The following is a 288358-nucleotide window of genomic DNA, read 5'->3' as shown; positions in this document are numbered from 1 at the left end:
CAACATTTCGACGGCCGTATTACAAGATGGCGACGGCCAAAACGACTAACTCAAAGCTTCATAACGGCAGTCTAATGGACAGAAACCAATGGATGATGTCAACTGGACTACGTCCACTTATTATATACAGTCTATGGTCGTAAAATGGAAGTAGAAGTCCAATGTTTGCTTGACATCTGGCTCAAAGAGACCATAGAGAACTTGCTGAATGAAGTCCACACAAATTGTGACGTTTATAAGCAGTGTAGTGAGTTCAATTTCAACTTCAAGTGCAATATTTCAAAGTCCGCTCTTCCCTGCATAGAAGGGGCAGCTCATTTTTGTATACTGTGAACCAGACTTAATAGAAGAACCGTATTAATTTCACTCTGACTTGGACTAACCAAACAGAATATGGCTTGTGATGAATATAAAATATGACCTTGTTCTTTGAGTTACATGACGTTGTATATGTCCGATTTCACGACGAAGTGAAACCACAGTGGGAAACAGTACGGAAATTGCACAACTCCGGGAACTGGAAGTGGGTAAGTGGGAGCACACCTGACAGATTCAGATACTGGAAATGAAGGAATACGAGGATCGTCTCTCAGTCTCATTACCTCCACGTGTGTCAGCACCCGAGCTGCGATCTTATCTCTCTATCGCTGCACCCAGCACATTCCTAGGAACCACACACATGCATGCATGCATGCAGACACGCACCTGCGCGTTAAATGCAAAAACATCTCAATACAAAGCGCTGCAAGCCGGGTCTCACAACTACTCTTCCATAACTCAGGACTTAATGGGCCACATTTAATATGCTGAAATAAACCAAATTACATTTAAAGTTTTACTCGAGAACAAAATCAGTGTGGAAAAGTGCGGAAACACTTTGCGGTCTGTACAACTTTGTCAGATCATGACAAATAGGCCTTTACCGCGTTGCATATTTCATCTACCTTTCATTTAAACCGTTACGATACACACACCAAGTCACATTCACACACTCGATTCACACTCAACGGAAAATCCCTGCGTGCTCATTCGCCGAGCACTCAAGTAAGAAATGAATCTCGAGCACTCATAAAAGAGTTTTGAAATTCTTACTGGCTGACTCATGTTGGTCTAGGAAATGTCACAGAGCATGAGGTCCACACACACACCCACCCATACACACACACACACACAAAACTCGAAAACACATGTGCGCACCCAGGGGCCATTTTGACGAGTGAGAGCCCTCCAAACTGTAATAACACTCAGCTACTCCCTATGAATCATTAAGAGTATCCAGGAACTGACAGTGTGTGTTTGCGTGCCGGCAGTGTGTGCCGTGAGCCCTGAGCATGCCACACAGTGTGTATCAATCATAAAAGGGGCTGACAGGGATTTTGTGGGAATTGCAAAAGCAGGGTGGACAACTTCTGCTGCAATAAAAAGGAACCAACCAATATTAATAAAAAGACAGATTCACAGATATAAAACTGATCTGACGTGATCTGAGCTGGTTGATGAGTTGCAATGTAAGTCCCAGTGTTCATACCAGCCACAGTTCCTACATCGTTGCGGAGGTTGACGCAGGTCTTCAAAGCCTGAACGCACACAAGAACACATACCACGAACCAAAAATTATATTTTTGCAGGTGGGTTTTGGGCACAATGCTAACTGACGTGCTCACACGCTGTTAGGAGCCCGGCCGTGTTTTCTAAAAAATTGCAACGGTTTTCATACCCATATTAAACAGAGTGTACCTCTACCACAAGGGCTATTTGAATAATTTTGGTTACGATAAAAAGGAAACACTTCTGAGAATACTTCAGATGTGTAAATCTCATCCCTATATGTTACTGGTTAAGATTAAATGAAGATGGCACACAGCATAAATTAAAAAGTGTCAGGTTTGCCTTGTAAAAAGCACTTATTATTATGATTATCTCTTTGGAATGATGCAGCTGAAAGGTTAAACTTCCTCAAAATCATAGCACAATATATGAACAGTATCTCTGCACAGTTTGACTTTGAAAAAATGAAGCAGAACAAAATTAGAGCCTTGTTAGTAAAGACAGTTTAGGCGAGGTCTCCAAAATGGGCATTTGGGCACAATCTGTGCCATTTGAGTTTTCTCATGTACCAGACTATATATCTCACTTTTATATTACTAATGGGGTTCAATACATGAAAATACACCATTAAATAAAACCCAGAAGCTATTAATGTTTTGTTTTTTGTGTGCATTTTTAGCATTTTTGCATTCTAGCTATTGCTAATGCGCACAACACACAAAATACAGCCGAGGCTGATGGCAATATCATTAGTTTTACAGGGGCTGCTGTAGCTCGTGGAGTCGTCGGCCTGAAACCACAAGGTAGCCGGTTCGACCCCCGTCCTCCTCAGTTTGCATGTAAAAGTCGAAGTGTCCTTGAGCAAGACACTGAACTCCCAGTTGCTCCCAGGGCGCTTCACTGCAGCCCACTGCTCCTTAATTACTAAGGATGGGTTTAATGGAAGTGAGAGAGAGACAATAAGCCCTGTGGGACTAATAAAGGATTCCTAAAAAAATATATATATTTGGTCATAAACCAAAGTATTTGACAGATTCAGTCTGTCCTTGTGCTAACGGCAGCTGAAATACAAAAAGTATACTGAAATAGACGTTCTCAGTCTTAAGGGCCTATTGATCGGCTTCCGGGATTGCTCTCTTGAGGGGCATTTCGTTGCGCACGGCCGATCGGAAACGCGCACCCCTCCGGAGTCGGACGATTGTTTTGTTCCCGGTCACGGACGTGCGGCAGGGAATTGAAGAAGAGTTTGGTTGTCATGTTAGCATAGCCTGCATTAAAAAGTGATCTGAAATCAGTTTTAAGGTATGGCCCCCTGAAGTCTACATGCTCAAGTCCAAAGAGTCCTGAAGCCCCGCCCCCCGCTCCTACAGAGTGCTGGTGGATTGTTTAAGGCAAATTATAAATATGATAGTTAAGTTCTTATTTTTACTATTGTGTGAGTTATGTTTGGAGCATTTGAAAACGGCTTACTAATTATTGTAGCTTACGTTGTGCTGTTTAATTTGATGTGAAACATTATGATATTATTTTATCATTATCTTCCTGGTTTTACCTGAACTCCACATTTTAAGCACCACAGGCCCCATATCTGTGGTTTTAATCAAAGTTCATTGCTATTGCACCACATTTGACAAAACCAGTGGCGACTGTTGGAATTTTTTTTTGGTAAGGCCATCCAATCAATTAATCACATATATTTTTCAATTCAATTCAATTCAGTTTATTTTGTATAGCCCAATATCACAAATTACAAATTTGCCTCAGAGGGCTTTACAATCTGTACACATACGACATCCCTGTCCCAGGACCTCACATCGGATATATATATATATATACCTTCCTGGTGTACCGGTCTCTACAGTAGTGTGAAGTAGATCGGATGAGTGGTTACGGAGATACGCGGAGAACACACAGATATACACATTCCTTGCTTTATAGTTTGATACGATCAAATACAAGGCACACTGAACAATGACAGAAATGTGTAGTCATTTGACGATGACAATTTGTGCTGAAAACGTCTTACAATTACAAGTGCAAATTATAATTTGAGTGTGAAGTCTTTTATTTGCTTTAAAATTCTTTAATTAGTTTCAGGGGAGGACACAACAATTGATAGTGAAGCATGTAATACAGTACATTGACAAATAGTGATGGCATTATTCCCAGCTCCCCATTGGACGATGCAAGCTCAGGTTATCTTGTCCTGCTTCCTTCTTGACATCGATATTTGCATTGCTGAATTTTATTGCACTTCCTCCCGGCCTGAGTATCCCTTAATAGGTGATCCCTCACATCTGTGAGCGCACACGCACACGCACACACGCACACGCACACACACAGTATAGACTGGACAAGACCAGGAAACCCACACACTCTCATGGAAATGCATAAAAAAATATATACATCCACAATTTGCAGAAGTACACTTTTATAAATGTCCACATATGTAGAGTGTCACAAACATGTACACTTTAGTCTTTGCTCAAGTAAGACACACACACACACACACACAGTGTTGCGTTTACATTCGTCAGTCCATATATTAATCTTTTCTTATAACTTTAAAATAATTTAATTTGAACGAATACGATCGCAGCAAAATATATTCACAAAAGCTACAGCCAAAAATGCTGCTGCTGTGACAGCTAGCTTCATTCTGGCTGAAGAAATTGCCAGAGCTTCCTACCAGTGCACGCTAAAGGTATGTGAGCAGGTGTGCCCCAGACCACATCTGTCACACATGTTCTTAGCAGCTCACAATTATTTGTTGGACCAGAGTTATGTCATTCTCAACAGTGACAAAAAAGCTTTGAACAATGTTAATGTAATAACGTGCATTTGATCTTTTTTAAAGTTGTAATGTAGGTTTCTTAACCCTAAATTAAATGGATTTATGTTCTAATAATAATCTGCTTATATATATTTTTTCTTGGATATAAATGCATGTACAATATTTTTACAATAAACAATAGTGATGGAGTAGTTTATACAGTGTTACAGTTACAACCGGCCCTTTGAGGGCAACCATAATGCTGATGTAGTGAAAATTAGTTTGACACCACTGCTTTAGGGCCTGACTACCGTGATTGACAAGTTGCTAGCAAAGCCATATGCGGCGTCTCTACTACGCAGTCCAAATATGGCCAGTTCCGTTAACTGGTTGCAAAAGATCCAAGATAACGATGGACAAAATGCAAGGCTTGACACTTCAAAACCACAGTCCACAAATCAATGGGTGCTGCGGTGAAGCACCCACTAATTACAGGGTTCATACACATTTGGACCAATTCCATGACTTTAAACCAAATTTCCATGACCAAACATTTTGTGTGTTTATATTTGGAGCGTCTTTTTTTAAAGCATATTCATTATTTCAAACTCAGCGTAAATGAACATACGAATATAACAAATTTCCATGACTTTTCCAAAACTTTGGGGATTTTATTTTTTTCAATGACTTTTCCAGCCCTGGAAACAACCATTTTAAAATTCCATGATTTTTCCAGGTTTTCCATGACCGTACGAACTCTGCAATCATATGTTTTTGTTTAACTCTGTCCAAGTTATCTAAAAAAACAGCATTAGCCAGTTTCAATGGTGATTCCATATGACAATGTCACGCTAGATCGTTTTGTTGCTTGAACTTCATTAGCTAGTGCAGCTACAGTGGATAAAATGGCAAAATTGTTACAAAAAGAATCTACCTATCACAAGAAGGCGTGACAACATTTAATAAGGGTTTGGGGCTTAGCGAATGCTCAATTGTCCCATTGAAAAGTATCTTATAATCCCTCCCGTACAAACCAATATATTTTCTCTGTCTTTCTCTGTGTTCTTTGCCTCCTCTCTTTAGCTTTACTCTCCCCGTGCCAATAGACACACACTCATCAGCTTCGTGATTTTACATGAGAAAAGGTCTCTCTCTCTCTCCATTTCTGACCCCGTGCCCCAAACAAATCCTGAATTAATTAAAAAGGGAAATCCCAATGGTCCTCAGGCAGAGACACACACTCTCTCTCTCTCACACACACACACACACACACACACACACACACACACACACACACACACACACACACACACATATTGAGTGTCTCTCACCCTCATGCAGTGTTTTGGGATTAGTGGAGCTTGTTCAATGATGGGAGTGGTTCCAGGTTGACAGAGAGTGACGGAGCTCAAGCAGCCTTGGTTCAAACATTACCAAGCACTTTGCTTTTTTTTGGGACATTGAATATTTATATAAGAGCTTTGTCTTGTGTGTGTGCACTTTGTCATTAAATTCGATCGATGAATATCAGTGATCGTCGGGGCTTGGTTACACAGCCTGTGCTACTTTTAGAATTAAATCAATTAACTTCAACATCAGTGGACTCACTCGTGGGAGCAAAGTTGCAAGGTGGAAGTATAGTTACCGTGTGACCATTTTGGTTCACTTAATTTTCTTCGGTGTGAAAAGAGACCAAACTAAGGGGAAACCTCATGCTTTAGTCCGTATGAGATGCACAGGGCTCTCAACTAACTCCAATCTCAGCCCTTCGCCATCATTATTAGATAGTAATAGCAAATGCTGAGATATAAAAAAGTGACCGCATCAAACAAATAACTTTCACAAAGGAGACCACTGTTAGTGTCCTTTGTGATTGTCAACATTGACATATTTTACCTTACTTTTGTTATGTAACTTACATACTAAACTACTGCCGTGCCTTGTGTTTTTTATTGAATAATATATTTAAGTTATAATCATAATCATGACATTTACATGGTTGGATATGTTCAACTTAATTTAATATTAAACTATATTACTTGCCAATTCTCTTTTTTGAGAAGAACCGCCCTGCCAACCCCGACATGTACAAAAACCGACGCTTTAGTAGCGTAGTGTCATTGATCAAGCATCAATATTTGACAAATTGGGAGTGAGATTATATTGGCTGGACCTCTTCTTGGGGTTTCTAAAATTAACTAATGTGTTAAAAAAAAGCAGCCTATATACCAGTTAACTGTACCTTTTAGAATGTTTGAGTTGCCATTGATACACCTGTTTTTTTTGGGTGGTGAGGCTGGATGGGTAGTGATTACTTTCCTGACCTGTCAACTCATAAAGTTAATCGTTGCTTTAATTACTGCAGTTCTGTCTTATCTCTCCTCAAACCTTAATGGAAACAACTGTTTCATGTCAGAGCTGAATTAGGAAAATGTGCCCTGGTGTCTGCCCTCTTTTCAAGGAACTCATTACGAAATGATTTAGAGCTGCAAACCGTCTGTCCTGGGGAAGGAAATGTAGCCGACTGAGTGAAGGTTTGTTTAGTCAAGATTAAAATAGGCTTGGCATGTGATACTGTTGCTTTCAGATTGGACTATTTCCTTCAAGAGCAATTATGTGGATTAATGCACTTTGCTGTGTCTATAATGGGATTGTGGCTCTGTTTTGATTAAATGCACACATTAATCTTCCTCTTGCTTTTACATAAATTTGACTCAATTTAGACTTGATAATGATGTTTTCAGTCTGCAATGTTTGTTTTTGAATTTCTATTTTTAACATGACATATTGCTAATTAGTCAATGTATGAGGACGCGCTAGGTTGCATTAATCAATAATAAACACAAGCGACTAATAGCACTCGAGAGTTCAACAATCAAGAGCGGCGGTTCTGCAACCATCAATTGTTCTTGAGGCCTTAAAAGTTACAGAGAACAGGGAAGCTTTTGGGAGGCTGTAATCAACTTCTTGTGTCACCGTTCAGTAAACAAAATCACATCTGTAGGAAATCAGGACAGTGTAGAAATCCAATTGGTCGTTGTCGGGGAAAACGTTCCTCATCTGACCGGTTTGTTGACTGGCCCGACTTTTAGCTCTGCTATGAATGGACCTCCAGCGGCTTGTTGATGGCGTTGCCCAGAGCAGGAACACGGGGTTAATCTGCGTGGGAATCGTCTAGTAGGTAGAAACACTCACCCCCTTCTGTTAACAGTTATTAAAGCAGTCTTAAGACATGCTGAGTAAAATCTCCATGAAATCCATTTACAAGTCGAATTCAGTTAAATGGATAATTCCAATCCAATAATATAGTCCTCCAATCTATACTACCACAAACTGTAAGTTGTTTGTTCTAATCTTCTTAATACAACACACTGGTGGTTTTCTAAATTAGTGACTCTACCAGTGGCTGTTTTATACATGTGGTTAACGGTTTGGTTAGGTTTAAGCGAGAAAAAACGACTCAGTAAGGTTTAGGAAATATCACGCTATGGGAGACAATATTGTAATGTTTCGTAAATTACCTCATGTCACGTATTTAACATAGTTAATGCTTATAGTTAAACAACTCAACGTTTACTTTTGATTTGATAAGGGAGACGAAAAGCGGCCTTCAGGCTGAAAGTCCTGTGCTTGATCCATCCATTGACTCCAACTTCCTCCTTTGCTACCGTAATAACTACTATGGCCACTAGGGTTTGCCGCCTGACAATAAATGTCAATATGGGTCGTAATAAGCTGCATGTGCAAACAACCTATCGGGTTGTTATATTAAGACAGTCATAGTATACATATAATTCAACAAACTGTATATTGTATATGAACAAATAGCCAATAGGGCATAGAGCGTGAATACATTGCCTCTTCCACCACTGCTCTTTCTACAACTTTTCATAAGATGAAATCATACATTCAATATTGTCTTGGCAGCCAAAGACCTGCTACTTTTTAATTCTTTAACCATAATCCTTAATTACGATATGCAGAACGTTGACATTATTAAATTGCATAAGACAATACAGAAGGGGAAAGAGAAAGTAAGACAAAGGGGAGAGTAAGAACGCACACTTGTAATCCATCATCTGTGGCTGCTTTTGCAGAGAACCCACTCACAGGTGGTCATGTCCCTGCACTGATCCAGCAGATTTACTTATATGTGTTTGTGGAAGTGAAAAGTGTGTGTGCAAGTGCCGGTAAGTAGTAGGCTACAGTATCTGTGTGAAAGTGTGTGCATCTGAGTGTGTAAGTGCTTCCTTTCCAACCAATCCGGGAGGTAATTTACTTTAATAACAGACCTGACAATGCTCCAAAACCGAGATTAAAAAAACATTTATATTCCAAGAAAGTGTATGTGTGTGTGTGTGTGTGTGTGTTTGAACCACCGGTAGCCGTAAAACTAATTTTCTTGAACTAAAAACGCTCAGTGGGTTGGAAGTGTGTCGTTGTGACCCCAACCGAGCAACTCCCCCCACACTCATCCGCAATCGCTGAGGCATATCATGGTGTTGATGTTGGACCGAAGTCTGCGAGTGAGTGTGTGCGTCTGGTCTCTGTGTGTATGTGTGTGTGTATTTCTTTATTATAATTTTTTTTTAAGCGCCATGGCGATGGGCCCATATGCTTTATCTCCACTTTGACATACCAAGAGGCTTAAAAAGCTCTTTTCACTCTTTCGTTCTGCAGAAAATTAATAATGAAAGATTGTACTCTGCTGCAAACGAACACATAATCGTCTTTCATCATTCACTCTGGGACGTGTAATGACTTTTCAATGATGGTCTGTGACTTGATTTGATCCAGTTTCCATCATTTAGTCTAGTTTCCACTACAGTTGTGCTCGTTGTAAAGGGAACAGCTGAAAATCCTAATCTTACATTTTCATTTAATTTAAAAGGAAGACATTTCCACAAATAACAATACCAGTGAATTTTTGCACAAGTTGTGCTGCCCTAAAATGTGGGTAAACTACCACTCCGAAGCAATTAAGTAATGAGTTTGCAGACTGTCAAACCAAAACAATTGGCTAAAAGAGGCTAAAATAAAGCTGAAAGTGGGGAGATAGTTATCTGTGGATTTGTCTCTTAAAGCCTTTACAAACCAGGGGAAAAGAATAAAAGACCCCAAAACCAGGATCCTTATATTGAGTGTATTAGAGTTCGCTCTGCTAAACAGTTATGCAGTGTATATGTCTAGGGCTTTTATTGTGAAAGGTTAGAACGGAAGTGGATCTGTGGCCTTTGATCAAATTGAAAGGAGTTTGCAGTCTCGGTTTGAACTGCGGATGCTCCGTGATGTTTTACAATATATTGCACATTTTAAATCCGTTCTACACGACGCGATTGGTTGATGCCTTTATTCTCGGTGCAAAAGCTCAATGAAAATCGACCTTGCTCCCTAGAAAGTGATGATGCTGGGTTTTTGCCGCATTATATTTGCGTTCTATGTGAAAGCATAGTGAATTTTATAGACATGTAAATGAATCGTGCAAAAAAAAAAAAAGAAAAAAGATGTGCAGTGTCAGATAACAAGATGTTAGCCAACACTGAATTAAGTATTTCTGTGAAACGTAAAGCCGCTCGACCCGGGACACAAATCATTAGAGCTAATGTCGGAGTGGCTCTTACACCAACGGCTTCAGAGAGGCTAAAAAATATAAAACAAAACAAGTTTTGGATTCGACGAGCCCCACCTCTGCAATCACACACAAAAACACACGTGCATCGTGTATGTGTGCCCGCAGACGTACAAAGTCAAACCACCTGCACGCACAAACACCCAATCAAACTCACAACTACACATCCCAGCCATACACAGCCGTAATTCTAAGCACAGGCCGTGCAGAGAGTACGCTCACTTGCACGTACACAAAATCCGACACCGATATATGCACACACCTCGGCATGCACCGACAGTGAAGGGATCCAGCTGTGCAGTGAAGGACAAACAGGGGAGGAGACACAACACAGCTGGAGGTCAGCACTCGGCGTAAGGTCTGACCGAGGTAATGTGTCAGCACAATGTAAGACTGCAATGCTCCCAGCAGAGAGGGGAGTAAGATTGCGTCTGTGTCACGGTTGTTGTATTAATCAAGTTGTGGGGCACATAACTGCACGCCGTCACATGGTAGGGCCGTAAAAATCTTTGGACCCATCAGGGTATACCATTACATGTTGAGCTAAGTTCAGAGTTCGATTTCAGAGTTCAGTTTGATTCTGATTCGTGTCCATGGAATGACTCAACTCAACTCACTTTTGGGACCAGGTCCTTTTCTTCTATGCCGTGTTGCCACGGCAGTAACCCCTCAGTGTGGGCGGGATTATCCGCCTAACCGCCGTAGCAATCATCTTCATCAGCGAAACACGCTCAATCATTTCAATGGCACCCAACTAGAGGAACGTCTGCACGTTGTCAATTGTATGGCGTAGTGTACGTCGAAATTGTGGCTGCTATTTAAGATTTGAAAACGGTTGGGTTTGCGCTGTGCCGTGTGACGATTTCTCTCCGACCAGTCAGTGGTCTGCAGCGTTTTAACTCCATTGAGTCGGCTCGCTTGTAACCTCGACCGAAGTGCTACCAAGAATGGAGTGCTTCCATTGGTTCCATCCACAAGAGCAAGAATAACCGTTCAAATGTGCAACAAACTGAACTGCTTTGGGGAGAAGTGGCTATTTTGTCTCAATATAAAAAAAACCACTTTTCTATTGAATAAAAAGAAAGGGGGCACTTTTTCACTCCACTGAAATGAAATATGTAACTGGCGTTCAAGCTAACTGGTCTAGATGAAGAATACTTTCTGACCAAATATGGAAAATGTATTCTCCAATTAACTGCAGTCATTTGGAAGCTGAATAATTAGATCAAAGTGCAATTTACTGTAACCTGAAACTAAAGCAGCTACATAGGATTACTTATCCCACTGACATGTGATAATGCCTTCAGCGATAAAGGTATGTGAATGTCAAGTCCCTTGTACACAAACACGGCAACCCTGCACTTTTGTAGACATCACCCTGAGAATGTCCGAATCAGTTTGACCGCACATTAAACAAAGTCTGTGTAATGTCCATGTGAACCCATGTTGAATATAGCCATTCATTTTCAAGAGAGACGGCTTCAGTCGATGCAATGTCATTCTGAGTTACAAAACGTTTGTGTGAGTAGTGTTTGTTGTTGGATGTAAGATATTTATTGGAATTTGGATTTGAAACTCCATATCCATATTTAGCCCCACCGCTCTTTTATGCCACCCCTGAAGAGTGCATGCTAGGGCTGTGCTCGACTGAGCTTTCTCTGAGCAGCCAACCCTGACGGACGGGAAAACACCCCCCGAGATCAGTTACAGAGCTAATATGTACCTGTCAAGGGTCCTAATTACATGTCCCCCCCCGCCCCCACACACATACACACACACACACACACACACACACACACACACACACACTTACAGCCGTCAGTGATTCCAGTTACCCCAACAAATCCCCAGCTGTAAGACTAGTGCTGTGCAGGGACGGTTGATAACTGGTAGCCGCAGCCTTGGCCTGCAGTGACGCAGCCATCGGACCGCCGTTGGGCTCCTCTTTGACCCAGTTAGTGACCAGGCTGTGATGGGAGTCGGCTGGGTCAAGACTAGTGTCTTCGCTCCTTCAGCCTCCAAACACCGGAGATACATTTGACTTAGAGTTGCATTCATATTACATCAGGGCTAGCAATGCTTCTGTTTGGGCCAGCACTAAGAAACATGAAGCACATTTTAACCACCTGCATTAAATTCAACTTGTGACCATTTGTAATTTCAAAAGGTTTTAGTTTTCAGTAAATGCCAGTTAGAATCACATTCGGTAGAATTATCAATTTTGATATCTTGAATGTCTGTTATTTATTGTGTTTGGTCAAAGTCCTTCCTTACACTCTGATAAAAGGCAATGTGATATATTTCGAGGAACAATAATTATTTTGGCTGGAAAAAATTACTCTTGGCAACTTTGTTCTTATTTTAGCAGCCCTAGCTTGGTGAGAAAGCTTTGAAAGTAACATTATTTCATAAATCAACCCACCGGGAAGTAAGAGCACTGCAGCACAATGACGAAGGGATTTGCAAGGGAACACCTGCCTTTAGGTGTGAATGTGTTTGTCTCTGTGTGTGAGCCCTGTGATAAAATAGCATGTTGTCCTTGGCAAAGATATTTACAATTCTAAGACTGAAGACTTTAAACAAATACAATAACTTTTAACTTTGACTTCTACGAATACACTTGGGCCAGGGCTGTACTATGTACTGCTTTCAGAATGAAGCCACAGCCTCACATCTATTGCCTTCTCCTACTTACTCAGCTTTCAATGTTACCAAACTCACTGCCTCCAATCGACGTAATAAGAATTACTTTATTTCCCAAAAAAATGTAATGATAAACACACCACCAGTACTCATAGAGCCTGAAGAGTACTGGTACAGTCAAAATAGTGGGCAACCTATTGCTAAAGGCATCTCCCAACAACCCCCCAGTACACAGGGACCTACACAAGAGGTTTGATATTAAAATGAATGATATATGTACATTCATCCTTTTGCCAGTGTCTGCTCAGAGACACCAGCCCATCCATCTTAGACACAACTTGACACTATTTTTCCTGAAGCGGTTAAACCTTTTGGTTTATAGTTGTTCTTCTGAGTTCATAATCTGTCAACTGCTGATGCTGCACAACACAGTACCAGCATATGGGAACCGTTGAGAAAGATGATTCACTCCTACACACTGAACCATTTCACTTCAAACTAAGATCTTTATCATGTTCACCATCTGAGTTTATAGCATGCAAAACACAGAGTATAATTGAGGCGGATGAGAATCCGGTTAGTTTTGCAGGTATTTATCAGAAACCAATTGAAATGTTGACCTGATGGTGGCGCTAGATGAAAGGTCAGAGGATCACCAATTTTATTACAATTCAATCTTGAGGGGTGAACATGTGTGTTCTCATTTTATATGGCAGTATCAGACCCTTTGATTGACACAGGACCTACATAGAGCCTCAACAGCTACATTTCAGGGGTCTCTAAAATAAAAATATTTGTCACTCACAATTGTCATTTCAAATGTCCTTTAAAAGCTTTCTATGCCCATGTATTCATTATTTAAATTGTAAATGATTAATTCAAAATCATTAAGAGAGTGCAAGAGATGATTTTCCACCGTTAATGACGGCCAGCGTGAGCCGCAAAAGCTTGTGTCTTCACTACTGCGTGTGAATCTGAGTGGCCTTATTGATAACGACATTGGCCGTGGTAACGCGTGTGTGCCAAGCGTGTATAGCCTGATTGACTTATCTTGCAAACAGAACTATGAACAAAAACACAGACAGGTTCACAGGAGACTTTCCAATGAAGACGGACGACACTAGGTCAGAATCCAGAAACATGGTAAAAACACAATAACAAAAGACCATTCAGAAACAAACGCGGCAACACTCTCTCAAACAGTAACGATGAACTGGCACAACACAAAGGGGAGCTCACAGATTCAGATTAATTACACAAGGGAGGAAGGGTAATTCGGGACAGGTGAAACTGATCAGGGTGGGGTAGGTAATCGCACTGGCGGGAAATACGAGGGCAGGAAGTGAAGTCTCTGAAACGAGAGGCTAAGGTGAGTACCAAAATAAAAAAAAGAAATAACTGAAAAACTGGTAACAAGAAAACAAGAAACTATTGACATTGTTTTTCACTGTTGGCTCACGTGTGCACGGGCCAAAGTAAGAACATTCTTACCCACATATTCGTGAATGAGGCTCAGTATCAACATTGGGCCTCCACAGGCCAACTGTTTGTTCAGCTTTTCCCCCAAGGCCACATTTTCATACTGGTTTAGCAGACCACTTTATCACACCATGTTGCAGACGTAGCTATAGGTTAAGTTGAGTTTTTATATCAGTAATAACCTTGGCCTGCTGTTGGAAGGCAGGTGCAGGGTGGAGGCTGCCGTGTGTGCTGGTAAGCAGCTGAATAAGAAGCAGCAGCTGGGACCGCTAACAGCCGTGCCCTCCCTTCGTTGTCTCCCGCACACTCCATCTCATGTTCAGGAGTTTGTCAGTACACCCCAGCCCCATTACCTGATGTCATTACACTTAATGAGGCTGAACCGTGTGGGTGTGTGTTGGTCTTGACCCAGAGGATCGAATCCCCAGCGTACTGTACTGTAACACACACCAACGTGCATACATACTGTACAGCAGACATGAATAGCAGAGGGGCCACCTGGTAGGAAGGAAACATGTTTACAGTTAGGAGGAGCTTTCCCAGCCATGGGCTATGACAAAATAATGCAATATCTATAATGCACTAATTATTGTACCTGACAGTGACAGCGCGATGTGATTGTTGCTTCCCTGTGATCTCAAAAGCCAGCTAATATTGACGCATACATGACCACCCATGTGTGTGTTTTCAGCAGCCCGCGGTCTCCGAAAAAATAACGTTCCCAAACAGCAAAATTGCATTGTCACATATGTTTCAAGTGAAATGTATTTTCCCCACAGATTACATTTTATTTTGTATGTATTACAAATACATTTCTCATCAGAGTTCACAGGAATCGATATTAGGAGCATTACGTACCTACTTTAAGCCAAACCATGTTGTTTTGATTAAACATAACAAAGTAGTTTTGTTGCGTTTTGTTTCAATTTGCAACATTATTGATATTTTATTATTGATATTTTACCATTGCAAAAGAAGTGATTCATTTTACAATTACCCCATCTGTGATCGCTATGGTTAAAAAATATTGTTTAAGTAAGAGTGTCAAACACATCTTTTTGCCTCCATTCACCATGAAGGAGAACTGAAGGCCGTATTTCCAAATGACCCTTCGCTAAGTCTCGCCTTTGAAAGCAGACCGGCCAGGGTGCGACAACTATCTGACTCTTCTCCAAAGACTGATGCAATGGATCCGTTTTCTTTCTTCGTGTGCATGGCATGTTAAGGATTTGGAGCTAGTGGTTGTTAAACATTGTGTAGTACTGATACTCGTTACCCGGACAGGTTGGAAGGAGGTCTACGTTTCTAAGACGTTACATTTTTACGTAAAAATCTGTGGAGCTGACAATAGCAAATCATTTACAGGTGTTAACACGTCTTTGATACACTATCTGCTGAATGTATACTGAATGTCTACACAATGCTGCCTTTGCTTTTTAATAAATAAATGCATGGATTACTGTTACTCACAGACAAAATTGAATAGTTGCGACAGCACAACTCATGTTGAAACTGCATTACTGCAACTGCATTGTAGGTGCCACTTTAAACAGATCATGTCACAGTGGCGACACACAAAATGTGTCTTTTAAAAAGTGTTTAATCCATCAGGGACATAATGACGATTTTGCTGTCTAATATATCTTACTACTTGTTATTGCACAGACCAGTCTCTCCTAGGTTTGGCGTGTTCTTTGCATTTCTCATCTCCTTTAGCATCCCTGCTTCTCTACCCGCCCTCCCTCTCTTTTCTCTAATTTCCTCATCTCCCTCTCTACCTATTTTCCACCCCCATGTCCTCCTCCTCCTCCTTTCCCTCTTTTTCTCCCAGTGAGACTGTGTCCTCTACATGTCTAAGCCTGTGCTCACCGGTGTTTGATGTCAGTTAATTTGCTGCAGTGTTGACAGGCGGATGGCTGCTCAGCACAGCGTGTGTGTGTGTGTGTGTGTGTGTTTTTTCATGTGCGTTCTTGTATGTGCATTTAAGTATGAATGTGAGAGAGTAAAGGCAGACGGACAGGGTAGCAAACGTGAGTATTTAGGCATGTGTCAACGCTCCAAGCCGTGCACGTGAACCTGTGCATACAGTAAGTCACAACAATAGCGGTGTGTGTTTGTGTGTGCTCGTGTGTATGTGGGTTCCCAAGCTGCTCACTGTTGTGTAATTGCTGCGTCTGAATTCGCTGCCCTGGATTACTGCAATTTACTCCCCCGGGAGTGCCGAGCACTGTGGGAAAACCGTAAGCAAAAGAGTGTGTGCATGTGCACGACTGAGTGTGTGTGTGTGTGTGTTTTTAGCTCTGTGGGAAAAGTGTGCCTGTTCAGGACTAGGGCACAATACATCCTTTTCTCTACCGTCCACGTCCATGGAGTCATATTAAACTCGCTGACCATAAGCACGTAGTGTCCTTTAGCATGCAGGAGTATCCAGCTGATTAAGTAGAGCTCACATAGTTTTAGTGACTACTGTACGTCTGTTGGTTAATTACACGCCACGTCACTATAATAGTTTTTATGATGTCTGCATGAGGTCCTACTAAGTCATTGTGAGAAAAAAATAATTGGTGCTGAAAGAAAAAAGCCCTCCTGTTACCATAAAGCCATCCGTCAGATTTTGTTGTTGTGTTAGCGCACAGTAATACTCCTCGCACATGTTAAGTGTAGGGTTGGAAGCAAAACATAGGCTGCACCAATTTTAATAGGTTGTTTCGTACTACTGCAAACAAAGAAGTCGACTCCCCCTTCCCAAATTCGATCCCTGACGCACACAATTTCCGTCTTCACAGAAAATTCAACTAAACTCATTGTTTAGTTTTTGGAAAAGATTGTGAAATACTGAGTTGAGTTAATGAAAAGATCGTGAAATACCTAGTTAGGTTTAGGCAAGGAAAAGATTGTTGTTTGGGTTAAAGTAACCACGGAAGTGCCGTTACTAAACTATGCAAGTTACGTGACAAAAACATCAACATTGACTTCTCGTTACACAAGGGGAACAAATAAGAGGTCTCCTGGCTGTTTGTTGGACCCATCCACCTCCGCCCCGCTGATCGCAATGTGTTTTTTTTTTTTACTTCCTCATTAATGATTAAGTGGATAACATACTAAATCATTTGGTGCGATATCTACAAATTACGTCACTTTTAGCTACAAATGCTAGATAAGACCAGTCCGAAATGTCAACTGTTTTACAGGTTTTATGTTTTTTATCCTGTTTGAATTGTGCCATGAATACATATGATGTTTGTCAATTGAAAAGGAATTTTGTTGTATAGCTGTCAAAAGTATACTAATGTATGACTAACCACCCAAAAGTCAAGTGACGTCTCTAGCTGTAGCTACGATGAAAGGGTCTTACTCATTCTTTCGTTTCCCAGTTGATGAAAAGAGTCGCCGTATAAAACACATCAAGACAACATTATATTTGTTGTTTCATATTCTTAGTTGGTTGCTAGTTATTAGTTTTTAAATAACTAATAAGTTTTTTCATTCATACATTTAGATTTTATGGACCCAGGAGGGAAATGCTGCCCGCTATGTCTTTGGAGCATGTGCATGTAGACTGTTTTGCTTTCAACGATGGATGAATAGTCCCATACTATGAAACCTTGGTACATTATCTTTCCTTCTAACCACTTAGAAGAAATTTTCAACGAACCACATCCAATGTATCCATGAGGGATGTACAATCATTTCTTTAGGTTGTACGTAAGGATGTTTTGTAAGGATGGAGTTGACTTAGTGCAGCTGTATTGGTGGGCTTTGGTTTGGACTGGTTTGTTTCAATCAAGTCTGTCCTGGACTGCTTTAGTCTTGTATGGTTGGATCATGTTTGTCCAGTTCTCCAGAAATGGCATGATAGTGAAATCCTGAATGGCATTTTTTGTGAATGGGCTTGGGTCGTCTTTTTTGGCCGTGTGTGACCAGTGTGAATCCGAGCTGTCCATTTGTGTTAGACCGACCCACATGACAAGGTCATAAAAGTCTGGCTTAAAGTGGACACTAAAGACCATTGAGAAAAGCCTTGCCGTCACAAAACCAACCACCACTCTCATGTATACTGCCATTGTCCCGTAGAATTCCTGGCTCTGTAACCAGGTAACCCACTTTAGCTGCAGATGTGTTTTATGAGATATAAGTAAAGCTTTCACCGTTTTCTCTTTCAAACATATCGTCCTTTGGAAATGTGGTAACCGGTGGTGATCACTGCTTTGCACACTTTCCATCAACAGTTTGGAGGTTTAAGGAAGCATATTGTAAAACTTAAGCTTAAATTACACATGCATGATGTACTGTAAAATAATCAATTTATAGAAATAGAGTAGTATATTTTACAAACTGTACATCACCGCAGATTGTTATGTAAAACATTTGACATAACATATGTCTTTTTAGTAAACAGAATTTTTGGAACGCAGCTTATATGTTTCCTCCCTCGATGAATGGGGCTCATTTTCCCAGTAGTTTCCCAGTTTTATTTTCTTCTTTTTCTATGTGGTCCATGCTAGGGTTGTCATGAAACCAGATATTTAGTAGTCATAACCAGAACCAAAGAAATTACCCAGTTCTCGATACTCAATTGGATACCAAGATAAAAAGCAAACAATAAATCCAACTAGAAAATGCATTTCCTGCTTGAAATGCATTGGAATGGTGAAAGCTGAAATATTTGAAAAAGTAGCTAAGAAATAGCTGAAAATGGTGCAGAAAAAAATATTTCTTTCACAAGCGCTTCCTCTTCCTCTTCCACTCTTGCAATAACATCATGCACTCTGAGATGCTCAATCAAACTAGTTACTTATTATTCTAAGTCTATAAGTAGGGGGCCAGGAACGAGAAGGCGGTCTTTCGGAAGGAGGCGAGGACGAGAGGGCGGGAGAAAGGTGGCGAGGACGAGGATGAGTGGTGGGAGGCAATGGAGGTGAGTGAGTTGGTTAGTTAGTTAGTCGGTGGGTGAGTCGCTCTTAACCACTACAGACACATCAGAGTCAGCGGATCATTTCAAAAAGTCCTGCCGAGATCGGGCTGTTCTTGGCGGTGCACCATGAGTGCTGATCGCCCGGCTAGCAATACCTAAAATCTCCGAAATTGTTGCAATTTTCTTTTGAATAGGCTGCATCTTGACAGACGGACCACAGATAACTTCTCACCTAAAACGAAATTCAAAAATTACATTCCGTGACTGTAGTATACACTGTAGTATTTTGAAAATGTAAACTTTCTGAAAATTCCAACTTTCAGTTGTGTGTTTTCATCTCCGCCATTGTTCGTTTTTGCTGGTGCAAAATGCATTCTCGGCAGGACTTTTTGAAATGATCCAATGGCTCTGATCTGTCTGCAGTGGTTAAACATTGGTTTGGGTGGATCTAACGAGCAATATGTGGTTTCAGAGTTTATTATTTTTTCACAGGTAACGTTGAGTCAGTAAGACTGAGGGCAAGGCTCTAGAAATATGTTTATTTGTGACCCATAGCTTAATCTCTCAATGCCAGGTATGGCAATAGAACAGGTCCAGAAGACCAAATTACTGGGTGTAGTGTTGGATGAACAGTTGTCGTGGTCTGAGCAAATTGACGGTATTGTGACTAAAATGGGAAGGGGCTTAGCAATGGCTAGAAAGTGCTTCACTTATTATTATCACATCCTCTATTACTTGTCAGGTATTTGCATACCTTGGTCTTTTGTCATCTGCAATACTGTCCAGTTATATATGGTCAGCGGCAGCAAAGAAAGATTTTTTTTCTAAACTGGTGGGCGAGAGTGAGTTGGTGGGTTGGTTAGTTAGTGGGTGGGTTTCTTTTTTTCCGCTTCCGACGACTAGGGATGCAAAATGAGGCGAGGGCGAGCCGAAGGAGGTGAGAACGAAAGGGTGGGCGGAAAAAGGGTGAGTACGAGAGGGCGGGAGTAAGTGGCTGGGTGGGAGCCTCTCTCTCTCAGCTGACGGCTTCTTTTTTTTGCTTCTGACAGCGAGGGACGCGGAAGGAAGTGAGGACGAGTGAAGGAGGCGAGGACGAGAAGGCGGGCGTGAGTGGGTGGGTTTCCTTTTTTTCCGCTTCTGATGGGAAGGAGTCAAGGACTAGAGGTAACAGAATAGGTCAGATATATGTCTTTATTTTTATATTAAGAATATATTATATATGTTTATAATAATAAAGCTGTATTGCCCAGCTAACTGAGGCAATGCTGCCAAATAGTAGTTTTTGTAAACTTCATATCTTTAAAAGAGTCAAACCACTTTGATGTCATTGTGATTTCATTCTAAATATTGTGAAATGTCTGGCCTTATTTCACAAACAAGGGAGACAAAGTCACTTTTATTTACGCCATAGTGGTGTACAGATTCAAACAGATACATGATTATGACAAAATACACTCCTTCCATGATATCAGTGCAGATCAGGAGGTTTAGGCTGAAAAATGCAGTTTAAGCCAGATGTTTAGTGTGACGCGAACCTGATCCAGATTTATTTTATAGGTTTATACTATAACGGAATTAAATTAAGGTGTCATACAATGTGTTGAAAATATTGTTTACATGATATCTGACAGCTTGGGTGGATCGATATTACAAATCATTGTGGTTGGGGTAGGACGTGCCGATGGATCGTCCGTGCCGATAGACAACCAGCTCCAGCACGTACTCGTCCACTTTCACCACCACAGACGTTATCTTCTGAGTCAACATGAGGATGATGATGGTGAAGAGAGCTACCTCAAACTCTGGACTCACCAATAAAGCAGCCGCCGACCGGCTACACCAAGCCTTTTCAGCTGAACTGCAGGTTCAGTACATGGTCATCTTCATCAGGCTGTAAAACAATGACGAAAAAATCTTGTTCATTTTCAGCTCAGGGTGTTTAGTTGCTTTATAATCCACATGATGACACAGAATTGCTCATTATCTTTGTTGTCTTTTGCTTTGTAGCCTTTGTTATTAACATGTTCGTGTTTTTGCTGTCAGTAGAACTGGACCCAGTTGTGAAGACATCATTACAGAGACTGTTAAGGAAAAAAAAAAATCTTACTTATGTTTAATATTTAAAACATTGACATGTCTCATGTCGTGAATGATCTACAGTAGTATTTTCCCAGAATATTTAATAAAACCCAACTGCTCTACATCAGGTCTGATGGATTTATGATGAGACCAGTCACTTTTATGAAAAACATAGGCTGGGCTTTATTTTCTTGACTTGGTGGTATTTGGGGTTTCTGTTGGTTATATGAGTCAGTCAGTCTTACGGCCTTCTCCCCCCATGACAAATTCTCCTCTCCTGGCAGTTCCTCTCCATTGATATTCCCCCTCTGACCTGCTTTGTCCACTCCAAGCAGTCTCCCTGTACAAACAGCCCGAGTCCCCTGCTGGGTCTGGATCATCAGTACCTGTACAAGCCAAACATAATGTGTGTGTTTGCATGTCTGAAAACCGGGCCAAGCCATCTGTGCCGACACTGAGGCAGGAAAACCCTGTGGCGCCTGGTCCTAATGGATTTGTTTAAAAGGACTTTGACAAACACTGGAGAATAAAGGCTTCTGCCGCATTGTGAGCACAACTCTGAATGTTTCCCCAATCTCCCCAGACTCCCAGGGTAAAGCATTTGTGTAAGAAATGTGCATCTCCAAGCCACAGTTGTCAATTGTATGTCCACTTACTGTGTTGGGTACATACGCTACTGTTAGCTGCTGCCACCCATAAACAACGAGGCTGTTTGGGAGTCACTAATGAATTAACTGAAGCAAATTATAAGGACTCTTATAAAGAAATCCATCATTTCCTCCATTAGCTATTACACACATCCACTATGTTGTGTAATAAGTACCATTTTTAAGTCAGGCATTTCTTCCACATACAGTAGCTCTCTGGATAGAAGCATGGCTTAGCTCATGGATTAGATTTTACCTCCCCATGTTTGTGTTTCATGCAGCATATTTGCACAGGAGAAGCTAAGTTTCTATTTTACTCAAAGTTATTGACATCCCTGAAGTATGATGTTGAGGATACGCGTAACACTTGCTTATATTAAAAGTATTATACTGTACAATATTTAGATTTAATATTATAAAGGTTATAAACCTACATACGTTTATATAATACTCACATAGATGAGTAAAGCCAATGCTGAACTTGCATTCTCTCTGCTGACCATCAGAGGGCGACTCCTCCGGTTGCAAAAATAAGTCAGATTGTATAGAAGTCTATTAGAAAATGACTACTTCTCTCTTGATTTATTCCCTCAGTAAACATTGTGAACATGAGTTTATGGTCTTAATCTCTATCTTCAAGTGTTCAATACAGCATGAGGTTCATTTAGGTTATGGTCCATTGAGAGCAAATTAGACCATAAAGCAGGGTATGCTTTAGGGTGGGTGATGGATAGATCACCACTACCAGAGCCGTATACAGTGTCTCTACGTCACCTCCGCATTCCTAATATAGTAACTTGCGTTAATTGGTTTTGAAAAAAAGAACATAACGGCGCACAAAATCCAAGATGGCGACGGAAAAATTGTCTAACCAGAGGCTTCAAAATGGCAGTCCACAAACCAATGGGTGAAGTCACAATGACTACATCCACTTCTTATATAGTCTAGGTTTTCTCCCTAAAGTTTATCAGGACTTCAGGCGGGTTAAAGCACAGGCGAATCGATTGAAGTTTTCTAACTGTCGTTTAGCCAGGGATGCATCATTTTCCTTATTAGCGAGTTAGCTACCTAGCTATATTCATGAAAAATAACGACCGAAAACCGTGACGGATGAGATCGACCGGTGGTTGAACAAATATTGTTGTAAGTGAACTCACAGAAAGACTCATGCAGCGGCAATTCACACAAACAGGTCCTCTTATTACTGAGCAAACGCAATCTATCCCTTCCCTACATTTAGTCCAACTCGGAAGCATAAAAAGCCTCTCTGTGAAATGTTCCCTCGCTTTACTGAATCACTAATCAGCTCATATCAATCAGCGTTAGAGCAGCGGAGATTTATTTATGAAAAGCTGCAGACCATCCGTGAGACCCGACGATAGAATGAATGTCACCCTGTCCTCGCTTCCCGTCTCCTCCGCTTACCCCAGGTTGCGTGCACTCTGTAACCTCTCAGTTCATTAGCGTTGTTTATCATAGCACGATTCTGCAATCAGTCTATCTGCACACCGGCACTCGCCAAGCAACACATCGACGGACAAGTTGAAGCCTGAGGGAGGGCGAGCGTGAGCGAGGGAGAAGGGACGCTAAAATATCACGATGCCTCTATCTTAGTGACAAGTATAAATGGCCGCCCCGCTCCTGAGTGTGTCGTACTCCCTGATCCAGGGAAATATTGCACATCCTCTCCCACATCCTCCATCTGCAGATGTGCATGATCAATCTGTAGGATGTGTCAATCTGTAGGATGTGTCAATCTGCGTACCGAAACCAAAGTGCCTGTATGTATGTCATTGCATCTGACAGGGAACAAATAATAAAAGTTATTTGCAGAAACACTCATATTCCACACATCCTCCTGTTACAGTGTGCAGTTTGTTCAGTCACCATGCACATTGAGTGCAAGAGTGTGACATTATAGGCTCATATTTAGTAAAAGTACTGCCTGTTCTTTGCACAATGTGTAAAATGAATTATAGCCACGAGAGATTTGCACAAATTCCCTCTAATTGACCATTTTCTTTGCTTTGAAAATAGTCTTTGTGTGGCGTGATGATTACGAGTTTAAATGGAATGTAATCAATTAATTAACCTGCTTCATTTCCCATTCATGTGGCCATTGTGACTGTATGGGTCATGCACTTTGGACTAGAAACTGGTACGAGATTTTCCTTTACTCACGATGATCTGATCAGTTAGCCAACATTACAGGCAAATACTTTGAAGACAAGCATTTGAAGTGATTCATGAAAAAAGTAACGTTATTTGGAAACTTGCACAGCTTGCCCTGATTTAGGTTGTTTTGTCATCTCCTTGTTTTGATGAGTGGAAATGTCATGACCCAGTCACAGTTGCCACATTTATGGGAAATACAAGCATGCTGAAATATACTGGAAGTTACACGCAAGACGGAAACTTATCTTTTTTAGCTGAAACTGTAAGAAAAATCTACATTCATAGGTGACTACAATATCCCTAGAGTAGTGTATTTGAATACAGATTCAAGAAATTACTACTAGTGAATGTAATGACAGTACTCCAAACCAAAGACCTAGGTAGAAGCAGCAGTAGTAGTAGTACGCTGACCAGATGTCACGAATTATAAACCAATCCAGTCCTGTTTGTTCTGGAAATTAGAGTTACGTTTGAGTTCTGATCAGCTTTTTTGTCTGATAAAACAAGAAATTCTGCTGTGAAACAAAACACGAACAGTGGCAACCCGTAGCTATGATGTAATTAAAACATTTACGGACGGAAATTAAACCATACAAAGCCGAACCTGGTGAACATCCAACCAAAAAGCCAAGACCTGACTTGCAGATCGTAGTAGGGAGGGAAATACCCAACATAGTGTTCTACAAGGTCTGCAGGAAAGAATACAACAACTGTAGTATTATTACCACATTCTGTCGATACTGAATGTAATGTACTGGAGGCCACGCCCACATGGCCACGTGACGTTGTCTCAAACATCACCCGTTTATCTCTCGGTGTCCTGAGAAGTAATTGCGTGCCTTCTTCAAGAACGCTCTGCCAACTGCAGCGCAGCAGACGGCGTCGGTGAAACTCCCAGTGATGTCATCAGTCATGACAATGGGAACCTATTGGTTGTGGGAAGACGGCAGGATACTCCCTTCTTCCTGTTTCCATTCCAGTCAAGGCAGGGCAAAACAAAAGGAGAGAAAAAAAGAGCAAGATTATTCCTTTATCACTGCCTCCCCAAACTTATTAAATGGAGGATATTTTACAACCACTTATTTTTTGTTCTTATAGAGTTTACATGATATTACGACAGCTGTAAATCTAGACTGCTTCAAGAAGGTAAACATCAATGCAGATTTTTTTCAAAAAAGTTGGACCGTCCCCATGCTGTTCGTTTTGTTACTGCTCACACGTGAGTTGAAAGCATGCCCGAGCAAGGCCGACCCAGAATGCATTTGTGTATTGTGCATGTTGGCTGAGCAGTATTATTTCCAACAATTCAGTTTTAAAGTCCAAACATCAACATTCATCGTAAAAAAAATTAGATGTACCCTAATTCACAACATTCCAACAAAATATCCTGCTTCAATCCATATTTGTTGGTGTTTAAAACTTTCAAAAACTACATTTTTCCTGGTGTTCAGAAAACTGTGCTCTCCAGCTTCCAAAGGAAGGTTTGAGTTAACAGGGCGTACTAACAGCAATCAAACAAAAGTGTTATTTTCAATAAAGAAAGGCGATTTTGGAGCAAAAGAAAACATAAAATACAATACTAATGAATCTCTTTTAAAAGTAACAATGTTTAATCATCTGGGGAAGGCTCTTTAACTAATTTATAGCTCGGACTTTGAAGGCGATGAAACTAAACTGACCCTCTTTTTCATAAGTTAAGGCGTGCACACGCACAGACGTCCCAGATGTGGAAGATCAGGATGTGTGTGTGTGTAGTTTGTGTCTGGGGGATGATGAAGATGGATTTTGAGCTCATAGTGTTTTGTCAGTGAGAGCTGTCAGCGTCGTGTGTTTCAGACTGCAGACAACATGGACGTGGATGTCGAGTGTTACATGAGTGAAAACAGGAACCGGGATGTCCCACTGACACGACACACTTTGGCACTGTCACTGTGTTTTCATACTAATTGTCTGCATATGTGTGTATGTTACAGTGAGCAGATGTCTCGGGTTGGTCCACAATCCTCCCGGAGTGTCCACGGTCCCGGCAAATAACTGTGAAACACTCAAATGTCTGGGTTTTAACCACAATTAAAATAATAATATATAATGTTACACTTATTGTCTGGTCTGGGAGTGGCTAACTTTTTTCTAATTCAAATTATTCATTAATCATGTAATATTTAACCCACCCTCTATAAATCAGAATGTAAATTTGTATGACCTAAACCGCTGATTAACCACAGTGCCTATAGCTGCAGTCTACATAATATACAGGTTTCAGGCAAACTTTCTAAAAGTTTTGTTTGTGCATATTAGGTTTTGGTAGGAGTGTGTTTCTGTCTGCACATATGTTTTTGTGCGATCTGTACAAAGACACGACATGAACATACACACACACACACACACACACACAAGAGGCTGTATCCTCCGACTGGAGCGCTCATCGGGACGCAATGCCTTTTCTCTGCATTTACGAGCAAGTGTGTGCGCACTTGGCTAGCTGTCTCTCTTTTTTTATTTAACTAGCTTTATTAGCATGTGACAGGCTAATTGAAGCCATTTGCAAGCGGCGCTGCCTCCTCAGTGACATTCCAGAGGGTTTTACAACCTCACAGCTGGATCCTATTGTCTCAAAAAAGTCACTGGGGAAAAGAAAGGCGGTCAGACAGAGACGGAGGAGGCGAGCGCAGAGAAAGGAAGAGTGAAAGCACCTAAAGCTCCTCAGTATCCTCCTCAACCCCGCACTCCCGACTGCACCGGGGCAACACATACCAAGCTGCAGCCTGCTTTCACACTGATCCCATTGCCGATGAGGAATTATGTGCGGAATTTCACACATATGTTGACCCGCGATGAGCAACAGATATTTTATTGTTTAATTCTAGCAAAACACATCTGTTTGCTCTCAGTTTGATTTCCCTGTTTAAAGCAGCACGTGGCAACTTTTGAATGTCCGTGGCTGTAAAACTGATTTTGCAGATATCCTGCAATGTGATGTCAGTGAGTTGCAGACAGGACACTGATAGTGACGCTCTATGCCAAATCAATGCCTTGAAGGTAAGATATCTTCCTACATCTTGCTGAAATGTGTGAAAAGGAACTAGAAATCTCGTAAATTTTACAATTTGCCTACAGGGAACCGAAAGAGTTAAATTCCGTGAACATTCAAAGGACTGCGATTGACATTACTGAACACGGAAATCTGTCATAAGGCCCCTCCTGCCTCATCCTTGTGGTGGGAAACACGTCAAATATGATGTTCGATGTATTGCTTGTTCTACTTGGGATGCAGTAAATAACTATATTGTGAAGAATTTTTAATCAGGCGAATAATTTGTCAAACTTTAGAAGAATACATTTCCGAAGAACAATCAGACTTCAAAGTGTTCCTATTAGTTTGCTTGAATGAACATGCGCATCCAATGGATCAATCAAATCGTAATAATGTTGAGATGTACTTTTCATATCGCGACACAGCCTAGTGTATCTAGATGTTATATGTAAGCCTGACCTCATTCTGAAGTTGTTTTTTATCTCTTTTGCACATTCTGCAAGTTATGAAAGAAGGCAAGATAGGTCCCAGATGTATTTTGACCACAATAATCTAATCTGACATCGGGACCATTTTAAAGACAATTGTGTCGTTTGGTTCTGGTCTCATGCTTATAAGTTGTTTTCTATATAAACAATCTGCTTCCTGTTGCTGTTTATAACAAAAAAAATAAGAACAATAATGTCTCACAATACAGAATGTTTTAACACAATCACTATATGACATAAATCTTTATGTCAGATTAAACCGGTCGTACATCAGATGGCTAATTTAGGTGAGTGTACCTGAGTTTAGCTCCAAAGTGCATGATAATGGATGGATTTTAATATTTCCATAACTTTTTGGGGACATTGTGTCGACTTGCAATCTTTTCCTTTAGACAAAACCGAACCATAACCTCTATCTTAATCCTAATTCTTAAACTAACCCTAATTTAATTTACGTTGTGAGTACGTCCCCAAAAGAATGGTGAGTCCCCACAATGTGATTGTGTACAGATATGTGTCCCCACAACATCAGGAACAAACACACACAGACACACACACACACACAATTCTCAACATGCCTTTTCCTTTTGGATGTTTGTCCTGTTGTCACAAAGGTCAAGCCTTAGTTTGTTTGTAGAAACAAGTCACAATTCATGAATTATAGGATGGCACACAATGCCTTTACCTGACGACGTGGTCGTCCGTGGTGATGGAATTCTGACACTGTGTGTGTGTGTCTGTGTGTTACCCAATACACTGCAGTTTACCCTCCCATGGCTGAGGACAAGCAGTCATTTAGGGTTTAACATGTCAGTGTAAAATCCTGCCTGACTCTTTCACCTGCAACAATGACTATTTGACACTGTTAAAGTATGTGTCTCTCGATAAGTATTGAAATATGTGATGGAATGGAGTCTTGCCTCAGTCTTCTAGTTTCTACACGCTCCAATCTATTGACAGCATTTGAGGAATCTTGGACTGAGTTCCTCCTACCTGCATTTTTTCATTGAGATCCGATTCTCTGGCTTCCTTAACTCTTTATCTCCTCCTGCTTTAAGGTGAACGAGAGTGACATTTTAATTTAGCTCTTAATTTTTTTTTGCCTATTTGGCTCTCGTTTTCAACACCCCCAAAAAAACAAAAAAAACATCTGTATAGAATGCTGCAAGAATTAGTTTTAAAACCCATAAACCCTATTCCCTCATCTAAAATTAATTGGCTTTTTGGTTAGATGCCTTAAATAATGACAACATTTAAACTTTTCTTTTTACAAAAAGGATACGGCAGTAAATATCCCACTCCTGAATTTTTAAAGGTTCTAATTAATATTTTTCCTCAATAATCGTTTAATACTTCACACACCCTCTATAAATCAGAATGTTAATTTGTATGACCCGAACCGCTAACAATTAACTACAGTCCCATTAGCTGCAGTAATATTGCCGCATTGCTAGTATGTGCAGGTTAACATGCGAGTCAACATAATAAATATTTCAAGGTTTCACGTGTCTCAAGGCGGTTGCTAACAAGTGGCTAAATGAGACTACAAAACATCATCCCGCTGAACTGTAGTCAGTCTTTAGTTTAAGGGCAGTAACGTGAAGTCATATGTTCTTTTTTCCAGCCTAACGTTAGCTTTTTACTGATTGTATTCACTCTTCAAAAAAAAGTGTGTTTTCAACAGAGCTTATTTTCAGCAATAAGCCAAAATCCAATTGAGATTCCCATTGGCTTTTTTTTGTCCATAGGAACGAGTGCGATGCTAACTTCCTTCCAACCCTAACTTGGACTATAAGCAAACCTCATCTCTGCAGCACTTTATTGTCCCAAAATTGTTGAATCTCTCCCTCATTGTGGGCGACAATGTCTTGTTCTGTTTGCTACAACTTTCACTGTGATCTTCAGATAACAGAGGTTTGGTTCCAAGTGACTGACACCATGCAGAAGAAAAACACGCACAAGCACACACGTGACAAATTCCCTCTGAGGTCACACACACACTTTCCGTCTAACACGTCACTTCCTTCCAGGGAAGCCACTCCAGCAGGTAGTGCTCCACCAGAAAGCACACACTTTTGATACAGTGATTAATATCCTGGCGACCACACGGAAACGACCAGGAGGAGCTCCCGCACAGCAGAGATAACAGCAGTGTTTGTTTGTTTGACGTGCACTACAGGCTCACACTATATGCAATGCTCCCACACAGACACACTTTCCAAACATGTCCAGAACCCCCTTCCGACAGATACAGAATGAGACTGATTTCCACCCTTATAGCGTTGACTGTTTTTTCAAGTTTGCACTAAATTGTGATAGTTTCCCATCGGAGCCGCTGTGTATGCGTGCGTGTTATCAGTGTGTCAGGTTGCTCCGGGTGTTGCTTCTGAGCCACTGTGAGGCTATTTATAAAGCCTCTCTGTCAGTGCCATTCCCAGGCTCTGAGCACAGACTGGTTGCTGTGGACTTGTGTGTCAATGCGGACAGAGGCAGTGGCAGGCTGTGCGTGGTGCCATCAATGCATTTACCTTGAACAACCTCACAGAGGTGTTTCTAGTGCAGTATACAGATGCAATACATTGGGCTAATCTGACGATTATTCTTGCAATTTATCAATTGGTCTATTTAATGCCCATCACAAGAGTCCAAGGGATGTTCGGTCCGACCAACTGCCCAAAACCCACAAATAACTAACATTGTTATAAGTGCATTTCAACCCGTCAGTGATCCTTGATTTTCAAGGGGCCTCAACGACTTAGAGCAGAGATTCACAAACGTTTCAAACCATGTACCAGTATATACCTGACCAAATTTCCCAATGCGGATACGAACAATATAACAACAAAAGAGCCACCTTGCCTGTACCCGGCCTTCGCTGTTCTGTACCTAGCCTGGTAATTATAGACTGGATATTTTCGAAGTGGACGTAGTCATGCTGACTTCACCCATTGGTTTGTTGACTGCCGTTTTGAAGACTCGAGTTTGGCAATTTCGCTGTCGGCATCTTGGATTACAGCCGTAGCCATGTTGTTGTTTTTTGCAAACAGAAGTTACTATATTGGGAATGCGGAGGAGTGACGTAGAGATGCTGTATGGTAGTGGCAGCGACCTGTCAATCACAGTAAGCCCGCCCTAAAGCACACTCTATTTTATGGTCTATTTGACCCGAAAATTGATCCTAATTTGCTAAATGATCATCATCCTGTATTCAAGTAGACTTGAAACTAAAGAGTTAGACTATAAACCCATGTTCACAATGTTAATTAAGGGAATAAATCAAGAGAGAAGATTACTGGAAGAGGCGCTAGAAGTGATGAACCGCCGACTCCTCTTCAGCATCGAAAGGTTTCGTCTGACCCTGAACTCTCAGGGGCCAGACCAGAGTTTGACCGTCTAGCAATTTCACAATTATACTCATTCTGCTTTAACCAACTACTTGAGGAGTCCTACGTCAAGCGTTACACCACGTCCAACCAAAATGTATTTCTAAAAAATGTCTGTTGCTGTGATATGAGATAAATAACAGTTCATTTTTTTATTAAATTAAGTTAGAGTGGTTTGTTCTTTTAGCATGGCTCTTATGTAACATCAGACTGGAGCTCCACTGATGGTACGTGGCCCACACTTAGGTAATCAATGTCCCTGTGTAATATAATTTCTCCCAACTAATAATGTAAGTGAACTTAAAATGATAACTTTTGTAACACTGTAGAGTTTCAAGAATTTTAAATATTTACAGCAGTGAGCACAGACTGGTTGCGGTCTGTGTCCACCATCTTTTTCTCAAAATAATTTTTTTCACAGGAGATTAGCAAACCTTGAACATTGTGAATCCACGGGAACAAGGAGAAATTTGCAGATTAAATCGACTGATTCCGATTATTAGAAAGAAGGGAGATCTGCATATTTGTATTGAGTTATAGAGAAACCCATTGATTTATATTGAGTCTTTTTTTTATCTGTTGACTACAACGTGTACATTCTCAGATAAGCACATGCCTGCTCATTGGAAAGTTCAAGGAAAGTTGTTGAGCTACACCCTACTGACCTATTAACCCGATGATGTCAAGATTCAAAATTGATGCCAGGGTATCCATGGTGACTGAGGGCCAACAACAGCGGGTGATAAAGAAGAGGAAACAGGTTGATTTAACAGTCACTGGGTTGTACAGTAGCAGTGATCACACACTAATGGTTTACCAAGATGTTACACACTCCGTTAAGTGGGCCAAGCGGTAATCACACCTTATAGTGGGTTGTTTGTCTGGGCAGTTTGTATTGCGTCAGCTTTGTCTGGAACTCTCTTGAGAAAATAATTTTTTTAACAGCAGTGGCCTCACCTACTTCGAGAAAGGTCACTAAAAATTGAACAGTGAGGCTTTTGTTCCTTAACAGATTACAGGGCTGGAGATTTAGTTGTAAAAGACAGAAATCTTAACATCTAGAATAGATGAGTCGGTGGTATTGATCTTGAACCTGATTAATTGCAGACAGATACATGGCCATTTAATGGTATACAAAACTCTGTCTATCTTTGAGTTGAGATGTTGAGGGATTCTTTTCTTCACATGACACAAACACGGAGAGGAAGGAAGAGCAGTGAATATTTACATGCTCTAACTGCCAAGTTCGAAACACAGTGTCTGCCTTGGGAGCACACCACTGAATGAATGAGACTTATTAGTTTATACAGCACGAGTTGTGAGAGAGTTCGTCAACGGATGTTTTGACATAGTGTTGCTGTTGTCAAACTCGGACCCGCATATACTTAAATTGAATAATTCCAGACTTTTCTCAGTTTAAAAAAATCTCCCATCACTGCGGAGGCATGTGATGAATACTAATAAATAATAATTAGTTGTTTAAAGGCAAAGCATTCCTTTAAGTGTATTACATGTCAGTTCTATTTTGGAAGCCCACCTTGATGATGCTGCGGTGACTTTCTGTTTACACTGTTGCTTGCTTTTGATTGGATGAAGCTGCGCTGATATACACACAGACTGTATATAAGAAGTGGAGGTAGTTGTCATGTCATCCAGTGGTTTGTGAACTGCTGTTATGAAAGCCTTGAGTTCAGCGATTTTGTTGTCGTCATCTTGGAATACGGTCACCGGTGTATATATTTTCTCATAGACTTCTATATAATTTGACTTCTTATTGCAACCAGAGGAGTCGCCCTCTGCTGGTCAGCAGAAAGAATGCAAGTTTGGCAGAATCGGAGGTTGCCGCCTGTATACACATCACTATGGTGTTATGGTGTTTTATTATCAATGACAGTTTTGAGCTTACAAACTGAGTTTCAAACTAGCTCGTGGTTACGAAGAACTTAATACACAGGATTAGTAGTGGATTTACAGATTTCTGGTGTTACGCTGCCGTGACACAAAAATCATTCAGCGTTTATATTCCCATGTAATACGCAGAACATGGCCATGAAGAGCAGATATTAAGATCGCTATCCTGTACCTCCCATGAACCACAACATCTCCCCAGAGTTGTCTTGGTACCTCTGGCAACCATAATGTCATCTTTGTGATTATCTTTAGTGAGGAGGCTAATATCTCCGGTCTGGGTGAGAGCTGGACTCTAATAAGGCTGAGTGAGAGCAGTGTTTAGACAGTGGGAGAGTGATCACTCTCTGGCACTGCTCCCTGTGATTTATGACCTCCTTAATGAGTCTCTCTCTCCTGTGTGTGTGTATTAGCTTATCACCAAGCATATATGCGATTTCGCTCAAGCACCTCCTTGAGTTTCACCTCTCTCCTTTGGCTGACACTCGCAGTAAAACTTGACCGGTTCACTTTAAGCCCCACGCCACCTACAGTAGGTGACTCTTTTTTTTGACCAACACACACACTTCCATTTTTTTATTGTTTAATTCAATAGAAATAATTAATGTCTTGGAGCGATGCTGCATTCCATTCGAGGGTGAAAGTGCAGGCGATATGGATGCAACACACACACACACACACACACACACACACACACACAAAACAAGACAATCTCATAGGGCAAAGTTTCCCATTTTAAGTAATCAGAATTGCGTCCACACCAGCATCAGAAGGACTGATGCAAACCAGAATTTCAGCATCAACATAAAATCAGTGTTTGGCCGGTGGAGCTAGACACACACACACACACACACACACACACACGCACACACAGTAGAGTAATGAGAAAGAACAAGGTAAAGTGAACAGCTGAGCCGGGCTGCGTCAAAGAGCTGCAGTGGGATCCAATACCCACAGATTGAGGAGAAAATCAAAATAAAGTCTAAATTAAGACTCGGAGCAATGCGTGTGTGTGGCGGTGGAGCTGTTTAGCTTGGCTTCGCCAGCATGGCAACCGAGCAGGAACGGTCGAGACCGACCTCACAAGCCACACAGGCTGAATGTACAGCGACGGACTCTGCATGCCCTGGTGCTGAGTGGCCCCGAAACCCCCCCAAAGCTGAAGCAGTGACCCCGGCTCACCCTGCACACGGAGGGGGGGGGGGGGGGGATTTTTATTCTCTTGCATAATGTCCACCCTCTCGTCAGAAACGCTTACGCTGTGGCACTGGCTTTGTCAATCTGCTGCTTAGCTCTTTTTTAAATGATTATTTCCTCCATGCAGTGGGGATGAAAAACAGCGTCGCTACCTGAGAAGCCTCACTGCTGTTATCAGTGGCTTGCTTGGCACAAAGTTCAGATTGGCTTTTGAAATGCACGACTGCGCCATCTAGCCTCGTGCCCATGAGCTGCAACTCGGGGTCAATGCATCGCCCCTGGTTACCGGGCACAGTCGTACGTATGTGTGTGTGTGTGTGTGTGTTTTAGGAAGACCGCCGTGGCAATTGAAATTCTTGATTCAGGGTATTCTGCACAAGCTCTGCAAAGCACCGTATTGCCCTCCTTTTTTTTTTTTTCATCCCCTCATCAGGCCCCCTTATAGAGCATATAGAGATGGATATGTGTGAAGAGAAATCTAAGGTATGCAGCTTGAGTCCTCTGTCATAAATTCTCCATGTGGCTTGGGGAGCTTTAGGACCTCACACTGAGGGTGTAAGAGCAGTAAAAGAGAGAGAGCTGGATATCCCTGTAATAGATGCCATGTATTTTGCCAAGCCATAATAATCTCGAGACAAATTATTTAAACAAAATGTAAACAGTTTTGGGTTTGCGTCGAGGAGCAGTCTATTGGTGCAGAGTAATTGTTGATATTAACCTAACGCAGTCATGCTTTCCACAATGGAACCCCAATGAGTCCGAGCGCCAAAAATCAAAGTGAGTTTCAACCCATTTTTCAAGCTATACATGTTTATACCAGATTCAGAATAACAAAAGCGATCCAGTCATTTATCTCTCATTTGTTCCAAAGAAGAGCGAAGAGGCGGAAAAAAATAATGCAGCTTCTTACATTGATGCAGCCATGTGATCACGAGCTTATTCGACTGTTTGGTTCTTATTTGTGGAAAACTATCTACCTCTGTCAGTGCCACCGGAGATAAGAAACTCACAACTCTTGCCAAGCTGGGAATCTCCATCCTACTTTACATGTTGAGGGCTCTTAAGAATTAACAAGACATCTAACTGAAATTAATGTCAATATTAAAACACAGCTGCAGACTCAGCAGCTGCTCTCCTTTTCTAACCCGTGTCATCTGTTCCGTTTTTAAAAAACGGTTCCCTCAGTCCCCTTAATAAGTACCTCCACTGCCAATGAGGTTTTGTTTTAAAAAACGCTCGGTTTGTGTGTGCTGTGTTCTGTCTGTCTGTTATCAGATATTATACCATGGTATTGGTTACGCGATTCTATATTGGTTTTACAGTGTCCATTAATTCCTGATAACGAGGACCGACTAAGCAAATTTGAGTATCTTATTTCCGAGTCTAGCCTGTCACTCATCCTCTGAACACCACAGGGTGGCGCGACTGTAACACACAAGTTACTGTCCCTCGGAAGCGACCGTCTCTCAGAACCCATTCGCTATATAATTCGCTACTTCAAGCTGCGGCCGCAGTAAACATGGCCTCTCATTTGTTCGTGAAACCCTTGAAATTGATTTGGGGACAATGACATGGCTTGGTCAGCTCGTCTCGTTGGTAAACATGCTGTTACCGCAACGCTTGAATCTCGTTAACTTAACGTTGGCAAATTTCCCATAGAGGTCAAACTGTGGAATTTCAACTTCCAGCTCGTAGTTGCTGATACACTGTCAACAACAAAACCATGTTGAAATCAGCAAGAGATAGTAATGTTGGCATAACCAGAGCAAACATCTAACATACGGAGGTTCTGTTGTGTGACATCATGGTGAGTTTGTGCTAACCCAGTAAAAACGAGTATTGGACACAGGTTAATTAGAATGTTATAATTAATGTTATAAAATTGTAAATGTTATAACATTAAAAATTGGAATAAATACAGTTTTCACAGCAATAGATACTCTTCGCTAATCGTAATAATAATACAAAATACTAATGCTGTAGTTTCTTTTATTTATATTTTACTTTTTAATAGTACAAATAGTTTTTTTTTTTTATGCAAATAACCATATAGATGACTATAACAAAATAAAGGGATAACATCTAAAATGTTTCACATTTTATACTGACTTAAATGCGGTTGAATACATTTTCGGGACAGTGGTTTAAAAAAAAAATAGGCTTGTATACCGGCTGTTTAATAAAACAAAACAACAGAAATGATCTGTATTGGTTTGATATGGCTCATCTACATCTGGCCACCTCATCCGGCAATTAAATATATAATGTTCGAGGCATCTCTAAAGGTTTTACTTATTGATTTATTTTTATAATGCTGATCCGATCCATTAGTCAGAAACTCTGATACGATCCAAACTGTGAGTTCTGAATACCCCTCTGCTCACCCCCTTCCTTTCCAAGCGTGTTGGAAGAACCTACGGTCATTTAGAAACGCAAAGGGCTCTCTCCCATGCCAATGTTTAGTTTGTCCGTTCTGGGCTACTGTAGAAACATAGCAGTGCAACATAGTGGACTCCCTCTGGAAGACAACGCGCACCCCTGTCTAGGGCTCATTCGAAGCTAACGAAAAGACAACAATTCTTACTTTCAGGTGATTACACACTCATGAAAACATAGTTAATATTATATTTAATTTCTGCCTACATTTCACACATTAGACGATTAAACAAATAACAATATCAGCTAAAGATGCCACAAATACAGGGGTAGTTTGTTTTTGTGTGACACAAGTGTGTATTATATAGTAGTTGTTGGAGTGTTTTCTCAGCATTGCGTCCCAGATTCCCAGCATCAGCTCTGACCCTGACCCAGGGGAGCCTTTGACCACCTAAACAAACTGTTACAACCCACTTTGATTTAAACCCTGTCTGACTTCTCCCTATCTCTCGTCTTCTCTCCGGAACACCACGTTCTTCTCAGCTTTCACCTCCTGCTTGCATTGCGCCAAACAGTTTTTTTCTCCTCCTCCCATCAGCCTCCACCTCCATTGCCTCGTCCTAAAATAAACCAACTAACCCTCCTTGTGAAACTCAATCCTCCACAGCACAACACCGAGAGAAGTACACCTCATAAAAGGACTTGGGGGGGTTATCCACTTCAAACAGAGGTGGAGATTAAAAGGCCACGTCTGTTTACTTACAACCCTCTCTGCAGCTCTTTAGATTCCCACCACTTCCTAATTCAATTACAGAGGCAAGCTGTGGACAAGGCGGTATCTTTGAGAAACACTCTGACGTGGAATTTCCCTTCGTCCTATTGACTCACGTTGCAGGGCCGCTGGTGGTTGTACGGGAGTCATGACAGTCTGCGATGGGAAGGTTTGGCCTGGGTGTCTTTGAGAGCTCAACGTTCAATGTTTTAATTCCATAAATTAATAACTAGGATTACAGTGATTAAATCTTTATCTGATTCATGAAGGGTTGTTTGTTCGCTCATCTGTGAACCTGGTGTCTGGTCGGTCTCTCCAAGCAATAATCACCCGGTAGATAGGGCTTGATTGGTTCTGCTTCACTTGTTTATGTTGAAAAGACCGGGAAAGAACTCGACTGTTCATGACAACTGACAGCCACGGTTACTCATCCGGCATTCATAGCAAAAGCTCAGGAAAAAGGAATGTACTTCAAAATTACTTTGTATGTAATCCACGAAGTCCTGAGTGAGAAAGTATAAAGACCAGTAAAGCACAAATGGGGCGGTCGGCAATGGAGGTGCACAGTTCCAACAAACAGATCTCTCGGCCAGGAGACTGTTGTTTGGTTCACATCATGAGCAGTCGAGAGTTGAAGTTTTTGTCACATCCATTTTGCAATTAGTTACGTAAATCTATTGTTATTTTTAACCCAAAAAACGATAATTTCCTAAACCTAACCAAGTTGTTTTTTTGTCTGAGCCTGGCTGCGTTTCCTGTGAAGATTGACGTTTATTTTGAAAAAACTCTATGCATGTAATGTAAGGAAATTGAGACGTGTAAATGGTTTTCATAAGAAAACGCACAATAATATGAGCAGTAACTTTTCGTCGAATATTCTACGACCTGTTGTATGATACATGGTAACCAATGATCATGCTGTCACGATTTCTGTTTCTGTGAAGCAAAACATAACATTCACCCACATCATTGCAAAGTATTTATATGTTTCTATATCTCAGTAGGCCTTCTTGTATGTGTTGAATTTATTCCCCGAGAACTTTCTCAGCCATGTTAGCCTCTACCCCTTAGGTATATCAATGTCTGCCCGTCAACCACTTTGGCTAGACAGAAATATCTCAACCACTGTCAGACGATTCGTCATGAAATGTGGTTGGATACCAATGGTGTCCCTGATTTTTCTGAAAGAGCTACCATGTGTGGTTTCGAGTGAAATTTGATTGACTGCCATGACATTTTTTACATTTTCAGATTTTTGCAACAGCAGCAAAACAATTCTCTGGGCAGATAACATGGCCGACATCTTAACATAAAAAATTTAGATCAGGGAAACATTGCCCATCAACTTTTACGATGATAGAGCCGGAAGTCTTATTTCATCAATCTTATTTTCCTGCATTTGGACATTCAAAACTGGGTATTGGAGTAGGCTTTGGTTCCCCTATTTAATTCATCAAACAAAGCACTTGCCATTAAACATGCCTGTAGTGCAACTCAAAACAACCGACCAACAAAGACTACAATATTTCTATCGTATTTGATCTTTTTAATCTATTTTCTTTTATTTGTGCAGCTGAAGGTGTTTCAATGGGCTTTACAGACCTAGATAAGCAAACTCTGAAAAGACAGGAGGAAATTATTTAAATGAAGTAAATGTAAAGTATAGTGAGTGTGATTCTTTTCATATAGCAACAGACGGTATGGTATGGTATGTCCTAATGTGCCTCCATGGTGGATGTTTCAACCAGTTTGGATTTTACTCTTAGTAATTAGGAATAGCACAAATGTAAATTGTGATATAAAGATATATATCTCTAAGAAAAAATGTATTTAATCAAAATGAGGCTGAACTACTTGCCTATTGTTTTTGCCAACTTAAACTAATACATGTTAGTCAAAAGACTAAGAATAAATCTAAATTGGGTAAAAAAACAACAACCAGCAAACCAGTGAGAGAGCAACACTGTACGGCCTCTTAAAATAATAACATTTAAAAAGAAAAGACTCAGCTCAGTGGTATTGACACAGTCGTATTGACACTGCCAATGAGATCAAGCACGGAAAAAAGAAAGAAAACTGAAGGTCAGAAAAAATTAAAACGACAAAAGGGTGTCTCAAAGTTACACATGGTGGAGACCAATTTCTGTATCGATTCATTTATTACTAGCTCCAGCTTTCTGCCAACAAAATGTAAATGTATATCATTACTATGGTTTTATTTCTTTTAGTGTGGATAAGGGCCTACTTTGAGGCTGTATTTACACCCGATTTAGTGGAATAATATCTGAACAGTGATCTGAACAAATTAGATTGATGTCTGGGCAAAACTTCAAGGGCGTGTGGCAGCTGCAATGGGGGCACTTCGGCTCATTACGTTTGTATATCTAGAATCTTGGCAACGGCCCGTTTTTTGGGGCCGCATGAGTAACTGTCTAGTGTCAAATTCAGATATTATGTTCATAAAGTTATCAGAGAAAGTAAAACTTTGTCACAAAGGAGATTAGGAGTGAATGTAAGTACAATCTCACCAAGTGATGTCTACACGCACAGAAGAAAACAGGGTACTGGAATAAATCACTTTAAGCTGGAAAATAAACAAAGTGTTAACATGCAATGTAGTGACCTAATGACATATGGAACTACTTGTTGGGCTAGCTGGTAACTGTATAACCAGTAGGTCTTCCTTCACTGTTAATCATTAAAAAGCATTCAGTACACCTTCAGTAACTAGCGTAGCATAGGACTAACGATAGTAGATCTATAGTTGATGTACGTGCACGTAATACACAACAGAGGCGGAGATGACTGTAGAGAAGCGGACCTGTGTTCAAGCTTCCCTGTGTTGTGCAGCAACAGGCCCACACTCAGTGGCGGCGTTGCGGGAAGCTTCCAGAACCACGACAGCCCACAGCAGCTGAGAAAACACAGCTCATACGTTGCTTGGTAGGATGCTCGTATGGACGATATTAGCATAGCTGCTGTTTACTCTGCACTGCTATGGAGCCAACCGCACGCACACACACACACACACATTAGACGGCAACTCTGCTCTGCATATCCTCAGTTTAACAATATTAGAGCCAAACCCAAAAAGATTTGGCCCTGTATGCAAGTGAGACCACAGGCTGTTAACCTCTGGACACACACACACACACACAGCTGTATCGTTCAGCTCCTTGTTGGTTGGCTGAGGCTGACTTAGCCTCCAGTTAAAGGAAATATTCACACTAAAACTATTTAACGCTGTCAGAAATGCATTGGTTGTATGGGTATGTGACTTGAAAAAAAATTATAATACTTAACAATAATGGCAAGTACCGGCCGCGGGACCTGCAATGACAGCCACCAAAACCGTCTGTGCCCAGCTGAGCCCCATGTGCCAGGGCACTGGCCAGACGCTCGCCGACGAGTTCCTCTCCCAGGTCTGGCTCCAGAAGGGGGGGGCCCCGGTTTCCATGTGTGGTGCCACAACTCTTTCTCTGGAACGATTGAGAGGTCAGCGAATCGCTGTGTGTCTGGGCCCCACCCCCTGAGACCACTTTGCCTTGGGAGACCTTACCAGGACTACAACCCCATTCCAGCAATACAGTTTCCTTTAGCAAGGTGCAACGAGTCCCAGCAAGGTGTGGTCTTCATTTAAGGAAGTGTAGAAAATGAAGTCCTGAAATACATTCAATATGTCAATTAAACAGTCTGATGCTGCGTTCACACCAAACGCGTTGCGAATATACGCTTTACTCGCGTCAGTTTACTCGCCCGACAAGTTGTGTTCATTCATCCATGTCATTCGCAACCATTCGCAAAAAGGGGGCGTGGCATATCTCCGTAAAAACAGTTGTAATTTGAATGAATTGTGCATTGACTTTGCATGGGATGTACTCGCGCAACGCGTTTGGTGTGAACGCAGCATAACACAACCTTGTTCTTCTGGTGAGTGGCGGCTCTCTCCTGTGCAGCATGTCGAGCCTGAGAGTGACTAATGACAGCTTTAATTGATCAATCAATCAAACACGTTTTTGTGTCTCTGTGAGGTGCGATTTAGTGAGGAAAACTGGGTCAGCAGGGTATGCGGCAATTTCCTTCAATTAGACTCCCATCCAAACTGCATATTTGTGGATCATCTGCAAAACAAAATCACATTTAGTATTTTTGTTGGCCTAGTGCAGTGTCCATCAAGCCAACCTTAACCTCTTTAGCCGTCTATGCTGTCGACAGACAGGAAAAACGGGGAGAATTGATAACTTTGTAATCTAACAGGCATATGGGGTGATTCCTGGAGAATCTTTACCAGATCTCCTGCGACGAGTTGAAACTAGTCTCTGCTGACGTGTTCTGTGACCGAAGGCAAGCAGAAGGTCCACCATCAGTCTGTCTTCTTACCGGGACCAAATCAAAGATGTGTGAATCATACACAAGCTCACCATGCAGTGTGTGTGTGTGTGAGAGAGCGAGAGAGAGTGTAATTGTAATAAGCGTGGTTTGGTTTTCAGCAGCTCAGCGTTAATTTAACTGATCTATGCCGCTCTGACAATGTGGTACTTGTGGTCCGTGTGTGTGTTTGTAAAGATTGTGGTGGATTTCCTTACTCCCAGATGCAAAAAAGCAACTCTCTTTGGAAATCTACTTACATGCACTTAAATCATAATTTTGGTTTGTGAGTGATGCTGAAATAACAGACACCGTCACGTACATACGCACTGACTCACCCACACACACACAGACACCAAACGTTGGTTTCGCCCAATATCCTGTTAATGTGCTGTCGCTGTCAGAATCTGGCCCTCTAGTTTTAGAGTACCTATGAGTGTGTGTGTGTGTGTGTGTAGGTGTGTGTGTGTGTGACCATATGTGCTCTACCGCTGGTTAACTGTAATTTCACGTCGGTTTTAATCCTGGTGTGTCAATCTTCATTCCTGAATAATTTTGACTGGAAACACATAAAGTCAGCACATAGCTCAGTCAGTAATCACCATCTCGGTGTGTGTGTGTGTGTGTGTGTGTGTGCGTGTGTGTGTGGTAGTAAACATCACCATTTCTCAAAGCAGTAAAAGATTTCAGTGACCTTGTGTCTGCGATGGATTTCTGGTTGACCACCAACCTTGCTGTCAATCATGTGCAGTAAAACCTGGACCCAGCACATTAAAAGTGCTCAAGGCATTTGGTAATTAATTATTTTTGACAGTGCTTTACTAAAAACCCTACGATGATTCTTGACCATATAAACCTCTTGAGCTAAACCCTGATAGTTCGTAATGTAATGACACATTTTAAATGGCAATAGTTTTGGTGCCCCAGTATTCTGGGACCTGTAGTATTAAACCGCGTTTGCTGTTGCCTCCAGTCAACAGGGTGTCGCCACATCGACCAAGACTGAAATCTTTAGGTTTCTAACATTAAGGATTATGGACAGTTGTGCCATCAAGGCATTCATGGCGTTGCCCTCGGTTGTGGAACTCAAGTATGATGGAAATAGTTTCTTATATAATTTCTTGGATTTCCAGTTTCGGAAAGATACAAAAACTTTCCAGCCATGCGGCTACCTCAACAATGAAGCCAATGCAGAAGTGTCTCTGTTGGCCATCAGAAGTCTCTGGTTGTAAAAAGAAGTCTGATTGTATAAAAGTATATGAGAAAATGGCCATACTTCTTAATTGATTTATTCCCTCAGTAAACATTGTAAACAAGTGTTTATGGTCTCGATCGCTGTTTCGAGTCTTCTTCAATACAGCATGGTGTTCATTTCATAAATTATGGTCCATTTAGAGTCAAATAGACCATAAAGCAGAATATGCTTTCGGGCAAGCTTACTGTGATTGACAGGTTGTTTCCACGTCGCTCTCTGACGCCTTTAGTCTACTGTTTGCCTCTGCTCTAAAAATTAATTCAGAAAAGTCTGAAGACCTTTAAAGGCATCTGCAAACTGTCAAAAAAAAATAGTAATTCATGCACATGTTTTTTTTAAAAACAGATTTGTCCCATTCAGCTAATTCAGTGGCACCTGTGTGGAACTTTGAAGCGAAACTAAACCCTCGAATTTTGCCCCAGCATATTTATGTGTTCTTTTAAAAAACATCCCCCTCATGATACATGCAACTGTCACGGATCGAAGACCAGGGACCCAAGCACAATGGACGAAACAGAGTAAGCAAATAATAATCCTTTACTGGAGTAACGGCAGGAACAGAACAGACAGAAACACGGAAACAGACTATGGAACGCTGGAGAACTTGGTCTCAAAACACAAGACAATCTGGCAGAGGACAAGTCCCAATGGGGTAAAAAGTTAAGTTTAGTTTCAAATTATGCCCAGTTTAAGGCCTGCTGGGCAAGGTTGGGAATAACAATGGAAATTGATTTATATGTGATCTGTATCTGTTAGCAGGGGTTTTGTGAGGTTTACACACAACGATATGGTTATCCACATTTTAAACTCGACACAACATATATCTAAGGGAGTATATGAGTTGATTGGGCACGTAATCCTCACACTGAGCCTTGCTATGTGAAGAAGTTGAACTTTTGAGCAATGTCACCTATTCGGCACACTTAACTGTAGTTTTGGCAATGTCAATTTGGCAATTACCTCATCCCTTCAGTGGGGTCTGATATCTTTCAAGTGAAATTGACGAAGTCAAGACACTCTTAGTCAGAGTTCCTGCTCTGGAGACTGCTGACATCAGCCCTTCGTGTTCGTTAAGAAAGCAAATGATTTTTCCATCAGGCTTTGCAGCAAATAGAACAGGATCCTGTCTGGCAGTTTCTCGAAGGGCTTAGTGACGAACCCAATCATTGCGACGCGACGACCCTCTTGTTGATGTCCATTGAAGCCCGTGAGACTGACGACTTTAAGAATGCATTTCCAGTTTCTCCAAAATCCTAAAATAGAATGAACAAACCGAACGGCACACAATTGTGAAACTGCTTTAACGTGAGTGCAGAGTTCAAAACTGTGGTTCCGCAATGTAACTCCCCGTATCAAAATGATTAATAAGGATTGATTAATCTTTTATAATATGGTTGTAAATTAATTACGGTGTTTACGCAATGGTTATATTCATATCTCCGCGGTAAAACAACACAGAAATATGGTTTGCATATTGCCGGAGTCTGTAGACGTTCTATTTCTGTGTCCTTCTTCTCATCGTACGTGTTTCACACAGCGAGCCAAGAGCTTGGACGTGTGACGTTTGTGTTGAGCTCCGCCCTTCAACGTAATTTGTGGAATCGTGTGTCAATATTTTGTGTGAAACTAACCAATGAACACTTAGGAAATCCCTAAGGATCTTCCCACCTTATGACTCGGAAAAACACTGCCGTATTCAGTTAGTAAATAGTTGTTTTTTATACATAGGACATATTCTGTTCTTGATTAGAAAACTATTCTTGAAAAACAAAAAACGATTGTAATGTTTCAATGTCCCATTTTATCTCAGGCCCTCTCACATTTGGTGAAAGTAGAGTGACATACAACACTTTTACTCCAAAAAGGATATTACAAAATTTGGTTTTAGACATTTATTACATGTATCTACTTTTGTGAACCTAGGGCTGTGGTAAACCAATGCCCAGCACCAAAACACTTCGTCCACATGAGTAAAGGTATGTATAACACATGGGTATGTATCAAATGCAAGTGCCTTTTAAAAGGTGAATTTAAGAAATTATGTAAAATTGAGAAAAAGACTTTAGACCCCAGGGTGTTAAGAAAAGAATAGACAATTTGAAATGACGCATGAAAATTCCTTGCACATTTATTCCAAAGATCCCAGACAGCCACCCGCTGCATCTATATTACACTTTGTGTCAGGATCTGTAGTGGATCTGTAGTGTCATGTTTCCTGTCCTTGTCTCTCGTGTCCTCTGTTTGTCTGCACTTCCTGTCCCTGTGATTGTCTGCCCTGTCCCTGATTGTTTCCTCCTGTGTCCAATCACCTGCACCATCCCTCTGTATTTAAGTCCTGTTCGTGTCATTCCCCTTTGTCGGTTCGTCTCGTGTTGATCGCTGAAGATCTTGTGTGTGAGCTTGTTTTGTCTGCGTTGAAGTCTGTTGTGCAATAAAGTTGCCTTTCCCTCGTTGATGGCGTTTGGGTCCAGTTACCTGCAGCTGCACATAACACTTTGTTTCATTCTGTTAGCCGTTATTACCTTATGGATGTATTGTGTTGGCTTATCAGCGCACTTCCTGTCCATGGCTCATGATGAATGGACGGTCCCTTGCTAGTACAAATGACAGTTAGGGGTGATTTATTTATCTCATTTCGGGATTGCTGTTGGCTCTGTCTGTGTGTGCGTATGAGCGTGCATCTTGAACCGGGCTTTCTTATTTCCTGATTCACTTTTCTCACAATTGGCCCTGACGTGAGCCCGGAGCTCTGCGGATTGTCTGGTTCTTGTTCATCTCCCGCTAGGTGAAAATCGAGACTCCACTATCTGAGAAAATGTTGAATGACATGAATTTCTTCTTCTTCCGCAGAGCAATCAAGTTTCTTGCACTCCGAATTCACCAAAGACCACACATTTTGTAGCAGATGCTTCATTGTGTCTGTGCCGGCATTGCGCAATTAATCTCGGCCCCCAATGGTATCTCTCTTCATCATTGCCGCCGTTGGGTATTGTTGGTGATCTCTCAACTTTTAATATCATTGACACAACAAAAAGTTTCCTCTACGTTGTGTTTGGTGTCAATTAGCAAATGTTAGCATGTTTAGCCGAGCTTATATAAAAAAATACAAAGCTAGCCATGCTCCATCAAATTCAGGCCACATTTACACATAGCCGGGTATTTACAGAAACGAATATTTCTGCCCCTCCGTTTTCAAAAATAACGTTGTACACACAAGGTCGTTTTCAAAAAAGTTTCTGTTTATATGAACCCGCATAAATACGCCCCCGGGCGCCATCATAACTATGCCAAACCTGTAGTCGGCAGTGTAACGAGAAGGATAAAGACATGCAAACCAATCAGAATTCTCAAAACCAAACAACAACTACGAAAAACACGATCGACTTCCTTTTCGTTGGCAGGCAATGTACCTACGTCTTGGGAGTATAGAAAGCTGAAGAAGGACTGCTGACCTCCGTGCAGTTCTTCACCTCTGCTCCTCGATGTAAAAAATCTGTTGTGTTTGTAAATACAAACAGGCCAAAAGGGTTTGCATTAACGCACAAATGAGCACTACCTTGACACCATCCATGATCAGTAACCTAAGTAAACTAACTGTAAACATAGGACGCTCACATGACGTGAAGCATTTTTAGTCGCATACTGTGATGTTTGACAACCTAAAACTCTGTTTGACCTAGTTCACACGCAAACACAAAAACTGAGTTTTCAGAAATCTCCACTTTGTTCGTTTTTAGAAATGATTGTTTTCCGTGATAAAACCTCAGTTTTTGTGTAAATGAAAGGCCAAAACGCATGAAAATATATGTGTTTTCCCATCGTGTAAACGGGGTCTCAAAGCCTTATATTTCAACATTGTATCTAGGGTGCTAGAACCATGTACGAACAAAAAACAAGACATTGTTGTTTAGTAAGACGTAAACTAAGCCTATAGATGGCGCCAAACCAGAAGCATTGATTAGCTTCTATCGTTTTATTGTTATTTTTGAAGAGTAAATATATTCACCAGAATTTAAAAGCGAACATTAAGCTATTAACAAGGCTCCCCACGGTCACATGACGTTTAGTAGTCTCATTTAGCCACTTGGTAGCTACTGCTTTTTTTAAGACAGGTAAAAGCTTTAAAGTCCAGGGTGTAATATTAACGGACGTATTTTATATTATAGAAAAAAACATTTTCATCTTTGGATGCTGTTAGCAACAGACCTTAATTTAGGCATACAACCAAAACCCATATATATAAAAAACATTGACTCCAAGACAAGTGAGCAGAAGTGAAAAAATGCTGACTCATTTGCTGGTTTTAGGACTCGCACTTGCAGCACTCCATAGCTCCTGCCCGGCTACACAATCACTTTGCACAATTGTTTAACTATGACAGAACTGACTCTTGGATGTACTGGTTCTAGCTGACAAGAAACAGTGAATAACAGTTGTTGTTTTGTTTTTAAAAATGATTGTCCTTGTTTTTTTGTAGTACTTCTCTGAAATAATGTTGGAAGTGGAAGCTCTGCTGTGTGTCTGAAAAAGACTCCCGGTAGAGAAATAGGGTAACATAAAACTGTCGTTGGTTTCTTTAAATTCCAATTAAATGCACTCTAGTAATAAAATTGGCTACGAGCAGTTCATACGAGGGAACAAAATCCATTTTACCAACGGAGAGCTCAAGGGACTCAGTCTGAGGGTCTCAGTGGAATGTGTTGCTAAACATGAGGACGTACGATGGAATCTCATTCGCACCGTTTAGCGTAAATACCTCGGCATACCACGGTTGACCAAGGTTGTTTGTTTGGCAGGATGACTGTTTGTATATGTGTGCATAGGAGATATACACTAAAAGCAAAGAAACAGGGAGACTCTTATTACAATGTGTCATATCAAGTTGTCAAATTAGATATTTGCTGTAACTTAACGAACATGAAATCTTCTGATATCCAGGAACTGAGTGTGATATCACTCAACACACACATACACACATTGAACCAGGCTGAGGGGAAAGCTGAGTAGTTCATTCATGAGGGGGTCCTGAGGGAGATAGGTTGTGCCCAGCTTTCTTATAAAGGAGGGTTTATGGAGTAACCTGCAGCCTGTCTCACTCTCGCTTGACGGCACATGGCTTGTCTTACATGTTGTGTCTATCTCTGTCCCCCAACTCTAAATATCAGGCACAAAAACATAACAGGAAATGTTGTTTTTAAGAACATCGTCTGGAAAAAACACATTTTCCTAGTTGACCTTATTGTATATAATTACTATAACTATCAATTTTGATTGCAACTATTTTAGTAATAGTTTAAAGGTTCTATACGCGGGAGTCGGAAAATGTATTTAGCAGCAAACAACAGCCAAATGCATTTTTGTGCATGTGTCGCTCTCCATTGTGTCAACTGGCTAACTAATGGCTACCACTCTGCAAAGCTCTCATCAGGAACGATAATGCCGTAGATCAGGAGATTATTATTATTAGTCGCCAACCTTTGCTTCTCCCTCAGGGAAATGCTGCTAGCTCTATCAGTTCTGTTGCTGTTGCTTGCACCGTTAGCTGCTAGTTATCAGCTCAGCCGTTCGCCATGTTGAGAGCCGTGTGGAGCCAATAAATTGGCTCAGAATTCTGTCGAGAGACCATTTAAGGGATTAAGAAGTGAAATATTTTGTTTACCTTTCCGGTGTCAATAATTTTTACTCTATGTTTACCATTGTACTTTTCAGCCAAACAGCATCAAAAAACATTAAAACACATGTTGCATCCTTCCCTTTCACACAAACTAATACAGATTTACAGACAAGTTTGCGTGACAGAAATATTATTCAACAAGCAAAACTGACCAATCTCTGCAGCAAAGGATCAATAGATGAAGTAGTAATTAAAGTAGCTCAACAATTTTAGGCAAGTGCATCAAGCTGAGTACATTACACATAGATACAATGAGGTCTTGTCTAGCCGGTGAGCAATGCTGATCATGATTGAATGCTTTGCGTAGAGGGGGCCAACTTGTTTGTGTTGCTACTGCCAGCTTCGTGTCTGCCAAATGTTCTGCAACAACTTTCATAATTGATCCAGAGAGAACTGCAACTCTTCAGCCACTACTTTCTACTATGAGTAATAACCCTTTTGACTGTCGCTGCGTGATATTGTGACTCATGACCCAAGTCAATCAGTCTACGTAATGCATGCACTGTTAATTTGTCGTACATTTCAATGTAATGAGTCATATATTCTGAAACGAAACGCAAATAATATAGATTGTCTGTTCTCAATGGTGTAAACTTTTTGATAATATATATTTAGAATTATGTGATTGGGACTGACATAAATGTATGTATATTATGTCTATCAATTAATAGTTTGACATGTTGCATTGTGCTTGTTCAAACCGACATCAACAACTTAATCATATCACAGCGTAATGGTTTGATAATCAAAAAATCAGATTTTAAGACATTATGATAAAAAAAATTACATGTATGGCAGGATTAGATATACTTTGCAAAAGAAGCAGCAAAGCAATGATTGGCATTACTTTAACTTTAGAACATCAGGAAAGACTAATGCCGCATTTCCACTGTATGGTACTGCAAGGCTCAACTCAACTAACTTTTTTTTTGTTTTACATTAACAAAGCTTGTGGATAGCTCCTCAGTAAGTAAGTTGAGTCAAGCCAAACCATGGAGTGTAAGTCTGAAGAGCCTACTCTACAGCCATGCAAGCAGCGTTGAGGCTGTACTTATGGCTTTAAGCTGCATGCTAACGTCTGCATGCTAACATGTTCACAGTGACCATGCTAACATGCTCACAATGACTAGGCTAACATCTGCATGATAACATGGTCACACTGACTAGGCGAACATGCTAACTTCTGATCTTCAAAAGTGTGAAAACTGACCATTTGGTTTTATGGCAAAAAAATCTGAAAGACAAACTAACAAAAGAAAGAAAGCCTATAAAAATGGTGTCATTACAAATCCTTGGTGCTTGGTTCTCTGATGAGAAATGAGTTTAACGCTAGTCCACCTCAGCCTACACTCATTACAGCTTACTTATCAAAGTCAGTCAGACTCATTACAGCAAGCAGAGACACGATGACTGATCAGCGCGCGTTTGTGTCTACATCGGTGTGTGAGCGGTCAGGTGAAAGGGGCTGCTGTGAGCGGGACGCGCTCATTATGGAACCACCTGAAATTGTGTGTGTGAGATGCAGGGGGTCACGGGGTCACGGTCTGAGTCCTGTCCCAACAACACAGCGTCTGTGTCCTCCGCCTTCAATAAATAGAGACGGTCATTCATACATACCACCCATCCATCAGAGCTCTCAACATAACGCCACAGGGGGGAAAAAGAGAGAGAGAGCTGGCTTGTTATTGAACCACACTGAGACACTTAAATTAAGCAATGCAGGGGAATACCTGTGATTAAGGTTTAGTTTAATTTAAGTCAGATTTCTTTCTTCCTTTTAGAATCAGAATCTCACAATCCTGTAAAAAATAGCTGTAATAAGTTAGCAGTTGGTCAGCTTGAATTAATGTCACGTCTACATCCACACTAATATTCCACTATTATATTGAGTATGACGGTATTCCGAATATAGTATTGTCCAATTAAGAGATGTGGGGCGTTATTATTCGGGTTTCAGGAGCACTTTTTGGACGTAAATACAGCGCATTCCGAATATGTCTCTCAACTAAATACAAATATGTACAGTACACGATTTGTGTTGTTCTTCCCAAAAACCCTTTAAAAAATGTCTTTCCTTCAGGTTTCAGAGGTAGCCGTCATAAGTTTCCTATACCGCGGTTTGGTTGCAGCTCCTCCCACGCGGTAGCAGCAGTAAGAACTCCTCTAGCATCCTCCTGTCTCATAAAATCCAACATGCGGTTGGTTTTCTTTTCTGCCACCAGAAGTCGCAATGTGGCACCCTCATATTATTCTGTGTATTAATCTGTATGCATTTAGTTTGCCATTTAGTTTTCTTTTTTACTTATGTTATTATTCCAGATCCATTGTTCCCAAGCTGCTTGACCCCTCCTGTCACATTTCTTCATTCTTTTCATAATGTGGTCTTATGTGTGTGCAAATGAAATAATAATAATACAATAATCTGTTGCAGGTCTTTCAATTAGAACATGCCTAACACAGTATCAGAAGTCACTGAAATATTAGACATGATGTAGAGTTAAGAGGACAACTTCTAATTCGACCACTGAATGAGCATATTAATATTTGTATCTGCTCAAAGCTTCTCTCATCTGCATTAATTCTGTTGTTTGGTCCTCAGCATGCGATCGACTCGGCTCGCCACACGTGCAGATTTGCATTGTATCCCTGTACCCCTAAGGTTTACAGTTTGCCTCAAACTTTTACAGCTCCTCTCCTTGGCTGTCAAACTCCACGATTGTTTAAGGAAGGGAATCTTATTTTTTTTAAATTTCTTTTATTACCAGTTGTAACGAAATGGTAAGGGTAACCCAAGACGTTCATCTTCTGTGGGAGCCACTTTTCTTCATACTCTACCCACATTACCAGAGATGCAGCACCAAACCAACTGCCGATTTGATGCAGCATCTTGCCCTCACACGCGAGAAGCACCTTTACTTCGGGCAAGCCAATTCCATTGTCTTGAGGCAGAGTACTGTCTGATGGCCTCAGACCTGGAGATGCAAGCTCAGTTATGTCAGAGTAGCATTGAGGCATATTCTGAGACTAGAAAAAGCAGTGTATTTTCTTTTACATTGCAACACAATCACTTTGATTAAAGTATGGGGGAACTTAAAAGCATGGCCTGTTTCCTGATGACATGTTCATTACCAGGCCCGGTCCATCCTTAGCTGAGTAGCCTTGATTTAAGGAGGTAATAAAATGAGTGCCAATCTTAGAGACGTTTCCTTTATCTATTCGAGTGCATTCTCTCTATGTGCCGCCCCCCACTTACATTTTATACTCGGTGTCTCTGCCAGGCACAACTTTGGATCACTCCAATCACATCACACAAACACAATGACTTACCGTCTGACTCACACAGACTTTAATTACTCCTACAGGAGTCACGAAGGTCGATGAGCACGCTAACCAGACTCTGTGTATAGCTTCAGCCATTAGAGATGATAACAGTGACTCTTTTATAACTCCGGATGAAGTCAGCGCTGTAATATGTCAGGTTATCAACATTTACAAGGCCGTAAGACACCATGATCACAATCCTATCGCGCCGCTTCTAAATTACGGCATGGGAGTCGAGTGAGGAGCTTGAGAGAAACGTACTGACTGGAGTTGGAGGAATGAGAGTAAAATAAGATTTAATGAATATAAATGTCTTCAAAATGTGCGTTTGTAGAGATTATTCACCTCCCTTTAACATCTGGCCCATGTTTAGTGCAATAACTTTTTGGCAAAGCAGCCATGTAACAATTCTAAAGCTCATGAAAATCAAAGCAAAAAGCAAAGTCAGAAGGATACATCCAGTGGGAACCATGAATACCTGCACAAAATTTCACGGCAATCCATAGTTGAGACACTTCAGTCCTGACCGAAGGGAAGGACGGACAGACCCACACTGCCATGCACTGCAGCCTTTCTACCTGCATGGCTAAACAATTTAAGATATTCAGCAAAAGTCTACTGCAAACATTGTCAAATGAGAAGTCTGATGCCATAAACATGTCAAAAGACGGATGCGGTTTAATTTTTAATCTAATAAAATAAAAAAGCTGATTTAATTTACAATAAAGTAATTTGACATTTTTTTATCCTATGAGGTCATGCCATCACGTGGTTGAATTTATCCTACAGCGGCTCTCTGTAGTCGTGCATCAGTCAGAACCTCTCCCATGTCGTCAGCATGTCCAGATCAACATTTAACCAGTGCCACTTGCAGCAACCACATCAGCCCAATTTTAAGAGTTTAATACTTGTTTATACAGATGCCAGTGCAGATTAAAAGTCAAGTCAGATGATGCTGTCTCACATGACAATGACGTTCTTTTCTGTTGGTTTGAACGAGAAACAAAAGGGTACACGCTGTGTTTCGGTGAGTAAACTCGACAAGACAAGTTCAGCTCTTGATTCTGACTTTTACTTCATTATCATAAGTCTGTACCAGACGGCAACCTCCAGTTCTGCCGAGTGAAGCAGAAGTGTCTTGAAACGTGCAGTCTCTTGACTGACCAGCAGGGGGCGAGTCCTCTGGTTGCAAAAAGAAGTGTGATTGTATCGAAGTCTATGAGAGAATGACCCTACTTCTCACTTGATTCATTACCTCAGTAAAGCATTGTAAACATGATTTGATGGTGTCAATCTCTAGTTGCAAGCCTTCTTCAATACAGCATGATGTTCATTTCATAAATTATGCTCTATTTAGAGTCAAATTGATCATAAAGCAGGGTATGCTTCAGGACTGGCTTACTGTGCCGGTGCCAGTCTCCGCGTCACTCCTCCACATTTCAAATATGGTAACATCCGTTCGTTAGTTGCAAAAAAAGAACGCAGTCCACAAACCAATGGGTGACGTCACATTGACTACGTCCACTAATTCATTACAGTCTATCTGTACAGGAACGGCTAGCAGCCAATTCAGCATGACGTTTCTCTTAATCTGTTTACTGTATACCATAGACTGTATAAAATATGAACTTAGCCTCTGTGGTGTCACCCATAGGTTTCTGAAGGGCTGCTGTGAAGCTCAAAGTGGGCGGCTCCAGGCCGTTGCCGTCTTGACAGTGATGGCACAGCCTGACTGAAATCTCAAATTGGGCAAAGACGGTAGATCGTCGGTGAAGTCGAGACGGGCCCCGGTGCTATATCCAGCAGCCAAGGTGATCTGCAGTCGATGAGCCGCACACTGAAAAGGACCGCTGTGTACCGAAGCTCCGCCCAAGTCCTACCTCGGACCCATCCCACTTATGAAGATCCTGCACCATATATGCCCCGTACATTCTATTCTTTGCTAGATTGTTCAGTCTGCCAACATGGTACTGATGCTACGGACAGTTTGTAGTTTCAGTCAGTTATGTTTGTCCGAACTCTGTAAAATCATCAATCTTCCTGTGCCTCAGATCCCAGCTGAAAGCTCAGAAAGGATGGAGCCAGGATAAGATGAATAGTTAAATACAGGTAGGTGAACCGGTTTCCTTCTTCACTTTTTCCACCTAGATAGTTTCTAAAGGTTTCAAATTGTTACTTTGAAAGAAAAAAGCCTTATTCCAATTTTGTTCGAGACCAAGAAATGGACTCCAATTCCATTAATTTCTCAAAAATTGAAAAAACAAAACAAAAACATGCACATTTGTTCATGTACAATGAAGGCCTGTCTCGTTTTTGTGAACGTGTGGAAGTGTTTTAGAAAAGGAAAGCTCTCTGCCTCTATTGCCATGAACAGTATTAATCTAAGATTATTGATATGAAACTCAATACTTATATCTGGTGTCATTACACTACACTAGGCACCATCTATTAAACCCCTGGACTTTACCTGCAATAATATTTGCGCACAACCACACACAGACCCACTCACATGCATACACACTGCAGATACACACTCTTGCAGGCAGCTCATAATTCAATAGCCTAATGTTTGTCATGGCTGCCTGCTTAGTTCAGACATACGGAGACCTGAACTCCTCTGGGACGCAGCAGTAAAGCTACACACAGGCACACACACACATGCTCGCACACAGTCGTATCTCAGCAGAGGTGGCACAGTTTGCCCCAATCCTCATGAATACCTCCGTGCTCGTCCCTGCACACACACACACACACACACACACCCAGAGCTCGACAAGGTGTGAAACGTATTGAAAGTGAGGGAGAAAGACAGAGAGAGTGTTGTGTAAGTGATATAGTGTCCCTGGCTTTGGAAACTCATTAGGAGTTTCCCAATACTGGAGGGAGGAGACTAGAGTCATTTGACGGCTGGAACCAGTTAACCCTCCCGTAAAGAGACTGGGAGCCCCTCCCACTGTGCATGTATGTCTTAAGTATTAATCACCGACAATCAGATGTCCATTGGGAAGCCACTGTGATCAGAACCCAGAAACAACCAGGGCTGAATGATTTGCTAAAGGTCAAACTGCAGGTCAGTTAAGACACGTTTGTGACAAGCTGATCACAAATGCATCTTTTTACATATTGTTTTAACTCATATGGATACGTATGGTTCAAAGTAGGATTCTTAATCTTGAAATTCTCAATTACGTCCTGACAGCAATCAATGATTTCAATGCTCTGAAAAAAAATGGAAGAAAGTATCTGTAGCTGATATACCTGTAATAAAATCTAGCGCACTCTTGCTAGCTCAGGTCATCGCAGGGCAGTGTTTTTGTTTTTTAGTGAAAAGGGTCATTTCTACTGAAGTAGCATTTCAAAGTAAAAGCTTGTTTTCTGTAAATTATTCAATAAAAGCTTAGCTCTCATTTAGTTATATATTATCAATATCAGCTATGTGGCATATCTTATCCGGGGTTGGGTCGCGGTTGCAGGGGGATCCTGAGGTGTTCCAGGCCAGCTAGGAGATACAATCCCTCCAGCGTGTTCTGGGTCTTCCCCGGGGTCTCCTACCAGTTGGACCTTCCCGGAAAACCTTCAGTGAGAGGCGTCCAGGAGGCATCCTGATTAGATACCCGAACCGCCTCAGCTGACTCCTTTCGACACAAAGGAGGAGCGTCTCAACTCCAAGTTCCCTCCCGATGTCCAAGCTCTTTACCCTTGTATCCGAGACCTTGTACTTTCGGTAACGACCCAGAGTTCATGACCGAAGGTGAGGGTCGGAACGTAGACCGCCTGGTAAATTGAGAGCTCCGCCTTCCGGATCAGTTCCCTCTTCACCAAGACGGTCCGGTCCCAGTCCATATTACCCTCACACGTGAACAAGACCCTGAGATACTTGAACTCCTTCGCTTGGGGTAGGCACTCTGTCCCCACCTGGAGGGAACAATCCACCGGTTTCCGGTAGAGCACCGTGGCCTTAGATTTGGAGGTGCTGACTCTCATCCCTGCCGCTTCACACTTGGATAAAAAACGCAGATGATCACATCATTTGCAAACAGCAGAGAGGCTGCTGTTCTCCATCCCCTGGCTGAGCCTAGATATCCTGTCCATGAAAGTCACAAACAGGAACAGTGATAAAGGCGGAGGCTAACACCCACCGGGAACGTGTCTGACTTAATGCCGAGAATATGAACACAGCTCTTACTGCAGGCGTACAGAGACCGGATAGCCCGTTGCAACGGGTCCGGCACCCCATACTCCCGCAGCATCCCCCACAAAAACCCCAGAGGGACCCGGTCGTAAGCCTTGTCCAAGTCCACAAAGCACATTTAGACTGGTTGGGCAAAAGTCCCAGGACCCCTACAGTAGTCTTGCGAGGGTGAAGAGCTGGTCTAATGTTTCACGGCCGGGATGAAATAATAATATTAAATTGGTGGTTAAGTCATGTCTGAAAGTGGGTATCCATCACGATACACTTGACAGCTCTGCACTGTAGTTGACAGGGCAGTTCACAAACTGGCCCATGGAACTAATGTTAATTAGTCACTCAATCGATTAGCATGAAACATGAAAAAATTATTGATCGTTGAGCCCCAGGTAAATCGATGTTTCCATAGGAATGGAAGAGCACTTTTTCCCACCTTTTAAAAAAACATTATTCAGTTACTATTTAAGTGAAACAAACAGGGAAACACACATAGTTACAGTAAGCAGCATGAAGCTCTAGAAACACTTAATTAAAGACATCATGAATATTCAGGACAGAAGCCGGTCTCCTCCCCTGTCAGTGTGGCATATGAGTTCATGGCTTTTAAAAGCAATGAGAGGAGCTGATTTGATTGGACACGATTGATGACCCAGACACATCCACCAGTAATGTATTCTGCCTGATTTATTCCCTTTCAAAACTCCACCTCTGTTGGATATTGTCCACTTTGTTCTGGCACCTGTTGCGCAACATCAATTCTGGTTATCCCGAATGTTATTTGTCTCCCATCCAGCTCTAAGGCTGGTGGAGCGAGGACAAGCCACTGGTATAGGTTGGGTGTGTTAATAACACCAGTAACTGTTTTCAAGTACATTAGTGATATGATAAATGGCTTTCTCCTAATGATAATAATGTTTACATTTATGTGTGCAAGTGATTGATGTGTGGCCCCATGTGATTTTCCATATGGGATCGCATGCGTGCGTATCTGTCTGTCCGCTGGGTGGAAGCCCAATCTATTTCCAGCATCAGTGTTTGTTGTTCCGCCTGGAGCCAATTAGATAACCTGAAAGCAGCACGGACACGATGTTTTGATACAGAGAAGCTCTGTCCTTTTGGTATCAATGATGAGTCGCCTGAAGAATTTGCGCACACACACATATAAACACACAAAGGCACATGATTATGAATTCCTCATAACTACGTCGCTAAATCATACTATCATTCTGTCACGCATCAACCCTCTTTTGTCCTGTTCCACCCATACACCCACACACACACACACATATAAATGTGCTGTTGGCGTAGGTACTGAATGATGTTATTTGACAGAGTTCTGATCTGTGTCTGCCACACGCAAGCAACTGAGGTCCAAATTAAGTAATGTATCAAACATGTGTCCACAGCAGAGAAGACGGCACCTCTCTCGCTCTCTCTCACACTCACACGGACATACCGCAGTCCGAAGCAGAGATGATATCAATCACTTCATTGGCATTCTTACACTGTAGCATACTCTCCCACAATAAAACTGTATGTGCGGCTGACTGCAGATTCTGTTGGCCGGGGAGTCGGAAGAATGTGACAATATCCCAGGGAAATACATTCAGGCCTGAAACACACTGGTTAACCCTCATGTTAGGTTCGAAGCATTGTCTTTGAGTTAAGTAATAAATACTGGTTCATCTCTCTTTTATCTGAAATCCTTTTGACTTTTTCCCTCTTCAATATCTTTCTAACGGGACACAAAGCATTGTCTCTTCAACCACTACACTTTCAAATCACTATAGAATATGCTATTGCACCCACTGAAATTTTACACGGTAAGGGAGGCAATGTAGAATGTAAATATATATATATATATATATATATATATATATATATATATATATATATACTGCATGTCGTATGTCTGTACACGCTTATGTCCTGATCCATGTCAACGGATTTGTGTTTTATCGGGTGGAGAAACAGAAGTAAGGGCCTGCGGCTCTGCGGGCACCAATCATGCCAGCATAAACACGTCTGACGTGAACAAGCAGTTGCAATTTTCTCGGGCTGAATGCTTGTACCTGTGTGTGCATGATTGTGCAACATGGTAATGTGTTTCTCTCAGCTGATGAGACGCGATTGGATTAGATTAGAAAGCCGATAATCAACTTTTAAAAAACAAGTTATGAAATGCGGAAGAAACTAAAAAGCACAAAACTGTAAAACAAAAGAAAAACATAATATCCAAACAATTGTATTGCTAAGTAGCACATCCAAGTAAAGTGTCCTTTTTACAATTCTGAGAAGATGACGTTATTGCGCTCAATAATTATGTTATTAAAATGTTTAATGTGAACAATTTCTCTAATGGGACACAGTTACACTACAAAGTGAACAGTGCTGGAATGATTTTTGGTATATAGTGAGCTGCAACAAAACAACAAGACATGCTGTTGATCTGAAGCCACTATTGACGGAACATCACCGTTTAATGAATATATATATATTTTTTGATCTGACAACACTGGGTCAGCTGAGGCAAAAAATAAGGTTTAGGGAAAGAAATCTTTTTAAAAAAATTCTTGGTTAGGGGGCCTGGTTACAAAAATAACTTGGTTAAGGTTAGGGAACGATTAAGTTGGTGATTTAAGCAATAAGAGGTAACTATTGATGCCTACTAAAGTCGATTGTTCTCTTCATCATAATGGATCCTCGACACATTTTGAGTCATTAGTGTTTGCTCAGTGTTTCCATGAAAAAGCTTTTTGTCACAAAATAATGGTTTATGTCATCAATGTTGGTTAGTTTGAACATGAGGCATCCTTAGCCTACTTCCTACGGGAACTCTGTACATCAACACAAAATCCAAAGAAAGAGATGCTACAATGTTTGATTGACAGGTGAGCTGTGGGAGCAGTGTGGAAACACCACAGCAGTGAGCAGCAGTTTATTTGTGTCTGATTGCAATTATCAATGTGGAAAGTATCCAATTATCTGTCTGGAAAGAGATACAGAAGTATCAGCTGCCAGACCGCCAGACTTCAAAACAGTTCTCTGGCTGTGAGACTCCTTAATTGTTGTTTGTTTGCTTTTTTCTAGCAAATGTAAGTATACAGTCTAAATGGTGTCTAGTTGTACAATGACAAATAAAAACTTTGTAACTCATGACCTTGTTGTAACGTGTTAGTGAACTTGAGGCCAACCTGTCTGTTGTGAGAGCTTTGAGTCAGTCTGAGCCCGGAGACACGCTGACTTAGACCAGGGTTGGATTGGACTAGCATTGGACATTCACCTTCTCTCCTGTCATAGTGCCCATTTACACTTCTGTGCCACAGCGCACACATACGCACTGTGATTACTTTCATTGCAAGTAGTGACATCCCACACCAAGGGCACAGATGGAAATCAATTATCATGCTGTGCATTTTATTGGCAGTGTTATTGGTTGATTATGGTCCAGTAGCAGTCATAAGACCAGCCCCTGTTACTGCCTTTAATTGCCTATAAGGATGGAATGATATTAAACGCATGCATTTAAAATTAAATGATTTTCTTGATATGATGAGTTAATGAACCTGTTGTGAAATAAGTCATAGCATGAATAAATAGTTTCAAATATATAAACAGAACAATGATTTGTGAAATAACAATAAAGAAATGATAACAACTAAGCTTTTATGATGAAAATTATTTTTATCACCGTGATTTTATGATACGTTTTATAGGAGCTCATTTTAATTTCATCATTGGAATTTGTATTTTTATTCATCATAACATCTTCCCCCAATAACTCAACACAGTTTCACGCCACTTTTTATTTGAAAATGTCACTCGTCACTCTTCACACTGTAGTTACTGAATTTAACATCCAAAGTAAAATATACTGTATCTGTCACTTGGAAAATATATATAATATCCTTTGAAAAACCTGTGAACTTCATGTATTGTCAACTGCATATTTGCAACACAACGCCAATCCATTTCAGAGAAAGTAGTCCCTCCATGGCTAGTGGTCCTCAGAGGGAGTACCCGCCTGCCTGTCATCATGTCTGGAGACCCACACACACACAAACACCAGCTCTTGCAGCTTTTGCCAGCCGGCCATCTGAGGAGGTTGTGATGGCCGCTGGCCTGTCCTGGTTTCCCAGGGTTTAGTGTTTTTACGAGCAACTGGAAGCCATTATGGAGATGAGGTTGCTGAGCAGAACGGAGTGGTCCTCTCCCAGTGATGACAGGCCTCTCAGTCTGGGTCCCCTTCCCTCCCAAAGTAAATTAAACACAAATGGCCTATGCGCTGTCACACATGCACATTCTCTGTACAAACAGTAATAATGCACATGTATTCACACGCGAAACATAAACAGGTCCACCTAACCATGCACACACGATGTCTCTCTTCTGTACTGCAAGCAGATCTACAGCGTCCAAGAATGTTTCACACGTGACTTAAACAAATTTTTGTAATGTGTGGAGCATAAATGGATTTCCGGTATTATTTGTTTTGAATAAGGTTGCAAGTACTGCTTGAATGTATCGGTCTCAGTCTGTGGCTGCAGGACCTGGAGCTCACCGCTGGCTTCCTGGGAACCAAAGCCAACATCAGGGAACGGAGGCACAAGCGCTCCAGGAAGTGAGCAGGGCAGACTGTCAGAGCGCTCTGCAATAAAACGAAAGGTATTTTTTTATAGGGAGTCTGGCAGCTGCAGATCTTTGACCACAGAGGCCGCCAAAGTCAACGCAAAAGGAAAGTTCCCTGCAGTCACTTCAATAATGTCAATATTACATTTATCATTTATTGTTCATACAGATTTCCTCAACAATTCATGACTTGCATATACAACAACTTACATACGAAAGGAAAACGGTTGAAAAGTATAGCTCAGTAACCAGGGAACAAAATGTAGGCATCGTACGTTTCTGTAAGCCACGGATACAATGAGTTTTTTCATGGGTCATTGGAAGTGAAATAGTATCGCGCAACCGTTATTGAAATTCCATGATATAATAATGAGTAACGAGTCCACTAAGGGTTGGTAGAAGGGGTGGTGATTGGGCCAAACAAACATAGAACTTTTACCTAGGAGGCCGCAGTTCGTGTCCCGCGTGAAACCAAAAGTAAACTATGGGGACTATGCGCTTGTTACATCACGTTATCCACCCTCGTTGTTGTGTTATTTCAACACAAACCATCATCTTGACAAGTGTTGTGGCCTAAACACTCATGTCACAACATTAACTATGTGGCATTGTGCGTTTCTGCAAGTCCGATATGAAACGCGTTTATGAAACATGTTTTAGGTTCATTACATTTACATTACATGTCATTTAGCTGACGCTTTTATCCAAAGCGACTTACAATAAGTGCATTAAACCATGAGTCCAAACCTAGAACAACAAGAATCAAGCAAGTACAATTTCTTCAATAACGTTAAACTACAGAGTACTATCCGTAAGTGCTACTAAAGTGCTAAACAACAAAGTGCTATCGGTAAGGGACATTTAAGTGCTACTAGAGTGCTACTACGGCTCTACCTTCCCTATTCAAGGTATAGTCGAAAAAGATGTGTTTTTAGCTTGCGACGGAAGATGTAGAGACTTTCTTCTGTCCTGATGTCAATGGGAAGCTCGTTCCACCAATGAGGAGCCAGGACAGCAAACAGTCGTGATTTTGTTGAGTGTTTAGCTCGAAGTGAAGGAGCTACAAGCCAATTGGCAGAAGCCGAGCAAAGTGAACGGGCTGGGGTGTACGGTTAGACCATGTCCTGGATGTAGACCGGGCCCGATCTGTTCGCAGCATGGTACGCAAGTAGCCTACCAATGTTTTGAAGCGGATGCGGGCGGCCACTGGTAACCAGTGAAGGTCGCGGAGGAGCGGAGTAGTGTGGGTACATTTCGGGAGGTTGAAGACCAGTCGAGCAGCTGCATTCTGGATGAGCTGTAGAGGTCGAATGGCATTAACAGGTAGACCTGGAGGGAGTTGCAATAGTCTAGCCGTGAGATGACCAGAACCTGTGCCGAGTGAGAAGGGGTTCAGAAACGTTGACATTCAACGTATCCGTGGTTTGCAGAGATGTGCAACGCCAACATTGTTTCTGGCGACTGGGTTGGAAAGTGACACCAATAACAAGAGCAATATAGACTAGCTATGTTAGCGGCTCTAGTTTAGTATAATTTTTTTCAGATTTGCAGGTATTTGGCCACGAAACCCAAACATTTTGCCAAATCATACTGTTGACCTGAGGATGTTGCCTGATGCAACTAATCACAAAGTTGTTGTCTTAGTATAGTGCTATCCACTCACTGTCATCAGTATGTAATGAATATCACTTGGTTGACCAGACAGCTGCTCTTGTGAGGTGTCTCAGAGCCTCTTACTGTGAATTAACACCATTTATATCCATTTCTGTCCCACAAGCAGATACATCTGATTATGTTCACCGCCAAGCTATCACGTAGGTCGTAGCCTCTGGGTGGGATTGTCTCAACATTCATCTAGTACTTCATGTCCCACTTGTCCAAAATGCACTCTTCTCAAATCTGATGGGTTACTGGACTCTGATGCCCTACAAAGAAAACAACTTACAGCCAATTCTCCTGCCACCATTAACATAACTATACATCTGAGAACTGAAGCTGAAGTAATGTTGGCATCTTTCAGCATTTCATACGGCGCTGGAAAGTGGTTTCAATGTTACATACATGCCAAACGTTGAACTGATATATGGACCACGGACAAAAGTGTTTGCAGACATACTCTATGAATGTAAGGATAATTTAAAAGAAATATGAGCCCACTCAGCACTGTTGATATCCTCAAAAATGTCTCTTGGGGATTTAGAAGCAAATAGATTTGGTCTGCCAAGAGGAGAAACAGAGAGGCTCGGTTGAAGATGACTGGCTGTGATGAGACAGGAGAAGAGGGGAGAGTGAGGGAGTTGGCTGATGACAGTCCATCACACTGATGAGCAGGTCAAAACAACAACAACTTGACAGAGGAGAGGAAGAGGGGGTAGGTGACAGGACAAGAGGAGAGTAAAGAAGGAGATGAGAACGGAGGAGTGGGGAGGAGATGAGAACGGAGGAGTGGGGAGGAGAGGAGACGAGAGAAAAGAAGAGGAAACAGAACAGGAGAGGGGCGTAGAGACGATGACAGGAAAGGAAAAGAAGGGAACGTTAAGGAGAATGGGGGAGGGGGGAGGATGAAAGATCAGAGACAAAATAATGGGGGATGAGAGAAGAGAGAAGACAGGAAATTAGAGGAAAGAGAAAAGGAAATGAGAGGAACAGATGGGGAAAAGGAAAGGAGAAGGGAAAAGCGTAGAAGAAAGACATGGACAGAAGAAAGACAGAGATGGAGAAGAGGGGAAGAGAAGAGTCGAAAGGAGAACAGGATGAGAAAGAAAAGAAAAGAGAGGACAATGAGAAGAAAAGGAGGGGAGTTAAATGGAGAGTAGATGAAATAACAGGAAAGGGGAGAGAAGATGGAGAAAAGGAAATTAAAAAGAAGAGAGATGGTAAGGAAAGAAATGAGAGGAATCATAAAAGATGGGTGAGAAGAAAGGAAAGAAGAAAAGAGGAGACGAGATGAGATTTAAAGCAGATTGGAGAGGAGAGAAGAACATAGAAGGAAGGGAGATTAAAGAAGATGAGTGAGGAGGAGGAGAAGATATGAGGAGAGGAGATAATGTAGATGCGTGAAGAGAATAAAAGAGAGGAGAAAGAGAGGAGGAGAGAGAATATCAATAAGATGGGTGAGGAGTGGAGGATAAATGAAAGAGGAGGTGAGGGGAAAGGAGAGAAGAGAGGAGACAAAATAAGATGGATGTGGGGGACAGAAGAGAGGAGAAGAGGAGACAAAATAAGATGGATGAGGAGGAGAAAAGAGAGGTGAGGAAAGGAGAAGAGAAAAGGGGGATTAGATAAAGATGATGGATGAGGAGGAGAGAAGAGATGAGAGCAGAGAAGATCGGAGGATAGGAGACAAAAGAAGATGGGTGAGGAGAAGAAAGGAGGATAAACATGGGGAGGAGATAAAAGAAGATGGGTTAGGAGAAGAAAAGATGAGAGGAGAGTGGATAAATAAGAGTAGCAAGAGGAGAAAAAGAGAAAATAGGGTGGAGGAGGAGGAAAGACTCTCAGTCCTTATTCAAACAAACACCATCACTGCAGCCTCCAGTCGTCCAGCTGTGCTGAACACTGAGGTGTTCCAGACCTCTCTAATATCCTGCCCTAAAGAGGCAATGGGCACTACGCCACACAAAGAGTGTATTTTATTAGCCCTGTGTGAAGAAGATAAGATGTTCTAGGCCGGAGAGCAGGAGCGAGGAGGGGTTCAGGAGATCGGGCTGCACGCTAATAGAGTTGTAGCTTGCGTCTCCTGATGGGATTATGCAGGAATGTTCAGCTATTCTGTAAAAAAAAAAAAGCAAACAGAATCCGCTCGGCGATGAATAATCAGTGCGCCGACATCAGATGTTCCCCTCCAAACCACCTCTGCGATGTTGCAGCTGTGGTGAGAATCTGCACGTGCCCCAGATTTCACGACACACAACACATAATGAATAATATAAAAAATGGTATAATACAAATTGAAAGTTTATGTCATGGATATACATAAGTCTTTTCCAAAAGGTGAGATAATATCTATTTAGGGAGCACTTGACAGAGTAGCAGTGGGAGGCGTGTCTTAGCGGAGGATCAACTGCATTGTGCAGAGATCCTTCAGATATTCTGATCATTCTCACTCGGGAACAGAAGACAATGCTATTCCAGCTGACCGTTCGGGTCTGAATGAAAAAAAAAAAAAGTGCATCATTCAGCTTTTTTGTTGTCAATACAACAAACAAAATTGTCCAGGTCTTTCGGCTTCCAGCTTCCGGAAAAAGGGTGCAAGAAAAACCATAACGCTGCGTGAGAAGCAGATGCAAAGAATGGACGATCTCAACCAAACGAGATGGAATAAAAAGAGGGATGAACGTTGGACAGTATCATGAAAGGCGTTGCGTGTCGCGGTCCCAAAGCGTGGCGAATTCGACCCAGCGGGGAGACCAAACGCTGGCTTCGGTTTGGACTGTGAAGCAACGGAGCCAGATGCCGAGGCGAACTACTGTGCAGATCCGAAGCTAAAAATGAGGAGTTGTATAACCCTTTTGTTACCTGGAGTGCGTGTGTGTGTGTGCGTGTGCGTGCGTGCGTGCATGCGTGCGTGCGTGCGTGCGTATGTGTGTGCGTGTACATATGAAAACCAATGTGCCACCTCATAAGGGCCACACACACCCACTCACACACTCAGTCTAGCATTTTGTGCTGCATGTGTGTGTTTCCCAGCGTCCCATTCATCCGCCTGCGTCTGTTTGCCGCTTTCGCCACGGATGGGGCCCTGTGATTGGACGGAGACCAAGAAGTCCTCGGGAAGGTGACGACGTTCAGGGGGTAACATTTTATTCTTTACTTTTTTTTCCCGAAATGGCCGCATCTTTGTCCGTGAAACCTCCCCGGAACTGGTTTCTGCCCAGACGCACGAGGATCCCAGTCCTTTGTGATTTGTTATTTTGCTTGGGTCTCTACTGCCCTCAGTGATGACAAGAAGGCCCCAGAACGGGTGGGCAATACAATTCGACTGGAACCGCACACACACACACACGCACACACACACATCATGACATACGACACACACCTTCAAATGTACTTACACACAACTCAGCAAAGGAGCCTCAGTTTGTGTGGAAATCCATGTTGTGGTTTTATAAGTTTCCAAACAAGGACCAGTTTTTATTAAGTCGGGATGAGGAAAAGAAAAAAAAAAACACCCGCAGACACAGAAACAACGAGTTGTGCATTGCTGTCGGCTACGGCAGTCATGTTTCCATCCAAATGGTTTTCAAATTCGGACCGGAGTTCGAGAAATTCTGCAAAAGAAAATTGAACGAATGCTTTATTGCATCCACTACCAAAAGAGGTTGGTGGCGGCAATTCTCCAGTCGTAAAAAATCATCAAACAGAAGAAGAAGGCGCAACAAGTTGACGTGATAAAAAAAAGAGTGAATATACGACGGTGAAAAACAATGTAGAAAAAACGAATGGAATTATGACTTTGGCAGGGTGTCGATGGATCGCGGTACCCGCGGTGCTGCCGAGCACTCTTTTTGATCCCGTCCCAGCTGTGTAGGCGAGGTGTGTTTTAAAAATATATATATAAACTGATAATCCTTTTATCTGGGTCATCTACTGCGCACACACACACACATGCAAACACACACAGCTCACCCGTGTATAACCGGGCACGCACCAGCACCTCTGCTATCTGATGGCGATGCGCTTTCTCTCTGCCAGCAACAGGACCAGCACTGACACACAGGTGGTGAGGAATCCTGGTATGTGAGTGAATGAGTGAGTGAGTGAGTATGTCCATTAATCATACCACAGCCCAAAAGGACAAAACACCCAAATTGATCTTTGTTGTTTGTGTGCGCAAAATGAAAAAAACCTGTAAAGAATGTTTGTACATTAGTACTCAAATAGTGTGCATCGATACAGTTTTGAGGTACTTGTTATTTTCTTGAGTTTCTCCAATTTATACTTTGTAAGGTTCAATGCTCTGCACACCCACAGAGGGTTTTTCAGTTATGTGGCAGATTAGTTTCCACCAGTCTCCGTCGGTCTTCTGCTGTGACTGTAAGTGTTGGGAAACCTGCATCCAGACAGTCTGTAAGATCTGTCTTGTGCATACTATCCACGTCTGACTAACTGGGACTTCTCCGGCCTCTTTTCTGTTTACTTGAAGCCCAGGTCACAGTTCTTGACCTTTCGGTTTGTATCATAACTTGCAAAAAGTGACCCACCCCATTCTATTGTGCGTTTTCCTATCAACACCTGTCAACTCAGGTTGAAGCAACACAACTACATCACGCAAGCAATGTGACAAAAACATCAACGCCGACTTCTCAGCGGGCTCCTGGATCGTTGTTTGTTGGACTCGTACTTCTTTGTCAATGATTACGTGGATAACATACAAAATCTACAAATTACGGCACATTACTTTCCACGGGAATAGCTGCGAACGCGACCAGCCCGTTGTAAATAATGACGGTCGCTCCGTAATTTACCCTTTTTATACATCCGATGGAGAAAGCTGGCTTAGGATCCCATCTCCTGCCAACAGTTGGCCATGTTGGTGTTTTGATTCATATTGTAGAAGGGGGGAGGGCGAGCGCCGGCGTCTCACCTGAAAGGTGCAGCTCTTCACCTGCTGGGGGGAGGAAATGAGTGGTGAAAGGAGAGGTGAAAAGCCCCCGCAGCTCTGCGCATTATCACACTCTTCAGACCCTCTGTGATTTGTAGTGGGGCAGCACACGGGGGTACGTGGCCCTCATGTTGAATATCGGCTTACTGTAAACTACATGATAAATGCACAGGAGAGCAGACGGGAAGGGGGGGGGGGGCATCACTTTATTCAGACCAGGTGGCCATGCGTGCTATGGCCCAAATGACGAGCAGCTGTGGTAGAGTGCTCCCGCCAACACACACACACACACACACACACACACACACTTTCTCCCAAAGACCCAACAGGCTTTTTTTTCTTTTGAGATGCTCGGTTGCTTTCTGTCCATCCAGCAGATCACCACAACCTGCAGGACGAACAGCTGTATCACTGCACTGTCACTCTCATTAATGGCAGAATGAGTCTGATTATCCTAAAGATTGGCCGTCCATCTCGATAAAAACTTTAGCGACCAGGTGCCGGATCGTCAGCACGCGTCTGAGAGGAAGCCGCGACAATGGCGAACAAAGCATCGAAGTAATGAGAATATAATGTCTGACTGCATGTACAAATCGTGAGCTTAACATTTGGTGTTTCAAAGTGAAACGTTTGACTACACTGGTTTCGTCTTTATCAGTTTGCAGATTAAAGTATGTGTCTGTACAAGAGTTCAAGTGGGCCAGAACGATCCAGAACGGAGTCCTGACACCTTTAATTAATATGTAAATTATCTGATTGCTTGTGTTATACATAATAATGTTGTGCGCTGCAGCCGGGCGTTGCTTCCATCTGATGCCCTTGAGATAACCACACAAATAACTCAACAAAGTAATGAACTGGAATCATTAAACCATTGGAATCGAAACGTGAGACGAGAACTGATCATCTCAAAATACGGGATATTTCTGTGATTCAAACAACTGTCACTAAAAATAACGAAAAAAATAGATTTGAAGCTTAAAATGATTAAGGGTCCTCCACGAGAGAGGCAGTGCCCCCGTAATAGGCTCCACCTTCAACCCCTGGCTGCAATCGATGTATTCCAGCATTATCAATGAAAACAATGCGAATGGGGTCGCCTCTAGTGATGAACCTACAAAGAAGACAAGAGTTTTTTTATTTTCTCAGAAGTTGGTGGATATCATACTTCGTGAGGTGATAGAAAACGTTGCCACGTTGCCGTTGAAACAAACCCAATATCTGACCATTGCTGTTGAAGACCAGCTGTGGGCTCCTAGTTGGGAGGTTTGTGTAAATCTTTTTCTGGTCTACATTTTTTATTTTTATTTTGTAGTACTGTATGCTTGTTGAGTACGTGACTGGCATCCCCTACTCTACTGTGAGCCGAGCCGCCGCGCTCCTATGTTGCAGTCACCTGTGTTTTTCTTTTTTGAAGAGCTCTTATCTCTTGCAGCTAGAGCATGACACTAGGGGCTAAGGGCAACAGATCCACGCCAAGTCGTTCTCTCTTTTCCCACCTCTATGTGTATGTGTGTGTTTATGAATTTCAGATTGACTGTGTGGCATGCCTGTCTCGCACGAAGGACCCCGGAGTGCCCGTTTTCAGGCCTAAGCCCGTTCCAACGTCAATTCGCTTTGTCAGTCAATTTGCCTAATGGACCGCCTCGCCTTTCATGTTGAGTTGTTTATCTGGCCCTTGCCCAGCCAACTCTGTTCTTACATGGTCCCAGAGAAACAGACGGTCAGCCAAAAATCCTGCGTATAAAAGCTCTGGGTACACTGCAAGAAATGAGCTTCCATATCACATCTGTATTCGCAATCGTGTTATCCACTAGGTACTGAAAATCAGCAGCCGGTCATGTCAATAAACCCTTTTGCGCAACATGAATTTATACCCATACCGTGCTATTCCTCCATTGTCAACAAGTGAACAAGTGAATACGCACATAGACAGACAAATACAAATCAGGTTTGTGAATGCATGTCCAAAGACTTGATATCCGGCATGGTGTTCCAGATGTCCAATCAGGTCTGTGGACCGGTCTGAATCCCGGGCCAAGAGCAACTCTCACCGCGGCTGCTCCGTGGGAGCCGGGCCGTGACTAACTTGAACCACCGTCACTATTGCTGACCTGCCAGCCAGGAAATAAATACAGCTGGGCGAGACCGTGGACCAGCCCACCTTCCAGTTATGGTCCAAGGTGAACCTCTGCGCAGCGGGGAACTAGTAGATCTGCAGCACAGACTTCTGACAGGCTTTTAGATGATGTTATGAAATGTTGGAAGTGCAGACACATGTAATCAGTCAAACGAGACAACAGTTTCTGACACATTAGAATGGAGAAACAGAAATCCCGTAAGACGCACCAGTAATTTGACTCAAGTCCAATTTTAACCATCGTGGGGAATATTCAACACCTCATGAGAACTATTGTAAAGGGTCTTCTGTGACTTTGAAGGGTTTTAGAAAATAACCCTGATGATGTCATCGGGGTCACTTTGGCCTGAAGACTATTGAGTTGCTTTATGGAAATTGTAGAATCCACCATTTCAGGTGACAGGATTTTTCAGCCTCCACAGAAACAGAAACCCCTAACCCCGATCTGAGCGGGTTCTGAACGGCCACGCCCCTAAAGGGCACTGCACCACTCATTGTTAAATAATTCAAAATGTACAACATTTCTGCACATTTATCCATTCAAATGTTGAGCAAACTTGAACCAGAATATTGAAAAAATAATCAAATAAAGAGGTCTAATTCCCCAGTCGGGTACCATTTAACCAAAAGAGAAGCAAGAGATAACGTAAATAAAAGAGCGGCTTTCAAACCTTTAAACTAACAAAAACAAAAAGTGATGGAAATAGGATTTTCTTTTTATGTACGTATTCATTTGAAAGAAGGTAACCGTCTCATCGCCCCACTGACATCTGATGTTTTCATCTGCCACACTCATCTCTCCAGTGGAGCAGAAGCTTCAGTGGACATCTAAGTCACATGCTTGCACACTAGCGTTTCGACCTGAGCCTAGCCTAAAAACTTCAAGTTTCTTTTTTTTTAATCCAGCGTCTCCATGGAAGGTTTTTAAACATTATTATTGCCTGCAGTCTGCTACTATAATAGATACATGTGTAATGATCTTATATAGTGACATTCAAAACTGAGCTGTTCTAATTGAGTTGGCCTCAGATGTTATATTTCTAACTGGCATTAGCTAAATAGGTCTTTCCTTGATTTCTTGTTCGAATGCTAGCTAAAAAAAACTTTGCCCCCAAGAACTATGTCTGTTGCCACACTCTTCATGGGTGGCTCATAGAGGCACAGGAATATGTTTTTGACGGCAGTATCAATTTTGGGCGACTGCTTTGGGTCCAATTTTTGGCCTTTGAGCTTTTTGATCTGCTTTAATGTGGCCGGTTGCTAACTTTTCTATCAGTCTTCCCATATGAATCCGCTATTCTTTGCACTCAAATATAACTGAAACACTATAGTAATATTGCAGATTGTTTCTAAAAGGATAGCTAAAACCCAGTTCCTGACACCATTGCATTACTCCTTGTCCATCATGAAAACAGTTGTGAGAATAATTATAGAAATACTGTATATTTATGAAACCAACAGAAATCACGAAAAAAGTTAAAGACCAATGTAAAATATTCTGCTGGACATTTACAATATACAATCCATGGCAGCATCCGAGTTGGGAAGCAGCCCCCTCTGATCCACGGCCCATTTGAGCTACCTGGTGGAACCGCGCTGCCCGGGCCTGCGTAACTGTATTGTTGGTGTGACCCATGTCCCGTTCTCCGTGGGCAGAGTAGAGGCATTCCAGCAGCTGTCACGCTCCCAGCCTTAAGTAAACCCTGCTGGCGTAATCGTCCGAGGTAAGCAGCCAGAGGAGTTGCTGAAACACCGCAATCACGCACTCACTTAACAGTGCCCGCATTGAACTAAGCTTAGCGAGCGAGGCAGATCTGGAGCACCTGCAACACCTGCCCGGTCCGACGCGGCATTCGCGTCATATGGGATTTGATATGACATTCCTGCTTGGAGAAGCAGTTCACGTCAGATAAACTCTGATGGAGGTAACTATAACAAGTTGGGTTTGGCAGTGGGCCCACTGTATATGTGGAGGGAAATATCTGGGAAATGATGTTTCAAATAATAAACCCAAGAAGATGGACAGCTATTTGTTCAAAGTCACAATACAAATGTAAAATGTATTTATTACGTTATACGACAACACAGTTACATCATTTCTTTTTTAAAGTTTGAAAAAAGCTGTTTCATTATGAGAACACTTCAACACATGTTGTTACTTAGCTGTTAACAGTTCTAGGGACTATTTCTATGGCAGTAAGTAGTCCCTGACTTATTAAGACATTTGTGTTTTTAAATCTCATTTTCAATACCTCGGGCCTGGACGTTTATTTCTTGACCTTGGGGAAGACCAGCCTCAACTGTCCCAAAAAAAAAGATTTCTACTCGAAAGTTCTACTCTCTAGCTTTTTTGAGTTGAAGGCCATAATTGAAAGCTCTGGAAAGGGTATTGTAAGTGGACCTTACTCAATACCTTTTGCTAGACAATGTTTATATTCCTCTGCGCCAGCAACGGTTGTGGCGTTGTGTTTTTGGGTCGTCTCTCCATCCGTCCATTTGTCGAGCTGTTCCATTCGCACAATATCTCATGAACACAATATCTTGGGAACGCTTGCAGGGAATTTCTTCAAATTTGTACAAATGGCCCCTTGGACTCAAGGATGAACTGATTAGAAATTGGCAGTCAAAAGTGAACTCCCCTGTGACATCACAGAACAAGTTTTTGGCCCAAACTCAGGGCATCTTATGCTAATTATGACAATTTCTCACAAATATCTGATGGGATAAAATGATGGGCAAACATGGATAAAAACTGCAACGTGACTGGTTGGCAGAGGCATACAACGGAGGGCACATTCACATACAGTACGTCTACAAAGGGTTCATTCCTGGCTTTCATTATGAGTAACAGAGCAACATGGATTAGTGAAATACTTGAGGCATAGCGAACAGTGACTACACACACTCCATTTAGATCTAGACATCAGGAAATTGCCACCAAAAAGGGCAGAAAAGGGCCACTGATGCATTTGCCCCTGTGTTATTTACCACAGCAAGACTGCTGTGTTTGTCTCGTTATATACCTCCTTGTCTAACTCACACTTTCTCCCTCTCTCTTCAACACACACACACACAGAGACACACACAGAGGAAGGCCTGTAAGCGTCCTCCTCAATTAGGAGTGTTTAGCTTTAACAGTGCGCCGGCGTCGGCTAAGCCACGGCTCCCTCGAGACCAAGCCGCCAATCTCCCTGAGTCAACACATGCGTACATACAGTACCCGGACCGCCCCACGAAACGACTCAGACACACACATACGCACACATAATCTCAAACACAAGTTGCTACCAACTGTAATCGGTCCGCTAGTTTGCTATTTCAACACAGACAGCGCCCCCTCTGGAGCCCTTTCTCCACAAACACACACACACACAGTGCCGAAACATAGCTCAGGTCACCGGCCTCAACTGTCTGAAATGTGGTTACATGCTGTGTGTGTGTGTGTGTGTGTGTGTGTGTGTGTGTACAGGTGGTATACACTACACTCATTCATACAGAGACACCTGGTTGTCTTGGAGTGTGTGTTCCTGTGTGTGTTCCTGTGTGTGTGTGTGTGTGTGCATGTGTGTGTGTGTGTGCATGTGTTTGTTTTGACAGCTGGGTCTAACCAGGCTGCACGGTGTCCTCAGACGTCCCGCAGAAACCTTAACCCTTTGACCTGCTACCTCAATCGCCACCAACTATACACCTGAAGCTCAATTCAACTGCATCAAAATTCACTCATGTGCCAGAGTCCCGTTCAGGCAACTCAAGTTATTCAAAGATACAATCGCTGGACTCAAGGAGGAGAGTGCGCCGAACCTTGATTGGCCAGATCCGAACAGACACTGCACTAGTTAGTCCCATTATAACATAGCACTGACGCAATATAATATGAGAAAGAAAAGCTACATATAATAATGTACACTTTATTGATCAATAAAATCAGTTATGCAGGTTCCAACTGTAACTTGGCCAGAAATAAGCTATTTAAATGAGTTCCTTTAAGTCAGAAAAAGTGTCTCCTGGATGTTTTATAGTACATCAAATAGGTTTATTCATTGGCTATCAGTAAAAAACACATTTGGTTTCTGAGAAGTCAAGTCTTCATATTGGGCATGGCTTCAAAAGCTTGTCACCAGGGAAACCAGGTCATACTGGTAAGACTTAATGTCAACGACCGACAACAGCTTGACAATGGCGCTAGTGGTGCCCCCTTCGCGGCGCTCACTGGTTTGATTCTCTTTCAATTGAGAAACTGAGAGGCTGTTTTATGTCTCGATGCCCAAACAAGCACGTTGTTGCAGTTACGAACAAATCACGGTGTGCTTACTTGGAACAAAATTCTGTCAATGAATGTTTCTTTTTAAAATTCCCATTGGGTCTCATGTCGGTCTTAAGTTTGATCACTCTTTGTCACTCTTATTGTCCCAGTCGCGTAATCTCAGGAACGCCTCGAGGGAATTTTCTTCCAATTTGGCACAAATGTCCACTCAAAGATGAATGGAGGCGATAATTCTAATTTCAGATTTGTATGCATTGGTGCAATCTTAGAAAAAAAATACACTATATATATATATATATATATATATATATATATATATATATATATATATATATATATACACACACACACACACACACACACACACACACACACGCACACACACACGCACAATACAAAAAGGATAAACCCGTGAGGCCGTTTTGCCACCCTTGTGTCTTGTATTTTTGTCTAATGAAGCCAACCACTTTTGCTCAAAGGGTCTCTGAGTAAACTCTGCATAGAGGTAAGGTTCAATTATTCTTTTTCACATACCTGCTATTGTTACATGATTCATATTGATGTCAAGTTGTAAATGTTCCCCTTTGCCCGACTTGCAATAATGTCATTTTTTTGCAAGTCGGGCACATTATTTTTATTTTCTTCGGGCTTTAACGTTGCATAAGGGATCCCCATTTTCCAAAGAAAAGAGTGACTGTTGGTTATAATCCAACATCATCCTGTAACATTTCGACCACAGGGCTGCAGTGTGCCTGGACCCTGTTGGGAAAACACTCTGCTCTGGAGAATGTTCACTGAATCAAGTGTGTGTTCACAGTCCTGCTGTGTGTGTGTGTGTGTCGTGCTGCGTGCGTGTCCACGTGCGCATGTACCCGTGTGTATGTGTGTGCGTGCCACCAGATCCTAAGAATGCATGTATTGTTTATGACATTCCTGATGTGTGTAGGGAAACCCAAACCGAACGGGGGCTATTCGCTCGCTGCAGACCGTCCACGGGCTTTACCAGACAGAAAATTGGAAGGGTTGGGGTCCAAATTACACTTGGTGAGAGAAGAGAACGCTGCGTTTGTTTCCTGCTCTGCGTGTTCAGCGCGCACACACGCACGCGTGTGTGTGTGTGTGTGCAGTGACGGGTGTGTGTGTTGTGTGGCCTGTGTTTTTCTCTGGCCTCGGCCATAGTGGCCTCACTGCGACAAGCTCTTTAAGGAACATTATCGATTCTATCCTTCTGGACACATGACACACTGGCACTGTGTGTTTGTGTGTGTGTGTGTGTGTAATATCCATCAACGGTATATAAAGATGTGCGACGCATCTCAAACTCAAAATTGAAGCTAGAATATCCCGGGAACGGGCGCTTCCATCTTGTGCCGGTGACATCATTTGGAGCCAGATTATCTGCTGTAGGGTTCAGGGGGTGGAGCCCCGATATCGAGGTCCCGCCCACACACCTGCCCGAGCCAACCACAAGCACAGCGCGGCCACGGCCTGTTACCTTGAGAGCTGTTTGGCTGAGCAAGGCACAACAACTTTACCCACGCTGCCTTTATGAATACATTTATGATCAGAAACGCCATCTGCGTGTCTGCTGATTTACAGGATATGAACACACATGACAGTCCGCATATAACCTCACTCATTAGAAATGCTGCTAAACTTGCTTGCTAGCGATGAGAAAGAGATGCACGTTTTCCGAGGGCAGTGGCAGAGACTCAGGAGTCGAGGTGAGGAGCAAAAACTCTTTTACTAGCAAAAGTCACACGAGGAACACATGGGAAGTACAAAAACGATCTGGCACAGAACAAGGAGTAGACAGACTAAATACACAGGGGAACGGGACACAGGTCGAAACAATGAGGGGCGGGCTTGCAATCAAACAGGAGGCAGAGGAGTGGCTGAGGGCAGTTGAGTGGAATGAACAATCAGGGACAGGGCAGACGATCACAGGGACAGGAAGTGCAGGGAAACAGAGGACACAAGAGACAAGGACTTCAAAATAAAACAGGAAACAAGACACAAAAACCCAGACCATGACACAAGGAGGTCTACTTGAGAATGCTACTAGGGAAAAATCAACCATGAACCTAAATATAACACTGACCCTGTGTTCAATAGAGTTGTCTTAGTTAGAGGCCTGATGATGTACACATGCTGTGCAGAAAGTAAGTAACATGGTATAATTGTGCTGCAATAAAAAAAGAAGGTGACAAACAATGTCTTGTTCACAGAAAGTCTGCTCACTAAATAGCCCACTAAATATTCATGTAACAAATGGGTTATTGAGAGAGTAAGGTTATACCTATGGAGGGGGTGAAAATGGGTAGAATATTCATTTCTGGTATACATTTTCAGAATCATCACACATTCTGTCTGGCAAGACGTGAGCGTGATCGAGGGGGGGTCCACGCTCGGCAAAAGTAAACAAAGTGGTGTGTTCGGCTGATCGCTGGCGTTTAGAGGCTTTACTAAGTGGCACCTGGTCACTGCCAAAACAAACAAAACCGCGCACGTGTGTGTGTGTGTGTGTTTATGTGAGACGCATGTGTGTCTGCACGCACATGCGTGGGCGAGCGTGTTGCTGCTAAGTGCCGCCGTGTGTCAGCCAACACAAACAGGCTTAATGAGAAGCAGCTCTTGGGACAGAGAGCAAGAAAGTGAGTGTGTGAGAAAGACAGAGTGAAAGAGAGAGAGAGAGACGGAGGAGACCCGGCCAGGCCAAGCACACTGACCCCGCTGTCTCTCTCCCGCGGACTTAAAGGACACACTGTTCCCCTCTGTCCCCCTCCTATAGCATGACCATCACCTTCATCAGCCTCGACCCGCCCTCTCACTCCTCCACACGCCTGAATTTCACCCCTCTCTCTACTCGCTGCCTGCTGGGGTGTGAGGGTGAAGGGACCAGGGGGAGCGATAAGGGAAGGAGGGGTGGGGTGGAGTACGAGTTGAGTGATGGCAATTAGAAGTAAATTCGGGAAACACGGGGGTTGTTCTGCTGAACCGGTTCAGAGATGCCATAAAGAGATTTACATAAGTCTGATGTTGAAGGTCAAATAAGTAGGCTACTGACTTTGTCTCGCACTTGTTTTTTAGGACTCATATTTCATATTTAAGAGCTGATGATACAGCTGTTGCACAAAACAAACGTCTGTGATGGCCGACGAAGTTGATGCTCCATGCATACAATTTTGTCTGACTTCTTTCGCCTGATGGCCCCTTAGATTTATCTTGCAATTCTCGACAGGCCCGACCCCCAGGTTGGAAAAGTTATCAAGTAGTAAGTAATATGACAGCTCTATCAAGGACAATTACTTGTAATTGAGTATCTTTTTTAAGTAAAGGCTCTTTATCTTCACCCACTGCCGTGCAGTTAGCCACAGAGGCTACTTTCTGTGTTTACCTTTGGACAAGCCTTTGAAATACTTCATGTTCAGCAACACTGAAAAGTACCTTTAAAATGTACCTTTATTATGTCTAAAACGCTCTTTCAAAATTAAGTAATTAATTAAATAGATAAACAAATAAACAAAACAAAGTTATTGTTCTGTTTGAAACCAAGTTAATGTTGACTGTCTTTTACGTTACTTAGTAACATAACTTCCGAACTGAACTAAAGCCAATTATGTAGCAAACGTAGTTATTTAACATAACTTACATACTTATTTGAACCCAAACCTCGACCCTGAACAATCCTTATTTTCCTTAAACCTAACCAAGTAGTTTTGTTACGTCAGTAAACCTTAAAACTAAGTAAACCGACGTTTGAAGTTTATTTTGAAAAGACACTGTATGCATGTAATGTCTCGTCCAAAAACTAGGAGAAATTAGTGTCTTAGTTTGAAACGTGGGGTCACCGACCAAGCTTTGGTATTTGACGAGTTGTGAGTGAGAACACGTTGCACACATTACAGAAGCTAGTGGACCCAAGATAATTTCTGGTTAAAAAGATATAAAACTATTTGATACATCCGGTTGATTGACACACTGAGCTACTGCCATGTCCCATCCATCCACCAGATGCCCTCGGACTTTCCCTCCTTTCCTGAAATTTCTGAAATTGTTGCATTTTCATCCCGGACTCAACCCATACGGCTTTCTCTCCTCGTAGATAAATAGCTTAGTTAGTTATAACCTTGTCTACTTAATAAAGCGTTCAATAATGAGTTGGTTTTCATGTTCAGTTTTCAGTCTATTGATGGCTATTCTATGAGTTGGCCAACTTCAAAATGAAACTCTTGTCTGTTGGCTCTTGGCTGCCTCTAAAGAAACGGTTTCACTTTGATGTTTGGTAATGTAAAGAACTAGTGGATGTTTAACTGTTTAATTATGCTTCCATTTACTTCTTGCTCCTGCATCGCACAAACAAAACCTGCTGAGCAGCAAGACCACCGAGACATAGAGATGTCCTGAGCTGATGACAAACAAGGGAGATAAAGATTTTACTTTTGGACTGGTCATTGAAGAAGTTTTTTGTCTTTTGTTCTTTTGTGCAAAAGGCCCCCACCACCTATCTATTGTAGTTGCTTTGTGTCTATTTGAAATCTTTTTGTGTCTCTTTGTAGTCAATTTGAGTCTCTATGTGGCTCCTTTCATAGTTGTCTTTGTGATCTTTTTGTGTCTCTTTGTTTTATGTTTCTTTCTAGTCATTTTACGCGTTCTACCTGGTTGCTACTAGTCTCTAAGACCTTTTGTATGTGACCCCTGACAACGTGGGTTCTATCTAATCTAGGGCTGTGTCCGATAGACCTGTGCAGTAATCCATCACTGGTCACCTCACGGCAAGATGCCATGATGACACCTTTTCAATATCATGCAGCGATTTCCCTGCTTCTCTTTGTCCGTCTTTCTTTTTCTGTCTTCTATTTTGTATCTGGTTATATATAAGTGTGTGTGTGTGTGAGCACTCACCATAAGGCTGTCATTTCAGACCGTCATGCCAAATCTGCCCACTCAAGTTTTTTTTCTCTGCAATATATGGCTTACAATATTTTTTTTTTCACTCCCTGAGCGTTTTGTTTACTTAGTCCACTACTTTAAAACTTTTTACGAATAGGTCTTGTCACAACTTTAAGAACACAATGAGTAGGACAGTTTTTTTCATTCAAAAGCCCTGCGCGTACATGAGAGTAGTAACAACACAAAGGGGGGGGGGGGGGGGGGGGGTTGTTATGTGAGAGACTGGAAGAGGAGACAGGCGATTAAGGTCCAAAGTCCCTCAGACTCCAGGAGGATCCTGATGCTGAGAGGGGGGCTGGCCACAGTCAGTTGTGGAATACAGATGTTTCGGAATTTAAGATTAGACTTTAGCAAGTTGTTTGCAAAGAGGTGCTATTAGCTCCGAGATAGATCACTCAATGTATCAAAGTACCAAGGCTTACTGCACCCATTTCTACCTAACAGACAAAACTAAAACCTCAAAAACCTCTAAATCATCATTATCATTTATATTGCCCACTACATTGCCAAAAGCCCAAATTCTACATTACATTCATTTGTATAATCGAAATACAGACACTCATACCCAAAAAAATGTCGCTTTGAAACCACAATGTTTTATCCCATTGCCATTACAGCATTAAATCATGCATTCTATTATATCTGGGTCCTCGATTAATAATATCAGTTTTTACTATTTTCCACAAGATTGAGCCATTTTCTCATGGTTGTCCTACCAAATATGCTATTTGCCCCGGTTTCCACTCGGGGCATTGCTGCTGTATTACGGAGCAATGCATTGTTATGTTCAACGCATACAAATTTAAAGAAATGTTGCTGCTAATCCCAGATAGATATAAATATAAATTTGACATTTCTGTTCCCATTTGGAGCAACTTTTATAAAGGGGTTTAAGTCTCACAACTTGAATATTAGGCCTATACATTTAAAGGACTTTGAAATCACGATGTTGAACTGCTATTTTATTTTAAGAAGGCAGTAATTAGGTCTGATAAGACTGATAAGACTACCTTTCTTAAAAGACTTGTGACGGGACTTGGACTCAGACTCAATGAGGGCTTTCGACTTGACTTGGACTTGATTTAAAACCTTGACATGCGGCTTTCACTATGATATGACCCGCCATTAAATACCTGAGATGTTTGTTCTCAGGAATAACTACTTCATTGACATCCTCTTTTCACACCTTAGCAGATTCTGCGGGTCCTCCGTTGTACAAGGCAGCCGCCTGTAACTGTAAATGTGTAGCAGAGGATGTTCAGACGGCATAATGCTGAAAACATTTCCCAGCATCAAAAAAGAAAACCTCAAATACAAGCTGACAGGAGTGTGCGTTTTGTCATGTTTGTGTTTGTGTGTGTGTGTGTCTGTGTGTGTGTGTGTGTGTGTGTGTGTGTGTGTGTGTGTGTGTGTGTGTGTGTGTGTGTGTGTGCCTGACCCCTGCTTGTCAGGTCATATCCTGTCCATATCTTTCACTTTTTTTTTTGTGTGTGTGTGTCCAGTTATTTTAGGCACAGTCACCGTGGTTGTTTATTTTTAGTTCTGAAAGACTGTGTGTGTGTGTGTGTGTGTGTGTGTGTGTGTGTGTGTGTGTGTGTGTGTGTGTGTGCGTATGTACATGTCTATGGGGATTTGTACACACCATGCTTTTGTGTGTGCGCGTGCTGGTGTATGCGTGTGTGTTCTTTGGCAGTGGACTGGCGAGCGAGGGTTAGGAGGTTGTGGTGAGTTTGTGTGTTCAGGGCTGTTGGTGTGAAAGAGCAGTCAGAGCTGCGCTTCCCCCCGGAGAGAGAGTTTAATTTAGAAGAACAAGGCCCCTAACACACACTTGTGCCGCTGCCGTCTCCATGGCCCGTCTCTCCGCACCTCATCCCTCCCTTCCCTCTCTGCCACTCTATAAACCTTTAACCATCTCTCCATCTACTCTTCCCTCACTTCTTAACCTTTGCATCTCTTTTCTTCTTCTGTCTTTCCCTCTGAATCGAATAACGGGTAGCCTTTAGCCACTGATTAAAGGGCACACGTCGTGCTCATTTTCAGGTTCATACTTGGATTCTGGGTTTCCACTAGAACATGCTTACATGCTTTAATTTCTTCTTTTTTTAAACATTATTCTTCCTCATACTGTCTGTTTGAATATACCTTTATTCACCCTCTGTCTGAAACGCTCCGTTTAAGCGCCTGTCTCTTTAAGACCACCTTCCAGAAAAAGTCAAATCTGTTCTGATTGGCTTGTGAGAAAAAATACAAGGTAAGATAAGATAGAACTTTATTCATCCCGAAACATATTCTTGTGCCAGAGTTTGATCAAAGATTACAACAGAAGAATAACTAAAAAATCAAATAAACAACATAAAAATATAAACATAGTTAAATGTTATTCTAGGTAATAGAATAACAATTATTAAGTAATACTGACTTAATAGAATAGAATAGCGTAGCATAGAGTAAAAATATTAAGTGTATAAGAAGTTTTACGAACAACAGTGCCTAGTAGAAACTAAAATAATAAAGTAATATATAGCATGATATGGTGCAATATAGTCTCAAGTGTCTGACCTTGTTTATTTAGTTACAAATTATTCATGAAATATAACACACATGTATGTTTCACGATTGTGTAACATCATCTGCCCAATATTAACGACATCTCAGGTTCATTAGGGAGCCACGTAGTCGCTCGTCTCACCTGCACCACCTTTTTTCCTGTGATTTGTTGCTAAGTTTGGTTCAGTCATGACTGGGTGGGTGTTTGTGCTTTGACTTTCCCAGAAACCACTTGTCAATCAAACAACGTGGTCAGTATATGGTGACGTCTTTCCCCTCGGATAACTTTCTCTGGGTGGTGTGCTTTGCATGATCGCATCCTGACTGTACATCCTGAAGATTTTATTTGTGGGGGTTTGTGTCTGCAGATTTTAACGATTTCATGAATTTTGTTAAGGGGACATAACTAGTGTGTTGTATAAAAGGGAGCATAACGTGAAAAAAAAACCTTTTTCAATCCGTGCTCACATACATTGAGGGCACTATGAATATAGTGCCCTCAATCTGAGTATCTCCACCAAAGGGAACTACCTTTACATAGGTGCACCATTTTTTTTGCATGCCAATCAGAGGAGATTAGTTTTTTTCTTAAAGGGGGCTTAAAGACACTAAACCAAAGTATTTCAGACAGAGGGTGAATATTTAAATAGGATAAGAATATCGTGTTTTTTTAACATTAAAGCATGTAAACATGTTCTAGTAGAAAACCAAAAGACAAGTATGAACCTGAAATGAGCATAATATGTCCCCTTTAAATGCTGACAGAGAGCAGCAAAGCAAAAACATTTACATCAATTCCTATAGTGTTTTTTTTTTACTGAAAAGCAGTTTATAAAAGTGTGTCTTTTACCTTGATGCTGCTGTGCATATGGAGCAGCAGGCCTAGCTGTTGTCTGCAGTGTTCAGCAGGTTGTTCTTGGCAGGATATTGTTTCGAGGGAGACCACTCTCCTGTAGTTGGAGGATAAATCCAGGTAAACCGTTGGTATGCCGCACGATAAATCTCTACGCCGTAGCACTGCCAGAGGGCACACATGCAGAAAGTCAGACTCGAGTTCACAACTATCAGACTATCAGAATTGTCAGGTAGTTTGGTCTGAGAGGTGCGATTTACCTCATTTCATATGTGAGTGTTTAGTGATTCTGTCCCTTCGTAATGACTATTTTTGTTTCTGAGGTGATACATGTGTTCTGGACCACCCCTCAGCTGGTGTCAGGCTCACTCCTCACTCAGCTGACTTATGGTGGCCTGAGAGGTGTGTGTGTGTGTGCGTGTGTGTGTGTGTGTGTGTGTGTGTGTGTGTGTGTGCACTCAAATAAGTGAGTGTGTGTGTGCACTCAAATAAGTGAGTGTGTGTGTGTGCACTCAAATAAGTGAGTGTGTGTGTGTGTGTGTGCACTCCAATAAGTGAGTGTGTGTGTGTGTGTGTGTGTGTGCACTCCAATAAGTGAGTGTGTGTGTGTGTGTGTGTGTGTGTGTGTGTGTGTGTGTGCACTCAAATAAGTGAGTGTGTGTGTGTGTGTGTGCGTGCGCGTGCGCGCACTCAAATAAGTACAGCTGGACTATTAGACAAGAGCGACACCTTGTGGTCAGACCCAGTTAGAAAGTAGTAGTAGACGCCTGCTGCTGCTTTTGGTTGGAAAACCTCCCTCCACCTTCTTCCCAAAGGCAACGCCTTCGTGACTGAGTTCACAGAGTCCACAAGTCCGTAATATTTTCTGAAATAGATTGTTTGGTCATTTCCGATTAGTGGAACATGAACATTGTCTTGCAGTTGAATGCACTATTTAAACAAATGTATCCAGTATTGTTTGCTCGTTTACCTTTTTTTGGGAAGTTAAGAACCTGCAGTCTCTTCTGGGATTTCTCTACTTTAACACAAAATGGATGAATGATTAAAAAAACATTACTTTATTGTCTTCTCTTTGGTGTCCATAAAGCACATTTGTATTGATAAATTGTAAATAAAAAAGATTAGAAAAATAAGCACGTCAATCTTGAAATTGCCTATTGATTTGTATATTGTGGCCATGATAGCAGATAGTTATATATTTGTTCTTTCTTTATTATCTGTGGGTTGAAAGGAAGGAATTTGTGGTGCGGTGCATTACAATAAACCAAGTTTGAGAATAGAATTAAGCCAATTTGAAGAAATAGAATAGAATTGAAATGTTCAAACACGGTGGTGTAGTGGCTAGCACTGTCGCCTCACAGCAAGAGGGCCGTGGGTTCTATTCCCGGTCGGAGCGGTCCTTCTGTGTGGAGTTTGCATGTTCTCCCCGTGGCAGCGTGGGTTCTCTCCGGGCTCTCCGGCTTCCTCCCACAGTCCAAAGACATGCTGCAGGTTAATTGATCTCTAAATTGCCCATAGGTGTGAATGTGAGAGTGAATGGTTGTATGTCCCTACATGTGCCCTCGATGGACTGGCGGCCTGTCCAGGGTGTCCCCTGCCTTCGCCCTATGTCAGCTGGGATAGGCTCCAGCGCCCCCGCGACCCTAATGAGGATTAAGCGGTATTGAAAATGGATGGATGTTCAAACACATGTCAAATTTCTTATCTGTGTAGATAGTTGAATTATATGCAATGGTTTGGGCCCTATAGTGGGTTGAACAACACAGACCAGCCAAAGTCCTTATTTGCAGTGACTCCATGTCTGCACTAACCAGTCTGAAGTCAGCTGTGTCCAAAAACTCAACAATATCTGTTATTTAAAAAAAAGTCAATTAAATCAAAAGCAATAGAACAAGACACTCAAGTTATATTTATGGGATACCGGCTCATATAGGTTTCATAGGAAATGGAAAAATGGACAAACTAGCCAAACAAGCACTAAAGAAAAACAAAATAGACATCTGTATCAAGTTATCCAAATCAGAGTGCACCTCTGGCAGGCACCAGAAACTGTACAACATGTTTTCTCCACCTGTGTTTTAGAGAGGAGAAGCATCATGGAGGAAATGCAAAGAATATGGATGAGAGGAAGAGAGCTGATTAATATACTGCAGTGGGGCTCTCATGATCTGGGAAGAATAAGGGTTTACAAACTTCCTGTGAGCAACAGAACTGATGGGGAATGTTTAGTAGTTAGCAACGTAGAAACTGACTCAAACCAAAAGATGGCGGTAATGCAATAAATGAAATGCAAGCTGCCGTTAAACTCCACAGAAGAAGAAGACAACGGCGGAAACAACCAGCCGGAACCTTTGAACTAAACTGTGAAAGTCGGATTTGTTTATTGGTGACACCGTGGGAACAGCTGTCAGCTAGGGACTATATACAGCCACCCTTCTGGCTAACTCAAACGTCGATCAAATTGTATGACTTATTTCCGTTTTATATTTCACGGGTAGGTGCACTGTTAACTGGAATAAACCCGATTCTGTAGGTCGGGATGTTGGAAATAACATCAGCGTTAGCTAGCTAACGTTAGCTAACTGGGCCAATAACGTTATATGAGTTTCTTAACTTAGCTAAAGCGTAACATAATTGTACGTAAGCCAAAATGTCCTGCAAGTAAAAAAAAAAAGACCTTTAATAAACTTACTAACCTACACATTGTGACATTGTTTACCGTTTATGTATGCTAACGATATGCAAGTTATGTTATTCAAATACAACAAATAAAAAGGCTTGGACGACGACTAGTGTGTCGACTTTAGCTCGGAATTGATGTCGCTTTGGGTTGTTTGTAGCTATATTTACAGATAACCAATATTTTTTAAGTGTGAAGTTTAATAAGTGGTTTGTTTTTTTAATCTTAAACCTTCCAGGTTGATTGGAGGACTGTTGCCATGGAGCCAGCCTGCCGTAAAGACAAGCCAAAGCTGAACTCCACCCCGACCAGAGGAGACAGAGCCAGGCAGAAATCTGCGCAACAAGAACACAAACAGCGACAGAGAGCAGAGGTGAGCCAACGCCACCGCTTTTTACAGCTGGCACAGGTTCTCTTCTAGTAGTACATTTAACTTATGCCACATTACTTCTCACTTCTATGTGATCAACTGTGTCCGCTGTCTTTCCTTCTATTGATTTACAGATTTATGCCCTGAACAAGGTGATGACGGAGTTGGAGCAGCAGCAGTTTGAGTCCTTTTGTAAACAGATGCAGTCACAAGGAGAATGATGAGAGCTGCCTTCCTTTTCCATCTGGACCAGGGCCCTGCAGAAGCCCCATGTACGCACGCTATCGCCTCCATGCAGTCAGACACTTCTACTTACGCTGACGTTCAGCAAGACAATCGTTGCTCTTGGTGTTTTACCGTCTCAAATTCCTGACTATACAAAATACTATAAAACTACAACTATACTATGAAACAAACTACAGAAATATTAACACATGATCTCCAGTATAGTAGGACATCAGTCCAACCAATCACATCAGGAGTGACAGGTTATTATTCTACGACTTCTATCATTTAAACAGAGATTACACATTATGAGCAGTAAACGTTCAAGTGGAACTGCTCTTAAGGAACAGACAGCTGTCTAGTATTTTTATTTGTATAATATTTTAATGTGATGTAAAAATTGTTTTAAAAACTCCTAAAGAAATGAGAAGACAGGCAAACTGTTGATACAGCGGAAATAAAATGGCATGTGTGGCTCTGTAGGAGGCCTCGACAGAGAGAAACTCAGGATTTCTTAAAGAAAACCTCTTTCTGGAACTGAAAACCAGAGATTTCCTCATCTCCGGTTGAACTAACTCTGAGCTTTCACTAATCCCACTTTCTGAAACAGGGCCCCGAATATACCAGAGAGTATTGTTTTAATTAACCAACACGATTTTTAAATGGGAACAACTGCGAGCAGAGTTTCATGTTTCCTACAGACACATCAAGTCAGCGACATATTCTTTGCCTTAATATCTGCCTTTGTAACAATTATGTCACGGTTTAACTGAGCTTGTATGCAAGTTTTCTCTGAGAAACATCCAAAGGGCTTTGGACGTCCAACTCCCAACAGCAGAGCAAGAGGTTGTTGTAGGTTGTTGTCATGAATATTGCTTAATGTAGAATTAAAGTAGACGGTTCCATTAATATGCCAGTGTTAATGGTGCTCACTTTGAACACTATCTTCACTGTAAGATATTTATATAAACTTAAGTATGTCATCCACTCGCACTTAAGTTATACCATTTTTATTTAATGCAAATAAAAAGTGAGTTTTTTTTAAAGAAATATGTGTTTTTGTTTGACAGTTTCTGCATCCTATCCACATACTGAAGTAAAATGGCGTGTCCAATCTTAACTTCCTTTGTAACTGTTCTTCAAATGTGGTTTAACTAATTCAGGCTAACATGCTAGCATCAGACTGAAATAATCCTGTTAATTCAAATCCAGCTAAATGAGCCCTTTGAACAAAAGTCATCTTGAGTAACAGTACGCTCTTATTTTGAAGTAAAAGGAAGTGGAATAGAAAGCGTTGAAACCATTATCAGCGTCCATATGATTAGAGGAGAGCTGGAGAGAGGTCATGTGATTCAGAGAAGACGCATCGCTTGAGCGTACTTTAGTGAGAGTAGTAAAGGCATACTTAGTTGTTCTTTTAGTAGGCAATATGCAGTACATACTGATACAACTGATAATTTATATTAAATCATCAGTTAAAATAGCTACTGTACATATTTGTACTCAAGCACTGCACTGAAATTTACGTAAGTGGAAGTATAAAGTGGCATAAAATGGGTTATACTCGAGTGAACTACAAGTACCTCGAACATTGAGTACATGTACTTGGACACCAACTTGACAACACAGGCAACGATGTCATTGAACATTTATTTCATCATTTTAATTCCAATTTGAGAGTTCCTCCACCAATTAATCACTGCGTTGCAAGCAGTACTTTATTATATTTTAAAGTTAGTAAAGCTGCTCTGCCACCATTTTTTATTTATTCTTTTCTAAGTACAGTATTCATAGAAGCAGTAAGTTTCCACAGCATGAACAGCATTATGCACGATATACGTGCAAGGCGAAGCCGGTCCTCTTGAAACCCGGAGACCTACACTCCACCCTGGAGTCTTTGCATTACTCCAGTTCTCCACCCTCCCTCCCTCGCCCCCACCCACCCCCCATCTGCCTTTCAGTGTTCAGAACTACGTGGTTCCACGTCTCCTTTTGGCCCCCGTTTTCCTCTCGTTCAGACCTGGACCGTAACGGAGCTCCCGGTGACTCGGACGCCGAACCAACCGTCCCAGAACTTGGTGTCTTGTCCTCCGTGTTCAAAGGTGATGAAACGCACACCGGGGCCGTAGTCGGTAAATGTATGATTGACCTGGAGTTCACACACACACACACAGAGAGAGAGAGAGAGAGAGAGACAAAACCACTGTGATCTGTACGACGGTGTCAACCATGACCTTTCTGAACCTTAACGTAGTCGTCCTTTTAATCCAGACCACAATGTTTCTCTGATCTTAAGGCTGCAGTGTACCTGCTTCCACGAGCAGTCGTCAGTGTCGGGGTCGAGGGTCACCGGCTCAGGTTTGAACTCCTTTACGACCTCTTGGTTCTCATCCAGCAGACTCACGGCCATTTGGTAGGTGCAGCCAGAATCCGTCCTCCCGCAGTACCTGCGCAACAAGATGTCCGTTAACCAGTGACGGGCGCCGCTTACAGAAGGTGTGCACGTGCGCGTGAGTCCACTCGTCTCACCAGTCGTCCACTGTGACGGACGGCTGAGCGTCCAGCTGTTCGCTGGAGTAATCCTCCGCTAACAGGTCGATCACCTGTCTCTTCAGACACAGCCTAGGAAAATACGTTTTTTTGGATTATGCATGGTTTTGATAGAAAAGAATGATAAAAGAAAATATTGAAGTATTAAAAAATGAGAAATAAGTATACATCATACTGTCTATATATATAATTGATAATGGATAATTTGGGGAAATTATATATATTCTTTATACTATTGTCATCTTGAAAAAAAACAATATTTGTGATAATACTGTATAAGCAAACTCAAGATAGCCTATAATTAAAACAGAAATAATAATAATAATTCTCCTTTAAAAAAAATCATGGTTTGACTTATTTTGGGGATGATTTCTGTAACCATAATTAAGTTTTCAAAGCTGAATTTCTTTAAATTATAAATCAACATATACAACAACTGTTCCCCATCGTGTGAGGAACTGCTTATTATTATTTTTTCATAAATATGAGAAATTAAAATTCTTTGGGATTATAGTTCCAACTTAATTATTTTTTTATTCCTCCTTATACCTATCTTCTAAAGCAGTTTGTATTATATATCATATAATATAATTATATTATATATTGAATTGGAATGTGGCTTATAAACATGTACAGAAGGCCCGTAGATACAAAGTGCCGCTGTGTTGAGCAGCACATTGTATTTCTTGTATAAAAAAATGGTCCCGTGACGAGACACATGCGGTAATAAACACTCACTCGAAGGAGGTTGCAAAGTATGTGGTCACTCCGTCCATGCAGAAGTCGTATCCGCAGTCTCCCGGCATGTCCTCCACCTTCCACTGACTCCCACCGTTCTCTGTCAGGTCCCAGAATTCCAGCTGCTCTGGGAGGGAAATGCACAGTCTCAGGCTGCCGACGGCAGTATTGTGCGCTTTCTACCATGTACAGTATCATGTTTTACTGAGTCGAGTTCAAATCCACTAAAGTGGAATGAGAATGTTGAACTATAAAGTGGTAACCAATTAGCAGCGAGTGGTTTCTATTTAGATCAAAGCGAAGCTATTTACAGTCAGAGATGTTTGTGTGCACACTCAAGTGCTCAGATTAGAGGATGGATGTTTGTCCACTTGCTAAACTCCCCATACAGCAGGAGGGGTAGGGGGGGGCGGTAATCAGTCTGTCGCACCTTTTTTTTTATTTCTTAAATCAACCAGTGATTCTTCATTGTTTAAGTCTTTATTCGGTTTTGGAATGGGCTCAACTGCACTTCTCGCCAACCATCAAGTACCAGTGGGTGTTTTCCGGCCTCAGAAATAAGCAGGTGGCGGCTTGGGACACCACAATGAGGCGAAGGAGACGCCACACCAAGAAACTTAGATTTGATTTTCACCTTGTTTTTTGCCTATTTCATACTTTGAAAAGTTCAGGGACACACAGAATGCTAACATTTTCACATGACCCCTTACCTTCCCCACTGGGATTCTTCAGCAGGTTTTTGCCCATGATTACTTGTTCAGGCACAGCCTGCAGAAAGAAGAAACAGCAAGTCAGATCAATGAATTGTCTCTGCTGCAGTTTTTATTGGGCGGTCTGGATCCAATCCGCCTGGCTCTAGTCGGGCATCGGTTCGTCACCACACCAGTGGCATTGTTTGCACCTTGCGAGGACTTTGTGAAGGTCTTATATTTCTGTCAATGTATAGATTTGCACAACCGTGCAAGATGCAGTAACAAAACTTTTGCAGGGGTGTGACGTTGAGTTCAAAATTAAGGCCAAGTTTGAAATGTTTGAGGTCTTCAGTTAAATCAACAAGAAATCCCTGGAGCCACACACCGCTTGGGTACTGACGGACACGGTTTTGGGTCCAGCAAAAAAAGGTCCAGAATAAAAGTCACACACACACACCACAACACTAATACCCTGTCTGCTGACTCACAGCACAACAGATGAACATGCTGAATAGGAGGTATCACAGGGTCAGCAGGAAAGCCTACTCTGGACAGCACGTTGCCGCGGTAACCAGTGGGTCGAGGGCCCGTTCTGAGGGTGTCCTCAGTTGACATTATTCAACATAGGAAAAGATATGACTAATATATTTTTCTTTTAACTTTCTCTAAACCATACCCCCTCATGTGTAGTGTACATACCAAATCCAAAACCCCCAAATATTCCTAATTCTTTCTTAATTTCCATCAATTTCTGTGCCTTTGTGCCCAACTTTTGTTTACTTCATGGTTTGTGTATATTTAATGAAGTCAAACACAAATGATGTGTCCATGAAGATGTGTATCTGAGTCCCATGGAACAGATACGATTATGGACTACTACCTCTGTGACTTAGTTGCATATTTGTCCTGCGTTTCAAGGCTCACCGATGCTCCGCACACAAACAGCTGAGTCATCTGCCCCTACAGACTCATAGTCAGAGGCATAAAAGGGGCAGTGCATGCACGTTAATGTCATGCCCTGCGTTAAATGACACACTCCTCTCCCATCTAAATACAAAAGAGGGAAAACATGTTACTCACAGCTGGGGGGAAGGCAAATGCAGTCTTCTGTTTCGTCCGTCTCCTCCTCTGTGTTACACTTGAGCTCCTCTGCAGGATAGCACCCTCGTGACACTGTAGCTTTTATAGCTGGGGAGCACACACACACTGATGCAGTGAGGGAGGGAGGGAGGCAGAGGACGAGGAGAGACACAAAACATCCGATCTGCGGGTCGGGGGAAAGCATCCATCCAGCAGAACTCAGCAGAACCACACATGCACACACTCAGCACTAATGTTAGTGAGAGCAAACGCATCAACACCAGCAGTGGAAGGAAATGTGCTCTTCTTTACAGTTTATGTTGCACATGTTAACAGAGCTGTTACTATGAGATGTAGTAGTAATTTAAAAAAAAACATGTACAGTATGTCGTAAAGTCTTAAAAATGTCATTGTATAGTAAGTCAAAGAGAAACGTGAAAAAGTCATTGAATATGTTGGGAAAAAAATTTGTTTAGTAAGTCAAAAATAGTTATAAAAAAAACATAGCATACTACGTCAAAAAATCTGGAAATAAATCATAAAAAGAGATGATAGCCAATCTACAAAAAGTATAGAATGTTTAAAAGTCATAGTATTATGTCAAAAGTTTCAAAAAACGTATTGAAAAGAGATCACATTACTCCTGTATTAGCTGCTCTGCACTGGCTCCCTGTAAAATCAAGAATCACATTTAAAATTCTTCTCCTCACCTACAAAGCCTTGATTGGTGATGCACCATCATATCTTAAGGAGCTTGTAGTACCATATTGCCCCACTAGAGAGCTGCGCTCACTAAATGCGGGGCTACTCGTGGTTCCTAGAGTCCTAAAAAGTAGGATGGGAGCCAGAGCCTTCAGTTATCAAGCTCCTCTTTTATGGAACCAGCTTCCACTTTCAGTCCGGGAGGCAGACACAGTCACCTCATTCAAGAATAGACTTAAGACTTTCCTGTTTGATAGTGCTTATAGTTAGGCCTGAATCAGGTTTGCCCTGGTCCAGCCCCTTGATATGCTGCTATAGGCTTATATGCTGCTGGGGGATGTTTTAGGATACACTGAGCACCTATCTCCTCTTCTCTCTCTCCTTATGGATGAATTTACATCTCTCCATTGCACCTTATTAACTCTGCTTCCTCCCCGGAGTCTTTGTGACTTCACGTCTCATAGGGTCCATTGGACCTGGAGGTGAGCCGGCCTCCCGCGTTGGCCCTGCTGATGCCCCGCCCCCTCCTCTCTACCTCCTTCTGTTTCATGGATTGGAGGTCCATTCATACATTGTCATATTCATGTAATGTGTTTATGTAACTCTGTAATGCTGTTCATTCTGTACACATGACATCTATTGCATCTGTCCATCTGGGGAGAGGGATCCTTCTCTGTTGCTCTCCTGAAGGTTTCTTCCCTTTTTTCCATGTGATTTTTGGGGAGTTTTTCCTGATCCGATGTGAGGTCCTGGGACAGGGATGTTGTATGTGTACAGATTGTAAAGCCCTCTGAGGCAAATTTGTAATTTGTGATATTGGGCTATACAAAATAAACTGAATTGAAAAAAGGCTTAGAACAGTATGTCACAAAAGTCATAGTATCTTTTAAACTTAAACTAACTTAAGCTTAACTTAAACTTAACTGAACGTAACATAAACTATTATACCTAACTTACCTTAAACTATTATACTAAAACATTTACTACAATATTATTTGCAATAATGATCTCATTTGATCAATATTTTGTTGCGGTTGTCTTTGGTTCTCCCGAAGTGTCTACAAAATAAAGCGGAGGATGAACTCCAACCCCGTATGCGACGTCCACGTGCACCCGTCCGTCTTCATCTACCTGCGTGTCCAAGAAGATTACACGCAGCACAAGAGCACAGAAACCCACCTCACGATAGATATTAATAGTGTCAGCATGTATGATAACCCTGCTCCGTGTTTTCTTTCCGGAGAAAAGACATTTGTATTTGCATACCATGCATCACCAAATGTTCTCTAAAGAATCACATTGCACACAGAGTCAATTGTAAAATAGTTTACCTTCAGAACAGAACCTGCCTAATGCTTGAAGTCTTTTCTTTCATGCATGGGCAGATTACGAGAGAGTGGGCCCCTGGTGGTCATGTTGTGTTTCCTTGTAGATGTTTTGTATCTCTTTGTAGTAATGTTGTGTCCCTTTGTAGTTGTTTTGTGCCTCTTTTGTAGTCATTTTGTGCCTCTTTTGTAGTCATGGTGTGTCTCTTTGTTGTAGTTTTGTGTCTCTTTGTGGTCACTTTGAGTCTCTTAGTAGTTGTTTTGTGTCTCTGTAGTCATGTTGTGTCCCTTTGTAGTCATTTTGTGTTTCTTTGTAGTCATGGTGTGGTTCCTTGTAGCCATTTTGTGTTTCTTTGTAGTCATGTTGTGTCTCTTTGTTGTAGTTGTGGTTGTCTTCCTGAATGTTAGGTGTCTCTTTGAGTGACACCATGTAGGCCAAAGCCAGGGGGAGCCCTGACACTTTGAGCCACCAGGCTTGTGCCAAGTTCATTGACATACATGCTTTCATAAAAAAAAGAGTTTATATCAGTCACATCATCCCTGTTTTCACTTAATGATCATTTGTAACACCGAAAACCGTGCTTGGCCAGACGTGGTGGATAAACCTCCGGGAGCGCCATCGCCATCGCCATCGCTTTACTGCCCGAACCCCAGACATCATTGACCGTGGGAGGCCATCCTGCACCAAGAGTGGGACCAATTGAGGAGTATTCCAGGCTCCTCACCACCACCCTGGAGGAGCACGGGTTGAAGAAGAAAGGTTATTGTGCCCCGGAGGACTAAACATGCTTATCGGCCCATTGCTCTTGCTTTTTCCATCCATGCCCATCTTTTGTATCACCTGATTGAGCAGTAACATACACATGAATGCACTGGTAATAATATGCTACTTTTATTTTTACTAAAGTAAGGATCTGAGGACTTTTTCAGTGTAGTTTTGCTCCTTTTATGGATCTGAGGACTCCTTCCACCACAAAAGAAGGCAATCTAATCGTATCTGATTAATTACCGAGGCTCAGGCAATAAAAGTGTCTCCTGTTATTCTTTTATTAAATATAATTAATACACCTTAGTATTTAGTAATGGCTACCGAGATTTGCCGAGTTTTATGTCTGTGGTTTTGTGTTGAGCCAAAGATTCAGAAAACATGTGGAAACAATTGTGGAAAGAATGAAAGATACAAACTTTTGTGATAGCACCCAAAGGCATCAGAGGACAAGCTATGTATATTGGTTGTAACATATATCAACTGCAGAGGAAATGTAGTTGAATACTCAGTAAAGTAATGCAGTTTTTTGCGATTACCAATGGAAAACTGATGAACACATTTATATATTAATCTCCTAAAGTAGCACATAGATAACTTTGTTGGTGAGTATACAAAATGATGCTTTTATTTTGGGCCACAACACCAATGGGTCACAATGCAATGAACACATTACATACAACACGACATACACAAAAAAACTCCCAATATGGGAGAGGGTTAGTTCAAGTTAAGTGTTGCAGTTTCATCAGGATTGTCCTGCAGACGGCACAGTACAACATTCAACAACCAAAAGGGAAAACACTGTGCCATAAATAAAGAGTGGTGGATGAATCATACACATACATATTGAACGCTGGGATTGCAAACATGGCTTGAGTGCAGCTTTTAGGATAGAGAAATACTATAGCGTTAGTGCCTTTTGTTGGAGGTGCATTTATTTTCCTGTACTGATATAGGCCCTGAAGTTCTAATCCTTTCTGGGTCAACACAATGCAAGGAGTAAATTCCAAACAAAGCATTTCTTTCCGCAGAGATGAGCTTCTTACGGGGCGAACCCTCGTTGCCGTCGTGTCCGGAACAGCAGTTAATATTCGACCACACGACCCTTGTGGTCTTTCCTGCTTTGGCTTTTTGGCGCTGGTCCGGTGATGCAGCGCCCGTAGCTGTCCGTTCATAAATGGGTTGCCTGCCTGCTTTTTTCCCATTAGCTAGTTCCCTTATTTGTTTGGCAAAAGAGAGACGATGATTCCAGTTCTCTGGAGCAGCTGCAGGGGAGGCTCCGACTCGGATCTAGGCTTCAGAGGACGCCTGGGGTTTGAGCTGGGCCTTCTCCATGGTGGTGCCGTACGGATCGGACCTTTTAAAGAAGCCCATCTGGAGGGAAAAATGGAGAGAGGAAGATTAGATACCACTCAATCGTACCAATTGTGGGGAGCTATGTGTAGAAAGGACTAATCCCAATCTCTTTCACAGGTTTTACACGCTTGTTTACATAACACATTGTACAGATTATCGTTTTGCAAAAAACTGTACTTCATAGAAAAAAGCATTTCTGATGTTGGTCCACCGTGGCCTAGTAATGAGTTTGTTTCTATCAAATTCAACTCTTTTTGAGCTAAAATATATTTTATCGAGAAATTGCTAAAACATCATCCCAAATTGCATAGACAGAGTATGAGACAATGTAAAAAGTCCCCCACCCATGTTGGAGCGAGACACTTGGAACAAGGCCACTTAAATGTTTTTGTAGCTGTTTTGTGTCTCTTTCTCTGTGGATATTTTGTATCTCTTTGTGACAGTATTACTCTATTTGTAGTGGTTATACGTCTCTTTGTGGACGGTATCTGTCTCTTTGTAGTGGTTATACGTCTCTTTGTGGACATTATCTGTCTCTTTGAAGTGGTTATACGTCTCTTTGTGGACATTATCTGTCTCTTTGAAGTGGTTATACGTCTCTTTGTGGACAGTATCTCTTTTTGTAGTGGTTATACGTCTCTTTGTGGACGGTATCTGTCTCTTTGTAGTGGTTATACGTCTCTTTGTGGACATTATCTGTCTCTTTGAAGTGGTTATACGTCTCTTTGTGGACATTATCTGTCTCTTTGAAGTGGTTATACGTCTCTTTGTGGACAGTATCTGTCTCTTTGAAGTGGTTATACGTCTCTTTGTGGACAGTATTTGTCTCTTTGAAGTGGTTATACGTCTCTTTGTGGACAGTATCTCTTTTTGTAGTGATTATACGTCTCTTTGTGGACAGTATTAGTCTCTTTGTAGTGATTATACGTCTCTTTGTGGACAGTATTAGTCTCTTTGTAGTGGTTATACGTCTCTTTGTGGACAGTATTAGTCTCTTTGTCGTGGTTATACGTCTCTTTGTGGACAGTATCTGTCTCTTTGTAGTGGTTATACGTCTCTTTGTGGACAGTATTTGTCTCTTTGAAGTGGTTATACGTCTCTTTGTGGACAGTATCTCTTTTTGTAGTGGTTATACGTCTCTTTGTGGACATTATCTGTCTCTTTGTAGTGGTTATACGTCTCTTTGTGGACATTATCTGTCTCTTTGTAGTGGTTATACGTCTCTTTGTGGACATTATCTGTCTCTTTGTAGTGGTTATACGTCTCTTTGTGGACAGTATCAGTCTCTTTGTAGTGGTTATACGTCTCTTTGTGGACATTATCTGTCTCTTTGTAGTGATTATACGTCTCTTTGTGGACAGTATTTGTCTCTTTGTAGTGGTTATACGTCTCTTTGTGGCTAGTGTGTGTGTCTTTGTAGTGGTTTTGCATCTATCTGTGTTTTGTGTGTCTTTGCAATCATTTTGCATCTTTTCTTGTGGTTGTGTTGTGTCTCTTTGTAGTTGTTTGGTCTTTTTGTAGTTCTGTTGTCTCTTTGTAGTCCTTTTGCACATCTTTGTTTTCGTCTTTTTGTGGTTGTTTTGGTGACTCTTAATTGTGATTGTGTGTCTCTGTGGTCATTTGTCATCTGCAGTTGTCCGTTTCTCAGTAGACCTGTAGACCTCTGTCATTTGGACCCTGTAGTAACACCACCCTTAACTGTATCTAAAGTGTCGTGATTTTATATTTTAACAAATGCCAGCCAGAAACATATCTTTATCGTCATTTTACCTTGTATAGCAAATATATGAGCAGGGCGAGTAATAACAACCCAGCTAGAATAGCCAGGATTATGATCCACACTGGAACGGGGAAAGGACTGTCCGGCTTGTTCCACAGCACGGTCGTCACCACCTGAACCACAGGAAACCGCAGCAATCAGATGAGCCTCTGCAGATTTGTACCATTTTCACCAACATTTCAATATAAATATATAGGAAGTTACCTTTTTGGATCCTGATGGCTTGAATTTGGGAGGAATAGAATACGGCATCCTGTCCACCTTGTACTGGACAGAGCACTCTAGAACATACTGCTTATAGGCCCTCTGTGGACACGCAAACAAACATTTTAAAAAGGGCGTATAAAGAAAAGGCTGGAATGTGCTGGAATGTGCCAGTATCTTAAAGGGACAGTTCACTTCAAAAATACATATTTCTCCTCTAACCGGTAGTGCTATTCATCAGGCTGTAGAGATGTCTGTAGCATCTTGTCTAAGGCCCCATACCGTTTACCACATAATGTGTTGTTTGCTGCCAATATAACTGCTTATATCCTGTACATTTCCCCACTGCAGGACTAATACAGGATGATATTATCTTATCTACAGGCTACTATGAATAGTGTGGTAAATACTGTATAAAATTAGCATGGAGTGTTAGGACGCACATCTGTAATTGTAGTTCGATAACCTGGCCGACAGAGGGCAGCACAAGACCACGGATTGGCCTGTGTTTCCCTGACCAAATGTGCAGAGTGGCGCATGCGCATCCCGTCGCCTCACCTCGATGAAGGTCTCGGCCCACAGTCTGGAGCGTAAAGTCAGGATGACGTTGGCGCCTCTCTCCAGCAGCCCAACATGACACTGCAGCAGCCAGCACTCCACCGCCGAGCACGTCTGCGTAGAGGGACAAAGCCACCGTCACACACACATACAGACCCAGCACTATTCATTGTCATAACTGACTGGTTTGGTTGATGTGGGCCACGAACCCTCAAACCAAAATGAATCTGCTGCAGCTTCTGCTGCAGAAATCATCAAATATAAATGGACATTTTAGTACGGGAATAATAGACGACATCTATTCTACTTAAAAATCCTTATTTAAAAGACATTTTTGATGCAGTGGTTAGTAAAAGGGTAGAACGTAGATAGGTAGTAGGGGTGAACTGTGGCTCCAACCTAATTGTGAGAGACATGTTGCTGACATTTTCAATTCACAACTTGTATCTGTAGTTTTCACATTGCGATGTTGTTACTTTGGGGATCTGAATACTTCCAAGAAAGTGATCAACCCCCTAATCTTATGTCCCTCTCATCGTCTATTTCCGGAGATGCTTTTCCCTCGATTATCCTCATCTGAGTTTTTAATTGCTGGCAACGTTTAGCGGGGCCTTTGTTCGTTTGTTCCCTTCAGAGTTGTTTTTGTGCAATGCCAAGTGATATGTGTCTCTGGCTATTTTTAGGGGGGTAAACAGTTTCAATAGTAATTTCGGTGGATCATGGCTGCTTGGAAAGATTTTAAAGCTGGTTAATTTGAATGCCATAAGACATTAACTGTCCAACGTTACAGTCAGTGACGCAAGCCATATGAAAAGAAACCCAATTAACTTCATCTCGCAAACGATCCCAGCAAACAGCAGATGTCGACCAGAGCTCATTATAGCTTTCCCCATTTCCTCTGTTGAAAGAAATAATCTCATTATAATTCCAGTTCAGAGGCCGGTGCTACCTCTTCCTACAATCCGACTGGACTATTTTGGTCTAAATAAAATACATGAATGTGCCAACACAAGAGCTATTGACTCAATTTAAAGAGCCTCTGTTGTGGTTTCGTTTGGAGAGAACAGTGTCACCATGATCCCCTCCACATGCTGAGTCGAGGAGGAGAACAAACACCTCCTGGGTTTCTTCATGGGACACGTGGAGTCAACTTGTCTATCCTTATGAGGAACACCTGTTCTCAAGAAGGTTTGAAAAGAAAAGGTATCCACCCAAAATGGGTTATTTTGTTAGTTGACCCTTCAAAATTAGCAAGGTCTGCCAAGGTAAAAAATAAATTACAAAAATCCCAATAAAGATACATTGGCTGAGTTTCCATCAACACATTTTGAAGTATCGCATGAGAAAAGCTGTGAAGAAATTCAATAAAAAGTCCTCAATTTGGAAACAAAATGTTTTAGCACAATGCAACCGAATCTCCGTCTGGACTGTCGAATGCATGTAATAAATAAAAAAAGACGCTATCTCTGGTTCTGCTGCATCACTTTTGATCCTCATCTTTGTAACTGTCCATCACAAGAGGCAATGCGAAATCAGTAAAGTACTCCTTTAATGTAGTCAATAGGAATATGGAATGTACATGTGTGTGTGCGCCTGTAAATGAAGTGTCCATGGACAAAACACAGACCGGTATTACAGCAGCTCGGCAGAAAACATTTTCCTGTTCAGTTTGACAACTGGAGTTCTGTTTCTTTTCCATGTTGTCTCACCAAGTTTCCTTGTTCCGCCAGAAGATCTCTGTACACCTCCCTCCTCCGGATCAGGTGCTCAGCGCTGGATTTCAGCCCTGCTGCTGGAGGCTGGAGCTGCATGCATAAACACATCGACACATCGAGTCATTAGCAAACAATCAAATGTCCAAGGCCAAGAATAGGTCAAGGGTAATGGTTTCACGATGCCACCCGAGATGTGTGTTTTTTGTTTGTATTTCCTCATTGTTGTTTGTGTGTCCTCACCTTGAGTTTCAGTGCATTGAAGGTGTGTTTGGAGGAGCAGCTGAGCGGGCCCTCGGTGACCACCTCCACGGGGTAGAGCAGCTCGTGGCCGTGAGCCCTCAGAGGACACCGCACCTCTAAAGTGGACTGGCTGACCACGCTGGGACCGTTATTCACTAACTGAAAGAGAGAGGTTGGGTTGGGACTTTTGCTTCGTTTGCTGTTTTTGAAAACACCCCGTGAACATAAAGGGAGACACAAATAGCTTTTTGGTGTCGAAATTAATCCTCAACGAAGGACGGCCGCGTTGCACATCCTGATGCAGGTTATATAACGATAGATGCATTTATTTGTGTTTGCCTTGAGGACTGTGCAAAAATGATTGGGGGTGAGGATTGGTTTATAAAAAAAACAAGACTATTTTATTATTATCATTATTATAATTATTAAGACCCTACCCTTGACTTGGCAACATCCCACCAAACAATATATTTATTATGGAGCCGAAAGTGTTAAATATTACATGACTAAATAAGTGATAACAAAGTGAAATATATTTGTTGTTTTATTTTCTTAAATAATAAAGTAAATACATTTAAATCATAATACACATTATTATTTGATTTAAATATTATTAATTCATGTTACTTTTTATTTTAAAATGTCACATTTCATGATTTCAATTGTTTTGACTGTGGCGTTGTCACTGCCCCCAAACATTTCAGCGAATGCCTTTTTCTTGGTCCGAGATATTGTTCAATCAGTATTCACTAATTAGCTCCACATGGATTGTGTTTCTCAATATGGACATTTAAGTCCTGGAAAATACTTGTTTGATTGTGGTGAGGGAATATAGAGCCCTTTTACAGAGCCAAGTGTGTTGACCTCTGCATAAGGTAATACATTTTGTTTCTGTAACTATTTGAAGCCAAAATAAAATCTAAACATGGGGTTAAAAAAAAATAAACAAAAGACCCATTACTGTTCCCTCCCTTCAGCAAAAATTAAAATAACATTAATAATGATTATAGTCCCTGAATAAACATTCAACGTAGATGTTTACATTTTAAACTTAAAACAGATATGTGAACGCAGTAAGAACTGTGTCGGCATACCTCATAGACCTGCTGAAGCTCAGGGCCGATGTCCCGCTCTCCCCTCAGACTCTGAGTAATGCTCCAGTTTGGAGGGGGAAAGATGACTTTGTCTGGGCGAGAAACACTGAAATAGAAAATCGTTTTTTGTTTTATTTGGGGCAGTTAACTTGGCAGGGCCCACAATGATAAGAAACAATTACAAAATGTTAATGCAGTGATGGAGTGGAAGAGTTGGCATTGAAGCCTCACCCTTGCAAAATGACGTCAGCCATGGCAGCCACCGCCAGCTCAAACAGCACCACCTCACTCTCTGAGTTGTTTGCATTTTTACTACGACAGAAAGACAACATTTTGACAACAAAATGTTAATACAATATCAGTTTTCACAGTTTATCACAGTATGTTATTACATTTTCGTTCAGGTTAAGAGAACAGAAGAGAACAGAAGATTTTTCAGGTAATTATGACATCAATTGGTGCTACTACACTGCTTCAAAATAAAACTAAATCACGAATACACCTGCATAAGATTGTGTTTGGACATCAGAGGACTGGCAGATACCACACATGAATGTACTGTCTGAAAGAAAGTGACCTACCTTCGTATTTGGAGCTCAAACTGTACAGTATTGTGAGTGTCCTTCAGTCTGGGCACCGTGAACCGGAGGCCGGCCCATAACTAGGCAATGACCCACAGGAAACGTACACAATTAATTTCAAGGAACATGAGAAATGAATAATATAAAAAAAACAGAGGAGAGATGTCTGAGTTCATTTGTTTTTTGTTCTTTTTTCCACATACTCAGAACTTTTCTACATGCCAACCGAAGCTTTCAAGAGATCTAAAATAAATGGCCTCCTCCCCCGTATTAACACACAGCTGATTCTATTGGTGGTGATGAAAAGTTGACAAGCTGTTTAAATAATCAAACTGACGCTGGACTCTTTTTATGGCCTTAGATATCCCTTTGCTTTTGGAAACAGGAGATATTCTATTTCTGCATGTTTTATCATGTCAATCCAAAAACATTTTGAGTATGAATTACTTCATGCCAGAGCAATTTGACTTGACTTAATTGTACTGAGACAGAAAAACTGACCAAAGACAACATGCATGACTGTTGACTCTTACACTGGTACCAGACTTCATGGGGTTTCCCAGATCACACAGGAGGTAGCGGGTCTGGTTTTCTGCCTCATAGCTGCACGTCAGCTGAGTCAAGCTCTGGAGAGGACACAAAAACATCAAATCGGAATCCTGGATAACTAAACACATGGCCTTAAAATAGTGTGCCTTCAGTTTTGTAACTAAGACATCTCAGCTTATAGGAGTGTTTGCTTTTAAACATTGCTCTATTTTCAACAACATTGTGCTGTTTTCAACATTGCTCTATTTTCAACAACATTGCTCTATTTTCAACATTGCTCTGTTTTCAACATTGTGCTGTTTTCAACATTGCTCTGTTTTAAACATTGCTCTGTTTTCAACATTGCACTGTTTTAAACATTGCGCTGTTTTCAACATTAAGCTGTTATCAACATTAAGCTGTTATCAACATTGCAATGTTTTAAACATTGTGCTGTTTTCAACATTGTGCTGTTTTCAACATTGTGCTGTTATTAACATTGTGCTGTTATTAACATTGCTCTGTTTTCAACATTGTGCTATTTTCAACATTGTGCTGTTATTAACATTGCTCTGTTTTCAACATTGTGCTGTTTTCAACATTGTGCTGTTATTAACATTGCTCTGTTTTCAACATTGTGCTGTTTTCAACATTGAGCTGTTTTCAACATTGCTCTGTTTTAAACATTGTGCTGTTTTCAACATTGTGCTGTTTTCAACATTGTGCTGTTTTTATCATTGCTCTGTTTTTAACATATTGCTTGTTTTCAACAATGCTCTGTTTTAAACATTGCGCTGTTTTCAACATTGTGCTGTTTTCAACATTGTGCTGTTTTTATCATTGCTCTGTTTTTAACATATTGCTTGTTTTCAACAATGCTCTGTTTTAAAAATTGCGCTGTTTTCAAGTGCTGCTTTATTTGACACCAAAAGGATGAACAAAACATGCTGTGCACTGTTAACAACCAGAGATTTGTTATTTGTGCTTATGAATACTTCAGTAAGTAATAAAGAACTAACACCTGTAAAATCCCTGGCTGAAGTTACAGTGACAGTTGTCTGGCTCACCACATTGTTGCGTGCTATCCCGCTGTAGTCGGCCTCTGGGGGAAGCGCCACGTAGAGCTCGGCCTCGTACGCCCCCCCCTCTCCCTCGTTCCTGGCATTGAATGTCAGACTCAAGGAGTTTTCATCACCCAGGTAAACTTCTGCTCTGTCACTGGGAGAGGAGAACCACAACAAGGTTGTTTACACACAAAAAAGTAAAAGAAGTATATAAGGACGTCCATGCATACAAGTGTGCAAATTGCAGTAACATCTGCACTATTTATGTAATTATAAGTAAAAAATTACATATGAAAAAATATGTATGGCAGTGTGCCAGACAGCACCTCATACCTAAACGACAGAACAGGTAATTTACCATTGACTTTAAAATGTACATATATAACCGTTATATCTAATGGTTGTACAGGGGCAGTTTTCTTCTTTAAAGGGAGACGGTACATAAAAACAAACAATAAGCTTAAAGATGCTAAATGCTCTGTAGAGCTGAGGAAAACCTCAGAATTAGGTGATGATTCCACATGTGTTCAACACTGAGAGCGCCCCCTTTCATGTCACACTAAATCATTTGACCCATTGATAATATACAAATATTGACAAGTGAGGTTTAGATGTGTCTTGAAACTCCAGTGTGGATGTTTTGTTTCAGACACAAGAGGAAAAGTGAATTAAGAAACCAGACATCACAGTGCAACAACTTCATCAACGTATATCATTCAATGTATAAAGTATATACTGTATATACAGTATATATTAGGCCTTTCAGTATTGCTCTTTAACTTCCTTCATTATTTGATCAGTTACTTGAGAAAAGAAAATGTTTTATAGCGAAGATAAAAAATCGCCTTCTGTTGTTGCTTTCATTCTATGAACATTTGGAAGCCGTCATGAGTACCATTTTATGTGTTATAGCATCTTACAAATAATTCTGATGGCAAGGTTTGGTTTATTGCAGGGCGCAAAGGAGGTCTGCACACTTTTGGGCTCCGATTAAATAGTTCCTAACACACTTCCGAAAGTAAAATAAAATAAAACTAAATTAGGATGAATCAAGGTTTCAGCCATGGCTCTCGGAATGGCAATGTTGGTCTGTCGGTCCACCGCTTTGGTCCACATAGAAACATCTTAACATCTATTAGACAGCGCACCATGAACTTCTGAGCGCACATTCGCGGTCCTCAGAGGACCATCTGTCATCAGCAAGTCAGCAAACTTTTTAATTATTCTGGGAAACCACCAGAGGGATTGTACATATATTCGGGGTTATGAACTGTCATGGAATTGGATACACACGTCCGCGTCCTCCGCAGCTTGAATTGTAATAACTAAAGTGATCCCTGAACTTCAGGTAAAAATGTGTCCAATACTGAACAATCAAATACCTGCAAAAGTAACAACATTCCGACCAGCCTCAGTTTGACTCTTTTTTTTCCTCATTGCAAATGAGAAATTGTATGTTTGCCAGCATGATAAACTAAGAAGGCGAACGTGATGTAAATACCTGCTAAACATCAGAATGATGTTAGTTTGTTGACCTCACGGAGCCTCTACTGCATGGTTCTAAACGCTTGTTTTATTGTTTTTTTAAGTAGTATTTCACAAGAGTATCTATTACACAAAAGCCATTGTTATCTACTGCAATTAAAATGAAAATAGTGGCCCACATTTGCAGCCTCCGTTTGCAGGCAGGGTTTCGTTAGTGCTCCCTCTGCTGCTGTGCTCATTTGAAGTGACTCTGTGCAGAGCATGAGCAAAATGCCAGAGAAGCAATTGTAAAACTTAATGAAAAGCAGGGACGTGAAGTCCTTCCAGACAATGCACCTCTGTTTCAGACGGTCCCCGAAGGCCATTTTCTCCTTGCGTATCTGTCCGTGGCTGACCCGGGGTAATGACCCAAATCTGATCACTGTGATTTGTCTCAGGAAACCGACCCCCCCACCCCCCACCCCCGCATTCACAGTGACGCCCCTGTGTGCAAACATACTTTCAGTGAGAGTGATAAATCCTCTCGACACGCTCCCGACTCCAGCTCTCTCTCCCCCCCCCCCCCCCACCCCCCAGCCGCCAAACTCTTTGTGGTGGTAAATTCATGTCTCTGTTGAGCAGAAGGGAGTCTGGTTGAGGATCAGAATTAGGGTTCCTCTTTCATTCCCTGTTTCCCCACCCCCAAACCCACCCGTCTGGACGCAGTGACCCCTCGCTAGGTAAGACAACCACCAGATGATTTTAATTATGCCCGGGCAAGTTTAGCCAATGCAGAGGAAGCGACACGAACAACAACACTCGGCAGATGCTGAGGACAGACAGAAATCCGCAGCGCACGGTTGAGGATGTTAACAACGCAGACTTTTAATCTCTGAGGAAAAATATAACAGTGGACCATGAAGCTCATAACATCATAATTGAAGCCAGGGGTTCACAATTCAAAGCACCAGTGGCAAGGTTGTGAATGTTAAACATCCCACCGTTTGCGAATTCTCAACTAGCAAGACAAAAAAGCGGCGTGTTTCAGAGTGTGTCAGCGAAGGGAAATTCTGTTTCGTGAAAAATGCTGAAACATTGGAGGTTTGGTCCCATGGCGACAAAATGACGATCTTTTGAGTTTTCACAAGAGACTTTTCGCACCGATTGTATTTCTGCAGCTGAGAGAAATCACATGGCCACATAATGTGAAACACTCCTCATAGCAGAGCTGGCTGGGAGGAGAGTGTGTGTGTGTGTGTGTGTGTGTGTGTGTTTGTTCGCTTTGTGAATGGACAGGGACGCAGCCAAATATTATCCCACAAATGTATGGGGTCAGATCAGTCTCAATAATTGCAAATGCACACAGAGAGACTTACAAATGCAAACACAACGATTTACAAATGCGCACAGAACAATTTACAAATATGTTTGATTTACAAATGCACACAGAAGGATTTACAAATAAATTAGACTCACAAATGCACGCAGAACGACGTGTCTGTGTTTATTTATTTGTCAATCGCACTGCATTTGTTTGTGGATTCTTCACATGTGTGTGTGGATTTATGAGACTCCCCTGCCGTAGATAGATCCGCAAATGCGTTTTTTCAACATAGACCTAGCTGTAGCCAATCAGATGTCGCCCTCATTTTCAGCCAATCACATGAGCGCATCTCCCCCTCCCCTCCCCACGGGGCTGCCAGCGTTACAGTTGCGCAATTTGCAGAGGGATACACAATTAATGTACACCCCCACCCCCATTGTTGTAAGTCATTGAAAGTTCGGTATAATCTTGTAAATCTTGTAGAAAATCTTAGTGCGGCACGAATGACGCGAATAGAGCGAAGCGAAAAGTTCACCCGCTGTCATTCAGACGTCGTCGGTGAAAGTCACCGAGCTGTGTGAGCCCACGGGTGATGTTGTGTATAAATATATATATATGATATTAATGTTATGAACCCAAACATGAGGGCGTTAGATGTTCCGACGTTTATGGGATGTCCACAACAAGTATAAAGCAGAAATAGTGGATGACGGAAGTTATAACTGTTTCCACGGAGTAAAGCCACGGAAATAAGCCACGCCCCTCTAAGGCGCAAATAAAGCGAATTACGCTCATGTGATTGGTTGAAAATGAGGGCGACATCTGATTGGCTACAGATAGGTCTGTTTTAAAAATATATATATTTGCGAATCTAGCCACGGCAGGGGAGTCTCATAAATCCGCACACACATGTGAAGAATCCACAAACAAATGCAGTGCGATTGACAAATAAATAAACACAGACACGTCGTTCTGCGTGCATTTGTGAGTCTAATTTATTTGTAAATCCTTCTGTGTGCATTTGTAAATCGAACATATTTGTAAATTGTTCTGTGCGCATTTGTAAATCGTTGTGTTTGCATTTGTAAGTCTCTCTGTGTGCATTTGCAATTATTGAGACTGATCTGACCCCATACGAATGAGGATAAATGATTAATCATTACTCGTGTGAAATCCTTCCTCTACATGCTGTAAACACTGTCCTATCATTTGTGTCTTAAACTGCTGCAAGTCACAGAATCCTGTTTGTTTGTCTGAATGTCATTACCACGCTCTTTGTCTTTGATCGTCTTTCACCAAACTCACTCTTTCTCTCTCTGCATAAGGAACACCACAGTAACAATACTTGTGCTCCGTTGCTTACCTTTTTCCCATCAAAACATATTATATTTATCCTCGAGGCTTACAAAAAACGTGTCTGAAAGCATTCACGTCCTCATAAAACTTTGGAAAAGTTGACTTTTCAATATTATTAAGGCTGTTGATATATATGTATTATGCAGACCATAATGATCAGTGGGATAACATGGAACCATCAAACCATGGACAACTGGGATGACCTGGTAGCCTTATAGGCAAGGCACACGGCAACTGCAACATCCATGTTGGACTCTGGCCGTGGGATCTTCGCAAGTGCTTCGAATTTAGTAGAGACCATAATATCCCGACCAACATCCAGCGACTACTGAATTGTCCCTCTCAATAATTTTGATCAAAACAGCTGATCTAATGCAGTCACAAATTAGCAAAACAACAATGACGGAGTGCTAAAGCCACTAAAAGTAATCAGAGACTTAGAGAATAAATTCATACTATTATAATATGATGGGGCAGCTTAGTGTCGCTGTCTCTTCAAGTCTCCCGACTCCAGATGTTTCTTGCTGAAAAGCTTGCGGAGGCAGCTGTGAGCTGAACTTTATCAGAGGTGGTGACGTTAACATTTAGACAATGAGCCACACGATACTGGGATTCACAACTAATCAGAATTGTTAGTTTCGTTTTCCCACCTCGGATAAACGGCGGCGCACAGCAGCTTCCCAAAACTTTCCCAAGCAATTCAAAGGCCAGAGTCTGAAGGGAATACTTCCATATCAGCAGAGCAATAATGTAATGCAAAGCAGACTTTAGGGTACGTCGCTTTCTTTCTTTAAATATTATGACTATATTTTTAGAGCAGAAGAGAAAACCAATATGTGGGACATGTTTGGAATGTGCAGTTTTGAACATGAGCAGAAGTCTTGCTCAAACACATAGGAGTTAATTATAATATATTTGTATAATACAAATGGTCAACTGCCGCCTAACTTAATGAAAAGCCTAAAATAAATGAAGCTATTTCCACCATAAATATGGAGGATGAACAAAGTGTTGGACGCTCAAACTTTTTGTGTGTCCCTCCACACACACATGTTGAAATAAAACCTACACCCTTTGATCTTTGTCTTACCCCAATTTCTCCTCATGTCCCTCAACGCAGCGGCTGTTAAATAAAGGCTATACAAATAAAAGTAGAATGTCTCTGCAGTTATACACCAATCAGCAGAGACAACACGAGAAAAGACAACACAGTTTATCATCACGTCATTAATTACAGCGGCCTCATTCAGGCGTACATTGTTCCAAAAAGTGGGGGAGACCAAAAACAGATCAAAAAGAGGGAACATTTGATTGCTAATGAATGCTAATGTCGCTCTGGGTCTGCTGAATGTGTAAACCGACAACTGTTTGCTAACACCCGAGCCATATCAACTTAATTTCAAGTCCACAGCTTATTCGACTTCCCTGCATTGGTCAAAATAAGTAAATCAATACTGCATTGAGTGTGTGTTGTGGTTCCAGTAAGTGCTGTTTACTTTGTCTATTCAGCCAAGTCTGGAACTTCTGCTCATGCTAACTATGCACTTCTTCTTGCGTTTATTCCCCACTAACTAGAAACATAACATGCATCAATTCAAATGCAGCAAAGGAGAGACCCGCCGGTGTGTGTTTCTCATGACAAATGAGAGAGCTTGCCTCGGAATAGCTTGAATTCAGTCACGTATGGGGGAAAACTGTTTAGCAAAGCCCGACTGGAGGGTTTAAGTTGTGTTTGTTGAATCAGGTAAAGTAATAGAGGGGTGACTTCCTCTCACCCGTAAACAGCCAGCTTGAGGTCAGGGACGCAGATGTTGTCCTCTCCGCAGTCCAGTTGAATCTGGGCCTGAGGAAGGGAGAAGGAATAGAGATAAATCGAGGGAAGGGGGATGGTTATGATGGGTGAAGAAGAGATAGGGGTACCAGGGAGTGGGGGTCCAAAGGTATGGAGAGAGAAAAGCTCTTGAGGAAGTGGATGTTTACAGAAGCGGCCACACTGCTTGTGATTTAATGAAAGGATAAGTGAGGATATACAGTATACATCTCCTCCATACATGCACAAAACTGTAACAATATTTGCGACAACCAGATGCCGGGCCCATGTGAGCGCAGCATCCTTTCATGTTTGCGGGATGAAAGTAATGTGTGCTTTGCATGTGGGAAAACAATGAAAAGGAAGAATAGAGAAAACGTGGTGATGGATGATGTATTCCATCCAAGCAAGGGTTGCATTTTTGCGGAACAGCCTCGATCACAAGGAATTGAAAACCTCACATTTAAAAGAGAGTTGGGCTTAATCTGAGTTTGAGTCTTCCGTGACAAATGACTTAAACCACAGACTAAAAACCACAGATTTGGAGGCATTGTTTTTTTCTGCAGTGCGTCCCTTCAGATCTCTCCACCATTCCTCTCAAGTAGCTTCACAGTGTCATTGTTGCCATACCCTCATCTCTCCGCCATATGGGAAACATTAAGATTACCAAAGAATGCTACAAAGAGCAAAGAATCGGCCTGGCAATGGTTAACGGTGTCTCAGTGGAGATTCCTCATTCTAGTCCCCGGTTTACATCCACTCAGGACTCAGGAGGCTATCTATTGCTCATTTAACACCAAACAGACAGGATCACACGCGCTTTGTAATAGACTTAAGATTAAGTGAGGACTCCCGATTTATCTTCCCTCCCCTCCGACCACTTCTCATCTCTTTTTTACTTTCATCTCTTCATCTTCCCATATGTTTGATCCATGTTTCCCCTCCAGCTTTAAAGCAATACACCCCACGGTTGGCCTGTTGGTCAACTTCAAGATGTGAATTGATGAAAACACGGGCCTCAAAATCAGACCTGGAAGACCACTGGCTATGGCGTTACATCATAAACCATATTAAATGTTCGGGCACAGCCAAATTAATAACGTGAATAAAGAATCGTAATAGTTCGATTTTTTACAGGTTGGAATTGTTTTTATCAAACAGTATCTGCTTAAACATTTGTAAGAAAAAGTATCATTAACTTAATGAAGCTCCTGTACTGTACTTGTGAAATAACGTGTTTAAAAATTGTTGGCAGATATGAAAGATCTAACATCAGACTACTTTCGACTATATTCCTGGAGAGAAATCCAAGGGCTTCTGGGAAAAGAGTGATCTATTCCAGAGAATATTTCAAATCACTAGAAAAACCTTCAAACCGAATGGGTGTGCAATTTGAATCCTGTGCAGAAAGACAGACTTTGCCAGCATTAATAAAGCCCTACCATGCAGAGAGAGGCAATTATGGAACGGAAATACATGAAATGGCTATTAGTGAAAAAAACAGTTATAGTCTGAATATTGGGGGATTGATACCACAAACATCTAAACTGTAGGTGCAGTCAGCATAGTGGCCACACCCAGCAATGATTTAAAAGGGCTCAATACGGAATTCAGAGCATATCTATTGCCTCTGTAAAAGTTCAGAGAATCTCGAGCTGCCTGGTGTTTGGAAGAAAACGTGATTTTCAGCTATGATTCATTTTCTACAATCCTTTATTTTACTGAACTGATTACCTCTGGATGGGCTAGAAATAGTCAGATCCATCCCATTTCAATGCGCTGGGAGAGACAGAGCTAATCATATTGTCACTGTGGAGCTGAGTTTCAGTCCACACAATGCAAACTGAAGTGTTAGTATGAAGCATCGGGGCCCACAGTCTACTTGGAACCCCCGCTTAAGCTAACTGATTTCTTTCACATAAGGAAACCGAGGAAGAACAACAACAGATTCAATTCACAGTGTTGCCTTCAAGGCTCTTAGCCAGGGGGAAAAAGCGGATGTATGCTGTCAAAACAACAAGTACATGATGTACATGCTAAAGCAGCCCACATCGCACTCACATCACCTTATATCGCTCTCATAAACATGTGCACGTTTTGAGGCTCTGGCTCTTGCCTGGTGGATGGAACAACATACATAAACAAACTGCAACCAGATGTCTGCGAGCGGAGCGCCGCCCTGCCCAAATGGAGCTGTCACCTCCCCCCCCTCCGTGTTTTTTTGCAGAGCCATGACTCGCCAGTCCTCCGTAAACCTTCCGACTCGTCACATAGGAAACATTACCAGTGGAGACCGGAGTGCCATTAATATGCTCACGCTCTGCCAGGGCTAAACCTAGACCTTGAACCATTAGGGGGTTTTGGCAGAGGGGGCCTTACTTTTGATGTCAATGTCCAAATGGGGCCTGTAACCTCCATCTGCGTCATTCAAATAAATTCCCAGTGTGCACAATGTAAACGTTGGGAGATTTGTGCTGTGGTTTGGAAGGTGGACTTAAACCTGCATAGCAGGCCTGCAGACACCAACTGTGTTTGTAAACGCCATTCGTTTTTAGATTGTTTGGTCGCGTTTAGTGAAAGTATTCATCATGCCATCTGTCATGCACGCTCTCTACATTGGGAAGCACCGCGGTGACTATCCGCTTAGTTCGAGGCGTGTGGCCATATACTGTAAGTGGTGTGGTGTAGATGTTCAGTGTGGTGAATGTTGTGCATAGATGCAGTTGACAACCCTACAGAGAGATACACAGGTTTAATCTCCCATAAAGTATCAAAAAACACAACAGCGCTTTCCAGATTTTCATCTTTTATTTCTGACGTACATTTATTGCACGTCACATTCAAGCAGCATACACTGTAAATGCAAAACAATATAACTTTTGAATATCTAAAATACAGAAATAGCAACCGAAACCCAAACTTTTAATGCAGATTATTTATTAATTTTTAAATGACGCCACGTTAAAGTTACACTCAAAGATCTCAATTTCGTTCTCTTTGGCGGCACCTGTAGCTATAAGCGGTATCGCGACATGTATACATCTAATAATAAATTGTCCGGAATAAATGTCCGGTCATCGTGTGCAGTTAAAAATAATGCTAAAATACCAGTCAGTTATGTCATTAAAAAAAAATCTTCATGAAATGTTTTTAAGAGGTTTGGAGCCCATTGTTATATGGAATATGATTTGACGTGATGATCACTGAAAGCCAACTCCCCTTTATGGTCTATTTGGCTCTAAATTATACCAAAATATAATAAACAAACATTATGCTGTATTGAAGAAGACTTGAAACTAGAGATTAAGACCATAAACTCATGCTTAAAATGTTAACTAGGGAATAAATTAAGAGAGAAGTAAGGTCATTTTCTCAAGGACAATCAGACTTATTTTTGCTACCGGAGGAGTCGACCCCTGCTGGTCAGTAAAGAGAGTGTAAGTTTCAAGACATTTACGCATTGGCATTACTCCGCCTGATTTACACTTGGTATCAATATGTGTCTCCGGTGTCCACATTGTGATACGATTGTAATACAAATTATTGTATCAAAATGTTAATGTCCACAGATGTTAATGGAAGATGCATGATGGGGTAAATACACATACCTTCCGCTCTATATGCTGTTCTGTCTCATAATTCAGGATTGGTCTGAGGCCATGCCGGTCCACTGGGGCATGAGGATCCAGACTGAAGTTAAGGCTGATGAAAATGGGGGAGAGTTTGTCCCGAAACTCCTCTTCGCTCTGCAACAGAGAGAGATGCAACCACGTGAGAGACTGATGTGAATTACATTTGTCATCTGCCGTCCCCAAGAGTTGAATAAACTGTCTGGTGTTTTTAATGCCTGCTCTCAGAAATCTGAAAGAAGCGGACACTAACAATGACGAGCAAAAAGGATTCCATTCCTTTTACTGCTGATAATTGGGAAACCCTCTTCCAAGTAAATGTCCGAGAAACAAAATCAAAAGCAGAAGCAGATGTTCAAAGAGCATTTATTGGACTAAGTAGGATGTGGTTTGTTTTCAGTTGGCGTTCACACCAAAAGCAGTGCAGAGTAGATCAATGCACAGACGAGAATGTTTGCGAATGAAAAAAATTCGCCCGACGCTATGTTGTGAAAGCCAATCAGCGTTGAGACGCTCCTCCCGTCATAACTTACCGCCTGCCGTTAGTGAATCTAACTGGCTTCTGCTACTCTAGTAGCGCTGGAAGTGGGAGTCATTCAGACGTAGTCGGTGAAATTCACCGAGCTGTGTGAGCCTACAGGTGATGTTATGAACCCAGACACGTGGGCGTTAGATGTTCTGATGTTTGTGGGATGTCCACAACAAGTATAAAGCAGAAATAGTGGTTATTTCTTCCATGTGGATGGCAGAAATGATAACTGTTTCCACGGAGTAAAGCCACAGAGATAAGCCACGCCCCATCTGAGGTGCGAATGATGCAAATAAACCACAAACCGCAAGTAAACTCAAGTGAGTAAAGCGCTTTTGGTGTGAACGCAGCATAAAATGTGACACAAACTCTGTTTCACCAGCCACAGCAATTTAGCCCCTTCAAAGAGACAGTAAAAAGAAGAAACAGTGTACAAACAGACAAGTGTTGACTGTCAGTTTCTGCTCAAAGCATCTCGTAATGCGGCATCTAAGCATATGACTCAACTGCTTTTGGCAGGCATTCACTTTGATCAGGTCACCGCTGAGTGATGAGAAGATTGGTACTGTACTGGTACCTCAAATAGCACTTCAAACAGCAACTTCAAGCCCCGTCTATTAGATAATGACTTTTAACCTTTGCCCTACCAGTTAATCACATTCACCTGGTGCTGCAGATGCAACACCGTCTCTGATGCGACGGCTCAGATGAAAACAAAGCGAGCGCTCTGGCTCCCGAGGGCCAAGGTTAACAAAATGCACAGCCTTGAGACGTTCGTCCCGAAAGTTAGACTTTTGAGCTCTATAGCGCGGCGACGTAAAAAACATTCGAGGGAAATGTAAAGGAAACAAATTGAGTTTCGAGAGACGGCCGGCGTGACTGACCCGCAGGTAGATCCTGGCGTCGTGGCATAGGCGCTCTTCGTTGGTGAGGCGGAGGGTCTTGTGCAGACTGGGACGCTGGGTGTCCAGGAACAGGATCCTCCTGATGGAGTCCTTCTGGTGCTGCTTCACACTGTCCAGCTGAACCTCCACCACAAAGCCTTGGAAAGATACACATGTACGTGCTCACAAAGTAAGAAAACGTACGTCTACATATGTGGCTGAATTAAACACTAAAATGAATGCAAATGTAGGCCACATCCACACAGACATGTTACACGAGTGGCTCACCACGTGCAAACGCACACACATAGATTGGTAACATTTTTTATGGTAAAGCCCCTCCATCTTCCATTTTCTGCTCTCTGTGCAGTATACAGAGGAATTTGCTGGGACCCACATGACGACGACAACTATGCAGAGAACACAGACAACACGCACCGTCGAAGTAAGCACACACACACTTCTTCTAAACTGCCGGAGCCCACCGAGTTACCCTGTGTTTACATGATTGCTCTTTTATCTTGATCTTAACTGCCAAATTGACCACAGTGAGGTCCGGCATACTTGTGGCAACACAAAGAAAGCAAGGTAATAGGAACCATCTGTCTGTGTGTGTGTGTGTGTGTGTGTGTGCGTGCGTGCGTGCGTGCGTGCGTGCGTGCGTGCGTGCGTGCGTGCGTGCGTGCGTGCGTGCGTGCGTGCGTGCGTGCGTGCGTGCGTGCGTGCGTGCGTGTGTGTGCGTGCGTGCCTCACCTAGAGGAGAGGGGAGGTGCTTTCCATTAGCTAGCAGGCAGAATCCGATGCTGACACTGGAGGTTGAACACAAACAAAAAATATGGGGGGAAAAACTTAAGCACTGAGCTTTTACAGATGTGTTTACACTGATTTGAGGTACTTCTGTACAGCCTTTTTTTATTAAAAATGTATACTTTTCACAAGACTAAATCCAATGTTTGATACCGCGTATGGTCGACTATGTTATTCTGCAATAGCCATTCTATTTGTTTCAAACTCGTTAATTACTTCTCTCTATCGTATTTTTTTATTGGTAGTGGCAGAGTCTGCCATCCCCATGCTGGATTCAGATTGCCCCGTGTAAACACAAGGGATTTACAGAAAGGGATGGGGCATGTAATCCAGCGAGTCATCTTTATCTCAGTGACCTCAGCCTCAGTGTTCACTGTCTCTAAGCTCTCTAAAGTTGTGCTCATATTTCTGTGCACACGTGGCTTGAACAGCTGCGAAGGCGTTCCACACATGCGCACTAGAGATCTCCTACTTCCTGCAGTTTACATAGATTTCTGTCCAGAATGTACGAAATTGTTATAATTAGCATATGAATTGAGTCTGGAATCCCCGAACTCCAAACACAGATGTTCACATAAGAGCCTGTTTTCGACAGGTCTTTACTATTTCCTCTATGTAGATCAGTCACTGTGTTATGTATTATGTGTATTGATGCAAACATTCAACTTTGGTTTGTGTTAATAGACAAATACTGTATTTACTGTTCTCTATTTAAAAGGTAGCGTTGCTGCTAATAGGTCTCCGTTCCACGCGTATTTGTTCATGATGTGTGTTTAAACTAATATCTACAATACACAGGTTTGTTCAGTGATGAGTGGCCCCCAAACCAAAACCTGCTTAGGGCCCTGAAACGACTCGGGCCGGCCCTGCATTTACAACATGAAATATGCAACCTGTTTACCTTTTTAGCACTTTCCTTCTCAGATGCGGGCAGACATCACCCCCCATGTTTCAAAAGTGTCAAACTGGCAAAACACAGGTTGGCTTTTATCGCCGAGCAGCCATTAGAAAGCTCAATGGGTTTGATCATAATCATAATCATTCATCAACCCAAAAAAAGACAAAAGTAATTTTTGGCAGTGAGCTGCTGGATCACCAAGGTAACCAACTATATACTATGTCCTGCCATCCTGTAGTCGCACCGTGGATCACAGCAATGGATTACTACTGCTACCCCTGTTGTATTTCTAGTACTATACTATATCAAGTATTAAACCACACTTGCTATCACCACAATAACCACGGGTGTCACCAAATTCCCCCGGCATTGAAATCTTAGGAGTCACAACTGTAAAGTATTAAAAATTGTTGTTGTTGGGGGTTTTTCAAAGCAGACGCATACATGTGAATATGTGCGTGTTGGTATAAACGCTCACATGAAGGGAGGGTTCCCCTCATGGAGTCTTGTCGATTCCAAACGAGAAAGTTACAGCCCTTTTTCCAACCTTTTTACTCTTAATAATGGCACTCTCGTCACCGTTTTGTCTTCCCATATGACCGCTCCACCTTTCTCCCACTTCCTCTCCTCCGCTCCGCTCATCTTCTTTTTGTATCCACGGTAGCGAGAAAAAAAAGCATTCAGACTTTAAAAAAACTAAAACGCCAGCCAGGTTTGGCAACCACCTCTTCCGGCGGTCTAAAAATATTCCAGGATTAATACGACGGTTAGAGTGATCTTGCGCAAAGAGCTTGAGATTTTCATTTTCCCTTCTTCTTTTTTTCCCCCCACTCTGGATCGAAGAATACTGCAGTTCAGAGCAGCTTGGACAGGAAACCGGCAAACATGAGGTCACTTGACATTCTCGTGAGGTAAAGTTTAGAAAGTTGGAAGTGGACTAACATTTGCAAGACTTTCCATGTTCTGTTATTCTCAGAGAGCTCTTTAACCACTCCCAAAAGTCTTCATCTTTTTGTTAAACAACTCAAAGATATCTCCGCTTCCGTGACAACGACTGTATGGTGGGTCAAACAGTGCATAATCTTTCTCATAAGATATAAGTGAAGCAGAGCTTCTTTTTTTTTTAAGGATAATAGTCGACGTCCATACCAAGACACAGAGACGGTTTCATTCGCCGTGACCAGCTCACAAGTCTTCTCCTCCTGGTTGAACATGGTCGGCTGCACCGTCAGAGACGCACTGGTGCTCACTATTGGCCGGGCCCTGATTGGAGAGACGGACCACAAAACAGGTCAGATTAAAAAGCAAGGGTGTATATATCTGACACCACACTCCTACATGCCTTAACATACCTGTATAGCACCGCTTTATCAACCCCAAAAGCACCAACAACTAGATCTGCAGGAATGAAAAGAGAGTTCAGCGAGGACATCGGAGAAGAGGGTAGTGTTGGAAGACGATAATGTATTTTACAGTACCTGGATAGCCGTTTTGGTCCAGATCTCTGTTGCCTCGCAGGGCGAAGCCAAAGCTGGCTGGGAAAGAACTGGAAGCCCATTGGCCAGAGAGAGTCTGAGTGGGCGTGTCCATCAGGCCTCCAGCGTGACCATTATAAATGAGGACCAGTCCATGCTGCTCGTCTCCTCCGTAGGGACAGCCGACGGCCATGTCTGATTGTAAACAGCCACAACACATGGTGTGAATCTCATTTCTTTTTTTCAAATACGGTGTATATAAACCATATATAGTAATGCAGGGATGACGTATCAAGAAGTTAGCATTGCACTGGTTCCCTCGACAAAAAGCCAACGGGATTTTGGATTATTGCAGAAAGTAAGCTCTATGACAAACGCATGTCCATGATACTTACATGTTTAGTTCAGCAAGATAGTTTTTTCACAAATGGACACCACTTTTATGATTTTGAGAGCACAAATGCAATCAAGTGAATCACTAATGTCAAGCTATAAACGAACCTCTCTTGACTTCACCTCACCATCACTACGCTAAATGCAGACTAGCTTAGTACTCTCATTTAGCCATTCATTAGCAACCGGTTTGATTTGAAGACTTATCGCTGCAGCACTGTATATATACGTATATATATATATATATATATATATATATATATATATATATATATACACATATACATCTACATCTACATTTTATATATGAAGCTTGCATGCAAAGCAGCTAACAGTAAATTGAGCTCAATGTACTAGAAAAAAGTACAAACACTGACTGCCACTGGCCACGGTAGGACTGGTGGTTTTGTGGTCCAGCAAAACAAATTCACTGATTATTGTGTTGTTTTTCGCTTTGTTTTATGGTGATTTACTTCCTAAGACTTTTGCTGAATCCCTATTGAATGAAACAAAGGGCCCCCAAATTTCAGAAAAAGCTGAACATTTGATGGTTCAACCTTCACCAGGAATTTCTTTTTCCTGCTTAATATTTTATATAATTAAAATGTATTGAATATCTTTCTATTTCCCCATTAAGAAGCGATAACTTTGTTATAGAATGAACAATTAATTAATCTGCTGACTATCTTCTTGTTAAACCAGTTATTCATTTTGTTAATACAATGTCAACAAAATTGGGGAAATTCTTCATTAGAACGAAGCCTATTCTAGATGTTCACATGACTTTTAGCTTAATAAATATAATGTGAAATATATGTTGAACTACAATACAAACCCACGCTTTGTGCCGCACACCTACCGTTGAATCCATCCTGGTTGAGATCCCCCAGAGGAGCCAGCGATGTGCCGAACCGGCTGAAGGCCTGTTGACCAAGGAGGTGGGACTGGCTGGGCTCCAGCAGCAGAGGGCCCTTCTGGAGGTACACATACACCTTACCAAGCTCCTCCAGACGCCCATTCACCCCTCGACGCATGAACATCGGAGCTCCCACCACAAGGTCATCCAAACTGGAGAGGGAAGCAAAGGAAGGAGACACATAACAGGGACGAAGGCGGAAGGAGAAGAGGAACTATTGGGGTATCGACAAAAGACAAAGAGGGATATTTATATCATATTTTAGGGCCAAAGTGTTTAGCAGTGAATTAACATTCTGTTTTCCCTATTAAAATTTGACACCAAATCATCTTTTGTGTTGAAAAGAAAATCATTTTATTCCACTTTCACAAGCTAATCTGAGCAGATTGGGCTTTTTGTGAGGGAGGTCTTAAAGAGACAGGCGCATAAATGCAGTGTTTTGCACACAGGGTGAATACAGCAATATTGAGACAGACAGTAAATACTGTTTTTTTTTAAAGTGTGTAAACATGTAGAAACACAAAATTCAAGTATGAACCCTTCAAGGATCTCCACTAGTATTTACTGTAAAATGATGTTCAGCTGCACAGCACAGTTGGCTAAAGAAAAGTGAAGGTTTCTTGTTGAAAATTGCAGACTTTAGGAGTGATGAACATGGCTAAAAATATTGTGAGTATGTCTAAATTGATAGCAATACAAAAAGACTGACTAAAAGCATATATAATACAACTACCATAACATGTTCAAATCAAATACACTTTAAATGGTTTTCCCTGTGAAAGGTTATTTTTTGGGAGTTTTACCTGATCCGATGTGAGGTCCTTGGAAAGGGATGTTGTATGTGATTGTAAAGCCCTCTGAGGCAAATTTGTAATTTGTGATATTGGGCTATAGAACATAAACTGAATTGAATTGAATTGAACTGTATATGCCACATTTAGAATCAGTAAGTAGTCATTTGTAAAGCTGCACTGAAACCATAAATTGTTTTTTAAGTGAAAATGAAAATGAACTTTAGAAAAAGAGGAACCACGGACAGAATGAGAGCGTTTAAAGATATTTTTATGACACACTGGAGAGTGACAGAGTGACAGAACTAAAACATGGGGAACTTCCAAAAGGTCATTCTAACTGTTTCAGTGACCTCATCCTTCACTTTTAGTCTCATGTTTCTTTTTACATTTTTCCACTTCCTCTTTCACCTATTTTGTCTCCACATACTCGTTTTCTTGCCATCACATGTCCCACCGTCTACTCACCCATCGTTGTTGACGTCGGTGGCTGCCACCGCGTAGCCGAAGTAGGATCCCATCTGGAACGCATTACAAACAAGACCCAGTTAGCCTGTAATCACACCACAGTGTACAGATCCCTCTCTTTTCTCTAATGTTCTCTTTTTTCTTCTTTGTAGCCTCCACCACCACCACCCACAGGCTTTCCTCCTCAATCTCTCAATCCCACGGTCCCCTGGGGTCTCCTCTTCACCCTTTTCATGAAGCTCAGTGTTTGAGCTTCTGAGGAGAAGTAGGGGGTCCGAGGGATCAAACTCCTTTAAAACTCACACGTGGGCCTTGGGTTTTTCTGGTTTAATTTCATACCACGTATGATAAATTAGGGTCATGTTACACTTCTTGGGGTGACCCTCACTTCAAAGTGATTTGTAGCGATACGCAGGAATGAGTTTGGAGACCCTTATGAAAAGAAAGACTGTTGTCTTCCTGTCTCACACATGCAAAACAGCTCGTATCGATATAAGTCAAACCGAGGCTCAGGACAAAGTTCAAATTCCCTGTAGGAGCACTGCTTTGCCTGATCCATTCACACTTAGAAATATGATCACGACTTCCTATAGAGCTGAACCACCACTAATGTTCATCTGAGGTGAGGTGAAATCAGCAAGCTTAGGAAAGTTGCCCACAGGTCAGTTTTCACAGTCATGAGCCGTATTTCAGTATAAACATATGGTTTGTAATAGAGCTAGCAGTAGGCAGCTGTTAGCTTAACTAGCTGATAATCATAGTGGAGAATTAAGCAGCAGTTAGCATCTAAAAGCTATCCAGTCACAGATATAACATTAACACGATCAGCTAAAGAGCCAGAGATTTCCCTCAGGAGGTGGTGGGGAACAAAGTAGAGCTAAAAGGAGAATGAATAACTGTTTGCTAACCCCTTCGCCATATCAGCTTTATAGGGTGAAAATACTGTATGTCAATGTTGTGATAACCTATTATTCTGCTGCCCAGTTGCCGAAAAATTGCTAATGCAGCTTTAAATGGATCTAATTGTGCTCGCTAGCATTGCTGACCGAACTAAAGCAGAAAAAAAGAAAATCCACACTGATAGAAAATACTATTTTGAAATTAGCAGACAAGACATTAATGAGCAGTGTCCAACCGATTTTATTGAGAAAAGATTTATAGATAAATTAAACCAATAAAAATGGTAATTAAATACCTTTAAAACCAAGATACTACACATTAATTATCCTCAAATCTAACAGAACCAGCGGAGTCCGGCTCATTGACTTGCTACTTTTCCCGTAATGGTCTCATAGCCTTAGTATGGCAAAATCCCTGACGCCTGACACATTTCTATTCTCTCATATATTGTCATCTTATCGAATAACCTAAGTATAAAGTCTGCACATTGGACACAACGTGGGTTGCTGAGCAAATGAAACATGGCCCGAGGAGAGAAAATAATAGTTACCGGTCTTAACAAATGACTAAATGTGATGTTTTGGTCAACAAACAAACAGGCCTCTTGCACAAATCCCCTCTGGTGTGTTTTCGCAGCTGACTCGTATTACACAGTCCATGAGGGACCAGCATTCTCCCAAAGAGAGCAGAGAGTCCATGAGCCAGGAGTTTACCTCAGACCACTATCACTGTGACTTATCAGTTTACTCAGCGTCCTCCGCACTGAGACTGACACCTCTGAGCAGTCGAGGATGACCTCCCACACTGAAGACACACACACACACACACGCTTTCCCATGTGTGCATTGTCACATGCTCTTACATATTGCAATTCCTACACAATGAAGCCTTTTTAAATTACACAAAAAACATACCTACAAATATGTTTCCCCATATTGTATCTGCCATGTCTCAACTTAAAAGGTTAGGTTCACATTTTTTCAAGTTTGTCAATTTATTCAAATGCTGAATGTTCATTGAAGGAGTTTTTGATCTCCATAATCGTTCCTACTGCCAGTGCTGCCTGTGAAGAGAGCCCTTCCTAAATAGATTTCAATGTAAGAGATGGGGGACAAAATCTACTGCCCTTGTTCTGTGTAAATATACATTCTTAAGTTGACCCAAAGCTAATATGAAGCCTTCAGCGATCTAAGTTCGGCCAACCAATTGGATAACTTCCAAAGCAACAGTCACATTAGTACCAAATTCCTGCATTGTTTTTGCCACAGCTCAGTATTGAAGTAAGGTTTCCATCCACCAGTTTTTAGGCTCATTTTGGGATTGAAAATTACAAAAACATTTGAATTATTGCGAAACATTGTTTTGTTTCCCTGGTCTAAAAAAAAAGTGCAATGGAAACAAGATGTACATTAAGCATGTGACTTGAAAAGGAGGAGACATGAAACCAAGAACTACATATTTCCATCTTGTCTTACATGGTATACCATAGCTTCCAACAGGTTGGAATGCTACTGATTGAATTACTTCATCTCATTGCTCTTCTTCAGCAATGTTTTAATGGCACCCAACAAGAGAATTATAGCCACAAACCGATTATCTTAACATGTCAAACTGCTAATATTCACATGACAGTAGTGGATGATCATAGCATATACCGGAGACACCCACTGTAGCAGGAACTACCACAAGAGAGTTTTGAGTGCTTTGCCAGGTGTTAATATGTGTGTCTAGGCATAGGACAGATCTTCAACATGATAGCGTTGCAACCGTGCGAGATACAGCGACGGAACTTTACAGGTGGGTAGTTGAGATCAAATCGAAGGGCAAGTTGGAAGATGGGTGTGGTCCGAGCAAGAGCGGCAAAAGTATAGGGGTAAGAAGTAACAGGCCTAAATATGACTAAATACTCAGCTAGTTTGCTGACAAATGCTGCCACTCCTCAGTACTTCCCATTTCAAAAGCACATGCTGAATCAATACAGTGACAACATGGACACAGTGCCGGTCTGCTGTTTTCTGGGTTTGATTTGCAGCTTTTAGAAACCATGAGCTGTGCATACTGTAAGCTAGACCTCTGACCCTGATATAGGCCTCCTCTCCACGGGGCAAATTCCTTCACCTCCAACCCTCGTTGTACCCTCGTTGTACCCACGTTATGAAAAAAAGGATAGCCAGGCTATTACAAAAATAATCCTGCGTCCAGATGTGCACATACCTGCTCCCCTGTCAAGTTGACCAGAGACGTCAGATCCCTTCCATTTAATATTGATACCTATATGGAGATGGGGAAAAGTCATTGTGTGAGTATACTGCACGTCAATGCTTTTCATGTTTAGTCGACTGTTTGCACTGTGAAATGGTGTAATGTAAAAAAATGTCGGGGCTCCTTACTACTCCATACAGCATGAGTCCTTTTGGAACTCCTGTGACGAAATCTGTAGCAGGGAAAGCAAGAGGCAAAAGGTTGGGAGGGCTAGGAACACCGATAACTAGGAACCGTTGTGACCAACCAACAAAAACAAGATCTTTCTTTTTTTGGGTATTTGGGCCCACTAAATGTTCCCGCTTCCTGAAAGACTGCCAAACTCAAGGCTTCAAAAACATTAGCAGTTAAACATTAGACAGAGCATGTGTTGGGGGTCAGCAAACCCTGTACTCAGCCATGCATTGTGTCTCTCTGTACTGTAAATATGACCCTCACCTTCATCATCATCCCCACTGAACTCGCCACCAGCTACAGAATAACCTGCAAGAGCAATGAAGAGTGTGAGTGAGAGAAAACAAGTTACCTGATAATAATAATGAATATAAGTAATAATACCAACACGTACACACATTTCACAGCCACTTTCCTTTAGTGTGGCATTTAAACCTCAGGCCATGCAGTATGAACGTTTGAAAGAACATAAGAGCAAATATTGCTTTTTCTACAAACAGAAACATATGCCCTGAGGGTAGCGCTACAGAATCAAGTTGCCATAATCATACGTTGCTATGTCCAGCTTGTGCATGATTGTGCTGTCTATTTAATGGGAATTAAATTTGATTGTGCCATACAGAGTCTTGAGTCATGTCTTAAGTTATGTGTTTGAGACGACTATTTTGGCCTGATAGTGGAACAAGAGGAAAGGTCGCCAGCAATTTCATTGCATAGTTGTTGTTTTTTCAGTTTTATGTGTACACAGTTGACAATTCAATGTGAGTGTGGTGTTATTGGAAAAGTCATGGAGTTTCAAAACTGAAAAGAATTCTTCCTCTGTGGTGCATGAATATGATTGAATTTTAGGAAGATTTTTTAGTTTGGCCTGATGGTGGCACTTGAAGCTAGTGCATTCAGGAGGTTCTAAATGTTGCCAAATTGAATTAAATCCAAATGACTAGGTTTGTTGTTCCCTTGACAGGCAATTACCAGTCATGGTCAAAATGCTCTTGGCAAAAAGTAAGAGGGTTACTTGCACCTCAGATATTAACTTATGGGAACCATCAACATCCATATAAAATGTTATGGCATTCGGCTGCTAAGACATGTTGCTCTCGACCAAATTGTTCAGACAAACGGTCAGAATTCAAACTTGGATCATGGCTGCCATTGCTTGTTCTTTTGAAGCCTTGAGTTTGGCATTTTGGCCCTCGCCATCTTGTTTTTTTTTGCAACCAGGAAGAGTAACGGAAGAGAACGTATTTGGACTGTGGCTCCGTTAGTGGAAGCAACCTGTCAATCACAAGGTAGCCACACCCTAAAGCATACCCTGCTGTATGGCCTATTTGACTCTAAATTGAACATCATTCACGAAATGGACATCATGCTCTATTGAAGAAGACTTGAGATTGAGACCATAAACTCATGTTTACAATGTTGACTAGGGAATAAATCAAGTGAGAAGTATAGTTTTCTCATAGACTTCTATACAATCAGACTTATTTTTGCAACCAGAGGAGTCACCCTCTGCTGGCCATTAGAGAGAATGTAAGTTTGGTACATAATATTAATACTACATCTAATTTGAACAATCCTATTTGACTCAAGTGTACTTCCTCACCCAGGTAACTGTCATCATAGCTCCCCTGCACCTGTCGTGTCTGAATCTGCCCGGCGACGGACAGCAGAAAGTAGGAGGGGTAGTAGGCCTTCACAATCTCCTCTGTGGTGGCTGAGATCAGCTGGCCTACGGGATGGATTGGCAACAAAAGGGTCAAAAGTCAGAGACAATGTGACTTTTTTAACTCTGGCTCCTGATTTGTTTCGCTGAAGTTTGTCCACAGACAAAGATGACGGATTGGTTTTATCAGGCATTCAGAGGTAGAATCTATTGGAAGCTGTCTATTTAAGATCCATGCTGGTCCACATTCTTGCGAGCTCACCTTGCCAGTAAAAGCTGCCCGGTCCTCCAAGCACAACCCTGCCATCCTGTAACACACAACAGTTGCCAGGGCTGAGGAGTCTGTGTTACCGTGAGTTTCAACAAACAAACTCTGCAAATCTGATGTACTGTACTGAGCAAAATCCCCCCTGCTTACATCAACTAAGCAGAGAAACAGCAAATATGTGATAATGTTGAAACAAGCAAATATTTCTCTTACCTTGGTGAAGTCTGCACTAAACCCCCCCTGACAATAGCCCTGTCCAACAGGTCCATGTCTTTCTGCAATGAACAGCACCAAACATGGGAAACACTAATATTATTTCTGTTTCATGAAAACTAAAACTAAAACAACATTCTGTTCTGTTGAGGGCATAATTATCCCGTGCTATTGTTTGTAACATTTCAATTGAACATTGACCCAAAACTGAATTCCAGACACTTAAAAAAGAAAAAACTGAAGAAAACACAAAGCATACAAAGTTTCAGGGTAAATTTGTAGCTTAAGCTTCATCTGGTAACAGTTGATGAGTTCAAAGCACCCTATAAAAAAGGGAGAACAATATTGTTTTAAACTAAGCAAGACTAGTCCTGAACTACAACTTTTTATTTTCCTCTATGTCCACGGGTTTGCAACACAGTGCAAATATAATTTCATTCATTCATATGGATAAGTTTACTGTTCCAGAAATATAAGAACTATGTTGTTAGGACATGCTAAGCCTTGGTATAAAATATTTATAGCGCAACACGGCAAGAGTCTTCAACTTACTTTGATTTTGGGGACAATCATGCTCTAAGTTCTACATGATTTGGGAGATGTAAACAGGAAGCATAAAGTTGCCATGCAGTAAGTTTGCTTTAAGGTACAACTTAGATTTATAAAAAATGTGTGTATCATGTCAGTGTTCTGACTGAGAGAGTCAGATTCTTTAAGCAAATTGAGGCAATCATGCGCTAAAAATCTTAACTCCCTTATACGGTTCGGTGAGTTGTTGATAAGTTAACAAGTGGGTTAAATCAGCAGATGGAACTACAGTAACTAACTTCTCGTTGTTTTCTGAACACAGGCATGCATGTTTCTATACCCTCGTAGGGAGCTATTTTCAGGAAACAAAGGTCTGAGAAACACACAAAGTTATCAGCTAGCTGGTGAACATCGTTGCGCATCCGTCACCTAAACACCACCGGCAGCTGCTCACCTGTCCGGCAGGGGGCGTACTCCACAAAAGTTTTGAGACCATCTACAGAGAGGTAGCAGGTTCCTGTGACGTCGGAGAAGGGTACGTCGTGTTCGGTCCTCCAGTAATACCTGGGAGCACAAGCCTGGCGAACACAATGACAAAAGGACATGACCGGATTTTCTAGTTAAATTGAACCCCCCGCCCCCCACCCACCCACCACTCAAACATCAATTGTGGAATCAAAGCTTAGCAACTGGAACTACACACATAAAGTCTGTCAAGTCTTCGAGTCTTCAACAAGCCCCTTTAGGTTTCTTCTGTGTTAGCATCCAGCTAAATTAGCGTTACTGTTAGCATTCAGCGTCTGCCAATCTTGGAACCCATCGGCTATCGGTCTCACGCCGAGTTAGCCCTTGGGAGCAATGGCCAACATTTCGGAAGTTCTGGCGTAGCCAGCAGATATCCAGATAACGGCTATCCGGGCCAAGACTTCCTCTTGTGCCGGTAATTGTTTACCGGCACAAGAGGTGCCAAAATTGTCCACATTTTGGATGGGCCATTTAATTACAGAAGTTAATACTAGTTTGCCTTCCTTTGACGGTTTCCAACTGAGAGGCTCACTAAAACAACTACTTGAACTACAAATGGAAACCAGAAAGCTTCAGACACCTACACCTTGGCCCATTGCCTACAGATTCTGCATTTATATGCAGATAGATTTTTGAATGCTAATGCTAAAAAAGTTGTCAAGATTGTTGGGCATTTTCAAAGTGTGAAGGGAGTCAGTGTTAGAAATGTTCAGGAAGATGGACATCAAGCAACCCCACACAGTCCCAAAAGCCCATGAAAGAATCCCTGCTAGTGCACCAACAATAAAAGTTGATTGATTAAACAAACAATTGCATTTCATCACAAACAGTATCCAAAGAGAACAACCACCCCCTGACCCACTCTTACCAGGATGCTGTTGCCATGGGAACGCACAGTAGCTCCAAGCCACTGATGGGACTTGAACTCAACCTGAGTGTTCACACCATTTATATAAAAATATCGATCACCTAGAAGAACGTAGAGAGCAAAAACATATTTTAGAGCTTATTTACACAGAGCGAATAACTTATCACTGATCCACTTTCCTCAAAAATGGGAAACTTCAGCGATGTAGGGAGTTAGTGTTTTAAGTAATCCAAAGATCCCTCTGTCATCGGTGTTTGATTTCTGTGCCATCAGGGCATTTGTTTGAGAGCGCTCCCTCACATGCCCTTGGCTTTTTTATGGCCTTGCTTCCGGGTCTGCAGTCTTAATCATCCTCCATGCTATGGCAGACATCAAACAGCTCAAAGCGACTTGGACCCTGTTGTTACTGTATGTGTTTTAAGAAGAGGCCCGTGCAACTAGACGGCAAGGAGTAGTGGTGAGGGACGGGGTGGTGGACTGCTATGGGTGTGTGGGTGTGTGATGTGTGTGGGTGTGGTTTCCTGCCAAATGTTTTACTTTGAAGCCTCAGCAGCATTACATCTCCATGATTTTTTTGCTTTCAACATTAATAAATGATTTCATTTGGAAACATTACACTAATATTTCTTCTTGGACTTGGACCAGGTTGCCTCTATGTCCCATGGAACAACGTGAAAACAAGTTCCAGGCTTTAAAATACTGTTCAGTACAAAATTAAAGTCTTTGATATGTAGGTTTGCTGTCAGATGGTAATTTATTGTACATGCAGGATTTTGTCACACCTAGAGAAAAGAACTTGCCATTCAGCATCCTTGAAAAGTAATTTTACAAAACCTGACACCTTAACTCCTTAAATATGCCTGTAACTGTGTAAGCTTCACTGTGCCATATTTTTGATACAGCCTGCTGTCTGTAGCAGAGTGGTGACATTAACCTCTCCTGGCTGCCACTCAGTGCCTATTTATAAACGGAGTCTGTGCTGTGTCCTCAAACACACCATGAATTTCCCATTGCAGGGCTGTAATGGGAAATGCAAGACTATTAACATGGATGGATTACTGTAACAGGCCTACCAAGCACAGGCCCAGGGGCCCAAAATGTCAGGGCCCCCCTTGGCTTTCACCTGCAAAATGTCACAGAGACACGTACCTGCCAAGAAGAGACTCAAAATGACCACAAGGAAATATAAAACAACTTCAAACAAAAAAGACACAATGCAACTTTAAAAAGGGGCAACACAACAAAATAGAGACACAAAATGACCATCAAAACCCAACCCAACAACAAAGAGACTAAACAACAACAAAGATACACCAAATAACAACAAAGACACAACATAACTAAAAAGAAACACAAAACAACTACAAAGAGACAAGAAACAACTACAAAGAGCTAAAACAACTGTCAGCAGGCACATAATTACCACATATGACACAAAAGACCACAAAGAGATTCAAAACATCTACAAAGAGATACAAAACCAACAACATAGAGATAACAAAACAAACTACAAAGAGACACAAAATGAACACAAAGAAACACACAATGACAACAAAAAGAAGCTTAACAGCTATAAAGTGTTTTGCTCCGAAGTAGGAGAGGTGGTGGGTCTCCTAGCACATGTCCCCAAGAGCTCATTGTGTCTTAATCCATGACTACTAAATGTACTTGTAAGCACATGTGTGTGTAGATATATTTGTGTGTGAACAAGTGTGGTTTTGTTTCTTTTTTTTCTACGCGTTATCGTGATTCAGAGGCTGTCTGCGGAGCCCGTTGTTTAACAGTTCATAGGTGTGTATTTATGTACACAGTTGAGTTTGCTCTCAATCTGTGTAAACCGCCCCTCGATATCAGCATTCGAGAGCGTACGATAAGTAAGACCCTGTGATCCTCAAACGGTGGTCCTTATCTCTTCCTGCATTTCTGATGGAGGTGATTATTTTTCTGGCAGAGCTGGGGGCAGCCCCGGTCCTCTGGGGTCCTTGTCCCCGTAACGACTCTGCCCTAATTAAAGAGCGCTCACAACACTGGGCCCCAGTCCAGCAGGAAATCAAAGCTCTGTGAAAACACTGCAAAACACAGCCCTAGTCCCAGAATGGAGACCTTAGCGAGGGTCGGCGTGGAGGAAAGCCTCAGTCACCATTAAAACACCAGAGAGACATTAAAGCCTGGTTTTAACGAAAACAGAAAAGCCGGAAGATGGCAGGGAGCCAAACCTTTGACCTCAAGGTCACGCACAACGGGATGCAACCTATACCTTCTCTCAGCCACTTTTATGGCTGGTTAGAGACAGCTGAGAGTTCACTACTTAGTCCTGTCTCAACGGTTCAACATTGCCATTGGGGAAAGTGACATTTTTATATCCTGGAAACAATGCGAGTTACCAACTACTGCTGCGATTCACGATGTAGAGAAAATGTCTCTCCCTTGGAATTTGAATATTGAGCGTGAATTTTCACAGGTCACATTTTTATCTGCAAAGATGTCGTCCGTCAATTTAGATTTAACAAGACCCCCTACCTTGCTTGTCAAAGTCGATCATGCTGCAGTTAGCTTGGCTTCCGGGGCACAAGAACACGGCTCCTCCTTCAGTGACGTCAGGTTGGCTGGTGTTGGCTTTCGGGGCGCCGATCAAAACACTGACACTGGACAGCAGAGAAAACAAAATCTTACATTGTGGTGATGGACTGTGTTCAGGAAAAGTCCAGGGGTTATGCCAAAAAAAACATCTGTTATGATGTACAACCATAAGTATTTAACTGGTCTTGTGAAATCTAGTTTTGTCATACACACAGCTTATGAAAGAAATATTAATCTGTAAATACTTAGTGCAGACACAAGACTGATATCAATACTGTCATCTAACACTTAAAAAGAAAACAAATGAGTGTATTTCACAAAATGTCTAAGTATTTCTTTCATCATAAGACTGGGCCATATAGTCATATTGTGGCTATATGTATCGCAACGTATTGTATCGTATCTGAGAATAGAAATGTTTGATAATGTAACATTGCATACTAAATGTTCTCTTCCTGGTTTTAATAGCTGTGTTACAGGAAAGTGATACAACTTTAGCTATTCTATTATTTTCCCACCAAGTTATCTTATCCAAATTACTATTATTTGTTGATCAAAAATCTCATTGTGTAAACATGTACACTGTACAATATCGCCGCAAAATCGTTATTGAGTTATTTGATCAAAAATAACGTGATGTTTAATTTTCTACATTTGGCGCAGCCCTATTTGATCAGAACAAAAATCATGACAGAGAGGACACCAAATGATGTAAGCCTGTTGAGAAAGCAAGCTACGCAAACAATTGATAATTAGTATTACCATAAAGTGGGCTGACTTCTCCTTCATGGGGCCTTATATGGCAGAGCGCTACTGTTTCATATAAGTCCAAAGATCAGTTTACAGCTATTACCTCAGTAGCTGTATTTCTGCAGATCCCTATCATTATCACTGCCTTGGAGGTTTTTTAATGTAAGATACAGGATAAACACTTTGTCCAGCATTGCTGCCCGGACGTTTAAACATCTGTCGATGATCAACAATGCTTACATAGTGTTCCCATATTGTCACATCAAGTTAAGCCAAAGCTTTGCAACCTCAGCATGAGGTCAAAGTCTGCACTGCAATCCTTTTTTGCATGAAGCCGAGGAACGAGTTCATCGTTCGCGAAGCCATTTTTCAATAATAATATAAATCCATGCAGATAAGAAGGTCTGGAATCGGCTTGCACCAATGAGGTATTCTTTGAAGATGACGTTTGAAGACGCGTTCATTAGCGCAACGAGTTGTAAATGCAACACTGACATAGTTTCACCTCATTAAGTTTATGGAGCAGATGTTCACCAGCTAGTCTCTGACTGTGTCTGTCTGCTGTTTGGTGCTGAGCAGGTAGTGTACAGTGTGTTAATCGGGGCTTGTTTACAACCAGCTGTCCGCTGCTGCTTTGAAAAAACTAAAACCAAAACAATAAGTGAAAAGACACAAAAAAACTTAGTGGAGCTGAGGGGAACTGCAGAACCGGCTCATGGAGATTTGTCACTTTCAACCTCTTTTACAGTAGTTATCTAATTTATTGGTTAATAGTGACGAGAGCAGCAACAGAATATTTTAGACACCAATGGAAAGGCTTAAAAGAATCAATGTCAGTTTAAGTGCACGCTATATTTGAAATATTTTCACCACTTTACCTCGTCAGACGGCCTTTTCCAACAGCGAACTGAAGCCACTGTCTATGTTCTCTTCAAAGCCACCAGGCTGAAAACTGTATTTTCACGTCGTAGAACAGGGGGAGTTGCTGGTCTACCGCTGCCTCCATTAGTGAGTTTGTTTGTGTTATTGTGTCGCTTTGGTGTTTGAAAGGGTTACTTTTGATACACTAAAGTCACAAATTAACACAAATAACCTCCGTTTACTGTGAGGTTGAAAAATACAGTTTTTAGTTTCTCCAAACTGGGGGCCTCATCCACTGTATAAGTAACACACTGACTATTGATAAATACCTCATACCACCCTGCTTCAAAACATCCAAACTGTACCTTTAAAGTTAGCTTGCTACAACTTTGCTGTATTGCAACAGTTAGAACAGTTGGCTAAATGATTACGAGTCATAGCGGGACATCATACAACTTGAGAAGTTATTACCGCTCCTTTTATAACGTACTGAATTACAACCATTCATTGGAACTCCTTGTTTGGCTGTTTTTTGTTTAGTTGACACCGTTGTCCAATTAAAGACGTGATGATTTTATAATGTTATATAATATAGAAATATATATAATAGTATACAATTTACAGTGTGTGTTTATGTGTGTACACGTGTATGACAAATGAGCTTTTAGACAGCCCTGCTAAAAGAAAGTCCTTGCCCAGAGCGACTGGGACAACTTAAGAAATTGGTGACTGATGACATTAGCAGAGATCAGACAGACTCCTTACCAACCCTCCCCCCATTTTTTTCTTCTTTTCTCGAGAGCACAAGAGGAATATTTACATGGCTGGATGAGCTTTCCTTATAAACCACTCACTCCACAGCCACTTAGCCGACCAAGGCGCCGGCTTTCAGTGGCCTGCTCTTACTTCTCTCTCAACGTGTTGAATTGTAAGAGTCAATTAAAAGCAGTTGTAACGAGAACGCAAGAGACAACAATAGCCTGATGGACAATTCTGTTGAGACCTGAAATAAGGATTCCTTTCTCCTAACTCACGTTCAACGGGAACATCTGCAAACAGCGGAATGGCTTAGAGGCATGGCCAGGTCTAAGATGCAACATGTCATTCTTCTACTAAAGGATTTATGAGCTCCAGTGAACGCATTTACATAGCCAAGTTATTCTGAAAGTTATATCCAAATGGCAGGTCTTACTGTCTTTCAGCTGACTAGGAACATTTCATCTACACAAAACATATTTTTGGGATCTAACTTTCTTTAAAATACAATTTAAGAAAGGACAATGGCTTAAGTTGAATTTCTCACAACTTATATGACGCATACTGCTTTAGTCTGAGGGGAACATAATTGTGATATGACCTTCCATCACATTCAGTAATGAATCGGAGCCTCTGTATCCAAGCTAACCCAGTTCATGTTTCTCAAGATGTTATCGGCTTGTTATAATAAACAGGATATGATGCTTGTATGAACCAGAAACCCCAACCCAAATTTTTTTTTTGCTTTGCATGTAAATACATTCATTACACTCATACGTATGTGGGTGGCCCAGAACAATCTGACACATATCTCAATGAGTGTAATTTCTGTGTAGTATTTTAGTAAAATGCGCAATGTTGGCTTCACCTACATTAATGTTATACCCAGAAGTCCAACTTTATTTTTTGCCATATCCAGTGATCTTTATACATCCATGTATAGTAGGTATATGTTCCCAATCTAATTTGTACGAATGTGCACTAAGCACAGGTGAAGCTGGTGGAAATGTCATTAGTTTTTTAAAATTTGTGTTCATCAATCAAAGTATTGGGCAAACAGCAACTGTTTACTTGATGGTGGCGCAAGAGAAAAAGTCACCAAAGTGAGTATAATTCAATCTGAGGGGGAGATAAATATTTCACTCTGGACCAAAGCGGTGGATTTTGCCGAAGAGCCATGAAGCGAGTTTACTGTTGCAATGTACAATATTGAACCATCTCTTCTGACTCACTTGATGCCTGCATTGTAAACCAGACTCATGGACTGGACTTGTGTGCTGAGACAGTGAAGACAGAGATGGCATGGTGAGCAACAGGAGCAACTTTTAACAAGGCTCAAGCCAGCTAAACAGTGTAATTGTCCCAAGTGCATGACAACCAGCAGAAACCATCCCATCAGCAGAAGAAGAACAAAGAAATGCCATTCATTCAGGAAGAAATCCTTCTTCCCGCCACGTTTACCCACCACAAAACAAAAAACACTAGATTCACATGACGATGTTCAACCATAGTTGTAAACTGTCAAAATGTACGACTTCGGTGAGAAACTAAATGTTGTATTGTTCAGTTTGAGGACAACTGTTGGGAGGCAAAAGGGGGCTTAGTCTGAACAAATTGGTCTAAGTCAACGTCTCAGTAATAACTCAACAACATGCCCTCTAACTGCCAGAAGCTTAGTTAAGCAAACTGAGAGAATCTTAACCAATTTCCTCACAGGAAAATATCTACATGCATTAAAACCAACATTGATGTCACTCTGTGAGCCTTTCGAGGATGTTAGTGAAAGATAGCGGTGGAAGAAGTAGCAAATTAAAAGTAGTGATACCACAATGAAGAAATAAAAGTGAAAAGTAAAAATGTACAAAAGCATCGGCATCAAAATATATTTCAAATACCAAATGTTAAAGTACTAATTTTACTTTACTTTCTATGTTGCTTTTTTACCATTTATTAACCAATCTGCAATGTCATTAGTAATTAACGTTGTCAAGTAAGTTTAGTTGAGTAGAAAGTAGTATAATATTTGTACTCTGCAGGATATCATAAGCAGATTATTAGCCGATACGCAAGACTTATATCATCATCTTTAAGGTGATGTTACACATCCTACAGAGGTCCTTCATCTTATCAGCAACAGCTGATGTGAACAGCTGGTTGAGATTGTGTGTTGGCTGGACAAGACAAAAATGTAATAAGTCTTAACAGGCGTAAATACACTGAAAGTGATACATTTTGACGGCTACTGTAGTAAAGCAATAGGCTATGTGGTCAGCTAGCCATCAATGTCTTCAAGACGGGAAAGAAAAGTGTTCATATTAACACAATGGAAGAAAAATACTTCTTGAAGTATCAAAATTAAGAACTAAAATTGTTGTTTTAATTCCAGGTGAAACTGCGCCTAACTCAGTATTTCTCAAACTGTGGGGTGCGGTGGTATTACAGGTGGGGCACACAGGGAGAATGACAAACTTTATTGAGAACTTGACATATTACAAAAGTACACAGACATAAAACTAAGTCATGAATAAATACATGGCGAAATGCGTGTACTTTCTTTTAAATGTTTACGTTACACCGTTAACAGGTTACGCCTGCACATCCTACCTCCGTGAGATCGGCTTTTCTGCTGTTGCCTCTCTCAAAACAAAATACCGATCTAAGCTCAACATTCAGCATGAATTGAGAGTGGCCGTATCAAGTCTGCAACCCCGTTTAAAAAAGATTTGTAGTGGAAAGCAGGCTCATTGCCGTCACTAATGCTGATGAAACTTGATGGCTCACACATATCTGCACTAATTTTGTTTTGTTTTGCACAGGTTGCATGTTATTGTTGTTTTGAAAAATATATGCAGTGTAAAACTTTATTATAAACTTTATTACCAAATATTTGAACTTGTTTTGTTTAGTTTTTCACAGGTTGCACTTTATTGTTATTATCTTGAAAATATATTCAGTGCAAAACAGGTTAATTGCAGCCACAATAAGCTATATTTTACATATATATCAGATATAACTTTATGTGCATTGTTCTAATAAAGTGATTGCACAATGTTGTTGGTTGATGGAGCAATCTGGTTTACTTGAAAAAGATGCAATTTCTTTATTCTATTATTTGAAAACGCTCAGATGCATATAATATATATCTAAAGTTTGCTAATGTTGGCTAACATTAGCTTATCTGACCAAGGCTGTAAGAGTAAAACCCCTGACTGTATTGAATTGTGTTGCTTAAAAATACTTTCTTTCCATTTTATGTTACAAAGTATAGTTACAATATCAACTTACATCTGCTGCCACAACTAAATGTAGACCAATTTATTTCTTAAATACCCTATCCAGGTTGCCAGGTCATTTGATAGTCCTTTCTTGAAACACTATCAAAATATGAACATGTGATTTTGTGTTAAAATGTAAATTACTAGATTGTTTGTAAATTCAAATACATCGCTCCTACTCACATGTGCAGCCAATTAGCCTTACAGAGAACCATAAATCACCATCGTCCTCGGTCTGATGTGAGCTACTTCCCACTTCATCCATATCTAAGTCACTTTTGGATTATGACGTGTGTGTGTGTGTGTGTGTGTGCGTGTGTGTGTGTGTGTGTGTGCGTGTTCCACACCAGAGCTCATAGGAGAGTTTCCTCAATGAGCCAACAGCTGACGGCCTGTTACGCACAGCCTGCAGGCTGTGCATAAAGGAAGAACATGTCCGATCTTTGACTTTATCACACTCAGCTGACAGAAATAAACATTTTTTTTAAACAGCTGGAAACCCACTAGTGTCCCTTTAGTACATATTCAGAGGACGATTCGCATATGTCTTACTTTGCTGTGGGTTAACCCCCTCCTCTCTGAATCAAACACAGACTTGTATGTCTGTTTCCAATCACACAAGTGGCCTGGAATCCAGTGTGTGCGTGTGTGTGTGTGTGTGTGTGTGTGTGTGTGTGTGTGTGTGTGTGTGCGCGCGTGTGTGTGTGTGTGTGTGTGTGCGTGTGTGTGTGTGTGTGTGAGAGAGAGAGTGAGTGAAAGAAAGAGAGTTGCATGCCTACTACTATATGATAGGGCATTTAACTTTGTACCCTAACATTTCCATTTCACCATAAAATATATTCAACCGACTTTTTTGTACGTGTTGTAACATTTATAAAACAATTTCGGCTGCTAAATATATGTTAGGATAACTTTGTATACAACATTAAAAAAACTGCAAGTTTTATAGGCATGGGCTATTATAAGAATACTGAAGTATGTCTGCAGCGCTGACCCTTTGGAAGCACAGGCACACGAGTATATACTGCATAGAGAGATATAAGAGACATAAGAGCCCAGTTAATCCCTCAGTCATAAACTCATAATATACAGGCTATAATAAACCAGTGATTTTGAACTGTAAGGCAGCGCCGAAGTGGCCCCAAGATCCGCGACGCTGCGTCGACGACTTTCACCTGGATGAGTTGCCGAAGAACTCCACGGAGTAGCCGAAGTAACTCCCGAGCGGTCCGCTGTAAACGACGCGTCTCTCCGTGTCCAGGTTAAAAGCGGCGCAGAGCTGCGCTAGAACCAGCACCGCCGCCGCCACTACGGGTCCGACCGACGCGGCGCGACGACAGCGGGTAGGTGAAAGTGCAGCAGCGGTGCCCATCTCTTCTTTTGCGCGTCTCCTCTTTCATCGAACGGCCGAGGCGCAAAACGCGTCATCCGTGCTGCTCCTTTAATGTAGTGATCATAAACTGGTGTCCTGAATATTAAGATCTCCCTCGCCGCACACACTCCATCAGCTCCAATGGACAGGTCCCGTGCGTTGATCCAGAGCGCATAAGTGAAACGTAAAGGAAGGCAAGACGGAGAGGGAGGGAGTGAGGGAGGGAGTGAGGGAGGGAGGGGGGGGGAAGCATTGATTGCAACCTCATTTGGGGTGGAGCTTTAAATATTACCAAGCAGTCTGGTCCCCAAAGAAATAAGACTGTGCTAACGCTGTGCAAAAAAAGACGCAAAAGATTGTAATGGCACTTAATGGAATTTAAAATAAATCATCATCAACATTGTAAATTATTATGGAATTTCCATTTATTGATTTTCTTTTCCATTCACTGGCCATTGTGAATGATGGTGGCCAGTTCCGGCGCTTGTGTTTTTTAGTGGGACACTGATTCGAACCCAGCAGAAATGACCCCAGAGTGAATCAAAACAGTGGCTTTTAAAGGTGAAAGGCCAACATGAAAAACAATGAAATGAAAAACCAAACACTACTGCCTATTCAGTTGAACATTCCCTGGGATGCTCCTCCCCCATTAGGCATAGTTTTCAAGTTGGCATTAGATGCATTATAAAAATACATTGTTCGTGGCCACATGTTCCAAACAAATAGGGCGCACCTGTACTGGGTCCATACGGTCTACATTTATGGTCGTCAGCTAGACAAAATGCCAACTACTAACTAACAGCGCCGTGCCATACTGGAGAAACTCTGAGAATCTTTCAAAATAACACTAATAATCTTCACATGTGGCGTCCTCGTACATATTATGTTTTACCCGGGGGGCGTGATTGCTTGTTCATTGGATCAAATCCAGGTGGCAAACCTCCAGTTCTGAAAAGTGAAGCCACTGCGGAAGTGCATTTAACTTGCGTTCCCTCCAATCGCTATATGGTGGCGACTCCTCTGGTTGCAAAAATAGGTCTGGTTTTATCGAAGTCTATAGGAAAATGACCCAAACATGGGTTTATGGCCTCAATCTCTAGTTTCAAGTCTTCTTCAATACAGAATGATGGTCATTTACTAAATTATGGTCCATTTAGAGTCAAATAGACCATAAAGCAGGGTATACTTTAGGGTGTGTGGCTACCTTGTGATTGACAGGTCGCTACCATTAATTATTACTGTGTTTGAACATTATTGGTGATTTTTGTCGGACTCAAAGTACGAAAGTCATCTTACTTTTGTTAGGACTTGACTTGGTCTTGACACCGGAGTTATAAAGGCTAACTCTGACTTTGTGCATAGCTTGTTTCTTTCAAGGGCATATTCAGATTATATTGATTATATTAACTGTGATTAAGCCAGCAATTGACATTAAAATAGCCAGTGTGTAGGATTTAGGGGGGACCTACAGGCAAAAATTGAATAGAATATTCATAACTACATTTTCATTTGTGTGTATTCACCTGAATTGTGTTTTTGTACGCTTAGAATGAGTCCTTCATTCATACATAGGGAGCAGATATTCTTCACGTATAGTCCACCATGCACTGCCACGTATCTACAGGGGCCCAGAAGGGATAACCCAATCACTGGTTCTAGCGAGTTTTTATGTGGGTTGGTTTCATCCAGCATTTGTAACTACATTTACGAAAAAATAACATGCTGTAACTCATAGGTATCCCACAAAATCATTTTTGTATGTTATCCACGTATGAACCAGACTGCGAAAGCCCAACAGGAGTGGGCAGGAGGGGCAGGTGGTTGGGTCCAACAAACAGCAAACTTCCATCCTGGAGACCACAGGCCCATGTGAAGTCACGAGAATTCAACGTTGATTTCTTTGTCCTGTAACTTGCATATTTCAGTAACGGCACTTCTGTAGATATTTTAACCCAAACGACAACCTTTTACAAAACCTAACCAGGTAGTTTTGTTGCCTAAACCTAACTCAGTTGTTTCCTGTGAAGTCGGAAGTTTATTCTGAAAAAGACTGTAATTGAGACTGGGAATTGAGACGTGTTGCTAGCTTTTCGTAGAATTTGCAGTAACTCTTTGCAAGACATCTTACGAACCGTTGTATGCGGATACGTTGCTCTATGTTACCCGAAGGCCACCGTAGTTCTCAAGTAACAGCGTGTCACGGAAGAGTGTTCAGTTGGTTGCAATCGTCAGCCGCTAGATGCCATCAAATCCTACACACTGGCCCTTTAATGGCATCGTTTACATGCTCAGTCCGCCCGGCGTGAGTAGAATAAGGAGTTAGTCGTGGAAGCGGTGCAGTGATAATTGTGAACAAATCAGCCACATTTGTAAAAACACTAGGAATCACCTCAGTTGGCTGCTCGCTGTCAGAATGTTGCATGTCAGGACAGAATTCAGTGTGACTAAACCTGGAGCACCCACAGACTTCCTGTCTCTCGTCACTTTGCTGGAACTGAATTTGCAGCCATGGCAGACTGACAGGCAGGCTGAGTGATTATGTGTAGGTCACCTCGTGGATATGTGTATGTGTGTGTAGTTTGGAAAAGATGCCTGTAAAAAAGGATGTGGCACGTTTGAAGAGCGGTGAGTCTAGATGTGTTACCTGCCAAAAGCTTTGTGTACTGTAGTTGTCACACAAAGACTGAGTTAACTATATGAAATATAGTTTGCCCAGGATTACAAAGAGATCAAGCAATCTGTGAACTTCATTGACCTCTGTTGGCATGAAGTATGAACTGCAACATGGAACACTAAACCGTTCTGTACAAGTTCCCAATTTTTTTAAAGATGGTCCACAGTGTTCAGAACTAACACTGCTTTATTATTTGGTTCTTAAACTTGCCACTTGGTGAAGTGAGATGTTCCTCTACAGCAATCCCTTTTATTACCAACCATGTACACTTAGAATTACTTTGACTTATTACACATTTTTGTACATTCAGAAAATATAGCTTCAAAGACATAAAAGTGTATGCAATTTAAAGCTGCACTGATAATTTATTATAGTCATAGTTCAAATGACTATATGTAATGTGAAAGGTGTCACTCATAGTTACAAACCCACAGCGTGAAACAAAAAGAAAATCTTAGACTGATATGTATTTACGTACACATTTATTTTAACATTCTCATTTTACACCAAACCAGGATCCTTGACCAAAGCTAACTAAGTACTTTTGTTGCCAAAGCATGAACATGTACTACTGTTGCGTTTCTGTTTTGTTTGTTTCTTCAAATCACAACGTTAACCACATGACAGCATGACCTGAATAGAACCTGTGTTTTCCAGGACCTCCTGATTTACAAATTAATCACTGGTTCACTCGCACTGCTCTCATCCTCCACTTTTTCAACATCAGCAGGCAGAAAAAAAGCTTTGCTAACCCATTGTGTGCTACATGCCCAGTACCACATGACAGCCTGAGCCAGACAGTCAGCCACAAGCTAACTTGTAGCATTTAGCTGCTAAACGTCCAGATATTCTCTCTTGGCAACGGGTGGAGACCAAAACAGAGAAAATAGAGTAGTGGACTGCATACTAACAACTTCTTTTTGAGAGGTTAATATGTCAGTGTTTTGTTCTACTGTCTCCAGTGAACAAAAATAATAATGAAACTACAAAGCAAATGTACTACAACATGCCTGTAAATGTCAATAGTCTAATTACTTGACTTTAGCTTTAGCTTTGCCTCGTACGAACAACACCTGTAACCTCACAGAGGCTCAAAACACGAAGCCTGTAGGCCTACAGTGAACACTGACCCGCAAAACCAGAGGCAGTTGTCACGAAAAAGAAAGATCAACCAGATTCTGAGGGGAATCGATTACCGTCTGACGAATGGACCCTTTACCTCAGTGTGAACTGTTGTTGTTTTACTTTACTTTCAAAGACAGAGAAAAAAAGTGAACGCAGGTGACCTGCACTGATTTGGCTCAAGACTGTGGAAAAAGGAGCATGCTGAAGCTGCAAAACCTCAAAGAGCCGGTGAGGTGGTTACATCTGCAGGCTAATTGGAAAAGCCTGAGAAAAGAAGCACGCCGGAACACCTTTTTCACATTTCTGCCATTACTTTTGCTACGTGGAGGCTTGTTAAGTATAAAAGGTTTTTGTTTTCAACTCGCCGGCCATGTGCAGGGACTTTTACATACGTCTCAGACAAGATAACCTCCTAACACCCCCCGACAGACAGACGGAGAGAAGACACACACACTCTCACACACACACACACACACAGGATTGTCTGCGCTACGTCAGAGTATAGGTGATAAAAGACATAACACACACCTCCTCTGTGGAGTATCTGTGTGTTGTCTCAAGCACTGAATGATGAAGGAAAGGGCGCTCTTCCCTCTGCGCATGTACGTGCACACCACACACACACACACACACACACACAATAAAAACAAAACTCTAAAGGTTCAGATATAGGATCATGACTTTATTATGTTTGCTAAGGCCAGTAAGAAATCAGTGTCAATCGATTATAAAACTTGTATTTCTTAACCAAATGCAAGGGTGTTCCTTTTAAAAGTGTGTTAAGTCCAAGTAGTTTACATACATGTTTGCTAGCTTGTAGTACGTTGGAATACTGTTATTAGACTAAAAGACCATTGATTAAATTCCTGTGTCAGCACCAATCTACCCGGCTGGACCTCCACAGTGGAGTTTTTTGTGTTGCTGAGCATGACCTCTGACCTTTCCCTGACCTCTTTTCTTGTTTTTGCTGAAAATATCCATTCATACACAGCGTGCACCGTAGAATTGGTAACACATGCATTTGCGTACAGCGAACGTTTTGCTGGGGAGGAATGTGGTTGAAATTCCGAGTTTATCTATCGTCCGCCACGTCAATTCAAACACTACTTTTTAACGGCCCCCCCCCCCAAGCCAATATAGCAGTTAGCCCGGTGTCACCTGCACGCCCGCTCCCCAGAGGAAGCCGCAAGGAAAAACTTGCACCGCAAACCAGCACAGCAGCACGAGATGAAACGGGCCTCCGAGACGTTGAGAAAGTAACAATGCGATATATTCACTTTGGAGCACAGCCCAGAGCCTTCCACTGCGACTATCACCTTTCAATATAAACCTCTCGGTGGCGAAGGAACTCTAAAAATAACACAATCTTAGTTACTGTTGGATTTCTAACAAAAAAGGGGAGCCGTGTGCGGTTGCCCCTGTCCTGTTCTTTCAGCGAGTATGCATAAAAAACTAAAATATTCCACGGAGATTCCGTCTACACCAATGTCTGGTTTCTCTGTCAATCCCTCACAGCTACTGGCACATTTTCACTGCGACAGAATATATTTCTGTCTGTTGAATATATTTTGTGTTTCGGAGGGGGCGGGGGGGGGGTTCAATTAAGTTTTTGGTCTGAGTATATGCTCAGAAAGGAAATGCAATGTAAATACTTTTGTCTATAATAATTTGTCTAGTTTTTTTATTTGTTTAGAAATTGAAAAGCCTAAGCTGCTGCTATCAAACAGTAACCATGCCGACGTCCACCTGAAAAAGGCTTCCTGTGTTCAGGAAAAAGTTCCAGGGAAGTAAAACTGTTTTCTCTGCTTCATTGGCAACAACAACAGCTGTGAATCAGAGGTCCTGTAAGTTGTAAACCACTTCCTATCCAGATGTTATTTCATAAAAGAATCCCCCCCAAAAAAAGAAGAAAAAAAGGAGAGAAGCCAGGCCAGTATTACACTAAGACCCTGTGTCACTGTGGTGACATCATGAAGCAGGAATGGTGCAGAACGAAGGTTTACTCCAATAAGAGAGACTTTGACAGAGCCATGCTGCAGTACGTTCTCATCTGGAACCAAAGAGACTCCAGGCACGCTTTCGCACCAACCATTATTCCTGCCTGCAAGCCATGGACCCCAGCTACTGCATTCAAGTTACCAATCACCTCACCTTTTCAGGACCTGTTCCCAAGTGTGTCACAAACAAGATCATTGGTACAGTTGTAACAATCTCGCCTCAAGGTTCACTAGTAGCAGGGGTTTTTGTAGGCTTTCAATCATGTAATCTTACACCGATTTTCATGGAATTTGAGATGTTTTTTGTAGCTGGATGAACTTTGACGCTTGACATAGAAGTCGACAAGGATGCAAAGTCCTTAAAGTGTGTTGACGAAGTTGGAACACAGTTCCATGATAATATAATCTGCTGGTTGAGATCGTGTCGCATGGTCGGAAGCCATTGACTGCGCTGAAACAGGTTTGTTTAATCAGCAAATAGCTGTTTGTGGGTCTTACAATACCCATAGACATCAACATCTCCCAATCAGCCAGACAATGTGAATAGCTAATCTAAGTGCTGCTTTCACAGTAGATAGATACTGAAGGTATGTAAAGGGTCAATCCCTCTATCGAATGGTCCAGAGAAGAACGCTTAAAATGCAAGCTACATGGCTTTAAAGGATGGCAATGACTTTGGTCACCACTGGATGGACTGGTTCTTGGTGAAATGGACTTGTACTTGTCTAGCTCCTTATTAGTGTTCTAAACAAATCACTTTTACACTACATGTCATTCACACCAATTTGGGGTTAGGTGTCTTGCCAAAGGACACATCGACATGGACTAGAGGAACAGGGGACTACCTTCTGAGCCACAGTTGCCCTGACAGAGATATCTCAACTCCGACTGGATGGATTGCAGCGAAATGTGTGACAGTTATCATGGTGCATAGAGGATGAACCCTTTCGACTTTGGTGAGCCCCTGAATTTTCCTCGAGTGCCACCATGACTTTCACATTTGTGGTTTTAAGTGAAATTATCCTCAGACAAAAATGTGTCCAGTACTTTGGATAACGACTAAATACTTGCTAAACCAATGACGGTCTCAATTAGCAAACGTTAATGTGCCAACATGCTAAAATATGATGGTGAATCTTATACCAGCTTGACGTCAGCATCATCAGTAGTTTTGGTTGATAAAGCTTGAAAAAAAAAAAGTGTCATTGAATTAAAATAACCTGCAATGACTGTTATGTACGCAGATTTCATGTCATTTCTCTTTGGAGGGTAAAGGAACGCCCCTCACTTTAACTCTCCACAACAACCATCCACCAACCAGCATCCTCCGTGCTGTTCACTCAAAAGGCTGGCGTTGTAAACGCCACAGGAATAGAAGAGCAATCTTTATTTAAGTCTTGTTTTCAGACTATGCGTGTGATGTTGCCATGTCGACAGTCCCAGCAGTTTGACGGTAACTGTAACCGCACCTAAACCAGAGCCTACACCCAACCAGTCAATCACAGCAATTAGTCTAAAAACCCATGATACAGGACCGCCTCTGTAGCTGCACTCATCAACCAGTTGGATGCGTCTGTGTATAGTCTGGTGCTGTGTAGAATCTCGAACACATCTCATTTCCACACAGTAGAGCTGCCAAGCGAGGAGTGTTTTTTTTATAAAAGACAGACCTTTCTTCCATAAACTCCACAGTCAATCAGTCAGGGTGTCTCAGTTTCCAGGTCTTGACAATATTTTACAGATTCCGTTGTGGTGAATCACTGTGGTCCTTTCTCAAGCTGTTTACCTGCAGTATTGTAGCAACAACTTCCTGTATTTACAAAAGGTTACCGTTTTTTTTTCTTCTATTGGTCATTCCCAGATTAATAGAATATATGGCATTGGCTGTGATAGAATCTGTAGAATTTCAAACCAGAATGACATCCTCCTCTCGTTTATATATAGAACTTTATTAGGAAATGTTACAGAAGATCACAGCATCAGGATAAAAAACAACAACATGTATTTTATTTCACAGCGTTTCACAGAAATACTTTTTAAAAAAAATGCAATAAGAGCAAAAATACAGAAATATTTACCAATAATAAACAGTTCTTGCAAAATGTTCGAAATCTTATGTGTGAGGCTCCACGTGGGACATGTGCTCATCTGTGCGCAACTTCTGCACCCCACAACATATGGGTTCACTCCCTCAGTCTGTGTGTGTGTGTGTGTGTGTGTGTGTGTGTGTGTGTGTGTGTGTGTGTGTGTGTGTGTGTGTGTGTGTGTGTGTGTGTGTGTGTGTGTGTGTGTGTGTGTGTTTGTTCACCAACTGCTTGAAGGAAGAAGAACGTGTTACAGACTGAGGAGTGACTATTGCCTCACTCTGCCTGTACCGGCTGAAGGAGCTTTTCCGAGAAGATCCCAGAGTGATTTCCTAGGTCCCTGTGCTGGTTCCAGCTCTCCTCCCTGATCCCCTTCACCAGGCCTTCCTGCTGCGAGACACATTAAAATGCATGTAAGACCTTGAGGAAACGAAGCCACCCTTCTCATCCAATGCTTTGTGAGCAAGGGCTTACTTTTGCTGTGATTTCCTGCTTTCTATGGAGACAATTAGGTCTTGGGTTGTATTTACTTAATTTTCTTAACATGTAAATGCATAAATACAAATTGAATATAATTATTATATTTCATTTAAAAGAAATGTTAAAGTTAAGGGTTACGTGACAATTTTTCCTTTGATGGGGAAATTCTTTAGCACATCTACAAGTAATCTGTCGATGGCCATAAACTTTGCTTCATTCATTTATTTAATTTGGTAATTATTCAAATGACAAACTAATATACAACACAATTGAATAACTCTCAGATAGCAGAGTTGTGAAAACCACCATCTTCGGTATTAATTGGATAGTTTCCATTTGGAATGTTTTGTGAATACGACTCCTGATGTTTAGTATAGGTATTTTCTTTTTGACATTTGAAACATTTCCTGCTGTCAGACTCTATTTGTATACCTCAGTGTGACACCACCACTGACCACTACCCACAGGAAACATTTAAAGCCATCACACAAAAAGAAAAAGAATGGACAAAGCAGACTTTGACAGTCAAATGTGTAACCTGGAAATGTCTAGAGTTGCAACAGAAGAGAACACAAGAACGCACACAAACCTCTTGAGTGTCAGCGAGCACCAGGATGACGTCTCCCTGTTCAAACTGGAGCAGGCCGTCTTCGGACGCTGCATTGCTCTCCACCGCCACCCCCTGGTGTGAAACGGGTAGTTCACTTTTTAAAAAGGTGAGTTCAACTAAATTAGTAAATAACAGTTGCAGGTTTGGAGATATCTGTGATGTGTTGAAAGTAAACTTTTGCTAGCCATTTGTGCATCAATCTACGAGTCGGTCTGCTAACTTTGTTCCTCTCTTACTTTCGCTATTGTTACAAAGCAAGTGTTACTTATGGTCACTGTTCATCAGAAGTTACATGGGTTATTTTGAAACGTTCTAGGAGTGAAAAGGCTTATTAAAGACAAGCCATGACCAGGAGCGTATGGTGGTTCATGTTAGCTAGCTAACTTCAGCTAGCTAGGCATGTGTCACTGTGTGAATCAGTCCTCTAACTTTACGACCGTTCTCTCTATTACACAACCTTAAACTGCAATTGCCACAAATATACTTGTTTGTTTCCTTTAAAAGAAGGGGTGCTGAGAAAGTCAACGTCAATCTCATTTTAGCTTAGAAAAACAATGGAGGGGGCAAACCTGGCTAGGTCCGAAAGGCAACTTTTGATAAGGAATAAGAATGTATTGAATAAATAAAAGACAGTCTCATAATTTGGTCCTCAGTCAGACGTTATACAAGTGCAATGCTAAATTGGTGGAGTACTCTTTTGAATAATAGTTATGTACCTTGTAAAGGAAGCCTGGTGGGTTGTGTGAACTGGCATCATCCGTCTCCTGGTGGACCGATTCTTCAACCTTAGCGGGTAAGAGCGCGCGTCTATCTGTACAGCGGAAAGAGAGGCGAGGGGCGGGCACTGGTGCAGGTTTTGGCTTTGCCTCCTCTGATGCTGGGTCACTCACATTCTCTTGCTCCGGACTCTTGGATGCTGGGTCACTCACATTCTCATGCTCCAGACTCTCGGATGCTGGGTCACTCACATTCTCATGCTCCGGACTCTCAGATGCTGGGTCACTCACATTCTCATGCTCCGGACTCTCGGATGCTGGGTCACTCACATTCTCATGCTCCGGACTCTCGGATGCTGGGTCACTCACATTCTCTTGCTGCAGACTCTCAGATGCTGGGTCATTTGCATTCTCTTGCTCTGGACCCAGCAGAGCATTATCTGCAGAATCAGAGGCATTGGACACTTCCTGACTAGCAGCCTCCGACTTTGGTACACCCACCCCGGAGTCATCGGACTGGTTCGTAGCCAGGTCGGGTTCCACCTCCAAATTTCGACTCCCTGTGCTCTGGTCGCTGGTCTCACTGTCTGACGCCGACTGCCTCTGGGGTGTGTGGGTGCCGCTGGAGCTGAGTTCGGAATCCGACGAGTTGACGTCTTTGGATGAGGCGATGCTTTCTTCTGGCAGGCCAGTTTCTTCTGAGGTGCTTTGAGTTCGTTGGACGGGCTCGGTGTCTTTTCCATTTTCGGTGGAACAGTGGATGGAGATGTGGTCAGTTGGGAAAGCTGTATTGCAAGGGATGGGATTGGAGATAACCAGGGACTTTCTCTTCTTTGCCTTGCTTGTCGTGCTATTTGAGGAAGACAAGCAGATGCACACATAATTTTAATAATCTACCTGAACAGACAGAAAACAGCTAGTTTGTATTTGTACTCCAGGATATTGAAAAGAAACATGGCGGACAGACAGCCTTGGGAAATTGACTCGCTGGATGAGACCACAGATGAGGAAACGTGTGCCGTACCTGTTCAGACCCTTGATTATGAAGGCTTTTCCCGAGTGCTGAGTCTCCAGTTTCTTCATCACATTGTACAGCTCGTGGTTCAGCTGCAACAAATTGCAACATAAGCACACAAACCAGCTTGCAACCCAAATTCCCCACCTTAAATATAATTTAAAGAGGCAGCTGAAATGAAGTTTTCAGTTTTTACTCCAAATAACTAGTACGAGAGTGAGAAAATAAAAAGTGTCATATCTTACCAAGCTCATTTCCTTATAGAAGACATCTCTCAGGTTTGATATGTTTTGGAACACCGTCACATAGCAACCTATCCGGCTACAAGCACAAAGACAGCTCTCAGTTTATCTTTCGGTTCACATATTCTCGAGTGGATTACAAATGGAGCTCGGCTACATTGTCGCACGCACGTTCCCGGAAAACGTCTGCTTAGAGTCTTAGACCATTTCCATCAGTACATTTTTTTTACATGCCTAAAAAAGGTAGATTTACACAGCGACTGTTTATTTATTTTTATTTTATTTTAAAGCTTCTAGTCAGGAATAATATTACAGGTCTTGTTAATAATGTTTTTGCCCATTTTGCTCAAATTAGAGTGGTTAGATTAAGAAGTACTTTCCATTATGGAGTAAATGTTGATTGCACAACCTTTGAAAAACTAAATGTTGATTGGTTCCTCATCAGAGTCACATTCATTATACAAAAGTGTTGATTTTCTGAGAAAATGAAAGCTCCTCTTAGGGCACATAGGAAGTGTGGTGACCGTTGCACAACCGAAACAGGAAGCGGTAGCTATACCCATATACCAAAAGAGTATCAATGAAAGTTACTATGCCCGGTATTGAAAATGACGGATGGTGGAATAACCGAAGTGACTGTGGAAAACAAAATGCAGTAAGTCCTGTGCAGTGTTGAGTTAGTTTGTCCAGACAGCAGGCACGTGCACAGGTAGACCCCTAGTGGTGCTCAAGAACCTGCCCTTTTGCCCTGGATGAGAAAAGTGCCCCTTCTCTGCTGGAGCCCAATTGTTTCTTCATTCATCAATATTTAAGAATAAAAATTACTCTCTCCGTCATCAATTCCCCCCCAAATGTGTTTTGATATCTGACGGGGCATTTATTTGAGTTCTTGTGAGAGTTTCTTCCCGACATGCTCCGCGGCGCTCACAAGCTCCTCTCCTCTCCTCTCCTCTCCTCTCCTCTCCTCTCCTCTCCTCTCCTCTCCTCTCCTCCCCTCCTTCCCTCCTTCCCTCCTTCCCTCCTTCCCTCCTTCCCTCCACTTAGTGCTCGTGCGCCACGCCTTCTTCTTCTTCTCTGGCCCGCAGCATCAGACAAACAGGTAATGACGGTGTTTGGTGATACATTAACCTCAACATTAGCGCCGCTGAAAACATTACGTCTGGTCCGACGTTTCCTAAAAAAATAAACAAACAAAAAACTCACAAAATCCGTGATTTCAAAGCCTTGTCCAGCTGTTTACTGACGTTTGTCATGTTTAATGAAGAGAGAGACGGCACCAAGGAGGATGCTCCTATGAAGATCCTTTAATTTATCCAAAGTTTTAAGTTAGAATATTTTTTTGATTGCATTTGGTTATACAATATGGCCTTGTTTTGTCTTTTGCCTGTCATTTATTTATTCAATTTGATAATTTGAGTTAGTTTGCCAACAAAATAAATATTTAAGTGTTTTTTTTATTTATTATTATTTTTAATTTGATAAATCATTTTGGTAATGGGTGCCCTTTTTTTGGTTTGAGCACCTGCCTCCCAAAATGTCTGTCCACGTGCCTGCCAGACAGACTTATACATTTCATTTGTGTCTCACTCTCCACTCATTTCCTGTAATATCTACTCTATCTGCTATCTAACATAGGCATAGAATCTCCCAAAAAGAAAATAAAGACATATTGCGTAAAGTCCCATTTTCAGCATGAAATTAAAACTGAAAATTGTATAGAGTAAAGAATGAGTCATTCAATATCTGAACGCATTTTTTTTTTTTTTTTATAAATTGGAAAATCTAAATTGCTTAAAATAAACATAAATGGCTTATTCGTACATGTGCACACACACTTCTCACATATTGCATGTTCCAAATAAGCAAGGTCAACAGGACTCCGCTTCTACCTTGTTTATTCATACACCGAGTCTACCTTCACTTTTCACTTTTCTTATCGCGAGCCACAACTTCCCATGTGAGGTTCCACTGAGTGTCATCTATAGGACCGTGTCCATTTCAACCATACCTCTGATAGAGAACAGGTAGTTCCTCCCTCAGGTCGTTATTCAATTCCTCAAAGACACCCTGGGTTTTGTTGAACTCCTCCTCCGCCTGTTGAGAGGACTTACAGTGAGAACACTCGTCAGCCAACACTCTTATCTGTGCTTTGTGCAATACTGATGCTACCTTTGTCGTTTTGGCCTCGTCTTTTTTCTTGGCACTCTGGAGCGCTTCCAGGTGGTGACGCGCTGAATCGTAGTCCACCAGCTTGCGACCGCGTTTGGCTACGCGTTCCTGAGATAAAAACACACAGAAGAGCTTCCAAAGTGAACATGTACTCAACTAGTGAGAGGAGACCCATATTCTAGCACATACATGCATGTAGGAACTGATTCGGGATAAACAAAAGCATCAGTTCACCTTGACTTCGTGGAACTGGCTTGTGTAGTTCTCCATGGTGCGCACAATCTGGTCACTGAGTTTCTCTTCGTAGTCGTTCCACAGCAAGTCTTCACTCTGAGAGACAGTTATCACATCAGTGCAACTGTAACAATTGTACCCAAATACTGGACGACATCTTAGCAAAGGAGGATATAAATATGTTGTGCAATGTGTCAGGAATAATGTGTTTAAAAAATATATATCAAATAATGGAATAATATAGCAGCAAACAACTATTTGCTTTGTAAAAAATATAGTGGAGTAATGCCTATTTAAGCAGAGGATGAAGTCCCTCTCCCTCTTTGCGGATTGTAATCTGAGTTTCTCTTTGCTTTGGTTACGTGGACGGGTCGGTTAGACGTGCCATATAGTGCCTGTGATACTGCCTGTGATACTGCCCCACTAGCTAGCTAAGGGCTGCTGCTAACGGCGTCACAACCAGGCTGAAAGCTCCGGTTCTGCAAAGGGAAGCAAATGCAGGAGAGTTGTAAATCCTGCATTATCTCTACTGACCAGCAGGGGCGACTCCTCCGGTTGCAAAATGAAGTCAGATTGTATAGAAGTCTATGAGAAAATGTCTTCTCACTTGATTTATTCCCTCAGTAAAACATTGTAAAGAAGAGTTTATGTTCTCAATCTCTAGTTTAAAGTCTTCTTTAATACAGCATGATGCTCATTTAGTAAATTATGATCCATTTAGAGTCAAATAGACCATAAAGCAGTGTATGCTTTAGGGCGGGGCTTACTGCAATTTACAAGTTGCTGCCGCTACCAGAATTGTATACAGCATCTCTAAGTCAATCTGCATTCCAAATATGGTCACTTCCATTCATTGGTTTGTAAAAAAAAAACTAAAAACATTGCAATTCAGCACTGTAGCCGCCGTTTGTACCGTTAGCGCTGTTAGCTGCAAGCCGCGGTCTTCATGTTGAAAGCCGCGTGGAGACAGTAGATATATTCAGAATTATGTATTGAGCACCTTTAACTGTAGTGTTTGTAGTTCATTGTCGATCCTGGTGTTAATGTGTTATGCTGCGTTCACACCAAACGCGTTGCGAGCTTTACTCACGTAAGTTAGCTTATCTCCGTGGCTTTACTCGGTGGAAATTGTTATAATTTCCGCCATCCACCATGGAAAAAATAACCACTAGTTCTGCTTTATACTTGTTGTGGACATCCCAGAAACATCGGAACATCTAACGTCCTCATGTTTGGGTTCATAACATCACCCGTAGGCTCACACAGCTCGGTAACTTTCACTGATTACGTCTCGATAACTTCCGCTTCCAGCGCTACTAGAGCAACAGCAGCCAGGCGGGCGGAGCATCTCAACGCTGATTGGCTTCCGCGTCATTCACGCCGCCCTAACTAAGAAGTGACGAACAGCGCACTTTAGCCCAGTGAACGTTTGGTCACTCGCTCAACAAGCCAATGTGACAGACAAGATGTGTGTTCATGTTTGTGAGTTAGATAAGGACACTTTAGCAAGTAAGCTAATGTGGTTACTGTTCAGGGTATCTGACCCTGTGAAGGGACATCGAGGTAGCTTTATCGAAGTAGGGTCTCCATCTACATAGACAAATACCGTAACGGTAATCCTTTTCTCCTCAAAAAGGTTGACACAGGATTTTAATATTTCATGATGTTTTTTTCCATTTGTCCAATTATCGCATCACGAATGTGCAGCGGACAATATGGACCGACATCTCTGAGGAATGTTTCCGACATCTTGTTTAATCTATGCCACGAATGATTAAGCCAGTTCTGAAGGCAAAAGGGTGGTCCTCATAAAGTCGCCGGAGAGTGTATTTTCATGGTAACTTTGGATCCCGCTTCGTGAAACCCCCAAAACAATTCCTGTGAATGAACCCACCATGCTGAAATAAAAGTGATTTCATCAGCTCTCAGATCTAAACGCACATTAGGGACCTACGTCTGTAATGACCGCGAGCTCCTCCACACCGTTCCACTCTGGTTCGTAGATATCTCGCAACGTCTGCGACAGCCGCTTGGACGTCTCATGCACGGCTGAGGAAGGAAACAAGAAATGATATGACAAAAATGTTAAAAAGCCAAATAATCATGACTCTGCTAGAATCTTATCTTCTAGCATCAGCAGCACAGTGCATTGTGGTCGGTATTCTTTTTGACATTTTCATTTTAAAAGGGTTTTTGGCTTCACCCACAAAGAGAACAACACTGGTTTCCTGGACTAGAGCTCACAATTGCAGGGGCAATAGCTGACAACAGAAACACAGCACTTTTGTTTCTTTGCGCATGAATCACATATGCGGTGCTGCGTTTGTCCTTTCCTCATAGAAGACGGCGACGTAGACGAAATTGCAAAAGTCCACACAGGGTCCGAGAATAGAAGAAATCCACTTCCCTATAATTCAGACTCTCCAGAGGAAAAAAGTTGATGCTGTGTGTGTGCATGCGTGACCCACCTTTCACTGCTGCGTGGTAGGCTTTGACGTCTTTAAACAGCCTGCTTCCATCGATCTGCGTGGGACACAAAGTAGAAAGCGCAGAGGAGGTCAAGTTCTCTGTGGACGAGTTGACCCATTTGTGCATCGCCACTTCCTGGGCGAACTCAGTGCCCTTCGGGCCGGCTTCTGTTCACGGCGCACACTCTTTCTGTGCCAAATTCAGAGCTGCGCATATGCCGTGACACTGCCATCAACCCGACCAAAATGTTGAGTTTAAATTAAGTAAACAACCCCTTTATGTGGTGGTGAAGTGACAGCAGCGTGTCTCGTCAGGATCAAGGCCAAAGGACAATGCTCAAGTATACTCAGATGCCTAGGGGAGACAAAACATGCGGTATCTATGCAGATACGAAAGTAAGGAGGTACATCTTGCTTCAAGTGTTTCCTGTTGTCGAGGGCCTCGTCTTTTAACTTGTGGGTTGGCGTCTCAGCAGCAGGAACAAACAAAAACAAAAACACCACGCTAGTTTCTGAAGACACGACAGTGCCTCATTTAACTCAAGCTGTTTGGTATGTGGTGTCGAGATAAAATAAAAAATTAAGACGTTTAACTAGAAAAGGTGGACCTTTATTTGAGTCTCGCAGTGAACGGCGGTACAGAGACCACCTGGCGTTAAATAGGTTACCTGTTGTTTGTTGAGGCTCTGGAAACACAGCTCGAACTGCTCGTCCTTGGTCTCCATGGTTTTGCCCAGTTTTTGAAGGACCTGAGGGAGGACGGCAGAGTTAGTTTCAACATTCGACTAGACACGGGTTGCGAGAATAACTAGAGCTGGAATGACATAACGTAGCCGGATCCCTGGCCAAAAATTAACGGCACAGTTAACCATGACAGATTCATGGTCCACATACTCCTATGACTCCCCTGAAACTACACTCACACATGCCACTGTGCACATAGCTGTTTTAAAAACCAGCATGCCAGGCATGCTTATTATCTATTTTTTCCAAGGATTACAAAGCAACAACACTATTTTTTTGTTTGAATATTGTTTGAGTCGTCAAAGACACCGCTGAGCTTCGGTCCTGCAGACTCCGGAGTGCACGCAAACTCTCGCCGCTGAAATCAAAAGGAGTCGAAAAGTCGTGTGAGAAAGAGACTCTTCCGCCAGCGAGAGAGAGGAAGTGCACAGTCAGGAAGTGGCGGCCGTTCGTGCGGCGGCGAACAACACTGCGACGCGGAGGGGGAGAGTCAAAGCTGCTGATTTTTATTAATGCATCAGCCAAACAAACAAATATCATCCAAATGTGCCCCCTCCTCCTCCTCCTCCTGCGTAGACGGGTTCTTCTTCTCTTCTACCTGTTGCCACATCAGTTGTATCCGCTCGCTTTGGGTGCGTTGCAGCCTGGTGCGGAGCTGGATAACGGGACTGTATGTTTCGGGGAAGAGACGTATACGCTACAGGGGCAACGTGTTGCGCACGTTATTCCTACATAACGGCCGCGCGCATTGCACTAATCCTCTGAATGAGCGGCGGGTCCCCGTTTGAGGGGCCTGATCTGGAGATTCTGTTCACTATTACATCTGATAGGTTAACACCGCGGGCGCGATAAGAAAACAGACCGTACAGCTTCTTCTTCTTCTAGTGACAGTTCTAACGGCACACTGTAAACCCAACTAAAGTCGATTGCTCGGGCTCACCTTCTCCTGGGCTCGATTCAAAGACTTCTGGACCCGTTTGGCGAGGAATCCAGCTCCGGCCTGGAGGTTCGGGCCCATCTTATTCTCTGCCATCGTGCACTTCTTTCTCTCTCTCTCGGTTCCTCCTCACTAAAAAGCAGTCCTCCTCCAACTCTTCTGCTTCCTCTCGAGAAAGTGCCTCGCAGCAACTTTTTTGCAAGCGACTTAAATTCAAGGCAGCGACGGAGGTGGAGCAACAATACAAGTGTCAAGACTCAGGCACACACACACACGCGCGCGCGCAAACACACGCGCACGCAAACAGGCGGCCTTAAACCGAGCAGTGAAGTTCTTTAAATCGTCGGCTGCAGAGGGAGTCTTGTTCTTGTTCAAGCTTGCCGAGGGAGGGACCCGGAACTCTCTCTGCGCGCCCCGACCTGTTCACACACACACACGCACACACACACACACACACACACACACACACACATCGGGTAACACGGTTGTCAAACTGCACTCCGCGGTGAAGTCCTCCAACAACACTCACCTGAAAAGCATGCGAGTAGATTGCGTTCCCTGCGATGACGCGTAGGGTGACGTTTTTTTTCTTTGGTGGGGGTATTGTATAAAATAAATAAAGTATTGGGCAAGGCTTTTGTACCGCAAACCACTTTTATTATTTTTAAAAGGACATGCATGACGCATACGCTGTCCCGATATTGATTCATGGGCACTGTTTGCCGAGTTGGCCATTGTTGACACTTCCGCTTCTCACAGTAGTAGTAATATGACTCACATCATGCATGTACCAACCCAATGTGGAACACTTAACACTGACTAAGTAGCATTATTATTTCATTGACCCGCCCCCATTATGTAACAATAGAAGGTACCTGTGTCATGAACCCCATCCTCCCTCAAAATACAAAAAAAGAAGATGTGTGCACGGAAAAGTCACACATCACCTGCGAAATGTCACTGAAAGAGACACAACATTACTACAAAAATACTAAAAACAATCGGAAGGAGACACACGATGGCTCCAAAAGACACAACACAACAACAAGCAAACACAATAACACTACAAAAAGAAACAAAACAACCACAAAGAGATATTACATGACTACAAAAAGATACAAAACAACAATCAAAGATACACAAAAAGATTACAAAATGGCACAAAACCACCAAAAAGAGACACAACAAGACAACAGTTAAACCTAAAACTACGACAAGGAGACACAACTTTATTACATAAAGACACAATACAAACCACAAAGAGACACAAAATGACTACAAAAAGTCACATCTTGCTTGTAGTTCTCATATTGGTGTCTTACCATCTCAGAAAGGAGGAGGACCTCTTACTTGTCTGTGCCCAGAGGCCCACTGTCTCGTAATCTGTCCATGCCTATAAAGGCCTATCACTATTGGTTTTAATGGCATTTACCATTGTCCTCCATACTGTTTATGTATATTATGCATATAGGGAGATATAATTTACAGAAAATACAACTGAAAAGTTAAACTAACAAATCCATTATTGTGAAGTACAATGTAAAAACATTTACATGATCAAATGTATGTATATATATATATATATATATATATATATGCAGATTTCTATATGAAGACACAAAACAACCACAACAAGACCACAAAGGGACACAACATGACACAAAATAACACTAAACAACAACAAAAACACATAACATGACAACACAGAGACAAAGCAACCATAAAGGGAAGGTTTCTTCCCTTTTTGCCCCGTGAAAGGTTATTTTTGGGGAGTTTTTCCTGATCCGATGTGAGGTCCTGGGATGTCGTATGTGTACAGATTGTGTACAGATTGTAAAGCCCTCTGAGGCAAATTTGGAATTTGTAATATTGGGCCATACAAAATAAACTGAATTGAATAAAAGACACCAAAATAAACCACAAAGAGAGATAATATGACTACAAAACTATACACCCCGCGATGGTTGTAATCTGGGTCTCTTACTTTCTAGCAAGGGTGCCTATGGGCCCATTTTCTCGTTCCTATAAAGGCCTATCTCTCTTGGTTTCAATGGCATTTACCATCGTCCTCCATAGTGTTTCTGGGAAGGCCTGGGGAAGAGATATCATGTAGGGAGATACAATTTACAGAAAATACAACTGAAAGGTTAAATGGGCAAATCCACTAATATGAAATACAATGTGAAGACATTTACATGATGAAAACATTTTTTTTTTGTGGTCAGTCATCATTTTCTTTAGTTGTAGTAGGATGTAGTTGTTTGAGGGTGATACTCCTGGCTACAGCCCTACATTATCGACACTTCAGTACAATAACTTACAGGTGTGTGCATTTGTTTATTTTGTACACTTACATTATTTAGAGAACAAGTAGTAGTCTTTTTTGTCAACCTGTGTCTTGTAAGTGCCTCATTAGAAAACTGCAACGCTAATAATGCCAGAGAGACCCTTTTGTGGAATAATTACTGACTCAAAACAGAATCTGGTTGATTGCCAAGTAGGTTTCACGGACAAGGATCTGCTCTGGTGTATTGGTGCACACAATAAGTGTATTATAAGTATTGTGTATTATAAGCACACAAATCAAGAAAGAGGAATATAGAATAGAAGAAAGTAACAATAAAAAATACTATAACAAATATGTACAATATATCTATAATATATTTCAAAAAAGTAGTACAATGTATCTAAATTAATATTAATTTGTATCAAGGAAAATCATGATGAAAAATGTAATAATAAAAAAACTATAAAAATGTACAATGTATGTGCATTAAATTGAAATAATTGTGTAGTTTTTAGCAGTTGTAGTTTTGTACAGGTAAGTCTTATTTGTTCAATGGACCTGTCACTTGTCAGAGACCAACTTCACTGACAGGTGGCGCTAGATAACAGACTACTTGCTCTTGGGATAATAGTTTCAGCCTTTTTACGGCATGTAAATAGGAACCCTGTGACGTTTATGTAGGTACGCACGTTTTGATGCACAGCGCTGACCGTGTGGGGTGGAGTTCCTCCCAGATTAACGACGAGCAACGGAGTATGGGGGGACCAAGTGTGAAGTAGATCGAGCGCACCCAAAGTAGCAAGACAAGAAATGGTAAAAGACGTTTGGCGCGGTTGGTAGACGAGCTGCGGACAGCCGAGGGAGAAGAACCGTGGTCAACCTCGCCGGTCAGCTGTTTGTTAGTATTTGTTTATCCTGGAGAAAGAGCCAAGGGACATTCGTACATTTACTAAGAGAGACTTGCTGTGGTTTAATTTCAGGTTTTCCCATATTCTCTCGTCAGCCGTATATTGAAGCTTGCCCTGCGCAGGCAGACGGAACCACCTCGAAAATGCCTCCCATCGAAAAAGACACCGGGAAGAATGAGCTCAAATCTCAGATACAGCAACTTATTGACTCCAACCAAGTGATGGTCTTCAGTAAAAGCTACTGTCCGTACTGTGTTAAGGTAAGGCGGCAGTTGTTTTGGTTTTGTCGAAGAGGGAGACCTTGCTTACGCCGGTCGGAAACTTCCATCTTCTCCCGAGGTCCACGGGCTCGGTCTAATTGCTGGCGTTTCCTTGTCGCGTCAAAGCTAACAAGAGACTTCGTCCTGGCGGAACCCGAATGCGGCCAATTGCTACAAATCTAGCCGAATCGCATACATTCAATAAACCGTCGAGACAGTTTGACAGAACCCCCCCCCCCCCCCCCCCCCCCCCACCGGTCGGGTCACTGTCGCGTTAGCTGCTCTACTGTTATCTGAATGTGGTCTCGCGTCTTAGAAAAGTTAACTTGCATAACTTGGAGTTCGTTGTTAACTTAAATTGGAGGGTCAGACGCGGTCGGCACTCTACAAAGCAACGTGAGCACTCGTGTCTTTGACGTTGCAGCTGTTAAAACGTAGCTTCTTTTGACGTTAGCTAGCAGTTACACTGTCTGTCTTCCGCCAACATACTTCTCGCGCAGAGGAGGAGGGGGGGGGGGGGGGCAACTAACAATTAACAGCACGACAGGTTTTTTCTTTTTATTGAAACAAAATGTAAATATCTATGAAAGACTGTTTCTGGATGTGGAGTGTTTCGCCGACCTTTGCTAATATGAAAGGCTGTTTATGAGGACACTGATGTGTAATGTTTACATTTGTGTCTCTTTTATAGGTGAAAGACTTGTTCAAAGAGCTGAACGTCGAGTGTAACGTGGTGGAGTTGGATCTCATAGGTAAGAAAGAGATGTTACTGTATATAAACAAACCTTTTTAGAAGTGTCTGCTCATTTTAGTGTTCTAAAGTTATCTAAACCAAGTGTTCACATAATGCTTATGAGTGCCTAATATGTTGCCAGTGTTATCTCGCTTGATCTATCATATGTCAATATCAAATTAATTGCATGCATGCTTGAGATTGAAACCACGTTTTTTTTTTCTGCCAACATTGTGTAAAGTCCTGCGTGTTGTGGTGGGAATAGTTCTTCCTGTGCAGCAGCACAAAAAACATGCAGAGTCACTCTCGGAAGGTACTTTAGCCTCATGCAGTGGGAATAGTTCTTCCTGTGCAGCAGCACAAAAAACATGCAGAGTCACTCTCGGAAGGTACTTTAGCCTCATGCAGTATCTCGGTAAACTCTGACCTCTTTGCGCTGTCTCGTGGAGTCAATTATGTCACGCTGTCGACAGAAGCGCATAGGGACGCTGATTATCAATCAGGAAATGATTGATGAACGCCTTTTTAAGAATAGAACTCATCAGAGTATATTACAAACCGATGCAACCTCAGCTGAGGGAGTTGCCTGTTCATATCAGCTGATCAGCTTTGACCGCCAGACTAGATTGGTGAGGATATAACCATAGAAAGAGTGCTGCCTTGTGGTGTTGTTAGTCAACCGTGACTGGCCGAACTGAAGGTTCAAGTGACTACATAAGATCTGAGGAGAAGTAGGGGCCCATTTGAGTGCAGCCTCCGTTTGTGGCCGTGCTGTGAGCACAGAGAGACCTGTAGGTTTGTGTCATTCTCTGTGCATTAGTCATGCTGATTAACCATGTGAGAAGTTTTTGCTAATATTCAATAACCCTATTCACTTTGCACTAACAAACAAATGACTCTTCCGTGCAGAGGATGGAACCACCTATCAGGAGATGCTGCTTGAGATGACCGGACAAAAAAGCGTTCCGAATGTCTTCATCAACAAGATGCACGTCGGTGGCTGTGACAAAACGATGCAGGTGAGAGCGTGTGTTTGCGGCTAAGTAACTTGTCTTTTTAAAGGGATTTTCTTTGTGCGGTGCGATCCTTGTGTCGCGTATCGAGTGACTTATCCACGGTCTAGACGCTGTGTACAGAGGGGCCTGTGTGGTTCAAGTTGATGCTAGTTAATAACAACAAGGAATATTTATTTGTTTTTAGTCCTTCAGCTGTGTTTTGGAATGACTTTAAAGTTTATTGTTCCCACACGATCCACGCAACGCTGTGTTAATGTTTCTGTCAGGCTCATGAAGACGGCAGCCTAAAGCAGCTACTGAGCGGAGATGCCGAAGCTTACGAGTATGACCTGATCGTCATCGGAGGAGGGTCTGGAGGCCTGGCCTGCTCAAAGGTGACGCACAGATTTACCGTCACCATTTATCCGTTTCCCACTTTCCACGGGACAGTGTTGGGGGGGGGGGGATCACACATTTCCGGAACGTGGCAGTAACACTGGCTATTTTAACAGGAAGCCGCTATGTTGGGGAAGAAGGTCATGGTGCTGGACTACGTTGTGCCCACGCCAAAGGGAACCACCTGGGGTAAGATGCTTCCACTTCAGGATACTTACTAAAGTACTTGCAATGCACTGTAAATATCTGACTCCTTACTGCTGTGGCTGGTCAGGTCTCGGTGGAACCTGTGTGAACGTGGGCTGCATTCCCAAGAAGCTGATGCACCAGACTGCCGTGCTAGGCACTGCCATGCAGGATGCGCGCAAATTCGGCTGGGAGTTCAGTGAGACAGGTGAGGGTGCAGAGCGCCGGCCCCGGAGGTCGCGGAGGGGGGACACCGCGCCGGTTTGTCGCGGTAAATCAAGAGGCGTGCCTGGTCACTAGTCACTTGTTAGCATACCACTGATTCTACTAACGGCCGTCCGTCTGTACTCAGTGAAGCACAACTGGGACACGATGAAGACGGCGGTGAACAATTACATCGGCTCACTGAACTGGGGCTACAGGGTGGCACTGAGAGACAAGAGTGTCGAATATATCAATGCCTATGCAGAGTTCATCGAACCACACAAAGTCAAGGTAAGTGCTTTTGTTTTAAAGGAAATTTTTTAGCCGTCAAACTATTAAACAGCCCTTTCTGGAACTGAAGTCGTTCTCATCAAAGCCGCCAGACTCCTTTTTTTTTTTACCTCGGAATCAGCGAATGTTGCCTTGATTGGTTAGTTTGTCTGTGTTACTGTGTGACATTGGTGTTAATTTAAGTCACTCAATTACAACTAACCAATCAAGGCAGCGTTAGACCAGTAACTCCTGTGTTTTTAAAATGACTGTTTGTTTGTCTGAGTGTTTTTTTTAAGATAAATATTCACACTGAGATTGATGGTGGCTTAAATACTTTATGCTGCTGCACCCGTACGCAGCAGTACATTGCTTTGGGCTTGGGCTCCTGTCTGTTTTCTCCAAACCACCACTTACGGAAGGTAACCCATTGACTTCTGGATAAGTATCTCATACAACACCACTTCCAAACATCCCAACTGTCCCCTTTACTGCTGTTGCTAGTTCGGTTCCAGTATTGGTAGACTTGACGAATGGTCTTTTCTGAAACTACAATACAGAACTGTTTATTTGACCACAGAAAAAGCCCTTCCCTCCTCACTCGGTCCTGAAACTCACCATAAATCTTGATAAGCTGCCTGCTTTTGAAATGTTGTCCAGCCTGTTGCTGCAACCTATTATTATTTTTTGTTTGTTTTGTTATACTTGAGATCACATCACGAGCTGCACCCAAAGCAAATATTTACAAGAAGAAAAAAAACCACCCTGCACATCCCCGCCAAAAAAAAAGACTGCTCGATGAGTCGGTCAATTTTTTGCGTATTGTTTAATTAATATCAGTTATTGTTTTGTGTTTTCTGACAGGCAACCAACAAACGTGGGAAGGAGACGTTTTACACGGCGGCAAAGTTTATTTTGGCTACAGGAGAGAGGCCGCGCTACCTGGGCATACCTGGAGACAAGGAGTACTGCATCACCAGGTGAGAGCTTTTAATGATCTGGACCCCTAGTGTCCTCCTCGGATGGCTTCTCCCCAAAGCATTCATCAGTCACCAAGCTGTTTTAAAAGGTTATGTAAGGTTACCCTCAGGTGTCTTTGGTGATTACTGCTGCCATTTGTCAACCTGCAAATGGCCTCATGCTGCTCACTTGGTTGCACGAAAACCTTAAACCAAAGGTTGTTGTGACACAAGACACAACCCCATCCTGGGCAGTATTTCTTTTGTGTCGGGGAGTGTTTTTGAAATGTCAGCACATGCTATACTTGGAGAAACTACAGTCTTGTTGTTTTTAAACCAGTTGTCGTTAGCCTTGACATCCATCCGTCTGTCTGCGCTTTCTCTGCCAGCGACGACCTCTTCTCGTTGCCCCACTCCCCAGGGAAGACCCTGGTGATCGGGGCGTCGTACGTGGCCCTGGAGTGCGGTGGCTTCCTGGCAGGCCTGGGTCTGGACGTCACCGTCATGGTCCGCTCCATCCTGCTAAGGGGCTTCGACCAGGACATGGCCAACCGTGCCGGCGAGCACATGGAGGAGCACGGCGTCAAGTTCCTGCGCAAATATGTCCCTGTGAAGGTGAGCGCCAGCTAGACCTCCGAGCGTTTTAGTCATCTCACTTAAAGGAGCCCCCATTGATAACAAAGGCATCTTATAGTCTGCAGACTTTGAACCGTGTAATTGCGCAGCATCAGATTTATTGTCGTACCTTCTTGTATCATCAGTTTTGATCTCTCAGCTGGATATTTGACAGTAGCACAAAGATTGACTTCCTTGAGTGTCTGTCAGGTAGAGGAGCTGGAAGCAGGAACTCCCGGCAGGCTGAAGGTGACAGCCAAGTCCACGGAGAGCGATGAGATCTTCGAGGGGGAGTACAACACGGTACTTATTGATTCTTCATCCCGCCCGTCTGTTCCTGGTGTTACCGTTGGAGAATACATTGGACGTTTCTTTGAGGTTCCTTTTGGGACAATCTTATAGGAAATCCCAAATTGTGCAATATTTAATAAATACATAGTTATATGAATACAAGCTAGGTTGGGTAATGTATTTAAGAAGCATTTCTTTTTTTAATATTTGTTGAAATTCTCTTAACATCCCGACATCAATAAATCAAATGCTCTGACAAAGCATTAGTCATTCTGCTTGACCGTGTTCCTTGTTTACATTCATGAGGATTATTTTGGTGGTGGGGGGGTGGCTCTCTAGATTGCTTCTAGCTACTTTGACAACTTTTACTTTGACCATTCCTGTTTTTGTTTTGTCAGTTGAAATAAATAAATCCTAATGCCATTTTTCCCGACAGTGGAGGACTTCCTTCCTTTTTAAAACTACAAGCCATTTCTTTGTCCTTCAGGTGCTGATAGCAGTGGGCCGAGACGCATGCACCGACAAGGTCGGCCTGGACAAGATAGGGGTCAAAGTCAACCCCAAGTAAGTTTATCATCTCATTGTGCATCTTTTTCTTTCTTTGTTTCTCCTCCATACATCCATCGCATTACATGGGGCGTCCTGTGCCTTTAAGACTGGTTGTGCAGTCATGATGATTCAGCAGTTCTTGCCGCCCCCTCCAGGTGTGGGTGTTGTTGAAGGGGAGGATTCATGATTCATAGGGAGAGAGGAGGGGTGTCTTCCCCCCACCCCCCTGTACAGTGTGTCAGATGCTTTTTTATCATTTAAAGAGAATTATCTAAGCTTTTCACGCCCGTGTTGCATTATCTGCTCTTAGGTTGTTTTTTTTAGGAATTTAAAAAACTAGACCGGTAAAACAAGCTGATGAAGTCGTACATTTTGCACTCTATAATTATTATTTAAAATATTATAAATGGGGTATGTAGGCTTTTCTTATGATGTTGGCACTCCATTTATTAATTTTTTGTGAATGACCAACAGGGATTAAGAAGGCATGAGGCGAGCTTAAACAGCGCTTGGTGGGTCACATGGACCCAGTCTTATGACCTTGGTAGTCTGATGGCGCCAAGAGGGCTTCTGTAGGGTTTATCAGAATACTATTATGTTTCTCTGTTCTGCCTAACATGACCCCTAGGCACAGCGCTGACTGATTGATTGGAAAAAATGTGAACGGACTACAGCGTAGCGTGTTTCTGTTTTTTGCAATCAGAAGTTAAAGATAAAATGAGTTTTAACTGATCAACTAAAGATTGACTTTGACAAAAAGTCCCGAAAAATGTTTAACAAGAAAAACTAATTTTATTTAAGTATAAAAAAACTTTCCGACATCGAGTAACAATATTAATACCGTTCAAACGGTAACTTTTTATTTTCATAAGATGTTAAATACTACATGCAGCTGTTGTTATTGTAGCGTTCAACTCAAACGGAGTATAGCGCTTTGCAGTTTCGATGTTGATGGTGAAGAAACCGGTTTATCCGTGCTTTCACTTTAACTGTTAAAAGACATTAAGAATGTAAAAAGATGAGCCGTTGACAGAATTGATCATCAGAATTGGGCCCATTTTGAAAATGCAACTGCTTTGTTTCCCACCGTCCAGGAATGGGAAGATTCCGGTGAACGATGAAGAGCAGACCAATGTGCCCCACGTCTACGCCATCGGGGACATTCTGGAGGGCAAGTGGGAGCTGACGCCTGTCGCCATCCAGGCTGGCAAGCTGCTGGCACGGCGCCTCTACAAGGGCGCAACACTCAAGGTACATCGCTGTTACCCCACACATGCCATCGCCATGGCGATCTGCATGAACGGCAAAAAACAGCCAGTCTGTAATGAATAAAGGATGGTAGAAGTAAATTCCTCTGACTTTTCCTTGATTTTTGTATGATCGATAATGCTTTTTTAAAAAATAAGATACACTCAAAATAAATGGAGATTATTTGCCCTGCGATAGACTGGAGACTTGTCTAGGGTGTAACCTGCCTCTTGGAGCTTGTGTTTGGCATTTTAGGTGGCTTTCAATTTTGAAATTCCACATTGGAATTGCACTGACGTTGGTCAGCTTTAAAAATGACATCCTGTTTCCTATGTGGAAACAGGATGTTTTTCAATGATCCACTGTTATTGAATTCAGATTGATCTTTGGAAATGTTTTCTTTAACTTTGACTAATTATTCACACAGTAAATATATTTTTATCTGAAATGCAGTATTTTCTTTCATTCTTAATTATTTTATAACCTTTTTTGACTGACTTACTTATTGACTGAATGTAAAGGTCTTTTTTTATGTTAAAGTCGGTCCATACACGCTCCTGCAGTAATCCCTCGTGCATACACGTACCGCAAAAACAAGGCGTGGGCTAGTTTGCCCATATTTTTATTTATTTTTATTATCTTTCATCGACCGTCTGGTTCCTCAACACACAAACTCACTTTGGCATTGAAAGTAAACGGCACCTGGCTTCAACCATCACTGGAACATCGCTTGGCGGCGGTCCAACAGGAGCCTTTATTTCCCTAACAAATATTTTCCTGTGTTGGTGTAGTGTGACTACATCAACGTTCCCACCACTGTCTTCACCCCGATGGAGTACGGCTCCTGCGGTCTGTCGGAGGAAAAAGCCACAGAGCTCTATGGGCAAGACAACCTGGAGGTAACACACACATTTCTTTTGTCTGGACACACATTTGCAGTATGTCTCTTCTTTTTTTTTCTTCTACACTTGTCTCTGAGGTTTAACTGCAGACATGGTGGATATATATATAATATTAGATACACTGTAATAAAGCTCCACTGCGTTTGTGGTCTTCAGGTGTACCACAGTCTGTTCTGGCCCCTGGAGTTCACCGTGCCCGGCAGAGACAACAACAGGTGCTACGGCAAGATCATCTGCAATAAACTGGACAACGTAAGATTATCACTGCTTCTGCACAGTTGACTCAGATCTTTAGCAGCTGGCGCCGCGTGCCCCCTTCTTTTGTCACGCCAATGACTGTTTTTGTTGTTGCTGTAACACCGTAGGATCGAGTCATCGGGTTCCACTACCTGGGGCCAAATGCAGGAGAGGTGACGCAGGGCTTTGGTGTAGCCATGAAATGCGGCGCCACCAAGGAACAGCTGGACGGAACGATCGGCATCCACCCAACCTGTGCTGAGGTAGAAGTCGACGCTGGTCATTATAGATATCAGAAATCAAGAATACAAAAAAGCGTGCACTTATTGCCGACCTTTTTAGTAGAGCTGAGATGTGGCGGGGCTCGGTACTTCTGCCAGCTACTCGTTCAGGTTCAGCATATTTCATGAATGAAGTTCATGAATAATTTTTTTATGCCAAGCTTTTGCACCGCAGTTGAAGACCTCAACCAATCACGTATTAAAAACTTTTACTAAAGTGCTCCAAGGATTATGAGTTGTGCCTTTTTTTTTTCTTCTTTTTTTTTTAAAAACTTTCGAGGATTCTAAACTAACGAAAACACCACACAGGCTGCGTAGTCGAAACCACAGTGCTGAAATATTACTCCTTTTCTGGCCTGGTTACTCAAATACGTGTTGGAATAGTGTTCTGTTGACCGACCAGGAAGTAGGAAATGATGAGCCACCGCACAGCTAAAAGGCCTTTTTTTTTTTTAACACAACAAACATGTTGAACTCTAACTGAAAGCTGTGTGTGTGCAGATGTCTCATAAGATTTGCACGTTGGTCCCATTTATATAAATGTCACACCCGCTGCACTTTGATTAGCATGGCTCCCTCACTCGGCTAGTCCAGTCTAAATCTGTGTGAATGCTCCCGTCGTGCCAGAGCACAGATCGGATCAGAACACATGAACGGTGCAGCCACAGTGAGGGGAGGCGAAGGCTTAAAGTATTACCATCTCTGTTTGTAGAGGCCTGACTTGAAGAGCGTTTTTAATCCCGTTTAGTTTTTTTTGCAGATCGTAAGCCGGATAGTTATTTAAATGTCAGTTCTGGCTGCCGTGATGCATAATGTGCACCAATTAACTTAATAGCAGATTTCACACGTTCATTAAGTTAATGCAGGACGGTGATAATTGCGGTGCATTAAGTCACTCAGTCGTTTGATGTTTTGCATTACTTGCATTTCCTTTTTTCTTTTTTTTTAGTAAAGTTTGAATGATTGCAGGACACTGTTAATTGCCCCATGTTGTGCCCATGTCCAAGTTTCCTATTCTTTCATGGTACTATAGTTTTCATGGCACAGTTCACCATAAAAATCCAAAATACATATTTTTCCTCTTACCTGTAGCGCTCTTTATCAATGGAGATTGTTTTGGTATAAGTTGCAGATAAGATGCTACTCGGCTTGTGGTGTTCAAAGCACCATATTTAACACACTTCAACCATTTTTTTTCTTTCCTGTAATTATGACCTGTTTATTCAAGAAAATCCACAGACCTTGTTGCGAGTAGTTTCATGTTGGCTATTTTGATTTAAAAAAATCGCCTTACTTATGTTTGTTTCTCCTCTGCATTTTTAGATCTTCACTACAATGGATGTGACCAAGAACTCCGGTGGAGACATCAACCAGGCCGGCTGCTGAGGTTAAACCCTGCTCGTTTAGCTGAGGCTGCTCTCACGTTAGGACTCTCCAACTAAACCGCTCTATCTAGCTTATTTTTAACTCTGCTTCACCTCCAGTTGCTCCGCCCGCAGGGCAGCCGTCTCTCAGGACAAACCTGAGCGGCGTGCCCCGGCGGAGCTTAGAGGTGACTGACGGAAGCGGCGGTAGTTTTGATGTGAGTGCAGCCTGCTGAACAGCGGGGTTACTCTGCTGATATCCCCCCGGGCTCCACCAGCGTGTCCTTGTTGAGGAGCACCAAATACACACATGCCTAATGTGTGTGTGTGAGTTTGGGCTGTTTGTGACGTCCTGGCCCGTAACCTGAAATTACTGAGGTGGGCGAGGATCGATGTCCCTCTGCAGGAGCGCGCCGATGGCGACCTGAACCCCTTTGTCCAATTCCCCCGACTTCGAACACATCTCAGTGAGAGCCGAGCAAATCCTTCCAGATAAAGATTTACTGGGAATATTACAACCTGAATTGTAGTGAATCTTGTGTTTATAAACAAAAAAATAAGAAATGTTCACCGGTTTTTACTAAAATGAATTTAAAGCTGGTTTGTTGCATCTCGCCTGTTCACCTTCTGTGTCTGTGAAAGATGGATTCGATCCTCCAGAGGGCAGACTTCTGGCTGTCGGCCTTCTGCACAAATTACTTGTTTGTTAATGTCCAACCACTGTAGATTACTCCTCAAGATTTAATAAAGGATGAATTCACCTTCTGTGTTGTCACACTTTTTCTACTTATTTCACCCGCAGAGCAACACGCTCCTCACCTTCCTGAACATGCATATACGGAAGTCCCAAACTGGGGAAAAATAGTTGCTTTAAAATATATATATAATAATAATGGCAGGAAATGGGCTTGTCTTAATCAAACATCCCATTTAGTTACTAAGTGTATCTAGTATGTGTATAATATAAACAATTTTTTAGATCCCTTAATGGAAATGGTTTGTCATTTTTACATGACGATATTTCTGACATTTGCTGCTTCTCGGCCAATCCCAGGCCCTTTCATGTCTGCTAACCATAAAACATAAAATGTGACGGAATGAAAGTAAAGCTCATGAAGTAATGCGCCTCTGTTCAGTGGATCAGAACGGTGAAATAACATGTTGAAGTGGTCTGATGAGTGTAAATCTCTTCAATAATTTCAGAATCTATTGGTTCATTAAGTATTTTTCACATCGCTTATTCCACAATGTGTTATTTCATATTGGGCTCCACAACTCGCATCTTAAAATAACAGCGGGACCAGTGGAACCTTTTCATCGACATCAGAGGGCCACGGAGAATACACCGGCATCATTTCCTCTGGGGGTTTCTTTGGGCCCATTCAGCCTCGACGATCAATGGCGTCTGGGCCGGTGTGAAGCCTTTTGTTCGGCTCACATCTGAGAACAGTCACCTGCACGGGCTGCCATGACAACGCGGGCCTTTGATGCTCTTCATTTGAATGAGACACATTAGGGTTGAGGACCATCTGCCGTCGATACGAGCTAATTGATTCACAGTGCTGTTGGTCGGATGTGACATGGTGTGGGAGTTCGACCTAGACCGGGAGCTCTGTGTGCACTTTGTTTACATCCTCGCGCAGCCGAAGGAATGAGGACAAACCCGTTGAGAAGGTGATCCACCGAGGTCAATTAAATATCTATTGTGAGTCAATGTGACAAATTCCCACACCCCAGGTCTCTTGTGACCAGGGGCGTTTGTAGGATTCCAAGAAAGGGGGGGGGCTAAGCCCCAAGGGGAGTGTTACATTTGTAGGGCGCCGCAAATTTTTCTTGGGGGCCCGGATATCCATAGCCATTGTCTGACAGTTCATAGATTGGTTCAATCAGAAAGAGTGTGATTTTGCTCTGTAGTTTTGCTTGCATTCAGTATATGATAAGACAAGAGACAGAAATTCAGGGTCATAGTGATATTTTATGCTCATTTGGACACTATCACTGAGATAAAGATGAACTAGTTCAGTGTCAAATATACCATTCAATGGAAAAAAATAAATAATAATAATCTATATTAATGCAAAGAATAGAGAGATGTCAATAGTTATTTCTTGTATTTCGAATTTGCTCATTGACACTGTCGCTCACTGGAGACAGTTTCTAACTTCCCTTTCATTTGCCTCAAGTAAACCTGAATGTAAGCAGGTAACACTCGTTAACAACTACCGACAGACACATTCTGTAACTACCTGGACTTACAGGTAAACCTGAATGTAAGCAGGTAACACTCGTTAACAACTACAGACAGATACATTCTGTAACTACCTGGAGTTACAGGTAAACCTGAATGTAAGCAGGTAACACTCGTTAACAACTACCGACAGACACATTCTGTAACTACCTGGACTTACAGGTAAACCTGAATGTAAGCAGGTAACACTCGTTAACAACTACAGACAGATACATTCTGTAACTACCTGGAGTTACAGGTAAACCTGAATGTAAGCAGGTAACACTCGTTAACAACTACAGACAGACACATTCTGTAACTACTTGGACTTACAGGTCACTTCGTGCATCATTTACTTTGAGCTAAACTTCTGTCTGCCGTTGAGAGACCTTACTTGGCAGAGTGAGAGCGTCAGCGCAGCAGCGTCCCCAAGGTCCTAGTGCCTGGGGATTATATCGTTAAGTATGATGATGGGCTATTGGATTGTAATTTGAAGGGTGAGAAAACATACAAACAAGAACGCACGCACATATGTAGCATGTTAGAGATAAAAAATAACGTGTCCATGTGAAAAACAATAGTTTAATATAATCACAAAAAAAAAACTTTTAATGCCAATAATGCCAAATTATTTTGGGGGCTGAAGAACATTTTCGGGGGGGGCTAAACCCCCCACTAAAATAGGCCTAATGACGCCCCTGCTTGTGACAGAAGAAGCTCACAGGTTTTCCCCTGATTGCAATAATAGTGCATTTCTAATTTTGGGATGAAATAAATCGGTGTCTCTTTTTTTAAATGATTTTTTATGAACGGCTTTTTAATCAAATGACATACAAAGGTGGTATTTACAAAAGGAGCAGCATATGAGTCGGGGTGAGACTAATAAGGGGGGAGGGGGAAATGGTGTTATGTGTCTCTCTTTTGGCCGTTTTGTGTCCCGTTGTAATCTTTTTCTAGTGCAAGTCATTTTGTGTCCTTTCGTGGTCGTTTTGAGTTTCTTTGTAGTACATCTGTGCACCATTGTGGGTCTTTTGTGTCTCTTCGTTTTCTTTTTTTTAAATGTATTTTTGTAGTCTCTTTGTGGTCGTTTGGTGTCTGTTTGTTGTTGCCCTGCATCTCTTTGTGGTCGTTTTCCAACATTATCAAATGTCCACCTTTTAATCAATTTGTATTCTTATTTTATATTAAAAGAATATATTATTAAAACCTAACAACGGAGTGGAAAACAATTCAATTTCTTTGCCAGTACATTTTCACTGATCTTGCAACCGCCGACCAACTGTTGCAAAAACGGAAACCTTTTACTCAACCATGCTCCAATAAGGAAATGACATTTGAAACGGCTGCTGGTCGAACTCGAGCAAGGACTTCAGTCTGGCCTCGTCCTCTCTCACGTTACTTCAATCGCGCAATTACTGAGAAGTCTCCAGTCATCCCTTTTGCCCCATGACTTGCTGTATTTCACAACACACATGTTGCTGCAAGAGCTCCATACGGAAAGCCCCGCCCACTTAATCAAACCCTTCATCTATGACAGGTGTGGACATGATCAGAATATTCCATTGTGTCGTGTTCGCTGGAAATGATTAACCGACATGAAATAAGAAATCTGATGTCTAGAAAGATGTTTGTGAGGTTCAAATACACGAGTTTGAATTGAATGACATGCTGTTAAACATGGTGATTGACGAATAGAAGATTATCCATTTTTTAATCTGATTCTGGGATCCATTAAGCCTTGATTACCTCAACAAATTGTTGTTTAAATGAATCATTTGAATATAGCAACAACTATGTATTTATAGGAATCCTCTGAAATAATGAAGACACTTGTTATTATGATGCGCTGTGTGACATTGGGAACAAGGTTTGGGCCAGACATGGAAAGCAACCCTTGAACAAGTAAAGATTGTACACTACTTATTTAACAAAAGACAAATTACCCAGAAGGTATCACGATTTAGATTCCACGTGTGGCCGATGTGACGAAATCTTTAGCTTCCGATAATCTCGTTTACATAATGCTTTGAACGTGTCCTGAGCAAAATAATGTATCGATAGCTGATACTTACAGCCCGTGGCCTTTAGAGGGCAGCACAGTCTCACTAAGGTTTGTTCTGGCCCTGTAATCACTGAGAGGACTCTTTTTTCTCCCTTTTCCCTTTTCCTTTTTCCTTTCTTCCTCCAAGCTGAACGGTATGTTTTATTGCAGCATGAAAGACGTTACACCATAATTTACCCCAGTTCATTACCTCTTCTAAATGTGAAGCATCTAGCCACAGACGAATGCTTTCTGCAGTTACCACACCGACTTCCTTTCTTTGGCATCAAAATGAGTTTAAAACTACAATTTAATCTATTTATTCCCACACTTGGGGTATCATCACTTACTTTAGAATCTCTTTTTTTACTTTTGCATTGATGAACATTGCTGCATTCTGCTCCTTTTGGACACGACGTTCCCCACAAACTGGTGTGTCCCCGTCCCGCCTTCTCCCCTGCTGCACACAATGTGTTCATAATGACTCTTTAGGGCAACTTGTTACGTTAATTTATACATATATATATATATATATATATATATATATATATATATATATATATATATATATATAGACATGGGGCTGCACGGTGGTGTAGTGGCCGTGGCAGCGTGGGTTCCCTCCAGGTTCTCCGGCTTCATCCCACAGTCCAAGACATGCAGCTCAGGTTAATTGGATACTCTAAACTGCCCGTAGGTGCATGTGAGTGTGAATGGTTGTCTGTCTCTCTATGTGCCCTGTGATGGACTGGTGACCTGTGATAAACTGGTGACCTGTCCAGGTGAACCTTGCCTTCTCCCAATGTCAGCTGGGATCGGCTCCAGCAGAATCAAACTTTCCACGGCAAGCCCTAACCGTTGACCCCGATGCCTTGATTCTGCCCGACACCTCTTGTCCGATTGGTCCGCCATTGAGAGAATGCGTGCACTGACTCCTGACCAGCTTTAACTCCCCTCCCCCTGATGAATACCCATCATTCTCCCCACTGACAGGGCTTGACACCGCCCGCTATTGGGCAGAGGGGTTTGATCAGTCGCGTGGCTCCTAACACCTTGTGACTCACCTCCCTTCAGGGATCTGATCCACGATGCCTGGGAAGATGGACATGAGGAATGTGAAAGAAAAAAAAAAGAAAAAAGGTCAGAGGTCAAAAGAGGCGCAGCAGGTAGTCCCTGCTCAGATAAGCTAAACATGAGTTGCTGCCACTGCGACGCTTGGGCCTACAAGAATCCGTCCGGTTCACCACCCTGGATGGGAGCCGTCGTATCACACGTCGGATTAAAGTCAAACTTTGAAGGACTTGTTGCGGTCATGTGCTCTCTCTCCCCCGTGGAGGTTGAATACATTTCTGTATTCTACGACTGATTTTTAAAAAAAAAGTAATTTCTGATATGATCCTGGATTGACTTCACATTCAGTCCAAGTCGCAAGAAATGGGATGTGGAAACTTGGCAAAAAGTGTTGCTTTGAATTGCTCCAGGAGTAGTGTAGGAGTGCAATCAGATTTATTGGCCTGAAAAATCCCCAAAATGTCAGAATATATCAACCTAAATATAAAAATAAAAATAATTCCAATATCCCTGCAGTATTTTTATCTGCATGTTGTGGCGCTTCATATGGGGTACACAGTGACCTGACCTTTGTCTTTTATCTTTTGTTTGTGTTTGAGTGGAGTGTGCTGATTTGGCCCCTTAGCTATCAGTCTGCTGGATAATCCAGCCAATCTTTAAACCTGGCAGGGCGAGAATTTGAGACAGTAAGCTTTAAAAGTGATGAACGAAGTGACGTCAGGAAGGTGAGAGGAGCAGATGACTCACTAGGGACCCATCCATCAGCGGGTGTCTCATAATGGACTAGCACGTGTGGTTGTCCGCAACACTAAAGCTGAAGAGAGACACCCAGGGATGAATGGAATAGCGTCGGACATCCTTTGATTTCGGCTTTCAAAATAAAAGCAGGACATCGCCTTACACATTCTCAGGACCTTCTTTTTTTGTTCTTTTTTTCTCTCATGCTTACCTGTTCAGTTGAATTTTCTTATTATATTATTCACTGTCTTTATTTCTACATAAAAAGGCAAACAATCTACAGGAATTTGTGTGCACTTTCAAAAATAAAAATACTGACAAAGTAGACACGTTCCCCCAACTAACCTACTGGGGGCCCCAGGGTAACAAAAGGTTGTTTGTTTTCCTCGTCAATTGGATAGTAGTAGAAATAATATTAAATAATATATAATACAAATCATTATATTTATATATATATATATATATATATATATATATATATATATATATATATATATATATATATATATATATAACGTGTATAGCTATAAAAACAACAAACGGTATATATATGATATATAAACAACAAAAGGTTGTATTTTTCCTCATCAAAATGATATACAGTATATATATATATAAACTTTATATACACATCTTTATATATATGTATATACATCTTGTATAAAAACGTGTATCTCTATATAAATAACAACAGGTATATATAAACAATGTTATACCAGGTTGAAGATTATAATGTTGATTATATAATACTTATAGTCGCGCTGCAAAAAGAGAGAATTCCGGTTTTTATATATATATATATATATATATATATATATATATATATATATATATATATATATATATATATATATATATATATATATATAGGAGTTTTATCTTGAAAGGTTCAACCGGAATTCTCTCTTTTTGCAGCGTGACTGTAAGTAGTGTTTGGAGAGAAAGGGGTTAACAAGTCAACCAAACGTTTGGAGAGACCCCCCCTTAAACAAACAGACCGGCGGCCTCTGCTCAGACTACACTGACAGTCATATGCAGCTTGTTCCAGTTCCGCACCGGCGCACGTTAGGGTAACTAACAAAACAAATTCGAAGTGAAAAAATACAAATACGGCAGACCGGCGAAGTCCTGCATCGATTTTTTTTTTCTCTCACTCCCTTTGCTGAGACTTCCAGGCTGGACAACCGAGGATGTACAGGGAGATACGGATCGGGAATGGTCAGCGAGCCGGATCGATGCTCTTATCGGTGTAGACGACGCCGCCGCCGGCAGAGGCGCACCCCCACCATCACACCCACGCAAACAAAACTGCTTCTTTTTCGCATGAACCCTGTCAGGATTCGGCTCCGCTCGTCGGTCGTTCCCCAAGAGTCAGGATGAGGAAACCCAAAGTCACCCGGGTGGGTTTCGCCTTGTGTCTGGGGTGTTTCATTATGGTCCTCCTCTACTTTAACAGCAGCCTGAAGCCAGGTGAGCAGTGGACTTTCTTCTATACATGCGCTATACACAACTGTTGTTTTTCTTCTTCTGAAATTAGACAAGGAGAAGGAAAGACCTCCACCAGAAATACAGTCAAGAAAGTCAAACAGTACAGTTTATTCCGTTAGTGTATCACCACCTCCTCTGCCAATAAGTCCTGAAGTCTTAAGTGTTCCCCATTCATGCTGAATTCGAATGCTGAGATCTATTTCAGGATGTAAAAACATATCCATCTAAGAAGACATAGCCCAGCCAAACTAAACATATACAAATATATTTTTTAATATTGGACATTGGAAATAATTGTCATTACATTATATATATTATATTCATATTTGTATTTGTGCCATTCACCGTTTGGCAATAATCAGACCCTCAGTGGGCTTGAATGGAGGAAGTGGGATAACTGCCTCATTCAAAGTTATTCACACCATCAATCAAGGGATCCCTGTGTCTCTGTGTCTTCGTTGAGTCACAGTACAGTATACGTCCTCCCTCCCCTCCAATCGCGTTCCTTACTTTCCACCCTCCCAGCCGGGTGTACTGGAGATCCACTGATCTCTGTGAGGGTACAATTTCATCACCAAACCGATTAGTGGAGGGTTTCCTCTGCTACGTGGAGGAAGGCTTGGAGAGGTCGCAGCTGGCTGGGTCGGCCCTCGCTGAGATCTGTTTCCAACCGCTTCCAGGGTCCCACTCTCTGCTACATACAATGGGCTCATTCAGACATGCCAAGCTTTATTATGGGCCCCCCCCAAAAAAGAGCTCATATAGCCCATACTGTGTGCAGCGTTTTGGTTTTTTTTTTTTTTTTTAAAGAGAGAGGTCAGTCAGTGCTGGATACGTTTGAAGTGAGACCAGGGGCGAAGACTGTTTAAAGCTACTAGGAATCTATGAAAGACCAGCCTCGTGTGGAGGCAGATTCCATCCCATCGTGCCGCGTAAAAAAGAAGAAGAAAGATTTGCTTGAAATATGCTGTTATGCCACAGAAGTAAAGTTTTGGGGGCTGTGTTCAAGGTCAAATATGGCTGGGCACTGTTCATCGGTCTGTCATGCTCGATGCATTCCAGGAGGGTGCTTTTGTGCTGATACTCAGACGGTTTTGAAGTGCCTCCCTTTTATTTACTGTCCTACATTTCAAATGGTCCTTGAACACATCACTGTCTCTTTACTTTTGATGGAGAACTATTCCAAGTTTTAGATCACAATTTAACGTTCCTTTATTTAAACTCGCTATTTTGTCCATTCATTGTTGTTCATTAAAGTCCATATGTACATGTAATGGTAGGAAAAAACCCACAGGTGCAGTTAAATAGCGTTGTCAATGGCTGCATTGCATTCAGGCCCTGACTCGCTGGTATCGTGGCTAAATGGGACACCACTTTAAATGGACACTTCAACAGAGCTCATGTCGCACCTGTGCTTCTCTTGCTATGATAAGTCAAGCGGTGCCTTTGAATGGGGTCGCATTTTACCGTGAACGCCAAAACCGTATGTACGAACACCGCCCTCTTGTGGTATTAGGTGGAAATGTCCTGCAATACACATCAACTGATGGCATCGGAAGTGCGTGAGACTGGCCACTGAAAAACGTGGAAAGTGAAACACCTCCCGTTTAGACCCACCATCACATTTACCCGAATGAACGATGAGATTGCGACGCAACCGCTGGAAATAGATTTTTCCATAACCCCTGAACAGGTCATAATGTAGTATGTTGCGTTTTGGCTTGTGTCCACTGCCTCCCATGTGGCCAACAAATCAGCTAGTTAATTCAAGGAAGGATACCTATGATACCTGTGGCACATCTTTGGTGTAGTAGCAGTTTAAGATCCAGCAGAGCTGGGATTTTAGAAAAATGTGATGCTAATATGATAGCTGACCTAGCCAAAGTTGTATGTCCGGGCCCTGATTAGGACTGGTATTTTACTCTCTTTATACCAAGGCATATGAAGAGACAAGGGGCTGTGCTGTGAAGACAGGGGGGTTAGCCATCATGTGCACACACATGCGTGGATACATCGGTACATTGGTGCCACAAAAGCAACTGATGAAACATCTGAAGGTGATTATTTAGCGTTTAAGAGGTTGCCCCTGGGATTTTGCTGTTTAGAGGCTCAAACGTATCTCATGTTTCAGCTATTAAAGCTGCCCTGTCAGCTTTAAATCCGTTTAAACTAGTTTCAGATATATGCAGCCACTCTGTCCATAGTTGCATTTAGAACCTCCCCTCGCTCGCTCCCTCTGGGCTAAAGGTCGTATTGTTTGTTCGACGACTATAACAAGCTGCAAGTGAGCCGCCACATAACAAAGGAGTGCGCCGCCAAGTCAGAGTAACAGTGTCAATTTGTCATGTCATGTGTTTTTTTGGTGTTTTTTTTTTACATTTTTAACAAAATAGAACACACAACCTCGAAAAACAAGCCACGTAATAAAAATATTAGCATTAATAATACATATCTAAACATATACACAGCTATACATACATACACATATACATATATATATGTATGTATGTGTGTATGTATATATACATATACGTAGATACCTACATACATATATGAGAGGTAGGAAAAAATATATATATATATATATATATATATAAAATACAAATCAAATTCATTAATGGTAAAATAAATATGAATAATGAAAGAAGCTGACTTGCAAAAGATTGGCATTTGTATCGAAGCAGGATTAGTTCCAGATGAGCAAAGCAATTGCAGGTCCTCGTAGTACATCACAGTCGTGTTGCAACAAACCATCTTCATTGTTTAAACACTGAGGTACAATGTAACACGGGATGATTGCATAGTTGCAGAGTGGGTTTACTGTACATGTTGTGTATGCTGCACTGTCATGGACACCGAGGATGGAAATCGTACTTTTACTGAACATGAGGTGCTTCTCACAATGCAAAAAACACCTCTTGAACCAGTCGTGAAATCTTTTTTGTTTTTTCCCCTCCAGTGCAAAATCTGCCCGTTGGTCTAACATAATTTCTCTTGTTGCCAATACAGAGTCATTATCTTGATTTGTACAGATGTGGGTTACCCTTTGAGAATTACAAGGATTGTTGACTCATCAACAATCAGACCGCGTTACGTCCAATGTGGGAGGGGCAGGCATCTTAACCACGAGAGCAGCTGGATTTCCTCTATAAAAGTTGACTTAGACACAAGGACTGAAGAGGCAGCATGGTCTGGAATGTGGTATGTTTTATTTCATTGTCAGGATCTTCTCCTGTGCGTCCTCTAGGGAATAAAACCCAGGAACACCGCTGTACAAGTTGCCGGAAACATTTCCGAACACAGATGTGAGTTGATGGTTATCTGGCAGCTAGTTTTTTCCTGTATAATTGCAAGCATAATTTAGTTCTTGGAGCTACTGTACTGGAGGGGTACCCACATACCTCATACTTTTACTTGTCTTGGCCTGACTCAAGGCCCGACACGAGTCTTAACTATCAGCACTCCAGCTTTGTTGGAGCACCTGCAGCGCACTAACCAGATTAGCTCCAGGGCCTCTTAGGAAGTAATTTGATGCATGGCATCAGTCCCCATCCCTGAAGTCTCATGAAGACTTGTTGACGTGACTTTGTTCCAATTAAAAGCGAAACGTCCACAAATGAACCGTGTGACCTAATCTTCGAATGCTGCCGTCCCCAGTTGAAATCCGTCCAGTGTCTAAACTGCAGTAGGTTCCTCAGCCATCCTGGGGGCGGGGTTATCTCACGACGGCTCAGGATGGGCCTGCTGTTCCAACCCGTTCTCCTGCCGCCAGCTGCATATTCTTGACACAGAGCTGCGGGGACGGATGAATCCAGCAAGTACACCTGGACTTTTGTGTGTACATTGTTTCAGTACAAAGGCAGCTGTGGTTTCTCTCTAATAACCACAGTTAATGTGAGCCTCCTTGTGGTAATTCTGATTTGGGAGAGTTGGAAGTCCCCAATATCTCACACTTGCTGATTGATACATTATGAGATTTGTATACACCCATCCATATGGTTTTGCTCGTTCACAAAAGGCCACCAATACGTGACGCTACAACTCGAGTTAATGACAGCAATTTAAATGTGAGTGACTACAAAGTCAGCAGTTGGGGGGGGGGTGACCTCCTTCGAGTAACCAAAATACGTATGCTTTTCTTCCTGGAGTGTCACGTTCTACGTCACGGTTGGTCCGTGGTAAACCGTAGACATTTTACAGTGTTCCTTTTTTTTAAATGTCTATTACTTATTCATTCTCTCTTTTAAACCCTCAAATTGGAGTTGGTGATTGTTTGAACAGTGGAAAGACTTAAGGGAGAAAATGAGCGTGGGGAAATCCCTGTTGTCTGACTGTCTTTTTTTAGAGAGCATATAAATTATCCAAATCCCCAGGTCACGTCGCATAGCATCGCAGCAGAATAGAGGCCTGATAATAGGCGTGACCACCAAAGTGTCATGTTTCCATCACTGCTGATGAGAGCTAGAGCCAATAAATACCCGTGAGTACTGCGGAGTCATGGAGTCATTTGTCCTGGGGGATGAATGACAGATGGAAGCTTTCACTGAAGGAAAAAGCCAGATGTCTGGCATTTTTTTTATTTCAAGCGGTGAAAGGGCTTTAAAAGCCTCTGTTTTTATTCAGATTATGCAAAACCCTGGTTTTCAGTGAACAAAAAAGGTTACCTCCAAAGACGGACGGGTATTCATGGCACACGTCGGGCACTTGACAGAGTGGAGCAGAGTTTGGCAGGCATCCAACTTACCAGTCAATTATTTAAACATGGGAAAGGATCCAGAAAGAGCAGAGGAGACCGCTTCTACTTATCTTATAGCTGCATGTGTCAGCGTTTCTTTTTTGCATTTTTTTCGTCATCGCCGTGTTAGTTTGCGGAGAGATTTTTGCTTGCAGGTGTGCCGGAACGTGCAACTGGATATGAAAATAGGCCAACTTCCCATTGGATCTGAAGAACATCAGGAAGACTTTGTATCTCGCATCGTGCATGCATTCATTGATAAGTCAATAAACGGACACTACACCACCCACACGCCTCTGCCTTTACACTCTTTACACCCTTTACACACACATTTGCGGCCCAAAAGGATCAGGCTTTCCTCTTGTACAGTGCGTCTCTCAGTAAATCTGCTTTTTGGCAGGAGAGACTAAGGAGGAGGGGGGTGCAGTTTTCCCCAGTGGGACCTGAACACAGAGCTTCGTTTATTGCCCGGACAGGAGGAACACACATCAGCCTTTCTATATTTTGCATTTCCGAAGCCCTCGGTTCTGTGCGAACTAGGAGGAATGCTGCAGGGTTTTGGGTCTAGACGGGGTTAAACCAACAGGACTACTCCTTCCGTTGAATAGGCCGTAGGTGATGTTGGTGAATCTTCTCAGTGGAGGAATTCGAGCGAACAGCTGAGACAGTGTTTGGTTGGAATATCACACGATTTGAGCACGCGGCTTAGGAAGTTGCCTACAAAAGCATTTTCCTTCATTTCTTCTTCAAGCGTCAATAAATACAGGCACACCTTCTTCCCCTCCAACTTCTTCACAATGCGCACTGTCCCGTTCCCTGCTTCAACCCGATATCCATCTGGCTCATTATTATCTACTTAATAAGAAAATTGGGGATTATAAGTTTCCTCTCTTGCTGAGTAATGCCACATGAGCAGGGGGAGTGACGACTCACAATGCACTCTTTCAGCCCAGCCAAAGTGCCATCTCAGCTTGTTGCGGCTTGTTGCCAGGTATTTGTCAGTTCCAAAGTAATGTCAGAAGCTGACTGGTGTTTAATTTGAGAGAGGCAGAAGCGATGGCACCGGGAGTGGTCGTGTTGGAACGGCTTTCCTGAATCGCTGGTAGTTTCCCAGAGGAAGTGGTAATGTGTTCAGAGAGAACGGGCCGAAAGAGCAGTGTGCTCTCGCAGAATGCTCCCCTCACTGAGGGGAGCATTCTGCGAGAGCAAACTGCTCTGGCGACCTCACGTCCATGAACGTTGAGGTCCGGGCTCAACAGAATTTAAAATGGTGAAATTGCCATTGCAATAAATTGAATCGCAGCAATTGGTTGATGTGCAAAGTATGAATGTTCTTCTCAATAGGGATGCCGGTGTGAGGAAATATTCCCACCGGTTAACCTCTGACATTTTACGGAAGATACTCGTTGATGAAGCTGAGAGTAGTAGTAATAGTAGTAGAGCGGCTTACTTTGATCTTAAACGTTGGATTGCTTTTGCTCGTGGCCTCTGAGGACAAGCTTTTGCCATAGGCGTGTGTTTTTGGCTTCTGAAACACTGAGTCTGGTGGAATCACAAGCGTCATCTGGAGTGACTGCGATCAGGTCAGGTCCGTCAGCAGTGACTGGACCAAAAAAAAGCCTCCTGTACTATATGTCGGCGGGAATGCTCAATTGGCCACGGAGGTGAGAATGACCTCAGGCCCCGAACACAAAAGAGAAGCGGTGCAACAGGCGCGTCTGCTTCAAGAATGGCAAACCACATCGGGAAAAACAGCTGATGAGCCTGTCGAGCATGTGTGCGTGCTCAACCAGGCGATCGGATATAATTGAAATGGGATAAAAAGGGATTCAAGCTTTTGTCTGCATTTACCATTGTCTGTTCCTATCACATCTACCGACATCGAAACAGGAAGGCAGCGGTAATGTAGAACAGTCTGCCTTTTTGCTTGATTTGATTGGCTGCCTGGGCAAAGTGTGACATTGACAAACGGTGCGACTGAGCGCCTGGAGCCAAAAAGTTTAGAATATTTTACTCTTTATGCGTGCCTAAAAAACACTTGAAAAATGCAGCGCATGCCGCAAGAGAGGAGCTTACAGTAGGCCTGCTGTACCATAGAAACAGTGGGTTCCTGTTTTGGCGAAATGCCTCTGCCGATGTTGCTACTAGCATTGTTGCTTCTAGCGATGTTGCTCCTAGCGATGTGCTTGATGTGCTTTTAGCGATGTTGCTTCTAGCGATGTTGCTACTAGCTTTGTTGCTTCTAGCGATGTTGCTTCTAGCGATGTGCTTGATGTGCTTCTAGCATTGTTGCTTCTAGCGATGTTGCTTCTAGCGATGTTGCTTCTAGCATTGTTGCTTCTAGCGATGTGTTTGATGTGCTTCTAGCGATGTGCTTCTAGCGATGTGTTTGATGTGCTTCTAGCGATGTGTTTGATGTGCTTCTAGCGATGTGCTTCTAGCGATGTGCTTGATGTGCTTCTAGCGATGTTGCTTCTAGCGATGTTGCTTCTAGCGATGTGCTTGATGTGCTTCTAGCATTGTTGCTTCTAGCGATGTTGCTTCTAGCGATGTTGCTTCTAGCATTGTTGCTTCTAGCGATGTGTTTGATGTGCTTCTAGCGATGTGCTTCTAGCGATGTGTTTGATGTGCTTCTAGCGATGTGTTTGATGTGCTTCTAGCGATGTGCTTCTAGCGATGTGCTTCTAGCGATGTGCTTGATGTGCTTCTAGCGATGTTGCTTCTAGCGATGTTGCTTCTAGCGATGTGCTTCTAGCATTGTTGCTTCTAGCGATGTGCTTCTAGCGATGTGCTTGATGTGCTTCTAGCGATGTTGCTTCTAGCGATGTGCTTCTAGCGATGTTGCTTCTAGCGATGTTGCTTCTAGCGATGTGCTTCTAGCATTGTTGCTTCTAGCGATGTGCTTGATGTGCTTCTAGCGATGTTGCTTCTAGCGATGTGCTTGATGTGCTTCTAGCGATGTTGCTTCTAGCGATGTGCTTGATGTGTAATCTAGCATTGTTGCTTCTAGCAATGTTGCTTCTAGCGATGTTGCTTCTAGCGACGCGTGAGTGTGATCTGGGCCTCACTCAGCATGCTTCTACAAAAATGCATGTTTGAGCCATGTTTTATGACTGTCAATCACAGTAAGCCCTGCCTTAAAGCATACCCGGCTTTATAGTCTATTTGACTCTTAAATGGACCATAATTTACTAAATGAACATCATGCTTTATTGAAGAAGACATGAAACTAGAAATTCAGACCATAAACTCATGTTAACTGAGGGAGTAAATCTCATCGACTTCTATACAATCAGACTTTTTTTTGCAACCGGAGGAGTCGCCCCCTGCTGGTCAGCAGAGGGAATGCACGTTTTATTACACTCCCTCATTGGCTTTACTCTGCAGAACCGGAGGTTGCCGCCTGGTATAGACACGACGTCACCAAACTTCTTGAACTAAAGAAACACAGTTTAATTGAGCTTTTGGAGTTTCCTATAACGTTACACAAAGTTATCCACTGTGATGGATAGAAAGCAGTTGGCTCTAACTCAGCGGGAAATTTCATTCACAAGATCTACTTTGTATCCGTCATATAATAATACTCATGTATTCTTCTGTAATTTGGTCTTGAACTGCACATTCAATACTGCACGTTTCAATGGCTGTCTACGCCGAGAGTGTGTCAGTGGGTTTACAGCTCATAAGCTGCTTGGCACACATGACTGGCCCGATCCCATCTCAGTGTGGAAAGAGGCAGACACACACACACACACACACACACACACAGACATGGTCACTCAGAGTCTTCCTGTAGGCTCAATATTGTCGTTAATGGGCCCCTGAATGAATGCCACTAATTAGAATTAAGTTCCACATAATTCAGTTGCAAACAGATGACAAATGTCACTGCTGCCGAAGCCATTTTGGAAGTTAATGTCTGCATAAACTGCAGCGTGGAGATGGATTATTTAATGAGGCTACTTGAAAGCATTGAAAACATTCCGATGTTAATGGGACTTTCATATTATTCTGAACGATGACACTGCAGAAATAAGCTGATTTTCAGTATTGCTTCAGGGCTGTGTTTCTTGCAGATGTCTCTTCCGTTGTATTGTGTATGTATTGGCAAGGCATGCTCTGGGACTTGCGTGCGTTTATCGTCGATGAGTTTTGCCACAGGCACAGAACCAAAAATATGTTGTCCGTTAGAGGCATGCTGATCGAGGATTGGCTTGGTGCTTTTTTTTTTTTTTTTTTACAGGAAAACTAGTAATATTCAGTGTATCATAAGTTGCAGCAATAGACCAGAAGTACAGACTTTGGCAATTTCCTGAATAAGTTTCTTCATGATTTTAAAATTTATCGTTTTAATTAAGATTAAAAAAAAACTGGCAGGGGCTGGCACTTTGAACACGGCCTTTGTAAGAAGACTACTTCTGCATTTTTTTGGGGGAAAAGCGTGTATTCACTTTGCTGTCGAGAGCCAGATCAAAAGATTGACACCCCTTCTGTGTCTGACCCCTCATACTGTATATGATGTAACACACTGCAATGCGTTGGTTTATGCTTAGCTAAGCTTAATGGAAGCCAAACACATCAAATAAATGTTTAATTTTGGATAACTAGTGAGCTTTGGAGGTGCTGGACGTGTTGCTTTTGGTCAGTGCCGGACGAGCTCTGTGCTCCTTCACAAAGAACAGAGGTTGTGGTCAATGGTCAATTTCAGATTCTGATTCAAAATATGACTTGCGTTCGCTGTTGGGGAAGAAAGAAGCATAACCAGGTGTCAAACCTACAGTGGCTGTTAGATATTCAATATAGACTTTTGGCAAAGCGTCACACTGTAACAAGACTTAAGACTTTTCTTTCATTTTCTTTTGATCCAAAAGAACAATATTTTGTGCGATAGTCAACTGGTTTGTGCTTATTTTTTATTAATTTCCCTGTTGCTCTTCTAAACTGTACCTATGTGGACTTCATTGTTTTGTTTTGTTTTGCGTTAAAATGTTTTTATTTAGCATAATCACACAGGATGGCGGAACACCAAGACATGGTGCCCTTTCAAATTACAAACAATATGCTGAGATAAAAGGAGTCTCTCAGAACCATAAAACAGAGAGGAAAGATGAGGGGGGGGGACATAAATATACACACAACACAAGAGACAGACAGACAAACAAATAACATTGACAGGGACCAATCTCTTCTGATGCTCCATTTATGCGAGCTGTTGAGATCTCCATATATATAACGTCAAAGAAGGAAAGCGTCCATGTTCGAATAGATAACTCATGAGGTGGTTTCCAATGGGTTGCAATCATTCTCATAGCAGCTGTAAGTCCAGCAAATGCAGCATGCATTTGAATTTTAGAGAGCTGAAGGACTGACAGATCATTTATAATCAAAACAGAGTGACAGACACAGTAACATTAATCAAGAGAGATAACTTGGATGCAATATTGTTCCAAAACTGATAAACAGGGGAGCAATCCCAGAACATGTGAAGATATGTACCTTGAGTGCTTAGTGGGCAGAAAGTGCATAAAGGACTGGTAATTACTTTCATGTGATGCATTTTCACAGGGGTGAGATATGTCTTATGAATGAAATTGTAGTGAATTTGTGGACTTCATTGTTGAGTTTAATAAGCAGTAAGTGCTATATTGTTTCATAATGCACTATTATGAGCGATTTTACTATGTTCAGTGTGACAGTTGCTTTAACGCGGCCCAAATTTGCTTTGGAATCTCTTTCCGTCCAATTTCATGACCGATGTGTTCTGGTTCCTCAGCCTCGGAGCCGGTCGGCGAAAGAAGCAGTGGACAGAAGTCGCGGAGGAGCCCTCTTCAGACGCTCTATGATGGCGACCAGGTAAGTCCTCTTTAACCACAAACAGTCTGCAGGACAACTCCTCACTAAGCATGGGCCTGAAATCATTCTGTAAAGTGTTATTCATACGTATTTTCTCATGGCTCACTCGTGCATATTTTAGAAGGATAAACTCAATTTAAGCTCTGATTGATCAACTCAGACAGGCACTGTTACCAAAAGGTAATGATGGATGGACAATGTGTGGTGATTCCGGGTGTGTGTTCCTGGTATCTAAGGACAGTAAGGACAATAACTGGCAGACGGCGTTAACCTGGCTAAATGTTTTATGTTAAGTACAGTAGGTTTGAAGATTTTCCAACGTTGTATCGAAAGCTGCATCCATACTAATACGTTTTCTTTTTGAAACGAAAAACCATCTCCATCCATACGGGCCAGTTCAGCAGCATTTTTGAAACGATCTCCGTCCACACGGCAACCTTTGAAAACGCATATCACATGACAATTGACGTCAGGGGCATGTCCATGACGGTGTAAACAGGAAGCAGATTTTCTACACACTGCAGTTGGTTTAGTTGCAGACAATTCGGAAGAACGGCAATGGCGAAAAGGGGGAGCAATTATTTTTCAGCTGGCTGCTTGTTTTCTTCTGGAAAAGGGTCATGTGAAAAGGGAGGGGGGTGGGGGGGCGTGATGAATCAGGGAAGGACATGCTGTGACCACTAAGACCCTAATAAAATAGTGAATGAGGGCGTCCACGTCATCCTTTCCTAAACTTTTCCAAACTCTATTTCCGGTGCTCAAAAACGACGGCATAGTGTAAATGTAGGAAAAGATATGCAATTTAAAATAGAAACGTAGTAGCAGTGTAGATATGACCTAAGACAGACTCCTGTAGAGATTTGAGCATGTGTATTAGACAATAGAAATAACTTTTTTGCTAAAATGAAGCTGTAAAATATACATATCTCCACAATAGACAGGTCAAGGATCCACGTGCAGCACGGGGGTAGGAAACATGCTCCTACAGTGTCATTTTCAGCAATTAGAATTTGAAAGCTATCATTAATGTAGCTTCTGGTGTTGCACATCGTCAGTCTGCTAAATCCCCCTGACATCGGTGAGCCCCTGTCGATGATGGTGATGGTGGCATTAGAGAAAAAAGTCAAAGTCTTTACATTTTATCTTTGCACTCGATGGATTGGCACAAAATTGCGGTTCCCATGGATGTATGTTAATTACTCTGGAACCCCCTGACTGCTTCTTTGGTAACACATTCATGGTCCCCAGAGACACTTTCTTTGGGGTAAGCGTACAGTTCATGGTTTGTGTCAAGCTAACGTTCGCACTCATTAAAACACGTTTTAAAAAGACGCAGTATACTGCGAAGATTCTCTTGTCAGGCAACAGCATGGCAATGCAGGTCCGCCTCGTGTTTTTTCTGCCGGTAAAACGACTTTCTAGTCTTTTTTTTAATTTAAGCTCAAAATGTCAGCCCGGGTCACTGTGTGTGGGATGAGCTCAGCCTCCGTGCATTAACCTGAGTAGGAGTAAACAGGGACATGTAAGACGAATGAACGCACGACTCTCAGCATCTTAACTCAAATCAAATGAAATCCATCCGTTTTCGCACACAGCCCTTATGAACCCAGTATCTCTCCTCTGTGTAACCAAGTATCGGATACACAAACCGTCCCTAATCTTTGTGATGTCTTCATCTTTGTGATATTTTCCACGTCAAGTACAGTTGCAATCATTCATTGGGCAGAAAAAAGAAAAAGAAAGGGTCAGCCATCTTTGTTGAATTACACCGCTGCCATTAATTTAATAGTTTGAACAGGCACTGTCTAACTTGAGACCATTAAGAGAAGTGTAATTTATGAGCTACATTTGAAGAGAGTATGTATATGTATATATAACATAATGTGTCATAAAAAACAAAGACATGAGCAGTTGTTTGTCTACTGCGGGCACGCATGCAGTGTAAGTTTGTGTAGGCTACGAGAGGGATGTCCTGTAGTACGTCCAATATCTGTAAGGAGTAGATCGGGTTGTTTATCACAAAGGAAAATGGGACATTGGGAGTGTTGGCAGATTACTAAAGTAGAGAAAAACGATTTGACTGGAGAGGCAGGAATGTTGAAAGGAGGCGAGGTTTTATTGGTCTAATTGCTCCTCTTGCACAGCACAGGGCACCATTAAGGACACTGCTTCACTGGAAGTGAAAGTTCTGAGAAAAGTACACCACTAGTGTTGAGCAAGACTTAATACAAGCCCCTGGACCCCTTTACAGGTCTGAACAGCCGCCATCGGGTTCATTGTGACCGCCATGAGTTGGCAGAAAATAGGAAAACAGGATGGCAGATGGGAATCGCACATTTGTTACTCCTAACGTTGACAAATGTTTTGAGTTGCGTTTCTTGTCCGCACAAAATGACTGTTGGCTTTTGAAAATGGAAGGGTTCAGAGATGTCCACCCCCACCCCGATGAACGCCCCTAGGTGGGGCTCTAAATAGTCACTTCATCCCTCCATCTGTAAGCCCACGGAGCGCAGCAGTGCTACAGGGCTCGGCAACAGCTGCTCCCGGTTAAATCTTGGTTAATATCTCCCTAGGAGAAGAGGAGGAGGAGGAGGAGGAGGAGGAGGAGGAGGAGGAGGAGGAGGAGGAGGAGGAGGAGGAGGAGGAGGAGGGTGTGCGTGCCAGGCCAGAAAACAAACCCGTTCCAGCAGGCACCATTTACTTTTTTAATCGCTTGTGATATTTTCTGTGTTACTTTCCACCTAAACGGATGCAAGCTTTTCATAATGGGTTAGCAGGCAGCTTTGGGCAGCTGAATTTGGATTCATGCGAGACACCTTTGTGTATTAGCAGTATGCGATTCAAGCATTTGCGTTTCTTATGCTTGTGCATGTTGAATTGTTTCTGATGTGCAACGGGTGGTTTAGTGAACAAAATGAATTCAGCCCCATTGCAGTGTTTTTGATTCAATCTTTTGGCCAGTTATCAGTAGTTTTCATTAATGAAAACATATGTGGCATCCTTAAGATCCCCAGCTAAATATGTATTGTATTACATACAATTTAAAAAAAAAAGCTTTTTAAAATCCTCTATGTATCCCTTCAGATTCCAATCCCAGTTTCCAATCTCATTGCATCTCAGTTGCTTTACTGATATTGAATTTTAAGCGGCATTTATTTATTTTGGGCTACTGTAGCGGAACACGCTGTAGGTAAACAAAACAAAACTGACTGATGTTATCACTGTATAATCTTATTGGTTATGTCAGCAACAGGAAGCAGCATTAGTATTCATTATTTGGAGTCATGTTGCTGGCCACCTGGAAAAAAAGTCCAATATCCACTATTTGTATCCTTACATTATAGTAGTTGGCTCTTTAGTTGCTAAATGCTCCACTACGTTCACTAGCTTGTGTGTAGTCTGTGTGCTGGTTGGTGCTGGGCTGGTAGTGAACAGTGGATTTATTACAGCTGCCAGCTGCTGCAGCTGAAAACAGTGTTGGTGAGACCAGTGACAATGAACCAAATCCAAAACAATCTAATAAAACGGCCCCCTTTGCGCAGCCAAACAGTGGTTTGAGTGCTCTTTAATCCAATGTCAAATCACAGGATGGAATATTCTCCCTGATTTTTTTTTTTTGTTTTCTTCTTTCAAAGGATTATATTCAAGAGGAAACAGGTCATATGGATTTTATTTCCAAGTGCATTATGGTTCAAGTTCAGCTTTTTGCTACATTTGACTCATGTGCATGTGCTCAACATTCCCAAGAAGACTTTGGCATTCACTTTTGTTTGCCTTGCGGTATTCTGAAGGCTATTTCGATATCCTCGGGGAAAGAAATGTACTGAATCCTGCATATTGCTCACATGAAGGGATTAAAGTCTGGGAGAGTTACACAAAGTGAACACATAGTACGGCTGCTTGCGAGAGGGGTGTTGGCGCTTCGGTCTTTGGCCAGTCCCGGTGTATCCTTGATGATCCAACGTTTGCCAGTTAACACAGAGTGTCAGGCACCAGTCAAACCGGGAGGCTCGGGGCTCCGACCGCTGCAGTGGTGAGCCAGGCTGATTAAAGAAGTAAATAAGACGTTTGTGCTACGAGGAGGCCAAGTTGAACTGGCTGACCTGTGATTTTATCGAGGCAGTATGCAGATGCCAGCGGATGGACCGGGATTAAGACCTCCACAGGAAAGGTTTCTGTAAATATAATTACTAAGGGAACTTAAGAAGTTCTTGGCAATGTGCAGGGTATCTGCTCCCCTTGGCTAACTTTTAAGGGCTGACTTAAATTACATGAGCTTTTCTCTTGTTGCAAATGGTTAATTTCCACAGAGTTTACATTGTCTTGAGGAGTATTACTTACTGCATATGCAAAAGAAGAAAGTTGTTAAAAGCCTTTAGTGTCTCCGGAGGGATCCGTGTGAAGCCAGATCGATGGCCTCAAGTGATGTCAATTGTCACAACTGTCAGCGGTTCAGTTGCATTGTGGTTAATGTATGCCACGTGTTTTTATAAAGGAGAATAATATGTGGAATAACAATGCTAAATGGGCGTAGCATTTTTCAAGAGAGATCATGCCCTTGCCAGATTAATACTCCCTGTGTTCCAGCCTAAGATATTCTCAAAATCTGTATATAAGAAGGGGTCAACGTCTTCATGACGTCACCCATTGGTTTGTGGACTGCTGTTTTGAAGCCTTGAGGTTGGCCTTTTGGCCATCGCTATCCTTGATTTTTGTTCCCATCGTCAACTTGGTTTGTTGCAACCAGTGAATGGAATCCTCCATATTTGAACTGCGCAGGAGTGACATAGAGATGCCGTATACAGCTCTGGTAATGGCAGTGACCTGTCAATAACAAGGTAGCCACGCCCTAAAGCATGCCCCGCTTTATGGTCTATTTAACTCTAAGTGCACCATCATTTACTAATTGAACATCATGCTCTATTGAAAAATACTCTAAACTAGAGATCGAGACTATAGACTTGTGTTTACAATGTTTACTGAGGTAATAAATTAAAAGGAGAAGCAGGGTCTTTTTCTCATAGACTTCTATACAATAGGACTTCTTTTTGAAAACAAGTCGCCCACTGACGGCCATTAGAGAATGCAAGTTTAATGCTGCATTCACACCAAAAGCGTTGCAAACTTTCTGCGAGAGTAGATTACATGCAAAGTCAATGCACAGACGTGAGTGGATGGGAATAACACACAAAAATCTCACGTGACGCTGTGTTGCGAAAGCCAATCCACTCAAACTGGCTACTGCTACTATAGTAGCGCTGGAGGTAGAAGTGGGTACAATTCAAGGAGCTGTGTGTGGCTACGGATGATGTTATGAACCCAAACACAATGGCGTTTTATGTTCCGACTTTTGTGGGATTTCCACAACAAGTATAAAGCAGAAATAGTGGTTATTTCCATGGTGGATGGCGGAAATTATAATTATTTTAATGGAGACTTATCTCGTCGAGCGCGAATGACGCAAATAAACTACAAATAGTACGGCGAGTAAAATCACGCGAGAAAAGCGTTGAGAAAGTTCGTAAACGCTTTTGGTGTGAACGCAACATAAGGCATTTTCCTTCAGAAGTAGACTAATGAATCAGGTTTTCTTACTGAGAATTAGTACTTTCTGTTTAATACTTATTTTCCTTTTCCCTGTAGGTGGAGTCAGCAATACAGGCGATCCATCAGGGCCGACGAGAGGTGTTGGAAGAAGCCTGCCGCTCCTACACCCGCAAACGCAGAGTCCTCATCCCCGAAGACCTGAAGCACGTCATCGTGGACGACCAGCACGGCTTGCTGTACTGCTACGTGCCCAAAGTTGCCTGCACCAACTGGAAGCGGGTGCTCATGGTTCTGACGGGCGTCACCGGGTCCCGCCGAGACCCACTGGCGATCCCCGCCAACGAGGCCCACATCTCGGGGAACCTGCGCACCCTGTCGGAGTACTCCACCTCACAGATCAACCAGCGCCTGCGCTCCTACCTGAAGTTCGTCTTCGTCCGTGAGCCCTTTGAGCGGCTGGTGTCTGCGTACCGCAACAAATTCACACGCAGCTACAACACCGCCTTTCATAAACGATACGGCACAAAGATTGTGCGGCGGCACAGGCCAGACCCACAGCCGGAAGCCCTTGAAAGAGGGAACGACGTCTCCTTCGAGGAGTTTGTGTATTACCTCGTGGACCCGGCGACCCAGCGCGAGGAGCCCTTCAACGAGCACTGGGAGCGGGTGCACTCGCTGTGCCACCCCTGCCTCATCCACTACGACGTGGTGGGTAAATACGAGACGCTGGAGCAGGACTCCCGTTACGTGCTACAGCTGGCCGGGGTGGAGGACCAGGTCAGCTTCCCCGCCTCTTCCAAGAGCACCAGGACTACCGGAGACATGGCGGCCCAGTTCTTCCACAACATCAGCCCCTTCTACCAGAAGAAGCTGTACAACCTCTATCGCATGGACTTCCTGCTCTTCAACTACTCAATACCAGCCTACCTCAAGTTCAGATGAGGCTGGGACATTCGCTCATCTAGGGACTGGACTAGAACATGTGGAGCCGGGACTTTTGAAATAACTTTTTTGAGAGGTTTCTCTCTGTGTGGGCCTTATTACGGACACTGCAAGTACTGTTGAAGATGTATCTTCCAAAGTAAATTCATTTTTACAGACTGAAAAAAGTACAAACAGGAGAGGACGTTTAATCACCACATGACAATATTATATTTAACTGTAAATGGGGATCCAGCGGATGTTGGTCACTGCCTTTTGAAAGTGTGAAATACCATTCAACTTTTGGTTTAATTTAATTTTGCCATCTGCTGTTTTTAAGAGTATAATTCACACATAAAATGTAATCTGCATTAACTAAATGACAGTATTGAAATAGTTTTCAGACAGCGAAAGTCTCCAAACATACGTGCCTCTGATTATTTTCGACAACTTTTGTAAACTGTGACATTGTGTAACAATGACATTGTCTTTATTTATTGTGTTATTGACAAACCAAAATAGATCGATAGTTTCTCTCACAATTTTCCAATAAATGCATTTCAGCGAGCGTTTGTTTACTTAAATGTAATAAATATTGGATTGGTGATCGGTTTGGAGGCAGCATTCCTAATACTTGAAACTTTACAGATATCCTTCAAAATACAGCAATTATGACTTACATGTCAGTCTTTTATTTCATTTACAAATCATAGCTGCAAAGCTGTCATCTAGAAGTTCTTACAAATGTGAGAGCAAAGTCCAGTTAAGCTTGATGTTGCTGCAAAAATAGAATTATTCCCATCTTTGGATGCTATTTTCTGATCAGAAAAGAGAAGCATTTTTCTAAAAGTCCATATCAAACATCTGAAAATGCCCCATACAGAGAGATGCATACTAATTAATTTGTTCACAAAAATAGCACAAAGAAATAACTGTATTGTCAATACATGCAACACATACTAACAAGGAGACAGTTCAGTACAACAGGCTATATTCAGTGACACTGTGCTGCAAAAAACTATAAAATACCAGTAGAAATTTGGCAACAGCAAACTGAAAGCTTATCGCGGTCTAAAGGCACACACCTACGTAAAAATAAACAATTTAAAATCTACCATTCAAGACATCTGATTTGTGTTAAGATACATTTACACTCGGTTATATATAATTATTGCATAATACAATCATCTGCCATCTAACATGTAACAGCTGACAATAGGTGTAGATGTGTCAACAGTTAACGGTACAGTGGTTCTACAGTATTCCCACTTGTTTCTACAGAGCCAAGCTGCATGGTATTGAGACCAATCCCTGGGATCAGTACTGTAGACTGGAACTGCAGACCACAGTGTGAGTCCAAATATCAGTCCATACTTTCCTCATCTGATTCTTTCTGATTGTGAGCCACATTGTTTCCACTTTGCTTTGCACTTGCTTTCCTTCATCTACAGTACGCCGTTAGATGTTGTGTTTAAATCCTGAGGAAGGAGGGATATTTTGAGCAGAGCGCAGGGAAATTATTTCCAGACAAATCAAATCTGAGAACAGAGTGCACCTGTTTTACTAATTTCCTCTGCAAAATAAATCGGTACCTCCTAAATAATAAGTAAAATAAAATATAAGACTTTATCGGAAAGTGTGCTATATCTCATTCCTATGGCATGCTATCAGCTGGTTAATAGTAATGAGCATATCAGCTAGCTATTACACTCAGTAGGGTTTTACATCTAACATCTTTTACATGCAGTTGTGCTGCTCAATTTAAGAGCTTTATAAAATAAAAGAAACATTGATAATAATACCTTGGCTGAGTAGCTGACAAATAAGAAGTTCGCCACTGCTTATCTTCCACCCATCTGTTAGCTAGCGTATTTACCTATCAGGATAGCTAGGTAGAGACTCCCATACAAACAGAATTGTGTTAATACAAGCTATGTAACCAACACAATTAAACTGCTTTAATTCAGCTGTGATGTCACTCCCATTTCCTCAGTGTACTTCCCATACTAACAATCGGATTGAAGACATAACAGCAAAAAACACATTACCTACTACAATTGTTTTACCTGAAAATGTTGCATACTGTAAAGGCTTGTTCAGAGAGTAAATTTGACCCCTTTGTTTATTCCCCCCTACCAACCAATGTTAAAGAGTGCTGAAGGGGTGAGTCCTAAAACACAAAAATGAATTAGCATTTTTGCCATTGCAATTTGAATTGCTTTTTGATTCGAAGTCTGAAATAAGGTATGTGGTTAACACAAGTTAAGATATTTTAACATTTTACAAGATAGAATACGGTCGTAAATATTGCAGTTGTGAATTTTTAAGTTTTTAAGCCGGTTGGTAACGCCGAACACTAGTCCGCTTTGAGCTTAGTGGTGGTGAGCTGAAGTCATGCAACTGTGTAGCTTGTTTAAAGCCTAACGTTAACTCTTTACTTTTTCATTCATGCTTCAGAAACCATAACAGTGGTGTTCAATCGTGAAGATTATCTTGCTGAACAAAACGTGTCAGTATCGCCAATAATCTAAAAAACGAATGGAAACATCTTGTTGGCTTTTTGTTGAAGGGAACCAGGACAATGCTAACTTCTGGGATGGCCCACAACAACACGTTGTCCCTGCAGCACTATATGTCCAAACTGTACTTTAACTGTGAGCTAGCTAGCTAGCTGAATGTGCCTTCAGTTGCTGTTGAGACACACAGTAACAAAGTGTCCAGTGGAAGCAAACTTTAGGAGAGACGTTGGAAGAGACACAGCCGGTGTCCAAGGGGTTTAACAGGACACAGAGCAAAACTAGTACAACTGAGTGAGAGGCTATTCTGTGCTCCTCCACTGTGACAGCAGACAGACAAATAAATGTATTGAGCAAAGAATACATATTTGTTTACTCAAGATAAATGATTCTTTGCGCAATAATCCGTCAACAAAATGGCTTCTATGTGCTTACAAAAACAAATATGTTTCTGTCCCATTCGGACACTCAGTGTTGAGGCACAAATAAAACGCAATACACCTCATGTGTTCATTAATCCTCACTTTCCTCATATATCCTATGAGCTTTGCAAGTGTGTTTCATCCACTTGCATAAAGTAGCACAGCACAGTCAGGGTGTGCAGCACCACACGTCTGTGTCAAACTCTTGAACTGACCGCCACAATCAGTCTGAAACTCAGTGCCAAGAAACCGGCCCCCAGCAGGTCACCCAGAGCTGTGAGGTAGTGGATGGAGAAGTTGTCTGGATCCAGTCCCCTTCGCCACAGCCATCGCACCATCAGGGTGGCCATTTAAAGCAAAATCCCCACCTGGATAATGACAAATGATGGATGTGTTACCAATGAGAGTATCTGAGATTAGCATAAAAAACCCACTTTTTTTTCTCTGGCACAATGAGAAACAAAACTTGTCGCGGTTTATCTGACCTGAAGCAGAGCTGCGGACAGGTAGCAGATGATGAAGGTGGGCGTCATGGCAGTACGGCCGCCCTGCAGGAGATGGATGGTGTACAGGAAGAGGAGTTGACCCGGGGCCACGAGCAGGATCAGGACTTGGATTTGAAGTTCACATCTGGATAAACATAGAAAGAGCAATTAACGAGCTGTATGTTTACCGTCAGTTCTAATTACATGTTCTTGTGTTTCTGAGAAGCATTAGAGGTTTATTTAGCTCTATGCTGATGTCTGTTAGGGGTATTATGTGTAGCATTGTTGTCTTATTACTGCAAATACATGAGAGTGGTGTTGATCTTCTCCTCTAACTCTTGCACATGTCATAAGTCTTTTCTCCTAGTCTTTACTTTAGAGATTAAGTGATTTTTTTTCATCTTTTTACTCATCATCTGCTATTGCTAGAAGCTCTGACAGCTTCAACTCTATTTTAATTTACAAAGGGACCACATTCTCCTATTATATGTCATCACCTATCTAGGAAATTCTCTACAACTCAAACCTGAGGTGACACTAGGTCAAACAAATTATTTGTTATGGTATATTTATTTATTTGATAGAACTGTGAAGATTGAACTGAATATGGCAGTGTGGAGGGTGGAGTTGCCTGGTTGTCCAAGACAACAAATAAAAAATAAAATAAGGTCCAGTTCATCATTTCTACGGCATTTTTTAATTAAAATGTTTATATTTGTTTGTTTGTTGCGGTATATGTGGTGTCATCTTGCAGCCAGACTGTAGAATATTAGAGTAAACACTGTCACTGTTTGCGATCTATTCAGCAGTTATGCCTAAAGTGAGTCCCAAGTGACTTTTCTTCCCCTCGGATAACTTGGAAAAGGCCGTCTGGATGTTGTGCTATTCATTGTATGCTCGCCCCTCAGGCTGGTTTCATTAAGATCAGAACAAAACCTCTTGGCTCGCAGAGCTTTGAAGGAGATAGATCATTTACACAAAAAACAGCAGTGCAACCCAAGTATTGTACAAAAGTAAAACATGTGAAGTCATTTACTTTAGTATTTCCATTTTATGCTACTTTATACACCTACACCACTACATTTCAGAGGGAAATAGTATACATTTTACTGTACTGCATTCATCTGGCAGCTGAAGCTACGAGTCACTTTGCTGATTCACATTTTACATGAAGAATGTTACATGATACACTTACAGGATATGATCCCATACTACAATCTACCCAGTAGTATATCAAGTATGTAAAATTGGCTCCTGATTGAGGTGTATTTGTTCATGATGAGAACGGCATACTAGAACGTACCATAACAATACAACACACTAGTAAAAAGACATTCTGCGTAAATAAAGTACAAATGTATTGTTATACTTGAAAGGGAGTATTTTAAAACTAATGTTTCTTCTACTTTTACCGAGGCAAAGGATCTGAATTCTTCTTCCACTGGCGGTTTCTGGTCAACAGGCTAAGAGGGAAGAGCGCTGAATTGGAATGCAAATGCACTTCCTGTACTGGGGGGGGGGGGCAATGCATGCAGGAGTCTTTGGTAGCGCTGGGGCTGGCAGAGATGCAACGGGAGTCAGTGAATGCATAGTTGGCATTCTAATCAGGCTTGTGGTTCATGTAAAGACCATTGTTATTGCTCTCTAATTAGTATTCCACTTTGTGGGCAAGTAACTTCTGTCAGTGAAGATCTGGCCCTATACGTGTCTCTGAGCTTCCTTTGAGTGAGTGTGTGTTTGGGGGGTGGGGGGCACGACTGCTCAACTTCAGCAGCACTTTGATACCTCATGATTGATTAATAGCTTGAAGCCCTTTTAAATGCTAATGGGATTAGCTGATGGGCGTCCGCATGCTCCGACAATTTCTAGTTGACATTACTGATAATAATTAAGCTAATTATGAAGCTTGAATGTCATTCTTCAAAAGATTAAGGCTGTTGAAACCGTAACCCCAAATCCCGGCTCTGCTTACTCCTTCAGGAAAACATGTCAGTTTTCATTTCCTTGCTCAAAGCATGCAGAAGAAATTTCACTAATTGTTTCCCCTTCAATTAATTGTGCCCACAATAATATTTACTTGAGGCAAAAATAATCAGAGTTATCGTCCTAATTTCATCACTCGAGGCCTCTAAAATCAGGATCCTGTCTGAGAAAAATTGTCAACCGCGTACTTAAGCACATGGAAGAACAAATTGTTATATCACAATTTAAAAGTACTGGTATGAAATACGATTACAAGTAAAAGTCCTGCATTCAAAATAGTATCTAAGTAAGAATAAAAAAGTGTTATCAGAAAAAACATACTTAAATGATCCAAAGTAAAATAACAGATTATGCTGAGTGGACAATGAGCAATAGTGGGTTTAAAGAAACTACAAGGAATTCTGTGTTGATTTTGGTCGACCCCTTGCGGACAAAAGCACAAGTGTTTTTACAGGAACAAAGACCCCATTTCCCATGAACACCACCGCCTTTGTAACGTAAAAATCTTGATCTGGCTAGTGTGCGGATTTGTTTTATAAGTGACTGAAAGAAAGAGGAATCTTGGCTCAGCCATCCATTGTCAGCCGCTTATCAGGGGTCAGGTCGCGGTGGCAGCAGGCCCAGCAGGCCCAGCAGGCCCCAGACCTGGAGACATATAGAAATAGCCAATTGCCAGCGGGACTTCAGGACCTCACCGACTGGTGGAGAGCGACAGGCAATAATGACCCACGCTGGGATATAGAGCAGGAAGAATCCGCACACCACAGGAGGCAGGAACCATGTGCCTGGAGAGCAACGTAGCATATAATACACCTCTAAAATAAATCTTTGATTACAGCCTTCATATGATATAGAAAGTGGTGTTTGAATGGAAATTACGCTTTTCGGTGGCAGACTGTGGACAAGAGATTCCATGACAGAGATGATGACAGTCCGCTGCGGTGTGTTGGCAAAGTGGACTATGCTGCCCTCATCTGGCCAAGATTCTCCTCAATCACAACGGTACTGTTGCTATGCAGTTGCAAAAATGTGGATCATCTTTTGCTCTTTCTCTGCTTAAAAGACCCTTTTGCATCACATAATCTGATTTGGTTGCACACTCTGTGAGGGTCTCTCTTGATGTAATGTGTGACCTCTGACCTCTGTAACAGAAGAAGAGGCTGACACCAGTGAGCAGAGACAGAGTAATGAGGTCTCCGAGGCTGTCAGCGATCAGATTGGCCACATTGTCTGGGTTGATGCCCACTTTCCTGGATCCAATAATCACTGCCACCATCACCAGACCTGACACAGAAGTTGAACACACACCGAGCTCACAAACTCTTCCGTCCTCTATGTTGTTCTCTGTGTAACCACTGCAGTTTGTGCCTTTGTCTGACCTAGAGACAGTGCAGTGACATAAGCGGTGGTGACGCTGCTGGCACAGAGGACAGACGCCTGGATAAAATCCACTCTACCCCTGGTCAGACCCCCGAGGCCCACTGCTGCAACAACTGCCAGGAAGCCCACAACTGTCTCCTGGATTTCGGAACAAAGGACAGTGCAGAGGCATGCAAGTCTTATTCTTCTATCCATAGTATACATCTCATTATATGTCTGCTGTATCTGTTCATTCCTCTATCTCTCTGTCCACCACAGAGGGAACCGAAAACAAGTGGACACAAAATGTCAGTAACATGATAAAAGAGAGGTGTGGGAAATGGGAAAACGTAATGCAGGGCAAGAGACTACAATATGTGTTTGAGATGAAATCAATACAAATCCTCATATTATTTAAGACAGTTTTAAAGGAGCAGTGTGTAGGATTTTGTGTCATCCAGTGGTGAAGTCGCAGGTTTCATCCAACTGAATACCCCGCTCAACCCTCTCTTTCCAAGCGTGTAGAGGAACCACAGCTGCCTTCGGTTAACGCACAAAGCTGCCGAACACATGAAACCTGAGGCCATAGGAGGCCTCAGCAGGAGGAAGGGAAAACATAAATATGCCTAATGTCACAAATGTCAGTTTTACTGAAACTATATTTCTGCCAATGAAACTAGAGCATTTTGACATTGTGCACCATGTGTTCTCGTGGTGTATATATCAGAATGTTAGTAGGCTATTATGTTTGCAAGCGTCTGAGCTGAAGACAGTAACTAGCTAACACATAACTAACATTAGCTCGCTAACAGCTAACTTGGCCTATCCCACCATCATTGGCAAACATAGGGTGCTAATGCTAAATTGATCCTTTAACATGATGAACGCTAATGTTTGGTTAGCTAATTACCAGATTCAGGCATTTAGCATGCATTTCTCTCTCTCTCTCAACATATGGACAAATAATAGTGTACCGATTTGAAAACTCACAGGATATTGGTGAAATGTCTTAAAAGTAAAACACAGGAAATATGTACCCTGCTTCACTTGTAGTTAACTAATAAAAAAAGAAATTCTTGCTGGCAATGGAAGCATCAGCCCAATTCTGTTTTTTCTTTGTGCTCCACTAACTTATCATAGCTACCATTTGGACACCATCTCCAACTGTCATCTGGCGCGTTTAATTGGCTGAGATGCATTAATGAAGTGAGAGGACAATCTTATTGCGCTCCTTTGGATTTAATTGAATTGTCTTGTAGCCGTGATGGAGAGTGTTATTAGCGGGTTTGTTTTGTTCAAATGTCCCGGTGCAAATGTATTCCCCATTGCTTGTCAGCACTACAGAGTAACCCTGTATCAATTTTAAGTTCAAGAGCAAAACCCAAACGTAAAAGGCACAATTTTGCTCAAGGAGTGCATTCTACCAACGGTCTGCCTTCCTAGGAAGGTTAGTGCACCTTGTTCTGGGCTAAAAGAAAATTCTAATAAAATTAAAAAATTTCACTTATTTACAGATTTCTTGTGATGTGTGTGAGAGTTTCCACTCACTGCTGTTGACAATCTGGATGCCAATGTCATCTACAGATTCAGCCCTTTAGCACCAAGATAAACACCTTGAACACCTCCCAGTGCTGAAAAACACAAAGCGGTCTCTTAATGCACCATCCATTCCCAGACACACACATATGTATATTTTTTATATACACTACATATAACAATATGTTGAATGAGTTCATTCGGCTATTGTATTAAAGTAGAGAGATCAAAGAGAACGCTATTAGGACTCGCTACCATATGTCATATTGTCCGTTCACGCGATCAAATACAGACTTGACATTGGCCAACATCAACATATATTAGAGCTAGCAATCATTGCATATCTGTATATAATAAAAAATACCAATGTAAGTGCTGATTGATTTGATAAGAGCCCGTTCTTCCACCCATTACAGCTCCCTCTGCTTCAACTTGCAGCGGGCGGACCTGCTGCATAATTCAGCAGGGTGTCAATCATGTCGAGCGGGGGAGGTATTCACAAAGAGATTAAACGGGGAGAGAGCAATGAGGTGGCTCTGATCTATTCGACTCGCTTTCTGATACTTCTGCGTGCTCTGTTGTCTCAGGCTTCTCTGCAAACGAAAAAGCCAGATATGGCGACAAATTCAGCATCACATTCATCCTTCGCCTGCCTCCGCCTGAAGGGTAAATGAAAGACTGCACCTATGGGGAGTGGGGGATCATAAAACAACACCTATCATATATATATTTTTTGAATTAAATATACCTGTCTTGCATTTAACAACAAAAGACTCAAAAATAAAAATGATGTTGGTACAATCAGGTTAACTCGGCACACACAGACCCCCTCCCCCACATACTTGCACTACATCCATGACTATCCCGGCTGCCACCATGCCCATGCCGGACACCAGGTACGGCAGCATGATCTGGGATGCGATGATCCTCGAGCTCTCTGGCAGTAAGCGGTGGGCCGAGCAGGTAGGTCAGTTTGCACGTGAAGCCCCTTAGCTTCTTCCCTTGAAATCGCAGCTCCAGGACCAGGTAGGTCACCACCATGGCCGATCCCCTATTAACCCAACGTTGTGATCTTCATAAAGTCACAGCTGATGGTTCTTTGCTGAAAACCGGTTTCCATAAAGACGTTTTGCGACGACGAGCTTGTTTTGCCCTCCACCTGTGACTCCAACTCCGGAGGGAGCTACTTTTATCCACTTGAATGGATCAAACACATATTAACACACACACACATACAGATACACACACACACACACAAGACACACACACACACTTTTCCTCTTCATGCCTCACTCTTCAGCAGCCGGGCGGCTGAGGCGGAGCGCTGGAAGCCCGGTCTCTCGCGGGGCCTGAAGAGTGTCCAGGTCCTGTGTGACAAGGACATCCAGAAGGCCAGCAGCTTCTTCTCGGCCCTCCTGTGCTGCTGCTCCCTCTCCCTGCACACTTCCTTCTCTCTCTCCTCGCCGCCGGGAGGAAGCCCCCTGTGAGCTTGACCACTCTGGAGCCCCCTTCTCATTTTGACCGTCTGGGGGCGAGCTGTGCTGAGGGGAACTGGTGGACGGTGTGGGATGTAAAAAGGTCGTCAAGGTTGCCAGGGCTTCCAGACGGATAGACGAGTCGTGACGTTGCTCTGTGGTGGATGGGAGGGCACAAGACGGCGGAGAGTGGTCGGTGTGTGTGAGAAGACACGGGAGAGACGCTGACCAAACTGTATCAGGTCTCTTCTTTCTTCAGTTTCCCCTCTTTCTCCCGGTTTCTTTTTTTTGGGATCAGTTCAGAGGAGAATGCGGTTTTGCTGTGCGCCTCTTTAGCTCCTCCTTTCCACGCTCACAATGTCCTCCATGGGAGTAGGTGACGCACTCTGAGCAGCAGCAGGTGATGCACCTGTCACGGACACGTGGTGCGGCTGCTGCTGCTGCCTGGAAAGGACACAGTTTATCACCCCCTGATCGGAGGAAATGCTCTCGGCCACTAACTGTTGGCCGATGGACTTTTTCAGTCCGAGTTCAATACGTCACTCACTTGTCTGGTTTTATCTTTCTTATTTTTTTCAAGGTCCAGCACAGGAATTGAAGTCCATACAATAGCCTCTAAATACACCTAATCTGCTATTGGTGTAAACGATAGACATAAATATAATATTTTGGGCCTCACCGTACTCATTTGTTCTCATGACATGATGTCACATCATGTCTGTGCAGAATACTTAAGATGATTGCCACGCACGCACGCACGCACGCACGCACGCACGCACGCACGCACGCACGCACGCACGCACGCACGCACGCACGCACGCACGCACGACAGTGACTCAGCTGAAAAGTGTCCTTGAGACATGACTCTGAGTGGGCGCTCCCCTCAGCTGCAGCTCCCCCTTCTGACTCCTGGCTGCAATCTGAATTGTGACGCAACAGCTGCTGAAGATTGAGCAGGAAGTGGAGGTTCATGGGGTTTGTGTACAAAGTGAAGGAGTCAGATCACTCACGAACAAGTCTTCTTTCAGAGCACCTCTTGTCATATTTTGTGGAAACAGGTTGAGTGGACGACATGATGTTAGTGAGGCAACCCCGAAAAGCTTTTACTAATTTCTGAACCTCAGGACTTTTCATACACTATCCAATGACTTCCAATAATTGTATATTCTGTTACTTAAATTTGTTCACAACTTTCTTTGACTTAAAATAAAAAAAAAATTTGTGTCGATAAACTTGACAATTATTTGTCATAACCTTTGGCTTGTTTAAAACATACTATTCTAAAACAATGTCTTTTTTTCGACATGCCATTCGATGGCGTTTTAATAACTAATTCGATAAACTATACTTTTACTCTTTTAATGACCTTTTCAACATATTGTACCATGACTTTTGCATGACATCTCACAACATAATATTTGACTTTCTTAACTTGTTTCGACATACTACTTGTAACTTTTTTGACGTATTAAACTATTACTTCTCTATGACTTTTTTCAGCATACCATACTCTGACATTTTGATATATTACATTAGCAAATTATTATGACTTTTTCTACCTACTGTACAGTTTTTATTATGTTTTGACAAACTATTATGTCTTTTTGTCACAGACCAGCTGGGACCTGTACTTGTACAGACACAATATATTTCCACAAAATAAAAATAAAAAGCATGATTGTGTGGCTTAATGGTGGACGGACTCTAATTTACAAAAAAGTCTTCAGCTTCAGCCGAACGATTAACCCTTGTGCTGCATAAAGGTCAACAGGTCAGAGTTGCCTTCCTGCTCTACAGCTCCCATATCTCAAATGCTTCAAGCTCTACTTTACGTCCTGCAGCGTGTGATGCATTACCCCCGTCTGTACTTAAGCCCTCTCCCTGACCTTTGACCCTTCCATCCTGTTCCTGAGGTTGACACTCGGTGCCATACAAATTAAATGAGGACACAAGACTAAATCATGTTTATGTTAATGTTTTATGGATAAGGCATTTATTTACAGCAGCAGCCTGTATCAGTAACTTTTGCTTTGTTGGTAATAAGTTGAAAATCAGAATGACCATTTTACAGTAGAGTTTAAATAGTGTTTTTTTTAGTTTAAATACCACCACATATATTGCCAATGCGTCTCCACATTTCTGTAGTCGCCATGAAACACTGGTGTCATCAGGTTACGCAGAGTTGTTCCGTAATTAGATTTGTTATGTTCATGTTAATGAGTTTGAAAGCATGGGGCGACGTCACAAATAGTTTGCAGACTGACAGAAGGTTTGGGGTGTCAGCGGGAAAGGATTCTTCCGAGGACAGATACACAGCCCCAATACCTGCTATAAATATTCACTCCCATGTTAATGTCAAGGGCTGAGCTCAAAGGGTTTTGCAGTCATAGATTACAGTTTGGTCTAACGGATCCTGTTTTCGTTGCAGTCACTGAGGGTTTAGTTACATTGGCTGCTGTCCGTGGCTTGCAATATTATATATATCATTTATTTGTATTTATGTTTTTGCTTCGGTTTTGGCTCCTGTTGAGTACTAATGGCATTTGCTGGCAGACGCGAGCTCTCGTGTGTCATCTGGCGGCAGCTGGGTTTGAAGCCACTTCGCCGGCAGGCAGCAAACGAGGTCAAAGCACACACGAAGAACACGAGGAGTCTCTGCTGTGAAGGTTTGGTCTTTCTTGAAGCGTGCAGCAGCATATTGCTCTAGTTTCCAAACATTTGACTGACATTCGTGTCAAGTAATTGCTGTTTTGTCTCGAAAGCTGGTGATTGTTGAGGGGATATATTTGCATGTGCAGCTTTGTAAAACGAAAAGACGAGTGTTACATTGTATACTGGTTTGTGTCTCAGGACGTGTCTAATGTGACGAGCATGGCCGGTTCTGGTGAAAAGAGAGGCACCCCGCCTGGGTTCTTCAGCGGCCCCAGAGACACCACGTGCTCCACCGGGACCAGGACCATTCGTCTTCGGGACATTTATGACCCCAAGCCTCACCCTCCCAAAGCTCCGGTCCGGATCCGACCCCCGGGCCCAAGGGCCCCCTCGGTAAAGGAGCTCAACCTAAAGAGCGGCTCGCCCAGCGACCCTCCAACCAAGACGATCATGAGGAGACGAGCTCAGTCCCTGCCTTCGTCGGCGGAGAGAACGAAAGAGCTCCGGAGCCTACAGGTGCGCTTCGTGGACTCGCTGGGCCTCGACTTGGAGGACGTGAAGATCTTCAAAGTTCAGGAGCACCCCTTGATACCCCAACACGTTATGTTCCGGCTACTGATGAGCTCGGAGCTGGCTTTCGGCAAGTCTTTGGAGCTGTCCCTGCCTTACTTCAAACCTTGTTTCCCTGAGAATGTCGGGGCTCAGCCGGACTTCCTGGAGCGTCTCTGCAATCAGAGTGTGTGTCTGGAGCATGTCCTGTGTTCAGAGCAGGGCATAACGGGCACCATACGGGTACTCAACTTAGCCTACGAGAAAGACGTCGCAGTGCACTACTCTTTCACCAACTGGAGAACACACACGGTAACTGCGGCGCCGTGGGCTTCGAGTGGGCACCGCGCAGGGTCCGGCGCTCCGGAGACCGATGTGTTCAGATTCCGTCTGCCCGTCCCCCCTTTCCTTCTGCAGCCAGGGGCCATCTTGGAATTTGCAATCGGCTACCACGTGCAAGGATGCCACCACTGGGACAACAACAGCGGACGCAATTACCAACTGGCGTGCCACAGCTACAAGGTGACCGTGCCGAGGGAGTGCGAGGACAGCATGCTGCACTTCACCTGAGTGTCCACACGGGGGAGCCGTGACACCTGCACGCACACATAGGTGACTGTTTTGAGGTACCTTTCCACGTGAGTGTGGTTTTACTGCACTACATTACAGAGGCAGATATGGCCCCTCTACTTCATTATCTGACAGCTGAAGAAGTTTATCAAAAGTGTATTATGAAGCATTTTTTCTAAAAAACCACAAGAATGTACAAAGTAGTTCAAGTGAATCCACCTTGTGCTTCTTACATGTCAATGCACCAGTAATCAAATAATTAAATGTATAATATTCCTTCTGCACAGTAAGGAACTCTCTCAAAGTGTTAATACCTCTAATATATTTATATTAAATAATACTTCTGCACTTCTACTTGAATCACATTTTGAATGCAGGGGTTTTACTTTAAAAGTATTACAGTGCAGTTATGCTACTTTTACTAAAATAAAAAATGTAAATACATCCTCCCCCTCAGAGTAGAAGCTGCTATCTGTAATACACACATTGCTACAAATCCTACAAATAATAACATGCTCAAAGATTTGGGAAACACTGGAGGAGGGCACGAATGTAGTTTAAAGGGGTAAATTAAGTGAACAGGTATTGCGTGACTAGTGGGTTTACCTGTAATTGGTAGAAGAAGGGGTAGCGACAGTCGTGAAGGGACATTGTAACATTTGAGATGAGTCAGCTTCGACAGATTTGTAGTTTAAAAAAAAAAAAAAAATGATTAGCCTTTATTTAACCAGGTCGGTCCCGTTGAGATACAATGACCTCTTTTTCAAGGGAAGCCTGGCCAAGACAGCAGCATAGAAAAATTGCAACGGTCACAAGACCCAACAGAAATCACATAACACAGATAAAATACATTAAAAAAGATAAGGCAACAGGACTAAAGCTCCGGATTCACACCAGAACAAGTGCGGTATGAAGCCGCTCCAATTTCTCTCACACGAGTCTTCAAAGTTTCAAGGTTGATGAGCTCCTTTAACTTTAGGGTTTTTTTGCAGTGCATTCCAAGCAGCAGGTGCAGCGAACTTAAAACAGTGCTTACCAAATTAAGAGAGAACTTTGGGCATAATTAATAAATAAAACTCATTGGAACGTAAGCAATAATTGCTCTGGGATTTAAAGATAGTTGCATAAGTAGTGGGTGCATAACGTTGGGGGACTCACATGAGGCCCATAAAAGGAGGGCCAAAATCCACTGCGGAGGACGAGCTATCTGGGCCTTTTGTCTCATATTATGGGTCCAGCTCCAAAAACACTGGATCCTACATTTCCCATAATGCAGCTCAAAAGCACCTCTAGTTTATAAATACAGCTCTTTGATTATACTTTGGAGTTAATAAAACCCATTCCGGTCCAAGTCACGGAGGGATTCCTGTCGGGCTTCTGTCCGGACTGAAGCCACCACCTCTGAGAACCGGCTCACTTTGCATGCCGGCGAGTCTTGTGACCCAATTTAATGATGGACAGCGTGAGTTACACGACCGCCATTGTCGTATCTCAACACCATTCCAAGGAGGAGCTTACTGTCCTGCTGTCAACCTGCGCGGCTGGTTTGTTGTAACCGTGTCTCCTCTCTGCTGGGACCGGCGGGGCTTGACCCCATTCTTCTGGAGCTTGTTTGGTTTTTGGAGGAGGATTACAGGGAGCTGTGTTTCGCCCTGTTGCACCGTGACCCCGCCCCCCTTTCGATCCCCGACAGCCTTGACCTTTCACCAAAACGTTTCCACTGATACCAGAGGCCGGATTCCATGCAGGGGACTTTCTGTCACTGCAGCTGCATGGAGGCAAATGCAGCCACACTTTTCATTATCATAGATACAAACCTCATTGTTATATTAAGTATATGATTAATAATACAATCAAATAATACATACATCATGATATATATGGCAGAATGAATGATGAAGTGACAAAACAGATCACTTGTAATTCAAAATACTTGTAGGTAAAATAAATGCAAATAAAAATGTAAATGAAGGGATTGCTCATTGAAGCCAGTCCGTGAAGAACATAAAGGCTGCTCCTTAAACTGGAACACAGGTCTTTAAATACAACTAAACTTATTTTTCAGTTATTATATGATTACTGATTTGTTTCCCTCTGTAATAATAGTAACACAGGCCCTTATTTTGATCTGCTGACAAACAAATGGCCACAAGAATTAAAAGTCTAACTCCTTAAGAATGAATGCGACCATAAATTCCCATTATTTGTTAAAACTGTAAGAGCACACTGGGGATTGAAGTGCTCCTCTGCAGCAGCACCAGCAGTCATGGGGCACTAGATGGCCCCATTGCTTGAACATAAAACATAAATGTTCCATAAATACAGTAAATGTCAAGGTGCGTTATGATTAATCAGCCATGTAAGGAAGTAAAAGACATGTACATGCATGCTGCTCCTGCCCCCCCCCCCCAGTCAGCTTCATCTCTCCTGATGAATTATCGTCTTGTGCTTGTTGCTGGTTGTTATGCAAGAGGCCACCATATTAGGAGGCATCGTGATGCTCAATAGGGACATTTTTATCTGGGGGACTGGCCGGGATTGAAAAAACTGATACATCATTGTTATGATTAAGATACATTTTTACAACATCATTATGGCCCTCATTTTGGAATAGAAGAACCGCGTCACCTTGTAATATTTGTGCAGTTAGTCTCGAGCAGCACAACTGATTTCATCATGTGAATATTACATTTGTAGGAGCAACATATTGTTAAAATCACAGCGATATATTTAACATAGTTATACTTAATATCAATACCCTACAGACAAATCCTATGAATAAACCACTGTGAGAAACAACCGACATGGCAAAATGTTAAAACTTCTCTTCTCAGAACATTGTTTGTTATGTAATTGTCATCTAAAAATAAATAAAAATAAAGATAATAGACAATGATAATGTGTCTGCTGCATCTGTGTCTCTCTGCTGGCCCTCACCCCCCCAATAGTGTGTGATACTTGGAAAACCATAAAATAAAAAAATAGTTCCATCTTAATAATAAGATGCATGGGTGGACATTGGTGCTCCAGGACCCCAGGACGTTGTTATTTTTAAAAAAGGAAGGGGAAAAAAAGCATTAATTAAATCAGAAAACAATGCTTTGAAGTTATTAGGAACACTTACATTGAACAATTGTAATGATAGAATAAAGCATATGACAACAAGTACACCTGTGGGGGTCTGCAGGGTCCACGGTTGGTAGGATTAGAGTGAATATAAAGCTAGTGTGTGGTTCTTGGGTCTCAGTGACGTTTTGTTAAATAAATATTAAAATGGTCCAATACGGGGCGAAGCCTGGTTTTGAACCAGAAGGTCATCACGCTTAGTTGGCTAAAAAACAGCAGAACATATGTTCAGCGTCTGTGTATGTGTGTTCACCGTTGGCCCCCCACTTATCTGAGGGACACCCGGAAGTCAGGATATCCCCCCCCCGCCCGTAGGAGCATTCCCTCGTTCCTCCCACGCAGCTCCACAGGTAACCGGGGCTGTTCTGGGACCAGTTGGTGCTGGTTTTTGTTACTCCAGACGGCGAGCGGACCTGAGCTACAGCGCAATTTCAACTGGAGCCGCCATCTGTTCCTCCACCATGCCGGGACGGAGGCTGTGACTCACCTAACGTTGCATGTCGACGTCAGAAAAGAAGCGAAAAAAAAACAAACAGAACAAACCTGCACTGCCAATCTGAACGCCCCAGGGTTGCTTCTATCCCCCCCCACCTCCCAACACACACATTTAATATCAAGTGAGAGGTTTCTACGTGTGAAAGAGGCTTTTCAACGGCCTCAAATGCACCCGCAGTTCCTATTATTTTAAAGGTTCTGCAATGGGTTCAGAACTAATGACTTGTTTCTTTCATTCATGTTCCTCTGCCGGTGAAGGATCAACATCTGGCTCCCAATCGGTAGAGAGTCGGCCAGGTGGACTTGTTTTCCTGAGGGGATTTGATTCTCGCCCGCCTGCTCAATGCCCCACACAAATGATGCCCGTCCTCATTCCTCAGAGAACGGTGCGCGATAAGAAGAAACGGGTCACCAGCCTTTCTCTTGTAAACTAATTGCCGCTTGATCGGTGGTGAACCTCACTACATTGCTGTTATCCGCTTACTGAGGCACTAAAACGCGGGGATAAATCTGAGCGGATTACAGCCCACGTGCGATGCTTAGTCAGCGGTTATCGCCCCTAATTCTGACCTTTTGTGATTTCGTAATATCGCACACTTCTGCTGTGGTGTCGACATGTGCTCGAGGAAAAACACCAAAGCCGAGACAAAGTTTGTTACAAATTGAAAACCTGTATTGTGCAGACAATAAATAGTGCTTACAAAGGGAATTCTGTCTTTTACACAGACAAGGTTTCTGTTTACACCGTCGATATGAAACGCATCAACTGAATTGGTGAGACTTAGACACAGCTCGGGTGGGGTGGGGAGGGGGTGACTACTAATACTGGAGTGGGGACTGGTTCGACTCAGTCACATGCACCCCCCCCCCCCCCCCCCCCCGCTTCTCCTCCAATGGCATCGAAGAAAAAGAAAAAAAAAGTCTTTCAAAAGAGTCTGTTTTACAAAATAAAAGTCTCTGCTCGTCGATGGCGAACACGTGACCGTGACTCTTCTCCCCCCCCCCCCACTCCTCTTACAAGGTGTGAGGCGAAGGGCTGGTGGAGGAGCGGTTCCTCCGAGCAGAAGTGGAGCTCGCTGCATGCGTCCACGCCATCTACCGGCCAACTCCCCTTTTTCCAGAGACATAGCCTCCAAGGTGTCGCTGGATACAAGTACCAGAGCGCCCACTGACTGTGGGCCTTCACTGACGGAACCAGATGTATATCGGCAACTCTTCACAGAAGAAAACCTTGCTACGGCCGGTGGAACCTAAGAAAGGGGGAAAAAGGGAGGGGGAAAGTGTGAGCACGGACTAAAATATTCACACACACTGGGGTTTCATCAATCAAAAGGCCTATAAATAGACCGGCGGTCAGTGCGTTTAAAAGCAGCCAATGGCGTCTCCTCGGCCAATTCAGGGGTTTTCTTTTTTTAGCTACAGAGAATCTTGACACAAGCAAAACGTAAGCTAAATATATACGGAAATTCATTATAATGGAGAGGTGGTGCTAAAGAGTGCAAATCTCTTTCATCTCCAGGGGCCTGCTTTTTCAGCTAAATGTAAGCCCCGTACACTGCATGGCGTGCGCTCACTGGCGTGAAGCTGGCGGATAATGCACCCGCGGGTCTTTGCACAATGTCACGCTGACTCTCCCGGAACATTATCCGCTCAATAAAGCGGACTGTAGAGTTTGTCCTAAACGACTGATTCTATTTGACACTTTTGTGAGGTCACGGTGACCTTTGACTACCAAAAATCGCATCACTTGATCTTTGCAGAAATGTCGCCAGGCGCGGAGGGCGCAAAAATGCCACTCGCTCCAACTGACCTCGTCAGGTGCTTGCTCGAAGTGTGAACTTCCATCTCGTTGCTCTTGAACTCGTTCAGCTCCTTCCGTATCGCCGCCTGCGGGAAACAAAAAAGTACATTTAAATTAAAAAAAGTAAACACTAAGCGAGGGCCCAGGTGTGTCCCCCTCCTCCACGCGGTCGCTCAGGTGGCGAAGCTCAAACGCGGATGTTTTTTCGGAAACGGAGAAAACATCTGCAGATGGTGTCAAAGAAGATGATGATGATGATGATGTCAAGCACTGCAAACGGCAAAGTAACCATGAGGGTTATGTAAGAATTATGAATTGTGAAGAACGGGGCTTCTGCGGTGCAGCTTACTTCCTTTTTCATGACGTGTGATAAAAGAAACACCGGGAGGGACAATACGGCCTAAAATAGTTTATTATTGTTACACCACTTTTTATTCTCCAGTACTTTGAGGCAGGATGAAACAATATTTCATATCAATAAACTGAAAATAAATGAATTCAGCCTGAACGCAGATTAGTGGAACGTCATTTAGGTGCTTCAGTGATACTTCCTAGTGACTGTACTGTAGCTGCCCCCCATAAAAAAAAACATTTCTGCAAATTACATTTCGGTCTTAAATACTTTCTAATGCCTTTTCGAGGAACCTCTGAACTTTTTAAGACTTTCAAAGACCGGCGGAAACCTCTGTGAGGAGCTGAACGTTGCACCACTTCCACCATCTAAGAGGCCCCCGTTGCTGTGCCATTTATTTGAGTTACCTTGTCAGCTGCTGACAGCCGGGTCCAGGGCTTGTCAGCCCGCCTGTCGTAGTCCTGAGCTTTGGCCACTTCCACGTAGTCGCTAAAGCGGATGAGGATCTTTCTGTCCCGCAGCTCGTCCACTGTTGGCCGCTGGTTCAGCTGGAGAATGAGGAGAACGTGTCAGCCCTCGCCGGGTTAAATCGACCCGTTCAATCGCCCAAATGTGAGATTTGATTTGAACAGAGCAAACTCTGTCAGGTCTCTGTAGCCGCCTACCTTTCTGTTCAGCCGCTGTTTGATTTCCCTCCTCTCCTCCTGTTCCGTCTGGTCATTTCTTTCTGTAGACAAAAAAAATGTAAAATAACAATCTAAAAAGCAGATCTAAAAGCATTCATTTACATTGACTATAATTCAACTAAATATTTAGTTATTTTTTGTATTGTGGAGATGCTCAGTCATGGTAGCAAATGGTAAGTGACTACCAGACGAAGCTAATGTTTGGGATCAATTTTGCAAATGTGCCGAGGACGGGGGCTCACTTCCACTGCGGATCAGTACCAAAAGTGAGTTAGAGAGCGAGACGACGGGCGGATTAGAACCCCCTAAGTAGGATTTATCTTCATCAGATACACTAGATGTCACTTCATCTATTTTGAATCTCTCTTTCTTTTCTTTTTTTTACTCTTTGGGCGCAACAGGAACACGTTATATGTGCCTTTTCACTGTAGGGGTTTTCGTGTGCGGTTTTGGAGACGTGTCAGCGGATGTGTTGGGCTTGAGCACACGTTCGACGGGGGCCGAGGTGGGTGGTCAGCGGCGAGGGCGACAGCTGCTCCGAGATCACAGGTGGCCCATCTCAACCGGGGAGGCTGCGGGACTGCATTCCTCCCCGCTTCGTAATCCCTCTGCATGCACTAGTTTCACAGTTTGCTGCGATCGGCACGCTTCTCCCCCACGCGGGTAAAGCTATTTCGTTGCCGCTTCGCCGAGGGGCTCGAAGTATTTCAAAGGTCCAAATGTGAGTTCAAATCAGCCAAGGGGGAGGATGCACCTTGGACCTCAGCTGACCATAGCTACCTAGTCTCTCTGGAAAACGTCGAGGAGGATCACATTCAATTATATTTGCTGGGATAAAAATGTCTTCATTATCATAGTCGATATTTGAAAATGCTTGACTTGTTTTGTCCCACACTCACAGAACAAAGCAGAGAAATCCTCACATTTGAGAAGCTCCTGTCATCCAACAATTGAAATAGTATATACAAATAAAAGAAACATAATAGACCAATTAGCTGTAATTATTCCCCCGACAATAATCAACATTATAAAACAGTAATAAAACGGGGTGTGAACATCTTATTTTGAAATGCTTCTTCAGTCCCATCACAATTAGGCTAATAGAGATATTATAGATCAACTTTAGAAATGCTTTTTTCCCCTTTTTATTTTAAACATGGAGGCCAAAACGGAGTCCATCTGAACTCAAATCAACTTGATGGCAAACTTTTTTTTCTCCAAATGAGAGTGGACGAACGCCCCACATACCACCAAAGAGAGAGAGGGAGAGAGACACACACACAATCATAGCGACTTGAACTTACGCTTCAAGATGTTCCGACTCTCCAGCTCCTCCACCGCTGGCCTCTGGCTCAGCCTCCTGCGGAAAAACACCAGGATTACGTTCTGGACCATCTTTTCCCCCGTTGGGGTTGCTTGCTTGGCACCAAAGTCTTTTGCGGTCTCTTCGCCTTCGCCGCCACCTCCTCCTCCTCCTCCTCCTCCTCCTCTACTACTGGCACTTTGGATGTTTGAGCCGGTGCGCCGAGCGCCGAGATCCGCACATCCAAAACGCAAACACCGCGTCCCACCTCGGGTCCAAAGCGCGGCTTGTTCTATAGTAACATTTGAGGCTCCGCATCGGGGAAATAAAGGAGTCAGCGTGCGCGCCTAGTGTCACGCGACAGAGCCAGGGGGAAAAAATAGAAGAAGGGTGGGAGACCCTTAAAAAAATAAGGACCGGCTCGGTTCAGGCGAGAGGAGCGGCGGTTGTAGTCCCGGCAGTGTGGAGGATGCTGAGCGCTGTGAGTGGAAACGACTACTGCAGGCAGCACAGCCTGCCTCCTCCTCTTTTTTTCCTTTTTTTAACCACATGCACTCATGTGAAGGGGAGGGACTGAGAAGGAGATTCCCCACACGCGCGCACACACACAAACAAACCGCACCAAAGAGGAGTTGTGCAATATTGTGGTTGTAGGTCAGCTTTATCAGAAACAATAAATTGTTTAAATAAATTGTCACAGTAGTTAGCAGGTCGTTCTTTCAAATCAGAGGATCAGTGGTTCGATCCCTGCTCACGGCCCTAGTCGATGTGTCCTTGAGCAAAACACTTAACCCTGAATTGCTCCCCGTAGCTGTGTCTACGGTGTGATTGTAATTATTTTCATCACCTGTCTGTCGGTTATTATCTTCGTCTGTATGCTTAATGGCAGACAATTGATGAAAAAACTAAAGTTTCCCAGAACACAAGTTGATATCTTTCAAATTTCTTTTCCGTGTCCAAAACTCATACCAGCAAATTGTCATCGCAGCACTAACGAGGACCATGACACGTCATGGCGATGCGGTCACGGGTGAAACGAAAAACAAACGCAGACGAGGATGCTGACGTCAGCGGTTTGTATCTGTGTGGGCTGCCCACGTGTTGTACAGGATAGGGTGGGTTTGTTTGGTGGTCAGCATTCCACACCACTTGGATTTCAGGACTCCTCACATGACCTTCCTCGACCCCCGGCGACACACTCACCGATACTAAATTTGCCAAAAAGGAAAACTCTGTTACCTCACAGGAAATATAACAAAAAACAACCTTCCTTTATCCTAGGGTTATATGGACCAAACTCATCGTGATGATTTACAATCGTTTAAGTAAATATGTCATGCTAAACCCCATAGTGGTCAAAATAGACCTGAATCAGACTTGTTGTAGCTTTATCTTTTGCAGCAACTAGCTTAAAAACATATCGCCAAAGCGCAGCGACTGGCCCCCGTTGTGCAACATCGCAATGCTACAACAGCAGAGCCATATCGAGTTAAAGCTAGCTGGTAAGCTAGCCTTCTACAGCTCTTTCCTCGGTTGCCATCTGAAAATGAAAACAATAAATATATAGTGTTGATGAACTGACCTCCTGGTCAAACATGACATTATTCTGGACAACTCAACAAAGCAGGAGCTGCTGTGAAAAACCACGTAGCTGCACAAGCTAACTAGCTTCGCTGCTCTCAGTAGTTTAGCGAAACAGAGATACAATAAATTCCCCATTTAAGTCAACGGTATGTTTTTCTACTACTATTTAATTCAAATGGATGAGAGAGCAACATGTTTTTTTTTAATCACAAGCTGTGTATTTGCCCAAAAGAAAAAGAAAAAAAGAAAGAAAAAGAAAAAGTAGCTTTACAGGGCAGCCACCCACACCCAGATGTAACGTGTGTAGGAGCACTAGCCTGATTGCAAAGTGTTACTGGACGCAGAACAACCGCTCCATGAATAAACAGAGGTTGGATAAAGATAATCAGTCACGACTCGCTTGAGAAGATGGCACGAGCGCCGTAATACAATCCACTTTTCTAAATCGACAGGAGGAGAAAAAGGGGCCCGACCACGACGTGTTCACACTCCTAACTGTTGGGAGTTGGCGAAACTGTGATTCATACCAGCAGAGAAAATGAGATCAGACCAGCTCAGGAGCAGAAAGTGCTGACAGCGAAAGGGACACCACATTAACTGGGAACGCGGTGTCTTTTTCAGAGCCCCCCCACCCACCTTCCCACATCCTCAAAATTATTGGGGTGGACGGAGAGGTTTTGAGTGGGGGTTCACAGCGGGGCAAACTAGAACATCATCTTTAAATTGTCAAAAGAAGTATTTACTGCCCCCCACCCCTCCCCCCAAATGCAATTTCTCTTCCCAAACCTAGTAAGAATAGATGTGACAGGGACTTCGCCATCTACGCTTCAGAATGACTTTTCCGTGGACCGGATAATTAAGGGGAATATTTTAAGCCACAAAAACACTTTTTTTTTGTTTTATTAGATTTTCTTTGATTTTTTATATTTTGGTCCATTTTATGCATCAACACTATTTGGCCAAACCACAGATAATGCCTAGTGACCTTTTGTTATTATTATTTTGTATGTCCAATGCCAACATTAAGGTATGGTTAAGGTCAACGCGGTCCAGGTAACATCGTTACCAGGTTTGCGTGTCCATACTTGCCGAAAGATTATTTGGGGACACATCTGCACGGTATCTCCCCATTCTCCCAGGTCAACTTCCATTCGCATCAAATCGAAGGTGTCAGGTTGTAGTTTGAGTGTGCACTTGGCACCCATGTCTTCCAGGTAAATATGAGCACTCCATCAGACTCGCCGTCAGCAGGCGTTCAACGACGATGTCCAGAATAATGGAAAACATTTCATAAGCCCCGATATTTTGTCCACGGCCCTGTAAATAATCTATAATAAGCCTCATGTCCGGGTGGTAGCTTCAGCTGTAACTGGGACCACTGGGGGGGAGGAGGAAGGGGTAGGGCGGGCGGACACACACAGACACAAGCGTGCTAAATGGAGCAGAGCCGGAGTCGGATGTGTGGTCTGCAGCGGAAAACATTTCAGGTCAATACCAATTGCCTCAATTCAAAGAGCGAATCAAATTGGCTGCCGCAGCCACACTCTTACAGTCACCAAAGATGCATTAGATGTGTTTTATAACAAGACAATTTAGTTGCTGTGGATTAAGCGCAAAAAACAACCCTATCGGGCCTTTAGTCACTGCCTCCTGCGGCGATTCTGCGCTCCACAAGCACTCGCCCACTCTGTTTGGTCAAAGGGAAAAGTTCCTTGTTTGTCGGAGAGCTCCCCGGCATGTCAAAGCAATGAGCTGCCCGTAAGAGCCGGTGCCGATGGGAATGTCAGCCCGTAGAAAGTGGAGGAGAATTGGATGAGTCAGGCGCCACGGGCCGGGCGGGCGGCCTGCCTACTGCCCACTGAGGTGTGCCCTAATATCCCGCCGCCTCCTTCTTCTCAATGACAGAGCCCGAGGACAGGAGGGGAGTTGGGAGGGGGGTTGCCAGGAATAATTAAAAGGAACCCTCTTTAGTCGTAGCCTACCAGAAGCTCGACGTTTATGTAACTTGGTTGAGGACTTGGTTGTGTTTAAGTGTTGAACTGGATGTCTCCCACTGTTCACTCGCTAACATGAACATGAAAGAACGCGGCTTTGCTGGGAAAATGCTGCGTGTATGTATATGTATATATATATATATATATATATATATATATATATATATATATATATATATATATATTCTGCTGACGCTTCATGGCATCCATTGCTAAATTTCAAGTTATGAACACAAGCACAGTAAATCACCCCAAGAGCCTTTCCGAGTGCCCTTTAAAAAAAAAAACTGTGTTCAAAGGCTGGCTGTGCTATTGATGACAGATGAATGGGGGACACATTCAAAGACTCAGACATGAAACCAAGAATCAATTCTTCTGACGTTTGTCTGCGAGGCGTCGCCCTCGGGGCGCAGGTTTTTCACAGATCAAGCGGCTGACCGCGTCTGGCTCTCGAGTGTCCCGCTGGGAGCCCGGCGCGGAGGTGGCGACTTCAAATAGCGTGACCCCGCTCTAGAGTTGCGGAACACGGGCCGTGAACTTTCACCGCGGAGAATCCTCAAGTGGCTCCGCGAGCGAAAGCGCCGAGGTTTAAATTGAAGCCCGTCGATACCAAGAGCCTGTGAGGCTGCACTTCGGCACCTGGTCACTATGACGACGCCAATGTCCCGCTTTTAAAGACCCAGTGAAATGAAAAAAAATATTTGTGTTCCTTTTCTAAAATAATGTGGGCGGCTGAGCGGGATGCTCAGGCGTTAAGGACATTAAGCAAGTATGTTAACAAACCGTCTTAGCTGACCATTTTAGTGTGTTAAATGCTAAGCTAATTGGCAAAAAAAAAGACGGAGCTTGGTCAGTACTCCTTCAGCGTCTGGCACCAACGCTCATTTAGCGACAAAACCCCTCCTCCCACGGTATTGACGTAGCATGAAGAGCGAGATAATCCGCAGAGGGCGAGCGGGAGGGGAGTTTTGTCTGGGAGGCCGCTGTTAATATGCCACGTGTAAAAGTTATTATTTTCAGAAGTCACGAGTCATTGTCAGATCTATAGGTCTTGGGTTCTGGAGAAGCCAGCAGATATACAGGCTTTGACGTCCTTTTTCCGTACTTTGCTCATTGTTTACAGTCCGATTAGCAACTCGAGATCTGAGACGGAAGTTGTTTCAAAAGTAGCCAGTTCACAAGTTGATTCAAAACCATTAAAAATGAGAATGAGGTTGATGGGAAGACACATGGACAAATACAAATGTTCACAGGAGATCATCGAACGAGATTTCAATCTATCCTCTGATGAACATGTGAATGTCCAAATGTCACGGCAAACCCATCAAACAGCTGAAGAAAGGAGGGTAAAAACAACCACTTTTCATAGAGTGGGTGCTGAGGCTTTGAGACTTTTGACATTTCAATTAGAGGGTTCTTGCAGCTTGATCCCTCGGCAGAAAAAAAAAAAAACCCATTGTATAACGTTAATTACTGCATGTGGGACAGGGATGGTCTATCGCGGTGACAACATGTAATTTGACATTCATTTCATGCCATATACAGTATGTGCAGGCTGTGTCATCCGGTGCTTACGTCTCTCCGACTGCTTTATAATATCTGCCAACTCCAGTCCTGTAATTGGATGGATGCCCGCCTGTGATGCTGCTCACTATAAAAAAAAAATAAAAGAGCCACAAATAGAAACCCAGAAAAGGCACTTCCTGGGAGAAACGCTCCTCATGCGAAAGCGCAGAGACAAAAAAACAACAACACGCTGCCACCCTTATTTTAACCCACCCGAATGACTGTCGGCACACCCAGTGGGTGGACGAGGGGGAGTCGGAGGGTTTTCAACAAGTGTCTTGAACGCTGGTTTTTGTTTTTAAAAATGAGAAAGAATGGGAGAAAAAAGAAAAAGACAACAGCACCCCCACAGTGAGAAACGTCAAGTGTGTAAAATACGTTTTACACAAATGAACACTAAAACATCTACGTGCTAAAATATAACGCTTTTGACTCACTTGTAAACAGACCGAATCAGGTTCTCTGTGAGGGGGAGCTGGTGGGACCAGTTCCACAACTATCAATCACAACCACATAAGTACATATAAGAAAAGGTAAGGAATATAAATAACAGTTTAGACTTGCAGACTGCCATTTTGCGCCAGTGTCGTCATTATGGGTTTTGCTCAGCCTGATTTGGTCGGGTAAGACCAGTAGCTCTTGGTGGGTAATGTCAGAAAACATTCGACTTATGTTCATTGTCTTCATGGCTCGTCATGATCCCCTCTCTACTTGTGCTACTGCTACACTATTTGTTTTACCACTTTTGGCTTAATGACATTAAGAAGGCAACTAGCTTCAAATATAGACTAGATTTCATTTGGTTATAACAGGATGTTCATTGGGGCTGCACAATGTATCATTAAAAAAGATTTAAAAAATAACACATTGCATAACATATTGCACCCAGGGAATTTGTTTTGGTAGTTAAACAGTTGAAAACAGCAAGCGTAACAATGTTCAATAAATTAATGTTGTATATTCAACAGGTTATTTGTTGTAATTTAGCAGCATACTGAAAGCAACATCATTCTAATATATTTTTACTTATCACAAGTAATAATCAACATTACAGGATATTATCCTCATATTGATCATGTTATGACATATGTTTCCTATTATTATAACAAAAAATGTACCTAATCTGGTTATATCATAAGGGACCATAACATACCACCTCTCACGGTGTTCACCGGTTAACGGGAAAAAGTTTATTGTTGTACAAGATACATTGATTTGTGTTGTGATAGGACAAGATTAAGTAATTTGTTATTTTTCTTAACAAAAAAGAATAATTGTGTACATGAGTAAATAAAAAAAAGAAACTGGTTATAAAAAGGAACATTTCCTGGTTTTAAAAAGAACTGTTTTAAATTATAAAAATAAGCCAAGCATTTTCTTTTGTTATCAAAGGCAGCATTTTGCCTCCGTAAATTAAAAAGCTTCCCTCTTTCTCCAAGTAACCATGGGGCAGAGGACACTCGACGACTCTCTCCACTCTTCACCAGAAAAAAAACAACTGGGATCAAAATAGCAGCAGCGAGAGATTTCCTTGAGAAGTTACTTTTCTTGCCATTCGGTGGCACAGTTTGAACTGGTTGTCTGAACAGAAAATATTCCCTGCAGTTCAACAAGGTAGAGCAGCCAGCCGCCAACCGACAGCCTTGGTTGCCTTGGAAATGACCATTGTGTTGAGTACCGCTCATAGAAATATCATTTAAAAAAGGTTTTCAGAAAGGATTAAAGATTCATTCATGAAATTATCAATACAGCTCCTGGAGCTTTGACCACTGGTGGTTTCTTTCTGGCCTTTGTGGAGGACCAATTTGGCTGAAAATCTGTCTGAACCCATTTTCCACAGCATCTAGATATTCAGAGTTAGGAGTGACTCCAGATGGATAATTCACTGGCAATATGCCAGACTTAAAGACTGAGGCTGTACTCGCTACCGCCTACTACAGACCAGCAACCTCAACTCTTGAGGTAACTGCACCCGGCTCCCAGCGGGTCCGTCAGCGTGCAGCTGCCCCCACAGGCACCAGCTTGCTGTTGCGCTCATTTTCAATTCACCCATACATTTTTGGTAAAAAACGCGAAATCCACACTTAAAAATGTTTGCGCCTCAGGAATTCTCAGAATTTATTTTTTACGAAACTGGCGAATGGAAATTGTATAAAACTTCTTGATCACTGTTTTTGTGACTGTAGACTGTGCCGTTGCAGCGCTTTGCATTCTGGGAGACAGTAGGCCAGGTAGACTGATCTGATGCATACTTTCCAAATCTGGGTATTTTTTTGGCACAATGTATATTTTTGCTTTTATTTGCATACTATAGTGTTGGCAAAATCTGTACGCACTGCTAGCGTGGAATGCGGTTTTGAATTCCGCAAAGCTAATGTTGCTGTCTCGCAGTCAGCTGCTGTATGGCGAGGTATTTATAGTGGCCCTGGACGGCAGCTGTGGTTTGTCGCTCTGCCCTGCTTCACACAATTTGTGGTGTCAGCTCAAATTGGACTGTGTGCCGCAAATATCCAATTATTAACCATGGCTCATCGGACCGGGGCAAATGCTGAGTAGCTTCCTGACCAATGCTCCTGTGACTATCTGCATACTGGAGTTTTAGTATTAGTACTATTTAAATATTTAATTGCGTTGTTAACTTCCGGACGGAACTTTGACATTTAGACAAAGCTTATCTGGCCCTTCCACAAATGGAGCCACCAACCAATTATTTCTATAAAACCATGGTTTCTGTTCACACATGTGAGGTGTGTATTGGTCCATTCAAACAGCATCTTGCAGTCTTTGTCCTTTCGAGCTGGACCGCAAGATAGCGTCCGAACTATGGCAAAATGTTTCAGTGAAGACGTATAAAAATAGAGAAGCCTCAAACGGATCATTGGAGAAAATGCTTCAGCACACGAGGATCCCTCACTACTGTTTGCTAGCTGGTGACCAGGAGGCGCCTTCACGCAATACATCAATGGAGAGCGATGACTTGTTTCCCCCCTGCTATGTAGGGATGTAATTGTGATCTCTCACAGCTTCCCAGAAATCTCAGCAGTGTCATAAAGGATATATAACAATGTCCTCAACTGAGGGGTTTCGAGCTGAAGGGTGCCCGCATAAAAGTATGCAACAGTGATGGAGATGTGGCTCATCGCAGTGTCTGGCTCTCCAGAAGAGCGCCGCAGGGGAGTGGGCATGGTCCAATCAGAGCGAAGCAGGGGAGGAAATGTAATCTCTCCATCAGTGGGGGACCGGGTCAGAGGGAAAAGGCAATCTGGCCTGTGACGTACACAGCCCATTGATTATGGCTGCTACTGCAGCAGCATTTCGCCAATGCGAGCTATATTTAGAAACAGAGGGTTCCCTTCTGCTCTCCCGGGGCCGGCCCGCTGCTGCTGCAGAGTGCCGCGCTTAAGTAACGCAAATCAATGCAACATGCCACGCAGACGTGTTGCATCACGGCACAAACAAACAGAGCACAGCACAACAATGATGGTCACATGTACTGACTGTATAAACACCGGCCTTTGTTCATTTTGGGGTCTTTTGATGCCATTTGACACACGCATTTGTAACATTCTTTATTCTCTATCTAAGTGCATGGAAGAATAACAATTAAAAAAAGAGTTTTCTAAATGTGTAACTTGGTTGTGATGATTAACAAGATTATGTCACAAGGTCAAAGTCACTGTCTCTTTTTGCACCATTGTGTTGAGTGTTAGGAAGACAGTGTGTGTACATCCCAAGAACGTCACTGCAGTAAAGTGGAAACGTGCACTATAAGTGAGGCTGTGTGGAAGAATCATGACAATGGCACTTAAATCGGCAAACTCCTTCAATAATCATATTTTAACATGACAAAAGAGAGTAATGAGGTCAGTGCATCTAGCAAATGTTTCATTGTCATGTTGTTTTTTTCACCATACCACAAGACAAAAGGATAAAAGTACGAGCATATATCATTGTAACGTACGTATCGAAAGGCTTTCACTTATTAAAAGTGCTTTTGCCAAGAAGTCTGTCCAGCAGGTCCTGCAGAACCTTTTACATGTTGAAACCAGGGTCATGAAATGCCATTAAAAGTAAATCTCTGTCAGGCAGGCGTGTCTTCAATTGTCCCTCCTGGCACCCTTACAGTCGAGATGGCAGAGACGATGACAAAAGTGGGGATTTATTAATCTCATAACATGCCTTACTTTATTGGATCATAACCATAGACTGTACATAAGAAGTGGACGTGGTCACGGAGACGATACCCTTTGGTTTGTTTGTGGACTACAGTTTTCAAGTTTGGCATTTTTGGCCATCGCCATCTTGTTTGTTTTTTTGCAACCAGAAGTGACACGAGATGGCGGAGCTCAGCACAACCGAACTCTAAAGATGACAAGTCAGGCCTCCAAAATGTTACGAAATGAACTCAAGTGACACTGGGAGTGGGCGAAAGCTTTAAGACGAAAACACAGACAACAACACCTACCTGTCAATCACAAGGCAGCCTCGGCCTAAGCATACCCTGCTGGTGGACCATCATTTACTAAATGATCATGCTGTATTGAAGTATACTTGAAACTAGAGATTGAGACCATAAACTCATGTCTACAATGTTTACTGAGGTTACTGAGAAGCAGGGTAATTTTCTCATAAACGTCAACACAAGCGCCTGATCACATGTTCAAGGTGAGACCAAAACTTTTCTATGGATGCCAGTTCTTGAGCCACGACCAGTTTTAACCGACAGCTACGCCCCTTTTCTGTTCTGTGTCGTCGTCATCTCCGCCAGCAACAAACGGAAAGTAAAAGCCAAGAGTTTCTGCCTCATAAAATCATTTACTTTCCCTTCGATGTCGACTCTTCAAAAGAGTTAACTCATGTAAATGCTTCGGCATCACGTTGCCTGGCACGATTGCTGCACAGGAGTCAAGGTGAGAGAGACTGATTGTTCTGTTTGTTCCTGATGTTGCACAAACAGCTGCCCTTGCCCGGGGTAACCTCTCAGCTTTTTTGCTTTTTTCTTGCCACTGTGCGAGGGGGCTCGGAGACGCTGGCAGACGAGCAAACGGTGCCGTCACCCCCAAAGACAATGGCGGTCTGAGTCAGTTCACCACGCTGATACTTGTCGGGCTTGAAAGCAAGAGCACCTGGTAGAGCTGAGCCGGGGATGCAGACGGTAACGTCGGGCACAGGATTGGATTACGCAGTAAAAATGTCCGGTAGCTCGTTCTAGATCCTTAAGGAGGTAGCACAGAATTATGTGTAGTGACTGTTGTGAGGGCCGAGGTTGTGAGGGCCGAGATTAATGAGGTTTGTTTTTATTCACTAGAAAATAAAATTAAAAAAAACGTAGATGCCCTTGTTCGCTACTTGATTATGGACATGCCCCCCCCCCCCGATCACGTCACCCTTTTCCAGAAAGAACACAACCAGCCAGGTCTACGTTTCAACATGGACGATGAATTTAAGGCGTTACTTGCCTTGTTGTCTATACTAGCAGCTGTTGCGCAGTTAAATTCTGCACAACAGCTTCCTGTTTACACCGTCACGCGCATGCCCAGTGTACGTGAACATTTTACTTTTTTTTATTTTAAAAAAGGTACAAGGAAGATCATTTTATTCAGAGAGGAAGAGATTCCACAGCTACTGCTATTCTATTTTGGGGATTGTCAGAAATTCTCATTAAAAGTCAGTTTTTGACTGGTGTTTTATTCCGTCTGTTCTTTTTTTGGTATGTGTGAGGTTTTGATCTTTCATCTCTGTAACGTCACCCAGATAATTAGCTTGTACTTCTATCTGGTACAACTTGTGTTGTGCATTGACCCTGCGACAACAGTAAAATAAAAATATATATTTTTTTAAAACGTGTCTGTCGATCAGTTTCATTTCTTTTTTTGTTTTAAACAGGCTCAGTAACAACCTCTAAAACGATGGGCACTGTAGTTATGAGCATACTTTTTGGGGACTATGTTCAACAGCGGATTAATACCCATGTTGTGCAATAGGAGATATTGAAAAGGCAGCAGGTGTGTGGTTAAATGGAAAAAAATAAAAAAATAAAGTACAGTGTATTTGTTTTCAGGGTAATGAAGGAGGCCGCCCAGTGGAACAGTGTGGCTCACTGTTCGGCTTTAAAGAGCTTGTAACGAATGAGATACATCCGGCACTGATAGAGGGGACACGTCGATTGCTGGCTTTTCCATTGGATTTGGTTGACGAGAAGAATACATGACAGTAAATAGCGCCATACATCTCTAACTGATGTCCCCTCACTGAAGTGCCAATAAGCATAGGTGCTCTGGCCAGAGAAGTAATCGAGTCATCGAGCGAACTGCAATTGAGCAATCCATATGTCCAACAAGCTCACAACAACAGGCGCGCTGCTCTGACCTCTTTAACCAGCACTGTGTGGTGCATACGGTCCCGAACCCTGTGTTCCATCGTCACCCCCTTATGACACATAATTGATCCCTTCCCGTTTTCATTATACAAGGGTAATCAGTTTACATAAGCAGTATGTAGTGTTTGGAATGTAGCTGTGTCCCACTCTAATGCCCCCCCCCCCCCTGCCCCCCCCCCCGCAGACAGTGCTTCCAGCATCCCCTCTGGTATGTACAAAAGTCCAGTAATTAATGCTGCATAATGCCTTTTGCCATTCCGCGTCCCCCCGCTGGAATTCGTCCAACATGCACACGGAGGAGAAGCTCACATTGGCCGAGGCATGTCTTTGGAGAGGGCCTTGGTTTCAGGACGACGTCACATACACGGGACGCACGTGAAGCGACTCCAGCTATCCAGATTGACAAGCATCTGTGAAAATGCCTTGGGTGAGGACAGAGGAAAATGGAGCACATGGAGAGACGCGATGCCAGGCCCGGAAAAATAAAGCTCACGGGAAGGTTTATTTATGCCTGCCTGAATGTCACCCTGCCTTACTCATCACTCAGTTAGGTTGCAAAGTGGGGAGCAAACGGCTTGGCTTGGAAATGAATGAGGCCAAACACTCACCGTTCTGTTTCCCCCGCTCTCCTTGTGGTCAGACAGGAATGGGAAACCAACTCTCTTTCCTTTCGCGGTTCAAAGTCTTCATCCCACTAATTTGCCGCTTGATGGCACTCGGTATGTAATGAAGCCACACCCGGGACACGCCAGGAGGGGGGGGGGGGGGGGGGGGGGGGGGGGGGGGGGCGCTCCAGTCTTCAGGAGTTCATTGACTCAGTGACCTTCATGCAGCACAAATTATGGAATCATTATTTCCGATATTGATGAAGAGGCTGCTACTTTTGCAAGCAAGCAAGCAAATACTTCAGATTGTAGTTCTCCCTGGAGTTCATTGACTCAGTGACCTTCATGCAGCACAAATTATGGAATCATTATTTCCGATATTGATGAAGAGGCTGCTACTTTTGCAAGCAAGCAAATACTTCAGATTGTAGTTCAAAAACTATATTCCGTTTACATCCATACATTTTGCGTCCCTAAAGCCAATTCTCATACTTTCCTTCTGAGCCATTCTACATTAAAAAAATAGAATGCATCGTGATTTATTGCCTTCATTACAGTATCGCAACATATCACACAATATTGAATCGTAACCCCTGTGTTATGTAATGTATCGATTCTTGCCAACAAACAGCACTGGAATATTCAGATTTATAGCTTTGAAGTATAATACATGAACAAATAGGTACATTTGCATTTCAACAATGCATGTACTAAAATTCCTTGTAATTTTTCCAATTATTCATTACCATACTTATATAATGAAGGTAGTTTTTTGTGGCATAACGCAGGAATCATTAAACAATTTATAAATCAACTTTAGAGGCTCATAGGTGCAAAGTGACCAACTGCATCACCTGTACTACAGTACTGCGCTTAAGTACAGTTTTGAGTTACTTGCACTGTACCTTCTACTCAAACAGCTCTACACACAATCCTAATTTAACTTGAGCGACCCAGTGAAAATGAAACCATCTGCGATGTTATGTCACTTTCTGGAGCTGCTCCATGGCTGATGAAAGAAACTGACCATCGCTTGTTATATAATTAAATGAGTTTGATATCTTAGCGACGACTCTGACACCTCTCCAGCACCATCTGTGGCAGGAAAAATAAATCGCTTGGGTATCCACTACAAGGGCTCTTATTCCTCGTCGATAGAAGCATGCAACACTGTGAACAGTACATAAATACATCCGTGCTGAAAAATAAATAAAAGGGGGGGGGGGGATAAAATGGGGGGGTAATAACCTCCAATGTAGTTAGGGGTGAATCAGGTTTGCCCTGGTCGAGCCCCTTGATATGCTGTTATAAGCTTACAGGCTGCTGGGGGATGTTTTAGGATACACTGAACACCTCTCTCCTCTTCTCTCTCTCCTTATGGATGAATTTACATCTCTCCATTGCACCTTATTAACTCTGCTTCCTCCCCGGAGTCTTTGTGACTTCACGTCTCATAGGGTCCATTGGACCTGAGCCGGCCTCCCGCGTTGGCCCTGCTGATGCCCCGCCCCCTCCTCTCTACCTCCTTCTGTTTCATGGATTGGAGTTCCATTCATACATTGTCATATTCATGTAATGTGTTTATGTAACTTTGTAATGCTGTTCATTCTGTACACATGACATCTATTGCATCTGTCCATCCGGGGAGAGGGATCCTCCTTTGTTGCTCTCCTGAAGGTTTCTTCCCTTTTTTCCCTGTGAAAGGTTATTTTTGGGGAGTTTTTCCTGATCTGATGTGAGGTCCTGGGACAGGGATGTCGTATGTGTACAGATTGTAAAGCCCTCTGTGGCAAATTTGTAATTTGTGATATTGGGCTATACAAAATAAACTGAACTGAACTGAACAATCTCTTTTCGGGATTCCTCTCCAACTCAAGGGAAGACACCCACCTGAGGCAAACATGAAGGCACCTGATCCTGTTCCTCCAAAAAGACAGACACCTAAAAAGCTAACTAGCGTCTCCTGAAAAGCCACTAAACGCACCATGGACTCGTTTGCTCAGTTACGTTAACTAATGCTTACATACTGTAGACAAGTATCAATCTATCAATCGATTTGAACCTGTTGTATTATTTTGGGTGGGGTGGGGGGTGTTGGCCACTTGGGCGGTGCAACAAACTGTTATTTTTAGCATTCGCATACATTGGCTACACAACCAGCAGACAGAGTTAACATATTCATTAATTTGGACTTTTGATGTCAGGCCACATGGCCAACCGAAATCCAATATGGTAAATGGTAAATGGACCTGTACTTGTATATCGCTTTTCTAGTCTTCGGACCACTAAAAGCGCTTTAACACTACATGACATCATTCACACACACATTCATACACTGATGGTAGGAGCTACCATGCAAGGTGCCACCTGCCCATCAAGAGTAACTAACATTCACACACTTTCATACAATTTAGGCACAGCTACGGGGTAGCGGTTCATACACCATAACCAAATAGTACCCGACGCCTGGTACTTTCTATAATACTACTTTGGTTGAGGTGGGTACTGTCCGGGATGGAAAATTAAATAGAGAAAAGTACTGGTACCAAAAGTGAGTCAAGCTTTGCTTAGGCCCACCAGCACATCCTGCTACTGTATTATTCCCTAAAAACAAACCTGATTTGACTGTTAATCCTATTTAAGTCACCATAATACCAGCCAATGGCCTTTTACGTAACACGACAAATACGATTATGTTCTCTGTTGCATTCCTCCTCTGCCTTTCAGAAAATCCTGTTCCACACTCCAAAAAACCAGAACACTTGACCCAGAAAAGCTACGGAGAGGAACCTTTGTTGTGTCTATTAAAACAGATTAAAAGGTAACATTTTGTGCATCGAAATGTTAGTTGGAGAAGTCATTGAGGATCTAAAGATGGCATGATGATTGTGAGTGACAGAGGATGATAATGGATACAATGCATTGATTTGTTCCCATTTTCTTATTCTCATATTACTTATCATCGTTGTGGCGGGTTACTGTACTGTGATTAGGTGTGCTAATACCAGGCGCCAACCTCCATTTTTTCAGAGTGAAGCTGATGCGAACGAGTCTTAAAACGTGCATTCTCTCTACTGACCAGCAGGGGTCCTCTGGTTGTAAAAAAAAAAAGTCTGATTGTATAGAAGTCTATGGGAAAATGACTCATTTTCATTTTATTTGAGTTTATGGTCTCAATTTCTACGCAGCACTGAGCAGCGCATCGTTTTGAGCTGAACTTTGTTGCTGTACTTGGCACTTTCCAAGACAGTTGTGACTGGTTTAAACAAATATACCAGAATGATAATGTGTGGAGCCTGCCCTTTCTCTTGTGCTGACACGGCACTGTGGAAAAAACAGGTTTTGCTATTTGAGACGAGGTAAGGACCAACCAAAGTGAGAGAATTGTTTTTGGGACCATTGTGCGCCGTGTATAGAGACCAAAACAAAAAACAGTGGTGCGTTTAAGGAAAGACCGTTTGTTAGGGGATGGCGAAAAAGTATAGACAACAGGGATGCTGAGTGATGAAGGGACATAGATGGGGCGGAGGAGGGGGGGAAGGTTGGGGTGGGAACTAATAACCGATATGGGTCCACACACAGAGGGACTCACTTAGCCAGCTTCGTCTCTATCTGCTGCCGGATTTCCTGCCGCTCCTGGTCGCTGCGCACAGGGAAGATGTTGCGGTCCTCCAGGTCCCGCTTGCTGGGCCGGTTCCGAAGCTTCACAGTCAGCAGCTCCTTCCGCATCCTGCGCGGGAGGGTGCCTGTCGCGGTGGAGCACAAGTTAAGGTCAGCGGCGCCACAGTGGTTCTGCCAGTCACCACATGGCATGCTTTTGGGCTTTTTCTCATAAGACATAACACCTCATCCATGAAATACCTGCATGCATACTTGTTTCAATAAGAATATGCACATAGTGTTATCAGTGTGATACAAGGGCTTCAATATATATATATATATATATATATATATATATATATATATATATATATATATATATATATATATATATATATATATATATATATATATATATACACACACACACATACACAAATACATTTAAAAAACTCAAACTATTTAGAGGAGCCACCTTTGACAAAGGTCACAGCCTTGAGTCTGCGTGAATGGGTTGCAATTTAGTTAGTTTTGTAGCATAACTGATAAATAAAGAGTACATGTTTTTTTATTATCTGACCTTAAATCTTGTCAATTTATAATTCATTGTAATATACAGTATATATATATATATTTTTTTTCATCACACATTTGCATTCCTGTCCCTGTAGCCATCAGATATTTGCATCGCACTCCTGCCGGAGGCGTGCATGTCTGTGGCCTCCATCATAACTCCACGGCTCATATTTTCATTCCCTCCGGGGTCACAGACAAGTTAAACCGCAGGCGGCTGTGCACCACTGACCCACATGGATGCCCCGAGAATTAAGCCACCGGAGCAGATGTTGAAGGCCCGCCGAAACGCAACGCCCTCGCTGTAAACAAACATCGGCGGAGATTACGCCGCCTCGTTACCCGACTCATATAGAAAGCTGCAGACGACGGCAAAGCGCGTTACCGCTTACTGCATACCAGACTCACCGGAGATGACAGAGTCGTTCCAGCTGTCCTGGTCGTTCAGGTACTCGTCCAGGCGCCAGTTCTCCTTGTTCTCATCGGACTCCTTCTTGCTCCCCGACTCCCCGGCGGGCTCCCTTTCTGTGCTGGATGTGCGGGAGAGACGGCCGTCCAGCCGGCGCTTCAGAGAGGAGCGCGCCTCCTTTGTCTGAAAACTGAGCTCACAACAGCACACAAGACAAGTCTGTCAATTACAACTTCATCATAGCACGGACTCTGGGAATTCTCAACTGTGATTGGCCAGGTTCATACGGAACCAGAACATTATTCATATGTAGTCATTTAAATTTCATAGAATAATATTGCCAGGGAGTAAAATGTTACCCCGGACCCCAGTAGGAGGACTGTGCCTGTCAGTGCACTACAGGTCTTGGGGTTGGATTATAGTTTTCTTCAAACAAAGACCTTAAATATTTATTCTCACAGGGAAAATATCCTATTATTTATTAATGATTCGTTTTTCATTTTATAATTTTAAAAAAAGTCTCATATATTGTAGATCTTCCACCTATGGAATAGAAACTATACTAACAAAAGGCAACTCAATATTTCCAGTGCATGTGTGAGGTCTGACCTGTCCTGTCTGTGTTTGGTGGCCAGGGCGCGGTGCAGTTCCTCAATGATGCAGCTGGGGGGCAGCTGCGAGTGCAGTGACCCGAGGTGCGGGGACCCGGCGGGTGTGAGGATCCTGCCTCTCAACAGGGAGCCGTGGGGGTCTTTGGGAAGAGTGAAGTTCCTGGGTAAGGTGGCTGGAGACTTCTTAACTGGAACTGATGGAGCATCTGGGAAGGAAAGCCATCAGTGTGAGATCACTGCTGCAAAACCAGCAGGGCCTTTGCATCGTGGTCCTCGCGAGGAACTCACAGTCTAGGCTGCCGTGTCTTGGGAGCAGTTTGACCGGCACTTTGGGTGGAGGAGAAGCAACGGCCCGTCGGGGCGGGGTCGCCACTGCTGCCGTCGCCACTGCTGCCGTCGCCACTTCCTGCTTCCCTTCAGCGGCCTCCACCTTCCCCGTCGGCAGCTCGTCACTGCGGTCGCTCAGCAAGACGCTCTCGTCTTCTCCGTCTTCACTCTGACCGGAACCTCCGGGCGACTTCGAATCCTCAGTCACATCTTGCACTGAAACGAGACCATCAGCAATGGTGATGCAAAGGTTTGGCTTGTTCAGGAGGTCTCTGTCTCCACCTAGTGGACAGTGAGGACACATGGCGTTTCATTCAAACCAACAGTTTGAGTTGAATCAATCATTTTATCGTCTTAAATCATGAGCAGGAGCCAAAATAAATCAAATCAAAACTTAAGAAAAACGGAACACTTTTTATGTTAACAAGGGAAAATCCAAGGATTTACTCGTGAATTGCCGGAGAAATAAAAGCATGGAGGATTCCCTCTATATCTTAAATATAAAGTATCGATTTAAGTGACTTAGTAACTACGTAACTGTGCACCACCAATATATGTCTGTTGTTGGACAAACCAATTTTGTTGCTTGACTTGAGATTATTATTTTACTTATTTTAATAATTTTCCTTTTGTTTTGTTTTTAAAACAGTTCCATTGATTGCATTTTCGTGGGTACAACCAACAGATGTACATACAACTGAAAAGTTGTAAAAATTACAAAATGTTACATATGATCAATGAGGAAATCTAAATTGACCTTCTTCCCACCTCTCATTAAGCATTTTTTATTTATTTAAAATTGTGACTAGGATGCAAACGGTGCTGGGCAGTTCGTGTACAGTGGGTTTATCTTTTCGTTAAAAACTGACCTGGAAACGGAAGGGAACCGAGTCTGTTACCCGTTGTTATACTGTATATAAATATTGATTAGAGCAGCTTTAAGTTCCCTTGTTTTACCCATTTGTAATGCAAGTATGTGGAACTGCCTAATGCAGTTTTAATCTTCGAGGCCTTTAAAAACTGGGAGTGTGACAAACAACCCTACTCTACCTGTTGACACCTCGAAATCGCTGCCCAGGTCTTCGCTGGCGCTGGCCAGAGGCGCCGCGGGCTCCTCGTCTGCGTCCTCGGCGTCGGACTGAGTCGGGGTGTCTGGATCCTCAACGTTGCCCCCGCAGGCCAGATCCAACTCTGCATACAGTGCACAGCAGGAGAAGACAGGAATAAGCCCACGCGGCTGGGCATCATGTGGCCGAACAAGTGAACTGTGATCAGCCCGGAGTCACATTATGTGTGCGTGTGCGTGTGTGTGCGTGTGTGTGTGTCTGTCGCATTCTGCACCTGTCTCTGTCTCCCCGGGGTTCCTCCTGACGAGGTCATCTCTCTTCTGTCGCGCAGCTGCCTTCTTCTCCGCGGCTAAACAACACAAACATTTTAATGGAAAATAAATAAATGCAAACACGTGAAGCATGTGACGTGTGCACAAGCATTACAGCGTCTCTCCCTCGCTCACTCACTCGCAGGGGGCTTCAGCTTCTCGTTTTTCTTTTTCCGCCATTTCCAGGGCTTAAAGATGCGCCCCAGGCTGGCCAGCTTGCTGTTGCGGCGGACAGGAGGCGTTCGGACCCCCGAGACCAGGCAACCCGAGTGTAGCGCCCTCTGCTGGTCCATCACATCTGCAACACAAAGCAAACCGTATTAGAATCAAGGGTTAGCAACGAAATCCATCCTGTGGGGGCGGACGTCAACGCATCGCGGTGAGGATTGAAGGAATTCCTCAACTCACCTCGAAACACAATCAGCTGAACGCAACCGCCGCCGCCGCCGCTGTCATGTTAGAGCAGCAGTTGGCTGTAAACGCCCTAATTTCTGAGGTGCAGCGAGCAGCGGGGAGGAAGACAGAGAATTGCATTGTTCACGAGTGACTCACATGGTTTTGGGACAATCAGACCTTCCCTGCCCCCCCCCCCACCGAAGCACGCACAGACAATAGGAGGCTTTTAAAAAGAGAGACACGCGGGGAATGAATACAACTCAGCTTCTGTACAACGACCTTTTCTAAGGTCAATGCAGACATCTGCAACAGTATTCCTGGCTGATCTTGGTGGAGCAGGCGGGAAGCTACGGCGCTGCGTCTCCATGCCCCGATTGTTTACTTGTGCTGTGTTTTTGTTTTGTGTGTCTTTTTTTTTCTGGCAAGAATTCATGCCAGCATTTTTAAAAAGGCCTATTCTTCAGGGGGCGCATGCACATTGTAGTTAATTAAAAAGGGCCAGTGTGTGATTTGGCGGCATCTAGTGATAGAGGTTGGCGTGCCAACCGTGCAGGAGAACGTGAATGGCTCTATCTGGAGCCAGCGTTTGGTTTGTCCACTCTGGGCTGCCGTAGGAACGCAGCGGCGTGCTCGGTCATCACTTATTTGGTCTCAAAAGTCAAACATAACCTGTTGGCTATCAACGAGAAGCTGGAATCTGGGAATGTTTGGCATTGTTGCTCGAAAAAAAAAACAGATTCAAAGCGATCGATTAACACCGACCGGCTTAACGTTGACTCGACTGACAGCCGCAGAGGCTTTGGGTTTCTCTTCACGGACGAAGACTGCCAATCTGTGTTGGCGCCTCTTAGCTGGTACCTTGGAGGTTCACCAAGCGCTCTCAGGTCTGCAGCCCGAGCTGTAGAGGAGCGATCACAATGACGGACAGATAGAGAAGCACATAGGCTGACTTAGCTTGGCTTCTGCATCGAGTGGCGGAGAGAAACGGGGGGGGGGGGGGTTGGAGAGATGGAGAGAGAGCGGTTCTTGGAGAAAGGACAGAAATAGGCACTCCCTCACAATCTGGCTCCGACAACAAGACACCTCGGGGGAGCCTACAGTCGAGCAGTGGGCCGCAAAATCCACTAACACCAACATTTTACTGCGTCTAAATCCACATCATCTGCTAATATCCCTCCAGGAACCTAGTTCTAAACAAACACACACACACACACACACACAAACACACACACTCACACACTCCAGGTGAGGGACGGGATATTTGGCCGTGGGATTTGTTTGGTGGAAGGCGGCCAAGCTGTCATGGAAAAGCGCAACACCTTCGCGGTGTGAATATTATAAAGCAATGTCCAAAAACATCGATATAAACATTAGCCGGTTCCAAGGACGATGCAGGGATCAGCCGTCGGAATGCAAACGTTCCAAGTAGGCACTATGTTCAGGTGGACTTCCAGCCCAGACACATGCCATCATGCAAGTCATTCGCTTTTCCGACATCGAAAAAAGTCCCAAGAAACGGGGGAGGGGCCGTAACTTTTCTATATTAATTCATCTGCCAACTGTTTGCCCAAATTGACTGTTCATTGTTCAACCAATAAAATAGCCGTAATATTTTCCTGAACAACAGACCAACAATCTAAAACCCAAAGAGACTTAATTTACTTACACATAATCCTCACACTGTAGAAGCCAACAACTGATTTATTTGTTGTTGTTGCATTAATATTTGAACTTTGCTGTTCATGGAAACCAACAAAGTTCCAGCTGTGTAATCCAGCTCCAGAAGCTGCACCTTCATCATCATCATCATCATCACCATCACCATCACTCAGTTGAGGAGAACATTTGGCCAATCATTCCTGATCCAGGACCAGCAGCTCGTTGGCACCGCTCAACTGTCGACAATGGGGAAGAAGAAGCAAGTCAGTCACCCCAAGTTGCATGTTGCCCGCCTCGGATGCTGAATCCAGGTCAAGTTTGTGATAGCTGTGGCAGCACAACCCCAGGGTCAGGCTGCTGTTGCCACGGTAACCACGCCGGATGCTCCGGAGAAAGCCCCCCTTCCCCCTCCCCCTTGGAGGCAGAGAATCACCATGGCATGAGGAATAGGGAGTTGCTGGGTGGATAGGAGAGAGAGAGAGAAGCTGCAGCCAATCACGGCCCGGCATGCAGCATCCATAATGTAAGTCAGGGGGAGCCACCGGATTTTTGTTTTTTCGCAATTTGTGTTGAAATATTTATTCCGTTTTCTTGGGGGGGTTTGAGCAAACGTTGGTGTGTCTTTGCTGCAAACGCCGGAGAGAAAAAATAATAATAAAATCACCTTTTCACCACAGTGCGTGGAAAACGTCACAGCATTCTCATCTCTCACATTTCTTACAACTTGTGTTTTTGTAATAAAACACTTTATATCACTAAGGGGTGGGGTCACGTGTTAAGGAAAACACATACTGTATCAATGATACAAGTTCTCACAGTGATGTCGCCACTTAAACAATAAAAAAAAAAGTATTCTTCACTCTAAACTCTCTGCGGAAGTGACTGAGGATGAATATTACGCTGATACCACAAAAAAACTACAAGTCCCAACCGGCACTCTACGCATACCGTTGTTGCGTTTAGGGTGAATACGTGGGACGCTTCGCCGCAAATGGACTCTAAATTAGTGTAATATTGAGTAAGTAGCACATACATACATATCATATGACTCGCAGCTTCCCGGTGCTCCTCCAGCTCTCCGTATTCACATCATACTGTCCCCGTGAAACGGCCGCCGGGCTCAGACCGACCGGAGGCTCGGACACTTTCGGAGAAAGAAAAAACGTGACGGTACTTAATAATACAAATAAAAAAATTTTAAAAAGTGGTATAATACTAGTTTAACAGGCGAAGGGAGCGGTCCGAGTCAGTGGAAACCAAGTGTGAGACACCGGTTTACATCTGCGGCAAGCCGCTCGTGTTGATGTGCCATGTGGACCCCGCCCCTCTGAGGACGGGAGGAAAAAACTGGCACACTCTCATCAGCCCCCTCCCCCCTCACTGCCCAAAACATACTGTTACAGTATAGCCTACAGTAGGGTTACCAAATACGCAAATACACACAAAAGGATTAACGGCAGATACAGTGGATTAAAAAAGACGGCTTGAATAAAATACAATAAAAAAGGAGAGTTATTTCTGAAGTTGTTTTTATGCGGTTGTTGGAACCGTTGAATTGTACCGCATACACAGGTAGGTGTGTGTGTGTGTGTTGGGGAGAAGGAGTGTTAGTAGACTGCCCTCAGTGCAGGGACAGGGGCGTATGTAGCAGTTGACTCGGTCTGAGGCTAAACAGACTATTCAGATGGCCCAGCGTCTGGAACGCGAGAACTACTTGACTGACAAAAATTGAATTTGTAATAATTGTGTTGGACATCGTCAGTTGGCAATCAAAACTGTCTGAACGGCATAAATGATGACACCATCGGTGCACCAATAAACTGGCATGTACGGCACGTTGAGTATCAACTATGGCATCTGCAGAATCTCTGGAAGAGGCCTCGATTCAAACTCTCTAACGAACTTAACCCGCTCATCAAAACAGGGGAGCAGACATAGCAGAAGTAGCTGGAGAGCATTTTTATCGTCGACAGCACGCATAGGCCTCGAGTGCGGCTGCATTCTTTCTCTGTACGCCGTCTGGCGTGTCAGAGAATAATGCAGCACGCATCACATAGAGTATTGACGTCCTGCATCCTTCAGCTACCATCTACTCTATATGAGCACATGTGAATGGATTCTTTCCAATATGAGTATGGGACAATCTACTGGGTTCTAGATAATGAATAAATGATGTCCGATATGTGGATGGATGAACAATTTGACATAGACCATGCAGCTTCTATGTCCTATTTAGGCACTTGTTCACGATACCTTCCAACGAACAAGCTTTCTGGAAACTGAAGCTTTTGCAACATATGGGTTTGTAAATAAGCATGACCGACAGATACGTTGTTGTGGTCAGTATACGCATATTGCAAATATAGCTGCAGCAGCGTATGTTATAAAGTTTGTCCAGCAGAGAGCAATTACACGTTTATTTTACTTTGAAACGTTCCACTTGGTACACATCCCTAGTCATAATTCTCTCCTAAGTGATTCAACGTTACTTCCAAAGTAGAGGACCGACTGCCGGACGAATTGATATTGGCATCCATAAAACCATTCTGCTAAATTGCCTGAATACATCTCAGCAAGTTAACATAAAAAATATATATATACCAGATCAGAAAATGATAACACAGGTAACAGATAACCACAAGTGATAACAGAAGACTCTATTAGTGTTGTTTTTCATTTTCAATATAGGTCTTTAATTTAATTGCATTCACTTCGTTGATGCGGGAGACTTACTGTTAATTATTCAGATGGTCTGTAAAACAAAGCCGTTGTGATTCCAGGTCGATTTTCTAGAGGCACACTCATACGCAAAGCAGGAAGGTCTGCGCTACATCATAGAGGATGGAAGTCAACGGGCTGGATTTCTCCTCAGGGACACGCGAACAGTAAGCAAAGAATGTAAACAGTGGTGTAGGCTATACTCACTGAATCTCATTAAATATTGACAAGCCTTCCTCTAATACGGCCAAGGGTTTAATAAAAGAAATCATAATTTAAAAAAACTGACATATGCAGTTGCCAAGTTGCCATTGGCAACTATTTTGAGAATTGGCCTTAGATTGACATCAGTGCCCATTTGGAAACCAGGCATTTGCTTCGCGTGAGTTTTACACACACGCGCACACACACACACACACACGCACACACACACACACACACACACACACACACACACTAAATATACTGGCGAGTGTTTATGGAGTGAGTATCTTAAAAGTGCATCGTACTAGAATGATATAATGCCTGAATCGCCTCCGGACCACGACTTATATAATATAATAACGAATGAATATGAAAGGACCGCTCAAACAACGTGAGGTGGCACTGTGCGTGTCTCTGCCTTGTTGCGGCCTTTTCCATCTCTTGAATGAACTGCAGCTGTTCATCTGTGGCTCAAACGCAGGCAAAAATATATTTGTCAACGTCGAAAATTGAAAACGTGTGGCTTGGCGGCGATTTGATTAATCTGTTTATCGCTATGGTTTATGAAATGTTGATTAAAAAAAAAAAATTTGCCCGATACAATTCTGCAGAGGACTGGGTGACGTCTTCAGGTTGCTTGTTTTGTCAGAACCAAAACTGTATAAAACCCAAAGATATTCAGTTTGAGATTCTCCAGTCTCATATGTCGATTGACTATAATTTATGGGTTAGTTGATTTATGGGTTACTCGTTCCAAAAAGTAGCACGCTTTGGCTCAGGGAACGAAGCCTGAGACAGCTCCGCTGTTAACAGCAATCAAGGCTGGTTAGAGGTAAAACTAGCAGATAAGCAATCTATTTGTCAACTGTTTGTTTAACGCTCTATAATGGCATGTAATCCGTGGGGTTAGCACATCAGAACAGCAGATCGGCGCTGATTAGCAGCTTTAACTTTTACTTTTTAGGGCTTCACATCGAGCAACCGGCTCCAGCAGGTTCCCGCGGCTGCTGCCTCCAACCCCTCCTCCTCTTCCTTTCTTTTACACTGCTGACTGAGAGATTTTGAGTCCGTCAGCGATCAGGCTCTCTGTTCCTACTCTGGGCTTAGGCATTTGCTTTAATTACATCGGCCACGGAGAGCAACATATCTCCTTTTGTGCTAAAGCTCTCGCTAGGCTGTTTCTATTCCCCATCTCCGTGGGATGCAGTGGAGATTGAAAAACAAATAACTGAAAATAACCCTAAGCTGGGGTGTTCTAGATCCTTTTATTCTTGCTTTTCCAGGGCATCCAACTAATAATATCACATCTCTGTTTCCATTCGCCTGGCCATGCCTAACCCCTTGCTGTGTGGGATGAGGATGTCCAAAGGATCAGCTGGATGCTCTGGGGTGTTCTCGTGTGCAGCATATTGCTTTTTACTCGTATCTGAAAGGAATTAGGTCAGCACATGAAACATTCATAAAAGATACATTATGTGTAAATGGCTGACAGCTTAAGTCAAGTAGCTACCCCCCCCAAACATGCCGAGCCCATGGTGTCGCTGGGTAGATCTCTGCCTCGGCTACACCCTGAGGAAATACAACAAACATGTGGCACGCAGAGCGACCCCCATTTGAATCTGTAAAGGCGGTGTTGCTCAAGTACAAGTCATGGACGTACAGAGCACAATAGAGCCTAAAAGGTCTGTTGGGAGAGAATATACTGTAAATTGCCTGTGGATTACATGCAGAGCCGTAATCACTAGCCACAAGCCATTTATCTGTACGGCCACGGCTTCACCGCCACTTTTTTTATTCGGCCTGCTCTGCGGAGATTGTTTGGTTGTTGGGGGAGGGGAGGCGGTGTGTGTTTGTTTGTGTGTAGCAGGGATAGGTTGTAGTACAGTTCCCTATTGCTGTGTGTGCTGTCGCGCAATCAATCAAGGAATTTCAGACAATTTACTTCCTAAAATAAAAAAAAAAATGATAATAGCAACTCATTTTGCGGACGTTTTGGTACTTGTCAAGCAGCAACCTTCGGTGCTCAATCCCCCCCATGTTAAAATATCCAACTTTACAGCAGAAATAAACATGTTTACAGCCCGTCACAAAAAACAAGTATCTATGGCTAATATTCCAGCTCTTGACAACCGTACAGGGGGTGAATTCTTATATAACCTAGTTGTTTAAATGATATTAAAGTTTCACAAAATTAAGGGTGTGGCCACTTTCAGTTAGCTGCGAGCTGTCTGCTCTGCTGCATCGCCCGGGCCTGCCTCAGCTCTACCGATGATCCACCTTCGCGCCCATTTATTACCTACTACTGAGTGAACGGCCGTAGCCAGGTTTAAGTACAATTTACCTATTACGTCTTTGGTATAAGAGCAGCATAACGTGAGCGTAGCGAGTGTGTGGTTGAGTGCCAGAGAGAGCGACATTGGCAGTTTGTGTGCTCAAACCAGGCGGCAGCCAGCAGGGGACAAAAATGAGTCTGATAGGAGTCTGAGAAAATGACTCGTCTTCTCACTCTGTAAACATTGTACAGAAGTCTATGGTCTCAATCTCTAGTTTAAAGTCTTCTTCAATACAGTATGATGTTCATTTAGCAAAGTATCTTCCAATTTAGACACAAATAGACCATAACGCGGGGTATGCTTTCAAGCTGTGATTGACAAGTTGATGCCGCTACCAGAGCCGTACTTGGTGACTCTTTATCACTCCTCCACATTCCAAAAAAGGTCAGTTCTTTTCACTGGTTGCAAAAAAAAAAAAGTAGGCGACGACCAAAATGCTGACCAGTGGGTGACATCACGACGACTACGTCCACTTTTTATGTACAGTCTATGTCTGTAAAGAGCAAATCAGCCGTAGGCGATCGAAGCAGAGACAAAGACGGATAGTGAGTTTACTGTGATTTTATGGAACAGAGAAGCAGGACGCTTAACTGGCGACATCACTGCTGGGTGACCTCAGTATTTCAGAAATTCTTGCCACTGCCCTGCATCTGCATATGTCCTATCATCACATTGGTGGAGGGTGATGTCATGTTTTGTGCTGCCTCGGTGCTGCACCCCGGGGCTCTGTGGTACCCGGGGACATCTCAGCAGAGTGCATAATGGCATGAGAGATGAGTTGGCACAAAGAAAACGAGGCGCTTGTGAACCAGCCACTGTACTACTGAGTCTGGGCTAGCTAATAAAAAAAAAAAGAATCAATGCTGCACCAAAGACTCAAGGGTAAAACTCACTGATGGAACAGCCCATTACCGTCTCAGCAAAGGGCGACTGTGGGTCAGTGGTTAGCAGGTCCGTCTTTCAATCAGGGGGTTGGCGGTTTCAATCCCCGCCCTAGGCGATGTGTCCTTGAGCAAGACACTTAACCCTGTAGCTGTGTCTACGGTGTATGAATGTAGCATGATTGTAAGTTGCTTTGGATAAAAGCGTCAGCTAAATGAAATATAATGTAATGTAATAAAGCAAAGTCCCATCTATGGTCCTCGATGAGTCACTTTCACTTCTGCAATGCTCTGCAATAATTATCACCGTGCCGTCTGTACTAAGTCCTACATCACTGCTTACAGATTTCCTACTTTTGAAATGAGATGAGATGATAACAACAACAAAAAACTCTTGAGGATTTGCATCAGCTCTAAAAATACCCGGAGAGGGAGCATGAAGTTGAACAAATACATTTTATTGAATTTGAAAGTTACTATTCATTCAAAGCACTGAGGTCCAATTCAAAATAATCTTAAACCTTGCATCAAAATGCTGAGTCAGTGTCTGTGTCCATTCTCGCTCTGTATGTAGCACGACCTTGGACGAAGCGTTTTTGTCCCAATTCTGCGCGAGAGGTCCGGTGACTGCGGTGCTGGACTTGTGATAGCTTACCCCATTGATGCAACATTTATCTATCTGCCAAGCAGAGCCCTCTTGTGGCAGTTTCACCTACTGTTTCACTTTCAACCGCTCTTGATCCTAATTAGCAGCTTTTTTTAGACCTCTCCTGCTCAGCCCAGCGTTGAGGACGGCCGTCAACAATTCTCCAGTCTCATCTGATACTCAACGATGAATCCTACCGACTTATAGGTGCTCTCCAGACCTTTACTCTTGCGCCACCACGAGGTTCACATTTGTATGAAATGACTTGGTACAGACATTCCTGTCCGTCTGCCTGTCTGTATGACGATGCATTGGAACGACTTTGGTGCTCCTCTTGACTTTTCACTCAAATGGACAAATTTGGTCAAAGAAAAAGTCCTCCGTTTTGTCTCCATTGCCCTCCTCAAAGACGCGAGCCGCAACTTCAGACGACCGCTCCGTAGTACTGATAACACCGCTGGACAAACCGCTCCATTAACAGCTTGCTTCCTCCGCATGCCGGTCGTAGTACAATTATAAAATGCTCAATTTTAACTACACAACAGCTGCTGGTATGGACAACAAGATCTGCATCGCTTGTAATCCTTTATCCATGTTGAATTAACCTCTAATCAAGGCTGTTGTCATTTGTTTGTTTTCTGGCGAAGGAGGACACGTCATGACTGCTAAGACATGTATGCATGCATGCATGCATGTCTATATGTATGTATGTATATATACACCCCAAGCTTTTCATTACAAGCAGAAATAAGATAATGAGATATTGATTGGGGCAGCTTTAAGTTCAGTTCAAAGTGGGGTTCAAGATGATACTTTGCATGCAAGATCCATCCATCCATCCATCCATTTTCAATACCGCTTATCCTCATTAGGGTCGCGGGGGCGCTGGAGCCTATCCCAGCTGACATAAGATATTGATTACAAATACGAGTTCTCCGAAAGCCAACGCCATTACTTGCGAATGTATTGTACAGGTTATTATTTCATATTGCCTGATGAATTAAAACTCATGTGGATTACGCTTCATTCCCAAAAAAAAAGAAAACTCTGGTCCTCACTGCCAGCAGAATAAGGAAGTTGCTCTGCCAAGTTCTGTTTAAAGGCGCGTTAAGTGTCCCCCGCCGTCTCCCCTGGTGAGAGAAATTAATATCCAGTTTTGCCAACTGCCAGCCAACATTTGAATGCAGCCCGAGTTCCACCTTTGGGCGAAACCGTGTTGGTTAGTGATGTATCCTGTGTGTGCTGAACAAGGCGGCTGCTCGTCACTGGCTTCCAATGACACTCCAGAAGTCCACATGAAGAGATTTTTGATCCAGAGGGGGTGTTTCAAAACAGCAATGAACGATACATCACAGGGCAATCCTGCAAAGCAAAGGATGGCTCACACACACGCATTCAGTTACGTAACCATAACAACCACAGCAACGTGACAAGCACTGGATGCGGAAACCGAGGCAACAACAACCGGCGGCGGCAAGAGAACTGGAAGATCCTGTGGCCCTATCGTGTCTAAAGATAGCCGGCCCTTGTCAAACAGACTGTAACATCACACACACAAGTGGAAGTGATCATGTGAGTGTGTTGCTACAATGTGAAGCCAAGGCTTCTGTCTCACACCCTGAACCACACACATATACATATACTGTATATGTATCGAACCACCGTTCAATACCTTTCCAAAAACAGTAAATCTCCCGCCTGTGCTGCTCGGTAGCTGTGCCACAGCGATTCCTAAGGGATGGGGGTGGACTTGAGACACGATTCAGTCTAAGTGGCATTTTGCTTTGAATGCTGCTGTACATCACTGGGATGTATTGAGAGGGGGGGGGGGGGGGAAGGAGAAAAGATCAGTGAGCACAGCGGAAAAACACCATGTCGGCCATGTCGGCTCACAGCGCAGTTGGAGAGCTGCCTTCTGCCATTTGGAATCGCCATGGAAACAACCGAACACACAGCCAGCACTCTGATCAGCTTCAACTCAAACGTACTGCGGCCCAATGCGTGATGGCAAGTTGTGCATCCCATCTTTCCATGCTGCTGCTGCAAAAGAGATGGAATCCCCAAAAAACTGGACCATAAAACACACGAGGAGGCCATTCACTTTTAATGCGCAAGTTTTCATTTCCCAACAGTTGCTTTTGATTGGGGCTGTCACTCGCAGCTTAATGATATGGAGAGGAATGAACTTGGCAGTGGGTGACATCAGGGTTATGTAGCCACCGCGGCCAGTTAGGGTCCGCAGGGGACCAAACATCTGAAAATGTATGCACGCTATTAATTACGTCAAATGAACGCGGACTGGTGTGACACCAGTTGGATGCAATGTCATGATACTGCGTGACACAAACCCCCTGAGGTTCGTTGACATTATTATTACACATCGGGCCTAACAGCTCAGCAGCAGTGAGTAGACAATATGCAACGTTAGGGGACGGTAAGTGACGCACGTTTACAACACACGTCCTACCGTTGTTGCATACGAATTCAGAGGGATGGGATCGGCGACACCCCCTCCTCTCCCCACACACACACACACACACACACACACCTCGTTTGAGGTGTTTCTCCATCCAGCCACCACCTGCCAAAAGGCACAATACTAATGAGAAGATGACATCTGTCAACCCCCCCCCCCCCCCCCCCCCCCCCTTCTTACCTGCTCTGTGCGCTTCACCCAACCGGACCTCGGGTATGCTGCTCGGGTCACTCTGAGATCTCCCCCGCTGCAACACGCGATCTCCGTCCAGCCCGTCCGGCGATGCCATGGGGAATAGAAAAGCAACACAAAACAAAATACACGAGAACGAGGGGCGTGATCAACGGTGCTGGCCAAGGTCACCGGCATCAAGTGGTGGAGCAGATTTCTTAACGTGGCCGGACTGCGGCTGCAGCTGCAGCTCCTGGTCCCCGACGCGCAGCAGTGCAGGGGAAATCCATTACGCGCGCAGCATCACGCCTCCTTCAAGTGCTGCTCGTAAACCCCAACTATCAAACTCGACCTGACGTTTTTGTTTGGTTTGCACACAAAAAACTAAATTGCCCCGATATTGCAGGATAGCTTCGTCACAACAAACCCACTTTCCAAAAGTTGTTATTCGCACAGCCCACTTTCTCATTTAGATACATTACAGTGATGCCGACAGGGCGACAGAGAAGTGTAACAGGGAATCTACAAGTCGCTGATTTGTCAGGAGCTATGAGCCTGAATCCAGAACTAAAATCGTAAGTGCTCCGTCCACAGCAACCTCCACCCCCACAATGGCTGACGCTGCAGCTTCAATACCTACATATATGCAACAACAATAAATGTAAGGGCTAAAGTAATCTGTTGTTCACCGGACTGCATCGCTCGTGTTTCTGGGCGCACCGTTTTAGGGGCAATTATTGCGCTTTGATACGTAACATTTCTTACAGCTCATGAAGGCAGCTTTGGATTCACGTCAGCCGGGTCTTGATAGAAAATTAGGTATAAACAATGTTTAAATGGCAGTTTCCCCACTGAACTGAATCGTCTGTATTTCTTTTAATAAAGCAACCACAGTGAGTGAAAGGGTTCCCACTTAGCCTAGTTAAGGCACCCTGTTGTTACTCAATTACTGAAGTGGATGCAATTGAATATTGCAGGCGTAATATCAGTCAATAGCACTTCTACCGAAGTGCGATGAACTTACCTCGGTATGTCCCTGCCGCGTTGCCGTACTGGAGCAGCGGTAGCATTGGCTGGATTTAAGTGGCGAGGCTCTGTTGCTGGCTTCTCTATTGCGTGTGTCTTTACACGCAAGGGGCAACCTCAGGTTTTCTGACGCCAATGCGGAAGTGGCTAAAATGACCAGCAGGGGGCGACTCCTCAGGTTGCAAAAATAAATCCGATCTATGAGAATGCGTCATGTTACAATTATCTTCAAACCAAACGTAGACAAAATAAATAACATATAGGCTACAAATGGTTATGGTGTCAATATAGTTTCTGATTTTTTAATTATTGGCTCTGTCTGAAAATAGATTTTCATGTACCATGCATACACCATCTAATACAGGGTTACATTTAAACATCAACATTCACATCAATCATAACACCTGATTTATTCCGTCAGTAAACGTTGTAAACATGAGTTTATGGTCTCAATCTTTAGTTTCAAGTCTTCTTCGATACAGCATGATTAGTAAATGATATTCCATTTAGAGTCAGATAGACCATAAAGCGAATTGTGCTTTAGGGTGAGGCTGCCTTGTGATTGACAGGCCGTTACCTGAGTGTTGTTTGTTCTACGATCCATACTTGTTTTCGCCTCTAGTGTCACTTCTGGTTCCAAAAACCGAGACGGACAAAACGCCATCTTCATCGCTATACACGCGTTGGCACACGGCAGACGTACAAAAACAGTTGTAATGTTCATTTTTGGCATTTGCATACATCCCATGATGCTTGAACTGTAGTATGAAGTCATTTCTCAGTCCCATTGTATCTCAGTCCCTCTCACATTTGGTGAAAGACAACACTTTTACTCGTTAGACATTTATTACATGCATCTACTATTGTATTAATAAATTCCACCACTTTTTTTAACCTACGGCTCTAGTAAACCAATTTCCATCACCAAAACAGTTTGTCAAAATGAGTAAAGGTATATTTTAACAAGAGATTTGAAGAAACCTCCCAGTACACTATTATAAGTGTTGTATTGGCAGAAGTCTCAGTTGGTGGCAATCTGCGACCTCACCACGAGATGCCGCTAAATCCTACACACTGTGCCTTTAAACCCCCCAGTATACTGTTACACGTGGTGTATCCAATGGGCCTCTTGGAGATAGGGAGTTTCTCTTTTCTATCTAAATGAATGGAATGTCTAAAGTAAGAGCTCTCATCTGTATTTGTTATGCTCCTTAAATGCTCAGAAATCCTGAATTTCTCCTCTCCTTTTGTCTTGCCCACGTAACATTTCTAACCCTTACTTACTAAAAAAATTAGAAAATAAATGTATGTGGGGATGTAAAAAAGGGTCTCCTTTGACCATACCATTAAAATGAATACTGTTCAAACAAGGAACATTCCCCAAGGCAAGAGAGATTTAAAAAACTTAGCCTAACACAGAGATGAGTCTGTCCCTCAGCTTACAGAGCAGCGATGATGGGAGATGGGGTCTCTCTGCCAAAATGGGGGTCACTGGAAAGCGTATGCCGATGTTTTCAGATGACACTTTTACCGTCCGAGCAACAGGTGAAAAGACAGCAGTCAAGACAACAGTGAGGAAGAGGATTCAGTGCTAAATGGCTGTTCTTCACTAATTCTAGACAAGCATGCGTTTAAAAATTCTTCCTCTATTCTCGGAAACATACCGGACACATGCCTGATGAATTTCTGATGAATCAGAGCGGCACGTTACTTTTAATTTAACTAACTAAGCAGACTTTAGGCCATGCTTCTTTTTCAGGCCGTGTGGATGATAACTTATTATTTCTGTCTGTCTCATTGCAAAAGACTGGAGTCTGTAGAACTCTGATTAGTTTACTATTTGTCTCCCTATAGGCATGATTTTTTCTGGTGGCCATTTATGCATCGCGGCCTATTCCACCACCAATCATGAGTTCACACTCTCACACAGCATCCACTTAGCTTTCAGTCTTTGCGAAAGCAAATCACACTTACAAGATAAACAGCACTTGCTCAAAAGTATATTGCAGGTTATTTCAGTCAGTTTCACAAGTAACTCGGCAGATCGCACCTGTTGCTATTAGAATATAAGCTTGCAACAACCATCGCACACAGAAAATCTGCATCATTAATACATCTAAATAAATTGGGAAGATATTCTATTTCAATGCACTAAACAAAATCCTACCAACAGACTTTAATTTTCTGAATAAATAATGTGGTATAGTCTTGTTACAAACATTGATTATCCTCCTCCTGTCTCAATCAAGAGTGTTTCTAACCTCATAAGGCAAAGGGTGTTACTCAACTGATTCATTATTCCAGTACAGTGTGATTCTTTTCTCTTTTTCGTACTAGTGCACCACCCCTTGTCAGCATTGCGTATTACAATTGATGTGTGTTGAGAAGAAAAAATAAAGACCTGGCATCATCTTCAACCAAACAATGAAATGTCTTTATAGGCATTGGTCACTGGAGGGAAAGATATACTTTTAGGCTTGTGACTCTCTGGTTACCTCCCCCTGCTGTATAGTATACGGTATATATACAATTTTTCTAATTTTGCCTTTTTACACAACTGCAATGGATTTTAAATAAAGCAGCCAGCATGTGGTTGAAGTGCAGACTTTCAGCTTTATTTCAATGCATATAACAATAATATGGCATTAACTGTTTAGGAATTACAGCCATGTTTACAGCCCCCCACATTTTCAGAGGGTCAAAATGTATTAGACAAACTAACATAATAGTGAATATAATTGTAATTTGTAATACCTGGAGGAAAATCCTTTGCAGTCAGTGATTGCCTGAAGTCTTCCACCCAAAGTCATCACCTAACGCTGGGTTTCCTCCCTTGAGTTGCTTTGCCAGGCCTTTACTGCAGCCTCCTTCAGTTGCTGCTTGTTTTCCGTCTTCAGTTGTATCTTCAGTAAATGAAACGCATGCTCACTTGGGTTGAGATCAGGTGACTGACTTGGCCATTGAAGAATATTCCATTTCTTTGACTTGAGAAGCTCTTGAGCTGTTTACACAGTATGTTTTGGGTCATTGTCCATATACTGAGAAGCACCGTCCAACCGCGTATGCAGCATTTGGCTGAATCTGAGTAGATATTATAGCCCTAAACACCTCAAAACTCATCCTGCTACTTCTATCAGCTGTGACATCATCAATGAACACCAGTGGCCCAGGTCCATTAGCAGCCATGAAAGCCCAACCATAGCACCGTCTCTACCTTTCTCTATACACGTTTCTCTTCCCATCATTCTGGTACAAGTTAATCTTGGTTTCATCTGTCAAACAACCTTCATCTAAAACTGATCAGGCTTATTCCGATGTCTTCTGGAAAGGTCTAATCTGGCCTTCCTGTTCTTCAGTGTTACCAGTGGTTTGCACCTTTTTGTAAACGTTCTGTATTCAGATTTATGAACACATCTCTTGATTGTAGACTTTGACAATGACATGCCTACCTCCTTCAGAGTATTCTTGACCTCAGTATTCATGTTATGAAGGGTTTTTGAAACATGACCATCCTAGGTTGACCCCAATAGTTCTTATGGATGTAGATACAGTATATATATATATATATATATATATATATATATATATATATTTGCCTTTTTATCACTTTTGATATGGTTAGGCATTGATGAGAAAGCTGGTTGAGGAGAGTGCTAAAGTTGGTTTTAGGTTCAAAGTTATGGGGAAACAACAGAAACTGATTAATTTTTCTGCACTGATCATGTTCATGTGGTTGACAGTTGGAGCGCTTCCAAAGCTTTAATGGGCACGAAACTCTCCCACAGCTGTGTTAGAAAATACTTTTGCACATGTGTTCTGAAGAAGGAAACACATTCAGTGTGTTTTTAAGGGCTCAACGATAGACAGATGCAGTGTTGTTAGAAACACTGGATGGCAACAACTTTGTTCACAAATTCCCTCCACAGGATAGAGCGTTAACTACAGGGAGCAATGTGGATATAAAACCCAGAGATAGATTGAAAGCATGCAGTAAACCTGTCAGTCCACATGGGGGCAGACTATCTCATGCTTTGATGACGCTTTAGTATGAGTAGTATGTATCCATGGGTGTTTGGATGAATAATATTGAAATAATTATTTAAATAGTATTAGAATTATAGAAACAATTGGATTTTGAATAAATTGTATTAATGGTATTATGTGACATGGAAACAATTTTGGATTGAATGTGATGGCAGACATAACATAATTGCTTTATTCCTCCGGTCATAGGAAGATGTCAATTCACTGAAAAAAATATTTGTTTTCTCCATTGCTTTATTTATAACAAGCAGTCATATTTACTCGGTAACCTTTATTACAACTTGTGTTTTTATTCTTGGATATCTAAATTAGTTAATCATTTTTGTGACAGGTAAAAACAGTTAGAGTTGAGACATGAAAACATTTTGTAGCTAACGAGCTAAAAAGAGAGACATTGATCAGCCTTAAATTAAGTGACAGAGATGATATACAAAGAGTGATTACATTTAAAAATAAATCATACAACATTCCATTTCATTATCCGATTAGAATTATACATTTTCCGGGAGGAGGCCAGAAAACCCAGAGGGATCCCACGCTCCCTCGGGGAGAATATACAAACTGCACACAGAAGGACCGTCCAACCCGCGATCCCGGATCGAATCCAGGGCCCTTTTGCCGTGAGGTGACAGTGCTAGCCACTACACCACTGTGCAGCCCTCTATCATGCAACATCTTACACCAAAAATATCTTCTAAATTTCCACTCAAGTCCATTTAGATTAGGAGCAACACAACACACCTGGGTGTCGATGAGAAAATGAATGTTGACTTTGGCAGCTGACCCAGTGAGGTCATCCACATGGCTGTTAAAAGAAAGACAGACAGTTAGAGAAAGTAACAATCACAGAATGAAGGAACCAGGAACCGTTACTTGGAGGGTAGAAAAAGTAATCTTGAGACAAAGCAGCAGGTACAGCAGGGTTTAGAGAAACAATCTTCCATCACAGATTTAATGCATTTTAACAGCCAAAGAAATGTACTTTCATCCTTCTATAACCTTCTATAACAAACACATTTATCGCCACTCAACTGAACACTTTGAAAGTACTTCTTGAAGACAGACTGTGCTCTGGAGTTAAACGCATTCTTAATCATAAGTCACACTAAAGCTATCACAACTTGGCAACATTGTAATACAGCCCTTCAGACAGACACATACTTTACACAAGACCACTTTATTCTTATTAGATTACACCTTCATTCATGTAGTATTAATAAATCTTCCTCAAAATGTAACGACCTCTCAGAGAACACCGATACGTGGGAAATGTTTTGAATGTGAATTACTCCTGCAATGAATGTTACTAAATCCTTATGGCCCACACATACCTTGTCGTTTGTTCGTTAGCTCTTGATCCCCCATTGCCCCTTGAATCCTGGAAAGAGTGTTCTTTACTGTTGTCGCTCTGACAGCTTCTGCATAAGTGATCCTTTTTTATACTCTTTTTGGATTTCATTCTCCCACCTCATCACCTCACACCTTCCATATGCCACATTATGGGCTCCTCCACAGTTACAGCATTTTGGTTGTACTGTTCCACACCTTCCATACTCCTAGTTGCCACCACATCAAGCACATCTCCTCTACTCTTTACATATGTTGGCTTTGTTTCCAAACCTCCTCTTGCAATTAAAGCACATATACTCTCACTGAGAAGAGATAACTTGGCAGCACTCGACTCGAATACGCACTGAAGACGTCCTATGCGTGAGGCGGAATTGGTTGTTGTTAGTTAGCTAGTAGCAGGCTAACTCCCCACACAGTGCAAACCTGCATCCTTTTGAGATGCATTCAGGTGCAGATGTAGTGCAGGTTGAGGAAGCAGCAGATGGACCACCAGGGCTCCAGGTGAAGTCTTACTCATGGCATTTTGTTAAGAATGACCATTTTACCATGCATTAGCAATGAAACTGAAGGACGTTTGGGGAATCTGACTTCATGTCAGCACTTTTGGATTCTGAATTATGTGATGTTGAATAAAAAAAACAAGGCTGTTCCATAAAACCTGAACCTATTACCTAAATATTCTAAATTGCTTTAAAAATAAATACATATACTACTCATATTGTCTACATTTATTCATTATATCGTATGGGCGACTGTGGGTCAGTGGTTAGCAGGTCCGTCTTTCAATCAGGGGATTGGTGGTTCAATCCCAGACCTAGTCGAAGTGCTCCTTGAGCAAGACACTTAACCCTGAATTGTTCCCTGTAGCTGTGTGTATGGTTGTCAGTTGCTTTGGATAAAAGCGTCAGCTAAATGTAATGTAATTAAGGCATTATTTTGAAATGCATTCAAGAAACTCAGAAATCAGGTTGAGGAAGCAGTAGCTGGACCATCAGGGCTTCAGGTGAGGTCTTACATTGAGTCTGTGTTGAGGTGTATTATCATGTCTGACAGTGTAAACATTGTCTACCTGTTTTAAGTGAATTATTATTATGTTAAAACATGCATGTGCAGACTAGGCTAAGTTCTCTTTGCTCTTTAGGGAACAGTTAGTTTGAGTGACAGTGACCGTCATGAAGTGAGTGTAGCAGTGTCCTGGACACGGGGAGTGAACCATACAGCCTGAACTTAAATTCATCAGAGTCTTCAGTACAAGAAGTTACGCAGCGTGCTTATTAGCGGGTGCAATGATAATTATGTAAATCTTTCTTATTTCTTTCCAAGAAGAAAATTAGGAAGAGGGTAACATTGAACATTTGGATTGTTTACAGCCTCAACTGGAACATAATTTAGCTTCACTGTTTCTTAAACTGTAGGCACTCTTGCATATATCTGACATGGCACTACAAGAGTGAATCAAATTGTTCTTCTCACAGAGCCCCATTTGCGTAATGCCATTCAGCAAATTCTCAATAAACATGGCACCAGTGACACAGATTCAGTTATGAGAGTGATTGTGAATGCTATCAAAGATAATAACCTGTTCTTGCAGATGATTGATGCTGGCAAGGTACTCTCTACGGTCAGTAAAAGAAGAAAAGGCTTGAAAAAGAATCAGTCACTCACTGACGTGCCAATTCTGAAACTGCTACAAAAACTGTTCTGGATACAATTCTGACTCACGATGACAGTGTTGATGGATTTAAAACACTTAGAGATGGCACTCTCTATCAAGGAAATTAGTTTTTTAAGACTGAGACCCAAAGGATTGTGCTAGGTCTTTACATTGATGATTTTGAGACTGTGTGGTTCTTGCCAATCTTCCCACAAAACGTCGCTCCTCTCTTCATGGAGTCTATGTTGAGCAGTTAGGCGAGTGTGTAAAAGGAACTGTGCTCTATATGTCATCTGATAACCTAGGTGCTCATTCTTTGGCTGGTTTCCAGGAGTGTTTCACCGTACAACATCCTTGTCGATTCTGCATGGCAAAGAAAAGGGACATTCAGCAGAAAGAGGTCCAGTCAGGAGCATTTGAACGAAGAAACAAACAGAATCATGAAGTTTTACATTATCCGAATTTGGTGAAAGAGTATGGTGTGAAATGTCCTTGTGTTTTAACAGAGAAGTTGGAACATTTCCACACAGTCACTGTGTTTCCACCAGACATAATGCATGACGTACTGGAGGGTATAATCCCCATTGAGATGTCCTTGTGCATCAATGATTTGATCTCCTAGAAGTACATCTCCCTTGAGTCCTTAAATGAAGCTATCAAGTTTTTCCCCTACATATTCACAGACAGAATGCATCCAGAGGTACCATTGGTGGTAACGCCCACGTAAACTGGGCACTTTCAATACTTCTCCCACTCATGATTGGTTTTGATGTCCCAGAAAATGATCAAACATGGTACATTGTAATGCTTTTGAAGGACATTGTAGAAATTATGGTCTCGTTTAGAGTAACAGAAGAGACTCTTGATTTCCTTGATGCCAAGATCTCAGAGTACAGAGGTTTATTTTTAACAGTATTTTCTCATTTAAAATTGCGCCCCAAGCACCACTTCATTGAACGTCAAGGTATTACTGTTAAGTATTGGTACTGTGGATATAAATAAAATGCAGGAACGGCCAGCAACGTGCAGTATAATTCTTCCCAATTGTATTCAAATGAATTCATAAACAATTGTAATCTTTCCTGAATGAGCACCAGAACAGCAGGTAACAAATGGTAAATACATGTAGAGGCAAGGGAACAAGATGTGACGTTGGTTTAAAGGGTGAAACAATGGGGGAACTTCATTAATTAATGTCATTACTATAATGTTCAAAACACTGCTGTGGTTGGGGAGCGCTCAGACAGTCCGCTGTCTCCCCCTGCCAGTCGCTGCGGAGGCTGCGCAACGTGCTGGGTTCATTTCAGGTGACATGTAGCCGCGTTAATAGAGAGGGTAAGATCACTTTGAATTGTGGTCAGTTACTGAAAACACATTACATGGAGATTAATGAAATGAGCAACGTCCAAATGTAAAAAGGGTCTGCACTGCCGCCACAAGATGGCCTCATTGTCACAGTTTGTTTTCTCTTATGATATTCTGTGCAGTGAGCCACCAGTACCACTGATATGAATGATAAGGCATATGTTTGTAAATGTATTGTGAGATCTGTGTAGTGCCTATAAACTACAGATCAATTCCACACATGGGAAACACTATTTCTTTGCACACTGCATGTTTTTCGGTGTGGTGTAGCTCAGTTGGTCTGAGTGGCAGTGAAGAGTGACGAGTGCAGTGTGCACATGAGATGAAGTCGTGCACATATAGTCTCGTCTGTAAAATATTGCACATATTGCCACCGACACACTTTGGCATTGTGGGGTTTCTAGTTGTACCGGGCAGATTCTCACGAGACAAGGAGCATCCTACAAAGACTATCTCTGCGTCTGTGGAAACCAAGGCAACAGGTCAGAGGTCAAGGGTCAACCTCAAAACATCTGGTGTTCAGTGTGATGCAACAACTAAGAGAAACAAACTGTGTGTTAAACTTTTTCCCAGTTAGACGTACAGTGTCACACTAGGTTGTACATTTACTAACACGAGTGCCTGTAAAATATCCACACTAGTGCCAGTACTTGGACCTGTGCACGTTTATCATGGATGTCAGACTGTCATACGTACATGGACGTTCAATGCACTTTATTACACAGGAAGTAAAGAAACAGGGTTGCACAAGTCATATTAATGCAAACAAACAGCAACCGGGTATTATCTATTCAATATTACAATACATGAATTGCACAGATTAATACAAATGTGTGCAAAACTGGAGGGATTTTAAGGCTCAATATTAGTTGTGTACAGACGAGCCCCCCATTCACTATTCCTCTACTATCACTGTGGTACTGATGGGCTTTTCTGCTGGGCTTTAGCAGTGTCAATGCATACTGTGGACATGCTTTAGAGAGGTATAAAATCCATAATGAGGGGAACATCTCCCTATTTACAGGATTCAAATGTGGAAGGTAAAACCCCTGGAAAGAAACACGCTGCAATGGTTGCACACTGTACTTTTGTCCTGAACAACCTATGTAGGGTGTATTTAGCAGAGTACAGTTGTTTGTTTAAAGTGTTTGACATGATCAATGTCAGACATGAGTTGAATGTATTTGTCATAACAAATATAACACCTACATTTCACTAAAGTGTATTCAGAATCTGTATCTGAATTAGAAATACTTATTATCAAAATATCGTTCCAGTTAGATTAGAAAACAATAGCATCTCGTACATGTAATAGTCAGTAATGAGCCAGGACAGTATGATGTTTTTAAACTTTCAGAGATAAAATAGTTTTTTCTTTAAACTAGTTTCACAGAGGGCATAATAGCTCCGATACAACCTGAAGCACGGAGTCAACACAGTTTCAGGAACTTGAAGAATGTTACGAACACAGAGCACGTGTTCCTTCCACAACAAATCCAGTGAAGACAGTGAATGTCAATTAACAATCAGAGATAGAGGCCATCACTTATGAGGAGTAAAAGGCTAAATCTAATAATGTTGTACAATACCCTACACTACTACTAAAGGGTGTACTTTTACACCTTTGATGCCTTTTTTATGACCATCTGTTTTTGACAAACTTTCCACCTCTCCTATCACCCCCCTCATTTGATTTAATAAATACTTCACTTCTCCTCACATACAGCAAAGAAGAAAAACCTTCACCTAAACATTACCTGACAGATATGCCTCCACACAGTTATGTTTTGACAGACGCTTTTTTCTTTTCATTATTTTAGAGATGAGTATTTTATGTTCTGAGGGGTCCAGAGCTGGGAAAAACACACACATCCACACAAACACTATTTATTCAATTCAATTTATTTTGTATTGCCCAAAAATTCACGAATTACACATTTGCTTTACAATCTGTACACATACGACATCCTCTGTCCCGGGACCTCACATAGGATCAGGAAAAACTCCTCCCAAACTTTAACGAGGAGAAAAAAAGCAAGAAACCTTTTGGGAGAGCAGAGGAGGATCCCTCTATCAGGATGGACAGATATACATTAGATGTCATGTGACCAGAATGAACAACGAGTTACAACACATTCAATGTATATGACAGAAAGTAAATATATATAGAATAAATATATATATAAATATATATATTATATATATTATATATATATATATGTATATATACATATATATAGAGAATATAGAATATATATATATATATATATATATATATATATATATACATATATATAGTACAAATAATAATCCTTTTAATTTAATTAACTTGTCACACCACCATGTCTGGCACCCGTCTATCACTGAACCCACACCAGACTGTGGTCAGCTGAGGCTCCATTGAGAAGGCACAGCCACTTATAACTAAAACACGTTTCACAATGTTTTTTGTGTAATCATAGTATTTCTATTTTTCAACCCTAACTCCAAACTGCTGTAATCCCCAACTAATCCTATCGAGGCCTGGCAGGGGAATAGTGTAATGCGAGTCGGAATAACACACTGGAGTGTTTCCAGTGGCCGAAAGTCTCCCTTCATTTGACCTTCTTGGGTGATCTTGAATAAAGACGGCGTTGAGTAAATCTGTGCCTCTGATGGTTCATTATAGTAATTAAGAGGTCAGTGTAAATGAGTTTGACAGAGCGGCCCAGCATGCCGTGAGTACAACAGGGGCCTCAGGCAAGGTCGAGGGCCGCCGCCCGGCAGACAGCGTCACCGCCGCCGTTATGTAACCCTCCAATTACATCTCGGCTCGACGTTGCGTTTCCTCTCTTGCTTTTTGTCGTCCATTTCTTCGCCTTTTTCTGCTTCTGTAGCTGGACCAGCAGACCATGTCATGTTCTTCTCAACAGCCAGTTTGATTCTGTTCAGTTGGTTGAAACCTACTCGACGTGGGTTCTGGTAGTTCATCTGCTAACGCGAGGACAGGATCAAGCGAGAGAAAAAGCATCAAAAAGCATCAAAGTAGACAAAAAAAGTGCCAGGGATGGATTACTATAAATAATAGCAATAAGTCAGTTGATTTGAAAGCAACAGATTTCAAAGAAAGATGTGTTCAGGGTCTTTTAATGTTTAATCATTTTATCTGATAAATATCACTTGTACGTGTGTGTTTATTGACTGACCCCTGGCCTGCTGTCACTGTGGCTTCCGGGCAAAGCAAGTTGATATTGATTTTTTTATGCAGCCTACTGATGATGTTTATACTTCACATTTAATGTTTATTATATTTAAGTAATATATTTTATTTATCATGCATTGCGATTGTTTTTAGCCATATGCTAGCGTCATGGCTGCTGACTGGTTAATCTCCCACTTTGGTCCAGACTGAACTATCTCAGTCTAACTAATGGATGGATCACCATGAAATCTTGTATAGACATACTAAACAAAGGTGAATTGTGCGGTAAACGTGAGCTGTTAATCATTAGCATGATAGCATTGTCACTGTAAGCGTGTTAGCCAACAGACATTACACTTCCAAATAAAGTCCACAGCCACGCTTGTGTAACTGTGAGACACTTTATGCTAGATTTGCTCAAGAGACAGAGACTGAATGTTGTAGGTGCAGGAAACATAATTAGTTTGTGTATTAACACGTCATGGTGTGGGGTGTGGTTGCTTTATGCATTCCTGCTGTGCCTGTCTTTCTAAGAACAACATTCTCTTCCTAGAGCTCTCCTGCCCTCACCGGAAAACCGTCTTTGGTGCACTCGTCGACGCACACACTTTCTGCAAACTCAAAATCATCATCATATTCATTTTTGTAGTCGGGAAATCAATCCCTACAACCACCAACATCTCGCAAGATTTTCCTTTCTTTTTTGTTTCCGCGTACAAGCGAGAAAGAGCAGAAAGAGCAGAACGGCCCTCTGTCTGTCTTCCTGGCTTTCATCGCTCCCATATATTACATTATTGATCTGTTTATGTAACTGCCTCAGCAGAGCTGGTCACCACTGACTGAACTCAATTCAGCACTTGTCAAAACAGGCGTGGCGTGGCTGTATTCCTGAAGTTCTCGTTTGCAGGATGCAGAGGATCATATCTAGAGGTCATCTGACAGTTGACCTGCAGACCACATACAGACCCCATAAAAGGAAGATCTGTGTGGCTGTACAGGCCATGTACATCTGTTGCTGTTGTTTTGTGTGTGTGCGTGTGTGTGTGTGTGTGTGTGCGTGTGTGTCTATAAGCATGTGAAAAACAGGGAGGATGTGGGCGCTTGTATGCAAGAATAATTAGGCTTACATTGTGTAGCATTCATCAGGACTCTTGAATAAAAAGCATAGACACACACACACACACACACACACATACATGCACACACACTCACAGACACACAACCCAAAATGCGAACAACCAGAAATGAAAATAGAAAGCTTTGCACTGTTCTTCCTGACGTGCGTGTGTCCTGTCATATCTCTATTTGAGAGACGGTCAAGGACAAGTCCGATAAACATCAAAGGGCCAAGAGGAAAGCTGTGTCAGTGAAACATACATTTGGTCTGTACTCCCCCCCCCCCCCAATGCAGAACAGCTGCCTTTCAACAGCGTGATAAGGGATAGTGCTTCACAGTTAAGTAATCCTCCCGTCTGTTGCAGATAATGAGTGAACTGCTGAGAGATAAGGAAAGGAGTTGGTGGGAGTGAACAAAAACAAAGTGAAATTGATTTTACATAATGCATGACCTTGAACTTCCGTTGGCAAAGGACAACTTTTGCAATGCAAAGTAATTGTTGTCCTTCGCGACGCGTGCATCAATCAAAGGACTGCCTGTTTTGAATGGAAGTGTGCACCGCTATGTCCATAAGCAAGGATGCTCATGATGGAGCAGACTGGGTGAATGAAGAGAGTAGTGACAGAGGTTATTCATGTTGTGTGACTCTCGTGGCCCAAAAAACCGATGACACCATTTCATTCCCGTAGCAAAGGCTGCTGTTGCCATAGTGATTTTAACCATTATGCAACTGCTCCACTTCACAAAGCAACGGGCTACAAGGACACACACACACACACACACAATGTATGCACACATGTGTCATACAGTGGCATGTAAGCTCTGTGGTATAGAATAACATAATTACAGTGTGCAGAGTGTTATATGCATTGCATACAAACAATACGACGGCAGAACGGGCTCAAATTGATGGTTGAGACAACTGATCCTGAGTTACGCAACATTGGGTGACCCCCCCTCGCCCGCCCCTCAGTACAGCTGAGATGGAAGAGCTTATCTTCGTCATCCCTCCATCCTCTCATCTATCAATCTTTAGATCCTTCTGGAATCCCACGGCACAGCAACACAACATCTATACTGCCTCAGGACTGGCAATATATTAAACATACATTGGCATCTAAAAGTGGCGTGTCAATACGGTATGTGCTCATAAACCCCCCCCCTAAGCCTCCCCCGACTCTTACAAATGAATGTGTCGGTCCCTTACTGGGTTACAGTAAAGACTTTGACCTTTTATTGTACTGTCCTTTAAACCACCACAGGATTACAGAATAAGCCAGGTCCGACATACAGTATATAAAGAACATATGTGTTGACAGTCAACCAATGACATCATGGAGAAAACGGTGTCTGCGCAGCTGGTGGTGAGAGATATGGGAAAAGAGTGTTTGAACTGGGTCAGATATTCAGGTTCTAATTTAACAAAACAATGTGTACAGTCGAATCAAACGTCAAACAGCGAATTGTGTCCACAAAAATGACAACAAACGAATATAAAAGTGTGCTTTCAATGGAATTGAAATGTGCATGTCAGATGACCAGCAGTGCGTCGCAGAGAGAGGACACGGCAGTGGTATTGGCTTACGCTTTCTGTTGACACAAGCCTGCGTCTGCTTAATAGCTCCTCATGACACAGCGCCTGTGTCTCCGAGAGCAGATTGTTCAACTCCTCTCTGTCTGCCTCAGACCGGTAAGAAAGGACCAGGACTGGTTGAGGCAGCCCAGGGTGTCGTCATCCTCCCCCTCCTGTCAGAACAACCCGTCTCTATATGAACAGCTCTGCAACAAAATAATTATTCTAGACTAAGGGAAACAAGTCTCTCTCTCTCTCTAAATATTATATATATATATATATATTTATATATATATATATATGTATATATATATACATATATATATATATATATATATAATGTTTGTAGAGATATTAATAATTCTGTCATCTTGTGTTTGTGCTGGCTGCCGCTCAGTCATTTCTACACACCCAGGGGGACGACCTCACATCCTGGAAAATTTACATGAAATTTGATTGCTGCACATTTAACTTAGCCGAGTCTGTGTTTTCTTTCTTTAACCCAGTGATTGTAAAGCTCCTGGCCTCCTCAACAAGTAGCGTCAAATATGAAAGAAGACAGAGATCATAACACAAACCAAAGTGTTTATTTTCTTTCGCCAACAAACTGCGGACAACACATACGTACAAGATAGAGGTACCAAAGATGTCAAATAACAATATTAATTAATATCATTATCATAACATTAATAACATGGAATGTAGTACTCCTCAATCACATTCTTTTTTGAACTTTTAGTTTATTTTATGAAACATGTCAAATAAAGAAATAACTCTATATCAACTGTCCCTGATACCTATATACATATATATGAATATAATCTCTTTGAGTGGAGATGAACAGGGAAAGAAGGATGGCAGAATGAACAGGCAAAAAAGAAGACTGGAGGGTTCACAATCTCTCCTCCCATTGGCTCTGTCCTCATACTCATACAACTCCTGCTCTCTCTCTCTCTCATGACCCTGTACCAGTGCACACACTCGATCGACGGGAAGCGTGTGCGTGTGCAAATTGCTGACGCCTTCTTTGGAATCGGACACAAGGAAAAACATTCTGTCTCTAGACTAATTGCCGCCTACCCATTTGTCCCGCTGGTGCGCCGTGTCTAAACAGAATGATGACATCACTGCATCAGTCGCAACCTGGGAGCCCATCTACGATCAATCTGACAACGGATAGGGTGCAGAATTTGTTTATAGAGATCACGTCGGTCAAACAGATGGTTCGTGTATGTTATGTGCGGGTCTCTTTAATATTCCGAGGACGAACACACACATTAAAAACGGGAGCATTGAGAAGCACCGACGGCAGAAACAGGAACTGGGTCCAAACGACAGACCACGACTATTTTTTTTTAAAAGGAAAGGAAAAAAATCTCTTTCTCCTCTGTGTTACTGTGCATTTGTATCCGAATATATGTGTGTGTGTGTGTGTGTGTGTGTGTGTGTGTGTGTGTGTCGTGTCAGTCTTTAGTCTGTGCTGTGGTTCTCCAGCTCGGAGATGATGGTGATCAAGTGCTGGAGACCAAAGATGTATCCGCTGTCCAGGCCCTCGTACACCACGCTGTCCCCGTGGTATTGTCTGCAGGTGGTGTGGGCAAAATCTATCATTCTCACGTCCACCAAGGGCTCGCGGGTGCCCGAGTGGGACAGGCGAGCCGGACTGACACCTGAGCTCCCACCACTGGTGCTGCCATTGCTCGACGTGGAGGGTCTGCGAGGAAAGCCAAGGGCACCTGCTACTTCACCCTCCTCCTCCTCCTCCTCCTCCTCCTCCTCCTCCTCCTCCTCCTCCATTTCTGGTTCAGCCTCCACCTCCTCGCCGTCATCCTCCTCTTCTTCTTCTTCTTCTTCTTCTTCGTCCGAGAGGCCGTCCTCAGTGTGTTTTTGGTGGGGCGCTCCGTCGTAGATGATGAGCAGAGAGCTGGAGTAGAAGCGATAGGATTCGCAGGTTTCCAGGGCAGCTTGCAACTCTCTGAGCCGGCGCAGCACCGACGAGAAGAGTTCACTTCGTAGACGCCGTCCGCTGTGGAAGAATTGGAACAGAGCCTCCTTGAAGCCCAACACAGTCAGCCGGCGGCCGTGGATCTTGTTCATCAACATCAGCTGGCCCGTGTCACACCGGTACACCTGAAGGGAAGGAGAGCCATAGAGGGGTTGGAAAAGTAGAGAGGTAGTGGCGACCACTTCTATAACATCCAAGATTTGTTTGAGTATAGTGAAAGAAGTGCCAGAAAGTTGGCTTTGTTTCACCTTGACTAGACTGGTCAGGTAAAATAAATAATTAACGGTTAATTGTACATCAAATGTTTTGCGTCTTATTCGTAATGTAATATTCCCTATAGTGAGAAAAGTGTTCCAAAATGTAAAGAGCCACTGTTTTGATTGGTCCTAGTCAGAGATGATGAGATTGCTCTAAAATATTTCATGACCAGGGGTTCACCTTTACTGATTTAATAGCGAAAGGCAAATTTCACTGCTATTTGTGGCGTTAACGTCAGACAGAGTAGATTCCTGAACAACACACAGCAGTCGGAATAGTCTCGATAATAACGAGATTTAATATAATCATAGCGCATCAGAGGTGTTTCCCGAATGTCCCTTTAAGACCGTATGAACCATGAAGCCTCTTGGCCCGAAGCTCACCTGCATGCCGGAGAGGCAGACTCCTAAAACAGATGCTGTACTCTGCTGGCACTTGTGCATCTTCCTGGCCTTTTTATCTTCGGGGACCTCATCTCCGTGCTGCTGTGTGCCCATCTTCAGGTCCAACACGCACGGCAGAGTGTGCCGCCACGTCAGATTCTCCAGCAGGATGAATTCTGGTAAACTGAGTCAAGGAGGCAAGAGGTGCAAAGAGGCGGCCATCTTCCACACTAATCAGTGTACAACGTTAAACTGCTTAGCAAGGTCCGACTGTGTCCATCTCAGATTTTCCCTCCACACTGCATTCACATGAACGCTACAATCCATGCAATAGTCTTCAGAGGGAAGTTACATCAATATCATGTAACTAATGGGAGTGCTTTGGACATTGATAGCTAGAAATTGTAGTAGATAATGTCCCTCCGGTTACATGCCAGAGCCACTGATAATCATGTATACATTTCAGCTGCATCAGGTGTGGAGGTGTCCTGGCGGCTCAGTTGGCCGAGACACGTACCATGACCTCTGACCTTGAACCTCTGTGAAATAAATAGGGGCGTAAAAAAGTCAGGGAAAGGATACTGTATTGGTTGCATTGCATGGCCTTGTCCTTCATCTTCTGCAGGTGGTGCTGTTGGGTCCAGGGGTTGTGTTTGAGCTGTGGCACAGCGGTGCTGGGACTGCGCTCCAGTCTGTAATAGAGCACCTCGGCCTCCTCCTCCAGCTTGTGAACGCTGAACGGCAGACGGAGAGAGAACGGCATTAGATTGAGCCATAAAGAAGAAAGAAAAAGACCCGCTCGCGTTCGTAGGTGAAGCGTGTGTGTGGGTCGCAGAGCACAGAGGGGTGGAATGAATTGTTGTATTGGATATAAAGAGGAAACCAATCCTATTGTGTCTTTCACTTAGTATGATCCATCCAAACCATTTAAAATCAAACTCGACATGTATTGCCACTCCAAGCCCAGGCTGACAACGTGTTTGTGTATATACAGACATGCATCTATTGCAGTTACATAAGCCTCTCTCTGGCTGCCAAGGCCAAGGAGCAGCCTCTCACAGTATGAACGCCTACGGTTGTATGTGTAAGTTAATGTGTCTACAGACTACAGCTTTACCATTCATGACAAACTAAAGATTATTTTAAATAGATCGTAGTTGTGTCACGGTTCTGAAGTGACCAATGCGTCATATTCATTTTGACTTACATGAGCCTCGATTTAAATGTGCGAAAGCGACTCACTTTGCCCCCCTCCCCCGCCTGTTCATGCATTGACTACGCCTTCTGCTTTATCATGAGTAATGAGTCCCACAGTGTACTGCTGTCTCTAATGGGACATTTTCTTTAATGTCACCTCTTGTCCTGGTCTTTAAAAGAATGGCGGCTTCGGACATCTTTGCTGTAATTTTCGCTGTCCACAAGCGGCCAGGACGCCATCATTTTCCCCCACAGGAGCATCTCGCATTTGGGCTCGCTGTCGGCCGAGGGGTCCTTGTTTTCCAGATCGTCTGCTGGGTCACTCTGGATGGGGTAAGCGATGAGGCAAAGGTTCCCTTCTTCATCCTCCTCGAAGCTCACTGACACAACACCTGAGAGGAACAGAGAGACATCTGTTAGACGTGTCGGTCATGGAGCAGGGAGGATGATATGTCTCTCATATTGAAGCGAAACTAAATAAAGCTGATCATGTAACACAAGCTCTTAAGTGCTAAGAATATCTTATCCCTGATAATTATACCTGCGGCTTTACTGAGCAGTTTGTGTCTACACCCAAATCTCTTTAAGACATCTGTCCTAACTGGACAATATTGTGACAGAGGATGGGACAGAGATACGGAGATCTAAAAGCAGCACAGAAAAGGACCGAATGAGAGAACAATTGATCAATCAGTCAATATCAGTGTGCTGGCAGTGGTTATAATGGTGTAAACCCATAAAATAAAAAAAATAAAAATGCTTTTAAGTAGTAATGCTCAAATGCATATAGCAACACAGAAAGTAATAGCCAAACATGAAGGACACAAAGCTGCATAATTTAAGTTCAGTTTATTGCCAAAAATGTCATCTCACACAGTTAATGAGCAATATACATAAATACCATACAGAAACATCAAAGCATCAGTATAAATGTACACTGAAACAAAATGACGCTAGTCTACAGGCTTCATCTACAAATGGAGAGCACAACAAATAACAGTCAGACAGATTTGTATCATAAACAGTCTTTCCTTCCCATGGGGTTCAATAATAATGAAGGAGAAGCAGAGGAGAATGTAAAAATAAAAGATGAAGAGGTGAAAATGCTGCCACAAAAAAAGACTTAAGTTATCCCTATATTAATATGTACGAGTCCAGTGAATAATTCCCAGTGAAAAAGATGTCTTCATTTCGAGACCATTTTTATAGAGGTAGTGAGTACTCACTTTGTGGGCTGGTGCCAGCGGAACCATCTACAGATCCACGCAGGAAAAACAAGAAAGACAAACTGCTGGATATAGTTGAGTCGACGGTCTAATGATAGAATATGTTCTTTGCTGAACAGATTTTGAAGGGACATTCATCATTGGTGCGTACGTTCAAAGAGGGGAACACAACTGTGTAAATATGGTCACAATCACACCTTCTGTTCTTGAACTAGAAAAGTGTTTGATGCTGGGGTTAGTTAAACGTCATTGTTTCATCCTATTATACATTTGTGTGAACCAATATGTCGCCGGCACTGAAGCACAAACAACCTGAAGACAGCCACCCTCGTGTTAAACCATCAGTCTACTACACTCTTGTTTGCTGATGATTCTTAAGATCCTAAAAAAAAAAAAAAAAAAGAGGTGTGTGCTGGTGATGTCACCATCGGGTTTGTAGAATTACTCCAAAGTAATCTCGGAGAATGCTGCCAATGTTGACATTTCAGATGCTGGATGACCTCGTGGTGGATTTTGTACTCAAAGCGAGGAGTAGTGTCACTTTTCACCGGGCTGGCTGTCAGCCAGAACAAAAGAACGGGTGACTTACTTACCCGTGTTTACGTGCGGCCTCCTACAAATAGGACACGGCGTGTTTGTAGGTGACCCACTTGCAGCTTGCAGCTGCAGCTGCAGCACCCTCCGGTGGCTGACAAAGCACCTAGAAACAACACCTGAGCAGGAGCAGGGAGCTTCCTCAAAATAAAAAATAAAAATAAAAAAATCAACACCTAACACAAGACCTGCAAACCATCATCCGGGGGGGTTAAGGCTCCTGTGTTAGGTGTTGATTCACCTGACTTGCACACATGCACATAGAGCAGTGACGCATAACAGCACATAATAGCGCACAACAACAAATAACAACAAATAACAGCGCATAAACAGCGCATAAACAGCACATAAACAGCACGACACCGGTTAGCGAAGGAAGGGTCGTGGGCATTACCTCTGTACTGGGGGGTAAACTTCCTCATGGCTGCGGGCACACTCTCGTAGAACTGGTGTTCACGGGGGATGAGGGGTTTGCAGATGGTCTGCTCCCCGAGGCGCAGCACGCAGCAATGCCCCCCCACTTGGTGGAGGAAAGGCTCAAGCATCACCCCTTTCTCCGCGTAGCACTGCTGCTGCTGTTGGTGCTGCTTTAGCTCTGCATCCACGGCCTTCTGGGCCTGAGCCTCCACAGCCGGACCCATCCTCCGCTGGTCCTGACCACACCGCCGTGGGCATTAAGACAGGAAGGAGGAAATGGAAGAGAAACGGAACCGAAGAAAGCCACGTTTCGGAGGATATCGTATTCCTTTTGAACTCCTTGTGTGGCCGTTGTTGTAGCCGAGTAGAAACACGGAAGGTCCTTTAAATGTTGAGGCTTGGACTGGTGCTGCAGCGGCAGATAAAGCACACAGAGCCGGATGCTGCTTGTGCCTCCGCTCCAGACTGAATGCTCTCTGACAGCTGAGAGCTGGCTCTCCACTGGTAAAGCTCTCAGGAGCCTGACGCTGGGCCCGCCCCCATCAAAAGCTACCCACCAATCAGGAGCACCCAAATCAGGTTGTTGGGTGGTAACCCTTCAAGGGAAAATAAGCTAGAAAAGACAGTGGTGGGAGGGGGGGGGGGGGAGTCTGGCGAGAGAAAGAGAGAGAGAGAGAGAGAGAGAGAGAGAGAGAGAGAGAGAGAGAGAGAGAGAGAGAGAAGAATAAAAACAAGAGGGAAGGCAGCTGCTTTTTTCTCTGCCAAAGCAGGATTAACAACCTGACACAACATGTAACACCATTTCCTCATAGAAAGTGAGGCTTAAGGAAAGGAACAAGATACAAATGGGAGCAGTACAAAATACGCTGATAAATATAAAAACAAAATGGCTTACTTACGAACACAGAAAACGTATATTATAAGCAAAACATGGTGCAAGAGGCCTTCATTTAAAGGTTGTCACACTTACAGCAGAAGTAGTATTGGATGTGTGGCCAGCAGGTCCACCAACATTGCTTTCATTTTCCATGCAGTTGTGTTGAAAAACACATCTCTTTCATAGCTCATAGAGATACAGAGGTATCTTTTAATCAGATGTGTGTCTCTCTCACTTGTGGCTCTGTCTGGCTAGTTTAGTTCCTGAAAAAAAAACAAAAAAAAAACAATCTTGCAGTGTTCTCCAAAATGCTTTAGCATTCAATTTCCATGATCTTATGATGCGATAATGACAAGCTTCACTAAAAGTATGCTGTGGGAAGCGCACTCCTTCGAACACAAATGATAAGAACAGCGTATTTCTGGCACATTGGGTCAACGACAATGCCCAGCGGCAATGGGAAAACTTAAAATAAAACGGTCACACTACAGCAGCCTGATGACAGTTAATCGTTCCAGCTACAATAACCACGGCTCATTGTGGGGGAAAGATAAAGCATTGCAATATTTCTACACATGGTGTCGAGGGGCCTTTACGAGGGGCCTCTGTGTTCCCTGCACCGGGGGATCACATACCAAGCAGCAGGGATCAGCTTCAGATCATCATGGATCCTATTAATTTTAGATGGCTACTACTGTAACAGGCACTTCTGCCACTTTTATATTTGTACATAATGCACACACAGCGCCTTATACAATTCTATTCAACTGACTGGAGTAAAAGTCTAAAATACAAAACTAGATGACTGAATAAGAGTTGTGGGGAACCCTTTATTTAAACTCCATAGTAAATGGAAATTATTCCCGACCATAGAAAAGCCCATATGGCTGAAAAATTATTTCATTAAAAGATTTAAAGAAACTGACAAAGTAGAAGATGGAGATTTCAATGGCAGCAGAGGTTGTGCATACAGTGAGGAGGGATGACCACAGGGAAACTATAATCCTCATCCACCTTCCTTCCCCTTTTTTGACACAGATTATCGTAGCAGACAAAATAACTGATATATATCTGATAAAAACGCCATTCACTGCTTTCTCCATTTTACGGTGCCGGTGGGAACACACGACACAGACAAGACGTGCACGGTGCGTTACCAAAGCTCTTGTCTGTGGGCTTTAAAGTATCATGATGTATTTCTTTTCCATACTTGTGAGAGTGTGAGTATGTGCTTGTGTGCATGCTCAGGCACGTGGGGTTGTGCTGTACAGTTGGACACTGGCTGGTTGTGCAAGGAGTCAGAAAGCCAGAGCTAATCTCTCTAATCCACCCTTTAGGAAGACCAGTAGAAAATAGGCCATGACAAACGAGTAGGAAATAGCCACAGTTACACTTAAACACACGTGTGTTTTGCTTTGCCCAGAAGTGGGTCGGCTCCTGTGGCTCCCGGGGACCCCCGTACAAACCTGCGTCTCGTCAGCAGGGAAACATCTGTTTTGTCACCGCTGACTTCATGTAATCACAATTCTTTTTGTTTCCCCAAACGCAACACAGCTGTTCCCATTAATGTAATGTATGTTTCGTTTTCTTTTTTTTTTTTTTTTTACCAAGGATAAAAGTAATCCCTGAGTTTATGACCACGTTTTTGTCTCGCAGTGTAAACATGATCACAGAAGAAGTTGTCAAGAAGCTAATATTAAAGAAGCTGTGCAGTGGCCATTAGCTTGCCAGTGGGGCACAAAAACAGGGACTCTGAGCCAGACCAGCTACTCAAACACAGCACAGAGAAATTCGGATTAGGGGGAGACTTTATTCCTTGCATAGGGTTCCATTACTTTGTATATCTTTGCAAATAGCTGATTATCACAGCAACGCTGTGAAACTGCCACGAATCTTCAACACGACACAAAGACACAAAAACACAACGACACAACGACACAAAGACACAAAGACACAAAGACACAAAGACAGTGCACGTCTCTGGATCCTTTCGTCGGCGACCAAACAGAGGAACATCTGTACCTCGTCCCGGGTGTGGCCTTTAAAAAAAAAACACACATCAGGGTCGAGTGAATATTGACACTAGAGTGGGTATTTAAAAATAGTCCTTCAACACGTTTTGGTATCGGCTCAGCACGCTTGGATGTGATACCAAAACAAGTTCCAGGTCCCGGGTACTTTCCACAACTTTCCACCACTGGAAAAGCAAAAAGAACGGATCCAAGCGAGTCGAGATTTTAATTTACAATTTCCCTGAAAGTAATTTTAGTAGTAGTAAAAGTAGTAATTTTACAATAAAAAGTTTTACAGTGCAGCAATTGAAGCCCAAACTGTAAATTGATTATGAACTTTGCAATTGAAATTGCATGCTGTATGTAGAGAGCAATGGAATTTTTTTTGAAAAGGAGGCAGAGGAGTGAGCGCTGTGACCTTGGAATAAATGGGCCGAGAGCTGCATGGAGCAGTTAGCGGGGGCTTTTCACAGTGCAGATGAGGCATGTGCCAGTCGCAAGCAGAGACACTGGGATCTGCAGAGAACAGGAAGTTAGAATCCTTCAACCTGATGATTGTGTTTCTTCTATGACAGAAAGCGAGATTCAGGTTCAGTTAGGAAACTAGACACACACTGGAACTGAGCTGGATTTAGTTAACTGACAAATCCATCTGAATAAAACACACTATTTATAGTATGTATTGTCACAGAGATACACACAGCCAATGTCACAGGTCATTCACACAAAGTAACAAAGACAGACAGACCATTGCACTTTTATTAAAAGCTATTTGCAAAGCGGAGGTTCAAAATTAATTTTGATATATCAGCATCTCGGTTAGCCATAGCATCAAACAGTCTTTTGTAGCTGTTGCCATGGAAATGGCCTGAACAACCAAAGAAACAGCAGCCATCGCTGATGACCAAGCCCCCACCATGTTAACTCTTTCTCTCATTCTTAACAAGTTACTTTGAGACAGTTTTTTGCTAATATACTTTACACTGGAGCACAAGCTGTTCCATTGATAATAGACTATTTAAAACCACCAATTACCTGCACATTCATGTCTTCGGCTCATAGAGATAAAACTGCAGCCCCTTCAGGACACCTCGCAAAATCTTGCAAAAGCCGCACAGAAAGGACCAAAAATCAAACCTCAATCCATCTTCCTCGATGTATGCCGCACACAAGGCTGAAGCCACCGTCTCTCCTATCATACAATAGTTCAGCTTAAAACGCTTTTTAACTGTACATCACCTTCTGCTCCATATACAGAGTTATTCAAAGACAAAACCCTGCAGATAACATCCTTCTCCACTACGATCAACATAATTTGCGGGGATCCATTTAGCCAATTTAATGGGTGAGCTTTTGGCTTTCAACAACAACAGGGCAGCAAAGGGGACAGAGGGGGAGGTCAAGTGGGTCGATGTTTCCTTGATCAAAGCTACGGTGGCTCTCGAGGGCTTTGCAGCTGGTTCAGGCTTCCTAGAACTGTGATCGGCAGATATGTCCGTATTAAGAGGACCAGTGTGGAGGATGGTTGGTGGAGGTGAGGGGGACGGGTGTGCGGGAAGTAAGGGTGGGTGCAGTCGGTTTTTTGCCCTTGTGTGGCCACGGACATTGGAGGAGGAGGCTAATATGGAGGTGCTGATGGAATCTAGATATTACAAAATATGCAAGGGACACAGTAAAGAGAGACGGGGAATGTGAAGGGCAAAGTAGTAACAAAGGGCACACACACATATACACACACACACACACACACACACACACATAAACTTGGATAGGTCTGTCACATGGTTCTTACTTTAAGTAAACATGACACAAACAATCTTATATTTACATAAATGTCTCTCACATACATGTCAAGTGTATGCTCAGTACCGTTCATGGTTCTCAGACCTGCAGTGGCGTGTTGTGTGTTTTTGTACCGCTGACCTTATCTACCTCAAGAGCCTTAAAAGATTTAGGATGAGACAGCTAATCTGAATGAGGTGGCATGAGTCTGGATCTACCTGGACCGCTTCAGGACGTGGCCAAGGGGGAACATGCAAAGGTGCGCAGACCTCTCAGAAGCCTTGAAGTTCACGCACGCAGACAGGCAGAAACGAAGCAACACATACACACAGAAAAAAAGAAATACTATTTAAAAGGAAACATGCACCAACATCCTAAATACAAACACACAAAGCTCTACCTCTGCGCGGGTACAGTGGGGAAAGGCTGATCTTGCCCGTGTGGTGATTTGCGTGGGTCATTTTACAGATTGATCACCTCACATGACATCACGCCAGATAAACACCTAAGCCCCCTCTAGAAATACCGCATGCTGTAAGGAATTCATGCTGCACACTAGCTATTAATAAACAGCTTGCTCCATTCCAAATGCAAGAGACAAAAACAACACAGGGATCAGACAGAAAGGAAACAATTCACTTGAAAAAAGAGGACACTTTGACTGGCCAAACACAAGGTGTCGCATTAATAACGGTTGGAATTGAGAGAAGCCTATAGAGCGAGCACAAACATGGGACGCAGGCAGGATTAAAGCTGTGAGAGCTCAGAGAAAAGCAAGGAAGACACACATCTCCTCTGCCACTGGAAAACTATCTCACATTTATCATCCAATTATTCAGACTCGCAACAAGAGCAAGGGACACTCACAACATAGTCTTTAGCTTCTGGCATCTGTCTGGAATTTTTTGCTTTTTCTTTAAAGACAGAAAAATAGTGAATAAAACATAACATAAAGCAGTTATTATGACGTAGGTAATGAAAGGATAAGAGTCTGGGACTGTAGATTACTGTAGGTTACGTAGGGTGTGTGTGTGTGTGTGTGTGTGTGTTTTTATAAGAGGCGACAGTATTTGTCCATGTAGTCTATGAGATGTGTGGCGGAAAGACAAAAGATGTACTGGAATTGTTCCAGTAATAATACACAAGTACATGCTTCATCAGCAATATCCTAATACTTATAATAATTATAATTATAACAATATAATGACACGTTATCACATAGTCGTCATATCATAATCATAATAATATAAGCAAAAATCCCAATAGTTGTGATTACACTGCCCCGGCTATTAAGCCGTGAAGCTCAGCACCGCTGGACAGAAAATGTAAATGTGGACATCACACACGTTCTGGTTTTATGCTGAACTGTCCACACTTCCCAGACTAATTAGACAGACACTGTGACACTATGGACACAATGCAGTTCACAGGCAGAGAACTGCTAAATGGTTCTTACACTACTGAATGCCTCATGCACGCTGTGCTTTTATCACTGGAGCAGGATTTGGAGAAATCATTGACAGCAACGTAAGGCACAACATGACTAATTAATGACACCAAGCTACCATGTAAAGAATTACGCAGGAATCCCTTGTTGTTGTGCTGTTGTTCTCTGTATTCCAGGCAATTATACTTGTATGTGTGTCCTATTGACACAAACTAAAAAAGTGCATTGACAATAAACCCACAATCCCAAAGTTTTTTGGTTCTGGCATTCCCTCATCCAGGACTGGACTCTTTCCACAGCCTTTTGGCTGTGTTTCTCCTCTGCAGCCGAGGACGGTCAAAGGTCATTGGCTTCCCCCCACTCTTTAGTTTAGTTTCTAGGAAACTTCTTAGACAAGACAGTGGAGCAGTGTCCTCTCTCCCCCCAGCAGCACTGTGGCTTGGTTGGAGAAAACCTCCGCCTCTCACTCGGACCACGCTCAAACAAAAATATGTAATTCTACTCTGAAACAAGACGTTATTCTCATCGCAAAACCCGGCCAACAGTTGTGCAAAACAACGACAACAACCAATGTTTCAGGAGTAGGAAACAACGTGATCAAATAGTTAATATCCTCAAAGTGTAACTGCCAATATCTTCTGAAACATAAAACCTACAAATGGTCAGTTGTCGTTGTCTTTATGTCTCGCCTTGACCGAGCAAGGCCGCCGGCAGGTTAGCGGTAAACCCCAGATAACCATTACAGGCGCTCTGTATTTGGCAGGAACCCTCGAGTTGGGTTACATCGTGTGAGCAAGTGTTACCTGTCGACATATCAGTATCACAAGCACCCGGTCACTCCTAACTCCTGTCTCAGCTGACGCTTGTGTTCAGATGATCCAATACATCGGGGACCCCATCCCACTTTTGCATTGACATGTTGCCTTCAGACGTGGATACCAGAGCTTTGCCGTGTATTACCAATGCCCAAAGTACTTGCTTTATTCGATCCTAAGGCCAAGCGCACTCTGCTTTCACTCACTCACACTCGTGCACCTTGTTGTCTAGTATTAAAAGCGAGGCACTGACATAAACACAACGGCATGCCGCCCTCAGTGTCTCCAGATCGAAGCTCTTTCACACATTGTTGAGCCAAACTGAATTTGGATGCAGTGGAAGGGACACTGCAACTGTATCTAATATCTCAAGTTCATTTTTAAATTATGGGACAGAGCCATACGCATTTCCAAACATGAAGGAAACTGGACGAGGCAAGATTCGGGACACGAAAGGAAACGATGAAGGACAAAGGGCGCGGGGCAGAGCCTAATAAAGGAAAGATGAAGCCGTGGTTTGAAAGCTGATATCATCACATTTAAAGACATGTGATCATTGCAGTGAGAAGACAAGCAACTGCTTCATCCAGGGCACGCAATACTGTAAATTATATCAGCATGCAAAGGCCCCTGCTGATTTAGACCCAGATGAATATTAATCCTTGGAAAAACACACCGAGTCACATACTTGATACACACCTGAGAGTCGGTAATCTATTCATTGTGACAGGCTTGATAGACACTTGGGGCTATTGAGCCTTGTGTGCTGCTAAGCTTCTCCGCTCATGGATGATTGGACTCTGCTGTTCAATCTGCTTGCATTGCAGGCTGCATCTGAATTCAGAATCTCAGCACAAGGAACATTAATCGGTCCTATAACCAGGATGGGAAATAATCTGCCACCTGCAAACTGCTTTTAGGTGTCCGATCTTGTTCATTTAGCCCCCACTGTGATGGAGGTGTTATGTGGTATTTCAGCAGGGCAAAAAAGGATGTTGAGAGACGAAGAGTTCCACTGGCACAAGTGAGAAAACAGTGAGGAGATTTACGGTGAGGTCTGTGATGAAATGTGTGTTTACGCTGTGTGTGTGTGTGTGTGTGTGTGTGTGTGTGTGTGTGTGTGTGTGTGTGTGTGTGTGTGTGTGTGTGTATGGATGCAAAGCAGTGTGGGCTGTGTGTGTGTGCATGTGAGGAAGAGTGCACATGTCAGATCAGAGGATTTCAAAAGAGCCCATCCAAACTCCCCTCCTTCAGACACAATCTACATCCCTTGCTGCACTAATGCAGCCCTCACTTCTATGCCTTTGTCAAGTCAACATCCAGTACTCAGTTATTCCCAAAAATTGCCGCATTTATCTGCTGTAAAAAGTGCGTCATACCTTCAAACCAGCCTATATTCAATCCACCACAATAGGCTTCTTTTCCTGGAACAAGTTGATCTCAAAGCGAATGTTTTTCCACATAATATTTTCCATTACCTGCAGTGCACTAACCTCTCATCCACCAATTGTGTTAAAAAGTGGATTTCCTTTCTGACCCGCCTCTCGCCACTCTTGACCTGAGCTAAAGGTCCGTACCTGGACAGGTGATACCTAAGCAGGGTTGTGAAGAGGGTGTCGAGACTGCTGGGGTTTGGGGTCCTGGGCCTGATGATGGTTTCTGATGGGAAAAGCTTGGCCTCGTTCAAGGAAGCTGACTGAAGAACACCTGCAGAACACCCACAAAGTCTTTGACATCACAGTACAATAAGCAAATAGTTAGTGAGTCAATTTTATGATTGAAAAAACGAAATCAATAAAAAGAAAGTCGGAAAACACAAAATACAGTATTTTGGATCATGCAGTTCCCCAAGATAATTTGACAAATGAAAAGATTGACTGAATAATGCATGATGTGGAGACCTGAGCAGCATTACAGAACTACCCCTGTCAGATAATCTCAGCTACGATGTAACACTTGTGTTATGAGACATTAAAAACATACTGGTGAAACCCCAACAGAAGGTCACATAGTTGTAATTTCTAAATCAGACTCAGTGTCTGCCCCTCTGCTGACTTACTAGTGTGGCATGTATATCAGTCTTAATACAGGGCATATCAACTTTCTGTCCAAATGTCCAACCCTTACTTATCTCCACTCAGAGCCAGGACAATATTTTGCATTCAGATGGACTTTCCCCGCTGGCTGGTGTTTAGTTACAATATACCATAAAGGGCCGGTTCATTTTTATCCACTGGTGAAGATGTTTGAATCAAGAGGTTTTCCTGTCTGCAACTCCTGGTCTAAACTTTACTAGCGTTCATAACACTAACATGACCTGGCCTATAAAAACCACACCCGAGACACAGCCGGGGTCAAAACGGGAGTCAGAGAATGAGCCCATCAGGTGGGGAAGGAAATGAGTGGGCCAGAGAATGAATGAAGGGATAAGTCCTTTCCGATCTGAAGCTCAAACAATTGTTTTTCCTGGCTTTGCGTGCTCAAAGGACAACCCCCTGCAAAAACACACATAAACACATAAACACCACTTCAGAGTTATGACTGGGCATATGTTCCTCAAAAGAAAGGTCAACAAGGTTGCACATGCACAGGCACAAACAAAGCCAAAACTGTTGTTTGCCAGAGCGAAGGAGAGTTGCGTAAGAGCAATTCCCCGGAGGCCAAACCCTAAAACTGAACTCTCGACGAGTCATCGGGAAGATTAGAATTCACTCTGCCCGGCTCTCTCGTGCCCGGTAGACATGCAGGGAACAGCATGTTCCTAAAACACACACACACACACACACACACACATGAGCAGTGTCAGAGAGGGCATTAAAGGTGTGTGTGTCTGTGTGTGTGTGTGTGTGTGTGTGTGTGTGTGTGTGTGTGTGTGTGTGTGTGTGTGTGTGTGTGCTACTCTGACTGTAATTCTCTGAATGTTCCGGATCTTAAATGTAAAGCCCAGCTGGGGACTCCACAGCGAGAAACTAGGTCCGGCCTGGACAAAAATAGATCAAGAGTAACTGAATTATCCAGACGGAGAGAAGTCCTTGGAACCGAGAGGGGTGAGACCGGCTGCAAACGTGGAGAGACAGCGAGTCAGATGGCAGACAGAGACAGATAAGGACTCCAAATGAGCTCGCAGTGCCAACAAATGCTTCGATGGTGCAAACAGAGGTTAAATATAAACTCAGTAATCCCTCAAACAAAAGGGCACTTAATGAGAGTCAGTTGGTGGGATGTGAGCTCGAGGGAGTGAGGTGATGGGCGGAAAGGCCCAGCAGGTCTTCCACCTCTCAATGACAAATACCACTTTCCCCTTTGCCGGCCAACCCGTTGCCCTGGCAAAAGGCCGGCAATCCATCTGGATGCCAAGGCGTACAGAATAATGCTTTCAAACGGGGCTCGTGGCTACTAATCAGCTAAATTAATTGGCAGATTATCTGCTGCAGTCTCAGGATTAAAACTCGTCACACTGTCCGTGAGTGAGAGACAGTGACTGGAAAAGGGAAAGCCCTCACGGTCACCCTGCTGGGTTGGGGTGAATACCTGAATTATTCAGAGAGTTCAAAGGTGCGCTGTGTGTGTGTGTGTGTGTGTGTGTGTGTGTGTGTGTGTGTGTGTGTGTGTGTGTGAACGGGTATGACTGTTAGTTGGAGTCCTGATGTGCAGTTGGTTTCACCAGCAAAAGGTCAACAAGGTGACTTACAGAAGGAAGCGTTTCAATGGAGGCTTTTAGGACCTATCACTGCACACAGTTATGGCCTCTGTACCTCAGTTGCAAGCTTATGAAGCATCAGTCATCTTCTGATGTATTAAACTTTTTGTTTTACTTGGTCTGTCACTCAGCCTTATCAACATCAGGACAAAAAGGTTGTATAACATGTATACCACTGCATTAGGAAAATAGGTCTGCTCAACAAAATGCCACTCTGCACATCAAATTAATCTGGGTCTTATGCCGCTTGGAAAGCTACAGGTAGGTTATCACATAACTGTGGAATACTCTGTTTAATCATTATCCCCAATGTGATGTAGGTTTCATAAGGTATTTGGCAAAATCAGATAGACAAATATTCTTTTTTATGCAAAGCATGATTCTTTATTAACAATTATTTGAATATGTGGATGACTTGATTAGTCTTGTCAGAAAATCTTCACATTGCTTCTTTTGGTCCAACTCACAGTTACAAACACAAATTAATTCATTTTAAAATAAAATAAACTATGAAAATCAGCAAATATTCACATTTAAAAAGCTGGCGCTAGAGAATTTCTGCCAATTGTATATAAAGAAATGACTAAAAATTGTTGCAGATACATTTTCTGCCAATCTTCATTTTATTTATTTTTTTAATGAATGGCAAATTAAGTTCAAATTAAAAGAGAACATGTTGTAATGTTGTGGTCTCACAAAGTAAATTCCCATATTATTATGTTTTTCCTCGAATGCATAGCACAGATGCTCGGCTTTGCTGAGCAATATATCAACATGTCATCGTGCGACCGCAGATACACCGAGGTGAATTACAACCTTGACAAACATCTCCCCAGTAGGTATTTCAAACTAGATAGTGCAAACTAAATGCAAATTAAATAATAGCAGATTATCATGCAATGATGTATATATGATCCTATGGGTGGATGGAAGAATGTGTGCTGTATGTATAACTTGTGTCAGCGTATACAAAAACGTGCTGGGGGAGATTGTGCAACAGAAAAGGAGAAGTGCTTGTGAAATATGTGATGCCAAATATGTAAAGCGAGTCGACAGCTTGTCATCATCCATGTGAGCACCTGGCCGCAGTCACAGCACGGGGGAGGAGCCGAGCCAGAGCCCTTTGCCAGTGTGGGAATCTTCACCAAAACATGTGTTATGTGAGTGCTCAAGGAGAGTCATATCCATTTAATAAACGTGTGAATAAAGGCTGGAATCTTCGGCTGAGCTGGACTTTAATTACAAATGCTGGATGCCAAATCAACATCAGGAAAAACCTCACCAAATGCACGTTGGGAACTTTTGCCTCTGAGGAAAGGTTTGTGTATTTAAAATCATACATGCTGAAAGATAAGTTACAAGATGTGATGCTTTGTAAGAACAGGCAAACAAAATAAAGTAAATAAAATAAGCGGATTGTTCAAATAGTCAATCAACAGAAAAAATATTTTTTATATAGAAACTATATTTGTAATCGCTTAATAGATATTAAAAGCAACAATGTCACACATTCTTTGGTGCCAGCGCAAGTGTGAGGATTTGATCAATATATATATATATATATATATATATATATATAGTGTATATATATATATATATATATATATATATATATATATATATATACAGTATATATATATATGAAGCATCTTTTGAGTTCTGAATCGTTGGTTAGGCAAACCAAAATAGACATTTTTTAAATATCTTAAAATATGTCTTAAAGTTCTTGGTGGTAAGACGATGGGCATTTTCTTGTTTTCCAGGCATTTTGTCAAAAAACGTGAATTGCCCATTGAGTAAATAATTGGCACAATAAAAGTAAGTATTGGCTAGACAGCTGGTGAATGCAGGTTATGTGATGCAGATACTTGTCATGTAATAAACAGATCCAGCAAAGCTATGCATACTAGGATCAGACAACCTGCAGGCAAAACGTCTTTCCTCAGAAACCACAGTGTTTCCCTCACATTATCATATAATAGCATGATGATGATTTTTACCACAGCAGGGAGTCACAAGGTTAGAGATAATTGAATTCTCCATTTTTTTGTTTGACACAAGCACTCAACGTTGATCCCCATTGTTTAAGTGAAGAGAACATATTGTTCTCCGTCGCGGCTTTTATTTCATGACGTAGGTCAGCACCCAGGCGCTTGGCAAAGGTCAACAGTGTTCAGAGAAAACAACAACCCCAATCTGAACAACGGCATCGACGCAGATTACACCGAGAAACAAGCCTCCCCGCTGTCCTTGGAGCTCGCTCACGTGAACAGAGAGTGGGCGACTCGGTCACTTTCTCCTCAGGCAGTCTGAGAAAACAATGCCTCCTTTTTGTCTCGAGGGGACAAAAGCGATGTCATACTGTTCCCTGAGACAACCTCCCCTTGTTACATGTGGACTGTGTGCATCGTGGCGGGTTATGTCACAAGACCATCTTCCAATTATTGCTTCTCATCTGTGGGCCAGATCTCTTCAATTTGGGACACGCAAAACAAAATGATGCAGTGCGTCATGTTGCCGCAACCTTCAGTGGTAAATGAGTGTTCATTTTACAAGGCAGTTTGTAAAACACCTTCAAGTTTGATTTTCATTGTCTTTAATACCTCGCAAATACAGTGTCTCTGCATATAGTTGTGTTATAAGGAGACACACTTTACTGCAGTCTTACCTGGTAAATGGGATGCAGTGCATGGTGGGTAATGTGACAGTTCGCCTTTCTGACTTAAAGGAAACATATTATACTCATATTCATCATTGTATAGAAAGAAAAATACCTTGCTCCCTGAGGATGAACGGTGATGAAAATGACTTTTTGGGTGTTTTGTGTAGCACACAGTTGTCGTTAAACTTCTTGCATCTTGTCCAGCAGCTCCTGCAACTTTAGGATGCACCAGTTGGCAGTTTCTTGGGGACCCCTATGCAAAATATTATGATTTTCTTTTCACCACATGCCATTTTTGACAGATCGGCTGCATTGTTAGCATCAAAAATAAAAAAATAAAACATGCAAAGCATAAATGGCAAACCAATACAAGTATGTACTTTATAAACAAAAAAAGGAATCTCCCTTCTACAATATGGGCCCTTTCGACACACCCAGGCACAAAGGAGTGACTGACAGAAAGGAGCCAAACCTTCTGTCACAGACCTGCGATGGGTCGGGTCAGTGAACCCGTTCAACAACATGTTTGCCAACTTGGTGGCGATGACAGCGGCTTGAGACGTTCAACAGCAGTGAATTCCTGGCGGCCTTTCATACTTTTTGAGCAATGTGTATATAGCAGCCAAACTTTAACAACTGTTTGCTGGGCCACGGAAAGGCCGGGGCGTGTTTAACATTTCTTGGACTGTTTCCTTGCCTAGGAGGCAGGTGTTTTCATCAAAAACTGCTCAAATAAACTCCACACCACCTGCCCAACACCAAACTGCAGACAGCGACTCGTGAATCATTCAGCTAAAGAGCCAGATCGCTCCCTCAGGAGTAGTCAGAGATCAGGTGACTGAAGAGAGTGGGGCCAGCGTCAGCTATACCTCGGGGTGTCTGCGTTGAAGACAAGTCTTTTTGATCCAAGACGACGGGACTTCAGGTTAGCCCGGCAGAAAGAGTGGTGCTGTAACAGAGGGGGGGGATGGGGGGCTGTGTGGAAGTTATGCAAGCCTTCAAGCTCTTTTCTATGTTTCCAAGAGCGGTGGGAACAAAGCCACCAAGAAACCACACTACGATTGTATTGACAAAAGGGAGAGAGAGAGCGAGAGAGAGAGAGAGATATTGCATAACCGACAGAAATAAATGACATAGCAATAACTCAGAAAGCAGGAAATCTATTAGAAAAAAAACATACAATTAGTTTGGGATCTCTGTCGACTAATGTGCTTTCAGGGCTTCACCCCCTCAAACACACAAACACAATCACAGTGTTTTTCAAAGGCAGGCATACATGCACCATTACATAACTGCAACAGAAAAACAAAACATTTTAAACCTTATTTTAAGGGGAATGATGTTTATGTTGCTGTGGGAGGAACTGTTGCACAGAGGTGTCCTATAGATCAATCTAGTAGCTGCATCTTATGTTAAGCCCTCATTTTGAAAGCACACCAGTTACAGGAACAAGTTGTACGACACACACACACACACACACACACACACACGATCGGTTCTTCACAACTCTGCAGCTCAGCAGAACATTTTACACCTTTTCTGTCCCCACTCTTGCCAATCTTCCGCATTGTTAGTTCCCTGAATCACTTTCGGCCTGTTCATTATCAATGCCCTGCTGGTTAGCACATCGCCATAGAGACATTGGTCATTCATTCAGGTTTCAATGGGAATGACGCAAATCCCTGACCTGTGTGCTGCCCCGTGGCCCGGACTTGCTCTCTTGGGCAGAGGCTCTCTTGCCTCTCCACGCCTCAGCTGGCACTCAGACAGGTGAGAACAGCTGAGAGACGGGGGACCACAGGAGGTCCCAGAAACCTGATGCAGTTCTGCCGAGGCTCCCTTGGCATGATATCATGTCTGATGAGACCAGCACTTTGTTTGTTTGTTTGTCTTGTTACATAAGTACTTATATGGCACAAAGTGTTTCGACAACAGAAACATATTGAACCAAATGATATCCATCAATGTGTGTCTCTGTTACCTCCTTAGTGATGCTTGTTAGATTTTGTTAGATTTTTGAACTTGTTTTTTCATCACTTAAACTTTCTGACATAGTGCAAATACATGTATACACAGTCATCTCATTACCATATAACCTTTATGTATAGGCCTACTGCCTAATAAGAGAATATATAGTACATGGATCAAATGTTTATCATTATCTGTTACCTTGAGTTGTTCTCACTCTTCAGTTATTCCTCTGGTCAAATGTGCGCATAACCTATAACAACAAACAACACACTTTCATACGGGTACAGAAACTAAATCTAAATGGTTTTGCCGAAAATAAAAGTAGAATTCTTATTCTCGAAGCCTTTTCAAACCTGACTTATTAAAGTTGTGCCATTTGAAATGCAATATATACCTGTGTACTGACTGCATTCTAACAATATTCTGCATGCAGAGTTTATGCACGTGCAATAATCAATCAAGTATAGACTCTCATCTAATTATTAGTGTCTGTGGTTGTACTGTAACTCCCTCCTGGCAGGTCTACCTGCTAATGCCATTCGACCTCTACAGCTCATCCAGAATGCAGCTGCTCAACTGGTCTTTAACCTCCCGAAATGTACCCACACTACTACCGTCACTAGTTACCGGTGGCCGCCCGCATCTGCTTCAAAACATTGGTAGGCTACTTGCGTACCGTGCTGTGAACAGATGGGGTCCAGTCTACATCCAGGACATGGTTAACCTGCTCGTTCACTTCGCTCGGCTTCTGCCAATCTGCTTGTAGCTCCTTCACTGCGAGCTAAACACTCAACAAAGTCACGACTGTTTGCTGTGCTGGCTCCTCATTGGTGGAACGAGCTCCCCATTGACATCAGGACAGCAGAAAGTCTCTACATCTTCCGTCGCAAACTAAAAACACATCTTTTTCGACTAGGAAGGTAGCGCCGTAGTAGCACTTTAGTGGCACTTAAATGTCTCTCACTGATAGCACTTTGTAGTTTAACTTTATTGAAGAAATTGTACTTTCTTGATTCTTGTTGTTCTGAGTTTGTACTCATGGTTTAATGCACTTATTGTAAGTCACTTTGGATAAAAGCGTCAGCTAAATGAAATGTAATGTAATGTAATGGTTGCAGTGTTCACAGTCTTCTTAAGTGGGCTGGAAACTCTGCATGAGTCCTGCCATCTCCTGGCTGGTAAATGTACTACTTCTGTGTGTTATCCCAAAAATGTCCTTTTCTGAAAAATAAAAAAGATATATTAAAGTAATAATAACCTAGATTCACAAAAATAATAAACAATACCCTGCTTTATATCTATAGTCAAACATGCTGTAGCTGGAGGAGAAAAAATGACTTAAAGATCATAAAATACAGGAATGAATAAATAAATGCTAAAATAAATGTATAAAGACCTAATTAAATAATAAAAAATATAAATAAATGCTGAAATAAATAATTTAATGCATAGATAAATAAAAGGTGATAATCAAAAATAAATATCATACAATAATGTCTACATTTTTGTTCACCAATATTTATTTATTTACATAGCATCGTTAGCAAGGCAAAAGTAGTGGACCCAAATTGATCATATGATCAATTTAGGTCCACTACTTTTGCCTTGCTAACGATGCTGATTCGTGGACACTAATGTTGAAGTTGGCTAGCCTGCTCAGCTAACCGGTGAATTTGTTTTAATGCCGGTTTGTTTATGGCATTGTTTTTACAACGAATTTTGGATGATTTACAATAATTAGCAAAGGATTTAGAGAGTTTCGGCTAGATAAGTTAATGGATCACTTGGCTCGACGCTCAATGGCGATATGGAAGTTGACCCCGCAGTGTTGGAAAGTCCTCAAGAAGCTTCCCACCAACTTTACAGAGGAAGTGACACGTGGACAGACAAGCAATGGTCAGTACTTGAAGGCAGTGCTATTGCAGGGGAAACATGTTGGCTAATGATAGCATCACACACTTTACAGGAATGTGATGATGCACAGCACGACAGAATAAATCCCTCAACACTGGCGATAGTAATTTAGTCTACAAGGGATTTAGCATTCAACACGGTTCCCTGTAGAAACCTACCGTCCTCCGGGAGTCCAGGTGTTAGCAGCGACGGTGGACTTCCTCTGTTCTGCACTAATTAGCAATTTAGTAAAGCTAAATAAACATAAAAAAGCTATACATGGCTTCATCGTTCAGTGAAATCTAGTATATTGTGCACAACTAGCTAGTTTTCTCACATCAACTACAGGGAAGATTTGCGAGGGCTCGTTTGCTTCTGTCTGGCTCTCCTATTTCACCAAATTCTGCTTAAGAATGAGATTAGAACCTTCAAGCACACAGAAATAAATGAACGAAGGCCAACAACAGTGTAGAAATGGGTTGATGCAGTGGTTCCCAAAGTGGGGGTCGCGACCCCTAGGGGGGTCGCGGTGGTACTACAGGGGGGTCGCGGCTTCATCACCAACCCACACACACAGACGCCCAATGTTCCTATATCATCAAAGGGGGTCTTGACAGAAAAAGTTTGGGAACCACTGGGTTGATGTATGTATGACCCACTTTAATTTGTTGTCAAGTCAGCGTTTTTTTATTTGAACTTAAATATAACTGTTTTTATTTGATACTTAATGTTGTTATGCTCCCTACTTACTAACATGTATTTAAATCTTGCACTTAAACCTTCTTTCACCTTCTCTGATTTAAGGACGTTCATTCTCAAAAGGAGACCAGGCTTTGCCGAAACCAGGGATCGAACCAGGGACCTTTAGATCTTCAGTCTAACGCTCTCCCAACTGAGCTATTTCGGCGGATACTGAAACGTGGCCTCCCGTTGTTGTAATTTCTCAATCGACCCACCAGGGGACAGTCTAGTCCAGAGTATTGTTCACCATATTCATAGTTACAAGACTCATGATTAACGACAAATATTTGAAGCATTTTGATCTTGTGTCTACAAAACGGTTTCTTTATTTAGAAGGAACAAATGACACATACACTGTATATTTGCTAATTGCTCTTGCATTGTGGTGTAATCATGTATGGGTGAAGTTAGTTTTTTTTATAAAACACACATTAATGTGCGTCATACAAATTCACACACACGACTAATTTGATTGACTCATCGTGGCTTTCATGAGGAGTCACGTCGTTTTTTTTAGATGCAGTTTCTGAGCTTTACAGGGGCCGGTGCACTGCACACAGAGTCAGACACGATGCTGTTAAAGAAGTGAAATGAAGGTGACCTCTGAAGGTGACCTTTTAAAGTTATGACCCAAAACATTTTGTAAAGCTATACCCCAACGTTGACCTCCTGCTGTCCAAGATAGGATCTTCATATATCATAAAGTTCAAATGTCAGGTTGTTGGCAGAAACTGGACACAACAAAGCCCAGATGCTGCGACACATTTTTACCAGACAGCGAAGGGAGTATGGCGTCCACGATGGAAGAGGTCAGTCTTGATGCAAGAGCCATTACAGATGCAGCATGTGTGGCAGATGTTGAACCGAGGGGCAGATTGGTCCAAAAATAATATCTGTAGTCATTTTCACTAACCATGGAATGGTCCAGCAGCCTGAGCTGATGTAATTGGAGCAGTGGTTATGATAACAGTTATGGTGTCTAAATTGTTTGTAGGAGCACTGTAGCAGGATCTGACCTGTGGCCCTTCAGCTAATGCATCATCATGTGAGCTCGTGGTCATGCTGTTCGCCTCACAGTGAAGTTCCCCCGCTCCCTCTCAGTACTACATGTACCCTCCACCATTCAGCTGTAACAATGCATTGCTGTTGTAAAATGTTTGTGAGTTTTGCTTGAGTGAGCTTCAGCCTTAACATTTTGTGACACCATTTTTTCCCCCAGAAAACACCTCACATGACCTCGACCAGTAGACCGTGTGCTTCTCCCGTCATGTTTGTGTCATTTGACCACAAGAGATCTGGACATGGCCTTTACAGCTCAATACTCTTTCTTTAAAAAGTGTGGATTATTTTTCAACATTAAGTGTCCATTTGAGCAATTTCATAATGAGCACTTTCAGTCTAAAGCTCTCTCGGCTGAGCAAACATCAACTTACACAGGTGTAATATGTAATGTCAGATAACCGCAGAGCTTCTACTGTATGTATCTGAAAAATGAATGTCGAAATGGCTAAAATGGCTTTTATTTGAATCGTCTAAATGTGATTTCACTTTAACCAAAATATTAAAATCATCAAAAGTAGCAGCGGTTTTTGCTAGTTAAGTGCTGCCGATTTTCTTTGCCCTGCAGGCTTCATCCCACATGGATGACCTTCTTTTTCCCGCGCTGCAGAGGTCTGTATCACCTTCCTCCCACGCAAAGATGAAGCCCACGCAAAGTTTTCAAACGGCATGCTGGGAGCTTTTTCAACTGAGCGCGTACAGTAAGGCTCATTGGGAGGAGCATGGACTTGAACACTGGCAGGTACTGGAGGTGCTCGGGCCCACTGAGGGCACCCGTTCTGCACATGGATGCTCCCACTTGAGACAGTGAAAGATGGCTTCTCATCAGAAAGTATGCAACCGGTTCAACGGTGGAGTTAGATTTCACCATGCCAACGGGTAACAAGACAAAGCTAAAATTAACACATTACAAATTGCACCACCTACTCGCTTTTGGCTATTTCTGATTGTTACAAGTGCACAAACTGTTTATCATATGCAAACATGATGTCCTTGCCCAACACAGACCACAGAGAATAGCAAGGAATAGTGAACACAAGTATATATTTTATTGCAACAATGTGTGTCCAAGAGGACGTGGCGTTCTTTGGCTCAGCAGTATATCGCCACGTGTGTCCCGTCTGGGAACAAGGGAATAATCATGTGAGCTATAAGGACAGTGCTGAACATTGTCCTCATGCTGTTCCCCTGACAGCAGGTTGTAAAAGGGGGAGAAACACAGTTGTGATCGCTGCACCTGAGGCCTAAGCTTCTTAGACAGAAACATTGTTTGTATTGTATAGTTTGTATAATTTTCCCGTGGCATAACTCACACACTCATAGCAGGCAGCGTACATGAATTGAAACAGACATGAGCACGGGACAAAGGCAGCAAGTCCAGACCTCGGTATTTCATATTTATTGATATAATTACACATTGCATGGTGATACATTCACATAAGAAACACCACCATGAAGAACACCTATAAAGATAGCATATTCTTATATAATATATATTCTTTTATATCTTTTTCATGTGTTTGCATTCAAGAATGCAATGTGTGTGTGCGTGTGTGTCTATGTGTGAGCAGTGAACGCACAAGCAGGTAGAACAAAGTCAACAGGAAACACAAGTCCTATTAAGAATCCCGCAGTCTGCCGGTGTTCGGCCGCGGTGACGGTTACTCTCTCGTGTCGACTTGACCCGCGGGACCAGGCGTTGGGACGAGCCAGCTGCAACAGAAACGCTCCTCTAAATCTACAGACTTAGTGACTTTGTGTCGTAGGTTTCACATGAAATACATTTGAATCTGGTCAGTATTTACAGCATGTACATTAATGTTATTTCCAAAGAGAACTGCATGCCAAAACCCCAAAACGGTGACCGTTAAATATAATGCAATCCCAAACAATGAACACTACTTTTCTTAAAGGCTGTCAGTGTTGAGAATGTGGTGTTGATTGAACTCTGTGGTTATTTTTGAGATTGGCGGTTTCGGTAATGAGACTGCATTATATAATATCCCAACTAGTTAATTTAGCACAACCAGCAGACTTTACCCATAAGTCTGTCAACATTTATTACAATATTTTTTTTTTTTACTATTTAAAGGACTAGCAATAACTTTTGGGAAAGAGGCTTTGATAGCACTCGTGTAACAGTGGAATCGATCTTCTCATCTAATCCTCTGCGACAAAGTCAAAATGTCAAACTATGATTACAGTCAATATCCCTACCTCCTCCACGCACTATATGCAAAACATCAATAAGACATTACACCATTTGATACAAATTTCAGAGCAAAAGAGTTTCATTTGTACAAAAGAGCATTGCAATATTCATTGTAAACACTGTAACATTGATCGTTTCATAACTACTTTAAGCAAAACTGCATTTGATTGAACCCCGGCACATTTACATCTCATCCTCATATTATTACTGTGTCTTGCTTGTAAATATCCAACATGTTCCCCTTTGAGTTAAGAATAGACATCATACCATTAGAGCAGAACTAAGACAGAGACATTAGCAAATACATTTAAAGAGTTTTGAGTATTCATTTGTTCAAAGTGTAACAAATCTGTATTTTTAAAGCTGCCTTGGAGCATTCGAGTGGGTGGCAGACCAGATCATCTGCTGGCTAAACACATTCTTTGGAGCAGTTAGGTAAGCACCACTATGAGAACGCTCTATCATACGACTCCATATGTAAACAGACTTCACTAGTTGAGTGTAAATTATATACATTGTGTGTGTGTGTGTGTGTGTGTGTGTGCGTGCGTGCGTGTGTGTGCTGCCTGAGGTGAATGTTTGCCTTCTTTAGCATGGGCTTGGTGGTTACATTAAAACATTTCCCAGATGTGGAAATGTGTTTTGCACGTGTCCTACACTGCCTTCACGCACCCGTGAGTTTCATAATAGAACACACCTGTGACTCTATTTTTAATTACTACTAATAACCAGCCTGGCCCATGTGCGTCAGTCTCACAGGACCTCTGCCAGGCAGCGGTCAGTACCTTCGCTTGCTTCCAGCCGCACCTTCCGGCTGGTTTTCCTGTTCTCCACCCAGGAGTTGTGTATGATGGTGCCCCCCGGTGAAGGGTCTACCTGGAGCAGGGACACCACCCTCTTCTTGACCTTAGTACGGAGGGCGCGGCGCAGCTTCTGCCGGGTGAAGGCGTAGAGCAGCGGGTGGGAGACTGTGGTACCGTACGACAGGGCTAAGAACCAGAGGCGGAGGCTGACCAGGGCGTCGCTGGGGCCGATACCCAAGATGAGCATGTTGGTCACAGAGAGGGGAGCCCAACAGCCCAGGAACGTGGTGATAATGATGAGGGACATCCTGAACACCCGCCGCTGTCGCTCTCGCCGATCCCTGTGTCGCCGCACTGCCCTCCTCAGGGCGATGATGGCAGACACGGAGGCCTGGACACCCATGGTGGCGGGCATGGCGTTCGCAGCGCCTGTGTCGGAGGTGACTAGTGGGGCGGAGGACAGCGCAGGAGGGGATGTGGCCGTGGGAGTGGGGGAGGGGGAAGGAATGAGGGGAGGGTGGCAGAGCTGTTTGGTACCATCAGTGGTGCACCGCTCCCCTCCTACCTGCCCACCGTCATTCGTTCGGAGCCCCACCTTCTTTCCATTCGGTCTCTTGTGGGGCCCCTCCTGCCCCCTGCAGGAAGGGCCCCTGAACCGCTGGCCCTTCTTTATGTGGGAGCCAATGCGGATGTTTAAAGCCCTCAGTATTTTGGAGTAGGTGAAGAGCATGACTGCCACTGTGGTGAAGAAGATGGGTACCTGCAGGATAAGATGGTAGTACATAGCCAGACCTGTGTGTAAGCCCTGCCCACCGACACACAGCAGCGTCTGGTTCCGCCACGCTGGTGCCACTGCGGCACTGATACCATGTGAGGAGAATGACACGGGTGTCACCTGCCCTCTCTCTTCTGCTTCTCCTGCACCGGACCACTGCAACTCCAAGAATGGGATAAAAAACACAGCGACCGAGGTGATCCAAACGGCAGCCAGGAGCAGCGTTGCTCTACGTGTGGTCAGCAGCCTGTTGGCCGGCCGCACTGAGATGTCATATCGGTCCAGGCTGATGACCAGGATGTTGATGGCCGTGGCTATGCTGGCAAAGGTGACACCGGCCTCATGGAAGCAGCAGAGCAGGGCCATGTTTGGTCCCGGGGGCAGCAGCACAACCACCAGCGTGAGGGGCAGACACAGCACGCACACCGCCACGTCCAGCACATGCAGATTCACAGTCACCATATTGCTCACAGAGTCCACTAAATTGGATTGAGAGCAGTAGAGCACCAGCACTGTCAGGTTGCTGCTGAAACCCAACACCAGCTCCAGCATGAGGAAGGAAGTAAGCGACACCTGAAAGCCCAGCGAGTACGGCGTGTACCAGGCCTCCGGGCTGCCGGGCAAGCCCCCCCCTCCTTGCTCCTGAAGGAGTCCCATTCCGTTCAGACCGGCCACCATCCCAGCCCAGTCAGTGCTGGTGGGGCCTGAGGTGTAGCTGTCAGTCTCCATGACGACCTCTCAGCCCTGATATATTGTATTTGTCACACCGTTGATGAGCTCCCATGATGCACCGGACTGAGCCTCCATGATGCAGCGATGAAAAACAGCTTGACAGCGCTGGGGAGACAGGAACACGATCCAGACGGATGAGGAATGAACTGGGGATGAGAAAATCAAAACACATTTTCTCTCTCGTAGAATGTCAGACATCTCAACATTACCTTGCAAAGAAAAAGTCATAACACAGAGTTGTCTATCCATCTATCTAGCAAGCTACCTACGATCAATTGTTCTAAATAAGCATGCAACATCCCCAGCGTCTGCAGATTGAACAGGTGCATTATGCATCAGAATAACCTTCAGTCTGTCTCCTCTCAGTATCTCTGACTACCGTTGTGGCTCGGGCACGACCTGAGACCAGCACTAAAGCTGTCGGAACCTCAGGCCGCTACAGCAGGCCATCACTACTGGAGCTCTTGGGATTGGGCATTTGAATCAAGATAGTAATCACACCAATCAATTGCCCCTTTCAGTGGATCAGTAAAAATAACACAGTGCCAGCGGTAGCAAACCACAATAATTTATTCCAGAATCTCGACTGCCAAAGGAGCATATTTATTACAGTTTTTCACATTCGTTTTGGCTCAATTCTAGAATGAACATTTATTTTTAGAACCTCTGAGATATGAATTTGTCATTCATTCAAGCAAATTGCACAACAATTTAATGAATTGTCTATAATTTGCACAATAACTATTCGCACATGGCGTGCTGATAAAAAAGAAACCTCAGTGTCGGAAGGTTTCGGTTAAACTGACGACCACTTCATTTAAATCTATTTTAGAATCAGTGTCTGAAGAGTTAACCCAATTAAATATACTGTGGAAGGAGGTCAAGGAATATACAAAGGTGCACATCAATCATAAAGCAGATTGCAGGGAGATTCATGTGATTAAAAACCAATACAGTAAGTTGGCAATTTGAACTGCAATTAAACTGACAAAAACAACTATTTTAATCTCTATTTAAGCACATTTCACATATA

At 42.6% G+C, this 288358-nt stretch overlaps 10 protein-coding genes, 1 non-coding gene and 1 pseudogene across 24 annotated transcripts; 4 read left to right on the top strand and 8 right to left on the bottom strand.

The window, feature by feature from the left end:
• Positions 1 to 84207: 84207 nt before the first annotated feature.
• Positions 84208 to 86168, top strand: svbp (small vasohibin binding protein). Of its 2 annotated transcripts, none has more exons than XM_034532792.1 (3): positions 84208 to 84306; positions 84762 to 84896; positions 85028 to 86168. In XM_034532792.1, the coding sequence occupies exons 2-3, from the start codon at positions 84783 to 84785 to the stop codon at positions 85112 to 85114; spliced, it is 201 nt and encodes a 66-aa protein (XP_034388683.1). In that variant the 5' UTR covers positions 84208 to 84306; positions 84762 to 84782; the 3' UTR covers positions 85115 to 86168. The 2 variants fall into 2 exon arrangements, with proteins under 2 accessions (XP_034388683.1, XP_034388682.1); XM_034532791.1 differs by having other exon boundaries at positions 84213 to 84337.
• Positions 86169 to 87096: 928 nt separating this feature from the next.
• fbxo2 (F-box protein 2) lies at positions 87097 to 90267 on the bottom strand. The gene is made up of 6 exons (XM_034533491.1): positions 90179 to 90267; positions 89117 to 89174; positions 88407 to 88533; positions 87648 to 87740; positions 87427 to 87565; positions 87097 to 87267 (listed from the first exon to the last, which is right to left on the bottom strand). The coding sequence occupies exons 2-6, from the start codon at positions 89151 to 89153 to the stop codon at positions 87133 to 87135; spliced, it is 531 nt and encodes a 176-aa protein (XP_034389382.1). The 5' UTR covers positions 89154 to 89174; positions 90179 to 90267; the 3' UTR covers positions 87097 to 87132.
• A 3310-nt stretch (positions 90268 to 93577) lies between these two features.
• Positions 93578 to 136036, bottom strand: LOC117730352 (integrin alpha-5-like). Of its 2 annotated transcripts, none has more exons than XM_034532023.1 (30): positions 135637 to 136036; positions 128760 to 128884; positions 126240 to 126340; positions 125301 to 125424; positions 124319 to 124380; positions 124100 to 124145; positions 123778 to 123903; positions 122439 to 122483; positions 122129 to 122172; positions 121953 to 122009; positions 118839 to 118891; positions 117523 to 117731; positions 116274 to 116465; positions 116148 to 116193; positions 115945 to 116058; positions 113844 to 113899; positions 113091 to 113248; positions 111657 to 111794; positions 108014 to 108081; positions 102098 to 102248; positions 101036 to 101128; positions 100503 to 100582; positions 100153 to 100233; positions 99922 to 100027; positions 98828 to 98986; positions 98582 to 98677; positions 96873 to 96986; positions 96315 to 96416; positions 96101 to 96223; positions 93578 to 94348 (listed from the first exon to the last, which is right to left on the bottom strand). In XM_034532023.1, the coding sequence occupies exons 1-30, from the start codon at positions 135831 to 135833 to the stop codon at positions 94265 to 94267; spliced, it is 3150 nt and encodes a 1049-aa protein (XP_034387914.1). In that variant the 5' UTR covers positions 135834 to 136036; the 3' UTR covers positions 93578 to 94264. The 2 variants fall into 2 exon arrangements, with proteins under 2 accessions (XP_034387914.1, XP_034387915.1); XM_034532024.1 differs by lacking the exon at positions 135637 to 136036 and adding an exon at positions 134645 to 135083.
• A 7521-nt stretch (positions 136037 to 143557) lies between these two features.
• bin2b (bridging integrator 2b) lies at positions 143558 to 153805 on the bottom strand. Of its 4 annotated transcripts, none has more exons than XM_034533384.1 (12): positions 153332 to 153802; positions 152316 to 152396; positions 151648 to 151702; positions 151134 to 151228; positions 149180 to 149275; positions 148946 to 149053; positions 148785 to 148870; positions 146780 to 146855; positions 146544 to 146626; positions 145520 to 146369; positions 144783 to 144875; positions 143558 to 144100 (listed from the first exon to the last, which is right to left on the bottom strand). In XM_034533384.1, the coding sequence occupies exons 1-12, from the start codon at positions 153422 to 153424 to the stop codon at positions 143990 to 143992; spliced, it is 1827 nt and encodes a 608-aa protein (XP_034389275.1). In that variant the 5' UTR covers positions 153425 to 153802; the 3' UTR covers positions 143558 to 143989. The 4 variants fall into 4 exon arrangements, with proteins under 4 accessions (XP_034389275.1, XP_034389273.1, XP_034389272.1 ...); XM_034533383.1 differs by having other exon boundaries at positions 143560 to 144103; positions 153332 to 153800; XM_034533382.1 differs by having other exon boundaries at positions 148785 to 149053; positions 153332 to 153805.
• Positions 153806 to 156259: 2454 nt separating this feature from the next.
• Positions 156260 to 166778, top strand: txnrd3 (thioredoxin reductase 3). 5 transcript variants are annotated; one of them, XM_034533390.1, is made up of 17 exons: positions 156260 to 156502; positions 156596 to 156783; positions 157475 to 157535; positions 158426 to 158535; positions 158799 to 158906; positions 159024 to 159096; positions 159182 to 159301; positions 159446 to 159588; positions 160432 to 160547; positions 160916 to 161141; positions 161352 to 161444; positions 161920 to 161996; positions 163076 to 163232; positions 164021 to 164128; positions 164288 to 164383; positions 164497 to 164631; positions 165973 to 166778. In XM_034533390.1, the coding sequence occupies exons 2-17, from the start codon at positions 156667 to 156669 to the stop codon at positions 166033 to 166035; spliced, it is 1803 nt and encodes a 600-aa protein (XP_034389281.1). In that variant the 5' UTR covers positions 156260 to 156502; positions 156596 to 156666; the 3' UTR covers positions 166036 to 166778. The 5 variants fall into 5 exon arrangements, with proteins under 5 accessions (XP_034389281.1, XP_034389276.1, XP_034389279.1 ...); XM_034533385.1 differs by having other exon boundaries at positions 156367 to 156502; positions 159182 to 159364; XM_034533388.1 differs by having other exon boundaries at positions 156372 to 156502; positions 156619 to 156783; positions 159182 to 159364.
• A 6264-nt stretch (positions 166779 to 173042) lies between these two features.
• On the top strand, positions 173043 to 191315 carry si:ch211-236h17.3 (carbohydrate sulfotransferase 11). Its single transcript, XM_034533702.1, has 3 exons — positions 173043 to 173560; positions 184087 to 184166; positions 189810 to 191315. The coding sequence occupies exons 1-3, from the start codon at positions 173467 to 173469 to the stop codon at positions 190653 to 190655; spliced, it is 1020 nt and encodes a 339-aa protein (XP_034389593.1). The 5' UTR covers positions 173043 to 173466; the 3' UTR covers positions 190656 to 191315.
• Positions 191316 to 193383: 2068 nt separating this feature from the next.
• LOC117730392 lies at positions 193384 to 200716 on the bottom strand (annotated as a pseudogene).
• Positions 200717 to 203281: 2565 nt separating this feature from the next.
• ppp1r3db (protein phosphatase 1, regulatory subunit 3Db) lies at positions 203282 to 204181 on the top strand. The gene has a single exon (XM_034533599.1). It carries the CDS (start codon positions 203282 to 203284, stop codon positions 204179 to 204181), a length of 900 nt encoding a protein of 299 aa, XP_034389490.1.
• Positions 204182 to 208456: 4275 nt separating this feature from the next.
• Positions 208457 to 243590, bottom strand: phactr3b (phosphatase and actin regulator 3b). 5 transcript variants are annotated; one of them, XM_034533851.1, is made up of 14 exons: positions 242464 to 242564; positions 234063 to 234169; positions 231110 to 231268; positions 230934 to 231008; positions 230643 to 230783; positions 229554 to 229808; positions 229264 to 229471; positions 228654 to 228844; positions 227665 to 227818; positions 211946 to 212001; positions 210621 to 210682; positions 210363 to 210503; positions 209613 to 209689; positions 208457 to 209052 (listed from the first exon to the last, which is right to left on the bottom strand). In XM_034533851.1, the coding sequence occupies exons 2-14, from the start codon at positions 234067 to 234069 to the stop codon at positions 209037 to 209039; spliced, it is 1542 nt and encodes a 513-aa protein (XP_034389742.1). In that variant the 5' UTR covers positions 234070 to 234169; positions 242464 to 242564; the 3' UTR covers positions 208457 to 209036. The 5 variants fall into 5 exon arrangements, with proteins under 5 accessions (XP_034389742.1, XP_034389743.1, XP_034389740.1 ...); XM_034533852.1 differs by lacking the exon at positions 242464 to 242564 and adding an exon at positions 233033 to 233261 and having other exon boundaries at positions 234063 to 234337; XM_034533849.1 differs by lacking the exon at positions 234063 to 234169 and having other exon boundaries at positions 242464 to 243590.
• Positions 243591 to 258330: 14740 nt separating this feature from the next.
• On the bottom strand, positions 258331 to 264339 carry LOC117731234 (inositol hexakisphosphate kinase 2-like). The gene is made up of 5 exons (XM_034533446.1): positions 263822 to 264339; positions 261765 to 261999; positions 260993 to 261144; positions 260411 to 260586; positions 258331 to 259894 (listed from the first exon to the last, which is right to left on the bottom strand). The coding sequence occupies exons 1-5, from the start codon at positions 264066 to 264068 to the stop codon at positions 259235 to 259237; spliced, it is 1470 nt and encodes a 489-aa protein (XP_034389337.1). The 5' UTR covers positions 264069 to 264339; the 3' UTR covers positions 258331 to 259234.
• Positions 264340 to 281837: 17498 nt separating this feature from the next.
• On the bottom strand, positions 281838 to 281910 carry trnaf-gaa. The gene has a single exon. It is a non-coding gene; the product is annotated as a tRNA-Phe (tRNA).
• Positions 281911 to 285763: 3853 nt separating this feature from the next.
• LOC117731202 (G-protein coupled receptor 22-like) lies at positions 285764 to 287322 on the bottom strand. Its single transcript, XM_034533394.1, has one exon. The coding sequence runs from the start codon at positions 287320 to 287322 to the stop codon at positions 285769 to 285771; it is 1554 nt and encodes a 517-aa protein (XP_034389285.1). The 3' UTR covers positions 285764 to 285768.
• Positions 287323 to 288358: the final 1036 nt, after the last annotated feature.

Source organism: Cyclopterus lumpus, chromosome 5 (assembly GCF_009769545.1).
Source record: "Cyclopterus lumpus isolate fCycLum1 chromosome 5, fCycLum1.pri, whole genome shotgun sequence".
NCBI lineage: Eukaryota > Metazoa > Chordata > Actinopteri > Perciformes > Cyclopteridae > Cyclopterus > Cyclopterus lumpus.
The sequence above is the reverse complement of the archived record's forward strand: the minus strand, read 5'-3'. Positions and strand labels throughout refer to the sequence as shown.

Excerpts from the sequence above, each read along its gene's own strand:
- svbp (XM_034532792.1), top strand. The coding sequence starts at position 84,783 with ATGGAGCCAGCCTGCCGTAAAGACAAGCCAAAGCTGAACTCCACCCCG. Across the intron at positions 84,897-85,027 it reads AACAGCGACAGAGAGCAGAG|ATTTATGCCCTGAACAAGGT; the intron begins GTGAGCCAACGC and ends ATTGATTTACAG.
- fbxo2 (XM_034533491.1), bottom strand. The coding sequence starts at position 89,153 with ATGGGCAAAAACCTGCTGAAGAATCCCAGTGGGGAAG. Across the intron at positions 88,534-89,116 it reads GAAGAATCCCAGTGGGGAAG|AGCAGCTGGAATTCTGGGAC; the intron begins GTAAGGGGTCAT and ends TTTCCCTCCCAG. Across the intron at positions 87,566-87,647 it reads TCCGTCACAGTGGACGACTG|GTACTGCGGGAGGACGGATT; the intron begins GTGAGACGAGTG and ends CTTGTTGCGCAG.
- LOC117730352 (XM_034532023.1), bottom strand. The coding sequence starts at position 135,833 with ATGGGCACCGCTGCTGCACTTTCACCTACCCGCTGTCGTCGCGCCGCG. Across the intron at positions 123,904-124,099 it reads GGGCAGCTTTTACTGGCAAG|GCCAGCTGATCTCAGCCACC; the intron begins GTGAGCTCGCAA and ends TCCATCCCGTAG. Across the intron at positions 122,484-123,777 it reads CTATGATGACAGTTACCTGG|GTTATTCTGTAGCTGGTGGC; the intron begins GTGAGGAAGTAC and ends TTGCTCTTGCAG.
- bin2b (XM_034533381.1), bottom strand. The coding sequence starts at position 153,424 with ATGGCAGAGAATAAGATGGGCCCGAACCTCCAGGCCGGAGCTGGATTC. Across the intron at positions 152,397-153,331 it reads TGAATCGAGCCCAGGAGAAG|GTCCTTCAAAAACTGGGCAA; the intron begins GTGAGCCCGAGC and ends GTCCTCCCTCAG. Across the intron at positions 146,856-148,784 it reads CTACCTGTTCTCTATCAGAG|CCGGATAGGTTGCTATGTGA; the intron begins GTATGGTTGAAA and ends TTGTGCTTGTAG.
- txnrd3 (XM_034533385.1), top strand. The coding sequence starts at position 156,667 with ATGCCTCCCATCGAAAAAGACACCGGGAAGAATGAGCTCAAATCTCAG. Across the intron at positions 159,589-160,431 it reads TCGAACCACACAAAGTCAAG|GCAACCAACAAACGTGGGAA; the intron begins GTAAGTGCTTTT and ends GTTTTCTGACAG. Across the intron at positions 164,129-164,287 it reads ATGGGCAAGACAACCTGGAG|GTGTACCACAGTCTGTTCTG; the intron begins GTAACACACACA and ends TGTGGTCTTCAG.
- si:ch211-236h17.3 (XM_034533702.1), top strand. The coding sequence starts at position 173,467 with ATGAGGAAACCCAAAGTCACCCGGGTGGGTTTCGCCTTGTGTCTGGGG. Across the intron at positions 173,561-184,086 it reads TAACAGCAGCCTGAAGCCAG|CCTCGGAGCCGGTCGGCGAA; the intron begins GTGAGCAGTGGA and ends CTGGTTCCTCAG. Across the intron at positions 184,167-189,809 it reads CGCTCTATGATGGCGACCAG|GTGGAGTCAGCAATACAGGC; the intron begins GTAAGTCCTCTT and ends TTTTCCCTGTAG.
- ppp1r3db (XM_034533599.1), top strand. The coding sequence starts at position 203,282 with ATGGCCGGTTCTGGTGAAAAGAGAGGCACCCCGCCTGGGTTCTTCAGC.
- phactr3b (XM_034533849.1), bottom strand. The coding sequence starts at position 242,572 with ATGGCATCGCCGGACGGGCTGGACGGAGATCGCGTGTTGCAGCGGGGG. Across the intron at positions 230,784-230,933 it reads CCCCGGGGAGACAGAGACAG|AGTTGGATCTGGCCTGCGGG; the intron begins GTGCAGAATGCG and ends CACTGTATGCAG. Across the intron at positions 212,002-227,664 it reads ATAGAGACGAAGCTGGCTAA|GAGGCTGAGCCAGAGGCCAG; the intron begins GTGAGTCCCTCT and ends GTTTTTCCGCAG.
- LOC117731234 (XM_034533446.1), bottom strand. The coding sequence starts at position 264,068 with ATGGGTCCGGCTGTGGAGGCTCAGGCCCAGAAGGCCGTGGATGCAGAG. Across the intron at positions 261,145-261,764 it reads TTTAAAGACCAGGACAAGAG|CGTTCACAAGCTGGAGGAGG; the intron begins GTGACATTAAAG and ends TCTGCCGTTCAG. Across the intron at positions 260,587-260,992 it reads CATGCAATGCAACCAATACA|AATTCATCCTGCTGGAGAAT; the intron begins GTATCCTTTCCC and ends TCAGTTTACCAG.
- LOC117731202 (XM_034533394.1), bottom strand. The coding sequence starts at position 287,322 with ATGGAGACTGACAGCTACACCTCAGGCCCCACCAGCACTGACTGGGCT.